Source organism: Aedes albopictus, chromosome 2, assembly GCF_035046485.1.
Source record: "Aedes albopictus strain Foshan chromosome 2, AalbF5, whole genome shotgun sequence".
In the NCBI taxonomy this organism is placed as follows: domain Eukaryota; kingdom Metazoa; phylum Arthropoda; class Insecta; order Diptera; family Culicidae; genus Aedes; species Aedes albopictus.
The window spans coordinates 386,387,458-386,675,815 of NC_085137.1; the positions used below are offsets into that span (position 1 = coordinate 386,387,458).

Consider the following 288,358-nt stretch of genomic DNA (forward strand, 5'->3'; position numbering starts at 1 on the left):
TGCGCAGTTTTCGTGTCATCAGCGGTACAAAATTTGCTATTAATGTTTTTGACGTAAAATTTGTATAATTTTGTAACTTAATTGGAGCAATATCGTGGCACACATATGTATATACTAGACCTGTTCACTTTGAAACTTTTTTTTTCCGATTCTCCGTGACACATCAAATTATCAACCCACATGCAAAAACAAGTCTTCAGTCCAAAATTGAGCCAAATTGATAAAAATTTAAAGGTGTATCAAATCGATTTTGTGTTTTTTTAACCGTTTTCACAGAAATTTACTCATAAATCCAGAAAATTGCTCCGAAAGGGTGCCGAAAATACCGATAGGATATAGTTAGTACAATACTCTACAACTTTGCCGAAGATACTACGGTGTTTAAATTGCTTATTTCGAAGCTATTCAATAATTTTAGTTGAAAAAACACGAAAAAACGCGATATTTTTACGATTTTACATATAAAAGTCATGTAATTTTACATTATTTTAAGTGACTAAATTTTTTAGCTATTTCTCCTTTGTGTAAGGAACATTTCGTCCATACATTGTTTTTGTGTTAGAATTCGTTTTCAATGACTAATTATCAAAAGTATGTCACGTTGATACTAAAAATCGCGTAGAGTTGCCAGCACGAATTAAAACAAAGTTATCCATGATTAAGACGTCATGCCATCGTATTCTAATATCTTTCGATTCAAGTATCAGAAATGGCGCAGATGATAAGGCTCGAGCCTGCGGATCAGAAGGTCCCAGGTTCAAGCTCAAATACATAATTAACTTTTTTTTCTTTCTTTATAACAGTTAAGATGATGAATCTGCCATGAGCTATGGCCCATGACTTACTCTCCCAAATAATGATGATCGGGACCTGCCAATTAATCCCATTCCAGGACTAGCTAGATATTTAGTTTACTTGTTGACAAGAAATCGTATCGACGAGATCAGCTGGACGAAATATTGGACATCTGTTTGATACCTATTAATTTAGCTAAAACAATTCAATACGATGATGGAACTGCTTCTGGATGCAAAATTTATCATACAACTGTGGAGATTACTTGCATCTATCTAGCCACAAGCTACACAACTACACGATAAAGGGAAACTTCATTCTTACTATGCACTCTACGGTTTCGAAACAAGGCTATGATGCCAAATTGCAATGATATGCAGAGTGTAGTATCATTAACTTAAAGCTGGATCGAGACGCAAAAAATCCTATTCCAAGGCTCGAACCTTGAATCTTCGAATCGGCAGTCTCATGCTCAACCATCTACACCAAACTGAAACTGATGCAGATGCGACATAGAAATGTAATGACGTTTCAATCATGGGTAACTTTGTTTAATTTTGTGCTGGCAACTCTATGCGATTTTTAGTATCAACGTGACATACTTTTGATAATTACACACTCAATTTTTATTACCGAGTTCGGTAATTTTTTGACGAGATTAAAACTGCTGAGCACCGAGCTCGTTCAGCAAAAATGCATTGTTTACCTTTTCCATACGATTTTGACAGTTGTTTTACTGAACCTCAGTAAAATCGATTACCGAAACTACCGAGATCGTACTGCTGTTATAATCTCGTCAAAAAAGTACCGAACAGGCAATTCAGAAATAAGTGTGTAGTCAATGAAAACGAATTCCTACACTAAAATGATGTATGGACGAAATGTTCGTAACACATAGGAGCAATAGCTAATTAAATTAGTCACTTGAAACAATGTAAAATTACATGACTTTGACATGAAAAACCGTAAAAATATTGTATTTTTCGCGATTTTTTAACGAAAATTGTTGAATAACTTTGAAATAAACAATTTAAACACCGTAGTGTCTTCGGCAAAGTTGTAGAGTATTGTTCCAACTATATTTTAACGGTATTTTCTGTACCTTTACGGTGCAATTTTCTGGATATTGGAGTACATTTTCGTGAAAATGCTCGAAAAAACACAAAATCAATTTGATACACCTCTAAACCATTATCAATTTGGCTCAATTTTGGACTGAAGACTTGTTTTTGCATGTGGATTGATAATTTGATGTGACACGGGTAGGTCAAAAAAAGTGAACAGGTCTAGTATATACGCATCTACACTGAAAAAAAGGACATGGTAATTTTGACCACATCGAGGGTTAAATTAAAACAACTTTACTACTTGATTTTGGTAGACCATAATTTTTGCTTGAAACTACCATGTGCAGGGTTCAATTTACTATGTCGCTTCATATTTACATTTCATGGTGCTTTTGAACCTCATTACATTGTTCATTTTACTATGTGCATGATAAACAGCATGGTAGGTTTGACCATTGTAATATACACTAAAAATAATTCGCATCTAGTTTGTATGTGCCGCGCACATAGATTTTTGCAATCAAGCTTTGCACATAAATTTCACTGGCCTTGCACATTGAACCAGATTTCTAGCCCATATTAGTTTCTACATGCAATGCACATAAAGAATAAAGGTCTGTACTTTTTCATTTCAAAGGCCAACCTATTGCATTTTAAATGTCATCACAAATAAATATTATATGTGAATTTTAAGAAATAAAATAATTCAGACTTATTATTTGATGATGAAAAAATGTATTTGAAACTAGATTTCGAAACTATTGGTGATTGCTTGGATCTTTCGGTGATATCTATAGAGCTTTTCAACAGGATTTGTCCAGGCCAAGGTCCAGGCCAAACGAAAAGCTACTCGATGTAGGTGAATGGACGAGGAGATTCTTTCTGATACGCCAGAGCTTTCTCCCCGGAAGATCACGGTGGCGCGGCGCGTTACTGGTGCTGCTGCCAAAGTTCCTCGATCTCGATCTGTTGGCATTATTACTTATTATTACTTAAAAATAGATGATTAAAATACATTACCTTAAAAAAAAATCGGCAGGAACTCCACGGGAGACTTCAAACATCGACGGTAAACTCGGTCAGCAACAAAAGTCTATTTTTCGTGCTCCACCATTTTTCCGTTGATGAAATGTTTTTAACGTTTTTAAATATCAATCAATACACTCAACATTTATATTGAGCCAACATAGGTTGTAAATGTATCGTTTTTAGAATTCATAGCTGTGCATATGAAAAATATGTGCAACTCAATTATATTTAATGCAAGCACTTTAAAATCTAAATGCCGCACATAAAATGAGGATTTGAGGCACCGATTCACTTTTATCTGATTTGCGCACATAAAAACTAATGGAGTTTTCATTTCAGTGTAGTATCAATTACTATGCGCATGGTTCAACGGTGATGTCATCTATTTTGTTTACGTTGAAAAAAAAAAACAAGAAAATAAATTTATTTGAATGTTGTGCTTTTATTAAGAACTAACAAATCTAAACACTAGGTTAATCAATATTCTCCGCAGGCGGTCGAAGCAGAATATTGATCGCAATTATGAAAATGGCCAATTTGCAAATTTTTTGATAAGATTGTGCGGAAGAACTCGGCAGTAGAGTAGTGGTCGGATGGATATGGCAGTTCTGCAGGAAATATACATGGGATTGGACCATGAGGTTCGGGATTTTAAGCTCTTGTGACAGATGTAGTGCCGGCCTAGGTGCCGGCGGAAGAAGCTTGTGAGCTCTCTAATGTGAAAAGAGACGATTGGCAAAGTGCCGGCATCAGGCATTCCCCGCCAGCGTGAGCTCATGCTCGGTTCTAAAGTCCTCTCTGAAACTGCCGCAGGTGACTTGCCTCTGGATCAGCTTCGTGCATCTGGTTTGGTGGTTTCGGAGATGTGACCTAAAGTTGTCCAGCGAACGATATCTTGTAGTTCTATTTTTGGCTCTATCTTCGGATCGGGTGCCATTCTAAATGCCAAATCCGTTAACAACTGGGGGTGGACGTTTTGGTGCTCCGGTTCATTCGGTTATGGTGGTTGAAATCTGAAAACGGTTTAAAGAATTTCGTATTATATGGGTAACCCGGATCCAAAAGTTGTTTATTGTTGTTGAAGTCGGTTACATGAGGGTATTGGATACTTGCAGTCGTACCTGCATCTGCCTCCGGAGATTGTTCCATCGACGCTGAAGAGTGTCGCCCGTTTAGAGCCAAAGTGCGCCCGCGCTACCGCCGGAACCCGTTCCGCCGATGGACCGTATAGGGAGGCAAAGACCGACTGGCTACCGTCGCACCGAGCAGCCCGGAGGTCCGGGCCAGAAGGGAGAGGTTGTCGCCGGAGATGTGGAATTCGACCGAGGACAGAGGCCACAGTAAGGCACGGATCAATTCCATCTGTGTAATAAGAAGTATGATCTAAGAGAAGGCGGAACACCCGGATGATTCTCATGTGGGTTTGCTCTCGGGTTTGCTGCATTGTATATGGTACAATATTGTATTTTTTACGAATAATCAGACTTTGGCGACGAAATTGAACTCGCCCTAATATGGTACTAACCTAACATTTGTGACACATTTTCGCCTTCTTTCCCCGATTCAGGCGAAACCAGCTGATTTTGTTATGAAAACATAAACAGCTGGTAGCCGAGAACAATGAGGATGAACGTAAACATCGGTGAACCAGCTGGTTTTGTTGTGTAAACATGACCAGCTGGTGGACCGAGAACAAAAGACCTTAATGGTAAACATTGAGACGGCCGGCGAAAACTGTCACATTATCGGGCGAGTTGCAAAAACCCTGCGACTGAGATTGACAGCGAAATCGAAAGCGAAATATGAGTACGACGAAATTTATCGCATCAAAGTCTAAGTCGAAAAAAAAATCACAATAGTCTCGTTTGAAATATTAAGTGTTGTTGAATTGATCCCACCGTATCATTATACAATTATAAATATTAGTCATTATATTGTGATTTTTTTTTCGACTTAGACTTTGATGCGATAAATTTCGTCGTACTCATATTTCGCTTTCGATTTCGCTGTCAATCTCAGTCGCAGGGTTTTTGCAACTCGCCCGATAATGTGACAGTTTTCGCCGGCCGTCTCAATGTTTACCATTAAGGTCTTTTGTTCTCGGTCCACCAGCTGGTCATGTTTACACAACAAAACCAGCTGGTTCACCGATGTTTACGTTCATCCTCATTGTTCTCGGCTACCAGCTGTTTATGTTTTCATAACAAAATCAGCTGGTTTCGCCTGAATCGGGGAAAGAAGGCGAAAATGTGTCACAAATGTTAGGTTAGTACCATATTAGGGCGAGTTCAATTTCGTCGCCAAAGTCTGATTATTCGTAAAAAATACAATAATGACTCGGTATTTCTTGTTAAAAGAGCCATGTCATTCCGTAGGCACGTGAGTTGGTCTTCAAATAGGTTATTTATTTTCTGCGACAATGTGCAATTTGACAAATTTATGTCGGTTACTACGGTAGCCACACGTGAGTCACACGATTCCATGTGCTGGCTGATGGCGCTGCGAATGCTTTCGTTATTTTTGTTGACCATTGCCAACGTTTCATTTACTTCATTGAGCAAGCGCTCAATGCTTTCGAACAGCGCTGACACTAAACTAAACTTGCGTAGGTCAGCTGCAATTCGCAGATTTGTATCGTTTTGTGAATGCATTGCCTTTAGAAGCTTATCTTGTTGGTAAAGTAGCTTTCGCACATCAGCTTCCTTCTTCAGAATGTCTTGACATTCTGCGCACATAGGAACCATGAAAGCGGTGATGATATGCTCGCGATGCCGTTGTACTCCAATGCAAGCGGCATGGTATTTCTTGTCGCAATATGTGCACCTCCATAGAAGGTGGTCGTCGTTGACGGTGCATGTTTTCACACCACACGGCATGGTTAAAGTTGAAAATTAAACACACACGGCGGCGACGTCGACGGGTAAAACGATTCACGTTGGGGCGAAAAGTAGAGAAAAAAAATACTAACGCAGGTTCGCGCGCGAACGGACCCGGGGTCAAAAATAAAATAAAAAGTTATGTTTTAAAAATATTTACAAGCGCGTTGTTACGCGCGTCCGAACTCAAAGGTGGTTCGACTAAGACTCCTGTAACTTACTCGTCCATACACTAAAAAACATACCCTATTTAAAAAAATGCGAATTTTTCACTTTGTGTGTTTTTTATTTGCGTAAACATGATTTGGAGGAGCATAGACAAAAAGGGTTCCTCAAAAATGGCCTTTTTTCATTTTTAAGAATTGCGCTTAAATGCAGTGGAGATTTTTCTAGAAAAAAATTATTTGCCTATATCATGAGGATTCTGAAGCTTATTATATTTGCACAAAAAAGTTAACAGTTTTCGAACATTATCGAACTTTTTTCGCAATTTCAATTTTTTAGAAGGTGTGCAAAAATTTAAAAACATGCGTTCAGTAATCTAGGTTAAAAACCCAGTTAAAAGAACATTTTTAGAAAATCATGAAAGCCATTTCTTTTTTCAAGGATTTATACAGTATCTCCAAAAATAAAATTACTTAAAAGTTGTATTAAACTATTTTTGAGGCTATTGTAAACATTTTCAACTACTTTACGATGCACTCCTTATATTGCCAATATGAGCAAGGTGATACAGTTTTACCTTCAGATTTTTAAGAGCAGATTTGGTCGTGAACGTTAACTCGCTATCAGTATAGCATATTATAGCAGTATCCGTGTTCGATTCTCGCTCGCCTTTTTTTATTTCGCTTTCACTTTCAAACAAAAACATTTTGTTTTTGAATCTAAGTCCATGATTATTTGTTTCAAAAAAAATAGCCCCATTTGATTTGACGTTTCGTTTCAGCTTCGTACTAGGATCCGGAATAAAGCGACGCTCTTTAATTTCTTGAGCGATTCCTTGCCTGAATTTTCCACGCATCAAAATAGGCCAAGAAATTTCTTGCGAAAAAAGTGCAACCATACTTGCATCTTGCCACTTTAATTTAAAGAAAAAAGAATCGATGAAGAGAACTCGCTCATGTTACTTTCGCCCTTATTTAAACTCAATCTAGAATTTTACGTCTAATTTAGTGTTCAGCGCAGTTTCGAGTTCAAAAGGAATCGCTCAAGAAACTTCTTTAGCGATTCCTGGCAGAAACTTTCTACGGCGACTGCCATTTGAATTGTCATTTCTTCGCAACTGCGTACTGCGATGGAAGAAAAACGGTTTCTTGGCCGATCAAGGCAAGGAATTTCCCATGCATCAAGATAGGCCGAGAAATTCCTTCAGAACTGCAAACAGCCCTTTCGAAAGAAATCGGTCAAGAAACTTCTTGAGCGTGAGCGTTTCCTGACAGAAACTTTCTAAGGTGACTGCCATTTGAACTGTCATTTCTTCGCAACTGCATACTGCGATCAATGAAAAAATAAAACGGTTTCTTGGGCGATTCAGGCAAGGAATTCTTTCCGATCTGCAAACAGCCCTTATTGACCAATCCAAATTCCTGTGTGGTAGTGGTTTGTGTTCAGATTTCCCGTGTTAATCTATCTGTAAGAACTTTGTAAACATCTTTTGTTGTCACGTATATGGATAGGCTTGCAGTAGGTTTCGTGAGACATTTTTTGGACAACTCAATAAAATTACGATGTTTGTTTAAATTTAAATCCCCATTTCCGGCACAGACAGACTTTGTCGCTATGTAGCAATCTCTTTAGGTGCAGAGTAGACCGGCTTACATTTGTATGGCGAGAAACAAAAGTTGGAAAAATTTACGGGGCACCCTCTAGAAAAACAACAAAGCCGCTGGAGCAGATCAACTACCAAGCGAGCTTCTAAAATACGGTGGAGAAGCACTGGTGAGAGCACTACACTGGGTCATTACCAAGATATGGGAGTAGGAAGTATTACCGGAGGAATGGATGGAAGGTATCGTGTGTCCCATCTACAAAAAGGGCGACAAGTTGGATTGCGGGAACTACCGCGCGATCACACTACTGAGCGCTGCCTACAAGATACTCTCTCAAATTTTATGCCGCCGTCTATCACCGATTGCAAGAGAGGCTGGATTTATGGGTGAACGCGCTACAACGGATCAGATGTACGCCATCCGCCAGGTGTTGCAGAAATGCCGCGAATACAACGTGCCCACACATCACTTGTTCATCGATTTCAAATCGGCGTATGATACAATCGATCGAGAACAGCTATGACAGATTATGCACGAATACGGATTCCCGGATAAACTGATACGGTTGATCAAGGCGACGATGGATCGAGTGATGTGCGTAGTTCGAGTATCAGGGACACTCTCGAGTCCCTTCGAATCTCGTAGAGGGTTACGGCACGGTGATGGTCTTTCGTGCTTGCTGTTCAACATTGCTTTGGAGGGTGTAATAAGAAGAGCGGGGATAAACACGAGTGGGACGATTTTCACGAAATCTGTTCAGCTGCTTGGTTTCGCCGTTGATATTGATATTATTGCTCGTAAATTTGAGACGATGGCGGAAACGTACATCCGACTAAAGAGTGAAGCCAGGCGAATCGGATTAGTCATTAATGTGTCGAAGACAAAGTACATGATGGCAAAGGGCTCCAGGGAGGAATCACCGCGCCCGCCACCCCGAATTCATATCGACGGTGATGAAATCGAGGCGGTTGAAGAATTCGTGTACTTGGGGAAGATTCAAATATTACGTCCTTCGTTTTTTGGGATTTCTAGACCCCCCCTCCCCCCTCTGTCACGCATTTTTCCTATACCCAATACACGTACTGTCACACTTTTCTAGACCCCCCCCCCTCCCCCAAATGTTGGACGTAATTTTTGAACGTTCCCTTGGGCTCAAGCCTGGAACACATAGCGTCCGTTCCGTCGAGGTTTGCGTTTTTTGACAGTTTTCCCATGGGAAATGTGTCAAACTACTGTCACGCACACGCAAACGTATGCATTGTGTGGGGCACTTCACTGGTGACCGACGACAACGACACCAGCAGAGAAATTCAGAGGCGCATTGTGGCAGGAAATCGTGCCTACTTTGGACTCCGCAGAAATCTACGATCGAATAAAGTTCGCCGTAACACGAAGTTAACCATATCTACAAAACGTTGATTAGACCGGTCGTCCTCTATGGGCACGAAACATGGACCCTACGTGCAGAGAACCAACGCGCCCTTGGAGTTTTCGAACGGAAGGTGTTGCGTACCATTTACGGCGGAGTGCAGATGGAAGACGGGACTTGGAGAAGGCGAATGAACCACGAGCTGCATCAGCTGCTGGGAGAACCAACCATCGTCCATACCGCGAAAATCGGGAGGCTACGGTGGGCGGGTCACGTCATCAGGATGTCGGATAGCAACCCGACTAAAATGGTTCTCGAGAGTCATCCGACCGGTACAAGAAGACGTGGAGCGCAGCGAGCTAGGTGGGTCGACCAAGTGGAGGACGATCTGCGGACCCTACGCAGAGTGCGGAACTGGAGACAAACAGCCATGGACCGAGTGGAATGGAGGCGGCTACTGTGTACAGCAGAGGCCACCCCGGCCTTTTAGCCTGACCGGTAAGTAACCCTCTAGAATCATGCCTTTGGATGCTTTGGATGAGAAGAACAATCTGTGAAAGATTCAACACGTGCTGAATGTAACAACCGAGAGTAAACAGGGGAAAATGTCCTCATCCTGCTTTCGTTAGCTGAAATCGCAACTAAATTAAGTTTTATCATTGTATGGTCTTCTACAAAGTTGTTCCTTAGGGTATCAACTGTTTTTTTTCAATTATGAGCCAAATCAAACTCCTTAAACCAGCGTGCTGAATGAGAGACAGGAGGTCATCCAATTTCCCATGATATATTTGGACTGAAGATCCCATACAAACCCTCAACTCATTTGCGCCAGCTCAGTTTTAAACCGATTGAGCTGAAATTTTCACAGATTGCTCTTCTCATCCAAAAGCACGATTCTATAAAGGGTGCCCCGTGGAATTTTTCGACACTTGATTTGGGCCAGTCTAATGCAGAGCTTTCGCTCAACACTCAAAAAAATTGACACGTCTGACTAATGTGTTTTACATATAGATTTGCGCAAATTGTAAAACCTGTGATTGTCACGTGTAAAACATATAGATTCACCAACATTGTTTTTGTCCCAATCTATAAACAATCCGCACGATTCTAATGTGTATCTCACACGAAATTTGAATTGAATGCATATGAATTGTGATGGATGTGCCTTTAAATGTTCAACTTTAAAATTCATGAATATCATGGATGTTGAACATAAATTTCGTGTTATAACGCACGTGGATTTCACGTTTTGGTGCCCATGTAGTCCTCCATAGAAAAGATACAATGTGAAGTGCCCTTATTTCACGCGAGCTCATAATGTTACTATCACGATTTCAGTTTTCGTGAGAGTAAAATCTTGAGCTCGTTTGAAATAAGAGCATTTCACTATATAAGTGAATTCGATGATCTGTTATAATTAAAACTCGAAGTTTGTAGATGTAATAATAATTTGTTGTAAGTGCACTATTATCACAAATTTATTTGATGAGTTTGTGCTTTTATTGCTCCTGTTCTTTTAATGTGGAGGACAAAAATATTTTATTGACAAAATTTTGAAAATTGAAGGACAATTAAGAAATTAATATATTTTGAATATATTCGAAGTTGACGAGTCAACGGACCAAAGCCAAAGTCTAGCTACTCTCCCGGAACAGGACATACGCCAAAACTAAACATGAACAAATGTACCGCTTTCCCGTTTGTAATGACTCCCGAACGATCTTCCGCCACCAGCTGTGGGATGCAGCCACATCCTTCTTTAATTTGCACCTGCTGCTTCCAAAAATATGAGTCATCTCACCTTGAATCCTGCCAACCATCCCGTGCCACCTCTTCTGCCAATGGCTCCCAGAACCTTTCCGAAGTGGTAAAGCCATTGCAAATGCGCAACCGGAGAAGGATCAATTGACTTCCCCGCAGACGACGAAATGAGGCAATTGCTGACCCGGAAGAAGTATCCCGGAAAAAATCTTCTCGAGAATGGAGTATTCCCGATGTGAGCGTAATTCCGGAAGATATAAAATTTGATGTCGATGTTCTCTCCTGTAAATGGACTAAAAGGAATATAATTTAATATCGAATTTCATTAACACTAAATGAGACAACATACCTAGCAGCAGACAGCAAACTCACGTTCTGATGTCGGCCATGATGAAAAAAACTTTGAAGCGTTTAACGATTTTATGGGTCATGTGCCACCAATTATATAATTCATTTGTTAAAAACAGTAGCGCAAATTCATTTGCAAAACTACTTCAATTTCAATCCTATCACATATGACATTGTGATGCTTTGACTATCGGATTCAGCTGAAGGTAGAGCTATTTGAAAGCCAAGTGTAACAAATATCATGTTGAGTTGAATTACATTTTATTTGGTGATGTAAGCTCTGTTGTGGAATCCATGTTATGAACCTGATTAATCTAATGTGTAGAAAACATTGAATACATTGGAAAAACACATCAGACCAACGTTGACGCTAAGAAATCGGTCCATAAATTAAAACACATCAATCGATCGTGTCAATTTTTTTTCAGTGAACGAAAAGCTCAATCACACTAGAAACATTTTATTTACGTCTGTTTGAATTATGAAAGTTTGCTTTTTACAGCTGTGTGCCGTATTTTTAGCGTACAAACTTGAGGAGAGAAAAAGAGTGCGCTGACAAAACGAGAGAGAGAGCGCCCTTTAAATGCATCTGTGTTGCATTCGTGCATCAATCTTTCAACAAGGAGCAGCTGTTTTATTTGTTGTGAAGGCGCTTTACCGGTTTGTTATTCTGTGAATAAATTAGTGCAAGTTTTTGAATGGTTTTTACCAGAGTTTCGTGCATTAGTTTAAGTGGCTTTCGGAAATTGCAAACAACAGGAGTAATTTATCAGGTATGTACAATTTACGCGTGTTTATCGTAATATTTAACATCGAAGCACCTTACAAGTTACGTAAAATGTAAAGTATAATTAAAACAAAAACTCCGTTAAATGCAAAACAATGGAGGAATCGTCCGCTTCTATTGTTAAGCCACGAAGGAGATCGGTTTGACGCCCAACCGTTCCGATAGCTGGTTGCAAGTCTTGATTTGGTTCTCGTGATATGCCAGGCCTCCTTCCGTGTCAACTTTTGCCATGTGGTTTCGTTCCGGATCGCCGGGTACCAGAACCGGCTTCGTTTCGTCGGTCTGAAATCGATAATTTAACCTTAACGGTTCTCCAATAGAAATGAATCCAACCTACCCTTGGCATGTTCCTCAGAATACTGTTCAAATCGGACACCCTTCCCTCGAAGCCGGGGGCAAAACATTCCGGATTGATGGCCACAAAGCACTGGCCCAGATCGGCTTCCGAGTCGGCGCCGGCGTGTGTCCATTTGCGAACCTTGGTGGAGTAGTTGGATCCGGCCATGATGCCGCAGAATACTTCTACCATCGCGGCCAGACCGTATCCCTTGTATCCGGAGGTCAGTTCGGTGCCGCCCAGCGGCATTAGGCATCCGGTTTCAAAGGCCAGATTGGCGTCCGTTGTGGGATGTCCCGTGGGGTCTTGTGCCCACCCGAGGGGAATCGGTTCACCCTTGCGCCGCTGGATTTCGATCTGTTGGTGGAAATTTCAACGTCAAAACTGATAACTAGTCATTCATTGGTGTAATCTGCCCTAAATCGACCGGACTTACCTTGCCAACAGCCACGGCAGTGGTGGCCATATCCAACACAAATCCGTCTCCGTTTTCGGCCGGCGCACCCACCGACAAGGGATTAGTTCCGAGGGCGGCTTCCTTGCTTCTGGTTGGACTGGCCAACGGCGATGTGTTGGTCATGGACATTCCGACACATCCCGCGTTCATTGCCCTGAGGGTGTACCACCCGGCAATACCGTAATGATTGGAACCTGGAATCAAAACATTTGAAATTTTAGCGATTGATAGAGATAGTCGTTGTGGCTTCCCAATACTCACGTTTCGCACAAACCCACCCGACGCCGACTTCCTTGGCCTTCTTGACGGCCAGATCCATACAGAAGTTACCTACAACTGCCCCGAGACCATTGTTCCCGTCGACCCACGCGGTCGCAGGGGTTTCCTTCAGAATCGTTGGTTCGGCTGCTCCGCTGCAGGCGTTCTTGTGCAGATCGTTGATGTACATCTCTAGCCGGTTCATGCCGTGGCTAAAGTGGCCCCGGTAGTCGGCTTCCACCAGCAGGTCGGCCATCTGCTTGGCGTGCGATTCCGGGGTTTTGGACTTGAGAAAGCACTCCACCATGAAGCGGCGGGATTCCTCGAGGGCCACGAGGCGCGGTTTCACTGCTGCGGCCATGATGGTTCTCTGTGATTGGTTCCGTAGCACTGACGACGGTGCCAGTAAAGATCTATCGAGTGAGACTGTTGGAGAAGGAATATTCCATTAGATAGGCGGGTTCGAACTGGATTTCGTAGTCAGGCAAGCAAATACGAAATTTGGGTCGTTTGGTGATATGACAGAAAGTACTACTGATAAGGGCTATCGAAAATGGTGTTTGTATTGCATTATCATTCATTTACAGTAACAACAACGTTTCGAAGTAATGCATTTTTGAAAGATCAAAAATGTCCATGTTCACCGTCATATGTTCGGATTACGAATCTCGATCTAGAATTATGCCCAGACCTAGAATTATGATAGTACTAATCGTGCCTACATGTGTACAAAATTTCATGAGAATCGGTTGAAAATTGACTGAGCTACATAAAAAACCAGACCCGTGCAAAAAGAGAATCGGGTGTACAGACATTTCTAATCTTCCTAATCCTAAGGACCCATGTAGCGGTAAACGCGTGGTTATTCAGCAATTTAGTGCTGAGAGGGTAACGGGTCCAATTCCCGGTTCCATGCTTGTCACCCGTTTTACGAATGTAAAATGGTCAATTGGTAAAGAAAGCTTTCAGTTCAAAAACTGTGGAAAGCTCGGAAGACGGCGATGTCTTAGTTGGAACGAAACGCCAGACCAATGAAGATAGAGACATTCTCAAAGATTTAACAGTGACATAAACAGATCAGAATCAGAATGGAACCGATATGTGTCTACAGACAGTACAATACAAGTCACACCTCTTAAAACGCAACACACAATTTCAATCACGCCCGTTCAATGCCATGTAGATAATCATAAATTCTGTTGAAACGATTAAAACGGAGCATCAGACATAGTCGTCACATGCAGATATTTTTGGGACCTGAAGGTGACTTTATTGTTTTATATAAGATGGTTCATTTGTATTCGGGTCGGGAGTATTTATAAATGCAAAAATCACACCTCGAAACAGCTGAGCTGAGGATGAGAAACTGTTTTGTTTTTCGTTATTTATTTTTGCTGTTATCACTCGATGCGAAAGTTAGCGATTTGGAATCATAAAGTTTAGACTAGGGTGGCTCAAAATGTCACTTGTCAAACATTGACAAGTCGGGCCCACTTCCTATTTCAGTGTACATTTTGCCAAAAACATGTTCTAATTCAATATTCATCTAAATAAATGAACATGTGGACGGTACAATAAATGTTTTATATTCATCGGATTTTGTATGTTGTTTTAGTATTTCGTTTTTGTGGGGGATTCTTTCTTGTCGGACAAAATTTTGAAATTTGATTTGTATTGAGTTAATTTCGTTCTATATTCACTACATCAAAAGTTGCAGTCACGATACGACAAAATTATAAGACCACTTCTAGATTGCCATTAGAAAAGGATATAGGGTGGGGCGGGGCAAGATGGGTCGCATAAGGATGGATCACCATAACTTCGTAAATACAAATCGGATTGGTTTGCATTCGTCCGCTACTCTTTAATACACTAGTTAGCTATGCTAAAAGTCGATAAAAAGTTCATTAAATACAAAATATGATGTTAAACAAGCAGTTTTAAAAAGTGATCGATTTTGTGCCGTGAAAAAAGTGCGGGGCAAGATGGGTCACCTTTTAAGTAATTAACATTTTCTCAACGAAAAACGTCAAAATATAAGATTTGTTCCGCATTCAAATATGCTCCATATCCATACTGAGTAAACAAGAGCTACTAGTAAACATTTTATAAATTTATTTGGAATATAAAAAACTTTACGATTTGAGTGGTCCTGAGGCGACTTGAAAATCGATGTTTTTACTAAAAAATTGGCTTCTTTAACGGTGTTGAGATAATTCCATATTCTGAATCTGCATGTCAAACTAAGCCGAAATCCAAATTTTCATGAATTTTGGTGCCCGGGAACCTATTTTAAAATCAGTATGAAGTTTGTATGGGAGCGATTTGACGAATCACCCCTCGTTGCATTTTGTACTGGGCGGTGCTGTCAAACAGTTGCCCAGCTGTCAAAAGGTGATTTCAAAAAATCTCTTAGAAATTGCTTTCAGGTACCAAAATAAAGTTCTAAAAATCTGAAAAAAATCATAGTGGCTCAGAAAAAGGTGCTCTTTCGTATAAAATCAAAATATCAATACATTTTTCAAAATTTAAAAACCCAATTATCATAATTTTATGTTATAATTTTGAGCGTTCATTCCGCTTGATTGAAGTCATTTATGAGATAGTCTTGTAATAAAAAATAAATAACTTTTGAATGCTCCAAAAATACGTTCAAAATTGAAGGTGACAAATCTTGCCCCACGGCCGTTTATATGGAGAATATATGGAATGTATCGCATAAGAAAAATGGCAAAAAACCATTTTATTTTTTATTTCCAATGAGAGTGTATAATTTTTCAATCAATGCCCCAAACTTTTGTATATTCATGCTGGTCATCTAACAAAATTATTAACATAATCAAAACATGAGTAATGCGCCCGAAAATGGCCCTGACCCATCTTGCCCCGCCCCACCCTATATGGGCATCTGATGCTTGATGGTTGATGAACTTGTGCTAAAATTAAGGATGCCTTTTTAAACATGAACTGAATTAACCACAAATAACCAACACTAAAAGCCGGCCCTTTTCTTTTCTTTTCATTCTTCTTCTTCTTCTTCTTCTTCTTCTTGGTGTAACGTCCTCACTGGGACAAAGTCTGCTTCTCAGCTTAGTGTTCTATGAGCACTTCCACAGTTATTAACTGAGAGCTTCCTCTGCCAATGACCGTTTTGCATGTGTATATCGTGTGGCAGGCACGAAGATACTCTATGCCCAAGGAAGTCAAGGAAATTTCCTTTACGAAAAGATCCTGGACCGACCGGGAATCGAACCCGTCACCCTCAGCATGGTCATGCTGAATACCCGTGCGTTTACCGCCTCGGCTATATGGGCCTTTCTTTTCATTATGCAACTCATTTCATTCTATATAAGCCCCAATGATTTTACTTAAATCTAAAGTCTAACATAACAATGTTACATATCGCAGTCAAATATAAAACTTAAACATAAGCATAAGAAAAACAGTCAACACAATCCAATTAATAATCAAAATTAACAAACAAAAAAAAAAAACATACAAAACTGAAAACTAATTACGTTTTGATAAAAAAAACAAACTGACGAAGTATTTGACAAGACGAGACACATTAAAATCGAATAATGGACAAACTCTATGAGCCATTTTACGAGACGTTTCGGATCAGCTGATCGCTCATTTCATGAATGAAAATTTGACAGGAGGTTGCGCCCAAGCCCGTGAGTGTTAATATCAATATCAACACTGTTTTCGTTTCGTAAAATAGACTATTGTAGTTACGCTGCAGGCCGTTAATACCCCTAAACATACTGTAGTTCGCCCGGTTCAAGGGTGGCCGCAGAATGTAATTGTCGCGAAGAGCACGAGGTTGAACATTAATATTTAATTGCCCCAGAATGACGGGACAATCAAGGCGTCCTTGCAGAATGTCCGAGACCAGTAAAGCCCTGGCTGTGTCCCTACGGGTCGATAAAGGTTCCAGATGGATCAGCTGGCAACGGCTTTTGTAACTTGGCTAATTATACGGCTTGGACTAAGGCAAACGTCGAAGAGCATATCTTAAAAACCATCGTTGAACAAACTCAATCCTTTCAACTCCATTGTTGTAGAATGGGTTACAAACAACCGAACAGTACTCTAGTATGGATCGAGATAGGACACAGTGCAAGGACTTAAGGCAGAAGATATCCGTGAACTCTCTTGCTATTCTGAATATGAAGTCGAGTATGCTAGAGGCTTTTCCGACGGCGTAGTTGATATGTTGTTTAAAAGAGAGCTTTTCATCCAAAACTACACCAAGGTCTTTGATTTGACTGACGCGTTCAATTTGGGTGCCTGACAAACTGTAATCAAATAGTTGTTGAGAACCACTGGAATGGATAGTCTCTCATGCTCTCGCCGTTCTGCGTGCTATCGTGTAATATGCTTTCGGCCGATGCACAATCGCAGAGATTAATTAGAAGAATTCTAATCACCGTGTAGTGTAGTAACGTGTCGTCTTGTAAATGTATTTTTTTTTGTAAATAAAGTTATGTTGTTAAGACAAACAGACGTAACTCTTAGAGGAAATTCATCAAAAAAAAATTGCCCGGTGTCATTTTCATGAGCACACTGCCACCTGTTGGCAGAACCGCGCGCGACACTGTCGGCCATGATGGATTTCGATTTGACGTTTTGCTAACACGCACACTACCGCACAAATTGCCTGTAATTTTCGTTAGCATCATTCAGCATCGTGTACACTGGCAAACGTCAAAGCGATCGAACACTAGCGCCTCTGGTGGAACGATCGCGCAAATCAAACAAAATTTGAATTGATCGTTAAATGCATGTGCTAAGCTGTTTTGAAGAGTGTTACGTCTGTTTGTCTGTGTTTTAATGTTTGTTATTCGCTACGTCTGGGAGTTAGGACCCATATAGCCGAGGCGGTAAACGCACGGGTATTCAGCATGACCATGCTGAGGGTGACGGGTTCAATTCCCGGTCGGTCCAGGATCTTTTCGTAAAGGAATTTTCTTTGATTTCCTTGGGCATAGAGTATCTTCGTGCCTGCCACACGATATACACATGCAAAATGGTCATTGGCAGAGGAAGCTCTCAGTTACTAACTGTGGAAGTGCTCATAGAACACTAAGCTGAGTAGCAGGCTTTGTTCCAGTGAGGACGTTACGCCAAGAAGAAGAAGAAGAGGACTATAAATGGTGAAAAAAATTGTTCTACGCATATGGTCAAATCTCAACCGTTACGTAGTTACGGTTGAACTTCCCATGTTTTTGACTCTTATTGCCTTAACTGGTTATAACTTGAAAATGGTCAAACTTATCGCAGTTTTTTTACCCTTATTCGAAAAATTATTGAATTTTCTATCAAATGGCATCTCTGAATCGATTGGTTTAGTTAAATAACTAAGTTTTCTAGAGCAAGATAGCTAAAAATAGTGTGTTTTTATTTGTTTTTGTCAATTTTCTTTGAAACATGCGTAATAAATTAAAATTCTTTCTTTGGCAAAGTTGTGGCCCCTGTTCCACTCTACAATTCGTTCTTTGACATCAAACTTCTATCTCTTATCGTTTTTTTTTTCAATTTTGATTTAAACATCGCATTTCAGATCATAAATTTGCAACTGTCATGGTAAGCACTTTTTTGCGCACTGTGCCGCACATTTAAATCAAAATTGCAAGAAAACGATAAGAGATAGAAGTTTGGTGTCAAAGAACGAATTGTAGAATTAAACAGGGGCCACAACTTTGCCAAAGAAAAAAAAATAATTTATTACGCATGTTTCAAAGATAATTGACAAAAACAAATCAAAACACACTATTTTTTTTAGCTATTTTGCTCTAGAAAACTTAGTTATTTAACTAAACCAATCGATTCAGAGATGCCATTTGATAGAAAATTCAATAATCTTTTGAATAAGGGTAAAAAAACTGCGATAAGTTTGACCATTTTCAAGTTATAGTCAGTTAAGGCAATAAGAGTAAAAAACATGGAAAGTTCAATAACTATGTAAGGGAGCATCCATTAAGTACGTCACGCTAAAATTGGGAATTTTCAACCCCCCCTCCCCCCTTCGTACAGGTTTTTCCTATACTTAATACATTGCTTGTCACACTTTCACAAACCCCCCCTCCCCCCTAAGACCGTGACGTACTTAATGGATGGCCCCTAACGGTTGAGATTTGACCATATGCGTAGAACAATTTTTTTCACCATTTATGGTCCTCTATCACCCTTTTAAAAGTTTGCACTCATGAACCTAACACCTTGTATAATGAACTTCGAAAAACTTTTGACACAACTCAAAATTCTTAAGGCAAAACTGGAAGCATTTCATCATTTTTTTTGGTTTTCGATTTTTTTATAAAATAACGAAGCAATATTTTCAAAATCGGTTTTCGTACACATGTAGAGTATGGATCAAGGTATCTTCTGATTTTTTTTTTGTGGTGGAAAATGTTTTCCATTTTTGCAGAAATAATTTTTTTGTGAATTTTTGTTCAAAAATTATTTCTGCAAAAACGAAAAATAATTTCCACCACAAAAAAAAAATCAGAAGATGCCTTGATCCATATTCTACATGTGTACGAAAACCGATTTTGAAAATATTGCTTCGCTATTTTATATATAAAAAACGAAAACCAAAAAGTGAGGAAATGCTTCCAGTCTCGCCTTAACACGGAAGAAAATTATTACGATTAGATTATTTTTCCAATAAATACATTTTTTTTCTAAAACTTCAACATCGTTTCAAAATTCAAGATGATACTAATAATTCAATTAAATTCTCTCTAACTGTCTTGAATATAAATATGTTTTGAAGGAAAGTAACAACATAGCCTTTAATTAATTGAAAAAGTAATGGAATGCATATTAAAAATAGACCAATTTACTAAAAAAGCATAAAATAAATAAAACCGCTAAAACTTTTTCTCTTGTTAATAATTTAAAGTTTTGTCAATCGTTTTTCGAAGTTCATTATATACAAGGTTTTTTTTACACGGGTAGTTTTTCTGCTTTAACTCGGTCAATTTTGAACCTACCTATCTGATTTTCCGTACACAGGTAGTACTAACTGTGTCTACCTGTGTACAAATTTTCATGTGAATTGGCTCAAAATTGACTGAGTTAAAGCAGAAAAACTACCCGTGTAAAAAAAGACCTTATTGTAAGTCATAAATGGTCAAAATTTCATTGCATTCGATCAATTGAATCCGGAGATATAACAGCTCAAAGTTGGCTATCGCATAATTATACCTTTTTCTACAATCTTTATAACTTTGTGTAGAAAAGTTCGATTTTTTCCAAATGTTGGCCACTGATACACAATTAGTTGATTAACTTACGGTAAAATTCGAAATTTGAAATTTGATAATTTGATGCACTTTTCGAAAAGTTACAGCTAGTTGAACATTTTCTGAAAAGTGGAAATTTTGCCTGTTCCGATCATTTTGTCTATCCCCTAAAGATGTAGTCTCCAAGATTTATTGATTTAACGCCATCAGGACGTTCTTCTACATTTGCCTGCTGCGTTTTGCGAAACTAGATACGATAGCCACGGGAGGCAAATTAATGAGCCCGATGCCCGATGGAACATGGACATTAGCCATTTCCAATTAGCCAAGCTAATTAGCGCACGAATATTGCGCTTCGACTGGAATTAAGTAGATGACCAATAAGGAAATTGATACTACCTATAGGGTTTGATCTAGAAAACGTACAAAATGTGTCTTAATAATAGTAGGTATGTAAAAACTTAATTTGATAACAAATTTCCAGTATCAGAAAACGCACATCGTTCTCCAATCGAGTGGAATCGCCCAAATACCGTTTCGAAGGCCCCGCGCTCGAATCTAACCTTGACGAAGAGCGGGTAAACATGCGGTGTCCATTCATTCGTTGTAAATGGTGATACCATAATATTTCTTTCGGGTCCGACTTTTTCGCTTCGCATACATAATGTCCATCCACATTCGAATAAATACGTTCTCGGCGCACAATGTGGTTGTGTTTACACTGTTTCAGGGCGATAATTTATTACAGCCTCAAGGGATGTCTGTGTATTTTGTTTCCACTTCCACTTGAGCACAATTTTGTTCCAGTTCCAAATTTGCGATTAAAAATGTCTGCTGATGTTTGCTGATTCAATACAATGCACTTGAGATAAACACATGTCAGCTAGAGTAGTCCGTTGGCATTAGCTCTTATCAGCGTTACACTACCTTATTATTGCATGACCTCCCATCTTCACTTAGGTATCTTTTATTTGCTAAAACTGTTTCGCTATCAGTAGTATTTTCCTCTTGAACTTTCTCTAGCTGAAATACTCTCAAAGATGTGTTAGGCTCGGTCAACGCTATACAAAATGGTTTGTCGTAGGTGGTAACAAGTTCATGATTTTCTAGAACAACGATCTGTACATACTTGTTCAAATTAGATATAGGCATATACAGGGTGTTAGGTTCCTGAGTGCAAACTTTTTAAAGGGTGATAGAGGACCATTAATGGTGAAAAAAATTGTCAAATCTCAACCGTTACGTAGTTATTGAACTCCCCAAGTTTTTGACTCTAATTGCCTTAACTGGCTATAGCTTTAAAATGGTCAAACTTATCGCAGTTTTTTTACCCTTATTCGAAAGATTATTGAATTTTCTATCAAATGGCATCTTTGAATCGATTGGTTTAGTTAAATAACTAAGTTTTCTAGAGCAAAACAGCTAAAAATAGTGTGTTTTAATTTGTTTATGTCAATTATCTTTGAAAAATGTGTAATAATTTAAAATTCTTTCTTTGGCAAAGTTGTGGCCCCTGTTCCACTCTACAATTCGTTGTTTGACATCAAACTTCTAACTCTTATCGTTTTCTTGCAATTTTGATTTAAATGTGCGGCACAGTGCGCAAAAAAGTGCTTACCATGACTATTGCAAATTTTTGATCTGAAATGCGACGTTTAAATCAAAATTGCAAGAAAACGATAAGAGTTAGAAGTTTGATGTCAAACAACGAATTGTAGAGTGGAACAGGGGCCACAACTTTGCCAAAGAAAGAATTTTAAATTATTACCGTCAAGGCGCCATTCACCGTGGGGGCTCCATTCACCGTGTGCCTTCGAATATTTTTTCATTATTTCCATATTATGATTGAATGATATGACAATTTCCCTTCAATTGCACCAATACAACACTAATGTATTGTTACCATGTCAAAACGCTCATTAAAAACATTTAAAAAAGTATCATTTTGACACTAAACTGTGTTTACATGAAGCGGGTTTCTGCTCGTTCACTGCATTCATAGTGAAAAATCGAAAACTGCGCTAAGCTGATTTAAGCGATAAACTAAATGTAGTAACGTTTTTATTCCACCAAGAAGCAATTAAATTCACATATCAGGTATGTATTTTGCATTAACGAAGTAAGTTTAACAAGAAAGTACGATTACTCGTACTTTTTAATTGAAACAAAAAGGCACGGTAAATGGGTACCCTAAAAATCAATGGTCTCCATTCACCGTGCCCCATATTGTCCTATATATCTAGAAAAAATCGAAAATTTAAACATTCGTTTTTCTAATAAAATCTTGCAAGTTATTACTTGAAATGAATTTAAACGAAGAAAATTCCCTTGGCTGGGTTGTTTTGATCATTTTTAAACAAAGTAGAATAAAATTTATCATACACGGTGAATGGGTCCCTACTACCACGGTGAATGGTGACCTACCACGGAATTAGGCGACCCTACTACCCTTTACTAATTGTACTATATCACCAAATTATGTGAAAAATTTTCTACTTCTGTGGATATTGCTTTAATTTTAACCTATAATGAAGGCAATTAAAAGCGGCACCAACAATGTTTATGAGACTGGTGTCAAATGACAGCCCTTATTTGCCCCGAATCCTCTTAAATCCACGGTGAATGGTGCCTTGACGGTACACATTTTTCAAAGATAATTAACAAAAACCAATTAAAACACACTACTTTTGAGCTATTTGCTCTAGAAAACTTAGTTATTTAACTAAACCAGTCGGTTCAAAGATGTCATTTGATAGAAAATTCAATAATCTTTCGAATAAGAGTAAAAAAACTGCGATAAGTTTGACCATTTTAAAGTTATAGCCAGTTAAGGCAATAAGAGTAAAAAACATGGGGAGTTCATTAACTACGTAACGGTTGAGATTTGACCATATGCGTAGAACAATTTTTTCACCATTAATGGTCCTCTATCACCCTTTAAAAAGTTTGCACTCAGGAACCTAACACTCTGTATACTACAAATTACTTAAAAATGGGTTAAATAGTACCAGTTGCTAGATTAGATCCCTATTTTGAACCCAAGTTCTACGTCTTCATTTGTCTCTCATAAAAAACTCATGAATAACTAACCTTTCCAAATATGTAGGAATTTTATACCTTTCTATGAAATTTATGACTTACGATCTTAAGCACATTTTGTATAAAAATTCTTAATTCGCTTTGTTCCTGATAAACCATATCGATTTCAAAGTCTTCCCGATTCACTGACTCACCTCTACGATTAATTACACCAGATCCCGATTCGAATCCGTTTGCAGCTTCCTGCTTCCACCGACGATCGTTTCTAACTAACGACGTCGCTGGCATCCAACAACCGTTGGCGCTACTGTTGCTGCTGGTGCTTTGTAGTCGTTGTGCGGCTGAGGCCACTACCATCAGCCGACGCATTAGGATTGCCGCTGGTGACGATGATGATGGGGCTAATGGTTTTGCGCAAGACGCAATCATCGTCGTAGTTGTCGACGCCGCCTTTGCTGCTAGAACCACGTGTTGGATCGTCGTTGCATGCATTGCTGGAGATGGCGTTGTTTTTTGTTTTGTTCCTTTGCACTACGTACCTACCGATTAGGTGTGTTTACCCTGCACAGTGGGAAAGAAGGGAAGGAATGAATGTTTACGGATACATTTAGGAAGAATAAGAAAATAACACCAAGAATTGGGTTCCTCAAGGGTATCAAGTTGGCCCTATGTACCCTCAGGGGTGCTCAGGATGTATGAGTAAGTGAGTGAGAATCTGGTCAAAGTCTAAGCTCCATACAAATTTTGAAAATTTTGTATGAACAAAAGTCTACACGGACAGAAAAGCGTTCACATTGAAACTAAAATAACGTTTGTTGAATTTACACATTGAAATTCTTTTGAAAATATGTAAATTCTTGTAGTTTCAAACAGATTTGCTAGTTTAAAATCCATGTGAAATTATGTTTGATTTAACAATCCAGTGTCTTGTGGAAATTAACATATTTCTACGTTGTTTCTAAGTCGATTTAACTGACGAATCCCTCGGCGTCGAATGGGATTGTAAAAACCAATATATTGAACATGAAATCAAGCAGAGTATTTTGAAGCAAATGTTTTACTGATGAATCCCTCGGTCACTTCTGTCAAACCAAGGAGAATGTTTTGTTTTGCAAAGCATTTACTTTTGCTAATGCTGGAAAAAGAATAGTTTTCAAGTTATGTAAAGCTGTTGTACCGTCAAGGCGCCATTCACCGTGGGGGCTCCATTCACCGTGTGCCTTCGAATATTTTTTCATTATTTCCATATTATAATTGAATGATATGACAATTTCCCTTCAATTTCACCAATACAATGTTGTATTGGTGAAATTGAAGGGAAATTGTCATATCATTCAATCATAATACAGTAGACGTTCGGTCGGTGCAAACGGTTTAACTGCAATGCTTTTTAACTGCAAGTCCGGTAAGTGCAACAATTTTGCAGTTATCGCACCGCCATCCGTCAAAATGGTGCGCCATGTTAGCCCAAATGAACAGTCGGATGAAGTTCACGTTCATTTTACGCCAGTTGATGGTTCGTTGGCACTGTCAGGCGTTGCAGTTATCGAGTTTTCGTTCGCTAAGTGAAACGTAAACATGTTGCAGTTATCGAACGTCTACTGTATGGGAATAATGAAAAAATATTCGAAGGCACACGGTGAATGGAGCCCCCACGGTGAATGGCGCCTTGACGGTACATGAAAAGCATAATTGAAAATTACTTTTAATTGGTACGGCATGCGGAATACAAGGTAACACATTTTTGAAAAGTTGTAAATTTGATTAATCAGGAGATTCTCTCAAATTTGTCAGAATCTTTTTTTTTTTTCTTTTTTAATATAAATAATAACAACCCAGAGAAAAAAAAACAAGCATGTTATTTAACACTAAAAATATTATTTCTTATTTCCAAATAAAAATGTGTCTTTATATTTATTTGAATCTGAAAAGTCGATATAAACGTTTTCATGGATGATGATTTATATTTCTAGCCAAAATTTTAGTTATTTTAAGGTTGCAGACAAAATTCGATAACAATCGAATCGCTAGAAAAAGAGATTTTGATCGCTAAACATGATTATTTTGTATGGAAAACGGCTCTGTCTTTATACTTATTTCTCGCACTGTATTTTTGAAACTACCATAATATTGTAGATGTCAAGCTTGACAGCCCACGTCAAAAACCTGAAACTATTTTTATTTCAATCAGATTTCCGATTGAGGAACAATAATACAGGATTGTAAAAACAATCATACATGATTGTAAAAACAATCATACATTCTCATTGCGGCCAAAACAATGTCAAATTTCTTTTGACTTTACGTCGAATATCTTTATTTTTACCGTAGATTTTTCTGCGTGTAGTGTTTAATGTTCAAAGACAAACAAATTCATCAACAATTTCACACACATCCCCGCCCCATCAATCACTTTCTCAGCATGAATGTCATTGTCTTTGCCCGCAATCATGTACTTCGTCTTAGTCGAGTTTATTATCGCTGTATTGCTCTTCAGAGGAGCGTATGCTTCCTCCATTGCCCTACGATCGATTCCGAGGAGATCAATGTCGAATATATGCTCCAAACACTTCTCCAAGATTTCTTTCAGAGACTCATTTGGAAATGTTGTCTATTTAACCGTCTAAGATAAGTACAGTAGTTCTTCCAGAGAATCTTTCAGGATAAAATTCAGAAATTCAGCAGCGGATTTCAACGGAGATTCTCAGAAGTTTCTCAGAAGCTTCCTTAATGAATTCTTCCAATCGTATCTCCAGTAATTGCTCAAAAGTTTCCGCTTCGAATTATTGAAGCGGTAGTTTCAGAAATTTACTTGAAGCTTTTTTTTCAAGAATTCTTCCAGAGATTTTTTTCAGAAATTCCTACATGAATTCATCAGAACCTGTATAGATTTCTCCAGGAATTTTTCTCCAGAGATTCAACCAGTAATTCCCCCGAAGTCCTTTCAATAATTTATTCAGAAATGGTTCCCCAACTAACAATCACTCATTTTACAAGCACCTTTACGACGAATTGATTCAGCATGATGCTGAATAACATTTGGATAATTTTTAGGCACAACCTTTGTTCGGGTTTTGTTCACACAAATTTGGAGAAACTATAAAGCATAGGGTTGTGTACCAACTGAACTGTTTGTTGTTAAATGATTTTACAATTATATAGTAAAGCTGTTATTCAGCATAGCAAAAATGATTAAAAATAAATAAAATGCAAAATTTTTCAATTTCCACAAGATTTTATGATTGGAACTTAATGCTGTGAACAAATATTGTGAAGTAATAACTACACATAAATTTACCTAAATCCAGATTCGAACTCGAGACCCGTCGATTGCTAGCCGCATGCCTTCCTGTCTGCGCCATCCTAGATATGCGCCATGATATGTATTTTTCATCATGTACTCTGAGTCAAAGTATGATGAAACGAAAGCGCTTATGTGACTTGTGCAAAACCCATTATACAGATACATGTCCTAATTTGTACATGTACTTAACAAGAAGCAGGAAAAAGTCTTGTTAAACTATGTTATAAAGGAATTACTGCGAGTCGAATAAAAATCTTATTAAACGCTTGAAAAGTGTTTTAAATTATCATTGTTAATACCAATACGAAAAGTTGAACATTGGCTACTTTTTCATTTGAAATAGCATTTGTACAGTAATGTGTACAGCATAATTTTAGTTCAGCTATAATTACTATTTTAAAGCAACAATTCAGCATGCATGCTTGTTTGCGGCTGGCAATTGTTAGTTGGGTCTAGTTGTTCCTCCTGTAATTACTCCAGAGATTCCTCCTTCAACTGATCCAAGATCTCGTCCAGTAGTCTTCTAGGAATTCATTTAGCGATATCAGGAATTCTATTATACATTCCATTGGAAAATGTTCCAATGAATCTACTAGAAATCTTTCAAGAATTAATGAATAAAACTATAGAGGGACTTCATAGATGAACTCTTGGTGGAATCATTAGAGGATCTCCTGAAGTAGTTCCTGGTATGTACATTCGTTGCACGAGCCCTATAGAACAGATTTTGGAAGAGTTCCTAGATAAATTTCTTGAAGAACCTTGGGAAAAAAAATCTAAAGAAGCTTCTGTAGAAGTTCCTGAAAATCTCTTAAAGAAATTCTTAAGGGATATCTGAAAAAAAAAAATGAAATAATATCCCGTGGATCAATGAATTCTTAGAGTAATTGTGGTGATTTTTTTCAAGAATCTCGGAATGAGTTTCTCACAAAATTTCTTAAATAGTTCCTGGACGCATCTCTGGAAGAACTCCTTGAAAAAATCATGGTAAAATCTTTGCAGGAACTCCCGTATTGTTTCGTGGTGAAATCTCAAGAGAAGTTGCTGAACGAATTCCTGAAGGAATCTCGGGAAAAATTTCTAGAGCAATCGCTGAAATTATTCTTTAAGTGATTTCTGAAACTTTTAGATTCAACGAATTCCTGGAAGTATATCGGGAGAAACACGTGAAATAATTGTTGATGCAATTCTTAGAGAAAACTGTGTGGATTCATTGAGTATTTACTAGAGTATTATTTGTGAAATTTTTAGAATAATCTGTGGTTGACTTTCTAGAAGAATTTCTGCCGAAACTCCTGATAGTACGTTTGCAGGAACTCTTGGAAAACGTCTAGGCGAGTTCTCTGAAATATTTCCTGAAAGAATACGTCACCTAGAGCCCTAAAGAATTTATGAAAGGGTTTCCGGAGAAATCTCTGTGAGTATTCTTGAACCAATCTAAGGAGGAAATGCTGGACGAATCTCTAAAAATATCATAGATGAGCTACTTAATGCATTCCAGGTGGAATACTTGAAGCATTCCTGGAAGAATATGTAGGGAAATTCATGAAAGTAGGGTAGTGGTTCCCTTATTAAGCATGTGGCTCCCATTTTCATCCTACGAAAAACAAAGGATTCAAACGCTGTTAGTTTTGTTTTTTATTTTTGTATTTTTTGTTAGAACTTAGCTCCCATGAAAACGAAAAGAACGGAATCAATCGGTGCCGTAATCGTTTGTTTTCGAATAGGATGAATATGGGAGCGTGAGATTACTGATGAAACACATAAGGACTGTATCGGAAATTAACTATAAACGTTCACAATTGCCTGAAAAATAATCTGTTCGAAATAAACATATTTTTGGAGATACTATATAAATCTCTTAAATAAAGAATGGCAGTTCTGATTTTCAAAAAATAATCATTTAACTTGGTCTTTTATCTCAAAGAATGCACAAATGTTTTTAAAATTTTGGACACCTCCTAAAAATTAAAAATTGCGAAAACTGTGGGAAAATATTAATTTTTTTTCTCTTATTTTTGCCCAAATATATTCTTTTCCAGAATGCTCATGATATAGGAAAATTATTTTTATCAAGAAAAATTCCCTCCGCAGTTTAGGGCAATTCTTAAAAATTAAAAAGGTCATTTTTCGAGGAACTCTTTTTTTATGCGTCTTCAAAGAACGATTACGCAAATTAAAAATACATAAAGTTAAAAATTTGCATTTTTTTCGATTGGGTATGTATTTAAATCTATTGAAGAGGTAGTTTTACCAGCGAACGGAATTTTATAACCTCTAAAGATATCCAAAATAAGAATTTTTAAAGTCAGTTTTGAGTGATATGTTATGTGTACATAACTGCCAGTAATAATCATTAATTTCCAGATTTTTCCCCGTACAATTTTTTTTCGTTACAAATGTTTGAAACGTTAAAAAAAATTTAAAATAAAAACTGTTTGTACAGATTGTTATATTGTGTGGTATACTCATAGACCCATATTTTTAATAATTCTAAACATTTTCCAAATTTCTTCAAGCTGTTCTAAACTGAACTATATTGTAAAGATTTCATAGAAGAACCGGAATGAAAAGACCAACCGTGCGTCGAGATAGAGCATTTTGAATGTTTATAGTTAATTTCCGATACAGTCCTTACCCTATCTCTGAAGGAATTCCTTTCATGCCTCCAGACATCAGCAGGAATCGCCAGTTTCTTCACATAGCAGACAGCTTGCCTTAGGAATTGTAGCTCCTTGCCCTTTCCAATCATATCATTAAAAAAATTGCCGAAATCATAAGCTTACTGCAAAGATCAAGAGCTACTAATACTCAGAGCCGTAGCGTGGTCCCATGGCGCCCTTGGCAAGCATCCAGATTGGCGCCCCACGACAAATCGAACAATTCAAAGAAATAAATTCACTCCAATTTTTTTTTTCGGAATTCAAATGAGAGCCGCCCAATAAAATTCCTAAATTAATTTCTCTTATACGAGTGTAAGTACGAACACATTTTACAATTCAAAAATCTCACTAATACCAATACAGTAATTAGAAATGACATTTCAGATTCCTCACATAAATGATGTAGATATTTCTTCAAGACATTGTTCAGTATTTTGTCAAAAACAAATCTTTTTTGAGTTCCAGGGGTTCTCAGGAAAGCTCAAACGATCTATTTTACAAATTTTCGGCGATTAGTTCAATTAGTTTTATACTTGGTAAAATAGTTTTTACCACAACTTTTCAATAACTTTACCAAACGTTTCTTCTGAAGTTTGATCATAATAGTTCCCAGAAGATTTTTTCAGTACACATAACACAAACCATGGACATGGATGAATACCAGGAAGAATTCCTGGAGAAATTTCTATATGAGTTTTTGTAGCAATCTCTGGGAGAATTTCTGCTAAAATTACTTTATTAAAATTATGCAAGAATCACTGAAGGAATTCTGCTGGCATATCCGGTCCTTATGAAAATCCTGGTGACATTTCAGCAATAATTTCCAATGTACCATCAGGGTACCAGATTCCGCTCATCTAAGGCCAGTTTCACAGAAAAACATCATCTGTTGAATGACTGTTAAGCCAATTTGTAATGTTTTTCCATTTTATGTTAGTTCAATCTAAGTACAAACAGATGCAAATCAAGACTTATGTAAAACTTTTCATAAAAGTATGATTTTATTACATTTGGTGTGAGACCAAAGTGGTCCTAATTCCGCTCACGAACAAATTTATGCCATCTTTTAAATAGACTTTTGCAGAAAAGTGCATTATTTTTGCAACTTTATGTTTCTACAACTATTTTTTCCTGTTCCGTAGGAGTGTATAATAGGGGTTAAACACACTGTGTTAAAATCGGCAGATTTTACGATTTTGATGTATTTTTTTGCATGAGCGGTTATTGGAACACATGAAATTAGCTACAGATTTTTTGGGCCCAATAGCCGCTCAAAAAATTCATTGTTTTGTTTTTAAAATTTATGTTATCCGGTAAATATTTCATAAAATGGCTTTGCTCTCGTCTAATTGATATTGTACAAGAATATCAGCACCGAAAAGAGTGTATTTAGGCGTGTAAACTTGATTTTTGCAACAGTGAGCGGCTATTGGGTCATGAGCGGCTACTGGTACACTGACGGTATGTAGCAATTATAGCAGAAATTCCTGAAATACCTCGTAGCCTGTAAAAAATTTGTGGAGAACCAACTGGAAGAGTTCCTGAAAGAAAACTTGAAATTTGAAGGAGTTTCTGCAAAAGTTTCTTAATGAATCGAGTGTAGAATTAGCATCTAAGTTAAAATACACAAAAATAAAAACTAAAAAAAAAATCTTAATGAATCGGTTGAGGATTTTCTAAGAAAACCCTAGCAGGTTTTATGAGGAAATCCCTGAGAAATTTCTTAAGGAGTCCATGGTAGGTTTCCAAAAGTATACAATCAAAAGAAAATTTTCCAACAGAATACCTAAAGAAATTTCCGAAGGAATTCCATATTTATGATTTTGTGGAGGAAAGGTTTTCTAGGGGAAATCTAGCAGAAATTTATGGAGCAATCTCTCGTGAACATGAAAAAATTTCGGAAGGAATCAATGGAATGTTTTCTAAGCGATATTTGGGCTTTCTTCTGTGCAAAGGAATCTATAGAAGACTTTCTGAAAGATACTTTGGTCAAAATACCGAAGAAATCAATAGACGATTTTCTAAAAAAAATATCGAGGAATTTTTGGAGGAATTCTCAGAGGCATTCATGATGGAATCCTTGGAGGAAACAGATCTAAAGGTATCTCTGCAGAATTTTCCATAAGAACCCGTGGAGGACTTATGTGATGGGACAAAAAGTGAAATAAATATTTATAACGGCCTAATGAAAATAGAGAAATCTTGATAACAATCAAGAAAACATTAGCTACATCATATTTTCTTCTACCCTTGCCCAACAAGCATTATTGCTGTACAACGGCTGAATAAACCGCTCATTAGCTTGATATTAAAAATTCTGCCTGAATAAGCTGTTATCCAGCTATCATTGTTACTTGGTAGGCCTTTTCGGCGCCCCTTCGATGCTGGCGCCCTTGGCGGGGGCCAACCTGGCCAACCTCACGCTACGGCTCTGCTAATACTTAATCGTTTTAAATTATTAGGAATAATATTTTATTAACTCTTCATAAAGAATTTAAAACTCTTTTAGGTCCAAATAGATTAACAAAATAGTTACTCAGTTTTTTACCGTTTTTATAGTTACAGTTTTAGTTTAATATTAACAAAATAGTTACTCAGTTTTTCAAATGCAAAAATCATGAACATACTCTTTGCATTCAAATATCTAGAATTTGAACTCAACAAGATTTTTGACTGGATTAAAACTTGAACGTTCAGTATTGTCTTGCTAAATAGCTGTGCTTTTCTTGAGTTATCTACGCTCGTCCTTCGGTCAAGTATTATAGTTATCCACGTATAAATAATATGCTGCACGCATATTTTGCCCACAGTGCGCTTCTTCCGTTTTCAACGAAAAAATATATTCATGTCGCGCTTCCTTTGTGTTGGGGACGAACAACAGCATCCAGCCACGCATTAGCTCAAATACCTTTATTTCAGGAGGGCTTTTTGCGACTTCATACGGTCTAAGGGTATAATAATATGATGTACGTTGCTATGCTGGAGAGCAAATCAGCAGATGAGGCATTGCGACTTTGGTCGTCCAGTCAAAAGGCATATATGTACATATGTAACGTAAGGAGAAGGGGACGACCGGAACGAGAAATGCAAACTCGATACACTGCTTGTGAGTTTTTCCCTCTTTCATCAAACAAACCTGGTTTTCCAATACTAACGGGTTAGCAAATTTCGCGTATACGGTTCAAGGTCAGTTCAACAAACCCAGGAGGATGAACATGGAGCGTGTTGCAATATTATATCAGTTTCCTTTCTGTTGGTATAGCTATCACTTGGCTATTTGTTTAATTATTTTTAGTTGATTATTTTGGTAAGTACACATTACATGATGTGTAACTAGTTTACAAAAAAAAGTAAGTCATGAACTTCCATCAACGACCAAAATTTTTGATGCATTATTATGTTCTGATATCAAGATCATGCTTCAAAAAATTTTAAGTAGAACAGTGTTCTTGTTTTTCCTGAAAATCGAGCTCTACAGTTTTTAAAAATATGGAATTTACTAAAATTCAAATATTTTGCGTTGCAGTCAATGAATTTTCAATCATTTTGCCTAAATAGAAAGCTGAATATAATATGTTTCGATCATTTGAACATATTTTTTGCAATAAATTAGTGGAATGCGAGATATTGGTGATAATAAAGGACAATCTCCTTAAATTTGAGCAAGATTTCCAAAAATTTATGAAGATTTATATATTTTCCAGTAAAAAAATCAATTAAAAAGATCTTTCTTAACATACATTTGAAATATTAGATGTAAGCCATTTACACTAAAAATTTCAGCTCAATCGAGGCATTGGTTACGGAAATAGAGATGTATGAAGGGAGCAACTTTGCTTAAAAATAGAACAAAAATCGATTTTAAATCGACAGCCTTGTACGGAAAGTCGAAAAAATTTCCGCTCTACTGTATTTTTTTTCCATCACGTTTTTGAACTCAAAGCATGGTTCTGCACTAAAAAAAGATCATCAGCTTACCGAGTTCAAAAGTGCTGTAAACTAGTGTAATTAGTTCGCACTGTTTAGACTTCCAGGAGGAACCTTGAAGGGGCTGCAGAACGAATTCCTGAAGAAACTCCTGGAGGAATCTCTGACAGAACTCGTGGTGCTATGCAACGTCAACCGGCACGGCCTAAAACTTTTCCTGACAGCTGCGGCGGGAATCAAACCCACAACTTTCAGCGCGATGCGACTAAATGCTTGGTGACACTATCCGCACGGCCATGAACACGCGCCCATGAGGAATAATATTATTCATATAAGGCTCGATTTCCGGAAAACGCTAGATTAGTTTTCACAACTTTCTAAGATTCTCCAAGTTACATCATACTTTGAAAACTCATCTTCAAAATTATCAAAATTCTTTCTCAGCGATCCAATAAAAATGCATTGAGGGAAAAAAATTCTGAAAATGTTTCACCATAGAGCAAAACTATCTAAAAATGCTGATAAGATACCGTCTGCATCAGATTATTTTATTGAAAAATAAGTTCGAAACTAATTTTTTATTTTTTGTTATTAGACGCCAAAATGCAATCTCTTACCGTTCAAGAGATAAGGCCGAAAACCCATAACTAAGCAATATTTGATCATACAGGTACTCTTCGATATAACGTACAAAAATGTTTTCTCTTTGTACGTTATGTCGAAGTGTACGTTATATCGAAGCAGAGAAAAAAATAATATTTTTAATGCTAGTGTTGATGTATTCGACGAGATATAAACCCAAAATAATGATTTCGGTCAAATTCACAAAACGAATAATGAAAAACATGAGTTTTCACGAAAAACAATTTTCGTTTTTTGTGCTTTGATATAACGTACATTTTGCTTCGATATAACGTACACTAAATTTTTCCCCAAATTGTGCTAATTTTGGGTAACAAGGCTAATGCTGCAACACAGCATTGAATTGAGGGATTTCGTAGTTTATCTGAGGGTTATTCCTGGGAAAAACAAAATTTTTCAATGTTGTACCTTATATTGAAGCAAAATGTACGTTATATCGAATTCGCTATATCGAGGGTACGCTATATCGAGGGTACGTTATATCGAAGAATACCTGTATATCCATGACCTCTACCTCTGGTCAAATTTTCATGAAATTCGTAGACTCATCGGCCCCAACTGTTCGGTAATTCAAAAAAAATCTACTTAGTTCACTTTCCACACTGTTGAAAAAAAAAAGGCACTTTCAACTGGAATGGATTAATTGAGTACTGAGTGAAAACTGAACTTTTGATTTGTAAACTAACGCGGTTCATCTTGATTATTGTAAATAAGTTATCTGCAAGTAAAGACGTATTTCTTCTAGACTTATCAGCAAAATCACTGTAGAGTGCCAGAGAACTTTGTGGGATAAATATTCGCCAGAGCCCGCCAGACAAAATCCCAGAAACAATATGCCAAAGGCTACGAGGTTCAATTCTTAAGAAATAAAATCTGAAGAAATTTGCAATTTTTCTTGAAGAAGATTTCATAAAATAACGAGTATGAATTTGAATAGGATACTGTGGAGGAATTCTTAAAAGATTACTTGAAGAAATTTTCGAGTAATGCCTGAGAAATTCTTAAAAAAAATCTTAGGTATCTTCCAAGAAGAAAACTTGGAGAAAATACTGAAGAAATGCCAAGAGGAAATGCCTGAACAGATTGAGGTACAGACTACTAGAAAAAAACCCTCCCTCCGTAGTAAGACTACTAAAAAAAATCCCAAGAAAGGGAAATGTAAAAACTTCCTGCTGAAATCCCTTCAAATCAGTTCGAAATTCCTTCAGGGTTTTTTATAGGGTATTCGGCAGGAATTGCTTCAGTAATTTATTCGCATAAAATTGAAATGATTTGAGGATTTCTCTCGGTAATGATCTAGGAATTTCTACTAGAAGTGACTGTATAAATATAAGGTGGATCATGACTAGATTATTTTATTCAAAACTTAAACATTTTTTTACATATGATGGGATTGTTTGTCTAGTGGCTACTGCTTTTGATTCATATGCAGAAGGTCCTGGGTTCAATCCCTGGCCCGTCCCTTTCCTTCTACTTAGTATCTTTCTATTCACTTTCTCTATACCACTAAGCACTGTTCTAAGCATTATAATGATCATTGAACAGCTTTTCAAAGCTCAAAAGCTCTATATAAGCATCCCTAATGCTTATAGACACTATAAACAATAAGAAATAAAATAAGCCCTGCATGCTTATCTGAAGCAGGGCCCATATAGCCGAGGCGGTAAACGCACGGGTATTCAGCACGACCATGCTGAGGGTGACGGGTTCGATTCCCGGTCGGTCCAGGATCTTTTCGTAAAGGAAATTTCCTTGACTTCCTTGGGCATAGAGTATCTTCGTGCCTGCCACACGATATACACATGCAAAATGGTCATTGGCAGAGGAAGCTCTCAGTTATAATAACTGTGGAAGTGCTCATAGAACACTAATCTGAGAAGCAGGCTTTGTCCCAGTGAGGACGTTACGCCAAGAAGAGGAGGAGCTTATCTGAAGCCTACAAGCTATAAAGAAGTTTGTCAGTGCTGTCACAGGGCTTGGAGTACATGACGTTTATATCAGTCAAAACAGACATCCACCAAAACAAACTCAAGTCGGTCATGGCTAATTCATTTTAACATAACGGATCGGAATCGGGGGAACAGGATCATTTTTGTTGTCATTCGACAAATGCTGCTCGGAATGCTAAAAGATAATGGAATCTTTCAAGCAAATGTGGTGATTCCAGACACGATTCATTTAGTTTATTATTTCTACAAACTCTAGCGCCGGTCGGAAAACGTTGCGGAAGGGGAGCTGCAACGTTTTCCGACCATTAGAATACATGTGTCTTATCCTGCATCTTTTCTTTTCCAAGGTTGTTTCACCACCTTATTGACCACTAAATCATCACCCTTCCATATCATTTTGAACCGTCGAGATACCCAAACTTACTATGTTTTGCATGGTTTAAATACTAGTTTGATCACACTGATTCCATGGTGCATTGGTGGAGCTGATGGGAAACGCAAATGGACTTGGACTTTCGATCAGGAACCCGGAGGACAAGAGCTGGAATCTGGGTCAAGCAGCAAAAAAAAAAAAACAAATTCAGTGGAAGCAAAACAAATGAGAAAAAAAAACAGAAGATAAAATTTTTTTTTTCTTTGCCTCACATTTGACAACTCTCGCTCCAGAGACTTGGTACGGAATTTTGAAGTTGGCCGTATATCAGCCGAATAATGTGTCGGAGGTCAGTGGAATTTCCGTAGCGAATAAAAGAATAACCGGGGAAAAACGTTACGATTAATGAACTCAACTTTATTGTGCAAAACTCAACGCGGTTACAATGTTTTGTTGTTGTTACATCTTTCTCTCTGACTCTGAGCCAGGGCCAGCCGAGGGGCCAGCGCTGTAGCATCGTACTATATGCCCAGTGGTAATTCAACCGGGCGGCCCAATACTCCTCCTCGATGATCAGCGTTGGCAGGCCTCCAGTCCCAACATCTCCGAGAACTTCCGTACCTTCACAGCTCCTAATGGCTTTGTCATTATGTCCGCAAGCATGTTGTCGGTGGAGCAATACCGCAGCAGAATTTCTTCAGAGTTGGATAGCTCCCTGATGAAGTGATACTTCGTATCTATATGTTTGGAGCGACGGTTTTGCTTCTCCTGGGTAGCGAACTCCAAACAGCTTTTGTTGTCCTCCCAAATAACGGTTGGTGATTTCTGCTCTGCCTTCAGTTCCGCAAGAAGTCGGCGCAGCCAGACAGCTTCCTGTCCAGCCTCAGCTAGAGCTACATATTCAGCCTCCATCGTAGAAGCCGAAACGCATGACTGTTTCCGGCTACTCCAGCTCACCGTTGCGCCGCCAAGACGAAACACGAATCCACTGTTCGACTTGCGGTCCGCGGTATCACTTGCCCAATCGGCGTCACAAAAACCTTCCAACTGTAGATTCTCGGCATTGAGGCGCAATCTTGAATCTGCTGTTCCGCAAAGGTATCTCACAACACGCTTAACTTCAGTCCAATCCGATTGAAGCGGGTTGTTGATTTTCCGGCTCAATATCGAAACGGACGCAGCAATATCCGGCCTGCTGTTCGTGGCAATGTATAGCAGTGACCCGATCAAACGATGGTACTCGATGTTGTTCGGCAGGCTCTTTGATTCCATCCTGTTCTTGTAGTAGCCCGTGTCCATCGGAACATTCGATCGCTTGGCCTCCTCCAGATTGTAATTCTTCGCAATTTTTCGAATAGCAGCAGCCTGGTTGATCGAATATACTCCATCAGCTTCCCTATTCACGCTCATCCCCAGAAAGTGACGAATTGTTCCCAACGAAGTGATACGGAACCTCTTCCGAAGCTGCTCTTCAACCTTGTCGATTTCGTTCTGTATACGGCACACGAGCACCATGTCATCCACGTAGATTAACAAATACAGCCACTCTCCGTTGCCGAGGTTCTTCATGAACAAGCACGCATCCGAAGTCGACTGTTCGAAGCCAATACTTGTCAGGAACTCCTTGATGGTGTGGTTCCAAACTCGTGCGGCCTGTTTCAGGCCGTAGATGCTCCTGTTCAGCTTACACACCCAGTCCTCCTTCCCAGCAATTTCGAAACCCGGTGGTTGAGCCATGAAAATATCTTCCTTCAACAGTCCGTAGAGGTAAGCACATTTGACATCGATATGCCTCACATCCATCTTCCTGCTGCTAGCGACGGCCAGCAGTACGCGGAACGTTTGTTGCATCGCAACGGGCGCAAAAACTTCCTCAAAATCTTGCCCGAAGCGCTGAGAGTAGCCTTTGGCCACTACTCTCGCTTTGAACCGTACTACTTGGCCGTCCGAATCCTCCTTCTTTTTGAACACCCAGCGACTTCCCACGGGTTCCCGCCCGGGTGGCAACCGAACGAGTGTCCAGGTGTCGTTGTCCTCCAAAGAAGACATCTCCTCCTTCATCGCAGCAAGCCACTTTTTCTTTTCAGCAGAAGATATCGCCTGCTCGTACGTCATCGGTTCATCACCGCAAAACGCAGCCATACCGGCCTCACCGATTACGTAGTCTTCGAGCCTCCTCGGTAGCACTCCCTGAGTAATGCGGCCAGATCGCCGCCGGTCCTGAACTACACCACCAGCAGCTCCAGCTTCATCAACCGCAGAATCACTTTCTTCCGAGCTTCTTTCCTCTGGTCCACTGTAGAACGAGTCTGCATCTTCGTCCGGATCATCTTCCATCTCCAAACGGTTGTCTTCCGCACTACCGATCTCAACTTCTACTTCTCTTTTGTTACCAACGTCGGTGGAAAGTTCACTATTCACTTCTGCACTAGGCCGTCCCTTATTTTGCAAAAATTGGAAATGTTATAAGTTCGTTAGTGGAAAATGATCGTTTTAGCTAAAAAATGATCGTGTCAAAATTTGAAGTCCGTATCTCAAGGCTAAGTGGTCCCTCAAGGGGTCTGAAGTTGTCAAAAATTGTATGGGATCAAAAAAAAACATGGATTTTTTTCCACAAAAAAAAATACGCTATTCTACTAAAACCGGTGATTTTAGGACCCTAAAGGGCCAAAAATGTGCTTAGATTTGCGATATCTCTACTCGTTTCCAAGATATTGACAAAAAACAACTGAAAAATCAACAGTTTTGACCATTTTTTTAGATTCCGAAGGAAACTTACCCTATTTTGTTCAATAACTCAAAAACGAGTAGAGATATCGCAAATCTAAGCACATTTTTGGCCCTTTAGGGTCCTAAAATTACCGGTTTTAGTAGAATAGCATATTTTTTTTGTCGAAAAAAATTCCATGTTTTTTTGGTCCCATACAATTTTTGACAACTTTAGGCCCCTTGAGGGACCACTTAGCCTTGAGATACGAACTTCAAATTTTGACACGATCATTTTTTAGCTAAAATGATCATTTTCCACTAACGAACTTATAACATTTCCAATTTTTGCAAAATAAGGGACGGCCTATTCTGCACCCAATTCCAAGAAACGGGCATCCCTACTCACAGTAACCTTCCGAGTGTCCAGGTCAAGGAACCGATACGCCTTAGCTTGACTGCAGTATCCGATGAAGACCATCTTCTTCGCCTTGCTCTCAAGTTTGCCCCTCTTCTCACTCGGGATGTGGACGTACGCTTCGCAGCCAAACACCTTCAATCCCTGCATCACCGGTTTGCGACCGAACCAGCGCTCAAACGGAGTACATCCAACGGAACGAGAAGGCAATCGATTTTGGAGAAACGTCGCCGTGGATACCGCCTCGCCCCAGAACTCCTTTGGAAGATTGGCATCGATGAGCATACATAAAGCCATTTCTTGGAGGTAGAGATTACGCCGCTCAGCCACTCCGTTTTGCTGCGGCGAGTACGGTGTGGTGTATTCCGCCCTGATGCCTTCCGCAGCAAAGAACTCACGTAGCTCGGTATTCACGTACTCTCCTCCGTTGTCGGACCTTATCGCTTTTGGCTTACGGTTGAATTGGTTCTTAACCAAATTCACGAACTCCTTAATCTTCCCAGGCACTTCGGATTTGTTCGCCAGCAAGTATACGGTGGTATAACGACTATAATCGTCAATGATCGTCATAAAATACTTCTTGCCTCCGGGTGTCACATGTTTGAAAGGTCCACACACATCAGTGTGCAGAAGCTCGAGCACCTCCTTAGCACGCCTCTGTGCTACCTTTGGGAATGGTTTCCGATGCAGTTTGCCTTCGAGACAACACTCACACACCAGCTTTATTCCACAGTCTACAACCTTCATGTTCGTGCCTAGCTCCTTTTTGTTGATCAAATCCACCACGTCGTAGTCCCGGTGTCCAAAGCGACGGTGCCACGTATGTTGGCAGAATTCATTGTGGCGAGACGCAGCAGCTGCTAAAGATCTCTCACCACACCTCAACAGGTACATCCCACCACGCAAGTCAGCGACCGCCACCGTGCAGCCACTCGCATCACGGACCCGGCATCCATGTGAATCGAACACAACAGAGAAATTTTTCGCAACAAGCATACTCACGGATAAAAGACTGCCTTCTAATTCTGGGACGAAGAGAACGTCCTGCACTTTCACATCACGCTTCTTGCCGCCGCCGTCCTCGCACAGCAGCATTCCGTTGCCAACTCCAGCAGCAACCGTTTTCTTACCGTTGGCAAGAGTTACTTCTACCCGCACGTCTTCGACCAGCTCGGAGAAAAAGGCTTTGTTGCTTGTCATATGCTGCGACGCGCCGCTATCGACGAACCAGAACCGCGTAGATCCTTTCACCGTACAGCACTTTCCATCTTCCTCTGCCGCAGGAGCACTTCTACCAGCATCCGCCCAGAAAAGTAACGGCACACCGGAGTCCTGTGCCTGCTTCGCTTGTTGTCCACTTGCATTCGACGAGGTTTCACGTTTGCTTGCATCCGTCTCCCCCTTGAGAGTAGCCAGGTACTTTCGGCAGTTCTTCCGGTAATGGCCGGGCTTTTTACAAAAGAAACATACCTTTTCGGATGCCTTTCCGCTTGGTCCCGTTTTCAGAGCCTTGCTATCGTTCATTCCTCGTTCCGTGCGCTTGAGATGTTCGTCCCGCAGTTTTGACTTCACCAGCTCCATTGTAATGTCGTCGTCCGGGCGACTCTCGAGTGCGGTCACCAAACCGCTGAACGAGTCAGGGAGGCTCCGCAAAACCATGGCCACTTTCATCTCCGGCTCGAGCTCCAATCCAGCTGCTTGTAGACGATCGAAGAGTTCTTCGAGCTCTAGAAGATGGTTTTCCATGTCGCCACCTTCGCGGAGGTTTTTACTGCACAGCCGTTTGAGCAGCGAAACACGAGAGGTTACTGTAGCTTTCTCGTGATGCTGTCGTAGTGCCTCCCATACATCATGAGCACTCGTGGCGTTCTTCAGCAATCCCAGCTGGCTGTCCTCGATGGTGAGTCCGATGGTAGCTTTGGCTCGTCTGTCCTCCTTCGTCCACTGCTCCGTGACAGGCACCGGCTTGGCCTCGTCAATCACATGCCATAACTCCTCGCGAGTTAAAAGCATCTCCATCCGAAATTTCCACACGTTCCAATTTGTGTTGGAAAGTCTCGGGAACGAAAACTTAGCAGCGTCCGCCATCTTCCTCCTCCTCGAGGGAATTCTCCTCCTGCGTGTACAACCGACCGAACCGACGATTTAACTGCAAAACTTCCCGATATTCCGACGTGCTGGGCCCATAACCTGTCGGAGGTTTGGGCAGTGGAATTTCCGTAGCGAATAAAAGAATAACCGGGAAAAACGTTACGATTAATGAACTCAACTTTATTGTGCAAAACTCAACGCGGTTACAATGTTTTGTTGTTGTTACATCTTTCTCTCTGACTCTGAGCCAGGGCCAGCCGAGGGGCCAGCGCTGTAGCATCGTACTATATGCCCAGTGGTAATTCAACCGGGCGGCCCAATATAATGCGCCAAAAGTGGCTTTTGAGCAGCTCTATTAGAGGATATAGAACCAATTATCTCTGTTAGCCAGGTTCTATATTCCACTATAGAACCGATTTAATGCCATTTATGGTTACTTGGGATGTATATTCAAATATTCATAGCTATCGCTAGAACCAGAAACGGTTGAGAAGCCGTTTCCCTTCTTCCCAACTTTCACAGCACAGTGTCAATCTATCAGACAACGTCTACAAGTTATGCAATTAAGCGAACTCTGCCGCTTTAGCTTCAATAGTAATAATCGCACTAATCTATCACCTTACGTCTGGCATCCACGCACCAATGTGTGAGCCCTTTGCCAACCATATCCCACCAACACTCTGACACCCGCATGAGTTTGTGCAGACGCAGAGGTATATTCGGTCTGATGTGGATACAAACGATTGCAATCATCACTTTCTTCCCTTCCCCATATTGACCTGCAGCCTGACGTGGTAGGCACCGTTGTCGCCTAAAAGTAGAAGATCACCAACGTTCACACACTGAAGATGCCTGATAGTCCCCGACAGATAACCTCATTGGTGTTGGCAGTGTTGATGGGGGTGACATTTTTCATTACGCCGCCCCTGCGCTGCAGAGCTACCAACTACAATGATCGAGAGAGAAGAAGTGACAACACATTTTCATTCCAATGTATACTTTCGCGCAATAAACATCTTTCAACCACGTACGTCCTGTAGTTCGGTTTTTACTTTCACTCCGCGCTAGTCCCAAGGTGATTCCGTTCCGTCGTCTCGCTGATTGGGCTGTCCACTGCGTGTCCTGTTGGGTGTCGTGTGCCGGTATTTCCCACAGGTTATGGACCCGGTTTGAGTGGAAAAGAAAACCGCGATCTGGACAAGGAAAGCTAATTGCTGCGGTGGAACCTAGTTTGAGGTTAAGTTTTTTTTTCTCGTGCGGGTGCTGTCCGGTAGTGTTGGGGCAAGAAAACTTTTCGCGTGAGCCGTGAGTTTCGAGTTGCCCGGCAGTGTTGGTGCAAGAAAACTTTTCGCGTGAGCCGTGAGTTTCGTTTGCACAAGTGTGTTAGTGCGGGACAGAGATTTTTGTTTTGGTTGTGTTTCTTGGTTTTGCTTCGTGATACAAAACAAGATGAGTGACAAGTTTCTTTTCGCCCGACTAAACAATCAAAACTATCAAGTTTGGAAGACCCGGATGGAGATGTTTTTAAAACGAGAAGATACGTGGTGTGCAGTTGGTGATCCTCAGCCGCAGCCGGTCACACCAGAGTGGACCAGGGCGGATGTTAAGGCGCACGCCGCAATCGCGCTTTACGTTGAGGACAGTCAGCTAAACCTGATTCGTGGGGCTGTTTCGGCAGAGGACGCGTGGACTCGAATCAAGGATTTCCACGAGAAGACCACGATGACGTCACGCGTGTCAATCCTGCGTCGTATTTGCAGCCTGAATATGGCGGAAGGTGGCGATGTCGAGCAACATTTAGTCGATTTGGAGGAACTATTTGACCGCCTTTCCTGTGCCGGTCTGGAACTCGAGGTTCCGCTGAAGATCGCCATGATTTATCGGAGTCTCCCCGACTCGTTTATGGGCTTGGTGACTGCTATGGAGAGTCGCCCCGACGGTGATCAAACGATAGAACTGGTCAAGCAGAAACTCCTCGATGAACACCAGCGGCGATTGGAACGTTCGACAAACACCGGTGAAAATGCGTTGAAGTTGCAGAGCGGTGGACGGAAAGAAAAAGTCTGCTATCACTGTCGAAAACCCGGCCACTTTCGACGCGACTGCCGTCAGTTGAAACAACAAGAGCAGCAGGAGAAGAAAAGCGATCGGACCCCACGGGTCGGAAAGAAAGGCGGACCAAAAGCGAAGCAGGCGGCTGAAGCTGACGTTACAATCTGTTTTATGGCTGGGGACAAGCGAAGCAAGGACGGTTGGTTTGTCGATAGTGGATGTTCGACCCACATGACAAACAAAAAGGCTTTTTTCACCGAGCTGAACGAGGACGTCAAAATCAGAGTGGTCCTAGCGGATGGCTCAACTACCACTTCGGCTGGCGTAGGGGAAGGTGTGGTGAAATGCGTCGACGACAAAGGTGTTGTTTCGGAAATAGTGTTCAAAGATGTGCTGTATGTCCCCGACCTCGACAGTGCTTTGCTATCGGTGCGGAAGCTGACCCAAAAAGGGTTGAAGGTGAAGTTTGGAGAATCGCGGTGCACTATTTCGACTGCAGCAGGAAAAGCGGTGGCAGTTGCGGAACTTCGTGGCAACCTGTATATGCTGAAGGAAGCGGAGGAGGCAAAGCTTGGCAAGGAGGCTCGGCACCTGCCGAACTGTCAACACACTTGGCATCGGCGGTTCGGGCACCGTGACCCGGCTGTGTTGGACCGGATCAACGCAGATGGCCTTTGCGATGGAGTGAAGGTGCAGGATTGTGGATTACGGCAAGTTTGCGAGCACTGCCTAGAGGGTAAGTCATCTAGAGTTCCTTTCCCTAAAATGTCGTATAGTCGTGCTGAACGTGTCCTGGACCTAATCCACACGGATGTATGCGGTCCGATGAAGAACATTACTCCGGGGGGGTGCCGCTACCTAATGACCCTCATCGACGACCATAGTCGGTACACGGTGGTGTGCCTACTCAGGCAAAAGTCGGACGCAGCCGCATGCATCAAACGTTTCGTGGCGCATGTGAAGACACGTTTCGGCCGGGCGCCGTGCGTAATTCGGTCAGATGGCGGTGGTGAATACGCAAATCAGGAACTGAAGACATTCTACGAGCAGGAGGGTATCGAAGCGCAGTTCACGGCCGCTTATTCGCCTCAACAGAACGGCATCGCAGAGCGCAAAAACCGTTCACTCCAAGAGATGGCAACATGTATGCTTCTGGATGCCGATCTTTCAAAGCGATTCTGGGGTGAAGCAGTCGCAACCGCGGCGTACCTGCAGAATCGGCTGCCATCGCGTGCGGTCGAGAGGACACCATATGAAGCATGGTTTGGGAAGAAACCCTCGTTGAGCGGTTTGAGGATTTTCGGAAGCCCCGCTTATGTGCACATTCCAGACAACAAACGCTCCAAGCTCGATAGTAAGGCTCAACGGCTACTGTTCGTCGGCTACTGCGACGATCGTAAGGCGTATAGGTTTCTGGATCCGAAGACTAGCGGAATAACAATCAGTCGCGATGCGCGATTCATCGAGCTCGGTGATGGATCGTTGATGCCATGCGCTCCGACACCCGGCGGAAGTGATCTGCCGAAGCCGACGCTGATTCAGGAGGAGGTGGCAATTAATGATCCGGAGGAGCTGGCGATTATCGAGCCGCAGATTGAGGAGGAGACGGAAGCAAGAAACGAATCTGACGAGGAGTTCTACGGATGGGATGAAGAACCACAACAATCGAGTGAGCAAGCCAGTGACCTGGAGCAGCGGACCACGAAGCGAAGTACAAGGGGTGTACTTCCCAAGCGATTCGATGATTATGAAGTTGATGTTGCGATGGCCGTACGTGAAGAACCGGCGAGTTACGAGGAAGCAGTTAGCGGTTCAGAACAGGATCTATGGAAGGCTGCAATGACTGCGGAGTACAAGTCACTGATGAAGAATGATACGTGGACGCTAGAGCAGCTGCCGACTGGACGAGTCCCCATCAGCTGCAAGTGGGTTTTTCGAAAGAAGGAGGACAGCGCTGGGAATGTTACACGTTTCAAGGCCCGGTTAGTGGCGAGAGGCTTCTCGCAGCAACATGGCGTCGACTACGACGCAGTGTTCGCACCTGTTGCGACTCTGACGACTTTTCGGATTCTGTTGACGGCTGCCGGGCATAACAACATGGTAGTACGCCACATAGATGTTGAGTCAGCGTACTTGCATGGTCGGTTGCAGGAAGTTATCTACATGCAACAACCCAAAGGTTTCATCGAGGATGGGAAGGAGAATCTTGTGTGCCGCCTGCGGCGTAGCCTATACGGCCTCAAGCAAGCGGCCAGAGTATGGAACGCGACCATAAGTGGAATCCTTACGGCTTTGGGTTTCGTGCAGTCCCGTTCGGATCCGTGCCTGTATTCGAAGGAGTTACCTAACGGACGGAGAATGTACCTGTTGATATATGTCGATGACATGCTGGTGGCCAGTGCTGACGAGAAGGACATCTCTGATTTGGAGAAGGAGCTGAGCAAGAAAATCACACTAACGTCGCTTGGTGAAGTTAGTCACTTCCTTGGCGTCCGTGTGACCAAGGACAACGGATTCTACAGCCTTGATCAAGCGGCGTACATCCAAAAGGTGGCAAACCGTTTCGGACTCGAAAAGGCCAAGGGATCGAATATTCCCATAGACGCTGGCTACTACCGTAGTCGCGAAGGAAGCAAGAAGCTGGTCGACAATCGGAGCTACCACAGTCTTGTGGGAGCACTCCTGTACGTGACGGTGAATACTCGCCCAGACGCTGCTGTAAGCGTTTCAATCTTAAGCCGCCAAGTTAGCTGTCCCACCGAGGTTGACTGGACTGAACTCAAGCGAGTTGTTCGGTACCTCCTGAAAACAAGCAACTACAAGCTGCGACTGGCAACAAGAAGAGATGGACCAATGACGTTGATAGGGTACAGCGACGCTGACTGGAGCGGCGATACTGCCGATCGAAAATCGAACACCGGATACCTGTTCCAGCTGGGAGAGGCGACTGTATGCTGGGCAAGCCGAAAGCAGACAAGTGTTTCGTTGTCAAGCATGGAGGCTGAGTATTTCGCGTTATCAGAAGCGTGCAAGGAGGTGGTCTGGTTAAGGCGTCTTCTGGAGGAAATTGGAGAGGAGCAAGGCGATCCAACAGTGATACTGGAGGACAACAGGAGTTGTATCGATTTTGTGAAGGAGGAGCGACTATCAAGAAGGTCGAAACATATCGACACACGTCTATGCTACACGAGGGATTTGGTGGAGAAAGCCGTCGTGGTCTTGCAGCATTGCTCGTCGGAAAATATGACTGCGGACATTCTGACGAAACCCTTATGTGCAGTGAAGCAGAAGAGATTCGCCGAAAAGATGGGTTTGTTCAGCACAGCTGAGCGAACTTATCAAGGATAGAGCAAAAATGTCAAGGAGGAGTGTTGGCAGTGTTGATGGGGGTGACATTTTTCATTACGCCGCCCCTGCGCTGCAGAGCTACCAACTACAATGATCGAGAGAGAAGAAGTGACAACACATTTTCATTCCAATGTATACTTTCGCGCAATAAACATCTTTCAACCACGTACGTCCTGTAGTTCGGTTTTTACTTTCACTCCGCGCTAGTCCCAAGGTGATTCCGTTCCGTCGTCTCGCTGATTGGGCTGTCCACTGCGTGTCCTGTTGGGTGTCGTGTGCCGGTATTTCCCACAATTGGTTCCTTGTGTGAGTGTAGCTGGTCTGGCAATACTGTAGTAGCATCTACGGGCGGTCAATCAAGCTCAAGCTCAAACTTAAACTTTTTTACATATTGTTTTCAAATGCTTTTAGTAAAAAATTGACAACTCCTACAAAAAAGTGTTGTATGGGTAATTGGGTAATTATCACAAAATAAGTCAAGTTTCATGAAAAAAAAAAGATGAAAAAAAAACCAAGAGCACCAAAAAATATAAAAAAAAAATAAATGCAAAGTAAAAAACACCACTTTTGATTTCGACGAAATTTTGTGATTTTTCAAAATTTCAAATAAATGCCCACCCCCTCCCAGAACGGGGAGGGTCAAAGCTTCAGAATTGAGTTTAGAGTCATGTACAATCAGAAAAGGTGAATTTGAGAGCTGGTCAAACATTTTGTGGTACCGTGTTGTTAAATCTTGTTTTTAGAGTATAGTCCATTTTACAACTTTAGCTGATGATTTGTTAAAAAAAAAATTGACAGGAGAAGGCGTAGTCCGCGTAGCGATTGATATAAACATCAACACTGTTGCTATATCATGAAACTGCTTTTACAATCAGGGGTTCTCAAACTATATTAGGTTGCGACCAAAATTGCAATCCACTTTAAATACAGACACACATAAGCAAGCCACAATACAGTCTTTCCATAGTTTCTTCCCCTTTATTTACGATCAAAAGTGGGTCCTTTCTTCCCATTCCCATCAGTCTTTCTACTACAGCTGTTTTTGATATAATATTCAGCAAGTACCTATAATGATGATCACTACCCATTAGTAATCATAAAACACTATTTCAACTGTACGATGCATTCCTCTCCAGTTATGTAATGTATCACTTCAATCAAAGGCAATCAAAAAGATTCTTCTACTACACGCATGAACTATAATTTGTGTGATAACAATTTCCCTTTTACAACACTCACCGTACGATCACAGATGCCGACAACGACGACGCGACGGTCACTGTTTGCCACTGGCCTGGTTCGCTTGCTTGGATTTGTTCGCCGAATCCGTAGGCTGACCTGCTGGCAAATTCGTTTACACAACAGAACAGACGACCGTAGAGGTGACCCGGCCACCTCGAAGATGTACCTACTAGACGACTGTTGTCCGTCCGCAGGGCAACCCGCTAGCAATCATCAACCAAGCGTCCGTTTCTATGGTTATGAAAAATGCAAAGCACACTGCTGTGTGCGCGATGTTTCTGTTGTGAGGCCGAACGCGTAGGTACGAATATCGTGTAATCCTAAAAATAGCACTTTATTCGCGTGTAAATCTGCGGTAGGCACGCACCACGCCTACTGAGACGCGTTTTCGCGGTTTTCCGAACGCAAGTCGAAGAGGTAGATGTTCTAAGCGGACACGGGAAATGTTCCAAGACCGGAGAAGACAACCAACCAACTGCAGGAAGTTAATTGAGAAATCGATACCGAGCTGGGTCTGAATATAGGTCAAACCCTGTGGGACCTGTACTGGTGGTGCTGCAAGGTTTTGGCATGAGTCGCATGTTTCATGTAGGTATGTACGTGCGAGCAGCTGGAAGTTATTAATTTTCTTCAAAACGGGTTCTTTACTCATTCGAAGTTCGTTTTTGAATTGTCCGAAGAATTATTCATACTCTTCATCGTCTGCCTCTACAAGGCCAATTGAGGTGTACGCGACGACAAACATTTTACAAGTTCAACGCAGGAGGATTGGGGTGATATGCACCACTAGACCGGGTCAACATGGTCATTTTTTCGGAACAAGGTTTTTTCGATGCCTTTTATGGTCCTAAACAACTGTGCAAAATTTGGGCGCGATTGGTTGCGTCCCCGTATTCCGCATTGCGTTTTAAATTCGTATGGAGTTTTATATGGGAAAACACACTTTTTTGCATTTTTCTCGTGAGAGGCCTCCAATTGTCTGGAACTTTGTAACTCACAATGTTAAAGTATAGCCCAGGGGGTTCTGATAAACTTTGCCAAAAAGAGTAAAGTGCTAGAATGACTCTGAAAAAAGTTATTAATGTTCAAAGTTTGATATCTCCGCGCGACTGTTGAAAACCATTTTTTCTGCCAACACTGCTGGTGCTTCAAAGGATCAATTCATCCTTGCTTTACTTTATGACGTTTATGGCATTTCAGCAACCCTAACTCTCATTTCATCAACAAATAACAATCAAACTGAATGGTTTCAGTTCATTTTCCATTCAATCTTCAATTATTTTTTAATCAAAAAAATTTTATTATTTTAGGGTCTGCTTTTGGGAAATGCTTCCGGAACTATTAGAGGAGCACCGTAGCAACAATCTTTGCCCGACCGATGGCCGCTTTGTGAACAACTCATTTGAACTTGGCTTGCGACGTATTTGAACAAAATATTATGAAAGACGTTTTGAGGCTTTGACCAAATGAACTACCGCGGGTTGTCCGGATTTGAGGATAAATGTTCTTGAAGCCCGGTTTGCGACGTACCTGATTTCATAGCTTTGCAAACCAAGAGAAATAAAAAGCGTTTTGAAACGGTTGACCCCAGGGGCAATTCCGAAATCTGCTTTCTTTTATCCTGCAAGGTGGTAGCGGTAGTTCGCGAGAGTTTCGATGTGAAAAAACATGTGAGAGGCTTATGCGCTGTCCATAAACCACGTAAACTTAGTTTAATATCTTAAACCCCCTCCTTCATCGTAGGTTTTTATCCATACATTTTTTTTAAATTCATATATACCGTAGACTTACACCTCCCAGACCAACCGTCCCGCCATAACCGACCACGGGCCATAAAAGCTAATTCGGAGAGACTATGAAATGATCTATTCTAGTCGTTAAAATGTAATACCATATATTTCACCTGCCCAGCCCTACAATCTTTTTGAAATTTATGAATGGGTAAACCCCATGATACTTCGACTTCCTTCGAAAGCCGGTATGAAAAATATCCGCCAACTTCCTCTTCCAAGTATTTGCTAATGACAAATGATCGTGCATTATTTATAAATCGCTGCCAAAGTTTCCTGTTGGTTGAATTACCTGCTGCATAATTTTCCTGTTGTTTCCTCCTGTGCAAACCTCATTTCCTTTTAAAACCATGGATAAACTTGTTCAAGCATTTAGAACTGTTGAAACCATTACATCATTGGAAATTACGGGAGTTACAAACTAGTTATTCCACAGAAAGAAGCCGTATATTTAATATACAAAAATAATCGTTGAATAATGCATTATTGCTTTAAAAAAATTTCTTCCATGAGTAAATCCGGAGTATCCATGTCGCCAAAAACTACCGAAATATCTTTCATTATACTGGCTCACGACCCAGGTCAGGTTCAAATAATTTGTTCATAAAGTGGCCATCGTTTTCAGCAAAATTGTCACTACGGTGCTCGTCTAACATAGTTGTGAAAAAAATCCCCAAAGGCAGATCCTAAAAAGAAAAGAATTTAATATTTAAATAATTGAAGTAGAAAATGAACTGAATCTCAACGGTTTGATTGTTGTTTGTTGATTAAATGAGGTTTGAGATTGCTTGAAATGTCATAAAGTAAAGCAAGGATGAATTGATCCTTTGAAGCATCAGCAGTGTTGGCAGAAAAAGTGGTTTTCAGCAGTTGCGCGGAGATATCAAACTTTGAACATTAATAACTTTTTTCAGAGTCATTCTAGCACCTTACTCTTTTTGGCAAAGTTTATCAGAATCCCCTGGGCTATACTTTAACATTGTGAGTTACAAAGTTCCAGACAATTGGAGGCCTCTCACGAGAAAAATGCAAAAAAGTGTGTTTTCCCATATAAAACTCCATACAAATTTCAAACGCAATGCGGAATGCGGGGACGCAATTAATCACTCCCAAATTTTGCACAGATGTTTAGGACCATAAAAGGCATCGGAAAAACTTTGTTCCGAGCTGATAGGATCAAATATGGATTTTCCCATACAACGTTGACCCAGTCTAATGCACCACCTAGGAAAAGGCTCGAGAAATCCATCAACATAGTGATACCTGTTACATCATATGAAAGCTCAGAAAGTTATCCTCGAATATGATGTTCCATGCATATCTCATGAGCGAAACTACGAATTTGGCCCAGGGGGTGCACTACATACATTTCTAGATGGTGTCTGGCACCCTCGGCACCCCGGTAGTTTCGCCCTTGGCATATCTGTGAAATTAAATATACTGCTTCTTAAAAAGTCGATCGGATAAATAAAATAGGAAAAACAAAATATGTAAGCTTCAAAAATCCAGTTATTATTATTATTATTAGTTATCTTTATGATCGAGATTTCCAGCCCTCGACAAAACTTTTCTTCAAATGGTTCACCAGATTTTATTGACGTTTCGGCTTTTAGAACGATATTATTGATTCATGTTTGGAAGATTTTTTTTTACATTTATAAGGTTCAGATTGTCTACTGCAGGTATCATACTAATAGTTGTTAAAATTTTTAAAAAACGAATAGTTAGAGGCTGTTCAGTGTTTACATATTGTGTAACCTTAAACTTGACCCTCTCCAGCAAAACCTGTACATATAACAATTAAAATATAACAATACTAACTACAGAGATGCCATCACATATCTGTAAACATATAAAAACTAAAGTAGGCCGTTTTACCCGGTTATATCGCTTCTCCCCACATATCTATAACAACAGGTTGCTCGTTGGCCGATGCGATATCGTTCTAATAGCGCATCAGTGTGCGGAGGCCATCCACAACCACGTGTACCCGTTTGTTTACGTTTTATTTGCTGGGCCAGCACGATGGTGCACATCGACATCGGTGAGCAGGAGCGAGCACTACAAATTTGATAGCAGCTCAGTCAGCAGTTTATTGCTCGCTGCTGTCTGTTTGGATAGACGTGGATAGCAGATGGGCCACCTATCCATCAATGGAGCTCGAGGGGATGGAAGTGCGCACGAGCATGACTGCGGCGACGACGGTACCGTACGGGATCGAAATTCGAATTGTACCTACATGATATTCGGCAGTTAGTCAAACCCAGTGCTACGATCCAAAACACTTTGGATTAAAAACAATATTACGCTTATGTTGAGGTGGAGTTGACCTGAAATTATCAATGCCCGTGTTACAGAATTTGTTTATCATACCTTACTCAGCAAGTGTCGTTGTCCGGAATTCTTACAACATGCCCCTTAGTAGCAGAAGACTTTGAATAAACTTATTTCTTTTATGGCGAATTTACACATACCTATCGGTGACATGATAAAGGCTGGATGTTTTGCGTAGTTCAGATCCCATTGCGATCCATAAGCCTCTGCCCAGAAACTCCTATCCCTATCCCTGCGTGGCACTAGCCGAGATGCGGGCAAAGCAACCTTACGGAAGATCGGAATCCACGGTGGGAACTTTGGTCGTAGACTGACAAGGAAGGAGGGGGGTTTGTGTCTGCAAACCTGAGCGTCTATTATCCAGGAGGAGCGGCTCCTAACAACGACTGATCCCCATGTTAGGGGCTGCTGATCAACGTCCGAGTGCCCGGGAAGGACTTTAGCTCAACTGTTCACTATGGCCCTGCGGAAAGTAGGGGTTGGTGTTCGGCCCTGCGCGACAGCTGTAAAAACATTGCAGTGGAAAATCTGCTACAGAATAATACGAACAGAGACCCCAGCGAACAAAAAGGACTTGCGATTGGAAACTCGGAACGTTGAACTGCTCCCAATGATCTCTCAACCAGTGCTGAAAATTTCTTTTCGTCATATCTAAATTCAACCACCTACAGCTCATTTTAGAAGCTGAACCTGAGAATATGGTATATGGAGAACTTGTGCGGCTAGACCAGTTCTGCAAGAAAGTCACGGAAAAACCGCTATTTTTCGAGGTAAGTGTCACAGAATGCCTTCGAATAATGCCCATGATATTCACGGTCAATATCATTTGGCATTTTTCAAGAGCAGTATTGTGACATTTACCTTGAATATTCGAAAAATAGTGGTTTTTTCGTGACTTTCTTGCAGAACTGCCGCACAAGTTTTTCATATACACCCGATTCTTTTTTTTTGCGCGGGTCTGATTTTTGCGATAACTCAGTCAATTATCAACCGATTCTCACGAAATTTTGTACACTGATAGTACTAATCGTGCCTACATGTGCACAAAACTTCATGAGAATCGGTTGAAAATTGACTGAGTTATAGCAAAAACCAGACCCGTGCAAAAAAGAATCGGGTGCACCATATTCTCAGGTTCAGCTTCTAAAATGAGGTGTATGTGGTTGATTTTAGATATGACGAAATGAAATTTTCAGCACTAATCTCAACATAATTGGGAGCACCCGCATACTCGCCGATCTACTGAAGAACCGCAGGTTGAGGATCAAGGGCCGATTCTTCAAAGGAACAGATACCTGATTTGACAAGATAAAATCAAATAATTTCATAGGAAGTTTCTCAAAGGACTCCTCCTAAGACTGTTTTGCCACTTTCTTCAAGAATTCTTTAAGAATGTCTAGAAGCATCTTTTAAGTGATTAATTAAAGTTTAAAATTCAATCTTCCAATCCAATTCTTCAGGAATCGCTTCAAGATTTCCTACGGGATTTTTTCCAAAGATTTCTCAAATATTTCTTGAAAAAAATCATTTGGAATTTCTTTAAAGGTTTTGTTAGGAACCTCTGCGAAGGTTGCATGAATCAGATTTTTTTTAAAGATATGCACGGATGTCCAAAGTAATTACCGAAAAAGATCCAAAAGAAATTCCCGAATGAAAATTCTAATAAAAAAAAATGCTAGAATTTTTTTACCGGAATTCTTTCGATAAATTCTTTAGATATTCTTCCATGGTTTCCTTCTTTACTAGCGATAACACCAGTTTCGTCCGGATTATCAACACGAAGCTTCTAAGACTTTTTTTCTAACGATTTCATCAAGCATTTGTTCCAAATGAGAAACTCCAAGAACTTTTCCTTCGATATTTTTTACGATAAATCTAGGAATGATGAATGAGTGTAATCAGTTTCGTACCTTTTAATTCCGCCCTATGTTGCTTATCCTTTGACAGATACGCGTATTTCGACTACCACTTGTAATCTTCCTCAGTGTCAGTTATCCACTGAAGAAGTCATCGCATTCACCCCGCTTTTATATTGAAATCCTTCCGCTAATATTGTTACCTAAAAACTACCTACACCTTTTTTACCTATATAAAAGTACCTAGTATGTAGCTTATTTTGGTACCTATGTATTCCTATCACGTGCACTGCGCTTAGGTATGAATTTAAATAAACGTGACTGACCGTTTCCCTGATCCTTGTTAAGAAGTAATGCCGCCCTTTCTTTGTGGATTTCTAAACTTTCCGCTACGTCAAGTTTCCAAGATGAAGATACATTTCGCAGGATACTAATGTTATCCTTTGTCAACAGGTGTTCATCTTGGAAAACATGTTCTGCCACTTTCGATTTAAATTCATACGCTAAACCCTTTTCTAACTCTTTACCCGCTTTCTTAACCTCTGCAATATGTTCTTTGAATCGAATTTCAAGCGTTCTTTTCGTTTGTCCTATGTAGATTTTATTGCAATGTGGACACGTTATCTTGTAAACTCCCGCTTTGTTTAAATCACTTACTTTATCTTTTGTTGATCCTAATAATGACTTAAGTTGACAGTTCCTGCTACTGAAAACTAAATCTATACCCAAGTTTCTGAATTTTGATTTTAATGGTTTCGTAATATTATCATCAAAGTTTACCGCAACCCTTTTTAACTCATCTTGTTCAGTAGCAAGAGTTGTCATGCTTTTTCTAAATAAATCCCTCTTTTTCTTATCGATAATAGCCTTAACTGTACTATCGTTATATCCATTGAGCCTAGCCGTTTCAAAAATATAGTCCATTTCCTTTTGTTTGCCTATATCACTTAAAGGAAGAGTATGCATCCTGTGAATCATATGATGGAAAGCTGCCATTTTGTGCTGATAAGAATGATTAGAAGTTCTGGGAATAACCCTCATTGTATTCGTTGGTTTCCTATAAATTTCGAATACAAAGTTGGACGATTCCCTGACAATTAGAAGATCCAAGAACGACAATTTACTATCCTTCTCTTCTTCATGGGTAAATTTAATATCTTTATGAATGCCATTGATTGCTCCAAGTATCTCTGGCAAACTCTCTTTCTTGATGATGCTAAAAACATCATCAACGTACCTCCACCAACGCTTAGGTAACAAATCTTTCTTTTTTAAAATACTCTCAAGATTTGCCATGAATAATTCGCTCAGAAAAGGAGACAATGGATTATTACAAGGTATTATAAAGAAGATGGAATCTGAGTTTATTAAATCTAGTATCAAGAAGCTTTACTCAAAATTGGATTTGCTGACGTTACAATGTTATAATTTACATTTAAAGTTGGCAAAAGAATATACTTGGGAATTTCCTCTTTTTCTTACCAAGGTTAAAGAAGCAGAGGAATGTGAGGCACGTAGAAAGAAGGATATCCATATGAAAAAGATCCAAAATTTGAAAAATAAGAGTAACACACAAAATATAGTAGTTAAAGCATCTCCGAAGGTACACTCCATTGAGGGTTTTGTGGTTAATCGTTCGACGCAGCAGTTCTCAGAAGAACAATTGACGCTTCTCAACAAGGGATTAGCATATGCGGTTACTACTAAACCAGATGTGGAGCAGGCCATCATTGATGTTGAGACTGCCATCACACATACAATACCCGCACAGTTACAAGAAACGGCAAGAAATATTACAGAAGAGGTACTAGAGGTTAACCGAGGTCAAGTAAAGAGAGGAAACAGCAAGGAGGTAAAGATTTTGAGAGAGCTTAAAGAAAAAGAGGTATATTATGTAAAAGCGGATAAGGGGAATGCAGTAGTTATTTTGGACAAAGAGGATTATGATAACAAAATGAACGAAAAAATAACTACTGGCCCCTATAGACAGTTGAGGGTCGATCCACTCCCTGGAATGGTGAGACATGTAGATAAAACGATTAAGGAATGTAAGGCAATCATTGGGGATAACACTAGTCGTATCAAAGTATCAAATCCAGTTCTGCCAAGAATCAAAGGTCTACCAAAAATACATAAACCGGGCAACGAAATGAGAGAGATTATTTCAGCGGAAGGGTCCCCTACCCATAAACTTGCAAAATGGCTGGTGAAAGAATTCCAATCCATGCCAAAAGCTTTTGAGAGTCGTTCGGTGAATAATACTCAGGAGTTTGCAAGTCAACTGCAAGCCTCTGGTGATATTCAAGACGATGAAATCATGGTTTCGTTTGACGTCACTGCTTTATTCCCAAGTGTGCCGGTAAAAGAAGCTATAAATCTTTTGGAGGATTGGCTTCTTAGCCAGTATGAGGAGTCGAATTGGAAAAACAAAGTTCGTAGCTATATTAAATTGACACGACTTTGCATGGAAGAAAACTATTTCAGTTTCCGAGGGAATTTTTACAAACAAACAAAAGGAGCACCAATGGGTAATCCATTGTCTCCTTTTCTGAGCGAATTATTCATGGCAAATCTTGAGAGTATTTTAAAAAAGAAAGATTTGTTACCTAAGCGTTGGTGGAGGTACGTTGATGATGTTTTTAGCATCATCAAGAAAGAGAGTTTGCCAGAGATACTTGGAGCAATCAATGGCATTCATAAAGATATTAAATTTACCCATGAAGAAGAGAAGGATAGTAAATTGTCGTTCTTGGATCTTCTAATTGTCAGGGAATCGTCCAACTTTGTATTCGAAATTTATAGGAAACCAACGAATACAATGAGGGTTATTCCCAGAACTTCTAATCATTCTTATCAGCACAAAATGGCAGCTTTCCATCATATGATTCACAGGATGCATACTCTTCCTTTAAGTGATATAGGCAAACAAAAGGAAATGGACTATATTTTTGAAACGGCTAGGCTCAATGGATATAACGATAGTACAGTTAAGGCTATTATCGATAAGAAAAAGAGGGATTTATTTAGAAAAAGCATGACAACTCTTGCTACTGAACAAGATGAGTTAAAAAGGGTTGCGGTAAACTTTGATGATAATATTACGAAACCATTAAAATCAAAATTCAGAAACTTGGGTATAGATTTAGTTTTCAGTAGCAGGAACTGTCAACTTAAGTCATTATTAGGATCAACAAAAGATAAAGTAAGTGATTTAAACAAAGCGGGAGTTTACAAGATAACGTGTCCACATTGCAATAAAATCTACATAGGACAAACGAAAAGAACGCTTGAAATTCGATTCAAAGAACATATTGCAGAGGTTAAGAAAGCGGGTAAAGAGTTAGAAAAGGGTTTAGCGTATGAATTTAAATCGAAAGTGGCAGAACATGTTTTCCAAGATGAACACCTGTTGACAAAGGATAACATTAGTATCCTGCGAAATGTATCTTCATCTTGGAAACTTGACGTAGCGGAAAGTTTAGAAATCCACAAAGAAAGGGCGGCATTACTTCTTAACAAGGATCAGGGAAACGGTCAGTCACGTTTATTTAAATTCATACCTAAGCGCAGTGCACGTGATAGGAATACATAGGTACCAAAATAAGCTACATACTAGGTACTTTTATATAGGTAAAAAAGGTGTAGGTAGTTTTTAGGTAACAATATTAGCGGAAGGATTTCAATATAAAAGCGGGGTGAATGCGATGACTTCTTCAGTGGATAACTGACACTGAGGAAGATTACAAGTGGTAGTCGAAATACGCGTATCTGTCAAAGGATAAGCAACATAGGGCGGAATTAAAAGGTACGAAACTGATTACACTCATTCATAGAGGGTATTCTGCTTAGAGGGTTCGAAAAGTCGGTACAAGATCTAGGAATGATTTCAAGGACTTCTTTAGAAATTCCTCCAAGATTTGCTTCGAAAGTTGCTACACCAATTGCTCGGGAATTCTTCCGAACTCCTCCAAGTGTTTCTGAAGCAATTTCCTCAGTAACATGTATTTCAAATAATTTGATAAAGAGTTTTTTATAAAGATTTCAACAAGCGATTCCTTTTGGGCTACCTCACATAATCCCTTGAGCAAATTTCCCAGAATCATGAATTCATGAATCCTTTAAGAAATTCCAGTGAAGACTTAATCTTTTTCTCCAAGGATTTTTTCAAGTTATGTTACAAAGATTGTTTGAGTGATTTCTCAAAGTTTTCCTTCAGATAATCCTATAACAAGGGTGAACGCATTCATCCCCAAAGGATTCCTGCACAAATATCCTCAGGGGGTGTTAAAGAAATTCCCCCAAGGCTTCCAGCATTAATTTCTCCACGGAAATCTATAAGAATTCTTTTGAAAATTGTTTTTTGATTTGCATCAACGAATTTGAGAGGGATTCTTTGGGGTTTATGCAATTGATTTCTTTGAAAAATAATCTAGGCATCTCGTAATTAATTCTTCCAAAAATCCCTTTACTTTCATAATTTCTTCAAGAAGCCTTTATTTTACGTAATTCCTCATAGTATTTCAAGTACTTCTACTATTACTTCATAGTACTGTAGTGATCCGTCAAGAATGTGATCAAAGATATTTCCAAAATCAACTCAATGATTCTTTCCGAATGCATCTTAGAGAAGATTCTACGAGGATTCCTTTAAAAATTCCTCCAAAAATTCCTGCAAGCATTTCTACAAGAATTATTCCGAAATTCCGCGGCCGCGTAAATGAAAACCGCGTAAAAAAAGACCTGACTGTACATCAAATATATTTTCCATGCGGAACTTCTGCAAGATTCCTTCTTGGAGAAGTCTCTAAAAGAATCCTTGAAGAAATTCCTTAAGGTTCCTCTGAAGGATTCGTTAAAGGGGATGGTAACATATGGCTGAATTTCGAAAGGCTGATTGCACAAAAGGTTGAATACAAAAGGCTTACATTAAGAAACTGTAGCATAAGGCTGAAATTACAAAAAGCTGAAAATTGAAAAGGCTGAAAATACGAAAATTTATATGTAAATTACAGCATTTCTTTCTTTTTTTACTGAGATAAAGCCTGCTTCTCAGATTGGTCTATCGTGTAACAGGCACGAAGATACTCAATGCTAAAGGGAGTCAAGAAAATTTTTGCCTGAAACAATGAAAAGTTCTTGACCCAAACGCGAATCGAACGCGTAACCCTTTTACAGCAAAGATATCCGATTAACAGTTACTTACAGTTTGCTTTGAAACTGAGCTTAGTAAGCCTCCATGCCTACCAACGAACACAAAAAGGTACTAATAATATTTATATAGTTAAATTTCCCTTCTTTCTATTATTTCGAGTCATGTTGTTTTGGAGACTGTTGTCATTACGGCTACTAACAATATCATCAGATTTCCCTTCTTTAAAATATATGCTATTCTTTTGAGAAGTTCTGTCTTAGTAATGTAGGCATTTAATAATGCTTAGGATTATGACCAGTCGTAAAACTTTCCGATACAGGACAAAGTAACTGAGGCATGTTCCCCCAAAATGGTTTAATTTGGCCAAACGTGAACTAGGGGACGATAGGACGGTCAAACATCAAGCTCAAGCAAAACCAATGCGAGTGCCACGGCTGGGTAATGGACCAACAAGCAAATATTTAAGGAGACCGTAAAATTAGTGTATGTATGTAAAATTAGTGTAAAATTAGTGTATGTATGTAATTATTTCCATTTAGAGTTATACGTCTGTTTGTTTGAGTTGTTTGAGGTTAGTCTTTGGGCTGGTGCATTTGAAAACTATGCGAATCACTATTTCAGCCTCATGTTATTTCAGCCTTTTGATGCATTCAGCCTTTTGTAATTTCAGCCTTTTGTGTTTCAGCCTTTTGTTATTTCAGCCTTCAGTAATTCAGCTTATGGCTTGAAGGACTTTATGAAGGGATCCGATTCCTGAAGGAATGCTTGAAGGAATTCGCAAAAAGGAATATTTGAAGGATTCCTTGACATATTTTTGAAGAAATTCCTGAAGAAATTCTTGGAGGTGTTCCTGAAGGAATCAATTCAAGTATTCCAAAATCAATGCTTAGACGAATTCCTGAAGCAATCCATGAAAAAAGTTCTGTAGTAAATCTTAGAGGAATTTTTGTAGAAGTCTTTGAAGTAACTGCTAGATAAATCGTAATACATATTCCCGATTGATTGCACTTATTTTCATGCGAAAGCATAAAAAAATCGACAAACTATTGTTATTACGGTTTTGACTTGACATGTGTTCAGATCATAATTTTCATAAATGCGGCCCCTGATTTGCTGCTACCTTAAGCTAAGTCAACAACTATTTTTGGTCCTGTTATTAGGATATCAGGGATGTTACCACAATGCTCATACATTTTACTTCCATATCGGTACTGAATTTCGTAAAATTCAATTTTAATTCAACACATTTTTCTTGAAATTCTGGGGCCATCTGTGTGTCACATACCAAAATAAAAACTTTTGATGATCATGAAGGGGCCTTCGCATACCTATCAGCAGTTCTGCGAAGTGTTGAACTTATACTTATAGGCAACTTTCGTTATTTAAAGAACTTTATTCAAACTAGTGTTAGAAACTTTCCTTGATTTGGAGGCCCCTGAATTCGGGGGCCCGGTGCACCCCCCTTGCTACGCCACTGTCCGTCAGCATTGGATGGTGACTGAGGCAACGAGCCATTTTACGAGACGTTTCGGATCAGCTGATCGCTCATTTCATGAATGAAAATTTGACAGGAGGTTGCGCCCAAGCCCGTGAGTGTTAATATCAATATCAACACTGTTGTCGTTTCGTAAAATAGACTACTGACCATCTTTGACGGCAACAAGCCTGATACACGATTCACGGCAAAACGAACCCGCGGCGCACACAATGGACATGGATGGAAACGTACCTATTGGAACCACACGCTGCTGTAGCACAACAGTAGCGACAAGTATGGCATGAGATCTCTCTTCTACCTACTGCGAGGACGGTAGATATAGAGACACAAGCAAATGTCAATAGGACTAAAAATAGACTCTGTATCAAAATGTAGGAGCTTACAAAAGATATAGATAAACTATGGTAATCGGCACAGTAGAGGCCTAAGTGCACAGAGTGCCTACAAAATAAATAAATGAAAAAATAAAAAATAAATGGAACTGCAGAGCTGTCCCTATGAAACACGGAAGTTCTACCAGAAGCTCAACGCATCCCGTAACGGCTTCGTGCCGCGAGCCGAAATAGGCAGGGATAATGACGGAGGCCTCTTGAAGGACGGACATGACTAAAACGATTGAGTTTGTGGGAAGTTATCAAGCCGGCTTCATCGACGGTCGGTCTACAACGGGCCAGATCTTCACCGTACGGCAAATCCTTCAGAAATTTCGTGAATACCGGGTCCCAACGCATCACCTGTTCATCGACTCCAAGGCGGCATACGACAGTATCAACCGCGCAGAGCTATGGAGAATCATGGACGAAAACGGCTTTCCTGGGAAGCTGACTAGACTGATTAAAGCAATGATGGACGACATGGACATTATCGCCAGAACATTTGGAGCGGTGGCAGAGCTGTACACCAGCCTGAATCGCGAAGCAGCAAAGGTCGGACTGATCGTGAATGCTGCAAAAACAAAGTACATACATGCTGGTAGGCGGAACCGAACACGACCGGCTCCGTCTGGGTGGTAATGTTACGATAGACGGAGATACCTTCGAGATGGTAAAGGAATTCGTCTACTTCGGGTCCTTACTGACGGTTGACAATAACGTGAGCATCCAGAAAGTGGCCAAAGCTGAAAGGATACGATGGGCAGGACAAGTTGCAAGAATGCCGGACAACAATCCTGCAATGTTCATGTTCGCAACAGATCCGGTTGGCACAAAAAGCGCAGAGAGCACGATGGGCGGATCAGGTGGAGCGTGACTTGGCGAGCATCGGGCGTGACCGAGGATGGAGAACGGCAGCCACAAACCAATTATTGTGGTGTACTATTGTTGATTATGTCTTGCCTTAATGTGATGTTGAGCAAATAAATGTAGGTGTATGCCTGCTTGGGCACATGCAACAGAAGTTGTTGATGCTGTTGGCTTCCTTCATACTGACTTAACCGCTCTATTTCTATTTATCTTTGTTCTCAGGCTTCCAAGATGGCGGAATGTGTTCGAGAAACCGAAGGCGATCTGTTTGCCGCCCCGAAGGATCACTCGCTAGCGCACTGTGTCGCCGCCGACCTCAAAATGGGCGGTGGCATTGCCGTCAAGTTCAAGCAGGTGTTCAAACAGGTCGATGAACTCAAGGCCCAAAAGGTGGCCGTGGGGGGCGTAGCGGTTCTCAAGGATGGCGAACGTTTCGTGTATTACCTGGTTACCAAGCGGGGTTCGATGGATAAACCTACGTACGATGATCTGACCAAATCACTGGAGGCGATGCGGAAACATATGGTAGGACTCTATCTAGAAGGTTTTTTTTTAAAAGATAATCATTGCTTTTGATATTTTTAGGATGAGAACGGTGCAAAAAAGTTGGCAATTCCTCGCATAGGATGCGGAATCGATGGACTTGAATGGTCGAAAGTAAAAGGTATTCTCAATTCTACTTTTGGGCAAGAAAAAGATGTAGATATTGTGGTGTATAATTTTGTTCCAAAATAAGCTTATATGTCATACTTGCATGATTTATTAGTGGTGTTCCTTGCTAGTGATTAAATGCGACAGCCATTGAATTTTACAACTGTTCTTGATAAAGTTCTTCGAATAATACCCGAAATTTGCCCCGGAGGTCTTTTGGAATAAAGTCAGGAAAAGAAGCTAAAAAGAGACAAATCTTGAAATGTCGGTAGACACAAATGTTTTGTTTTTGTATATTTAGTGTTTGAATTTGTTACTTACTTGTAAAAGTTATATGCATATCACCTCTCTTCACTGGCCCGTCTGCATCGGGTATCGGCAATCCTTCCCCTTTCAAAACCTTCTCATACCCTGGATGCACAACGTCCACAATTTGTACCAGAAGCCATGTCCCATCGACGCCGATCAACTCCAATGGAAATCCAACCAGCGCATCCTTGAGGGTAATCGGAACTTCCACGTGCAGATCCGCCCCCTCCCTGCGATACCTCTCGTGGGGCCGTTCTCGCACCACGAACACAATGTCCGACGGGAAGCTTTGCGGACTACAGTTACCTGCGCCTTCGAAGCGAATTCTGGCACCGGATGGAACGCCCGCCGGAATCGGAACGGTCAGTGTTTCCTCCACGATTTTCGTTCGCACTTGAGCCTCGTCGATGAATTCTTCACGGGTTATTTTCATCTTTTTGATCGCACCGTGGTAGATTTCCGACAGTTCCAAATCAACGAACTGTTCGATGTCTGGAGCTTTGGTCCGGACAAGGCTGGCATCGTTTTGGCAGAGCGGTGGGGGATTTGTGACGGCGTCGATAAGATCTCCGTACGGTGAATAGGTGGCGAAGAAATCTCTGCAAAAATATGCTATTTTTACCAAGAACTATTTATTTTAAAAAGAACTTCCTAACTTGTAGATCTTCATGCAATCGTTTGAGAATACATAGGGCTGAACAAATCCGGTCGGAGTTACGACGCCCTTTTTCAATCCTTCCTCTCTATATACGTCATATATTCGTTTTCGCAATGGATTTGCTGTAAGGAGGCTTATTCAAAACCGATTGGTTACCCAACTTTCCCAAGAATACTCACAAAGAACATCAAAGGCTTCATTCAGCAGTTCCCAGTAATGGGGTAGGGACATCGAAGGAAGTGGAATTTCCGGTACATCGTGGAAATCATTCTTCGGATGACAACGGACGGCCCACTTCCGGTATCTAGAAAGAGTTTACGATACTTTTAGGGAAACGTCCCAATTGGGGGAGAAATGGACCTACGCCAGTCGGATTTCCGTATCGGAAGCACTACGAGGGATATCCAAAATGGCGTAATAATCGAAGCCCATTGCTTTGCTATGACAAATTGTAAAGTTGTGTTGAGAATAATTTAGTGTAGGCTAACTAGATTATTCTACCTATCATGTAAGAAGGCTTAGAATGTCCAAAGCTTGAAGTCAGCGACCGAATTCCCAAAGTAGTCCCCACAGAAACTTTCGCTAAAATAAGTTGGAAAATTGTCCAATTAAATTCTTGTTTGAATTCCTTGAGGAATTTCTGGAAAAAATCTCCAAAAACTCCTTTGGTCAATTCCTTAGGATATATGGCGAAATTCCTCACAGAATCTCTAAAGAAATTCACGATTAAATACTTCGGCGAATTTCCGATAGAATTTCTAAATAAGGTCATCAAGGAATGTCTGGAGCAATTCTGCATAGAATTTCTTGAATCTCTGGGGAAGTTATCAAAAGACCATGGGGAAATTATCTCAAAAATCACAAGAAGAAATATCTAAAAATACTTCAACAAATCCCAGCAGAAATTCTTGTTGGAAAACTTGAAAAACTGCCGATGCACTCCCTTAAGAGTTCTTCTGGGATTCCCTGGAGAAATAATTCGAAAAATATCAAAATAATTTGCAGAATAAGTTGAGGTAATCCTGATCGAACCATTGGATGAATTTCGTAATAAACTGACTGGATTAATTCCTTGAAGATTTTTTTGTAGAAATTTCTATTATTTTTTAAATGAGTAATGTCATGAGGTTTTCCCCGACGAATCACTAATAGACGAAAGAACTCTTGGATGAATTTCTAAACAAATCTAATGAAGAATGCTGCAGGAATTAAACGGCTAAGCAGTCTTCAATACGGAAAACGAAGTTTATTGTTTGCCCGATGTTTCGACACTGGGGTTTTGTGTCATCTTCAGGGGTATTAGTTACCCCTGAAGATGACACAAAACCCCAGTGTCGAAACGTCGGGCAAACAATAAACTTCGTTTTCCGTATTGAAGACTGCGTAGCCGTTTAATTCCTGCAGTAAACTTCTCAGTCGATCCGCCAAGAGACTAATGAAGAATTATTCTGCAAATTACTTAAGAAATTTTCCAAATAATTCCTTAAACTTCTAATTAAATTTCTGGAGAAATTCTCGGTGGAATTCCTTGTATTAATTTTCCAATGAAGGACTGAAAGAATTAATCGCAGAATTCCTGGAAGAATCATTAAAGGAATTTCCCAAAAATGGTTTCTCAACGAATTCCAGGAGATAAATACATTCTCGTATAAATATCTGAAGGTATTTAATAATAAATTCTCAAACGATTCCATTAAGAAGTTCTTTAGGAAATCCCTGCAGAAGTTCCGCCAAAGAATCGCTTCTCACGGAGAAAAATATAAAGTCATGTCAAACATATTACGGTTCTAAACAAGCATACTTGTGCACTGACTTTTATATAATCCTTTTTTGAGATTGTATCACGCATAATACAATAGATTGAAGAATAATTGAAGCTTGAATTAACCAGAATTGAAGATTTGATTAGAGCTAGAAATATGGTTCATTCAACTATATTATGCTTACATCAACAATATTTATGGTTGATGATTTGGCAGTTCATTTATTCTCATGATGGATACAAGCATGTTTATGCTTAAATTAAACCTCAAACGGAGGGTTGAACTAACTGTATTGGATTGTTGGTTTAAGCACTGAGAATCGACAAATTTGTTTTTTTATTGCTAAAATCATTATTTATTATTTTTATTTATTTAGAAAAAAATTATTTTTTGAAAGTTTTATATATGAGAAAAACGCGAGGATAAAATTATAGTTTAAATAATATTACGGTTATCAGTACTTTACAGGCCTATGATGATTATCCAAGTCCGAGGCGATTCATTGACTACTGAAATGGCTTTGTTTGCTAGACGTCGTGGAGGCAGGAGAGCTTCAATTTCTTCACCCTCAATTTGCGGCTATGCAATATCATTCCCGTTGACTGAAATCGAAATTCCTTTAAACACATTTATAAAGTAAAGCTTTTGATTTATACATACCCAAAAATTTCAAAATAATTTCACAGAATTGAAGTTGTCGCTTACAACAACCGCCGCCATGATGAACAAATTACTGAATTAACAGACAACAGCCAAGAAGATTCAAGTAATGACAAATATTCTTGGTATAGGCATAATATGGTTGATCTTCAATGACGTTGATACAAACAAAATATATGCCTGGTGCAAACATCATATCATTGTGAAACAACCATTTGAAGCTATTATACTAAGAATATCTTTGAAGCTTAATAGAACTATGAGAAAAGTTATATCGAGCAGACAACATTTCTGTCCGTGCTTCTTCTTCTTCTTCTTCTTCTTCATGACTCTACGTTCCCACTGGAACTTTGCCGGCCTCGCTTCAACTTTGTGTTCTTTGAGCACTTCCACAGTTATTAACTGAAGGGCTTTCTTTGCCTGTCATTGCATGAATTTGTGTATTGTGTGTATACAACGATACACTATGCCCTGGGAGCCGAGAATATTTTCCCGACCGAAACGGGAATCGAACACGCCGTCTCCGGATTAGCGATCCATAGCGTTAACCACTAGGCTAACTAGAGACCCCAAAGAATTCCTACGTAATGGAGAAATTCTGCAAAGTAACCTTTGAGAAACTTTCAATTAAATGAATCTCTGGAGAATTTTCCTATGATTTTCTGAAAGGATTTACAACAGTAGGTCTGGAAGAAATTCCCAAACGAATTCTTAGAAGAATTTCGCTGAGAATATCTGGAGCTTTCTTAACGATTCCCTGCACCGCCACTAGCAACGCCTAGTGGCAGAATCTCGAATTAATCCACTGATCAACTGAGAACCCTTAATCTACCGACCAACTTTGCTGAAGACACCATCTTTCTCAGGATACTAAGATATATGGAATACAAAGTGTGTTATCTCTCTAGCGCCGCCTAGAGGTAGAACTTTGAATCAAACGGCACATCACCAGTAGCCAATTAACATTTATTGTGAATGTAAACGTCAACGAAGCGTCCTCAATACGGCTTGATGCTGAGTTACTGTGTTGTACATTTGGACGGAAGCTTCTATGCGAGCCCTATACCCCTATACCATTGAATCTGGCGAACTTAATCTACATGTGTATGCTGTGCGAGCAGCTCCTATGTCACCAAGTCATAGCTCTTTTCTCGGCTCTATGTAACCACTAACTGAATAACATCTTGAGAAGGCGCTTTTCAGCCTTTTCACAGTTGTTAAATAATAGTTATACGACATCTCCAAATTGATCGATAAATATGATTAGGTTATGGATACCGTGACGCAATATATGTGGAACTGCAACTATCGCTTTTAAACTGAATAATTAAAGTACTAGCCGCTACTTGGAATCGAACTCCCGATCTCCGTCACACTGCTATATATAAATATCATAGAAAATAGCCCGTTTTGTTTTACTCTAGACAAGGCTTCATAATTGTGCCACAAGAAACCTTACCCAACTTCATCTTGCTGCAAAAACTTGTGAAACGTCAAACGCAATAATGTTTACAGTGAACAAGCTGTGTGGTTGCACCAACAGGTTCTTCGTCACAGCTTCTAGCTGAAACAGTGTTCTTTAAACAACTACGAAGCGCTGCTGTTATGTGTATTTGGCAACATTACAAAACGTACTGTATAAAAGAAGCTGTTGTATTGGCTGGAACTCTTACTCGATTTGCACATTTGCGGGCAAATCTTCCGGCATTGAATTGAAGTGCAATAAAAGCAATCCAAATAATTTCACAGCACAGAGATGGATAGCTGTAAAATATTTGTATAGTAGCTATATATCCCGCTTAAAGTTTGTTTTGACATCTGACAAGCCGTGTTGGTATACCACAAGGGGCTAGACACGTATTAGCATAATGAGTGTATTAGAAACAGGGTGCAAAATTTTCATAGTCATTGACTGAAAACATCACGAGTTTGAATGATTCTGCACTGAATATTCAAAACAAACAAATTCATTTTCGCTCTCCCTCTTCACACAGTCAGTCAATTCGTAGTCATTGAATATGAAGCCGATCGAGAAACATCTACATAATTACCTACGTTTATGGCTACGATTCCTTCCAAAAACACTCCACAACAATCAAGTGGAAAAAGATCTGTTAAATTAAATGTAATCGAAACATTAATATTTTATCAGTAATTTAACACTTTGTAAGATGTTTACAAATATTCATTAACTTTCATTCAGTTGACAAACGAGTATCGAGCAGCTGAATATGAATATGCAGGCAAGTGAATGAAAATTGCCGCACGGTGAACTTCAATTCGTCTGCTCGAAAATTTTGAGCCCTGATTAGAAGTATATTAGTATATTTGCGGTATATTAATGTATTAATGTATGTTAATGTATTATCATAAAAGTAATCGTACTCGCTGAAATCAAGGCTGTGACAGATGAATCAAAAAAACAAACATTGTTTATCGAAAAAAATTGGCCGCAGAGTTTGCTACGATGCATTAAGCCAATAATTGTACGTGTCTGGCCCCTTGATATACCAACAGTTTCTTCATTACAGCTTCTAGCTGTAATGAGATCGCATTACGGCCTTCAAAACGTTACTGCTTTGTGGGTTTGTCAGTATTACGAATTTTACTGTATAGTAACAGCTGTTTTGCTAGTGGAGACTCCTATTCGATTTGATCAAGTTTTCACATCTTCCGGAAAATCTCCCGAAGTTGGAATAGAGTGCAGTTAAGGCAGCCCCAGTGACAAGTGATTGATTTCTGAAAATCGAGTTTGGTAGCTGTACGGTGCTTATTTTGCAGCCGTGTATTAGCTTATGATTTATATTTGATAAGCTTCCCTTTTATTCAGCTTTGAATGCTTCAATTCGATAGTTACACAACATAAAGCAAATTACTGAAGCTTATAGCGCTTAAAATGTTAGTTGGACAGGGTGCTGAGATATAAGGTATGGAAATTTCGCTAGTTTTATGTTTTTGTCTGTGATTTTTGTCATAGACAAACAGACATAATACTGATTGAGTTTTCATACCATATGTCTCAGGATCTTAGAGAGATGGTGTCTTTGGCAAAATTGTTTGGCTGGTTAAGAATTAACGGATGATGGGCCGTATATTTCAAAATTCCACCACTAGGCGGCGCTAGAGACCAAATATATTTTATATTTCATACTAGCTGTACCCGGCAAACTTTGTCTTGCCTACTGCGTTTTTTGACGTTTCAAGTTTCTAACCAAGACCAAATCCTCAGTCAAAATGTATGGATGATCGATATTCAAAAATCTCAATATTTCTATATGTTTTTCGGTTCATAAACCTTCCTTGGGTGAAAACTAACAGAACAAAACAAAGATGAACCAAATCGGACGTTCCGTTCGCGAGTTATGCGCGGTCCCACGTATGCCACTGCATTTTTATATATATACTAGCAGTACCCGGCAAACTTTGTCTTGCCTACTGCGTTTTTTGACGTTTCAAGTCCCTAGCCAAGTCCAAGTCCCCGTTCAAAGTGTCTGAAACCCCAATTTTCAAAAACTCTTAATTTTTCAATGTTTTTTGGCTCATAAACCTTCCTTGGGTGAAAACTAACAGAACAAAACAAAGATGACCCAAATCGGACATTTCGTTTGCGAGTTATGCGCGGTCCCACGTATGCCACTGCATTTTTATATATATAGATAGATAGATAGATATATCTAAGAATCCCGATTACATAGAAAAATGGTACCTTCGGCAATATTGTTTGGTTGATCAAGCAAGACCTCTCAGTTGAATAGCCAATTGTTTTAAAATTCTGTCGCTGGGCGGCGCTAGTTCAAAGTTTGCATGACCATGCAACTTTTAATTAATATTGAAAAAAAATTGAACAAGCTGTAACTTTTTATAAAATACACTAAAACTTCTCAAATTTTAACTGCTAGTTGCTCAGCTAGTTGGCTATTGATGGTACATATCTGGGCTCGATTTGATAACTTTACTTGAAGTTAGAGCGCTTCTAGTAAAATGGTTCATATTAGAATGTTGTTCGTTAAAGTGCTATTACTCAGGATTGAGTGCAGCGAATGAAAGGAATGGGGGCATTTATGATTATTACATTGGTCTTTGAAAAGCATTTGACTCGACTTAAATATGTTCAAAGGAAAAACAATGATGCCAGGGCCCGTGGCGTAGTGGCTACACGTTTGCATCGTAAGCAGATGGTCATAGGTTCGATCCCAGCCCCGGCACTTTCGTCAATTGCTCTTTCCCCCTGAGAGCAGCTGACACTGACCCTCTTCTGAGCCAATGGCTCAAATGGACCCGGATACTTGGACATCGGTGAACGGTAACTCATAATGGACCCCCAATCGGACTGGAAACAGGAACAACCAACAGCCACACATCAGCTTCCTCGTGCTCATCATTCTACCATGATAGGGTAGAAAGTGAAAACAGTGCAACGGCAACCAGTTGGATATAGTAGAATTAGAGTAGAATACATTTAGGCGCTGTACAAATTGTAAGTACAGCTTCCAATTGGAATCGCTCACGCAGTGCCCTAGTGGACAAAAGAGCTGTAAATTAGGTTAAGTGATTGAAGAATAAAGAAAAAAATGTAAAATTCTGTAAAATTTTTATCATTAGAATGATTTTGCAAATGTTTAACTAGCGCCTCCTCGTAGCAGAATTTCGAAATAAATGGTCCACCAACTGTAAGTCCTTGGCCTGCCAAACAACTTTGCTGAAAAAACAACTTCCTAAGTGATAGGAGTCCTGATATATATGAAAGGCAAACATTGTTTGCTATCTAGCGCCGCCCAGTGTTGGAATTTTGAATCAAACGTCCCATTATCTATAGGTTCTTGACCAGCCAAACAAGTTTGCAGAACACACCAACTCTCCAAGTAATCAGGGTTCTGAGATATATGGTATGGGGGGTATGTCAGTGTTACGTCTGTCTTTGATATCACAGAAATCCTAGACAAATAGACATTATGCTGAACTAAGGCATCGACTTTAAGTCTTTAGGCTAGGTACCGTAAAACGGGGTATCATTGATCAGCGGGTTAACATTGATCGGCTTGACCGATCTCATGAAATGTCCAAACAAACATTGTTAATTGAATCAGTTTCTGCTTACGAATGGTATTTCGTAATCTGCTGTTATTTAGCTATTAAATGACATGGAATTCATCAAAATTGAATTTCATAAACATTGAAATAAGGATACGGCATCGGAACTGGACACATGAAGATGGGCGCGGAAAAGTTAGCCACCTACCTGGACTGGCTTATAGTTCAGGTCTGGGAGACCAAACTGCTACCGGAGGAGTTGGGGGAAAAGGTCATATATCCTATCTACAAGAAAGGTGACAAGTTCGAGTGTGAGTACTTCTGAGCGATCACAATTCCGAATGCCACTTACAAAGTGCTATCCCAGATCATCCTCCGTCGTCTTTCACCCAGTTAATGAGTTTGTGGGAAGTTATCAATCCAGCTTCGTCAATGGCCGCTCGACAATGGGCCAGATTTTTACCGTGCGTAAAATCTTACAAAAATGCCGCGAATATTAGGTTTTAACGCACCATCAACTTCAAGATGGCGTACGACAGTATCGACCGCTCAGAGCTATGGAAAATCATGGACGAGAACGGCTTCGCCGGCAAGCTCTAAAGACGATGGTGTACTAAAACTGCGGGTTCGGGTGATCTGTTGGGTTCGTTCGAATCTCGCTTGGAACTAGGACAAGGTGATGGGCTCTCATGCCTGCTGGTTGACCTCGCCCTGGAAGGTTTTATGGGACGAACTGGCCTCAACATTAAGGGCACTATTTTCACGAAGTCCAGCTAATTTGTCTGTTTTACGGATGACATGGATATTATTGCTAGAACATTTGGAACGGTGGCAGAACTGTACATCCACCTGAAACGTGAAGTAGCAAAGGTCGGACCAAAGACAAAATGTCGGGCTGATGAAGAACGCGTACGAAGCACGTGAAATGCGAATATAGATTCGGATCACTACTTAGTAGCTGTATGCATGCGCTCAAAACTTTCGACAGTTATCACCACGCGTCGAAGTCGAACGCCGCGGCTCAACATCGAGCAGCTGCGTAACGTAGAAGTGGCTCAAGACTACGCGCAGAAGTTAGCAGTGGCCCTACCAACGGAAGAGCAGCTTGGCGCAGCCACACTTGAAGATGGCTGGAGGGACATCCGATCCGCCATAGGTAGTACCTCGGCTACAGCACTAGGCTTCGCGACTCCGAATCACAGAAACGACTGGTACGACGGCGAATGTTGAAAATGTTGAAAAGTTGAAAAACGAGAAGAATGCAGCATGGGCGAGAATGCTGCAACACCGTACGAGAGCGAATGAGGCACGTTACAAACAGGCGCGGAACAGGCAGAACTCAGCCTTCCGAATGAAGAAGCGCCAGCAGGAAGAACGAGATCGCGAAGCGATGGAAGAGCTGTACCGCGCTAAGGACACACGAAAGTTCTACGAGAACCCAACTAACAATCACTCATTTAACAGGCACCATTATGACGAATCAATTCAGCATAATGTTGAATAACATTTGAACTATTTTCACGTACAACCTATGTTCGGGTTTTGTTCACACAAATTTGGAGAAGTTATAAAGCATCATGTTGTGCACCAACTTAATTTTTTGTTGTTCAAAGCGTTTTACAAATGTACAAGAAAGTTGTTATTAAGCTGTGGCAAAAATGACTGAAAATAAATAAAATGCAAAAATATTGAACTCTCACGAGAGTAATTATTTGCTCTCATGTTGAGAACACCTTTTATGAAATAAGAAATACATTTACAATTACCTAAATCCGGATTAGAGCTCGAGACCTGTCGATTGCCAGCTGCATGCCTTCCTATCTGCGCCATCCTAGAGATGGTGAGATGCAGCACCCAAAGCAAAACATAATCTTCCCATGACTTAATAATGATCACTCCTGAACTTGTGTTCAGCAGTGGTGAATTAGCACAGCACGTGGTAATCAACTGAACAACACCTTATACTTCAACAGCTGTTCAGCCCAAAGCACGTGTTTTCCATTCTGATTTCGCTGTCAGTATTTTTATCGCACGGTGAGAAAACTTGTATCGAATGCAGCCAAAAAGTCCTTATTGAAGATATTGTTTCCAGATGAACTAATTGCTATATGAATACACAGATCGAAAAAAGAGTGTAAAATTCTGTGACATATGATGCACATAATTGGAGCGTGAGATATCACAGAAGTTTACATGGCATATCATGTAAAGTTTGTGAAATATCATGTAAACTTCCATTATATGTCATGTAATTCAGCATGACTCTGAGAGTTTACATGACATATAACACAAATTTACATGATATATCATGTAAACCATCATAACACCAAGTTTACATGACTAAAATGAAGTTTACATGACGTGTAAATCTCATTATTTTTTTCTGTGTATGTTTTTATTTTTATTATTAAATATCGATCTTTAAAAATGTATGACAATATGTGGTGCGGTATGGTCTTGGACATGGTGCATACACAGCATCTGTTCAGATAATCTACTCATGCTCAGTCGAAGATCCGTTAAGCAATTTTTTATTTACGCTTTTGTCATGGGATCTTGATATTTTTCAATAAATAGAGCATAAGGATGTTTAGGGATACTTGAAATGTGTCGATTTCTGAATGCTGTTTGGTTATCTAGGTGACTGTGGGAACAATATTCAGTTAACACGACAGCACTGAAAAGTCAAATGCATCGATCCAAGCGTCTCGTACAATCGAACTGCTGCGGAAGATAAAAAATATAATTATCAAGTTACAAGATATCTTGTTGCAGACCAATAATAATAAATAAGTACCTCATTTTTACGTTGATTACGTCTTTTGGCACTCAATGTAAAACTACATAATTCTATTCTGTTTTATTTTATGTGATTCGTTTAAAATTTTGGTTCTTTAATAACTTGGTTGTCTAAACAGTTTTAGCCATGATTTATCCCACAATCCGAACAAAGTTCCGAGTCAAACTATGACGGGCTGAAGGCGTTTATTTGACAAGTGAAAAGCACATTGTTCAGGAGCATATGCTTATCGATACATCAGCTTAATAAGATGCAGACAAATGTTTTGTTAAACTCTTTCGTTAAGGAATCAATGCTTGTCGAATAAACTTTTGAAAAGTGTTTTAATTTATCATTGTTGACACCGATGAGGAAAGTCGAACATTGACTATTTTCTCAATTGAAAAATCATTTAAACAGTAATGTGTAGAGCATAATTTTAGTTCGGCTATCATTACCATTATTAAGCAACAATTCAGCAAGCTTGCTTGTTTGTGACTTGCAATTGTTAGTTGGGAAGCTGAACCGCTCGCGCAGAGGATTTGTGCCACAAGCCGACATGTGCCGAGATAATCACGGGAATATTCTCACGAGCGAGCGTGAGGTGGTCGAGAGGTGGCGGCAGCATTACGATGAGCACCTCAATGGCGACGTTGCAAGTACCGAAGGTGGCGTGGTAACAGATCTAGGAGTATGTGCACAGGACGAAAGACTTCCGGCCCCTGACCTCCAAGAGATTGAGGAGGAGGTTGGCCGGTTGAAAAACAACAAAGCCGCTGGAGCAGATCAACTACCAAGCGAGCTTCTTAAATACGGTGGAGAAGCACTGGTGAGAGCACTACACTGAGTCATTACCAAGATTTGGGAGGAGGAAATATTACCGGAGGAATGGATGGAAGGTATCGTATGCCCCATCTACAAAAAGGGCGAAAAGTTGGATTGCGGGAACTACCGCGCAATCACACTACTGAGCGTTGCCTACAAGATACTCTCTCAAATTTTATGCCGCCGTCTATCACCGATTGCAAGAGAGTTCGTGGGGCAATATCAGGCTGGATTTATGGGTGAACGCGCTACAACGGACCAGATGTTCGCCATCTGCCAGGTGTTGCAGAAGTGCCGCGAATACAACGTGCCCACACATCACTTGTTCATCGATTTCAAATCGGCGTATGATACAATCGATCGAGAACAGCTATGGCAGATTATGCACGAATACGGATTCCCGGATAAACTGATACGATTGATCAAGGCGACGATGGATCGAGTGATGTGCGTAGTTCGAGTATCAGGGACACTCTCGAGTCCCTTCGAATCTCGCAGAGGGTTACGGCAAGGTGATGGTCTTTCGTGCTTGCTGGTCAACATTGCTTTAGAGGGTGTAATAAGGAGAGCGGGGATAAACACGAGTGGGACGATTTTCACGAAGTCCGTTCAGCTGCTTGGTTTCGCCGATGATATTGATATTATTGCTCGTAAATTTGAGACGATGACGGAAACGTACACCGACTAAAGAGTGAAGCCAGGCGAATCGGATTAGTCATTAATGTGTCGAAGACAAAGTACATGATGGCAAAGGGCTCTAGGGAGGAATCACCGCGCCCGCCACCCCGAATTTATATCGACGGTGATGAAATCGAGGTGGTTGAAGAATTTGTGTACTTGGGCTCTCTGGTGACCGCCGACAACGACACCAGCAGAGAAATTCAGAGGCGCATTGTGACAGGAAATCGTTCTTACTTTGGACTCCGCAGAACTCTACGATCGAATAAAGTTCGCCGTAACACGAAGTTAACCATCTACAAAACGCTGATTAGACCGGTCGTCCTCTATGGGCACGAAACATGGACCCTACGTGCAGATTACCAACGCGCCCTTGGAGTTTTCGAACGGAAGGTGTTGCGCACCATCTACGCCGGAGTGCAGATGGAAGACGGGACTTGGAGAAGGCGAATCCCGAGCAGAAGGGCATACCTTACAAATACCATGCGAAGAGCAATATGTGCTCTAATACCTAAAATTGTTATTGCTGTGTTACTCTACGAAATGTTATGAGAACATCACAATAACAGTTGTAGGTATTTGAGCAGGGTTTGGTTTTGATGTAGTATTTATTGGTTTAGAAGTGAAAATAACCAAAGAACAAGATTTGGTATTATATCATGAAGTCATCGAAAAATTAAACATTTAATAACATGAAATGTTATTAGTTTGTTATTCAATAACTTTGGAATAACAAATACAGCACTTGGAATTTTAGGTATGCATTCATTATTGAAATAACAAGACTTGTTATTTTCTAGGTGTTATTTGTACAAAATTTTGGTATTCGTTTTTGTTATTTTGCCTCTTATTACCACCTACTGAAGGGCATATCAAGGTATGGTAGTATTTAAGATAAATACCTTGATGTGTTATTCACTTGCTAGTTTCTTCTGCTCGGGATGAGCCACGAGCTGCATCAGCTGCTGAGAGAACCAACCATCGTCCACACCGCGAAAATCGGGAGGCTACGGTGGGCGGGTCACGTCATCAGGATGTCGGATAGCAACCCGACTAAAATGGTTCTCGAGAGTCATCCAACCGGTACAAGAAGACGTGGAGCGCAGCGAGCTAGGTGGGTCGACCAAGTGGAGGACGATCTGCGGACCCTACGCAGAGTGCGGAACTGGAGACAAACAGCCATGGACCGAGTGGAATGGAGGCGGCTACTATGTACAGCAGAGGCCACCCCGGCCTTAGCCTGATCGGTAAGGTAAGTACGAAGCACGTACTGGCATGAGGAACTGTGAACGATAGAGCAATTCTAGGCAGAAGTGCTACGATGGACGGGGACACTTTCGAGGTGGTGGATGACTTCGTGTACCTCGGTTCCTTATTAACGGCAGGTAAAACTACAGATGTACTATGAGGTCTACAACAAGAACCTGCGATTGAAAAAGATTCACCATCGCACCAGATGTATCATGTACAACACGCTGATAAGACCGGTGGTTCTCTACGGACAGGAGACCTGGACTATGCTCGAGGAGGGCATGCAAGCACTCGACGTGTTCGAGTGTTGGATGCCTAGGACCATCTTTGTCGGTCTACAGGAGAATGGTGTATATGGCGGTGAAGAATGAACAACGAGCTCACTGCTGGAAAGATACGATGGATAGGGCATATTGGGAAAATGCCGGACAAGATGGGCGGACCAGGTACAGATCGATCTGGCAAACCTGGGGTTATACAAAATCTAGACAGTCACCATACCATGAGGAACTTTCGCGCTATTCAGGTCGAGGGTAAAGAAAACACCACCAATCATTCATTCAGCAATATCTTTATTTAACTCTGTATTTGACTAGTTTTGATTGAATATTATGTTTACGCTACTTGACTAGACTTGTTAGTTTTATTTGAACTTTTGTTTTGTTTTCCTCTGCCATCTTTATCATGTGACTTTTTTTTTCTGTTTTGCTTTTTTGCTTTCACTTTATCCTAACTGGTTTCCCACCTTCGTCATCAGTCACACATCAATATATTAAAAGTTTGGTTTTCAATGGTGCCGGTCAATTGAGTGGTGGTTGGTTGCGCACAGGTGATCGACTTTGTCGACCATTTCTTCGGTTGACTTTGAGGGAACTTATGGAAAGGACGCTTCATGAGCAGATTGAGCGAAAGTGGGTATCAGAGAGATGGGATTAGAGGATTTCGTTCACTATCTTTTTGTAACCGCTTTTACGGTTGTTTTATGTCTAACTCATTTGTTTTGAACGCGTTTTTGAACGTTCGTTACAGCTACAAAAATAAATATTCCGTGTTTGTCTTCACGAAACTCACAAACATGTTCCTTGTCTAACTTTTTTTTCTTGTTCCTATGAGTATAAATGTTTGGAATATTCTTTATTGAAATAGTTTATTTAAGTTAATAAATTCTTGTCGTTCATTTCTTTTTTATAATACAGATCTTCTGGGAGATTTTACAAACATGAATTGTTAAAAGTTTTTGATTAGTTTATGTTTTTTTTTCCTTCAATCAATGCGTAAAAATCAAGATGTTCCTAAAAATACAATTTTGTCTTTTAATTTCGAATACCGGAAACCGTTGATTATTTTATCTTTCAATCTTTTTGCCACCAATTCATGCCTTAAAACGTTTCAAAATCACTAATGTATACTAACTTTGGTATATGTAGACTGGTATCGACTTATTGTGTGTGTGCTTTTATGTTGAATATCATCTTCTGTTTTTCATTTTCAAGAAATCTTCAGGATGACTGGCGTCAATAAACTAAGGAAGAATTTGAGATCTTCTACCGAACGGAAGCGAGTTTCACTGGGAACTGAACTATGGTCGGTCGTGTTTCGTTTCGTCTCTATACCTTCATGCCCTAGTGGAGTACCTAGTGGAATGGAATCAACTGAACTTGATATCGGTGTCGGTTTTTGCTTTCAACTTCGTTCAACTTTTGCTAATAATATCCACCTTTTTCACATTGTGTGATTCTCGTTAAGGCACATTTATTTTTTTTAATAAAAATTCATGTAACGCGTCTCGGTCGATTGTGTACTAACATGCTGAATGAGATTCATCTGGTTGTGGTATAAGTCCTTCGACCGAATTTTGCTGCTCAATTCTTATCAGTGTGTCAAATTTCACGCCCATTTAACAACAATAACACTTAAAATGTATGTTTTTTTCTGTCTTTTAGAACTAGTATGTGCTTGCACTAGATTTGCCTGAAGAACCCTGCTGGATCAACGGCATCGTTAGGCTTTATATTTACAATTATGTTCATATTTATTACTTCACGAGGAAAATAGTTCGTATTACATGGTATTACAGACTAGCATGTTGGAGAAGATGATGTGCGTCCGTTCAGATCTGTTTATTGAAACTGATGAAAAAGTGGATGACAACATGATTTGAGTCAACATGTTTCTCACCATATATTGTTTGATTTGGAATGTTTAGGTTCCTATGGAAATTCTTTTATTTACAGACAGATACTTAAGGAGACACTTCATTGTTGAAGTATTAGTTAAATACAAAGTTTTTCTATAGTCTACAAATTTTTGGCGTACTTTTTTCACTCAGACATTTGGTAAAATGGGATGCTTGAAGCACATATTTTTATTATGTTCTGGTATGAATGATTTGAGATTTATAACTGACAGTTTTTAAGATGTTTGAAGGTTTAATTATAGTTTTCTTTTTATACACGAGTACGTTTTGGCGATTTTATTATGAGATTGACCACAAACAACAACACTTGTTGAATGAAAAACATGAAAGAGTAAATTAAGTCAAACTAGATTGGGTCTTAGATAGCGGTCGCGTTTTATTCCAAATTTTCATTCATTTTGGAGTCATTCCTAGAATCCCGTAAACAAGTCTGTGGGAATTTCCCAGGAGTTACTCCAGATATGTCTCTTAGATAATATTTTCCGAAATTCCACTGAAGTCATGCCTACAGTATTTTCCCCAAACTGTCTTCACTATTCTTTTCCATACTTTATTTCGGATGGTTTTTCGTGAACACCTCTGGAAATTCCTTCAGAAGCTGAAAAGCAGGATTTGCCTAAGTTGGGATATTACGCTCCGAAGAAGAAGAAGAAGAAGAAAATTAGTTCAGGAACTCCACTAGACAGTCCTTCAGAAGTTCTTCTGGGGATTTCTTTAGAAGTTCATTCGGAAATTCCTCTTTTAGACATTCATCCGAGAATTCGTATGTTAATGGCTTCAGGGATTTTTCTTAATAATTCTTCAGAAGCTTTCGCAGGAATTTCGTCAGGAATTCCTTTGGAGAAACCTTCAAGAGTTCTTCCGGGATTTTTTTCAGGAATTCCTCCGAGAACTCCTTCTTGAGCTCCTCCAGAAATTCCCTCAACTGTTCACCCAGCAATTCCTTAAGAAATTTCTCCTGGTATTGCTTAAGGAGTTCCTTGGACCTTTCCTTCAATTATTTTCTGAATTTTTCCAAATTGTTCTAAGACTGCTTCCTGGAATTTCTTCGGAAGTCTTCCCGAAAACTCCTGGCGCAGTTCCCCCTGGAAAACCATCATGATTGTTTTCCCTTCACTTATTCATTATGAAGTCTTTCTTTTTTCAACTCTTACGGGAGTTCTTTCATTTCTTTCGTTTGCAGAAACTTTGAAAATTCTCTGGAGTTGTTCCTAGAATCTCTCAAAAACTCCTGTGCGAATTTTCTTAAGAGTTACTGCAGAAACGAGATAATTTTTCGGCAACTTTATCTCGCTCATCGAAAGTTCCAGTCGTAAACGATAGTCATTACTGCAGAAATTTCTCAATCGGTTTCTTCGTTAATATTTTCCGGAATTCCACCGAAGTAATGCTTACATAATTTCCCTCAGAATGTCTTCAGTAGTTTTTTTTCCTTAAATTCCCCTAAGACAGGGGTTTTCAGACATTTCGGCTCGCGGTGCACTTTTTGTAAATAAATCGCTCCGCGGTGCACATGTTCAATATTGTTAAAAAAAACAATTCCAAATTCGTTAAAAAAGCTGTCGTATTTTTCATAGCAATTCCAAGGTGCATACTGCCCCCACTCGCAAAACAGTCCCATATGAATAGGAAACCCAGCAAAGATGGGACTGTTATGCGAGTGGCGGCACCATGCACTCGTTATTAGTGTTTCCCCCACTAATGACACTGTTTTACGTTTATTCATCACTTATCGGAGCATAATGAAGTAACACAGTTATTCGACTTAGAATATTTCTTGCTCAGAATGTGGAAACTTTCAGACAAGATCTTTATAAATGCTGAATGAAATCTTGAGCCGAATTAGTGGTGTTTTGTTTTTAAGAAGCTCGGTGAAGTCCTTCTAAGACTACTGAATTATTTCTAGCAGTAGCGTCTCGTAACCTCACTTTTTACCTGTTCAACGATTATAAAACTGGAATTTGAAGAATTCAGTGTCAGAATCAAATTGAAAGTGGACGGAAACAACAATTCTCGTGATTTTCTACAAATTACGAGCTAATTTGATGACAAAATTCAAGAATTAACGTTTGTTGGACATGTAGGTTTGAGGTTAGGGACTCGCTAATAGAATTTTTTTGATGGACGTTTTTCCAAGACTTCTACTGAATTTCTGAAAAATTTCTAGCAAGACACTTGGCAGTTTTATTTTCAGAACTTTGGAATATATCTACAATATTTTTGATAAATTTCTTCCACGCACTCTTGTTAATTCGGAAGGATTTGTGTTCACCTGACTTCGAGATCAGTAATAGATTCATTCCCTGGTATTGAGCAAAGCTACAGAAATATTAGTAAGATTTCTTCAGAGATTTTTTTAACGCATTCATTAAAGATACATTGCGAATGCCTTGTAGGGTAGGTACTTGTGAACATCCATTACGAGCTCTTTGAAAAATATGATATCAATTAGAAGAGTTTCGGCAGACTTGTTCCACGATTCTTCGCGAGACGGTTTATGCTGGATTCAAGATTAACTCGCCGGCTGGAATAATGGAAATTCTACTCTCAATCCCTTGGAGCACCTTAGTTCAGTTGTTCAATTCGAATTATTTGTCATGAAATAGGTAATGAACTTCAATTTAAACTTAAATATGGAAGACTTTTCTGAAGTGCTGCGGTGCACTTGTCATGGCTTTGCGGTGCACCAAGTGCACCGCGGTGCACGATCTGAAAACCGCTGCCCTAAGAAATATTTCGGAAGTTTTTTTTTGAGAACTTCTGTGATAATTACTTGGGAGAATTCTTAAAAAAATCTTCGGAAATTCCTACCGAAGCTGAGAAGCAGGGTTTGTTCCAGTTGGGACGTTACGCCAATAAGAAGGAAATTACTACAGGAGGTTCACCTTAAAGTCCATCAGAAGTTTTTTGGGAATTCCTTTAGAAATTCCACCGGAACTTCCTTCAGGATATTTCTCCAAAAATTTGTACGGGAGATGCTTCAGGGTTTTCTAATAAATCCTTCAGGAGTTCTCCCATGAATTTCTTCAGGAGTTCCTTCGCACAATTTCTTCAACAGTTCTTCCGGGAATTTCTTCAGGAGTTTCTCCGAAAACTCCTTCATGAGCTCCTCCAGAAATTCCATCAACAGTTAACCTAGCAATCCCTCCAGAAAATTTCTTTGTATTCATCAATAAGTTTTTCTGAGATTTCCTCCAATTCTCTAGAAATTATTTCAGGAATTCCTTAAAGAAGTTCTTCAAGAACTTTTTTAAACGTTTCTGCAAGTTTCAAGAGCTCACCGGAAATTATTTCAAGACTGTCTCCGGGAATTTCTTCGATAACTTTCCCGAAAACTCTTTGCGTAGTTCCCCCAGGATATCCAACAGGATTTTTCCCACCACTTATTGATGTTGGAGTTTTTTCAACTCCTACGAGACTTCTTTTTGTTTTTGAAGGAGCATCAAAAAGTTCTTTGGGAAATTCTCTAAAAAATTCTCCAAAAAATCTTTCTGGAGTATGTACCTCTATAAGTTTCAGCAAAAGTTCCTTCGGAAATGTTACCAGAAGCTTATCTAGAATTGCTTCAAAAGTTCCTTCATCGTGTTCTTAGAACGGCTTTTTATAAGAAAGCCATCACAGGAGTTATCCTGTGATTTCCGGCAATAGTTGAGCGATGTTTTTCTGTAGTTCCTGTGGCAATTTCATCTATGGTGACTTCGGGCGTTTTTCCAGAAAATTATCTATGAATTTCTGCAGTTGTTCTTAGAGTTCTTTAAAAACTCCTGTGGAAATTCCCTTAGGAGTTACTCCAGAAATTTCTGAAGCAGTTTCTTCGGCAATATTTTCGAAAATTTCACCGATGTCTACAGAATTCTTTCCACAATAACAGTAGTTTTTTCTTGTACCGATTTTTCGAACCCTCAAAGCAGAATACCCTCTTCGAATGAGTGTAATCAGTTTTGTACCTTTTAATTCCGCCAAATTTGAAATATTGCGGAATTCAAAGGTACAAAACTGATTGCGCTCATTCGAACAGTATTTTTTCTAAATTCCTCTAAAAACTGTTTCGGAAGTTTTTTTTTGAGAACTCCTCTGGAATTCTATCGGAGAATCCTTGAAAAATTTCATCGGAAATTCTTATGGAAGCTCTTAGCAGACATTCTAAGGAAGCTTTGAAGCAAAAAAGAAGAAAGCTACTGTAGGAGGTTCACTAAACAGTTCTTCAGAAGTTCTTTTGGGAATCCCTTTGTAAGTTTCTCCGGAAATTCTTAGTGGTACTTGTACGGGAGACACTCTATAAATTCCTTTAGGAGTTTTTCTTAGAAATCTTTTAGGAGTTCCTCCAGGAATTTCTTCTGGACTTTCTGCGGAATACTTCATCGAGAGTTCTTCCGGGAATTCCTTCAGGAATTTCTTCAACAGCACACCCAGCAACACCTTCAGAAATTTCTCCGGGTATTCCTTAAGGAGTTTCCCTGACAATTGCTTCATTTCTCAAGCAATTCCTTCTAGAATTTCTTCAGCAGTTCCTTAAGGAACTTTTTCAAGAATTTCTGCAGGACTCTGCTGTAACTGATCGAGGAATTTCCGGTGAAACTCCATAAGAGATACATGCTGGAGCATTTGGAGCAGTTTCCGGAAGAGCTCACGAAAGATTTCTCGGACTTCGAGATGAATTCTGGAAGTAGTTTTGCAAGAACTCCTGAAAAAAAATGAAGGAACTCCATGAAGAATGTACTAAAAGAACACGTAGAAGTAAAACTCCTGTAAAAGTTTTTAGAGGAAGTCCTAGTAAAAATTCAGGAATAATATACGGTGATATTCCCGGAAACAACTTCCTGTGAACATTCTTAGAACACCTCGAGGAACTCTCAGTGGAGCTACTGGAGAGATTGCCGGCGATCTCCTATGGGCACTCTAGGTGGAATCCCTAGTGGTTCTTGGTAGTCTTCCAGAGGAATTCTTCTACGATTACTCTAAGAATTTCCGTAGCTTCGTCAAAGAATTCCACCGGAAATTCAAGAAAATAAAAGTCGCCTTCAAGAATAACTGCAGAAATTTCTTCGAGAATTATTTCAAAAGATGCATGGGAGTTCCTCCAAAAGTTTCGAATTTCCTAGGCAAACTTTTCCAGCAGTTGCATTGACAATTAGCTCAGAAAATCTGCACCAAAGGTTTCGCAGGAGTACGTTTAGAGTTTCATTCGGTAGTTTCTTCGGAAAATGTTTTAAAAATTTATTTTCCAATTCATTTGTGATGTTTTTCACATACCATTTTTGATTTCATGGGTTAATCCTTTGAATTTTTTTTCGATATTTTTTTATGAATTGCTGCGGTCATTCTATTGAAAATTTCTTTGGTAAAATTTCGGGAAATTATTTTGAGAATTCCTGCATTGGGAATTATTTTGAAAATTTATTCATTACTCCGGCGTTTCCTTCGACAATTTTTTTGAAAATTGCTTTGGAAAATCCATCTGTTACTTTCGATGGAAATATCGCCTACAATTTATTCGGTGATTCCTTTGTAAATTCCTTTGGAATTCGAAAATTTCAGAGGGAAAATCTTCTTCCGAAAGTTTTTCTAAGAGTTTACCATGAATTACTTGAGAAGTTTCTCTGGAAATAACCGAAAAAGTTTCTCCCATAAATTCTTTCTGAAGTTTCTCTGGGTATTTTTTAAAAGTTTTGGCTGAAAATTCCTTCAGGAGTTCTTCTTGGATTTTTTTAAGAGTACCTTCACGAATGCCTTAGGGAGTTTGTTTAAGATTTTGTCCGCAAATACCTTCAAAAGATTCTCCAGGAATGCTTTCAGGAGTTTTTTTTTCAGGGAGTGCAGTGATGATTCGTTCGTTGAGAGCTCGTTAGATGGGCTGTCTCGATGGTTGAATGTTCACTAGTTGGGGCAAAACCCAACTAAAAAGCACTGTCAATGTCAAAATAGATGTCAAAATGAGTTTGACATCTGACCGCCGTCGCATCACAGCTCCTGTATACAGAACGTTTGCGCAATTATGTGAGTGTTTCGTGACGTATTTCTCGTCACTTGCGTGTGTCTAGGGCATTTTGATCAGTTGTCAGTTGCCCCAACGAACGAACACGATTTGCTAATCGGGGCGCAGTCGTGACCCAACCAGCGAATCCGGACTGTATGACACTTCCTTTGCTAACCGGAAAAATCCGCATTTATCCGTTGCTAACCGTCGTTAACCGCGTCAAACTGCTGCTCAGATAGCAGCGGTTAGCGATGGTTAGGAACGGATAAATACGGATTTTCCCGTTAGAAAAGGAAGTGTCATTCCCCTTAGTTTTTTCGAATATTCTTCCTACAGCTTCTTTAGAAATCACTTTTAAAGTTTCTTTGGAAGTTTTTCAGAAAAGTATCATTATATTTCTGTAATTCCCAGGGAATATCATCGCCAATTCCAATGGAAATTTCTAGAGTAATTTCTTTGAAAATTGCTTCGATAATAATATATATCGGAAATTCTTTTGGAACTTTTTTCGGCAATTATGTTGAGAATTGCATCGACAATTTCTGTGTGAATTTATTTGGTAACCACTTTTTAAAACATTTCTAAAATTCTGTCTGCGTTTCCTTTGGAAATTTATCCAGTATTTCATTCAGCAATTCCTTTAGAATACCCTTCTGTTATTTTCTATGGAAATTCTTTGAGAATTGATCCGGTGATTCCTTTGTTAATTCCCTTAAATTTCGGCACTTCAGCAGCTGCTTTGGGCATTATTTCGAAAATTCCGTCAGCGTTTCCTTGTAAAATTACTCCAGCATTTCTTTCGGCAATTTATTTGCAAATTGCTTTGTATAGTACTTCGACAATTTCATAAGGAAAGTGGCGTTTTTCCTTCAAGAGTCTCTCCAAGGGGTTGCCATGAATTACTTAATAAATTTCTCCGGAAATTACCGAGAAGTTGCTCTCATAAATTCTTTCTGAAGTTTCTTCGGGCCTTTTTCTAAAGCTTCTGAAGTTTCTGCGGGAATTTGTTTAAGCATTTGTTTGCAAATTCTTTAAGAAAATTTTCCGAGAATGCTTTCAGGAGTATTTCGGAATATTTCTACTAGAGATCCTCTTGAAATCTTTTTTAGAGTTTCTTTGAAAATTTTTCAGGAATATATCAGGATATTTCTGTAATTTCCTAGAGAATTCCAATGCAAATTACTTCGGCATTTTTTTTTGAGAATTGCATTTCTATTGGAATTTTTTTTTCGGTAATTATTTTGAGAGTTCCATCTATATTTTTTTTGGAAGTTATTCGCCAACTGCTTTGGGAATTATTTAGAAATTGCTTTAGAAAGTCCTTCTTTTATTTTCTTTGGAAATTTTATCCACAATTTCTTTGAGAATTGATTCTGTGATTCCTTTGTTAAATCCATTAATTCTATCAAGGCTTCCTCCGAGAGAGTTTCCCCAAGGGTTTACCATAAATAACTTCTGGGGAAATTTCCGCAGAGCTATTCCCCATTATAGTAGAAATATCAGAAGGAGGAATACCAGGTAGATCTTCCGGAAGAAGTCCTGAATGAATTTCTGGAAATATCCCGACAGCAATTTAAAAAAAGGTTGGAGGAACTTTTGAATAAAAAAAAAATCGAAGAAAAATACGGTACTGGCGAAACTTCCAGCAGAATTTTCGAACAAATTTTCGCGGGAACTACTCTGAAAACTTTCAGAATAGTTTCTTGAAAATCTTGTCCCAAAAGTTCCTAGAGAAACTTTCGAAAGAATTAGCGGAAGAATTTCCAGGCAATCTTCTGAAAAAGTTACTGAAGGAATTCTTGAAGGATTTCCATATGACATTTTCAAAGAGTTTCTAAAGCGTCTTTTGAAAACTTTCTGGAACAATTCCTGGAACAACTTCCGTGAGGATTCCCAGAAATTCTTCCGTGAGAATTTCGAGAGACACTTCGGGAAGATTTCCCGTAGGCACTAGCAGGAAATTTCCGGAGAACATTTTGAAACAGTTCCCAGAAAATCTTCCGGAAGAATCTCCGTAGGAACTCTTGGAGGAAGAATGACTGTGGTATTTCTAGAAGACGAATTTCCGGAACAAATTCTCAAAAATGCCTCCAGAAGAACTCCTAAAATTTCAAATTCGAATTTCAAAAGAAGCTTCTGGAAGAGATCGCAAAGCAACTTCTATAAAAGTTTCCAAATGGGCTCCTAGAAGAAACGCCGCAGGGAGGGACTTTTGGAAGAGTACCCGAAGCAAATTGCAGAAGCATTTCTTGAAGAATTGCCAGAAGAACTATCACAGGAATTCCCGGAGAAAATCCTAGAAGCATGGAAGAACTGCTTGGCAAGTGGAACTCGTTAAGGAAATCCAGACTGGAGGAAGAAGCAGTGGAACTCCAAGAGAAATTCCTAAAGGAATTACGAGATGAATTCTCAGTGGAACTCCTGAGCGAGTTCCCAGTGAAACTTCCCAGATGGAACTCCAGTAATTCCCAGAGGAACTTCTAGAGGAATTTTCTGTACAAAGCCTAGAAGAGCTCCCAGTGAAACTCAGACGAAACATCAGAAATACTTATTTCCTGGCGAAATGTCTGGAGTATTTGACGATGGAATTCCTAATGGAACTTTAATTGAAACTCCTGAATAATTTCCCAGTGCGCAACTCCTAGTGGGTTTCCCAGTGGAACTCCTTCAGCATTTTTTGGTGGAGCTCCTTGAGACACGCTTTCCTGGAGGAGATTTCATAAGAATTCCCAGATATTCTACCGTGAGAGTTTCCAGTGAAACTTCGGAAAGATTTCACGGAATAGTTCCCGAAAGATCTTCCGCAAAAATCTGCGGGAGAATTTCTGGAAGAATATGCGGAGGAACTTCTGGAAGAATTACTGTAGTATTTCTAGATGAATTTCTGGAATAAGTAACAAAGATCCTTTCGAAAGAACTCTAGGAAGAATTTACTAAGAAGCTTCTGGAAGAGATCACGAAGGAGTTTTCACAAAAGTTACAAAAAAAAACTCCTAGAAGTTCTCGAAGAATTAACAGAGGAATTCTTACAGGATTTTTCCGGAGGACATCTTAGACTGCTTGAGCAATTCTCAGCGGAACTCCTTAAGGTAATTCAGATTGAATACCTAGAGGAGCAACGGACCTCCAAGAGGAATTCCCAAAGGAACTTCCAGAGGAATTTCCAGTGAAACTTTTCAGATAGAAATGCAGGAATTCCCGGTGGAACTCCTAGAGGAATTTTCTGTAGAAATCCTAGAGGAAACATTCACGAGACGCGACGCTAGACAAGGCACGACACTTATGGTTATTACAATCGATTGTAATCGATTGTAATGATGTTCCAACTGGAGGACTTTACAATGGAACTAATGGAACTCCTAGAGGCATTCTCAGTGGAAATCCTGGAGAAACTCCCAGGTGCTAGAGAAATTCCAAGTGAAACTTCTAAAGATATTCCAGTGGATCTGCCAGAGAAATTCCCGGAGGATTTTTTACAGGACCTTCCAGAGGAATTCACGGTGGACCTGCTGGAGGAGTCCCCTCAAATTCTTCCATTTGCAATTGATCTTTGACAAGACATACGTATTTTAGAAATCAAAACAAACAACGGTGGAACCGAGCGGAATTTTGTGTTTTTTTTTTTTGCGATATCTTCAAGATATTTTGTGCACCAACGTACAGATTCATGATTATGACAGGGATTGCATTTGGAAGGGACAATTTACTGCTGGCAAAAGTCTTCACCGACTCATATTCCTTCTAGAATTTTCGTAAGGACTCCGCCTTGAGTTCTACTACCGGTAACAATTAGTCTATGAATTTCGTCGGCTGGTTGGGTTAGTATGGCCAGAAAGAACAGGCAATTGAGCTAAAACATATTTCCCGTAAAAGTTATGTTAAAACTCAAATCAAAATAAGTTGAAGAAAGTGTTGTAAGAAAATGCATAGAGCGCATTATTGGTTATTTCATCCGTGATGTTCATCTGGCTAACAAGCCTTTTCATGTGAACCAACATGCTTACCAATCTGGAGAGTCCACTACTGTGACGCTCATCTAACGGTTACTCAATTTAGATGTACCTTTCCTGGTTAGAGAAAAAGCATTGGAATTTGTGGTCAACGTCATGGCAAAGTTAGTCACATCTCATCCTTCTTAGGATTCTTATTTTATCTGCCCCAGTAACTTCTAATTCACATACTCGCCGCAAGTCATTTCGCTGAAGTAGTTTCCCAAGGGTGAATCCACGGCATGGTCCGACGAGGACGCGTAGGACGGCGATTCGTAGTACGAAGGATGGAAGCTTGTGCCAATCTGCAGGTTGAAGGCCGTCGTCGTCGTCGTCGTCGTCGCCGAGGCCGTTTCGTAGGGATCTCCTGGTCCCGTTGGTTCCCATGGTTGCGGACTCAGGGTACTGTCCACATCGGGCGAATCCATCATCATCATCGACGACGGATGGGGAAGTTGATGATGCGGGTGTGGGTGTGGATGTGGGTGCGGATGGTGATGATGACTGGGTGGTTGTAGCTGTCCATCGGGATGCAGCTCGTTAGGGCCGGGGCTGGCGCTGTTGAAGAACACTTCGGAAAATCTGCCAATTTCCGTTGAACCGAATGCCTGCTGGAAGCCGGGGAGTGGTGTAACGTTCTAAAAATATAAATTACAGGGGAATAACATTAGCAGGGAAACTAGGCAAACATTTTCGCAAAGTGGCAAATATTAACGGAGCAGTATTTTCGAAATCGTGAACTATCTACTAGCTTATTTTTCATTATTTATCCAATAAACTGGCCCGGATTTGTGCCCGAGGCCGGAGTGGATGAGTTGGCCCTTCAAAGCGATGAGCATTTTTTTTGTTGTTTCTGAACAATACTTAAGTAATGTGAAACATGAAGTTGAAGTGTAGTAGTAACCAATATTTTTTTGTGGAGGGCCCCAAAATGTGGTAGAGGCATTTCAGGGGGTCCCAAGAGGTTTCAAGGGGTATCAGGAGATCTTAGGGGCGTTTTAAGGTGATTTCATGTGGGTTCAAGGGGTTGTCAGGGGTGATTAAGGTTAAAGAGGGTTCCAGGATGTAGCAGGTGGTCTCATTGGCGTTTAAGGGGATCTTAAGAGTCTTAGGGGAGTTTCAGGGGCTTTCATGAGCGTTCCGAGGAGGTGCAGGGAGTACCAGGAGAACAAGGAATTCCTATGGGGTTTCAGGGAGTATCAGATGGTCTGAGGGGAATTTCAGAGGGGGTCTCTGGGGCGTCTCAGAGGGTGTCAGGATTGCTTTACGTAGTCTCAAGGGGACATCTGGTGATCTCAGAGGCGTTTCGGGAGGTTTCAGGGGGTACCAAAAGATCTCAGATGCGTTTAAAGGAAGTCCCTGGGAGTTTCTGGGGGTACAAGATGATCTCAGGGTCGTCTCAGAGGGTCTTAGGGGCGTTTCATAGGGTCTCAGAGGTCCCATGTGGTCTCATGGGCTTTTCAGGGTGTTTCAAGAGCGCTTCAAAGTGTTTCACAGTATTTCAGGGGGTTTGCAGGGGATCTGAGGCGTTTAAGTCCCAGAGGTTCTATGTGGTCTCAAAGGCGCTTTAAGCTGTTTCAGAGGGTTATACAATACAATATTCATGACGAATATCAATTGGCATTTTTGAAGGTAAATGACGTTCACCTTAAATATTAGAGGTTTTTTCGCGACTTTTTTGTAGGACTGATCTAACCGTACAAGTTTATCATACATCATATTTTAAGGTTCAGCTTCTGAAATGAGCTGTAGGTGTTTGAATCTTGATAAGTCAAAATAACATTTTTAGCACTGCTCTGGGGCACTTCAGGGAGTCTTAGAGACAATTCTTGTGGTCTCACGAGCGGCTACGAAGGTCTGAAGGGCGTTTCAGGGGATCCTAAATACACACTGAGTTTGCACAGCCGGGCTCGGGAAATTAAACTGAGTGCGTAGAAGGTTTCCAGGGCGTTCTAGGGAATCTGGGTGCTTCTAGGGTTTCTAGGATGTCCTTGGGTGCTTCAAGAGCGTTTCATGGGTCCCAGGAGCGTTTCAGGGAGTCCCGTGGGTTTTCGAGGGGTTCTTGGGGTTTTTTGGGAGTCTCTTGAGCGCTTCAGGAGGTCTCAGAGGGTTTCATAGGGTCTTAGGGGTGTTTCAGGGTAGCTAAGATGGTTTCCTGAAGGTTTCCAGGGAGTTCCAGGCACTTCAGAGGGTGTCAGTGGCATTTCAGAGGTTTTATAGAGGTATGGGCGACCTGGAGGTCTTAGTAGCGCTTAATGGGTCTCAAAGGGCACCTGGAGATCTCAGAGGCGTTTCAGGGAATCTTAGAGAGCTTCGGAGGGGCTCCAGGGAGTCTCTGGGACGTTTCAGGGAGTTCCAGGGGCGTTCCAGGGGCTTCCAGGGAGACTCCAGGGGTTGTTTTAGGGGGTCTCAGAGGCGTTTCATGGAGTTCCTGAGGGGTCCTTTCAGAGTCTGAGGGGTTTCAAGGGGGTCTAGCGGGTTTCAGGTTCAGGAGTTCCCGGTGGTCTCTGAGGCACTTCAGGGCAGCTCAGAGACGTTTTATGGAGGCTCATGGCCTTTTCTGGGCTTTCAGGGGGTAACTGGAAGTCTCGGGGGCGTTTTAGGTGATTTCATGGAGTACTTGCAGGTGTCAAGGGCCTTCCGGGAATTTTAAAAAGTTATAGGGAATTCTCGATGGTCTTTGGGTCGTTCCAGGGGGTTTCGAAGGCGTTCTAGGGTTCTCGAGGCGTTCCAGGTGGAACTACCTGGAACCCCTGAAACTAACTGTTACGCTTCTGAAATGTCTTGAAACGTTCCTGAAACCTTTGCTATACTATTAAAACGCCTCTGGAATCCCCTGAACAATCTAAAAGGCCCCTGAGACCCTATGAAGCGCCTTGAAACGCCCTTGAAACCACATGAAACATCCTCAAAAGGCTAATGAGGGCCCTACAGAAAAATCCCTAAAAATCCTTGAAACATCCCTAAAATGCTTTGAAACGGCCCTGAAACCTCCATAAACCCATTGAAAAGTTCTTGAAATATCCGTAATCTATATGTAATGCACCGCCTTTAAAAGGCTACAGAAACTCCCTTAAACGCCCTTGTGAACCCATTAAAAAGCCACTGAAATACTATCAAACGTCCCTGAAATCTCTCGGAACGCTTTTAAAACGTACCTGAAATTCCCTGAAACTCTCTGAAATGCCTTGAATCGCTTCTGAAACTCCTTGTAACACTCTTTAACCTTTTGGAGCTACATTACCTCTTTTTAGGCACCACCAGCCCATGACATTAACAGAGGTTCCAGTGTTTCCTCCAATTTTATAATCAAGACAGTGCTTCAAATTTCCATATCTGCCACCGTCGGATAACCGGCAAAAACATACAATCGGTGCGATAGGAATCGATACGGTTATAAATAGGCTCCGCCGCATGTTACGTCTCCCCTATCCAGCTATTTCCCACTACATAGGTATTTACTGCCTGCCGATATTCTATAATGACGACGTGCTTACCCTGTCTGCCCCCGCGGCAGGTGTCGATGACGATGAGTTGTTACCAGGGTCACCGGATTTGGCCGGCGTCGTCGTCGATTGCTGTTTATCGTGTTCCGCTGCGGTCCGGTGTTTTGCCGATTGTTTTTTCGATCGCTTCGGTGGACTGGCACCGGTTCCTGCTGCACCACCGGCCGGCGAATTACTGGCTCGGAGGGGGCCCGCACTTCGGCCAGGGGATGCATGTCGGCTGGCAGGGGAGTTGGTGGCACCGTCCCGGTCGTAGTTATCACACTGCAGTTTTGGGTGGGGGATCCGGAAAAGAGAAGGAAAGAGATGGAATCGAAGAATGTGTTAGATAGGTGTTTTCGAGAAAATCAAGTAACATTTTAGGTTCTGTTCTGCTTATTTGGAGATTTTCGTAACAAATTTGATAAAACATCCAATGAAACTGATTCAAACATCAAAACGTTTTCATAACCTCGTTAAGAACATTTTCCGGCTAAATGGACCTATCTTGAAGAGGTTTTGCAAACCGTATTGAGATTAGCAATCAAACCTGCTGAACTGATGTAACAATCTCCCTAGCCTACCCAAGTAACAATTCCATTGCACTAAGGGCCAGGATCGCAATTTAGCGGGACAAAATTAATTACTCCGAAAAAAGCATTTCCGATTCCGACACGTGATGTCTTCGACAAAGTTTTTTTTATGTAATGCATCAATTGTCAAGAAATTAGTAGATCGCAACTGATTCGCATAGGTGGCGCCACCATCTAACTTTTAAGTTTTACGTCCTAGAGATTTTGCGTCTTCGGCAAAGTTGTTCATTTTGACAAAATAAACAGCTCTTCCTTAGACGTCAAAATTCCACAGCCCACAGTTTCAAAGTTATTTAGCTGGTATTTTGGCGTTTTTACGTAAAATCATGTGAATTTATAGGTTGTATACCATTTCACCGAAAACCATTTCGCGAAATTTTTTTTCGCGGTGTAACATTTCGCGGAATGCACCATTTCGCCGAATACAATTTCGCGGAACAACTTTTCGCGGAATGTACTGTTTCGCGGAATACCATTTCGCGGAATTTCATACTTTGCAATAACACATTATTTTCTCTGCTAAACTTTACTAGCTCCATCACCGATTCATGCGCAATCATAATCACCTCAGCTCTACGGTTGTACTAATTGATGTTAAATCTGTTACTTTTCTGAACAAAAATTTACCTGCTTTGATTCGTAGGCTGTCCTTGAGAGTTCTGAACGTCAGGCCAAAAGCCATTCGGCCGAATATCTTTAGGTTGAATGGAAATGAGGCCAAATATACATTAGGCGCAATGAACAACAAGCCATCGTTGTCATATAAGTTATACTTTCAAGCGCTTATATTGCTAACTCTTTCAGAGTTTTTCTCTTCCTTAAAATAAGTCTGTTCTTTCCAGTAACGTTGTTGATTGGTGACTGAATTGTCAAATTTTTCATCATTTACCTTCTTCTCTTCAAAGGCTGTTTATGTGATATGTAGTTTTTAATGATCAAATTGATATCTCTATAGGAGATTTGACCTTCTTTTGATAATAGGCTGTTCTTTCAAGTTTACTGTTAAAAATGTTGGCTAGTGACTAAACTACTAACTTATCTGAGATTTTTCATTCTGTCAAAAATGGGCTGATCTTTAGAGTAACACCACAGACAAACAGACGTATCACTTAGAACAAAATGCGATAAAAATCATCGTCACGAAAACATAATCGCCCAATGCTAATTACGCTGTGGTTCGCAAACCCACTGAGTAGATGGCGGTAGTCAGCAAACGTCAAACAGGAGTAAAACAGATGCAAGCGCCATGAGCAAGCGATTGCGAACTACAGAATATTTGAATAATCCGTTCAAAAGGGAAACGATGGGAAGTGAGTAGAGTGAGACGCCTGTTTGTCTGTGGTAACACTGCTGGTGAGTTTCTTGGTGGCCAGGCTGCTGACGTTAGAGATTTATCCTTCTTTAAAACAAGGGCTGTTCGTTCAAGTTGCACTGGAGTTATCTATTGCGCGCAAACCCCAAAATTTTATTTCCACCTTTGGGTTTCCGCGTCGAAGACCCAGCGCCAGATTCGGCAACAAAGAGAGCTGACAGCAGTCGCCGGGCAGTTGGCAATCCTGATATTTGACGGTAATCGCTCGTTAGTAATGGGAGAGTCACGTAAATAGAGCTTTTCGCTGAAAATGCATGTGTATTGAGTTATTGTTGACCGATTTTCTGCTGTGTTCGTGTGAAATTCAGCGTTTTCATGTATCGCGTAAGCCTTCGCTGGAAGAAAACGTCATGTTGCTTAGCGAAGCAAGGAAAATTTTCAGTGAAAAAAGCAATATTGGCGGTCTTATTGCTAACTCTGTGGGGGATAATATGTTCTTTAGATCTTTCGAGGCCCATTATCTTATTGATTTTACATCTATTCAGCCCAATGATTGTTCGGCCCAACATCCATTCAGTGTAATCTCCTTCGACCTAATGACCCAGAATCATAATTCAGGAACTGAATCTGCTTATCAGCTTCCACACTTTCACCTTTATCGATTGAATGCATTGTAATTAGCATAGCATAGCATAGCCGACCGTACACATCCTGAGGTGGCTGTCGATAGAGACGTTTAATGCGCCAGAAAAGTTGCCTGGGATTTGACAAACCTTTCATTTAACGAACTCTCGACACCTGGCCAGGTCCTTACGATCAGCGGGGACGGGGAGGAAATGTTGATTAGATATCTACTCAGAATATGCCCACTTCATAGATATCTGGAGTTGGAAATTGGATAGGGTTTAATGGGGTGCTTTCCTTGGCGAGAAAGCGTACGAGAAATTGTCATGTTGACACATGTTAACCAAAAAATTTTACTTACAAGTGTGTGATATAAATCAAAGCAAATCAGAAAGATCTCACCGGTTTGTCTGATGATCGTCAAACATCATGACGAGCCAGAGTTTCCGGAATCCACTTGATCTTCCACAATAAATCTTCAATCAATCCTACAGTCAACTCTCGCACTGTTACTGTAAGCTTCTTGCTGTGTATCCCCAGCTCAACAAAATAGGAATTCCAAACTCGATTCTAATTATCCGATATATTCTCCTTTACAGTATTCAGCCGAATTGAAGTTTCGTCGTACAAAAATAAAAATTCACGAGAACGAAAAACACGGTGACCCTTTATCGATTGAATGCATTGTAATTATGCCAAAATGATGCTATTTGTAAACAGTGTGATCGCGTAACCCTTAGGCCAAGTAGCACTCCTTAGTGATAACTTTACCAAATTTCTCTTTTATTTATTGTTTGTATGTTCTAACTAACTCAAACTGTTGTAATAGATATTAGAAAAAATCTTATTTTTGTATCACAGGTTTTTCCATCTTTCAAACAAATGCTGTTCTTAACAGATATGCTGTTATGTTCAATACGAAACTTTTCCTTCTTCTGGTCAAAACTGTTCTTTCATAAATTGTATGCATTATACTTATTTTGGCATAACTGCCAAATTAATATTATGCTACAAAAATGAATTTTTGATATGAGATATTCCATCTTTCATGTGCTGATTTGAATTTTGAATCTCATCATGATGTTGTCTCTCGATAAGTTAAATTGTTTGCTCTTATAAACTATTTTCCGTGAAACGGTACATTCCGCCAAATGGTTTTCGGCGAAACGGTGCATTCCGCGAAATGGTTCATTCCGCCAAATGTCATTCCGCGAAATGTTATACCGCGAAAAGGAATTCCGCGAAATGGTTTTCGGCGAAATGTTATACAATCTTTATAGGTTGTATACCATTTCACCGAAAACCATTTCGCGAAATTTTTTTTCGCGGTGTAACATTTCGCGGAATGCACCATTTCGCCGAATACAATTTCGCGGAACAACTTTTCGCGGAATGTACTGTTTCGCGGAATACCATTTCGCGGAATTTCATACTTTGCAATAACACATTATTTTCTCTGCTAAACTTTACTAGCTCCATCACCGATTCATGCGCAATCATAATCACCTCAGCTCTACGGTTGTACTAATTGATGTTAAATCTGTTACTTTTCTGAACAAAAATTTACCTGCTTTGATTCGTAGGCTGTCCTTGAGAGTTCTGAACGTCAGGCCAAAAGCCATTCGGCCGAATATCTTTAGGTTGAATGGAAATGAGGCCAAATATACATTAGGCGCAATGAACAACAAGCCATCGTTGTCATATAAGTTATACTTTCAAGCGCTTATATTGCTAACTCTTTCAGAGTTTTTCTCTTCCTTAAAATAAGTCTGTTCTTTCCAGTAACGTTGTTGATTGGTGACTGAATTGTCAAATTTTTCATCATTTACCTTCTTCTCTTCAAAGGCTGTTTATGTGATATGTAGTTTTTAATGATCAAATTGATATCTCTATAGGAGATTTGACCTTCTTTTGATAATAGGCTGTTCTTTCAAGTTTACTGTTAAAAATGTTGGCTAGTGACTAAACTACTAACTTATCTGAGATTTTTCATTCTGTCAAAAATGGGCTGATCTTTAGAGTAACACCACAGACAAACAGACGTATCACTTAGAACAAAATGCGATAAAAATCATCGTCACGAAAACATAATCGCCCAATGCTAATTACGCTGTGGTTCGCAAACCCACTGAGTAGATGGCGGTAGTCAGCAAACGTCAAACAGGAGTAAAACAGATGCAAGCGCCATGAGCAAGCGATTGCGAACTACAGAATATTTGAATAATCCGTTCAAAAGGGAAACGATGGGAAGTGAGTAGAGTGAGACGCCTGTTTGTCTGTGGTAACACTGCTGGTGAGTTTCTTGGTGGCCAGGCTGCTGACGTTAGAGATTTATCCTTCTTTAAAACAAGGGCTGTTCGTTCAAGTTGCACTGGAGTTATCTATTGCGCGCAAACCCCAAAATTTTATTTCCACCTTTGGGTTTCCGCGTCGAAGACCCAGCGCCAGATTCGGCAACAAAGAGAGCTGACAGCAGTCGCCGGGCAGTTGGCAATCCTGATATTTGACGGTAATCACTCGTTAGTAATGGGAGAGTCACGTAAATAGAGCTTTTCGCTGAAAATGCATGTGTATTGAGTTATTGTTGACCGATTTTCTGCTGTGTTCGTGTGAAATTCAGCGTTTTCATGTATCGCGTAAGCCTTCGCTGGAAGAAAACGTCATGTTGCTTAGCGAAGCAAGGAAAATTTTCAGTGAAAAAAGCAATATTGGCGGTCTTATTGCTAACTCTGTGGGGGATAATATGTTCTTTAGATCTTTCGAGGCCCATTATCTTATTGATTTTACATCTATTCAGCCCAATGATTGTTCGGCCCAACATCCATTCAGTGTAATCTCCTTCGACCTAATGACCCAGAATCATAATTCAGGAACTGAATCTGCTTATCAGCTTCCACACTTTCACCTTTATCGATTGAATGCATTGTAATTAGCATAGCATAGCATAGCCGACCGTACACATCCTGAGGTGGCTGTCGATAGAGACGTTTAATGCGCCAGAAAAGTTGCCTGGGATTTGACAAACCTTTCATTTAACGAACTCTCGACACCTGGCCAGGTCCTTACGATCAGCGGGGACGGGGAGGAAATGTTGATTAGATATCTACTCAGAATATGCCCACTTCATAGATATCTGGAGTTGGAAATTGGATAGGGTTTAATGGGGTGCTTTCCTTGGCGAGAAAGCGTACGAGAAATTGTCATGTTGACACATGTTAACCAAAAAATTTTACTTACAAGTGTGTGATATAAATCAAAGCAAATCAGAAAGATCTCACCGGTTTGTCTGATGATCGTCAAACATCATGACGAGCCAGAGTTTCCGGAATCCACTTGATCTTCCACAATAAATCTTCAATCAATCCTACAGTCAACTCTCGCACTGTTACTGTAAGCTTCTTGCTGTGTATCCCCAGCTCAACAAAATAGGAATTCCAAACTCGATTCTAATTATCCGATATATTCTCCTTTACAGTATTCAGCCGAATTGAAGTTTCGTCGTACAAAAATAAAAATTCACGAGAACGAAAAACACGGTGACCCTTTATCGATTGAATGCATTGTAATTATGCCAAAATGATGCTATTTGTAAACAGTGTGATCGCGTAACCCTTAGGCCAAGTAGCACTCCTTAGTGATAACTTTACCAAATTTCTCTTTTATTTATTGTTTGTATGTTCTAACTAACTCAAACTGTTGTAATAGATATTAGAAAAAATCTTATTTTTGTATCACAGGTTTTTCCATCTTTCAAACAAATGCTGTTCTTAACAGATATGCTGTTATGTTCAATACGAAACTTTTCCTTCTTCTGGTCAAAACTGTTCTTTCATAAATTGTATGCATTATACTTATTTTGGCATAACTGCCAAATTAATATTATGCTACAAAAATGAATTTTTGATATGAGATATTCCATCTTTCATGTGCTGATTTGAATTTTGAATCTCATCATGATGTTGTCTCTCGATAAGTTAAATTGTTTGCTCTTATAAACTATTTTCCGTGAAACGGTACATTCCGCCAAATGGTTTTCGGCGAAACGGTGCATTCCGCGAAATGGTTCATTCCGCCAAATGTCATTCCGCGAAATGTTATACCGCGAAAAGGAATTCCGCGAAATGGTTTTCGGCGAAATGTTATACAATCGAATTTATATATTTAAAAATGCAGTGGGACCGCGCATAACTCGCGAACGAAACGTTAGTGAGGCAAAAACATGGGGTGATAATTAGATTTCTTGAATACAGATTTTTCATGCCAAGACAAAGTTTGCCGGGGGACAGCTACTTCAAAATATTTTCTGATGCAGATGAGTCAAACGAGTCAAATAATACTTTTCGTACAGAAGTTGGAGGCAAGGATGGGAACACTCACTTGGAAAGAGTTACACTCACTTGCAGTTTTCTCAACTTAGAAGCGTGCAATCAAGAAACGATGTATGGACGACTTTTACCTTGTGATTACGTCTAAAACTTTGCCAAATAGAGTAGGGGTCGCACACGCATACCGAAGTCGTGAGGGAGCTGCGAAGGCAACTCTCCACGAGGTGAATGCAACTTACACTCACCTCGTGGAGAGTCGCTTTCACAGCTCTGTCACGACCTTGGGATTCGTGTGTGACCCCTACTCTATTCGACAAAGTTTTAGACGAAATCACAAGGCAAAAGTCGCCCATATATCGCTTCTTGGTTGCACGCTTCTGAGCTGAGAAAATAGCAAGTGAATGTAACTCGTCGCAAGTGAGTGTTCCCATCCCTGGTTGGAGGAATATCAACATTAAAAATTGAAGAAAAAATTTAAAAAATCGTAAAAATGGTGTAATTTTCTAATTTTAATATCGCACAAATCGCAATAAATCGCAATCTGAAATTTTCAGCAAATACACATCAATACTAGGCAAACATACTGTCAAAAATTTGGAGACGTATATTTTGGTGTTTTTGAGATATTTGATTTTTTGTAATAGTATTAGTAGTGCCGGGTCCCGTAGCGTAGTGGCTACACGTTCACTTCATAAGTGGATGGTCATGGGTTCGATCCCAGCCCCGCACTTGCAATTTCCCTGACAGTAGCTGTCACCTGACCCTCTTCTGAGCATATGCTCTAACGGACCCGGAAACTTGGATATCGGCTAACGGCAACTCATAATGGACCTCAATCGGACTAGAAAAGGAACAAGAGCCACATATCAACATCCTCGTGCTCATCATTCTACCCATGGACAGGGTAGAAAAGTGACAGCAGCGCAACAGCAACCAGTTCGATATAGTAGAAACACAATAGAATACATTTAGGCGCTGTACAAAGTGTAAGTGCAGCCGCCAATTGGGATCGCTCACGCAGTGCCCTAGTGGACAAAAGAACTGTAAATTAAGTTAAATGGTTGAAGAATAAAAAAAACAGTATTAGTAAAGATGGTGCCAGCATCTAACTTTCGACGATGATACTATACAGAACTGTTTTCTTCGAGAACGTTGTTTGTTTTGATAGACAACTCTTTCATAGACGTCAAAATTCCACGGCAGAATTAGGGCAGTGCATAAGGAGTTCTTGAAGGAATTTAATTTATGGATGGATTCCGGAATAAATCCGTGCATGACCTCCTAAAGGACCTCTTGGAGATAATTGGGAAAATATTTCTGGATCACTGCAATTTCAATACAAACTTCTGAAGTAATTCCACACAGAAATCTTTCAAGTAATTACAAACAAACCAAAAAAAACAGCAGGAATTCTTGGAGGAATCCCCGAAGAAATTCTTGGGTGCATCCTTGCAAAAGTTGAAATTTCTGAAGGAACCGCAGAAGATTTCCCGAGAGGAATTTTCGGAGGAATCACAAGAGGAATTCCTGGAGTGATCCCTGGAGGATTTTTTTGGAGGAATCCCTGGTGAATTTTCTGGAAGAATCCCAGAAGTAATTCCTGGAGGATTTTTTTAAAGTAATTCTTGGTGGAATTCCAGGAGTAATCCCTGGAGAAATCCATGGAAGAATCCTTTGAGGAATCCATGGAGGAATCTCTGAAGAATTCCGCAGAGAAATCTCCGGAGAATTTCCTGGTGAAATCCTTTAAAGAATTTCTGGAGAAATCCCTGGAAGAATTCCTGGAAGAATCTCTGAATGAATTGCGGGAGAAATCTGTAGAGGAATTCTGGGAGGAATTCATGAAGATTTTTTTTGAAGATAATCCTTGAGGAATTCCTGGAGGAATACCTGCAGGAGTTTCTGGAGGAATACCAGCAGAAATGTCTGGAGGAATTTCTGAAGGAATACTTGGTGGATTTTCTGGTGGGAAAGCCCCTGAAGGATTTCCTAAGGCATAAATTGCGAAATATCTGAAGGTATTCCTGGAGGAATGCTAGAAGGAGGTCCCGGAGGATTTCCTGGAGAAATTCCCGAAGGATTTCCTGAGAAATTCCGTGGTGGAATTCCAGAAGAAATCCCTGGATGAATTTGTGAACAATCCGTAGGGAATTTAGGGAGGAATTCCTGGAGAAGTTTGTGAAGAAAATTCCTAGAAAAAAATCTGAAGGAATCCTTGGAGGAATTCATTGAGAAATTCCTGGAAGAAAGAAGAAAACTCATAGGAACTACTAGAAGAACTTATGAAGAAATTTCTGGTGAAATTGCTGAAGGAATTCATGGATGAATTCGTGTAGATATTTCTAGGGTATTTCCTGGATAAATTCTTGTAGGAGTTGCTGACGGACTCCCCGTATGACTGAAGGAATTCCTAGGTCGATTCCTGTAGGATTTCTTGGAGAAATTCCTGAAGTGGTTTTCCAGGTGTAATTCTTGAAGCAATGCCTGGAGGAATGCCTGCAGAAATCCTTAGAGAAATCCCTGGAGCGATTCCTGAATTCCTGATCTCGCATGGAGAGATTTCTCGAGAGAAATTCTTAGAGGAATTCCTGGAGGGATCTCTGAAGGAATCCCTGAAGAACTCCCTGTAAGAATATTACTGTTAGTATTCCAGGAGGAATTCCTTGAAGAATCATTGGAGCCATTCCAGGAGGAATCCCTGGAGAATATCCTCAAGAAATTTCAGGAGAAATTCTTGGAGGAGTTCCTGAAGGTATATCTAGAGGGATCTCTGCAGGACTTCCCTGAGTAGTTCTTGGAGGAATCCCTAGAGCAACTACTGGAAGAATCCTTGGAGGAAGTTCTGCAAATATCTCTAGAGGAATTCCGAAGGAATCCCAGCAGGAATTTCCGAAGAATTTCCAAGAGAAGTTCCTGAAGAAATTACAGCAGGAAGTACTGAAGAAATTGTAGAAGGAATTCTTAAAATTTTTTGAAGAAATCCCAAGAGTTCATGAAGAAGGAATAAATGTAGCAATTCCTGAAGAAATCCCAGGAGAATCCCGGAAGTAATCCCGATAGGAATAACTAAGGGAAACTAACCAATTCCTGAAGAAATTCCTGGATGAATATCTGGAGGAACTCCTGTAAGAATTCCAGGAAGATTTCCTGAGGGAATCCCGAGAGGGGTCCCTAAAAGAATCCATGAAAGAATTTGAAAAAAAAAACCGTGGAGCTGTTCCTGAGAGAATCCTATATGGAAACTCCGAGTAAAACGCTGGAGGAACTCCTGAACGAATTAACAACTGGAGGAATTCCTGAAACAAAAAATAATCAGGAGGAATTCTGGAAGTTATCTCATAAGGAATTCCTTAGGAAATCCCAGAAGGGATTTCTGAACGAATTCCTCGAAGACATTCTGTAGGAATGCCTGAAAAAATCATCTGAACAAATCCATGTCAGTAGTAATTTCTGGAAGAGTTATTGAAAGTATCCTTGGATGATCTTCTAAAGAGCTTTTTGCATAAAATTTAAATTGAACTCCTTGATTATTTTTTGAAAAACCACCAGTAAAGTTTTCTGAAAGAATTCTTGGATGAAACTCCTGCAGAAATACTTCGAATGATTTAGGATGAAAATATTGGAACAATAACTAACGAAATTCTTGAAGGATTATATGGAGAAATCTCTGAAAAATTCTATAGGAATACCCACAGAAACACCTAACAGGATCTCTGGTGAAATTCTTTAGGGAATCCCTGGAAAAATTCCTATAAGAATCCTTAAACAATCACTAGAGGAACTTTTAAAGATATTCCATGAGAAACTCCCGGAGGAATGTCTGGTGAAATCCATAGCGGAATTCTTTAAGGAAACTATAGAAATCCATGATGGAATAACTGAAATAAGCGACGGGAAAATTCCTGGAGGAATTCTTCGTTGCATTCGTGTATGACGTTTGATTGAATTGAATACTAGTGAAAATTCGTAAATAATGAGCTTCTCCACGCCAGCAGCATACCCAGGTAGTAGTTCGCTGCTGTACAAACGTTTCTCCAACTATTTTAAATCAGCCTTCATTTGAACAGAAGTTGAACACAAGAGGTACAGTCCTTTATTAAGCTCCTAAACATCTAATTTTGGTGATTTTATTCAACCTTTAGCTGATTTGAGGTTCATTGGAAAGCTGATTTAAGGCTTAATATGCGCTCAATCACGAGACATGGACCATGCTCGAGGAGGACCTGCAAGTACTCGGAGTTTTTGAGCGACGCGTGCTAAGGATGATCTTCGGCGGTGTGCAGGAGAACGGTGTGTGGCGGAGAAGGATGAACCACGAGCTCGCTGCACTTTACGGTGAACCCAGCATCCAGAAGGTGGCCAAAGCCGGAAGGATACGGTGGGCAGGGCAAGTTGCAAGAATGCCGGACAACAACCCTGCAAAGCTGATTTTTGCAACTGATCCGGTTGGCACAAGAAGGCGTGGAGCGCAGAGAGCATGATGGGTTTACGAGGTGGGGCGTGACTTGGCGAGCATCGGGCGCGACCGAGGATGGAGAGCGGCAGCCACGAACCGTGTATTATGGAGAAATATTGTTGATCCAGTTTTATCTTGAATTTGATGTAATACTAAATAAATGAATGAATGCGCTCAATTAGTAATCAATGAAATTTAATAATTGTGAAAAAATAAAATAAAAATACTTTCATGAGCATATTTTTACCAATAGCTGCGTCTATTTCCAGAACAGATATTAAGGAATGTATAAATTAATCTGTCGGAATACTGGGAATTTAACTCAAACCTCTTGATTTATGGTCCCTCACCTTAGCACCTACACCACACACAATTGTATACATATGCTCGAAAACAAGAGCATTACTTGTTGTGTCTGAATAGTCAACAACATAAGTTGGAATAAGTCTGTATTTAGGCTGAAGAAGCGATGTGGACTTCACGAAAACCATGCTTGGGTCAGCTGTCAAAAATTATTTGATTAAAGGTTGAACAATAGATGATAAATTCTGCATATTGGTGTTTGTTTTGTATTGATGATTAAAGAGGTTGAACGAGCCATACTTCAGATCAATATTCAGCTGTCATTGTGTTCAGCCAATGACAGCATTAACCAGCTATTGTTCAGCTAATACTCTCACTGTTCAGTATTCATTGTTACTTGGGTATGGTTCTGAAAAGTCCTCTTCTACCCATACCGGAACCGGTTTTGGCACATCCGAAAAATTTGGCAAGTTGTTTTTGTATTCCATGAATAAAAATCACAAAATTTAGCCATTCAACGACACTTGTTATTTAGTAAAATTCTGTTATTCGATTGAAATGATGCTCGTGGAGAAATTCTTGGTGAAATTTTTTGAGGACCCCTCAAATTTATGCGCCCGCGGCCGTAAACCCACTGCTCCATTCCTCCTAAATCTGGCCCTGTTTCGAGCTGACATCATCTCCCATTCTTCTCTAATTTCGTTACTGCCATCATGTTTACAGAGCTTTACTAATGAAACGACAACAACAGCAAACCGGATACTAAACAGATAGGTACCTACTAAACATTCTTATCTTGTCAAAATTCGGCTCAAGCTTGCTGACCGAGATCAATTGTTTGGACCAGCAGTGATCAATGTTTTGGTCGGTCTTATCATCACAATTCTGGACTTTTTTTGATGTCTATGATTCCGTTGTTTTTATTTAGCCTATACAGATCAGAACTTACATAGATAATTGGACTATTACGTTGTTTACACGTTTAATTAAACTTTGAACAGAGAAATACAGGGTAGAGATGTATAGTATTAAATTGTAGTATACATCAATCATGTTTTTTTCGCTTCACTTCTTTTAAATGTGAATTCACTTTGGTTGACATTGACAGTTATCAAACATTGTTTGAATATTCAAATTTATGGACGATTTTTTGCAAAATCGGGTCAAGTGTATGTGAAAAGATTATGTGATAAATTATTCAAAGATTCAAGTAAAGTTACAGAAGAAGTTAGTTAAACTTTTAAATGTTAATTAGCTTATTTTCTTTTCTCTGCTGTAATGCCACAAAATGATTCCATATTAACTGTTTATAACTATAATGTGAATGAGTCCATTCGCTCAATGATGAATGTTTTTAATGAAGCATATCCTAATTTTGACTTCGGAATGCATGTGAATAGTCTTAGAATTAGTAAATAATTGAAGATTAATAGCGCCATCTGTTTGTGAAACATTTTGTTTCATACTTTTGTACATTCTTTTATTAGTAATACAATTTTCAGGTTTGACTTACAGCTTCTTGGAAGCAAAAACTATCCGAGGTAGGTATATAAAACATTGAATCGATTTAAATTTTATCTAATTTACAGTGCTTTTAGTGAACTGCGAAGTTAAAGTTGCCATTGTGATGTAGATGGTGTTGATTGGATCCCCGGTAATACAATACTTTCCAATCATGAATCACTTTTCCAATATTTTTTTTTCTTATTTTTGGTCTGTAGTAAACTTCCACTATAAGTGGTTCAACTCGGTAAACAACTTTGTATCAGTTGTTTTGACTGGGAATCTGTTTACGGAAGGTAATGATTCATCTGTAAGTATTACACAATGTCACCGGTAAGGTGCGTGCCCGATTGGTAAATTATCTATAAAAGGGCTACCCGGCACGATAGTAAGATTCAGTATAGTAATCGATAGTAAAACACTGTTGTTATCACTGCGAACGTTGAATCGAATTCTGGAATCGAACCTGACCTAAGGGCAATATGCGCTTCATCCTAATTGCCATACTATCGGTGGCTCTGTTTGCCATCGTTTTCGGTAGACCACGTATGTCGAGAACGTTTTAATATAAGTTTTTGAAGAAAGTTTTTATAAATTGACGTGTATTTTTCGGTTATGTAGATTGTTGCGACGAGAATAAGGTTTTCAATCAGTGCGGAACGGCTTGTCCGGAGATGTGCGAAACGCTGGAACACGAGGAACCCGAACCGTGTCCGGAGATTTGTGTGTCCGGATGTTTCTGTCGCGAAGGTTACGTTCTGGATTCGGACGAAAAATGCGTACTGCCGGAGGACTGCCCGAACAATGCCACTACCTATGCTTATTAGGAGGACTCTTCTGAAGTGTAGAAGTTGAAGTTTAAATCTAGTACATTTATTTGATATTGTGTGTCTCTTCTTCTTTTCGTTTTAAATACTAGTTTATTTGTGTATATGTCTTATAAACTATTAAATTTATTCATTATTCTTTTTATTTGTAAACTTCTGCGTGTGCTCAAGTATTTTTAGTTTTACTGTTTTAATAAAATTAAAAGTATTGTAGTTCTACCTGAATATGTTTTGATATTCTTCATTGTTTGTCTTATATGCCACTTTTTTTACAAGTCAATCTCAATTTTTAAGCAACTGAATCTTCAAGATTGATAATACCGAAAAATTACCAGACCGTTATGGTGTTTTCTCGGAAATCTATTCCTTGAAGTATGACGAGCGTAACAGTAGAAAAAAATCTATACACACCTTTCTCATAACTAGGTACCTAATCATAATGAAGCTCCTATCAGTCTACTATCTTCTCTGGGGTCCTCTAATCGGCTGCTATATAATTGCCTCATGAGATCTCATCTCATTCAGTACTCTTCCAACCGGCAATCAATATTATTCTTCGCAAGATAGCCAAACAAAACAAATCAATGCGATTCGCGTCCTTATCACCTGTGCACCTCGGTCTCACACTTATCGTGTTGACCATCGTCGTCGTTGGCGTTCAACCGGGTATATTACTACCGCAAATCTTTATCAGCCCAAAATCTTCATTGTCAATTTCCTTTTTTTAGCAGCAGCAAGGCAATGCCGTCAGAGGCACGAGATTTATAGGCAGTGTGGTACAGCATGCCCGGAAACGTGCGATTCGATCAAACTTGACGGTCCGATAATTTGCACCGCAAACTGCGTAAGCGGGTGTTTCTGCAAAAGCGGATACGTCAGGAATATGGATAATGGGCGATGCATTTTGCCGGAGAACTGTCCTTTAGTTGAAAAAGTGAGGGACATAAATGGTGATTTACCTATGAACTAATTAATAAAATGCTGTGTCGAATAACTCCTGAATTGAAGCAACAGTAATTATTAGCATTTATGATTTGGACAAAGATGCTCTAAATTTACTTCTTCTTTATTAATGAAAAGTATGAAGTATATGATTAACCCTAGGAGGATGCTGGGGTCAATATGACACTGACAGGCACGCTGAACGTGCACTATAGTGCATGCACCATCGTGGTGCGAAAAAACTACATCTTAGGAGGGTCAAAGGACCTAATTGATGTTCATTGATACGAAAATTAAAAAAAAAAACATTATTTACAATCAATAATAAGAATATAAAATAATCAGCACATGTAAAATATACAACTCTACGGATAAATATATGTACCATATGAAAAAAAAATGAGCGGGAAACTCTTTTTAGCACCCTTGGCCGTCCAAACTACCATTGGGGTCAGTCCTTGAAATCTACAGACGCGACAGTTAAGTGTTTTGCAATGAGCTGGAGAGGGCGAAAGTTTTTCACAAGTTGAAATTCACAAGTTCATCAGTTGAATGATTCTTCACCAATGAACCAATGTTGTGCATAGAAATAATAATGACGGGAACTATTGCAACGACGGCCAAGGGATGTTTATAGGGGAGAGCAAAGGTAGGTTACAGGTACGTTTTTGAGTGTTTCCGAAAGTCTCATGTGCGTTACTTGGGGTCCGAGTGGATCTTAAGGGGGTTTCGGAGTAATTTCAGGTAGCCTCAGAGCATTTGAGGCGTTACGGAGGAGTTTTCAGAGTTTTCGCAGCGTCTCAGATGCGTTACATGGGGCCCGGGGATTTTGGAAGCATTTCAGAATGTATCAGACCATTTTCGGCGTTACTTAAGCGTTACGAGAAGTTTTTTTTTGGGGGGAGGGGTGGGAGGTGTGTTTGGAGCTTCTCAGGTGCGTTACATGGGGTCCGAGAGGGTTTAAGGGGGATTTTGGAGGCATATCAGAGTATTTTCGGCGGGATTCAGAGGCGTTACTTAAGTGTTACGAGGAGCTCTCGGGGGGATCGGAGCCTCTCAGGTGCGTTTTTTGGGGTCAGTTTCAGACCATTTTCGGCGGAATTCAGAGACGTTACGGAAGCGTTACAGAAGCGTTACGGAAGAGTTTTCGGAGGGTTTGGAACTTCTCAGGTGCATTACAAGGGGTCCAAGGGGGTTCTGGGGGATTTTGGAGGTATTTCAGGACGTTTCAGAGCCTTCTCAGCGGTATTCAGAGGCGTTACTTAAGTGTTACGAGGAGTTTTCGGTGGTTTCAGAGTGTTACATGGGGTACGAGAGGGTTTCCTGAGCAGGATAAAATAGCTGAAGAATACCAAACTCAGGCATGGAAAATCGAATACCTACATCCTGAATGAGGTATTAAGAGGTATTAAGGTATGGTAAAGTAATAAACAACCCTGCACAAGAGGTAAAATACCTAAAATAATAACTGGTGTGTATTATGTGCATAACACGTGAATAATGTCATCAGGTATGGTAATACCTAAATAATAATCGGCGATTTTCCATACAAATAGTCATTTTTCCATAATTGAATAATACCTCAAGTAGTCCTCAACACCAAACCAATTATTCGTTGAGGAATTTTAAGAATACATACAAAATACGAAAATAAGTTATTTTCAATACCTGGATAACCAACCAATACTTTGTCTTGGTATGATACCTCACTTTGGTATCCTGCGGTTATTTGTCAGTTATTCGTTCCTGCTCGGGTTAAGGGGGATTTTGGAGGCATTTCAGGACGTTGCAGAGCATTTTTGGCGAAATTCAGAGGCGTTACTTAAGCGCTACGAGGATTTTTCGGGGGTGTCGAAGCCTCTCAGGGGCATTACATGGGATCCCCGGGGGGTTTCAGGGGGATTTTGGAGGCAATTCAGGAAGTTTCAGATTATTTTCAGCGGGATTAAAAGGCGTTACTTAAGCGTTACTATAGCAGAGCTAAATGATTGTAGTCTGTTCTTAACAGTGGTTGGAAACTAACTATCTTTATTAAACAAATTATTACATAAGTCATCTTCTCAAGGCTTACTGTGACTTCTCCAATAGTTACGAGGAGGGTTCGGGGGCTCGAAGCCTCTCAGGTGCGTTTCATGGGATCCGAGAACGTTTAAGGGGGAATTTGGAGGCATTTCAGGAAGTTTCAAAGTATTTTCGGCGGGATTCAGAGGCGTCACGGACGAGTTTTCGGGGGTTTCAGACCGACTCAGGTGCGTTACATGGGGTCGTGGGTGTTTCAGGGGGATCTTGTAGGCATTCTAGGAAGTTTCAAAGAATTTTATAGACCCCATTACAATATCTTTCAAAACGCCCCTGAAATATCCTTTGATTTTAAGATTGTCTTGAAACCCCTTGATACGACCCTGACCTAAAATGCCTTGAAACGCGCTTGAAATCATCATAATCAATTTGAAATGAATCTGAAACCCCTTTGGACGCCTTTAATAGGGTCCATAAACCCTCTGAAACGGAACAGAAAACCCCTTGAAACGCCCCTGAAATGCTATCAAACGTCCTCAAAACCTCTAGGAACGCCCTTAAAATATTCCTGAAACTCTCTTAAATGACTCTGAAATAACTTAAAACGCTTTACAAACCTTTTGCAACGCCCTTCAAGGGTTCCTGAGATCCCTTGAATTTCCCTTAAAGCCCCTTGAAACACCCCTGAAACCCACTAAATACTATTGAAATACCCCTTAGTTCTCCGTAATCAACAATACATAAATGCTTCAAAAGTATTTTAAAAATTGGCACTTTTTGAATATTGTACCGACTTTTCGAAACCTCTAAGCAGAATACCCTCATCGAATGAGTGTAATCAGTTTCGTACCTTCTAATTCCGCCCTAATTGCTTATCCTTTGACAGATACGCGTATTTCGACTACCACTTGTAATCTTCCTCATTGGATAACTGACACTGAAGAAGATTACAAGTGGTAGTTGAAATACGCGTATCTGTCAAAGGATAAGCAATTAGGGCAGAATTAAAAGGTACGAAACTGATGACACTCATTCGAAGACTTTGGAAAAAGTTATGGTGGATTGACATTTTGGAGCTTCAATTTGTACCAATGATGCACATAAATACTTATGTAGGTTGATAAACAGTCAAAATTTGAGAATATTTGATGAAAAGTTGATGATGGCAGAGTTGGCAATTGAACATCATACCTTTTGCTAACAAAGCGAACAAGTTGTCTAAAAACACGAGAAACTTTTGATTTTGAGAATTTTGTAGTAGATTTTTTTCAGAAAACTATTTCACGATATTTGAGGCACATTGTTATGAGCGGTCATTAACCCTTCAGCGCGCGCGCTGTTGTAAAAAGTACAACACTGCCAAAAAACCTCGCTTTTCGTATACAGCGCGAGCGTGGTGCAGTTTCGGATGCTTGATAGCGCGCGTCCTGAAAGGTTAAGACTAAGAGGGAATGGCGGTATTGAGACAAGACTGAAAAAAGCATTGATGTGATGATACTACTGCAGGAATCGAAAGCGGGTTGAATTCTGAAAAACTGTCGATTCTATGAAAACTTTGTTTCTCTCTCTGGCACTGAGTTATTTGCCATCGCAACAAGCAGCTTATCAACATCCAAGGTCATCACAACTTCTGCTGGAACAGTGTTTTCGGCAGATTTGTATTTCTCGTTATAACAAACTTTGAGTTCAACAGGTTTTAGGAAACACCTTATGACGATGGGAACAAAACTGCCAAAAATGTCGAAAGTTTCGCTTTGTAACCAAACGTAATACAATTTGTAAGATTCTGTGGAATACTTTTAACGTGGTAGAATGGATAGAACACAAGACTATCACGCCAAGGATCTGTGATCGAATTCCACTTCCGACTATCCTAGCGTTACATATCTTGTAGAAACAAAACAATAAACCCAGAAATCATACATTTTTGTAACTTTGCATTCCTTGCAAATATTTTGAAATACAACCTGGACTTTTCTTTAAATTAGTTCTTAAAGTTTCTTTGTTATTTTTTTAATTTTCGTTTAACTTTTTACTTATTTATTGATTAAATTTTATGATTTATAATAGTATTTAATTATTTATCCCTTTATACTATAACATTCTTACTACTTTGATATTAATATCTTTTTGTCTCAACTTTGCTTTTTAATGTTTGTGATCAAGTTGAAAGTAATTCATTGTTGAACTATGGCACACATTTCAATCCAAATTGCCTTGTGGAGAGCGGCAGCCGCAGTCCGATAATTATGTCATAATTTGTTTATAATGTGTTATCATGGATGTGATACGGAGCAAATAAATAAATGTAACGTATGTTTAAGTATGTTTGTTTTGGTTTTTAAGAATACTTTAAATACTGATAATGCTGAAAAATGAATAAGTCGTTGTGAAGTTCGCCGATGATTTTTTTCCTTGAGTGATGGGAAATATAAACCAGAAAAAAATTACTGCAATGTTAACGACACATAGGAAAGGTAACTTTTTTATTCTTAACCACTTAATCAAATTTGAAACAACGAATGTACTTGCATCTGTACACAAATTTAGCAAGTAAGAATATACCGTCCCTACACAGTTATGGATCACACACAGTTACGGATCACTTTGATGTTCAAAGTCGAATATCTTGCTCAAAACATATATTTCGGCACGAAATTCATTTTTGTAGCATGATCCTATTTGTTTTCTGAGATAAAAAGTCATTTACAAGAGTCCAAATTAGAAATAAAATGTATTTTAATGCAACGATAGTGTTGTCCTCTCACATCTGCCAGTAAACAGCCGATTTCCATAAGAAGCTACTCCTGCAGCGGTAAGCTCCAAAAGTGTCGACATCCATCAATTTTGATATAAAAATCGCTCGTACACGTTGGATAAGATATGTATGTATCTATTAAAAGAAGTTTTGTTTCATTCTGGGATTCAAATACTAAAATAATGTGACTTTCAGCAGTGATCCATAATGTGACCCAAAAACTGATCGTTTGACGCTATTATGGATCACTTTAAACAAATATAGATTTTTGTTCCACTCAATGCTCTTGATACAATATGCTAACCTTAAAGTCTCAAAAGTATCATTAAAAACATGTTAGCTTGAAACCCAGGTGTCTTGAAACACAGAGTGGTAATTATAACACTTAAAATGGAGAGCATCACAGAACCCTAGTGGCGCACCTCTATCGAAGTAAATGGATTCGGAACTTTTTATTGTTTTCTCTTTATTCCTGTTGTAAAATCGGGTACTCCATCAGTAAAATAATGAATACACTGCTTAGTTTAGCCTTGCAAACGCAAATTTATTATTAGAGTTGGAATTTTGAGTAATTTTGCACTGATCCATAATATGGCAAAAATTGATCCATAATATGTGGGACTCTGTGAAGCTGATCCATAATAGGGCATTTTGTAAACAGTGAAATATTCCTTTTTTTACGCGGAAATGACTTGCGATTATACTTCAAATGGATCGGTAATGAAAAGTTCGAATCAAAACGTAGCCAACGGTGCTTTCAAAGTCGTAGTTTTTGTTTTCTTTTATTATTAATTGAATTTTGAAGGTCAAAAATACCACTAAGTGATCCATGACTGTGTACCCACGGTATTTGTTTTTTGTTAGTTGTTAGATGATTATAAACTTGCTATTTTTTTTTAAATTCTTCACCACTTAACCTAATTTACAGCTATTTTGTTCACTAGGGCTTCCAATTGGCAGCTGCACTTACACTTCGTACAGCGCCTAATTGTACTCTATTCTAATTCTACTATATCGAACTGGTTGCCTTTGCGCTTTGGCTTGACGTTCGCATTGGAACTTGGCCTGACTCTCCTCAATTTAGTGTTCTTAGAGCACTTCCACAGTTATTAATTGAAGGTCTTTCTTTGCCTGCCATTGCATGAATTTGTACATTGTGTGGCAAGTTCAATGATACACTATGTCTAGGGAGTCGAGAAAATTTTCCCGACCGGAACGGGAATTGAACCGGCTGTCTCCGCATTGATACCCTGTCCAGGGTAGAACGATGAGCACGAGGAGCTCTAGTTCCTTTTCCAGTTCGATTGAGGGTCCATTATAAGCTGCCGTTAGCCGTTCTCCATAAACACTTAAAACTGCCAAACAAGAAAATTTAATATGGATGGAAGCAATATCAACTAACATAACAAACATTAGAAAAAAGTAAACAACACTGGAAAAAGTAAACATTTTCAATAAATTTCAATGGCTCACAGAATTGAAACGGTTTCGGTCCCGTGTATTGGACCTTTTTCAAGAGATGAGCAGTCGACCGTCTCTCGTTATGCGGTTCGTGGATGCAGTTTGAGAGATGAAGCTTCTTGTAATGCCATTTATCATTGAACAGAGAAATTTTTCTTAAAATTTGTTGGGACAACTTGCACTGCTCACTACAGATCACAGCGAGTGACATACATCTAACAAAACAAAAAAAAATGGCTAATTTTGTTACCACCACTCTCTTTTGTCCAGGTAATATTAAAATTAATTATGGGAGACTCCAGACTTACTATGCGAAGTTCAATCGAATGCCAAAAAAAACCTTGAAAAACGACTAACAGCATATGTGTATTAGTGGGTACCGTAGTCCGGGGTAACACTGTTAATTTTTCATCTTTAGCGATCCTTAGCGATTCCTGAGAACAAGCAAAAGCTGTACATTTACGTTTCATATTTTCAAAATAAGTACTGTTTTGTTAATAAGTCTTGGGTTTTTACCTTTTTTTTACTAGGCAGCTTCAAATATTTAATCATTTATATAAGCTTCCTAGTGATATTTTTAGTTTTACTGGTTTGAAGCAACATTGGACATCCTAGAAACCATGTTTATTTGGGATAAACATACCATTGATAGCTAAATTTGAGATAGCTTATTTCTGAGTTGATGACTAAATTTTTAAAAACTTTTTGGATCTATTCGACAATTAAAGTTCTCAAAATCGTGGATAACGCCTCATAAGGAACATTTTGAAGACCAATTAATATCTTGAGGAGGTTTTAAGAATCGCCATAAAACCTACCCAAGTAACAACGGTGCTGAAGCCTTATTGCATGCAGACGTACGGTGTATTTAGAGCAATCATTACTTTACATGCAAACTTAAGGTTGATTTAAAGTGCAAATGGGCAACTATAAAATCAAATTAAGATATTTTTTTAATTATTCGTTTATTTGGAAGGCTAAAACTTAAGATTATACTGGTATAATCTTGGTTCTGTCGCATAATTTTCCATTTTCACTTTGAATCAACCTGAAGTGTTCATGTAAAGTAATGATTGCTCTAAATACACCATCTATCTGCATGCAATAAGGCTTCAGCACCGTGGTTACTTAGGTAATACCTTTTAGTTTGGTTTTATGATGATTCTATGATTCTCTTCCTTCTAGTCTATTTGACTAAAATATGTTACTTGGTCCAAATCGCAAATCATTCATTTTATAAAAAGGCAACCGTTGGTATTTTAGATAAAATAGTGACTTTGAACCTCATTTCACATGCATGCATGCCAAATATGAATGTTTGCAAAGGTATATCAATAATATATTTTCAAACTCTATTCTTATGAACTTTACAAGTTTTTTTTTTGTAGCTGGATGATAGCAAATATCGAAACCTAATTCGTAGGCAGAACGGATTCAATAAAACACGTGTGATTCTACATTTTGTTTGGAGGATCAAGGCGAACAATGTTACCCTCTTCTACGGTAGTCAATATTTGAATATGAAACACACCAAGTTAAACAACTGAAACTACTACCAGTTTTGCATCTTCTGTGAGCTCCTTCTAGCATCTGCTATATAATTCCCGCACAAGATCTCTGCTTATACAGTATTTTTCGAGGTGGCAATCTATAATCTTCTCCGCAAGAAAACAAAAAATAACTTCAACCAATAATGCGATTCGTGGCCTCATCACCTGCGCTCCTCGGTGTTGCGCTTATCATCGTGCTGACCGTCGTCGTCGTTGGCGCTCAGCCGGGTATATATTTCAGCAAATCCACATCACCCCGAAAGCTACAATTGTCAATTATCTGTTTCAGCAAAGCAATGTCCGAGTCACGAGATTTACAACGAATGTGGCAGAGCGTGCTCGGCAACGTGCGATTCGATCAAACGTAATGATGGTCCGAAAATTTGCACCGCAAACTGCGTCAAGGGATGCTTCTGCGATAAGGGCTACGTTAGGAATACGAACAGTGGACGTTGCGTTTTGGTGAAACATTGTCCATAGTAGCTGAAGTTTGTGGATTATGGAACATGTGTTGAGTTTTGTATGTTTAAACGATTTCCAGTAAGAGGTCATCGGGAATAATAAAAAAAATATATGAAAAGTGTAAAAAAAAACTGTACGGAGTACGCTGCTGTGAATCGCATATCAATCCCATGTTTGCTGGATTGCCTATGCAAATGAGACAGATATACGATTCACGGCAGTATGTCGAATTTTTTTATAGAAGAAAAATAACATTATTGATTATTATGATTACCTTTCTTGTACCAAATGAAGGGTATATGTCTAGTGTGGGACATAGTGGTCTTTTTTATGATTTGTTCTTTTTCTGAAAGTAAAACCAATGATGTTGAACGCGATCACAATGCGATCTGAGTCCTGTGACAAAAGTTATAATCTACTAATCATCTGAAGGTGCTAAACATTTAACATGTAAAGGAATAACATCAATAATAAAATCTAAAGTTTTGGCAAGAATTGATAAGGGTATAACTTTTTCGACATGCATCGGATCGGCGCTGTCCATAAACTACGTAGACTTTTTTTCGGCCATCTCAAACCCCCCCCCCTCCCCCCTCGTACACTTTCGTTCATACAAAATTTTCGAAATTTGTATGGAGCGTAGACTTTGGCCAGACCCCCCCGTCCCCCCCTAAGAGTCTACGTAGTTTATGGACAGGCCCATCGCTTTGCGATTTCAGACAAAGTTTTTCAACATAGCCTGGGCTATTCTTTAACATAATCGGATTTCGGATATATGGTATATGACAATTTTGTGCAAAATTCAAGAAAATATAAAAAAGTGTGTTTTCTCATGTTAAATCCCATACAAACATCAATCGCGATGCGCGAAATGTAGGCTAAACTATTCAGGCCCAAATTTCGCATAGTTGTTTGGAACCTTAAATGGCACCTAACTACCCAAGCAACACACATGTTATAATAAAGTTACGACAGCGCAAGTTTTGGTTGTATAGAAGTTTATTTTACGTAATTCTAACATTGTGTTGAAATAACGTAAAATAAACTTCTATACAACCAAAACTTGCGCTGTCGTAACTTTTATATAACATGTGTGTTACTTGGGTAACTTTGTTCTAATTGCATCTGATACATTTAAAATTATCTCATACAACGTTGACCCACCCTAACATTCTGCTTGGAATGTCGATGTTTGATGTATGGCCCTGATGATAAAATATTATATTCTAATCAACTCAACTCGATAAATTGAGCAAATTTTTGTATGTGTAATTATTGTGTGCACCCGTGTGCACTGAAGTTTTTAACGTGGTTTTTACGTGATTTAAAAGTGCGTTTCTGACGGTTTTAGAGGGTTCCAAGCAAGGAAGTGGCATCCCTATTCCACCAATGCAATGTTTTCGTAGCCAACATAGCTGAGGCTCAAGCGTAGGGCTCAAGCTGACAACCTATCTTTCAACACTGCAGCACAGTTTTAATGTGGGGTAAGAAAACAAGAAGACCATAACAGTCCCCTGGTTCCAAGATGTTTCAGGAGGGCTTTTAGGGGGGTTTTAATGCGTATCAGGGCGGTTCAAGGAAGTATAGGACGTTTCAGCATCTGTAACCAAGGATGTTTTCGATCACCTGGCAATCATTCGACTCATTTATCCACAGCTTCAGTTCAGAAGCATAATATTGAAATGAGGTGTTCGGCAAACTTGTAGAAAAGTGTATTTCCTACAATTACAGATCATCAAAAGCGCCATATCCTAACTCTCATATATACGGCGTGAGAGCGCTAGTACCACCTACTCATACTAAACGATCGAAAAATCCGATCGTTTAGTATGAGTAGGTGGTACTAACTCTTTTACGCAGTAAATATAAGAGTTAGAATATGACATCCTTGGTGATAATTGTAGGAAAAACAATAATCTACAAGTTTGTCGAACATCACATTTTAATATTTGGCTTCTGAACTGAGTTATAGACAAATGAGTCAAATGATTGCCAGATGATCGAAAACATCCTTGGTGTAACCTCCTTGAAACGTCCTGGAATTCTTGACGAAACATCTAGATTCAATTTTTTTTTTCATGGAATCCATAAAAAAATGGAATTCATAAAAAAATCCTTGAAGGCACATCTGAATGAATTTTTGAGGCAATTGCTGATGAATTTCAAGGAGGATTCCTGAAAGAATCTCTGAAAAAGATTCTATAGGAATCGCAGGAGGCGTTTATGGAGGAATCCCTATAGGAGTCGTTGAAAGAGTTCCTGTAATAATCTCTCCAAATATTCCAGGAGTATTCATGGAGGAATCTCTGAAAAACTTCCTGGATAAACAAAGTGGGAACTCCTGGAGAAATCCATTATGATATTACAGGAGAAGTTGTTCAAAGAACTTCAAGAGAAACCCTTCAAAGAGTCTCATAAGAAATTCCTGAAGGTTTTCCTGGAGGAATCCTTCAACGAATTTCTGTAGAAGAATCCCTGAAGAAGTACCTGGAGCAATCTTTGAAGAGTTTCTATAGGAGTCCTGAAAGAATTCCTGAAGAAATTTTCCATCGTAATTCCTGGAAAAGTTCCTGGGGGATTTACTTGAAAATTGCTTGGGTAAGTTTCTGGAGAAATCTCAAAAGCAATTTCAGGAAAAATCTTGAAAAAAATCCAAGGAAAAATTACAGAAAAACTTCCTGGGGAATTTTTGAAGGAATTCCTGAAGAAATCTCTCGGGAGAAATCCTTGAAAAATTTCACGAGGAATCCCCGAAGATTGTCTGAAAGAATCCCTGAAGAAGTTTCTGGAAAAATCTCTCCTGCTATTACAGGAGAAAATTCTCCACCAACTTCAGGAGAATTTTTTTAAATTATACCAAGAAAAATCTCTGAAGGATTCCAAGAATAAATTCCTGACTAAATCCATGAAAAAAATCTTGAGAAATCACTAAAGTACTTTTTGGTGAATCATTGAAGAAACTCCTGGAGAAATACCTGAAGGAGTTCCTGTAATAGTACTTCAAGAAATTCCAGAAAAGGAACTCCAGGTGAGGCGGATTTCTAGGAATTCCAGAACTCCAGGAGGGATTCCTGAAACAATTTCTGTCGAGAAATTCCTGCAGGAATCCCAGAAGCAGTCTCCGAAGGACCTTCTGCAGCAATCCATGAAGGAACCTGGAGTAATCCCTGAAGGAGTTCTTGGAAACATCCTTGAAGGAATTCGAGAAGAAATCCCAGGAGGAGATCCTAAAGAAATCGCTCCAAAAATTCCAGGAGAAATTCTTTAGAGAATTTCAGGAAAAAATCCTGCACAAATTCCTTCAGGAATCCCCGCAAAATTCTCGAAAGAATTCTTGCAGAAATTATCGAAGGAGTTCCTGGAGGAATCCCTGAAGGAGTTATTAAAGAAATCTTTTAAGGTATTCCAAGAAAAATCCCACAATAAATTCTGGGAGGAATCCCTGAAGGAGTTCGTGAGAAAATCCCCGGAAGAGTCCTAGGAGAGAACTCGGCTGGAATTCTTGAAGAAAATTGTTGAGAAATTTCCCGAAAAATCCCAGAAGAAATCCCTCAAAAACTCCAAAACAAATTTCTCAGAAAATTCCTGGAGAAATTTTTGGAAGAAATCCTGGAGGAATCCCTGATGAAATCCTTAGAGGAATCGCTGAAGGAACTCCTGGAGGAATCCCTGCAGCATTTCCTAGACGAATCTCTGAAAAAAAAAAAACTCGGAGAAATCCCTGCAGAATTTCTTGACGTTTTCCCCAAATAAATCCTGGAGAAACCCCAAGATGAACTCCCTGCATGAATACCTTAAAGAATCCCTGGAGGAGTTTAAGAAAAAAAATCTGCAGGAACCTATAAGGGATCTTATTCAGAAATCGTTGAATGAACTCCTGGAGAAATCCCAAAGGAACTTCTAGAGCAATATCTGAAGGAATTTCTGCGTCCTTTTTATGGCTCTTTAAAATTTCAAAAGTAACTACTGTAAAGAAATTCATGAAACAAAAAGCATGAAGGAACTCCAGCCTAAATACCTCTTGGAGAAATTCCTGGAGGAATTCCTAAAAAAACCTTCAAGAAGTTCGTGGAGAAGTTCTTGAAGGACTTCTAGGAGAAATTCCTGTAAAAATCCATGAACCCCTGTAGAAATTCCTGAGAATATTTGAGAACAAATCCCTGAAGGAGTTGCTGGAGGAATCCTTGAAGGAGAATTCCTAAAAAAAATCCCAGAAGAATTCAAGAAAAAAAAAACTCCTAGAGGAATTCCTAAAATAATTCCTGGAAAAATCACTGAAGGGTTTCCTGCGGGAAAATCAAGCAGAAATCCTAGTCCTGGAGGAATCCCTGAAGAGTCCCTTGAAATCCATGAAGGAGTTCCTGAAGAATTTCCAGGAGAAGTTTCTGGAAAATCCTTGAAGGAACTTGAGAAGAAATTCCCGAAGGATCTTATGGAGAAATTTCCGATGGAGTGCATGGAGAAATATCTCCCGCTGTTTCAGGAGAAGTCCCTCAAATAATTTCTGGAGAAATTTAAGAAGGATTTCCAAGAGGAAGAATTCCTGGAGAAATCACTGAAGGAGTTCTTGAGGATTCCCTGTAGGTGTTAATGGAGGAATCCTTCAAGAATTTCCAGGAAAAATCCCTCAAATATTTTTTGGGGAAATCCCTACAGGAATCTCTGATGGGTATCGTGGAGAAATCCTGAAGGGTTTGAAGAAGAAACTCCTGAAGGAATACATGAAGAAAAAGTAATGTCCAGCTCGTAACAGCATCATCAACACACCGTAGTTACCACACGGCTGATCAGTTTAGATCGTTGACGCGCCATAGTTCCTATGCCATCATGCCATGCAACATTTCATCTGAGCCTACCAGATCATCGAGCCACCACCAGTTCCCACGCCACGAGAAGCAACTTTGTCACGATGAAACTGGAGTCCTGAAACGTGACAATTCGATGGGAAACAGTGCAGCGACATGATTGTTTCCCATGCTGACTCGGTGAGTTAGAAGTGAAGTCAGGTTACCAGGACAGGAAAATAAATTAAGTGATTCAGTTCTAGTTTGGACTTCAACGTGTGTTTTTTTTAATCCCAAAATAACTACTTGGACATTAGTAAATCTGTCCAGTAATTCGAAGAAAAAATCCTTGGAGATTTCCAGGAAAATAGCTGACGTAATTTCTGGAGAAATTCAAGAAAAAAATCTTAAAAAAAATTGCTGAAGGTATTCCCAAAGAATTCTTAAAGATATGATTGATGGAGATGCTGGAGTAATCCATGGATGCAGTTATGAAGAAGCTCCTCAAGGAGTTCCAGAAAAAAATCCCACATAGAATCTAAGAGATTTTTTTTTCAAGAATTTCAGAGGAATTCCTGGAAGAGTCCCTAGAGAATTGTCTGGAGTAGTTCCTGGAAGAAAGGGGAAATTCTAAAGGAATCCCTCAGGGAACATCAAAAGAAATTTCTCAAATAGGATTTTTTAAGGAATTCCTAGAAAAAATCCTGGACGAATCTCTGAAGGAACGTCTGGAGGAGTCCCTGAAAAATTCCTAGAGGAATCGCTAAAAAAATCCTGGAGGAATCTCTGAAGAACTTCTTCAATCAATTTCTGATGGAATTCTCGGAAAAATCATTGAAGAACTTCATGGATGAATTTCTGAAGGAACTCCAGGAGAAAACCTTGACGGAGCTTTTAAAGGAACCCGTGATTTTCCGGAGGATTTTCCAAAGAAATTCCTGGTAGAATCCATGAAGAAATATATGGAGGAATCTCTGAGGGAGCTTCTAGAGAAATCCTAGAACTAACTTGAGTTAAATCCTGACTTCTAGAGAAATACCTGAAACAATTTTTGGAAGATAGGCAGCTTTACTTCTGGATAAGTACCACTCTGCGGACTAGCGTTGCAGCTAGCCAATTTGTTGTCGCTTTTATTAATTGAATGCCGCCTACTTCAGTTTGTTTAGACCAGGAGTTTTCATACCTACCAATTCGCGGTACAATTTTTGGAAATAAATTGCTGCACGGTGCACATATTCAATATTCTTGAAAAAAAAAAACAATTTCAAATTTGTCAAAAAGATAAATACGTGGAAAACTCCTCTTGGAAGCTTCAAATTGAACTTTGGCATATTTGGCCTTTCAGAATCATAAATATGTTGTAAGTAAAATTCTTGGCTAACTGATTTCGAGATAGGGTGATAGGTTCCTGCTCTGATATTAAGCAAAATCTCTGAAATATTAGATTCTATACAGGATGTTAGGTTCATGAGTGCAAACTTTTCAAAGGGTGATAGAGGACCATAAATTGTGAAAAAAATTGTTCTACGCATATGGTCGAATCTCAACCGTTATGTAGTTATTGAACTCCCCATGTTTTTGACTCTTATTGCATTAACTGGCTATAACTTTAAAATGGTCAAACTTATCGCAGTTTTTTTACTCCTATGCGAAAGATCATTAAATTTTCTATCAAATAGCATCTTTGAATCGATTGGTTTAGGTTAATAACTAAGTTTTCTAGAGCAAAATAGCTAAAAATAGTGTGTTTTTATTTGTTTATGTCAATTATCTTTGAAACATGCGTAATAAATTAAAAAAAAAACTCTCCGGCAAAGTTGTGGCCCCTGTTCGACTCTACAATTCATTCTTTGACGCCAAACTTCTAACTCATATCGCAATTTTGATTTAAATGCACAGTGCGCAAAAAAGTGCTAAACATGACGATTGCAAATTTTTGATCTAATCAGGGTAAAAAATTGCGATAAGCTTGACCATTTCAAAGTTATAGCCAGTTAAAGCAATAAGAGTCAAAAACATGGGGAGTTCAATAACTACGTAACGGTTGAGATTTGACCATATGCGTAGAACTTTTTTTTCACCTCTTTCACCCTTTAAAAAGTTTGCACTCAGGAATCTAACACCCTGTATTTTTATAACGAATTCATTGAAGATACGATTCAGATTCCTCTTAGGGTGCTTGTGAATATCGCCGGCGCGACCATGGAAATTTTACTCTCAATTGCAATAGTCCCCTTGTTCTATTTAATTCTAATATTATTTTTAATAAACAGGTACGGCCAACTCTCCATATGTCTCGATGTTCTACATCTCGATATCTCTCCCTATCTCGATGATTTGATCGGTCCCTTCAATCTGCATATATTTTTCCTCTCCACATGTCGATATCTCCTTATCTCGATATCTCCCTATCTCGAAGCATTCTCGTTCATTTTTGTTCTAGATTTTCTCATTTTCGCAGATATGCTCATTTCCTCAGGTTATTAGACCTCGTTTCATATATTGCACCTATACCTAGGTGCAAAACATTCTGGGAAAGCGAAGTGACATCTATTTATTGACGGTGTTTCCTAGTTACAGAGGTTTTTTTTTAATCTAGAGTGCATTAGGTACAAATTGGTTCTTCAATTCGATCTCTCCCTATCTCGATAGGCCCTTGAATATCAAGACATGGAGAATCGATTGTAATTAATTGGAATATGCAAGAAATTTCTGAAGTGCCGCGGTGTAGTTGTCATGGCTTGGCGGTGCACCGTGCTCGATCTGAAAACCCCTGGTTTAGGCAATCTTTTGTTTTACTTGTTGAATGTCGTCTTGAATGTCGTTTGGGTATCCTGATCCAAAATAAAGAAGGTAGAAACGGTTGGGTTAACAAATATATGAAAATCCACTGTTCACTGAGAAAGCAGGTTGTTACATACTAGGGTTCATATCCATGATACATTTTTTGCTGTCTCAACTCAGGTAACCACTAAGCATTTAAATAAGCCGTACAGCAGTCCGTATTATGCATTTGAGATGCTTGCTGCTCTACATAAGCAGTTCGAATGCATAACTGCCTTGAAATAGCATAAGCATAAGCTGTGCTGTTCAAAAGCTTTAGGCTGTTAATTAGCATTTTGACTGCTTGAGAAGTTTCCGTTCGGAAGCAAGCAGAATGCTTCCCAACTGCTCTTTAAATGCTAAGAGCAAAGAGGATGGGAGATATGTTATGCATTTCACACCGCATGTTGTCTCTCTTTCACATGACCTATGCTTCTGTTTACAAATTTGTGCATCTGATTTGCTTCTTCGTTTTTTCCTCACCAACTCAAGAGCTCAGAAGCAAACATTGCGGCAGCTGGGAAGGACGAGGAAGCGGAGAAGCGGGCTGAGAGACCGCGAAGCAGATGTAAATCTATTTTTGTTTTGTCGAATAAAACGAGGCGTTACTGCCGTTACGCTTCTTTGACATTTTGTCACGACGTTCCTGAAGGGGTAGCACTTAGACAGCCCGTTATTTTGCCAAAACCTGCTGTGGAGTAGCACTAAAGGCGTATATACGAATAATTAGCATTAAACGCCTTGTCGTAAAGGCAACTATAATGCTGAAGGAGTGCTATTTTAAATGCTTACTGGTTAGTTGGGAAGTATTGAATTCAGCATTATGGTGGAAAGTATGCTAGAGTTAACGAATCGAAATCAATAAAGATTCACCAGCGACAAACATTAACTTGCGATTGGAAGCTCGATACCTGGCACTGTAGAGCTCTATACTTCATCGGGAGCACCCGCATACTCGCCGATCTACTCAACACGCGTGATCCGCGAGATGTAGAGGTTTTTGATCGACATAGGGCTGGATGATGATCAAGGGTCGATGCTTTATTTTAGCATAATAGAAGTGTTAGCCCACTAGTTCTTTGCGCATTTCGAAGCGTAACCCAAGCCACGACGTCAAGATTATCATCATTGGAGACCTAAATGCGAGGACAGGAGGAGAAAACAGCTGACGAACGTCTCCAAGAACATGGCCATTCGTAGCACTTTTTTCCAGGGCAACTTCCAGTATCGTTACACTAGAGGATCAGCATATAAGACGGAATCGCAAATCGTAGATGTTCTGATTGATGGATGGCACTTTTATGTTATTATCGACATCAGGACTTATAGTGGCGCTAATATCGACATTGACCACCAGCAGGTGGTGATCAAGCTGCGCTCTAAAGACCGGTCCCGAAAGTATGGACGCATGAAGAAAATACTGGCATTTCAAAACTATTGATGACTAGTTCTTTTTGAAAGCTACATCCTGTTCGTCAACCTATTTTCTCAGAACTTGTATAGCAGTTTTTGCGATTACAACAGTTTGTTTCAAAATACATGAACTTTCAGCGGAACATCATCGAAAAAATGTGCACAAACGATGAACAGAGTTTGAAAGATCACTAAGAAAATGAGCAAAATATGGTGGGAGTAAGTGAGAAAACCGTGCAAGCAGCAATCAGCAAAAACGGTGAGGAGAACACGTTTAAGCATAGGCAAAAATTGGGTAAAAAATAAAGATCCTGCAAACCCTAGTTTGAAAAAACAAACAATGAAGGTATTTGAGCACATGAAAAAAAAAGCTCCCAACTTACACAGAGCAGGGTATGACCAAAAAAGTAACCATTTCGAATTCCAATGTTCATCGTGGCAAAGAACGTTTGAATTTCCGATCCTATAGTAAGTAGAAACAGCTAAAACGAAGCCCGAATCAAGAGCCATTGATCAGGCCCAGTCAACTGAAGACTAGGTGCGTCCATACTTTCTGGGGCAGTCTTTAAACTCTCCGTGACCAACAATGTACGGCCTACGTAGAGCGTACGAGAGCGATTGAAGCTACCGGATGTCACCATTGCTAACGAGGAGAATCTCTAGGAAACGTTACCTTGCCGGACAAGGATGATCTCGATGTGGGCCATCTATAGCACTGATGGAGCACAGTAAAAGCAGTCATCAACGAAGTGGACGGAACGATTCAATGAGGAGTGCAGAGAGATATTGGTGCGCACGGTAGTGCTGCAGCATTGAACCTGTCAAAATGTGGAACGAAGCAAGTACGAGGAATTGGAGCTGCTATGCTCTTCTAAAGGAAGTTCCATCATAATCTCAATGCATCCCATCACAGTTTCGTGATGCGAGCTAACATGTGCTGGGGTAAAGATAAGAGCTTCTTAACGGACATATGAGAGCTTTTCGAATGGTGGAAGCATCTACAATCTTCAAAGTGATAAATCAAACATTATCCCATTATCACCCCCAACGACGATATTCGGTGCTTCCTTATCGCAAATCAGTGCAATCAGTTTCCGTTGAGATAAGTTCGTTCATTCAATGCTGCGTCTCAGGCCCTATATATACCGGAAATCACAATTTCAAAATCAATCGAGTTGAATCAATTTCAGAATGAAGATCACAGCTGCTTTGGTTCTGCTTTGGGCGTTGGTTTCGATGGCCACCGGTGGACCGGTTGCTGATGTTGGTGAGTGATTTCAGAGAATACGTCGTATTCCAAATTAATTAGGTAATCTACACGATTCTAATTAAATTATTCTCACAAACAGAAACTTGCGGAAAGAACGAACTTTACAACGCATGTGGAAGTGCATGTCCTGCGACATGTGAACCCAACCAGGCCATTGTGACCTGCCCACCGGTATGCGTCAGAGGATGTTTCTGTCTGCCTGGATTTGTACGTGATGCCAACTACAACTGTATTGAACTTGCCGACTGTCCAAATGTGGTGAATGTGTGATGAGGTTAACGTTATCATCCAGGGGGGTTTGGCAATTCAATGATTACTTTTTTCATGTAAGATCGATGTTTAGTAGTTTTCCATACAGCTTTTTTGTTATGAACTTTATTCACTAAAAATTTATCCAAAAACCGAAAAGCGTTTGTTTGCTCTCTTATAGACATATAACACCTTGGTCATGGGTTCTGTGGTTCAGTCTCTAACATTTCCTTTCTTATTCTAATCTAATGGTGCAGATGTTCTAAGGTGAAACATCACACGGTGCCCCCACAGACCGTTATTATAAAATAAAAATGTCCATCAAAACTAAGTTCAGGGATTGATTCCTGGTACCATTCTGTACCTCTGGGCAAATTTTTAAAATAATCCCTAGGAGGAATCTTGAGAAATCTCGATTTGAAGTTTTACACTGAGAAATTTTAAAGAAATCCATGTTCAGATTGGACAATATTGCTTAAATACTTACAAAAATTTCCCAAAGTGTTCAAAGTTGTTTCAAACCAGTATATATTTATTAACGTTACTTCAATTATACATATTTACTACTTACCCAACTCAGTTAACTGATTAAACTGTCGAGTCAAGTACAAGACACTGAAGACGACCTTACAGTTGAGGTCGAAATACGTATCTGTCAAAGGATGCAAATTCTTAGTGGAATTCAAAGGAACCGTACTTAACCCGATTTTCTTTTTATTTACAGATATTCCCCTAACAAGCCCAGGTTAATCATCATGATTAAACTGACTTAAGTATGTTATGCTAAGCCATGCATCGGTTTTCACGTAAGCATTAATAATTCGATTTTTTCCCCATTGTTTTATGAACATATTTTACATCCCAGTATTATACATTGAAATGTTCCCCAATTCTACAACAAGTTTACAATTTGCACTCCAATACTCATAGCGATATCAGCGTTCACTGTGGAGTTATGGCAATAACGCTGCCGCCCACTTTACGCCCATTGCGTTTCCCAGGCTGTCCTCTAATCAATTTAGTTCATTTTTTTGTATATGATGGATTGGATGTAAGACAGTTGAGAAACTGCGGTGGGCATAAAGTGGGTGGCAGTATTTAACAGGAGTCTCGTCTCGACTGTATATAATCAACCAAATGTATGGAAAACTTAAGTGATTTAAAAAAAAATATTTGGGTACGAATAGTTGGGAACGAATTGAAAATCAGTTGCATCGTATTTCTCCTCGCGTAAATCATGTTCTTTCAAAAATGTAGCCAACATTCATAGAAATAGCGCCAAATTTTCACGAGTGGTATCCTAGTTTGTAAGGAAATATCATTTGGAAGATGTTATTCTACTTCGTCATAAATCCACAACAACGTATTAAATATGTAATTACTAATTGATCGGCGTTGAGTCAGACCGGGCCATCTGTTTTTCAATGATTTAGGGAAAATGTCCTGCAAGCACTTGGGATATAAAATTTATCGCATTTTTTTTCTGAAATACTGTAGTTCTTTTATGTAATGAGACATCTGCATAAAAAAACGTCGAAAGTTCAGAGTTGCCGAGTTTCTACGCTTATCTTCCCCTGCTCCAAAAAATCAAGTAGTCCACTCTGACTTAACGCCGACCAATTATACGTCGTAGTTTCCTGTTCTTCCAAAATTGGTGTACTATTAGATCTTTATTTAACACATATTTCTCAGTGATTTTCTAGTGTTCATATGCTAGAATATGTAGCACTTTTCATTCAAAAAAATGTTCAAAATTCTAGGCAATATCAAAGAAATTAAATTCGAAGATAACCGTCCACATCGTATTTGCTACTCCGTGATTGACCAGAGCAATCGAAGTTGCACAGAGTACCAATGAATGTTAGGCTTGGGACTAGCTAATCATTCTTAATGTGCACAACTCGAGAGTTCAACATTTGAAAGTCAATAACGGCACTGGCCACGTCCTTACGGTCATCGGATCGATTATGTGTCAATACTCGCCTCATATAGGAGCGATGCATTTACAGCAAGGAACAATACAATACTAAACACTGAGCGCCCCTGTTCAAAAAGCTTAGCAATATCGAAAAAAAGAACAATTTTGTTTATGACTATTATGGCTGAAAGCGTTATTCATTTTAAGAAAACTGAGAAATGATTCTGATTTTGAAGATCGTATATCGTATATACCACAACGCACTTAATCAACTCAGTAGAAAATTGTAGGAAAAAATATGTTTCAACACTGTTTCACATTTATTGCCATAACTCCACAGAGAAAGCTAATATCGCTATGAAAATTGGAGTGCAAATTGCAAACATGTTGTAGAATCGGGAAAAGTTTTAATGTATAACATTTGGAAGTAAAATTTGTTTATGAAACAATGATGAAAAAATCTAGTTTTAAATGCGTTCGTTAAAACTAGTGTATGGCTTAGCATACAGCATTGTCCAGTTAGAATCCGGACGCAAAGGATAATTTATCGTGACGCTCTCAATGATCATAATCATATTTTTTTACAGCAGTCTGATCATAAACAAGTCCTTTATTGATGGTGAAAATTTCATCGATTTTCTTGCTACGAGTGAAAAGTTATTTCAGATTGAAGACAAGTGAAGGAAAAAAATCTTGCACAAACACGCTGAAAATTAAGCGTGGTCAGGTACGACAGTCGCGAAAAATGTTAATGTCTCCATAACCATTATGTGTGATGAGCACAGATGTTGTTAACCATGCCTCGAGGAAGTGCCCAAGGAAGATTGAAGTTTATGTTCATGGATAAATCTGCTTGGAATTCCAAGATTTGCCAGGAAGTTCGAGCTCTGGACATCGTTTGCTCACATCACGATTTTGACACCAAATGTGTACAAAGATGATAACCTCAAGAACCGCGTGCTGCTTTTCAAAAATGCACACAAGGGATCTGTAGAGGTTTGAGCTAATTTGGTGAGCTATCACGACAGCCTGAGATGTGTAGTGGTGTCATCACTGTTGGATAGTGTTTATTAACGAAAAAACACTCAAATTTCGCTTCTTTGGAATTCACTGAATAGCTCTTAATTTCGCAAGAATAGAAATATTTGGCAAAGTTTCTTTGGAATCCTAATCAGATTGGTAGAGGGTCTCAGGACACTACAGAGATGACCTGATTGTTAAACAAATCCGCCGAAGGGGTTGCTGTTAAAATTTACTATCATTGTGCAGATTTTAAAGAAAGCAATCACGGAAAAAATGAGAAAATGTATAAAAAATTAAATTAAATAATTTTAATGATATTTTTCCATGAAACTACAGTAAATTATCTTTGTTTTGAGGGCTTCACCTTTTCTGTTTGTTATTCCACCTCTGAGATATAAGTGATTATCTGCGTCCGGATTCTAACTGGACAATGCTTTAACATACTTAAGTCAGTTTAATCAGTTAACTGAGTTGGGTAAGTAGTAAATATGTATAATTGAAGTAACGTTAATAAATATATACTGGTTTGAAACACTTTGGGAAATTTTTGTAGGTATTTAAGCAATATTGTCCAATCTGAACATGGATTTCTTTAAAATTTCTCAGTATAAAACATCAAATCGAGATTTCTCGAGATTCCTCCTAGGGATTATTTTAGAAATTTGCCCAGAGGTTCAGAATGGTACCAGGAATCGATCCCTGAACTTCGTTTTGATGGATATTCTTATTTTATAATAACGGTCTGTGGGGGCACCGTGATCAAGAAATCCCATTGCAATTTTTCATACCAACTTTGCTCACTTGCAGAAAGAGGCAGCTTTTACAAATCGAGCGCATTTGTTTACGAATTTTCAAGATTGGTGCTCTTGAAAACGTGAGTAGGGGACCAAGTCAGCCATAGGGTACTGCATGAAATTCTCTCCTTCTCTTTTACTCTTACAAAAAATTTGTAAACAACAAGGCCAAGAAACGTCAAAATCCCATACAAAATCAAAACAGTGCAGTGCCCTATTGTGGCAGCCATGTTTATATTCTCTGAAGTTTCTCCTTAACTGCTACAAAGCCTACTTCTCTGAACCCAGACACCGCCAACATGATCCTACGCATTGACCGCTATGAGGGCTCCATAAAATAATTGAGCTCGTGTCTATCAATTGTTGTGCAAACAATTGTCATAAAACTATAACACGACTTGCTGTAAAATCCTGTATACATTTTTTCCCTGATTTTGGGTTTACCCAAAATGTGCGATCATTAACAGTACAATATCTGTGCGAGCAATCATAATTAAATCACCATTTTAGTAAATAATTGAGGCAAACACCAAACGAGCAGGTTTCCGCGGTGATTCCCCATGAAAGCAGCACATCCCATATATTCAGCGCTCGTAGCACATCGCATTTCACATTCTAAGTTAACGTTGTTCACTATACTCACCGCCACATTTTTTTCGTGTTAAAAATGCGATCATTCATCAGTGTGGCTTTCTGTTTGGTCTTGCTGTTGGCCATTGTTGGTGCTCAGCCAGGTAACGAACGATCACTCAACAACGTGTAATATGATAATAGAATCACCAGCAATTACGATTACGTTTCCGATATAATTTCAGCGAATAATCAGCGCCCCAACGAGGAGTATAGGGCGTGCGGTTCAGCGTGCCCGGACACGTGCGCCTCGATCAAGCAGAAACCCGGCATGTGCGTTGCCCAGTGCATTAGTGGATGGTTTTGCAAGAGTGGATACGTTCGGAATGCAGCCGGAAAGTGTGTTTTGCGATCGCAGTGTCCTTGAGAAGGAGCAACTTAAAAATAAGAATTTGATCTAGGCTACGATCAAATTTGCCTCATTGGCCATATTTTTTTTTAGTAAGAATTTGACCAGCACCATTAACTAAATAAATCATACTAGGAACATGATATTCTAAATGCATTGTTTTAACCCATCAGCAGTCACGCTGTTTTATTTTGTACAATACGTTGGAAAAACTTCACCTGTTCTATACAGATTAGCGTTGGCTGGTAGCGGTGGTAAATTTCTGGAAGATTTGTGGAGGTATTCTTGAAAGAATTTCTTGACAAATTTCTGGAGGATTCCTTGAAAGAATTTCTGGAGGAATTCCTGAAGGAATTCTTGGAGAAATATCTGGAGGAATTCCTAGAGGAATTCGGGGTGGAATCCCTGGAGAAATGTCTTGGAGAAATGCCTGAAGGAACTTCCTGGATAAGTTCCTGGTGAAATCCCTGATGGAATTCCTGGGGATTTCCTGGAGAAATCTTTAAAGGAATACTGGGCTGAATCCCTAGAGGAGTTTCTGCATGAATACCTGAAGGAATCCTTCGAGGAATTCCGGAAGGAATATCTGTGGGAATCTCTGGAAAAATTCGTGGAGGAATGCCTAAAGCAATTCATGAAGAAACTCCTGGAGGAAATCCCTGGGGAATCCAAAGAAAACAATCCCTGGGAACAAAACCCCTGGAGGAATCCCTGGAAAATTACTGGAGGAATTCCTGGAAGGATTTCTAAAAAAAAATCTGTGGAAGAATTCCTGAATCAATTACTGGAGCAATTCTTGGAGGTGCTCCATAAAAGGTTCCTGGAGTAATTCCTGTAGAAATTTTCGAAAGAATTCTTGAAGGAGTCACTGGAGGAATCCCCGGAGGTACTCATGAAAGAACTCCTGGCAGAACTCCTGGAGGAACTTCTGGATGAATGCCTGGAGAAATACCTAAAAAAATCCCTCCAGGAGGAATTTCTTGAAAAATCAGAGAAACCCCTGGAAGAATTCCATGGAATAGATGTACCCTTTAAAGATTTTTGGATAAAATTTATTCTGAAAAAAATTACTGGAAGAAGTTACTGTAGAAATACTTGGGATAATTCCAGATGTAATTAATGGAGAAATCTCTAGCGGAATTCGTGAAGGAATACATAGAGTAATTTCTGAATAAATCTCTGAAGGAATTACCTGCAGAAATAGCTAAAAGGAGAAATTCCCGAAGAAATATTCACAAATTGTACTGAAACAATCATGCTATGTATTAATAAGCACCTTTTTGATTGCTTCTATACGTTTGAGCATACACTACATAGATTTTTTTTGCTTGCGCTATCTTTATAATCGTGTAAGATTAAGAAACAGCTTTGTCATTTGGGAAGGGCTCATGTGTTTTTTTTACGAAATTATTTGCACTCTCATACATATAAAAAAACCGTTGCCATTTTCCAAAATGTGCTTCAAATTGTAGGAAAAATAACATTTTTCATATCGGGAAATCTTTATTCCGTCCTCCTGAACATAGTGAAATTTCCTACAAGATTTTGCATTCGTTTCAGCGCTCTCACAAACGTCAAGTAATAATTCATGTGATAATACTATTTTGTGCCGCTATCCTCAAATATTTCAGGAATTCTTTCAGATATTCTTCCCGAGATTTCTTCAGGAATCTATTCAAGAATTACCTTACAAATTCCTCTACGAACCCTTTTCTAAAAAAATCAATGCTGTTTTTTTCGGAAATTATCTCCAGGGGTATCCTCTATTTCTTACAGGGTTTCATTAAGATATTTCACTAGATATTCCTCCACAATTTCTCAAAAGATTATTTTAGGAAATCTTACATGGATTGCATCAGAAATTCCTCCATGAATTTCTTCAGAAATGCTTTACTGATTCCTTCAGAAATTTTCTGAGAGATTCCTCCATAGATATGTTCTGAAATTTCTCCATTGATCAGTGAAAAAAAAATCAGGTATTTCTCCAGAAATGCTTCCAGCGATTGCTTTAAAAATCTACCAAGGAGTTTGTAAACAAATCTGTCAGAAATTTATTCGGAGATTTATCTGAGTATTTTTTCAGGAATTTAGAATTTATATAATTTATAGTTACCTTTACAATGATCTTCAAAGTTGTTTAGAGATGACCCCAGACATTATTTTAAGAACTCCTTTGTAGAACCTTCCATGGATTCCTTCTAAAATTGCTCCATGGCCTACAGAAAATCATCCGGAAATTCCGTTCAGAAAGTCTTCCACAGCAGAATATGTGATATTTTAGAACGTATTTCATGTATTGCTTGTGAAATTTTTTGAAAATTTTGATCTGAAAGATTTCTAGAGGGTCCTCGAGAAATTTCTACAAGAATTCCTGTAGAAAATCCTCCATGGAATTCTTGGGAAATTCCTCCTTAGATTCTTTCCGAAATCCGTACGAGGAAATCATTCATGGATTACTTCACAAATGCTTTCAGCAATTTTTTCAGAAAATCAAAGGTTTCGCGTTGTGCCAGAGTTTTCTCCAAGGATTTCTTTGGAAAATCTTCCACAGCCCGCTTTCAGAAGTACTTCCAAAGTTTCCTTAGAAAATTCTTCCAGAGAAACCTTTAAAAATTTCTTTGAAGATTCATTCAAAAATCACTTCCACAAATTACTTTCAGAAAATACTGGAAAAAATATTAAAGGATTTCCCCAGGATTTTCCTAAAAATTTCTCAATTTTTTTTAAAGGATTTTTTTCCAAGGGATTCTCAACGAGTTTCTCCAGTTATTTGTTCAGGAAGTTCTCCGGAAATTCCTGCTGGGATTCTTAAAAAAAAAAACATCCTGAGATTTCTTTAGATATTTGAAATTTGTTAAAGGGAACTTCCTGAAATTTCTACAGTAATGCTACCAAAGATTTCATTAGAAATTCTTCCATGGATTCTTTCAGAAACTTCTGCTCGGATTCCTTCTGAAATTTCTTCAGGAACGCATCCCTTAATAAATATCTTCAGAGATTCCTTCAAAGTTGTAGGGGTTTCTACAAGAGTTTCAGCAAAGGATTTTTTTCAAACGTTGTTTTCAGATTTTTTAACCTTCCGTAACTCGCGCGGTTGGCTACCTGCGTCAGCACCACACTAAAGCGGAGTACAAAAAGCGAGTTTTTTTCAACGTGTTGTACAAAATACAACAGCGCGATTACTCGAGGGTTAAGGATTTCTCCTAGAATTTCTTTAGAAACTCTTCCAAGGATTTCTGCAAAAATTCTGAAGTAAAGGTCAAAAACGTAGGCAGAGTAAATGCCTGTGTTTCATCCCAGGAATCGAAAGTCCAAGGAGTGACATTTACCTTCTTAGCAACGTCACTTCCATCAATTTTCACTTGATTTTATACATCAATTAGCTGTTGGTGTAGATGTTCCCACTCAATGGCATTATTTTAAAATCAATAACGTTGCACAATAGGCCTAGCTACAGTAATGCTCAATAATGACAAGAAAAATGATAAAAATAGTCAAATTTATCATTTTTCCAGGATTTTTTTTTTCAATGAGTGGAAATTTAGAAATTGCCTCAACCCGCAATGGTTCCATCAGGAATATCTACTGGGATTCCTTCAGAGACTCCTGCAGAAATTGTTTCAGAAACTCTTCTATGGATGTTCAGCAGTTCCCGCAGAAATTGCGCACAAGATTAACAGAAGAATTCCCGAATGAATCCTTGAAAAAAAAAATTCCAAAGAATTGAAGTAATCCTTGAAAGAATTTCTAAAGAAAGTCTGAATGTACGCTTTCTTTCTTTTTGGAGCAATTTCTTTTAAAAAAATGTCTGCAGAAATAGCAGGCAAAGGTACTGGCGGAATTCTTTCAGATATCCCTCAATCCCTTTGAGTGATCCTTGGAGGATCAAAAAAATAGAAGAGCTCTTCGTCATACCTCACGAGGAATTTTTAGAGGAATTTCTTATACAATTTACAAATATCCCAGAGGAATTATTTAGAGAACCACTGAAGAAAAAAATATACTTTTCAATGGAATCTTCAAAGCATACCTTGAAGAATTGGAGAACCCTCTAAAGATATTCGTGGAAGTTTTCTTTGAAACATTCCAAGGATAGATTCTGGAGTTTTTTTCTGCAGGAGTGGTGAGTGAATCTTTGGAGAAATTCCTGAAGCATCACAAAAAAAAAAGAAAAAAAAAAACTGAAAGAATCCCAGATGAAATGTCTGAATAAACCCTAAGCAATCAATGCAGGAACCCCTGGAGGAACTATCAGAGAAATAGGAGAAAGTTCTAGAGGAATGTCAAAGAAGTGCCTGAAAGAATCCTTGAATACAGTAGACGTTCGATAACTGCAACAACTGGCAAACGTCAACAGATTGTCAGTTACTGCAGTATGCAGCCACGTGAATCGCTCTTCACGTTTTAGTCTGATGGATAGGGATGCGATAACTGCAAAATTGTTGCACATAGCGGACTTTCAGTTAAAAAGCATTACAGTCAAAGCGTTTGCACCGAACGAACGTCTACTGTATAGACAGCTAGTCACGATCTGTATTTTTTTTTACCTAAATCTTAACTGCTAAGCGTTTGGTAACGGGTTTTCCGAAATTTTATCGTTTAACTGTCAATTTCTAACGAAGTTTGGTAAAAGATGCTAACTTTGCCGATTTTTCCTGCAAAACAAACTGACCGGTTGAGATTTCAGTAAAAGATGTTTTTTCTTAGTGTGTATAGAGTAATTCTTGAAGGATACTCTATAAAACTTCCATCAATATTTTTTTTGGAAAAGTTTCTGTAGAAATTTCTGATTTTCTAGAGGAATTTCTGAAAGGATCTCCGAATCTCTGTGAAAAAAATCCTTTGGACTTCCATTTTTTTGAAAACAATCATTGCAGGAATTCTCGGAGAAATTCACAGAATATTTTTATGAGAAAATTTTCGAAGATTCTAAAACATTTCTCGAGCAGAAATCATTCAAAATGTATCAACGTAGCATATACAATCGAATATTTGTATCGTTATACGTTATAAATGACCGTTTGACCCAAATAAAGGATTGATGGTCCCTTTTTTCAGGCTATCTATATAGCAATATCACGCTGCTCATAATACCAAAGGTAGCACAGAACCATCTTAAAACGCATATTTTTATTGAAATTATGTATGATACAGTATTGGTACAACGTAGTTTTCTAAATAACCCTGGAATTTGAAATGCAGTTTTGTTATAGATAAAAATGTCCAAAGTAGCCCCCATCCGGTTCTATATGAGATGTGTCCGATTGGTGTATGAACAACTTTTTTGTTTATTGATGGATTAAGCTCAAATTTTGCATACATCCTACATATACTGTGGTGCATAATTGATCGGACAAACGCCGATTTTCATACAAAATGGCCAAGTTTGAGATGCTGTAACTATGGTTTGCTTTGGTGGATTGAGCCCAATTTTTGACACGGAACTACGAATATGCTGAATTTTGTGTATACAAAGTATAGAATGTTTTCGTTCACAGGTCTGGGCGTGGCAAGGCGTTGAAAATATTGCAAAAGTGATCGGACAGCGGTACCCCTTTGATTTACACGCGTGCCGCTGTCCGATCACTTTTGCAATTTTTTCAATGCCTTGCCACGCCCAGACCTGTGAACGAAAACATTTTATAATTTGTATACACAAAATTCAGCATATTCGTAGTTCCGTGTCAAAAATTGAGCTCAATCCACCTAAGCAAACTATAGTTACAGCATCTCAAACTTGGCCATTTTGTATGAAAATCGGCGTTTGTCCGATCAATTATGCACCACAGTGTACATACTCACGATTATTGTGTATAAAAATAGCGGAAATTCATTTAATAGTCTGGGAGTTATAATGTCATAAAGTTGAAGAACCATGAAAAAGTGTATAAAGAAGCCCCGCACGACGGTACAACCTATGTTCGGGTTTTGTTCACACACATTTGGAGAAGTTATAAAGCATCATGTTGTGCACCAACTTAATTTTTTGTTGTTCAAAGCGTTTTACAAATGTACAGGAAAGTTGTTATTAATCTTTGGAAAAAAATGACTGAAAATAAATAAAATGCAAAAATGTTGAACTCTCACGAGAGTAATTATTTGCTCTTATGTTGAGAACACCTATTATGAAAAAAGAATTACATATAAAATTACCTAAATCCGGATTAGAACTCGAAAACTGTCGATTGCCAGCCGCATGCCTTCCTATCTGCGCCATCCCATAGATGGTGAGATGCAGCACCCAAAGCAAAACATAATCTTCCCATGACTCAATAATGATCACTCCTGAACTTGTGTTCAGCAGTGGTGAATTAGCTCAGCACGTGGTAATCAACTGAACAACGCCTTATACTTCAACAGCTGTTCAGCCCAAAACACGTATTTTCCATTCTGATTTCGCTATCAGTATTTTTATCGCACGGTGAGAAAACTTGTATCGAATGCGGCCAAAACGTGTTGGTACTTATTAAAGATATTGTTTTCAGACGTAGTAATTGCGATATAAATATGTTTTTATTTTTATTATTAAATTTCGATCTTTAAAAATGTATGACAATATGTGGTGCGGTATAGTTTTGGACTGGTGCATTCACAGCATCTGTTCAGGTAATCTACTCATGCTCAGTAGAAGATCCGTGAAGCATTTTTTTTTTATTTATGCTTTTGTCATGGAATCTTGATATTATGTTCAATAAATAATGCATAAGGGTGTTTAGTGATACTTGAAATGTTTCCAGACATTTGACATTTTGATTAGGTAAAACGAAATATTTTGCATGAGTCGTTAATTTAGATGTTAATTGACCAATTAACCTTTTGATTGCTTAAAAAATATATTTCCAAGCCTAATGGCTTGCAGTCAAAAAAGCCCAAAATCGCATATATTGCGCTATAAATTAAGGTATAGCTCAAAATTGTGACGTGTTAGAGCAAATCTGAGCCCGGAATCGGATTCAGCGGCCCAAAATTCTTCGGAGACACATAAGTTTGCTCTTGAGACAAACAAATGTTGCGCTGTGTAATCTATCTATCTATCTATATATATAAAAATGAGTTTGAAGTTCCTTTGAGGCAACAAAACTCAAGAACGGATGAACCGATCAGCATGACTCTTGCACGGTTCGGTTCATATTCGTGGTGGCTGTGTTTATATGTACAAAAAACTATTAAAATCAACCAGAAAAGTAAGAAAATTGATATAGTACTGATTTTTTATGAGCTGGGAAGGAAATCAACACGATCGAAATGAAACCAATCTAGAGTGCGGTGATATTTTGAGCTCAACAGTTGTCAAACCACCACAACCGGGCAAGACAAAGTTTGCCGGGCCAGCTAGTAATAAATAAATGCCTCATTTTTACGTTGGTTACGTTTTTCGGCACTCAATGTTAAACAACATAATTCTATTCTGTTTTATTTTATGTGATTTGTTTAAAATATTGGTTCTTTAATAACTTGGTTGTCTAAACAGTTTTATCCATGATTTATCCCATAATCCGAACAAAGTTCCGAGTCAAACTATGACGGGACACTTGTTTGACAAGTGAAAAGCACATTATTCAGGAGCATATGCTTATCGATACATCAGCTTTTTTTTCCTCATCTGTAGAGCCTTTTTAATCACTGCGTCCATTATTTAGGAATATTGTGGTATGACCCATATTTAATTTGGTGCTAGTCAAATATCCTGTCACAATTGAGCTGTGATGGACAATGGTTGATGCTTAATAAGATAATAAGATAATAAGCTTAATAAGATATAGACAAATGTTTTGTTAAACTCTTTTGTTAAGGAATCCATGCTTGTCGAATAAATTTCTTGTTAACTTTTGAAAAGTGTTTTAATTTATCAATGTTGATACTGACGAGGAAAGTCGAACATTGACTACTTTCTCAATTGAAAAATCATTTAAACGGTAATGTGTAGAGCATAATTTCAGTTCAGCTATCATTACCATTATTAAGCAACAATTCATTAAGCTTGCTTTTTTGTGACTTGCAATTGTTAGTTGGGTACATTCTAAAGGAATTCTCCGTGTAATCTTGATTAACTCATAAACGGAAATCCTGCAAGAATGTTCCTTTTTCGTTAATTACAGAAAAGTTTCGTGGAAATATAATTCATTGAGCGTGTTCTCCGGAGTAATTTTTTATAAGACGTAAAGAGAGCGTAGCTCTGATTTTACCATGTCAGTTAGGTAGGAAGGCAGAATTTTTATTCAGCATTTAATTTGTATCCCTTTCATCGACACATATGACAATCAACCTTCACCCAATTGAATTATCATCATCGCAAGGCAATACCGAAATCAATTAGGAAGCATCGAATAACGAGATCCCCATCCCATGCGAACAATCCCCAAGGACCCACAGTATAATGCCATCATCATCGCCCCTTTTGACCACCAAACCGTAGGCAGTAACAGAGGCCAGCCATTCTGCAGACCTCCCGAGTGCTTCGCACGCATTTCGTTTGATGATTTCATTATCGCGCCATCAGCAGCAGCGCACGTAGGTATCGTATGTAACAACGAACGCCGGCCGTGCCGGCTGACAAGGAGCGACCGAAGAGCATGGCGTGAACCATAAAAAGGGCCATAAATTGCAATTTACCTAATTGAAACAGAAGCCTCAGCCGATACGACGACGACGGTTTGGTTGGTCCTGGTCGTCGTCATCGGCGCTGCTGTCTTTGCCATGCATGGTGGTGGTCCCATGGTCCCTCGGTGCGGTGGAAGAATTGTGGCTTCCGTTTCTAATCGGGTCTCAAGCGAACCGGGCTAGGCTCAAATTACTTACGGTTGAGCACATTCCGCAGTTGACTGGTATCGATTGCTTAGCCGGGGCTGGCTGTCTTCGGTGGCGTTTGTGCATGTGCACTGTGGATCAGATGTTGAAATATTGCAACGGATGTGTTACATACACAGCAGAGCTATTGGACATCATCCGGGACAATGCCAATGCAATGTGGAGGCTTAATTAAGATAGCTACCGAAGGTAAGCTTATCGTCAATCATCACACCCAAGTGTTTAACGGAGCGCTTCGAAGCGATAAGTGCAATCGCCCCAATGATCACCACTTGCTGCTCCGACTTTCAGTTGTTTACAGCCCCCACCTCAGTTTAGTTGCGAGCCAACCCCAGTTTCCTGGGCCTCATGTACCACAACCTTGATTCAGTGGGTGGTTGTCAACTCCACTTCTTCGATCGAATCACCGTAGACAATCTCCACTGCCGCTAGGAACTCTAACCTCAACACCTCGTCGTACATGACATTCCATAACATTGGACCCACGATGGAACCTTGTGGAACTCCTGAGGTTCTCCCACCTCTTACATCCAGAGTCACTACTGCACAGCAGAGATGCCAGATACAGGTATGTTCCGTTTTTATCAACACTGTCCGCGATTTTCAGTTGACAAAAACGGAATAGTGATAAAAACGGAATAATTTTCTTTGACAAAATATTTTGCAACATTTTAATATGAATTGGAAATTTTACTCTAGAACACATTTCATAAGTAAAAATATGCAGTTTACTATGAAATATTGATGTTTTTTAGTTTTTTAGCACATCTTGGTTGCACAGTTCAAATAACATTTTTTGACTGTGACGCCGACAAGAGGTTTTCACCACATTTGTGACCACATGTTTGGAAATATATTTTCGTTGAACGCAAGAATGACACATATTACAGTTCCAGTACCCGGATCGACATTTTAAAAAATGACATGCTTCTAGGAATGATTAATCTACAGGAACGTAATTTCGATATTCTATCAAAAAGGATATGTTCACTTCCTTCCGGAAGGCATTTCTCCACGAGTATCATCTTCACAGATTCCTATAAATATTTCGTCTAGGATACTTTTAGGAAGTCTCCAGGAATTTTTCTAATCGATCACTTGTAACTTCTCCAGAATATTGGATTCCCCAAGAAGTTCCTCCATAATTCTTCTAGGTTATCTTGCACCATGCCGAATGTTTATCTTTTGGAATTCGTTAAGAATTTTTAGAGAAAAGAGGTTCTGCCCCTTATGATTTCTTCAGAAATTTCTCATCGGATCAACCTAGATGTCTCATTTAAAATTTCTCCTGGAGTTTTTTTGGGGATCCCTTCAAATATTTTACCAGGAATTGGAATTTATTACCCTCCTTATGCATTACGTTGGAAACAGCTCGCTGACGTATTGTACAGTTTTGGTCTAGTATGGCCATAATGCACAAGGTGGGCTAAGAAAATCATTCTGGGATTTAAACTAGACATCCTGATGAAATCCATCCAAGAGTTGCTCTGGAGAAACACCAGGATTTTGCTTTTGAAATACAGGTCGGACTCGATTATCCGGAGTCGGGTTTTGGCGCTTCCCAAAAATATACCTTGCAAACGGTATGCTGAAAGAAGCTGAAATATTGACTGATTATTTATCAATGTTGCCTTGACAAAATGTCCATATATCAGCTTTTCAGAGGATTCCGTTCCTCAGATATGTGGTTGAAAAGCATTAGATCCCGGCTCCGGATAATCGAGTCAGACTTGTATAGGATTTTCTCCATTTCTTTAGAATTTCTTTCAAGATTACTTTCTGAAATCTCTCCAGAAAATTGTTCTGGTATTTCTCCAAAGGTTCTTTCTGGAGTTCCTCCAGAATTTATTTCTGGGATTCCTTCAACAGTTTTACTAGAATTTCATCAGAAGTTTTTTCTTTGATTCTTTAAAGAGTCTAGTAATCTTCCAGGAATTCTTAAAAACCTCCAGAAGTTTCTTCAGGGAGTCCTCCTGATGTTCTGTATAGAAATCTCGGGGGAGATATTCCTGAATTCCTTGTGGAAATCCTTGAGAAGTTCCTTTTAGGAATCCTGTATTAGTTCTTTCAGTAAAAATCCTATTGTTCCTCGAAGGATACTTTCAGAACTATGGGATTTCCTTAGGATTTATTGGGAATCCTTAGTTTCTTCTGTAAGCCCTTCAGAAGTTGCTGGAGAAATCCCCAGATTGTTTTCCAAGATCCTAGACTCCTCTTTCCTAGAGAAACTTATTTCTGAAAGACTAATTCACCTAAAGGAACTTCTGAATTATTTCCTGGCGATTTCTCAGAAGAAACCCATTAATAAATCTCGAGGAATACAAAGTAGAATCCCTAGAAAACTAAAGAATTACTAAAGAAAACCAAGGATAACAAGAGGGATCTCCGGTAGAAATTTAAGCTCCGTCGGAAAGAAACAGCGACCAGGAGAGAAGAATTCAGCACATCGCGTAATTTAAAGAAAATCGTGTAAAAAATCACGTGAAATTTATTTCACTTAACCCGGGAGCGGTCGCGTCGTGTACTGAGTACACGCACCATGAAAAGTGCACGAATGTGGTACACAGCGTGAACGCGGCGTCGCTGCAGGTAGTCAAAAACGCGACTGCTCGAGGGTTAAAAAAAGTCTCGTAAAAAGATTGTAGTGTAAAAATTCAGGTAATGACAGGCAAAAAAAAACCCTAAACTGTTAAATTTCTCGAATAACATTTGAAGAGGCAGGCTAAGTTCCGGTTGGTACGTAGAGCCCTAAAGATGATGAAGAAGAAAGGAGCAGAAGGATTTTCAGAAGGAAGTTCTTGGAGGAACACCCAGACAGACATCCTGGAGCAATCCCCAGAAGGGACACCACTTAAGGTGCTTTAACACAAGGAGCTAATGAAAAAAAAGTTCGATTATCCAGGGTGATTTTTTCCTATTGCCGGATAGTCGAGTCCGTCCTTTGATGGTTTTATATACACATCCCATCTATTATTGACCTATAATGATTAGCTACTTATGTTACACTTGGAAAATAATTGAGCCATTTTACAAAACGATAAAATTGTTGATGATGATATTGATATTCACGTGTTACCTTCTGCCACCTCTTGTTAGATTTTCATTAATTAAATTGGCTCGGTTAATTTTTTTGCTTATGGGTTTAATGTTTCTGATGCTCAAATAAGAAGTAAAATTATGCATGAGAGAAAGCATGAATTAACATTATTTACAGTCGAATTTGAAATGTGTTTAAAGCTACTGTGGCGTATACGTCTTCTATGTCATCATTGGTGGTTGCTTCAAATTCATTCATGGATGCATTGCCTCAAGATTAATGTTAAACTATAAATAACTCGTATTCGAGGAAACAAATTTGACAAAATCTAAGTGTTGACAAAAATGGAATGAAATGTTGACGAAATTGGATAGTGACAAAAACGGATAGTGACAAAAATGGAACATACCTGTATACAGATTTTTCTGTATTATACAGATTTATGACCTGCTATACAGACAAGATACAGAGTACAGAAAAATACAGATTTTAAAAATGTGATACAGATTTCTCCAGAAATCATAACATTTTAGGTTATTTTCAATACATTTAATGAAAACTTTGTAAATTGCTGCTTGAACTTTAAAGAATTTATGAAATTTTGTACATTTTCACAAAAATCAATACCAGTAAAAATTAAACACCGTCAAAAAGTAGTACCTTTTTGTTAATTTATTTTGAAATCTATGACTCTCGGTGTCTAATATACCTTCAAATATGGCGATACAGAAAAATCTGTATTGATACAGATTTTTAGATAAAATAATCTGGCATCTCTGCTGCACAGTAGCGAATCCCCTTCCTCTTACGCTGGAGCGCTACCTCGGCGTTTTTTGTAACTGACAGTATAGCGTCTACGGTCGACCTCCCCTTCCGGAAGTCGAACTGGCTGCTCGAGAGACCATTTACACCCTCAGTGTACGTCATCATTCTATTAAGGATGATCTCCCCGCCGTGTTGATCAAGCATATTGGTCTATATGCCGACGGGTATGCGGGTGGTTTTCCAGCCTTTGGCAATAGAAGCAGGCTCTGCCACTTTCAAACTTCTGGAAAAACTTCCTCGTCCAGGCATTTCTGCATAGCAGACCTGAACATCTCGGGAGCCTCTGCAATAGCTACTTTTAAGGCCGGATTCGGAACTTCGTCCTGGGGTCTTATCTTCGCTAAGGAACTTTGTTATCCCCGCAAGTTCCACATCGGTGACCCTCACCTCATCGCCAGCATCAGTCCCTGGCTTTCCTACGAAAGGAGGCCAAGCACTAGGATCATGACGCGGAAAAGCTCCTCGATAATTGCCCTCCAACATTTCTAGAGATTGCTCTGTAGGAGCCATTACACCTCTCGTCCAGGCCATCACGATCCTGAAGGTATCACTCCACGGGTTCGCATTGGCACTCTGACGGAGACCCTAGAAGCAGCGTTTTTTTTTTGCTTGCCCTTATCTCGGTGTTCAGCGCGGCTTTTGCAGCGGCGAACACCACTCGCCGTTCGTTTCGCTCTTCCTCAGATCGCTGCATTCACCGCCTAGCCCGCAGGTAGGCGCAGCGCAGGTCCGCAATTGCTTGAGTCCACCAGTAAGCCGGTGGTCTCCCATTTCTAGGGTGGACTTGCCTAGGCATGGTCGCATCGCACAGTAGAATAACTAGCCACAGAAGTTCAATGCCGCGGCTGTTCGTGTGACTAACATCTAGTTTGCCACGCCCTTACAGCGTCAGCAGCGGTACTAGAAGTGTCAAGTTACTTTTGTTTACCAAAACAAAAGGTACTCTACATGAAGGACACTTAAAAATAGTAAATTATTGCAATTAAAGTTATTAAAATAATTGATTGAGAAAAGTGACTACAGCGCCATTGGAGTTCTAGTGTATTTCTATTCATCGCACGCACGCGAGAGCACCGCTACCAGCTTGTCGTCGTCTAAACTGTGAGATATAAGATGTACTGAATAAAGCTGTGATAAAGAGAATGATCACAGCAGGCGATATAGCGCATTTGAATGTGATGCGAACTCGATACTGATTCTTTATTAGGGCCCAACTGACATTTTCTATTTCTCTTCATCGATCCTCTCTTTGTGTTATTACAGAATGTGTATTGAGTTTTCCCAATTTTTTTGAGTGAAATTCGAAGGAGATGACTTGAGATGACATCTTGCTATAGGAACAAAAAGAATAATGATTTTGTTCGTTTTGATCAAGTTATTAACGAAAGAGAGAACCGACGAAGAGAAATCGATCAAGTCAGTTAGGCCCTTATGAAAAATCATTGTCGAACTGTCAAGCAGACAATGTTAGCATCCCTGCTTGCGTAGCAACAACTCCCCAAGGAACATTCACTCATTTAACCAACATTGCAATGACATTTTTATTCCACATTTGATTGAATTACAGTTTAACATTATTTCATCACAGCTTGTAATCAGGCGTTGTTCAAACAAAAGTGGAGAAGTTATTCAGCAATCTTTTCTGCAAAGCGCGATACAGGCTATACAGTCGGAAGTAAACTGTGTTATATCAGCCTCATATTAAACTTGTATTCAGCTATAATAACCTGTTGCGAAAACAAAAACAAATTGAAGTGCGAGGTGCAATTATACTCCAATCATGTTTATTTGTCGCATCGCAACGTATTTATAACACACAAGCTCTTCTAAAAATTTCTCAACTTGGGATTTGAACTCGTGATCTCCCAATCACCCGTCGCATGCCTTGCCGACTACGCCATCCTGGAATTGGTAAGTTACTCGCTGAGAGTGTAACATCTTCGCAATGCTATGAAAGATCAATATTCGGATTTATGGGAGGTTGTAAATATTTATTTAAAAAAGTTGTGAAGATGACTACAACTTTGAAATTGCAACGAAAATTAGCAAATGTTTCGAATATTTTGCATTGGTGTGCAACAGTCATCAATACATATTTAATAATGAGGAACGTTCCAGTACTGCTCTATTATAATCACTTTGACATGTTGTTCAATCGAAAAGTGATAATCGAACAAATAAATCATAAACCCGTTTGTATAGCTTACAGTTAAACCATTATTGAACGTTTCCACAATAGCTGAAGTATTAAACTTCGAAAGCATTTGTTCAATTTATGTAGACCACATTAATCAGCTACCGGAAACTGTGGAACCTAAGCTTTTTAACATGTAGAAAAAAGTTCTTCTTCAGCTTATATTAAAGCTAGTAAGGGCAAATCGAACAAACAAAAATTACTGACGTTTGTTAAGCTTATAATTAAATTGCTGTTCACATACGTGCCAAATGTTGCATTTTGGCTTATTAACAATGTAAATAGCATCATTTCAGCTTATTATTTGGTTTTGTTCAGCTGTGGATGTTATAAACCAGCATTAGTTCGACATGCATGTTTATTATGTAATGACTTCGAATTGTTCCTTGGGTCCAGGCGTCACCCAACCACGTTCACTCTTGCCACTTGCGAACCAACGTCAGCCTGGGTAAGTTGTGTGTGCTGCACGTGAGGGGTGATTCCTTCCCAGAGAAATCCTAAACTCCACATTGGCGATCCTGCCAGTTTTTCGTTGAATTGCAAAAAAAAAATCGAACCAATTTATTATTTTGCTGGGAGGAATCACTCCTCAATTTGCATGCGAAAGTGAAAAAATTACGACAACACAAAAAAAAGTGAAAAATGTGGTGTGATATTCATCGTGAGCTCCGGATGGTGCATGCTTCCGGATGATTTTTTGTGATTGGACAATTATCGAGGAAGAAATAAAACACGAGAAAAATAAACCAGCAGCAGTAACTGGTAAGGAAAAGCTATAGTGGTTCTGTTATTTTGTGCTTACAGTGTGTTGTTTGCCGTGGGGTGAAACCTCCGGCAATGTCCGCTGCCGAAAAGCAAGGTTAGAAAGATCCTGTTGTTTTGCATCGTGCAAATGTCGGATCGGAAGCTTACAGCATGTTGTTTGCCGTGGAGGGAGAATCCCGACAATGTCCGCTGACGAAAAGCTAGGGTAGAAAGATCCCGTTGTTTTGCTTCGCGCAAATGTCGGATCGAATGCTTACAGCGTGTTGTTTGCCGTGGGGGGAAACCTCCGGCAATGTCCGCTGCCGAAAAGCAAGGTTAGAAAGATCCTGTTGTTTTGCATCGTGCAAATGTCGGATCGGAAGCTTACAGCGTGTTGCTTGCCGTGGAGGGACAGTCCCGGCAATGTCCGCTGACGAAAAGCTTGGTTAGCAAGATCGCGTTGTTTTCTTTCGTGCAAATGTCGGAGCTTGGTTAGCAAGATCGTGTTGTTTGTCGTGGCCGATAAATCTTAGCAATGCACGCGAAAAAATATTAGAAAAATCCCGTAGTTTTGATTCGTGCCAATGTGGGATCGAATGGTTATAATATATCGTTTATCAAAAGGTGTCGGCTAGCCAAAAGAAGGATTATGTTGATGCAGTTTGTTTTCTGTGGCTAGTGTTTCAATGAATGACAATGATTTATTCTCTTTATGTATAGATAGATCTTTAGATTATATATAATGTATTTTATCAGATATCTCGAATTTAAACGACGGAGCAATGGGATAAATTCGGGTATAAGATTGAATAAAGACTCAAAGAGCAAGATTTTTTTTTCAGAACCACCCAGTACCAAAGCGGTAATTTTCTTAAATATTACAAGTATAGAGCCTTGCATTACAAACAAAACTTCAACAAAATCACATATGATTTAAAAGCATTGCCCTCAAAACTATTTGAGAGCAAGGACGGCTGTATCGAGCGGCCCCGAACGAGAAGAAAAGAGAGAGATATAATGATGACGTCACTGTGCAAGCTACCATTGCTCGTCGGAAAACATAATTCCTACAATTAAGTACTAAAATGTTCGATCTTTTTGGAAAACAAAGTAGCAGCAGCATAGTCAGAATGGTACCTCACAATGTTTTCGGCAGCCGTGGCAGCAGCTGCAACGTATGTGACGATGTAATATAACAGTTAATTATGTTGAATGGTTGTAAGTAAATACTCCAAATTGAGATACGTAAATTCAATTTTATGTTAAAAATGTGTAAAACTTCTTTAGAGTAGAAGAAGGATGTGAGATATAAGATGTACTGAATAAAGCTGTGATAAAGAGAATGATCACAGCAGGCGATATAGCGCATTTGAATGTGATGCGAACTGTCAAGCAGACAATGTTAGCATCCCTGCTTGCGTAGCAACAACTCCAGGCGTCACCCAACCGCGTTCACTCTTGCCATTTGCGAACCAACGTCAGCCTGGGTAAGTTGTGTGTGCTGCACGTGAGGGGTGATTCCTTCCCAGAGAAATCCTAAACTCCACATAAACCGAGCAGGTTTCGCTCACGTCGGAGAGCCTCCTTATATACCCGTTCGTCGAAGTATGATGTCTTCCACCTGCGCTTGGCCTTGGCCTAGCCGCCTCTTCGTCTACCAGCTACCTGTTGTTGTTGTAGTCGATACTGTAGCGAACCGGCAGATGATCGCAGTGACTATACTATAGCCATCGTCTACTCTCCAGTTCGAACTACTAGTTAGGCCAGGACTACAAAAAGAAACGTCAATAATCGACACCGTTCCGACTAAAGGTACTTTTGGTACCGACATTAGCTAGGTCGACATCTAGTATGGCCTGTGTTTCGAGCAGGATCTGGCCCGCTGGTTCGTAAAATGGCTTCCCCATTTCAAGGCCCGGGCATGGAAGTCACCTGCTATTACTACCGGCCTTCGCTCTGTCAGCAGGGTCGTCATACAGTCCAGCATCTGCGTGAACTGCTCGATCGACCTCCCCGGAGACGCATAACAGCTACAGAAGAAGACCCCGTTTACTTTGGAGACCACAAAGCCCTCATAAAAGAAACACCAACTCATGGACGGGGTATTTACCCGTCCTCCATATCGCCGCCATTTTTCTGGACGCATCCGAGACCCAATTGCCGTTGCCGGCGGGTACTCGGTATGGGTCCAATATGATGGCGATATCCGTCCCCCACTTAGAAATCGCCTGACAAAGCAGTTGCTGAACTTCGTCACAGTGGTTCAGGTTAAGCTGCGTTACCTTCACTGTGATTTGTTCACTGCGGCTTCAACGTGCACTTTGGACCACCCGTTGGCGTTGGATGCCTGTTGTTCATGGATTTCCAGATACAAATCAGACAAATGGATGAACTCGTGCAGCCTTGTGTCTTATGGCCTTCGGCGTCGCATCACTTGCACACTTTGGCTCTTGCAGTCCCAAGTCTTGTGTCCCGGTTTCAGACACCTGAAGCAAGCCTCTTGTGGCTCATGAAAGGTCAGATGGCATTCTGATCAGCCCACCTTAATCTTCCTTACTTTAACGGACACGCAGCTGCCTCACCACTTTTGCGAGTGCTTATCAAGCAGTAACATCAGCCCCACTTTTTGGACTTCCTGCGAAAGCGAAGGCTTCCGCCTGGGTAGACATCGTAACCTTTACTTTCGCCGGTTCCGCGAGTCGCACGTGATCCTGCATGGCATCGTCCATCGACTTATGAAATCAAAACAGGCCGTTTTCAGGCCCTTACTTATGTTGGACTTCGTGTACGCAAAGTCGATGATCTTGCCAAGCTGCTGCACATTCATCTCGATCGCGGACAGCCCTCATCCACCACGCTCCATCCAATATTTCCACCGGCAGGCTAGCCGGGGAATGGGTCGGAACTCCCACGCTGGAGCTGCATGCGCAGCTTCCCGCTCCTGCCTCCTCGCTTTTCAACGGAACGATCGAGTATCTTCATCATCCTTTCGATCACTCATTCCTCAACACGGGTCATTTGACACCTTCAGTTGGGGTTAGTAGTCAATGAGAGTATATTACAACAGAATAATACAAACCGAGACCAAAGGCAACGACCCCAGCGAACAAAAAGGACTTGCGATTGGAAACTCGGTACGTGGAACTGCCGATCTCTCAACTTCGTTGGGAGCACCCGTATACTCGTCGATCTACTGAAGGATCGCGGGTTCGGCATCGTAGGAGGTGCAGGAGGTGCAGGAGGTGTGTTGGACAGCATCAATGGTGCGAACGTCTAGAGGTAATCATACCATCTACCAAAGCTGCGGCAACACACGCGAGCTGGGAACAGCTTTCATCGTGATGGGTGATATGCTGAGGCGCGTGATCGGTTGGTGGCCGATCAACGAAAGAATGTACAGGTTGAGGGTCAAGGGCCGATTCTTCAACTTCAGCATAATAAACGTGCACAGCCCATACTTCGGAAGCACTGATGATTACTAGGACGCATTTTACGCGCAGCTCGAACGCAAGTACGATCGCTGCCCAAGCCATGGCGTCAAGATCATCATAGGAGATTTGAACGCTCAGGTAGGCCAGAAGGAGGATTTCAGACCGACGATTGGTAAGTTCAGCGCCCACCAGCAGACGAACGAAAACGGCCTACGACTCTTTGTTTTTCCGCCTCGAAAAATATGGCCATACGTAGCACCTTTTTCCAACACAGCCTCCCTTATCGCTACACCTGGAGATCACCACAGCAGACGGAATCTCAAATTGACCACGTTCTGATTGACGGACGGCACTTCTCCTATCATGGCGCCAACATCGACTCCGACCACTATCTGGTGATGGTCAAACTGCGCCTAAAACTCTCCGTCATCAACAATGTACGGTACCGGCGACCGCCACGGTACAACCTAGAGCGACTGAATCAACCGGATGTCACCTCAGCATACGCGCAGAATCTCGAGGCCGCGTTGCCGGACGAGGGCGAGCTCGATGAGGCCCCTCTAGAGGACTGCTGGAGTACCGTGAAAGTAGCCATCAACGACGCAGCCGAGAACACCATCGGGTACGGAATCGACGGAACGAATGATTCGACGAAGAGTGCAGAACGGTTTTGGAGGAGAAGAACGCAGCGAGGGCGGTAATGCTGCAGCAGGGACCCGACAGAACGTGGAACGATACAAACAGAAGCGGAAACAGCAGGCTCTCCTCTTTTGGGAGGGAAAGGGGAGGTCCATCAGAAGCTCAACGCATCCCGCAACGGCTTCGTGCCGCGAGCCGAAATATGCAAGGATAAAGACGGAAGCCTCTTGACGGACGGACGTGAGGTGATCGAAAGGTGGAAGCAGCACTTCGATCAGCCCTGAATGGCATGGAGAACGTAGGCACGGGAGATCACGGCAACGGAGGAAACGACGACACCAGTGCAGCGAAGGACGGAAATGAACCAACTCTCACGATGAGGGAAGTTAACCCTTAAAGAGATACCTTCATGGCCTCAGTTTCGTCACCTCGCTGAGTGTGTTCCATCAAAGACGAGCTCTGAAAGGCGCCTGGGGTCCAATGGACCCCAGGTATCCCTTTTAGGGTTAAGGATGCCATTCATCAGCTCAAAACCAACAAAGCAGCTGGTAAGGATGGTATCGCAGCTGAACTCATAAAGATGGGCCCGGAAAAGTTGGCCACCTGTCTGCACCGGCCCAGGATCTGAAAAACCGAACAGCTACCGGAGGAATGGAAGGAAGGGGTAATCTGCCCCATTCACAAGAAAGGCGACCATTTGGAATGTGAGAACTTCAGGGCGTTCACTATTATGAATTCTGCCTACAAAGTGCTATCCCAGATCATCTTCCGTCGTCTGCCACCTAAAACGAATGAGTTTGTGGGAAGTTATCAAGCCGGTTTCATCGACGGCCGGTCGACAACGGACCAGATCTTTACCGTACGGCAAGTCCTCCAGGAATGCCGTGAATACCAGGTCCCAACGCATCACCTGTTCATAGACTTCAAAGCGGCATACGACAGTATCGACCGCGCAGAGCTATGGAGAATCATGGACGAATACGGCTTTCCTGGGAAGCTGACTAGACTGATTAAAGCAACGATGCAAAACTGCGTCAGGGTTTCGGGTGAACTACCCAGTTCATTCGAAACTCGCCGGGGACTGCGGCAAGGTGACGGACTCTCATGCCTACTTTTCAACATCGCTCTGGAAGGTGTGATGCGACGAGCCGGGCTCAACAGCCGGGGAAAGATTTTCACAAAATCCGGTCAATTTGTGCGCTTCGCGAACGACATGGACATTATCGCCAGAACATTTCGAACGGTGGCAGAGCTGAACACCCGCCTGAAACGCGAAGCAGCAAAGGTCGGACTGGTGGTGAATGCCTCAAAAACAACGTACATGCTGGTAGGCGGAATCGAACACGACCGGATCCGTCTGGGTAGTAATGTTACGATAGACGGGGATACTTTCGAGGTGGTGGAGGATTTCGTCTACCTCGGTTCCTTACTGACGGCTGACAACAACGTGAGTCGTGAAATTCGGAGGCGCATCATTAGCGGAAGTCGGCACTACTACGGGCTCTAGAAGAAACTGCGGTCGAAAAAGATTCACCCACGCACGATGGGCGGACCAGGTGGAGCGTGACCTGGCGAGCATTGGGCGCGACCGAGGATGGAGAGCGGCAGTCACAAACCGAGTATTGTGGCGTACTATTGTTGATTATGTCTTGTCTTAAATGTGATGTTGAACGAATAAATGTATGTATGTAGTCCTATTCTTTGCCGGTGACTACGCCGCTGAGCGCCGCTGAGCTGAGGGTTGGATCCGAGCCCACGGTTGAATAGGGGTCCTCGGCAAGGTTGGGTCACGTGGATTCTCCATTTCAGCACGTTGGTGGCTGATAGGGCCTTACTTGCGGGAAGGTCAAAATGCTATGCACGCGGTATCAGTTCTTGATACTTGCTGTGCAGTTGGAAGCAGGCTTGGTGTCGACCCTCCCTGCCTTCCGAAGGGAGTGGTAAGGACCTTTCGGGAAACTGACCAAGCACCAGAATGCTACCTTAGCGGACTCTCCAAATCGTGTCACCGATGTTCGTTGCGGCAAAAAGACTGCTATGAGGGTCTCTGTCAGAGTGCCAATACGAAGCCGTGGGATCATCAGCACGGATCATCATACGAAGGACTAACAGTTCACCCATAATAATCAAATAGCAGTGTGCGTGGGACAGCTCCACGATAGGTTGATTCAGGATATGTATAGAGAAATGCATTATTCAGAGTTTTGCAGCAAGATTTTACTTTTTTCCCCATCGAGGAATTGTTATCCCTGGCGTAGGTTGCAAAGTCAACTCCTTCCTTATTTTCAGAGTATGGTACACTTATCAACTCGCTTGTTTGATTTTCAGCAGCCACGTTGGATGTCAGCAGTTGGTATACGCGCGGCACCGAACGTTCCAGTTGCAGTTCTAGGAATACACCTACTGTTGTACTGTCAAAAGTGCGCGCCATTCAACCCCATCCCATTCATGGTGTTTCGAAGCACATGTAGTAACTGATGTTAGGTACATAGAGAGCGAGACTTTGTTGAACACAATCAGCGATGGCTGATACCGGCAGCGGCAAACAAAGTTGGGGGAGCAATAGGTGAGCTACTCACCACGGAGGGCGCTTCAGCCGTGGAATGCGGCACTCAGCGTGCCCCGCAAAGGTTGGCCATCTGTTGGCAACCGGTCGGTGGCGGTGGTGTGTAGTCCAGGAATGTGAGGGCGAGTGAAAGGTTTACTTGTCTTTTTTTTGCCTTCCGTCTGCAATGTGTCTACAGCATGCACAGAATTCTCGACTACAGCAGAGGACAACTACGATGGTGGCGGCGACGACAACGATATCCATCGACAATTCATTATCGATCCTGCGCAGTAAAAATGGGCCAAAGTCTCCGGTTTTACGCCCGGGGCTGAGTTGTCCTCTCCGTAATTCTAACAACATAGATGGTGTGAACTGGATGCGATATTTTACATTAGACGACGCTGGATGATCCGTGAGATGATGCGAGCGTGTAAACTGCAACTAATGAACAATTGTTGTCTTGCATAAGATTATCGACAGATGGGATACGGTTAGTTTGAAAATGATAAGAACAACCAAAATTTATCTATCCAAGGTCCAAGGTTGTCTTTACAGCGTACTTTCCTGCTAAAGTCTCGATCGAACCAGAACCAGAAATCAACAAAAGTGCACCTAATTCTACTTACAGCGAGTGGTGGTGCATCCAGTGATTTCAGTCGTGCATCGGTGCTGCTACCGTTGCTCCCGCAACTCCCGGGATTAGGGCTGCTGCTGGTGCTGTTGGTGCTTTGGCCACGATTGGGACTCCCGTTGCCGTAGGAGGATTTTGCCAGCTTGCGCTCCTTCAGCTTGCGCATTCTGGCATCCTTCATGCTGAGAGGGTATCCTGGTGGACGGTGAATGGTGAAGTTGCAGTCACATTGAACGTGGTGGTGTACGTTGGTGGTCATTATTGCGGAATGATGGGTGTTGCAGGTTTTTGGGTTCACAGGATGGTGCCACGTGGAATGGTAAAGAAGGAAAAAATATTAGTCATGTATGGAATTATGTACAATGAGTGTTAATATTGATCAAGGAGAACGTGGACGAGGATAAACTGGATCACTTAGTGGCAAACCTATTCTAGTCTTATCTAACAAATCACAGTTAGAATTGTTGTATTTTTGTACTAGGGTAAACAGGTATAATATACCCCCCTTAAGCAGAAATGGCAATATATCTAAAAATGGCGCCTTATTCCATCTATTGTCCACTGCAAATCCTTATTCCTAAGGTCAGTGAAGTGTTGCATGCGAACTTTGCCTTTGGAGCGGCGGCTATAGAAGCTTTGAAACGTTTTTCGAAAACGTTCCAAAATTTGCCTTTTCTAAACAAACGGGGCAATATGCCCCATCAAAAGAAAAATTTCCAGCTCCGTGATAAAACTGTCCCAGGGAATAATTCCACCACATGCTTATCCTAGCTGGGTCTTTTAACAAGTGTTTCACTGCATAAAAGTTGCAAAATAACACAAGCGAACAGAACTAGCTTCATTTGCAATGAAGTCAGCTTACAAGATGTAAAATATTTCGCCAAAAGCCTCGATTTCAGACTTTTTATATTTTTATTGCTTTTCTGTACCAATCAACTAACGGACCAGCTTGATGGCAATTATTTTTCAATATTTAAGATTTCTAATCGATCATGCATACGAAAATCACTTGAATCGCTAGAAAATAAAGGGTGGCGTTTTGCCCCATAGGCGTTGCCAGGATGAGATGAGTGATACACATAATGATACATTTTTATTCTAATAACAGCAACTGGTTTTTACGCCTATGGAAAATTAAATTTGCTGCAAAATCATGTATTCATCCATATTCTACCTGTTTCGACTATAATATACATATGAAGAAATTTGCATATTGATGACGATTGAGCTTTTTCGAAAATGTTATATAAAATGTTTGATCAAATGTGCCTCTTTGAGGGCCCATTCTGACTACACCACTGGCCCATCGCCCGAAATGCTTTGGATTTAATCATATTTCCACAAGTAGAATGCAATAAAAATAGTCCGGTTGAAATCCCTGGGGGACACCATCGTAACCTTCCCTTGTGAGATACAGGCTTCGTCCCAGTTGGAAAGTTACGGCAAGAAGACGAAGACGAATGGAGAGACAAAGAAAAGGAAGAATAAGAAGGAAAAAAAGAAGAAGAAGAAGAAGACGACGACGACGAAGAAGAAGAAGAAGAAGAAGAAGAAGAAGAAGAAGAAGAAGAAGAAGAAGAAGAAGAAGAAGAAGAAGAAGAAGAAGAAGAAGAAGAAGAGTAAACCGAAGTATTATGAGGATGAACCCGGGCGTGCTAGTGGAATACCTTCTTGATATGGTTTGGATCACCGCTTACTTAATCTTGTTCGTTTTGGATTGGTGTTTCTCGGTGATATCTTAAATAGACTCGTAATTTTAGTTTACGTTTCAATTTACTATTACTTTTCGGTCATCTTCAGAACTATATAAAAGAACATAAATAAACAAATTTTCACAATATTAACACATAATTACAAACATTTTCAAATTTCAAATTAATTGAACAATTGTGGAGCATGTGAACAGAAGGATGGACAGACTTCCCAAACACTTGACAAGCCGTAGATGGGTTCTCAAACACATACAACAACTTGATACACAAACTGAAAGACGAACAGCAACGAACAAGACGACACATAGACGTAATAAGACATAGATAATTAGAATTAAGTGAGCCGCCCCAAAGAACGAAGGCGCGGCGGAAAGTGTAAGTGTTTGTCCAAATAATTATGAAATTTGAAAATGTTTGTAATTATGTGTTAATATTGTGAAAATTTGTATATTTATGTCTTTTATATAGTTCTGAAGGTGACCGAAAAATAAAAGAAGATTGAAACGTAAACTAAAATTACGTGTCTAATTAAGATATCACCGAGAAACACCAATCCAAAATGAACAAGATAGTGGAATACCTGTAATTACGAGACACAGTTGAGGGCGAAATACGTATCTGTCAAAAGAAGCAAATTCATAGTGGAATTAGAAGGAATAGTACTTAACCCAATTTTCTTTTTACTTAAGCCGAATTAGTTGAATGATAAGGTTCACGAGTTTTAAAGAAGTTTTTATGGGGTTTTATTAAAATAACAGCGTCTCAGGAGGACTCTGAGGGTTCCAGGAAGTTTTGAAATACGATTCTGAAGATCTCAGAGGGTTCCCAGGGGTGTTCCTCGAGGCCTCGAGGCCTCGAGGGTTTCTATAAGTTTAAGTGGTTTCGAAAACGATTTAGAAGGTCTAATGTGATTTCAAGAGGCTACAGGAGGGCTTCAGGAGGACTTCAGGGGTTTTCAGAAGTGTTCTGGGTCAGGAAGCTTCAGAGGCGTTCCAAGTGATTCGGGAGAGTTTCGGTGGTGTTCCTGGAGCGTTTTTGGAGGTCTCAGAGGGTTTGAAGGAGATTCTAGTAACGTTTCAGGGGTGCCGTAAGGGGTCAAATGAGGTCATAGGGGCGTTTCTGTATAAATTTTTGAAGAAAAGAATGACAGTTCTGATGAAATAATCATTTAACATGGCCTTTTGTCTCAAATATTACATACAGGGTGTTTGGTTCCTGAGTGCAAACTTTTTAAAGGGTGATAGAGGACCATAAATTGAGAAAAAATTGTTCTACGCATATGGTCAAATCTCAATCGTTACGTAGTTATTGAACTTCCCATGTTCTTGACGCTTATTGCCTTCACTGACAATAACTTGAAAATGGTCAAACTTTTCGAATTTTTTTTACCCTTATTCGAAAGATTATTGAATTTTCTATCAAATGGCATCTTTGAACCGATTGGTTTAGTTAAATAACTAAGTTTACTAGAGCAAAATAGCTAAAAATAGTGTATTTTTTTTGGTTTCGTCAATTATCTTTGAAACATGCGTATATAAATTAAAATTCTTTCTTAGGCAAAGTTGTGGCCCCTGTTACACTCTACAATTCGTTCTTTGTCACTAAACTTCTAGCTCTTATCGTTTTCTTGCAATTTTGATTTAAATGTGCGGCACAATGCGCAAAAAAGTGCTTTCCATGACAGTTGCAAATTTATGATCTGAAAAGCGATGTTAAAATCGAAATTGCAACAAAACGATAAGAGATAGAAGTTTGATGTCAAAGAACGAATTGTAGAGTGAAACAGGGGCCACAACTTTGCCTAAGAAAGAATTTTGAATTATTACGCATTTTTCAAAGATAATTGACAAAAATAAATTAAAACACACTACTTTTGAGCTATTTGCTCTAGACAACAAAGTTATTAAACTAAAGCAATCGATTCAAAGATTCCATTTGATAGAAAATTCAATAATCTTTCGAATAAGGGTCAAAAAACTTCGATAAGTTTGACCATTTTCAAGTTATAGCCAGTTAAGGCAATATGAGTCAAAAACATGGAGAGTTCAATAACTACGTAACGATTGAGATTTGACCACATGCGTAGAACATTTTTTTCTCCATTTATGGTCCTCTATCACCCATTAAAAAGTTTGCACTCAGGAACCTAACACCCTGTATATGTTCTTAGAATTTTGGACACCTTCTAAAATTTGAACTTGTGAAACTGTAAATCCTCCGCATTTTAGCGCAATGGGGCACGTTCGGTGTAGTACTAGATTTGTAGTAATGAGCTGAATTTTTGTATGGTGAGAAGGTCAATTCTCCGATTCTGCAATGACATGGTACAAAAAGCGTGGGTATTATGATTCCTTGCCTAAATTGATGCTGTTTGAGCAAAACTTCGGATAACTATGTTGTTTATGTTGCAAGAAATGGAGAAAACAACAACACTGTTACCCAAAGTTTTGCTCAAACAGCATCAATTTAGGCAAGGAATCATAATACCCACGCTTTTTGTACCATTTCATTGCAGAAACGGAGAATTGACCTTCTCACCATACTAAAATTCAGCTCATTACTACAAATCTAGTACGTCACCGATCTGTCCTATTCTTAAAAATTTAAAAAAGGCTATTTTTTGAGAAACGCATTTTTAGCGTCTTCAAAGAACGATTACGTATGTAAAAACCCAGATTAATCCACCCAGTGGTGATAGTGCCTTTCTCGTCGAATATGTACTCATGAACTATTCGTCGACGTTGGGCAAAATGTTCCTGAATCCTGAAAACACGTCATATAGAAAAGCAATAATTTTAACAAAGCCATTATCGATTTTCGAAGCTTATTGATGATACATGTTCCGATATTATGTTCAACAATATAACAGAGCTGAAAAATATCAGACCTCTCAGTTGACTGCTGGACCACCTTAACCTTAGTCGTGTATTGGGGTCATTATGACCCCATTCCATCCACTACGGTAACGGGGTGAGCGTCAGCTAATGCATAAAGAAGGTTAACTTTATTCACAATCACAGATCACCTTGTGATCTTCGCCAATGTTTATTTCAGCACACTTTAGGCTATATTTTATTATCATTGGTAACATGATTCTTGTAAAATTTGACCTTCCTACGAGAAAAATGCAGAAAATGTAAATTTTCCATTCAAATTTCAACTCAATGTGAAGAGTGAGGCCTCAACCAGCCGCACCCAAATTGTAAGCAGTAATTTTAGTAGCATAAGTATATTATTACTGTATAAGGTGTTGATGCAGTTAAATTATATTTTTTCCATAAAACGTTGATCCATCCTACTATATATACATTTACAACGCAGGAATCTGAAATGATGTGAATTGAAGAGATCGCTTTGGTCACGATTTTGTTCTCTTGCATATATGAAGACTTTGACCATTTCTTCACTTATAATCTTACCCAACGTTTACATGCAATCAAAAAAGCCACAGTTTGATTTATCGCTTTGACATTTATTTTGTTCACCTTTATAATTCCGCTATTTGATGTGCAGCTTGCATGAGTTTTGTTAAATTTTACGTTTGACCACTTCCGGCGGGACACCTGGAACCGATTCCGGTTGTCTCAAATATGGTCTGAGACTATGTTTTTGTCAACTGTTCATCGGGTTACCTGAAAAGCCGAAAATTAATGTGATCTGAGGCCATTTTCTTGCTAACCGTTCGGCAAATTTTGGTTCACTTCTATTAAATCACTTCCGATGGAACACCCGCAACCGATTCCGAAATATTATTACAAGTTCTAGACGTGCCCTGAGACTATTTTCTTGTTGACCGTTCATCAGGTTATCAAAAACGTCGCTATGGTTTAGTTCCCTTCTATATTTTACCACTTCCGACGCGTTACTCGTCTTGTCACCAGTCTGGAACACTACCGGTTCTCCCAAATATGGTCTGAGATTATTTGTTGATTACCCGTTTATCTTGTTACTGAATAAGTCATTGATATGTCGCATGTATTGGTTCTCTTTTACATTTGACCATTTCTGACGGGACACCCGTAATCGGTTCCGTAACACACTGATATGGCTTGCGTCTGTTTTCTTGCAACTGTTCATCTTGTTACGTAAAAAGCCGTGATTTGAGCTATCGCATTCATGGGTTTGGTGTCACTTCCGGCCCGGAACCGGTTGCGGAGCACTATCGATAGTCTCTTAAATAGTCTGAGCCAATTTGCTTGCTAAAGTTTATTAGGTTATTAGAAAGGACATGGATTTCGTTCAATTTTATATTTAGCCGCTTTCGGAGGGAAACCCGGAACTAGTTTCGGCACTACTGACAGTCCATAATGTGGTCTTAGCCTACTTCCTCAATAACCGGTCATCAAGTTGTCGAAAAAGTCGTGATTTGATGTGCCGCATGCAAAAGTTTTGTCAGCTTTTATATACGGCCACTTCCGGCGGAACACCCGGAACCAGTTCCGAAACACTACCGGTTCAGGTATGGTCTAAGACTGTTTTCTTGCTAACTGCTCATCAGGCAATCGAAAATGCCGCAGATTGATGTGTCGCATGCATGGATTTGGTTCACTTTTATATTTGGCCACTTCCGGCGGGACATCCGGAACCGGTTCCGGAACACTACCGGTTCAGATATGGTCTGAGACTGTTTTCTTGCTAACTGTTCATCAGGTTATCCAAAATGCCGCAGTTTGATGTGTCGCATGTACGTGTTTGTTACATTTTTATGTATGGCCCCTTCCAAGGGTACTGGTCCGGAACACGTAAATGGTCATAACTCCGGAAGGGCTCAACCGATCCGAACCATTTTCAATAGGAAACAATGGGACCAGATTCCGCGTCGAATGAACCGTTGGTTATTAAAATCGGTTGAGGTTTACTGCCAAAAAGTGATGTGAGCTTTTTTGTACACATACACACATACACCCACACATACACTCTGAAGCAATACCTTCTTGGTGGTTCCGGAGAGACGTAGGGTTTGGCGACCATAGGAATGTGTTTTAGTGGGTCGAGGAGAGAGTAGTCCTGGCTTCTACTGGCATTGTAGAAGACGGTCTCAACCCCACACTACCCTAACCTTCCTGTTAGGGTGTCTGTTGAGCAGAAATCCCCCTATGGTTTAGAAGGAAAAAAAAATACACACAGTGTATACACAGTGTAAGTTGATTGGTATATGTGACTTGACCCCCCGGGCCTTCTACCAAAAAATCGTTTTTGGAGTGAACATATAGCCTTTCCAGTACACTTAGTGTACGAGAAAAGCAAAAAATACATAAAGTTGAAAACTCGATTTTTTTTCAATTGGGCATGGGCATGTATTTAAAAAATTATTGAAGAGGTAATTTTACCAGAGAACGGAATTTTATAATCTCTGAAGATATTTAAAACAGAGCTTTCAAGTTTGACCAAAAAGTAGGTGTTTTTTTTTGGATAGAAAATTTTGTTGGGGGGTTTCTATCCAAAATAAGAATTTTAAAAGTCGGTATTGAGTGATTTGTTATGTCTACCGTAATCCGGGGTAACATTGATCAGAATTTGCGGTGTTTCTTGAATAATTCTCTTGTTAAAGCAAACGTAACATGTTTTTTATTTTTGAAACAAGTACTTGCCCTCTGAGTATGTGTTAAGCTACTCGAAAAAGTATTGTAAAACTTTAAAATATGTTTAAACAGGCTTTTTAATCTAATTTCTGGTTTTGTTGAATTGGGGTAACATTGATCACCTAAGTTAACAATGTTTGTTTGTGTTGAAAATATCCTTTCTTGCTAAATTCGGGATCGCTGATTTCGAATAGGTTGTCCAAATTCTTACAAGTTATGTACTTTTTGAGTTATTTTAGGATTAAAATTCTCCAAACCGCGAATAACGCCTAAAGGAAGGCAATGGCCTAAGGAATGGATGGCTTACTTTTAATAAATCGAATATTTCATTGAAAAAGAGCATTTTCATAAAAGTTTCGCTTATTAAACCCTACTCTAGGATATCATATTGAAGTAATACGAACCTCAGATTGTATCTAATATTCACGCCAAGCGTGAATGTTTGACAATATATCTCATTGCGTTACGAAACACAGTTATGGAAAAATTGATTTATTTTAATGTTTATTTTAATGAATTGTATGTCATTTAATAGCTAAATGATAGCAGATTACAATATACCATTCGATTGCAGAAACTGATTCATTGTAAAATGCTTGTTTGAACATTTCATGAGGTAGGTCAAGCCAATCAATGTTACCCTGCTGATTAATGATACCCCGTTTTACGGTACATTACTGCTAGTAATAATAATTATTTTCCAGAGTTTTCCCCGTAAATTTTTGCTACAAATTATTGAAACATTAAAAAAAATAAAAAAAACGCATTTTGTGCAGATTGTTATTTTGTGTGGTGTACTCATTGAATAAAATTTTCAACAACACTAAACATTTTCCAAATTTCTTCAGGCTGTTCAAAACTTAACTATATTGTGAAGATTTGATAGAAGAACCGGTATAAAAAGACCAAACATGCTTCGAGATAGAGCATTTAAATAATTTATAATTAATTTCTGATAAACTCTTTAATAATTATTTGTAGAATTAGAATAAGAACGGAAAGAATATGTATAGTTAATAAAAGCTTGTGGAAAATAGACGACTTTCGAAGTCTGAGGCTTAATAAAATAAAAAAAAAAGAAATGGTAGAACTAGCTGTCCCGACAAACGTCCTACTGCCTGCCTACTGTGTTATTTGACTCCATGGAGAAGTCCCCCGCAAATTCATGTGTATGGGAGCCCCCCTTTTCAGAAATGGGAGAGACCTCACACCATGCTAAGAGCCTTCCCCGACCCCAAAAACACCCACATACAAATTTTCACGCCGATCGGTTCAGTAGTTTCCGAATGCATAAGGTTCAGACAGACAGACATAGTGACATAGTGAGGTGTTTTTGTGTATTAAGAAAGCTATAAAGGGTGAGTCGATAATTATTGTGCCATTTTCAAACTAACGTAACTTTTTTCCTACTTCACCAAAATCAACCAAATTTTGCACAGTTTCTCCTTGTAGTCTATTGTTTACATATAATGAATTGAGCAGTTATCAGTGAGATTCTTGTCGATATAGAATAAATTTAGTTACCAGTTCTAAAAAAGATGTTGTACAATCACATGCTAAAATCTAAAATCATGGTATTGCGCCTTGGAACAATTAATGATTATTCATTATCGGATCATCTTAATGTTTGTCAATAGGTTTCAGGAATGGTTGTCAGTGAAACATAAGCTTTGAGCTGGGTGAAAACCAAGCACGATGCGCATACACAAACCAGAGAGCTTTAATTATTTGTTTCAAGTGGAGCATGAACATGTCCACATGGAGGTCGTTAATTGAGAATGTCGTGAATTTCATTAAAACGCATTTTAAATTTGAACCTATACCAAAAAGTTGAAATACATACATATACTAAACTACTGTAAAAATTTGGTTTAATTTCGTTAACTGTAGACAATTTGTGAAGCGGTTGAAGGTAGGGTGGCACAATAATTAACGACTCACCCTTTAGCTATAGCCTGAAGTGATTATGGCACTTAACTAATACAAGTGCCATAATCACTTCAGGCTATAGCTAACACTAAAAAATCCAGCAAAGTCGATGCCACCTGACGTTCACTGAATCGGAGGTAGGATCACCTAAAAATGAAAAATCATAACTCAATAACGAAGCACCGTAGAAACAGAGTTTTTTTTAAGAAAATGAAAGCAAATTTTCTCAGGAATCCAAAAAGAATGAACTGGAAAAAGTTTTTCATAAAATTTTCCACAGTTGAAAAAATTCGCAAAGAATTTGTGTAAAATTTTCTAAACAATGTTTTTGAGAATGCAATTTTATAAGCTTTAATCGCTGAAATTTTTGAATGCACTTTTTTTTCGTTCCTGAGTTATTTATGGCCGATTTTGTGAAAAAAATACCATATAGGCCTATTATATGGTTATTTTTACAAAACAAAAATATTCATACATCCATGAACCCCGGCCTGTGAAAAAAGTTTCATGAACATCTGAGAGTAGTAAAAAAACCCCATAGGTTGAATTATGACAATAAAAATGCACCAAGACAAAACATTTCACATTAAAAAATGTTTACGTCATATCATTTAGGTGTCTTTAGCAAATATGTTTCTCGTGTGACGAGGAATAATTTTGCTGAAGCGATCAACATGATTTGACTTCAGCATTTTTTGCTATGCATTTTTTTGTCTTAATGCATTTTATCGTCAAAATTCAACCTATCTGTAGCTTTTGAATCAATAGTTATCACTAAACTTTTTCAACAGTTTTTACAAATTGAATTGTTTTGTAGTTTGTCACTGAGAAATTAAAACAATCTGTTGAGAAATAACTGAGATATGACAATCTAAAGATTACTAGTTTGCATAAAAAAACAGCTTCGGTGCATTTTTATTGGTCGATACTGTATATAGATAATCTATACAGAAATACAGAAAGAAGTAGAATAAATAACCACTGAATAACATATCAAGGTATTAATTTTAAATGCTATTATACCTCATACTTTGAAAATTGTTATTACAGATGTGGAATGAATTTAATTTAATTTTGTATGAGAACTTATTGGAAACGATGTAGGGTAGTGGACGTATTTTGGCCCGGGTAAATATTTTGGCCCATCTTGGGAGTTTTACTACATTTATCATATAATCTCTACAAAATCTTGGCAATTTTTATTGGAACTTCCAATAATGTAATAAAATTCCCAAGGTGGGCCAAAATGTCTGCCCGGGCCAAAATACGTCTACAACCCTACACATGCAAAATGGTCGAGTAAGCTCTCTGTTAATAAGCTGGGCTTTGTCTCAGTGGAGACGTTAAGATTAAAAGAATAAGAAGATGCAATGGAAAATAAATGTTTCGAAGATCTGGAGAATCGTCTTAAAGTTACATTTTGAATTAAGGTTGACCGGTACGGTGCTAATTTAGTTAAAACGAGATTAGGGATTTTTTTTTACTAAGTCCCTATTTGGTAGCATTGCGGTTTCTCTAGCAACACTGCGCACCTTTCGGCGCGTTTCCTTTTTGTATATAAAACAATGCAAACTTTGGGAAGCCCCATTTACTGACTACCGTTAGCGAAATGTCAGATGTTGCATGACTGCCCAAGTAGATACATACATGCAAACGCAATGTTAAATTCCCAGAACCCAGCCATTTGTGATTGTATTAGTGTGGAATACCCCTCGCCGCAACACTATGTTTTCCATTTACATCGCAATTTACGATGTGGTGGGGTGGGAGGGCGAAAGCTCCAAACCCCCAAATACATACAATAAGGACACCAACGCTGCCGGTTGGTGGGTTTGACGACGACCGGCGGACGTCGCGACGACGATACGGTTGGCATCGATCGATGATGATGGAAGGAATTCAGCGAGTGTGTCTGGGGAAAAGCCATCGTCGTCAGTCGGTGTCGCTGCTGTAAATGCGAAGAAGAACTTTTCATTGTAGGACCTCTGCTGTGGGTGTGTAAAGGTTTCCGAAATTCCTCACACAATGTGAGGTAATTATAAAACGGGAAATATTCACAGGGGCGCGGAGGATTCGTGCCGTTTATTGTGAGATTGTTAGGTATGGGTCGTGCCACGCTATTCTACGTCGCTGGGGACATATGTATTCAGTTGTACGTGAGAAATGAGATGTGTTATGATGATGACGACGATGATGATTATGATGATGGCAAGTGGTGGTAAACTTTCCCCATCCCCATGTTGGGGAAGGTCAATTCATTGAAGCAATAAAACAGAGCAGTTGGAATGAGGAATTTTGCGTAATGAAGCTTTTTAGGGAAGGAATGCTAGGTGTAACAGGTTGTAACATGATTCAATGATGCTGTCGAAATGCATGACAAAAAGAGCTTTTAAGAACATCGGTGAATCGCTCTTTTTCGATCCACCAGTGCAAAAAAATCTTGACTTGTCTTTCGAGGAAGATTGAGGAGCACCGTGAATTTCAGCTTACATATGCGTAGATTGAATGGCGATTAATGTAGATTATGTAGACCTTGAAATCCTGAACTGTACGATATATTGATAACCTTACAATGTCGTACAACCTCAAACAGATTTTTTCGTTGTATTGTGAAGTACAATAGATTACAAAGACCATAAACCGTCAGCGTAGATTGATTGTGCAGGTTTTTGTTGTGCAGATGTCACTGTGACTTACATCTAACAAATAAATACTTGCTTGCTAGTAGTAAGCCACAGTGAGAATTGCACAACATAAACCTGTGCCACCGTGACTCTTCTGTGAAAAGTTTGTTACTTGGCAATACATTCTGAAGATCTTGAGAAGCGAACTCTTCAGGACATTTTGTAATTCTTAAAATGTCGTACAACCTCAAAAAAGGACTTCTCGTTGGAATATGGAGTACCTTGGATATCAGTGGACAATAACCACAATCGAAGATTGAATGGCAAATTATGTTGATTCAGAAGACCTTGTAAATCTTGAACTGCATGATATTTTACAATGAACACAATGGTAGATCGAGTAGTGGTTGCTGTAGATTCTGTAGACCTTGTCAATGGTGAACTCCAGGACATTTTGACACCCTTACAATGTCTTACGACCTCAAAAAGGACTTCTCGCTGGATTACGGATCACTATGGATATCAGCAGACAGTAACCGCAACTGTAGGTAGATTCTGTAGAACTTCAATTCCAGGACATTTTGGAAACCTTATAATGTCGTACGACCTCAGAAAGGACTTCTTGTTGCATTTCGGAGCACCATGGATACCAGCGGATAATAACCGCAAACGTATAGATTGACTGGTGACTGTGGTTTATTCTTCAACCACTTAAACCTAATTTAAAGCTTTTTTGTCCACTATGGCACTGCGTGAGCAATTTCTATTGGCAGCTGCACTTACACTTTGTACAGCACCTAAATGTATTTTATTCCAATTCTACTATATCGAACTGGTTGCCATTGCGCTGCTGCTGTCACTTTTCTACGCTGTCCATGAGTAGTATGATGAGCACGAGGATATTAACGTGTGGCCCTTGTTCCTTCTCCAGTTCGATTGGGGGTTCATTGCGAGTTGCCGTTAGCCGATAATCCAAGTTTCCAGGTCCTGCTCAGAAGAGGGTTAGGTGACAGCTGCTCTCGGGAGGAAGAGCAACTGACGAAAAATTGCAAGTGCCGGGGCTGGGATCGAACCCATGACCATCCACTTATGAAGTGGATATGTAGCCACTACGCTACGGGACCCGCTATGTGTTAGATCTTGTTGTACAAGAAGTCGTAACTCCAGGATAGTTTGGATATCTTAGCACATCCAAACAGTAAGAAAACAGTTGCCAGCTTATGTCTGGCGACTTTAGGAATATTCTCACACTTTTGCTCCATGAAATAGTTGCAGAGATAACATTGAGGGGCTTACATAGTATTATGACTGTAATTCCTTAGTATATTGGAGGCCTTAAGATGATCTAGATTAATAAGACACGTCCAACAAAGTAAACTGTATATCTAGGATCTGTGAAACATTTTTTCTTATCACTCAAGTCATGACTGTAAACAGTTTCATGAAGCATTCCAATAACATACAAATAAAAGCCATCTATTTTGGTTCGCCAAAAAGGGGGTGGGTGCGGGGGGTGTCCATTTGTGCATCTTAAAGTACAACTATTCCCCTTAATTAAAAAAAATAACTTAAAAGCTCAAATAACACTGAGCTATCGATTTTTTTTTAAATTTTCGGGCCTTCCAGTCACTTTACGGGTTAAACCGCCTGAATCGTCCCTGAAAATTCCAGCGGCTCTCTAGAACAACCCTTAAACGATTTAAAGAACCCTGGTTTAAAACGCCATAAAATGAAATCCCATGGAGTGTCTCTGAAACGCCTCTGTAACACTACTAAACACCCTTTCGAAACCCTCTAATACACCAGGAAACAGCCTGAAATCCCTTGAAACGCCCATGGAACACCCCTGAAACGACTAAAAAGACCCAAAAAATGACTAGAAACGCCCCTTCTAAACTCCGAAAACTCCTCGTAGCGCCCCTGAAACCCCGGAATCGTCCTAGCAATGTCCTTGGAACCCTCTGAAATCCCCTGTAACGCTCCTGAGATTGGCTGATTTTCGCTAGAACGCTTAGTGCACCGCAAATCCTTCACAAACTCACCGTGGCAATTGAAAAAAATATTTCAGTTTTAAATTTACGAGATATTCAATTGGTTAGACACCAAATTTTGTATGTTCGATTCCAGGTTGAGGGCTCTCCATTAATTACATAAGGGTTTGACCGGAATACCAGTCAGCTGGTATGCCTGAAATAGACGAAAAAACACAAACATTTTCAAAGACACGACAATTTGAAACATAAATTTGTGACAAAAAATACCTCTTGTTTTGGTGGGATTTGAGCCCACGACTCCGTATCGCTAGTCCGGCGCTTTAACCAACTAAGCCACAGAACAAGTTACGATTCAGTGAAATAGAAAGCTAAACTGGACTCCAAGCACCACCCTTGACGAATTGAGATTGAGAGGTAAATTGTGAGAGATTAACATCTAAGCCGAAAGAGAGATAAAGTAGTGAAATACGGACCCGGTTCGGTTAGGGTGGTACTTGAAATCCAGTTTGACCAAGAGTTTGAATTTCTATTTCTCAGAATTGTGACTTGTTCTGTGGCTTAGTTGGAGTGAGGCGGTGTCATAAAATAAACAAAAAATCCCTACGTAATTGATGGAGAGCCCCTTGCGACATTGTTTTATATTATGCAAAAATATTTCATGGAAAATCTAACAAAACGATTTCTAATTACTTAAGAGGTGAATTAATTTTAATTTGAAGCCTAATTTTTCCAGAAAATGCACCTGGAAAATCTTCAAGAAATTTGTTGTAGGGATTTTTGCAGGAGCTCCATCTGTGGATTATTTCAGGAATGCCATTTTGGGATTCTTCCGGGAATTCTTACTGAGGATACCTCCAGAAACTCCTTCTAGGGATTCCTTAAGAAGTTTAATTCTTCCGAGAAGTTACCCATAGGGAACTTCTGGGGTAAGCGAAGAAAACAAAATTCTGGAAGATTGCCATTCAAAAAGGAACTCCTGAAGGACTCCGAAAAAGAACTCCTGAAGAATTCTCATTATGAACTCGGAAGAAACTTCTGGAACCTATAAAAAAAACTCTAGGAAACTTTTGAGAAAAAACTCCTGAAGGGAAGAACTGGAGAAGTTTTAAAAGAAAATCATTGAGGAAGAAATACTTGAAGGAATCCAAGAAGGAAATCGTGGAGGATGCAAAATAAAAAAGTCCTGGAGGATTCCCCATGAGAACTCTTGGAGAATAGCCAATAGGTAATTCTGGAAATTATGAATGGTTTCCAGGAATGCATTTGCAGGAATCCTAAAAACAGCTCTTGCAGGAATAAAAAAACTCCTGGAGGAATTTCTGGACGAGTCCCAGAAGTTCTTGTTTTTTTTTCGCCCTTGAATACTTCGGTGCGCAATCCCAAGAGGATTTCCTGAAGGAATGCATGAAGAAAGTTGTTCAGGAGGGGCTATAATAAAAAAGTGATCATGTTTCATAAGAGAATCAGGAATTTCCAATAAAGAAATAGGGATGGGAGCAATAATAAACTACAAGGTGGTTACATAGGTTTTGATATTTTTAATTTCTTTAAAAAAAAAATAGGACTTATTTATGGAAAATTTGAACTGTTTTTGGGGAATTTTGCAATTTTATTGATTTATTTGTAGAAATTCTGACATTTTTATTGCTCAAAATTCAATTGTTTATGGGAAGTTTTGATTTATTTATGCTCTTTCGGATTTAAACGGCTTCGCCGCTTGACAAATGGATGGTGTTTTCTTAAGGGGAAACTAAAATGTTTATATTTTTTTTCTTATCGAATGTGGTTGATATTGTTTGTTCCCTACTTCATGCACTTTTTGATTTGTTCTATGCTCTCCCCTCAATTTATTTATTAACCTTCCAGGACGCGCGCCATCAAGCAACCGAAACTGCACCGCGCTCGCGTTGTATGCGAGGTTTTTTGATAGTGTTGTACTTTTTACAACAGCGCGCGCGCTGAAGGGTTAACAAATTTTGAATAATGCGTGGAAGTTTTTTAATTTATTATGGGGTGTTTAATTGCTGTTTCAGGAGGAATTCTAAGAGATTGCATTGACATAAAACTCAAGATCGAATTCCTGGAGGAAGCAGCGCGCAGCTATATGTGTCGAACAAAACCTAGCCACCTGAAATAAGAGGAGCGATTATACAGTACAGTGCTGCCTTAGCCTAACACGGTTATTAACACCTAATATTTCGTTGAGGGTCCTACTCAAAAATCATTCATCAACGCATATCAATCTGAAGCACCGTATCATTCGCAAACGTAAAATCAATACACCAAGCAAGGAAGCTTCCCACACGGCTTTCACATTTGTCACTATAGTCTCCCCAAACCACGTAGGTGACATCCCCATTCCCACCCAATAGGATTGTTTGCAGCCAACATCATATGAGTTCCCCCATTGACAATGCTTTGGGTTCCCTAAACATTGGTACAAGATGCGGGAATCGAAATCGTGACGTCATCGCACTTTGGTGCCCCAAACGGTGATGATGTGTGCATGTATATTTCGCCGCCACTTCAGAGCTTTGTATACACGACACACCAGTTGGTGGCTCCCATCTCATGTGTGGGGAGAATACACTCACCTACTGCTGACACATATAAACACAAGGATTCGTGTGCCACCACCGGCCTCTCGCCACCATGGATATTGCGCGGAAATGAAGTGACAAAAAGCGTCTCGTCGCGTGCACTCATACCCCCAGCAGCTTTTAGGTGAGGCATGGGCACATTCCTATTCCACGTTTGGGAATGTGATTCAAACTGACTTATTTCAGCTTTCTTTGTTATAGGTGACAAACGGTTATAGTTTGAAGTTATTCTAAGTTCCCACAATATCTGAATAATAATTGCAAGATGTAACAGTGAAAATGATTTCAAAAATATTTAATAATTAAGCATCTCTAGCCCTACACGCAGAAAAATGGCGCTTGTTTAAAACAATAAAACGCATGGTTGATTTTCAAACTGAGAATTTACTTATTCCAAAGTTATATTTAATTGTTTTTATTTAGAGTTTATCGATAAAAACAACCGATTACCATCATTTCATATAATGTCAAAAATTTCATTTGTTTCAACAAAATAAAAACCATAAACATGGTCCGAAACTTGGTCCGAAAGCACTCACACACCTATTAAATGCTTACCCCAACATCGCCACAACGAAGAAGGTGCAGCAAATCCATCACGCCAACTTCCAAGTGCAGCTTTGGTCGTGATGGATAACGCGCAGGTACTCACGACAGCATCCACAAAAAGTTAATCGGCTTCGCCTTTTTGTCTTTTTTTAGTCGTTCTGCTCGCCATCCGCTCACCGACGGTCTAAAAATAGATTTCCGAGCTGCCGCAGGAGCTGCCGTCACCAACACAATCACATTCCGGCTTTGTTAGTCACAAAAGTGCAGTCGTTTAAAACAATCTGTTATTTTATGTTGAAACTACCAAATCTCTGTTTGTTCTAACAAACTGTCAAAAATTTCGTCAAATGAAAACATTTGTAATATCAAACAGTTGCAACACTTCAGTTTAAACTAGAAATCAGTTTGTCGCTATAGTAAACTGAAAAATCGGTTGATTTGAACTAGAATTTAATTATGTTTACAATTTATTTTTCTGCGTGTAGGGCTAAAATCTCGTTAATACAGATAAAAAAAAGCATCTCCATTTGTTTGACAGCCATGGAATCACATGGTTGAAATCAAAATCATGTTTACGAGTAATGAATCGAAAAACTATATCAGTTTGCATTTATACTCAACCATACACATTTTTTGAGTTATTTTTCACGGAATCCCAAAAGGATTTCTTATCTGAACATTTAATGAAACTATACGACGTTGGTGATAATGATGCAGGGTAAGCACTTACATATATTTTCATACGTAGGATAATTGTTCCCTTCGTTGTGGTAGTACCTAATGTTGCGGTAGTGGCAATTGAGCACTTTTTCGACTGAAATGTTACCAAAAGGCATTTTTAATAGATGTATTATGCTTAAATTATGAGATTGCACCATTTGTGTGCTTAAGTTTTGCCCAAAAACCTATTTAAAAAAAAAATATTTTCCTTAATTTTTTTGCTGCTGTGTTCCTAATGTTGCGGTATCCCATATGATTTCAATGGGATACCGCAACAATAGGAACCAAAATAAAATTTTACCTCCATAATAAGAACAGTGTGCCTAATGTTGTGGTAAGCGATTTATGGTCAAAAACAGAGAGAAACAATAGTTTTTATATTTTTTTAAGCAAATTTGGATAGAAAACTACCAAGTAACGTTTTGCAACCTTTCATTAGATGGTACGATCATTGTTTTTGAAATGAATTTACCTTAATACCACAACGATGGGCACACTTACCCTAGGGTTACTTTACCGCATGGGTGCACTTTGAACCATTTTCCCATTCATACAGCGACCACTGACTGCCAATGGGACGAAGCGATGTGCAACGAGCTTTCCCTAGCTCCTCTTTCAACCGATCGATGGAAGGATGGGCGGTGGGGTAGACGAAAATTGCCCACATCCAAAAATTGAACAGAGTAAACAGGAGCCAGGCAACACATGATGTATAGTACAAACGGGTGTGGGAGAGAGGAGGGCGTATACACCAATTTGCAGCAGTCGGCTAACACGGCTGGTGTGCGGTGGATATGGTAGCCGAGGGCGAATGAAGGGAGTTGACAGGCGCCCTGAAATCGATCCGATTGAGAGTATCGATCAGCTTGTCTTCAGTTATAGGCTAGCTGACGGGTGCCTGATGTGCGTTGTTTGGAAATGATGTGATACTACTCCTCTATGCTGTACAATCCGAAGTTATAAAATGTAAGAAGCTAGATAAGGAGTAATTCTCGCTGAGACCGGCACACCTTGACTTTAAAACTTTCAGATAATTGAATTTTATTGGCTTTTCTCGGTGAACTTGAAACTACCCAGGTAACCACTAAGCATTTGAATAAGCCGTGTATTAGCCCGTGCTACGCATTTAAACTGCTTGCTGCCCTACATAAGCAGTTCGAATGCATAGCTGCCATGAGTTAGCATAAGCTGTGCTGCTCAAATGCTTTCGGCTGTTAATTAGCATTTCAACTGCTTGAAGTGGTTTCACTTGGGAGCATACAGAATGCTTTTCAACTGCTCTTTAAATGCTAGGAACAAAAAGGTTGGGAGATATGTTACGCATTTGGCAACACATTTTGTCTCTCTCTTACAGAGCCTATGCTTCTGTTTACAAATTTGTGCATCGTATTTGTTTCTTCGTTTTCCCCTACTCATCCAAACGCACCAAAGAAAACATTACTGCAGCTGGATTGGATTGGGAACTTGTCCATAAAAAATCACCAATTATTTATCATTTCGTCGGAAAATATGTGCCGAATAGGTGGATGCTTTGGTGGATCATAGGATTGTTTGAAAGAGGGAAGAAACAATCTTATTCCACAGATATTTAAAAGAAGGGATCGTAATGCTCTACCACAATGAAATATCTCAATGAAAACAAGTTTTGGATGTTGAATCTAAAGCTGTTATCGAATCATTCTTTATATTGGCGATTGAATCTACGCAAGCCACCGGGACAGCTTTAGCATCGTGGATCAGGAGCAACAGAATCCGAAGCAGATATGATTAATCATTCTCCGGATTGTAAGTTCAAACCTACATCACTACAAAAATCAGCAAAAAAGTACCACCTAGCACCGGCTGGAATATGGAAGGACGATGAAGCGGGGAAGCAGGCTGAGAGAACGAGAAGCAGACGTCAATCTATTTTTTTTGCTCGACGAGGCGTTACGCTTCTTTGACATTTCGTAACGACGTTCCTGAAGGGATAGCACTAAGAAAGCCCGTTATTTTGCCAAAACCTGCTGTGAGGTAGCACTATAGGCACATATACGGCTAATGAGCATTTAAGGACAAGGTATTTGGAGTACATTGCTCAAAATTTCTAGAGCACCGTTTTTTAGAACCGTTGAACGGATTTGGATTAAACTGCATCACGCTGTTGACAACCACTGAGCAATTGGCGTGATGCATTTTCATCCAAATCCATTCAACGGTTCTAAAAAACCGTGCTCTAGAAATTTTGAGCTATGTACTCCAAATACCTTGTCCTTAACGCCTTGTCGTAAAGGCTACTATAATGATGAAGGAATGCTATTTTAAATGCTTACTGGTTACTTGGGTACTCAAAGAAAGAGAGAGTAACAAAAGTAATGAAAGAAACAGTGGATAGAATCGTAAGTGTGCGACGAGAGAAATTGAATAGAAGTTGAAAATCACAGAGGGCCATAATTGAACAACACAATCACTACGACGACCCCTTTGCCTAAGGTCCTGGTTTTGAACGGCTAGGTACTAGTAGAGGAAAGTGGGGTAATATGCCATTTTTCAAACTTTCATCGTTTTCAATGATATATGGCCTCATTTGTTAGGATTTCAAAGTGGTAACAACAACTAGACAATATTTGCTCGATGCTTCAGCAAAAATATTCACTAAATTATTGCATTTTCATTGATTTTTAGCTATTTCAAAAACTGGTTCGTAAAACGGAAGCGGTGCAAAAAGGCCATCTGCCATGGGGTAAGATGCCACTTCATGAAAACATTCAAAAATTACGTCCATCAGTTCTCTGGCATTTTCGACTCAATTTCATTCCTCTGTCACGTTTTTTTTTCGTATACTCAATACATGGAGTATCACCCCCTTCCCCACTAAACGATGGTCGTCATATTTGAATGACCCCTAACATGGATAGCGTAGGCATCAACAACCATGCACCTCCATGGGTGCCTCAATCTCCTATGCAAGGATGTTAACACTCACTTGCAGTTTTCTCAGCTCAAAAGCGTGCAATCATAAAACGATGTATGGACGACTTTTGCCTGATGATTTTGTCTAAAAATTTGCCGAATAGAGTAGGGATCGACCACGCATACCGAAGTCGTGAGGGAACTGCGAAGGCAACTCTCCACAAGGTGAATGTAAATTACACTCACCTCGTGGAGAGTCGCTTTCACAGCTCTGTCACGACTTCGGTATGCGTGTGCGACCCCTACTCTATTCGGCAATGTTTTAGACAAAACCACGCTTCTGAGCTGAGAAAATAGCAAGTGAGTGTAACTCTTTGCAAGTGAGTGTTCCCATCCTTGCTCCTATGAAACACTTGGCTGGCAATAAATTACCCGAAAACCTTAATTGCAAGCACGAAAAACCGGCCCAAGCAACACACATGTTATAATAAAGTTACGACAGCGCAAGTTTTGGTTGTATAGAAGTTTATTTGACGTTATTCTAACATTGTGTTGAAATTACGTAAAACAAACTTCAATACAACCAAAACTTGCGCTGTCGTAGCTTTTGTATAACATGTGTGTTGCTTGGGGGAAGTTGCCAATTTTCATTGTGAAATCAAAATATTTTTCGTGGGTTTGGCAGCCTAGCTTCTAGAAGAATGTTTAATGCAAGCATATCTTGACACCATTCACCTATAGCAATGATCAAGTCCCATTCAGGAGTGTTTTTATGAGTTGGGCCATTTTACCCCATCTTGGCATTTTGGGCTCTATTCCCCTAGTTTAATGATGACTACTAGTCCTAGACAGGCAAAAAGATCGTGGTTGTGATCTAATGTTGTTCGGCTTTGCTTTCGGTTCTATCGATCATTTGGACACAATAGAAGCATACGAGATGAAAGCGCGAAAAAATCAAATAAGTAACGTTCGCTCGATATGAATCTCTGAACAAGTGTCACCGATCGATAAGGACCGAAAGCAAAGCCGAACAACATTTAACGGATCACAACCACGATCCTTTTGCCTGTCTGGGGCTAGTAGTCATCATCATACTACTAGTAGGGTCTGGGACCATTTGGGCAGGAGCACCTATTTTGGGCACTTGCTGCTATAACTCAGTCAATTATGAACCGATCGACTTGATTTTTGAGACACGATTAGATACGCACAGTATCTAGCCATGTTCGAAAATTCAAGTCAATCGGTTTGAAATTGACTGAGTTACAGCAGCAAGTGCCCAAAATAGGTGCTCCTGCCCAAATGGTCCCAGACCCTACCTAGCCGTTCAAAACCAGGACGTTAGGCAAAGGGGTCGTCGTTGTGATTGTGTTGTTCAATTATGGCCCTCTGTTAATTTTCAACTTCTATTCAATTTCTCTCGTCGCACACTTGCGATTCTATCCACCGTTTCTTTCATTACTTTCGTTACTCCATCCTTCTTTGAGTAGTATGTATTAAGTTCACCGAGAAAAGCAAAAAAAAAAACATTTTTTTTAAACCTTCAGTTCAGTTGATGACTTTCTGGATGCCTCGTCAAAAAAGTAAACCAAATACAATTGATGGACCCCCGTTAGTTAGAGCCACAACCATTTTTGCAACCATAAAAGACACCAAACACTGTTGAAAAACATTTTTTCTTCAAATATCCAGTATAATCATTGGATTCCACATGGCCGACTCAACTATTCATAACTAAAAGACTATCTCTGTTTTTCCACTTTGTAACAACTTTTCATTATGTTCCGAAGAAGTTTTTGGCATAAGGCTGGCAACACGATTTAGACTTCTAGTAAAGTCCTTCAATCATCGATCGCTAACTTCCAGTTGGAACCAGCTGGGATATGAGAAACTTTAGGGTAGGATAACCAACCCGGTGGGAACGTTGACCGTATCCTGACAGGGACGGGAATTTGTTTCGGTAAACTTACTGGCCACCTCCGGACAGTTAAGCGGGGAGTTGTTGTTAGGCTCTGAGATCCGGCACCAGTCGCTGCCCAAGCAATAATGACGGCAAGATTATCATAGGAGACCTAAACGCTCAGGTAGGCCAGGAGAAATATTGTTCGACGAAAAGCGGGCTGAAGACAGACTGTAGAGTTACGAGAGTCAAGTTTGGGAAAAGATGCCGTAAAAGTTTCTGTTGACCGACTCTCATGCCTACTCTTCAATATCGCTCTGGAAGGTTATTAGGAAAAAAAGGACTACAAATGCATATTGACATGTCGAACACCACAAATGCGTAGTGAAATAGGACATCACATATGGACAATGCCCGGGCAGAGTTCAAGTACTGACGATCTAAATGTGATATTGGATTGTTTGAGATAAGAGGTAAAAGTACTGAAAATAATAGCAAAAATTTGTACTTGAACCATCTAACCATTAGCAAAATATGATATTTGAAGATCAATCAAATAGCTCACTGCTATTGGTTAGATCTTACCAAGAGCTAAATGTGCTATGATGATGATGTTCCAGGAGTAAAATTGAGATATTATTTTCAGTACTTTTACCTCTTATCTCAAACAAACAAATATCATTTTTTGTTCTTTATATCAAAATATGCTATTATTAAGCTTTTACCCTCTGCTCGGGCTGACATACACCAGACAGTACATATATTTTGTCCAGTTATCGTAGTGGATAACAATTTCCGAAACACAGGATAACGATGATTTATAATCGTTTGTACCTTTGAAACCCCCTGGAACGCTTTGTGAAAGGGTAGTTAGTTATTTATTTATTTATTCATTTATTTTATTTTATGCTTCATCTGACTGTGAGTCTTAATGAAGCCTGATAGGGAAAAGCCTATTGTAAGAGCAAAGAACACGTTCCACACAATTTGTTTTTCTTAAATTGTTTTAATGTTTCTTATAATTTACAACCCATATTTTCAACTATTGCGCCCAGCGGGTTTCGAACCCTAATCGAGTGATTTCCGGTCGCAGCCGATGGCCCTTGTACTAACGGAACCTAGTAAGAGGGAGAGCGGTTGAAGGCTACGCCTTCGTACTGCAATCGCATTGAAGGCGGAAAGCGGAATCTGTTTTTAGATTTGAGGTTCATCAAACTCTCAATTGGGTTTTTAAATTAAGAAAAATGTATTGATTTATTGATTTTATACGAAAAAGCACCTTTTTCTGAACCACGTTGATTTTTTTCAGATTTTTAGAACTTCATTTTGGTACCTAAAATCGATTTCGAAGAGATTTTTCAAAATCACCTTTTGACAGCTGGCCAACTGCTTGACAGCTCCGCCCAGTACAAAATGCGACGAGGGGTGATTCGACAAATCGCTCCCATACAAACTTCAAACTGATTTTTAAATAGGTTCCCGGGCACCAAAATTCATGAAAATTTGGATTTCGGCTCAGTTTTGCATGCAGATTCTGAATATGGAATTATCTCAACACCGCTAAAGAAGCCAATTTCGGGATGATAACATATTTTGTTATCATATAGTATTTTTAAGATATCGCGATAGACTTCATCATAGATCATAAATTGAAAAAGATGATAACAAAAATAACAAAATGTTAACACCGATAACCCAGTTTATTATCAACGGTATATCACTTAGTTATCCGCCTTCCGGGTATATGGTAGGGAGGAGATTTAGGGTATACAGTAGGATGTAGAAGAGTGTAGAGGGTAGAGTGACGGGTTAGGGTAAAGGGCGCGGTAGAAGCGTAGAAGGTTTTTTTTTTATCTGTATTAACGAAGCGTAGAAGGTACCCGAGCAGAAGAAAATATCAACAGCATAACAAAATGCGTTATTTGGGCAAAATAACTTGTCTGTCATAAGCGGCAAAATAACAAGTTACATAACAAAAATTTGTTCCTGCAAAATCAATTTAATAGTATGTTTTGTTAGTGTCAATAACAACTTAATAACAGTGAATTTGGGAAATATTTCAATAACAAATTTTGATATTAAAGAGTTATTGATAACATTCCGAGAGCAAAATTAGTTATGATATCAAACAATCGCACATGCTGTTGAATAGGATGCTAAAGTGGAGGCGATATGCGTACGATTTACCCGTGGTTAAATGAAAGCATGTACGCATATGGCCTCCAAATCAGCATCCTTTTCTACATCATATATGACTTCGTGTTGGCTGAGAATGCTATTACATATTACATATTTAGACCAGCAAGTGAAAATGGCGGAGCAATCATTGCGAACTTCAGTTTCTCTCTTCCCTCATAGGCATATTTTCAACTATGCATGTAATCTTTTACCACAAATAGGTAGAATATTTCTGAAAAATCCCATTCAAAACCATGAACAATTTTGGATTCAGCTGTCTGTATTAGCTTCGTTCAAACAAGTTTACTCAATAAGTTTGACATTTTTATCATTGAAATTACAAACCCCACCTTCTATATCGTCTGCTATGTTCTCGTTTTGGTGTATGTATGGTGCTGCGCCGCTTGGGCAGTGGCTGATATTTTGGGAACTTTTCAGCTACAACTCAGTCAATTTCAAACTTTGCGGCGCCCAGCAGGGACTTGGTTTTGTACACATTACAGCACCTCCATGTCACATAATATACCACACCTCTTATCAAATGTGATACCGTAGGCATAACTCGCCAAATACTGTAAATAACGTTGTTGAATGACGTAGATTTCAAAACTTGTTTTAGTTTTGATAGTATTTGTACATTTTCAATAATACAATAATAACCAAACTTGTTCCACAACAAAATGTAATATTGAAATGTTATTTAATGGCTGTATACCAATAGCTTGGTCATAACAAAATAAGATTGTCCAACAAAACATGTTATGGAAACGTAATTGATAATACAATAATAACAAAACGAGATATAAAAAGAGGTTTTGTAATTTCGTAGTTATTAATTTGATATTCCCCTCTGCTCGGGTAGAATAGAGGATAGAGCAGAGGTTTGGGTAAAGGCTTTAGGACATTTTCCCTAATTTTATTACCCCGAATGATTTATCCACAAGTCTAGACACTCTTTGGGTAACTAACGGTGCTCCAAGTGGTTTGCCATATTTTCAACAAAGATTTTCCTTCTTTGAGCCAGGAATGGGAACACTCACTTGCAAGGAGTTACATTCACTTGCTATAGCTAACTGATATTTCTTCTGGGATTTCTGCAGGGATTCCTTGAGAATTTTACCGGGGATTAGCAAATTTGCTGATTACCGCCAAAAAAGGTGTACAATTTTCATGCAACTGATCAAAAGGAAGACTGAATTGCTGCTGCTTTCTATGATTTGATTTTTTGATCAATTGAAAGTTTCAAAAAGTTCTACACTGGCTACACCGTTTCGATCCATGTATCATAGCTTTCCCTACCGTGGTATGACTCTTGTTTGTATACAACGGGGTTTTACTTTGCAATGCCTTTTCCGAGAAATGCAGTATAAGTACCAGCCACACCAACAGCGTGCATTTCACTTGTAAATGTGCTGGTAAATGAACAAATAGTCAAACACTCCCCCCCCCCTGTTCAACGCGTCGAATGGAGCAGAGAAGCACAAGTCCCAAATAAAGTGGAAGCCCCTTTGTTTTTGTTTTCCCATGAACTTGTATGGGTGCAAAAGCATTTTCCTTCCAACCAATACACAGCCCCTCGTCGGCTGGGTTCCGCTTATGTATCAAAGTTTTTCACTCGCCCACGTGTTCTCTCTTCCACTACTGTCAGGCTGTTTGGGGTGGTTACTGGTTATATACAGTTGGAAGGTCTACGTACCTGTTGCATTTGGCATTGCGGATGGGGGATAGCCGTTTCCGCCTCCCTCGCCGCCGGGACTGTGGTGTGGGAGCGGGTGATAGCGATGGTGATGGGGATGGCTTGGGCTGCTGCCGGAATTATAGGATTGTGCCGAATAATCAGGGCTATGCGTATAGCCGAACAAGGGGCTTTCGCCGGCACCGGTGCTACTCCCGGGGCTACTGCAGCTGCCATTGCTTGTCGCATTAGTGGCCGTACTGGAGTTGGTTGCGCTGCTGCCCTGGTTAGAATCTGCTCTTTTGAAGGGACTACCGGAGAAACTGCTAAAGTTTCCGGCCGCATACTGATGGTGCTCCCTTTGATGGTAATAGGATTCTCGCTGGAATGGATGCGGAAGCGATTGATGCCGATTGAACATGTGCGGTCCATGGAAGCTTCCGGGCGGTGGAGGACCCGGAAATGGATGCGAAGACGGAGACGATGGGTGATAGTAATCGTTGTAGGCAAACTCTCGGTAGGACGAATACGAGTTTCCGTAATAGTTGCCACCATATGCAGGGCCAGACCCAGATGCCGGATGGTAACTGCTGTAGAATTTGTCGAAGCTGCTGCTGCCATCGTAATACCCAGTACGATAGTCGGGTCCGTAGCGGCCGCCACTCCCTGGAGGAAGTGGATACGGTGACGCACCTCGCATCATTCCGGGCGAAAACGGATAGCAAAAGTTATTATTTATGGAATGTCTGTAATCCATGTAATTACTGCTGCAGCAATCCATGGTTCGATTTGCTCTATTCTTAGTTTACACAAGGCAGTTAAGCATATTAGTAACTATTTTTGTCGCCACACTAGACCCCCACGCAAGCCACATCTCGCCGTATTGTCGTCGTCGCACTAGGCTGGCGTCAGATTCGTTGACTGTGTTTCCCAACAAGTCCACATTTCGGTCCTATTTCCGCCCGCTACCATGTCTCACCACCACCGACAGAGAGCTATTTATATATCCTTTATCGATTTTAAGGTTCTTTCTTCGGGTGCACTTCACACTCTTTTGCTGAGCTCCTGCAAAGCCGACTTCCCGCCAAACGGAAAACGCCTCACAGAGCGCCACCAACACTCATCATATCCACCAAGATCACCGTTGTTCTGCGGTCGGCGGTCATTTTTTTCCTTAGCGACATCGATGTGGTACCGAACAACACTTGAGATATGCTAATCACACTTTTCATTCATATCGGAGCCGCCACAGCTGAGAGTTCGTAAGGATTCTTCATTGATTTGTTTGTCGTTCTGTTGGCTTGCTGCTTCTGAAAGGAAAACCAGAGAAAGCAAACAGGTTGCGTTGTGAATGAATGCGAAATGAGTTGGTTGTTAGATATGTACAAGTTGATACATGGGACGTGTAGGTGGGGGAATTATTTCAGGAATTTGAGGGTGAATTCCGAAGGTTTCTAATTTGCGGACAGGTTGAGCCGGGTGGTGTCGATGTTGGAATTCTGTGGAAAATGGCTGTTTTGTTAGATGGATGTAATTAGTTCCAGGTGAAAATTATTTATTTTAATGGTTGTCTATACAAAAGTATTTGCTGAAAATTGTATTTAATATATACCTACCAAATGAATTCAGTAGGGTTCCCTGAGGTAATACGCATCCACGGGGCAAAATGCCTTCACGTCATTTCATAATATGAAATTTTCTTCAGATGCAAGTAAGCTTGCTGTAAATTTGAACCGGTAAAGCTAAAAAAATGGCTGGGATAGTGAAGTGCACGAAATTTAAGCGATTGAGAGCATATTATACGGAATCAATCTATTAACTACCATGCGCCTCCTGCATCTTCATTTGCTGCCGTGAATAGTTCGATGGAGCCCCCTGGTATTTCATCATAAATCAAAGCGGGAAATACTTGCGAGCGTTTTCTCCCCAAACAGTTTTTCAGTATCTACAAGTAACACTTTTCATGCATTGTTAATTCAATGATGCCTCTTAGTCGAGGTATTAATCTACATAAGGTACCCGGGGCAAGTGAGAATCCGGGGCAAGTGAGACCTACAGCTATAATTTTTTTAATTTTTCGTTTTTAAGGCAAACATTCTTCATTGAAAACATAGGTATCACACCAACGGATACTTTGAATTCAAAAATTGTAATTGTTCTTACCATAAAGAGACCATATAGGTTATTGTTGTTCATATGTAATTTTCAATTCACTTAGTGAAAGTAACGTACTCTACTACATTCGTCGTTTTAAAATAGAATAACAAATAAAGTAAAACTTTTTCGGTTTCAGGATGATATTTGGAGTGCTTGCAAATTATTTTAAGCGAAAAAGCTGTAATTTATTTTCATTTATTACCTTTAGTTAACTGCTCTCACTTGCCCCAGTGCATTTCAGCATCTGGGGCAAGTGAGACCTATGTGAGTCAACAAACACAATTTCATGGTTTAATCTCGCTTTCTTCAGCCTAAGCCGGAATTTAGACAAAAGTGAAGTAAAAATCGACGCCTTTAGTAATCAATCGTTGAATTATACTTATTTACTTCTATTCTTATGATAAAGCTATTGTTTAAAATAGTAAAGTCTTGGGAAGAACATTTTTTTTTTGAAACCATCTTTTTTCATATTTTCGTCTAAGCGAATTCTATTATTTTTTCGTTTTTCACTGCATAATAAGTTTTTCAGAGTGTTAGGGAACCGACCATAAAGTATGAAAAAATTGAAAAACGACTTATTCAAAGTTCACGATTTAAAAATATTTATTTCATGATCGTAAAATTATGTAAGGAAAAACATAACATCTGTAAATCCCGAAAAATCTTTTGGCGATATTCATCAACTACGTAATATGAAAAGCAAGTTTGGAAATCTTTCGGCATTCAACTTTATCACGCTTTTTTGTATTAAAAAAACAATTTGTTTTGCACGAGCTGCTAGAGTTAAATCAATTTTTTTCTCAGTAATTCGTTATTATATGTGTTATGTAATTTATGCACGATACGACAAAAATCTTCAAACATAAATCACTAAACATAGTTATTCGTATAAGATATTTATAATTTATGCTACCTTACGTATATGCAGCAATTACCCAAGTAACACAGAAAACATCTTCAAAAATTAAAATCTAAAAATATGGATTATAAGAGTATTATAAGCGAAATATAAAACATCATGTGTAGGAAAAAAGCTGCAACGATGTTATTCGCTAACATGCATAAGAAAAAATGACGTCAGCTCAAAGAAGAATAAAATACGTTATTTGAACACTTATACAACACTTGCAATCATCGCTGCCAACTGCGTTTTTTGACATACTGTTTAAAAATGTTCCCCTGCAAATTGTGATTTTTGATGTTCTGACTTTACTTGCTTTTTTGGTCACTTTTCCTTAGTATTTTTTTCACATGAACATGTCAGAACCCCGCACGAATACAATTATGTATTCTCGAGCCAAATCATGACATGGAAAACTCTTCCATTTTAAATATGTTTGATTATTGATGAGTCCGTCGCCTCCATCGAAAAAAATTCGACCAGCAACCATTTTCTCAGGATGAAAAGCGAGATATCAAGTGGAATCACGTATTCAACAACCTTGGCACTTCTATATCCAACTTCCTCTTGTTTGTCCGGGCCACGTCCCCATCAATGGCGGGGTACTACTTGCCATCAAATTTTAGGAACACATTCACAAATCCGACCTAGACGAGGTGATCTGATCAGGACTTTACAAAAACGCTGTTTTGGGCCTTAAATTGCCTTGCAGTATAATCCTTCAACTACTCAGCAGGGAACTTTTTTGCTTCCCGAAATTTTATCACTAATGCCGCAAAATCATCAAAACTAATACAACGTTCTAAACAATAAAGAAAACAGCGTGATTGTTTACGGCAATGTTTTGACGTTTTGACAGATTCGGCCTCGTTGAGAAATAAGTTATAATTTTGTAATTTAAGCGTTCAAAAATAGTATCTGGATTTAGAGTTTATGTTAGTAAGATTAAAATCAGCTATCATAAGTTAATTTTAACGTTTGCTCAACTTGTTCCATCATATATTGCAAAGCTGCTCTAGGTTATAGTGCCGCGTAAAAATATTGATACACAATTAAAAATACGATAAAAATGTAGTCTCATTTCATTGAATATGTTTATTAAGGTTAATCAAAAACGGTTTTGTTTGATTATAAAAATATCAAGACTCACTGGAGACAAAACTAGTACCGAATCAAAGAGTCATATACTCAATTAAAACAATTGTTGAAAGTGAAATTTTGTTTAAATTTTTCTGAGCGGCACTGTATGCTCTATTGAGAGGCTGCCATATTGATTCATGATGTGATATTAAAAAAATCGCACAAAACAGCAAAATTTGGGTTCTTTATGATATATTTTTAAATTGAACTCAGTGGCGCTTGAATTATGGAATAGTAAAATCAATGGTTTCACCATGAATCTTAAGCCGCAGGTAAAACAAAGCTTTACCATCACTGAGTATAATGCGATAAAAATCAGTGATTTAATTAATTATATCTCATGTCTATTGGTATTATGACATGGAAACATTTTCTTGAGATAAAGTCGTATTTTAATACATATTTTTTCGGTTGTGTTTTGTTTCTGTCAGTTGTGCCAAGTCAAGAACGACGGGATAGTTATTTGTTAGAAAACTGGTTTCTAAAAGTTATGTTACGAAACGAAAAGCTTAATTTCAACCTTTCCAGTTAATCTGTAATGGAAATGTTATCTGATAGTTATATCAGCTAAAAATAGCTTAACTACAACCACTGATTGTGTTTGTATGATATGAGTAATTTCCAAGTTTTTTTTACGATAAATTACTCTAATGTAACATATGTTCAATCTCGAGTTGGATGAAGCGTGGGTCAGGCGCAATTTTTAGTATTATAAGTGTATCAGAATACAACTATCTATACTTTGAAAGATGTTTTATAAGAAAAATACAACCGATTATGTTTGAATCGTGAATTCCCAACTGTTATAGAACTAGTGGTGTTACTTGGGTATATTAAGCCATTTGTATAAACATTCCGAATAGGTCCCACTTGCCCCGTGATACGGAGTAAATGCATAATTTACAGAATGTAAAAATTTTAAAATATTTATAATGACCATTAATAAGAAGAAATATACCAACAATGTATTTTAAAGCCATTGGAAGTTTAAAATTATTTATGTTAAGAATTTTTTGGCTTGACAAAACCAAACTAGCATTTTTTTAGGTCCCACTTGCCCCGGGGTACCTTACATACATACATTTATTTGTTCAACATCATTAAGACAAGACATAATCAACAATAGTACGCCACAATACTCGGTTTGTGGCTGCCGCTCTCCATCCTCGGTCACGCCCAATGCTTGCCAGGTCACGCTCCACCTGGTCCGCCCATTGTGGTCTCTGCGCTCCACGCCTTCTTGTGCCAACCGGATCAGTTGCAAACACCAGCTTTGCAGGGTTGTTGTCCGGCATTCTTGCAACATGCCCTGCCCACCGTATCCTTCCGGCATTGGCCACCTTCTGGATGCTGGGTTCGCCGTTTGCAGCGAGCTCGTGGTTCATCCTCCTCCGCCACACACCGTGCTCCTGCACGCCGCCGAAGATCGTCCTTAGCACGCGTCGCTCGAAAACTCCGAGTGCTTGCAGGTCCTCCTCGAGCATGGTCCATGTCTCGTGCCCGTAGAAGACCACCGGTCTTATTAGCGTTTTGTACATGGTGCATTTGGTGCGTGGGTGAATCTTTTTCGACCGCAGTTTCTTCTGGAGCCCGTAGTAGGCCCGACTTCCGCTGATGATGCGCCTCCGAATTTCACGGCTCACATTGTTGTCAGCCGTCAGTAAGGATCCGAGGTGGACGAATTCCTCCACCACCTCGAAAGTATCCCCGTCTATCGTAACATTACTACTCAGTCGGATCCGGTCGTGTTCGATTCCGTCTACCAGCATGTACTCAAAATAACTGGGACAGGTAAAATTTTCACTTTTCAAAAAATGTTCAACTCGCTGTAACTTTTCTAAAAGTGCATCAAATATTCTCATTTTTTTACTGTAAGTTCATCAACTAGTTGATCGGACCATTGTCCACGGAGTTATAAAGATTCTAGAAAAAGGTAAAATTGTCCGATAGCCAACTTTGAGCTGTTATATCTCCGGATTCAATGAACCGAATGCAATGAAATTTTGACCATTCATGACTTGTATAATGAGCTATGAAAAACCTTTGCGAATAATTATACCCTTTTCAAGAATCTTTATATCTTCGTGAAGAATAGCCCGATCTTTTCCAAATTTGAACCACTGATACACAACTAGTTGATGAACTTACAATACAAATTTGAGAATATTTGATGCCCTTTTCAATGAGTTACAGCGAGTTGAACATTTTTTGAAAAGTGAAAATTTTACCTGTCCCAGTTATTTTGAGTATCCCCTGTACTTTGTTTTTGAGGCATTCACCACCAGTCCAACCTTTGCTGCTTCGCGTTTCAGGCGAGTGTACAGCTCTGCCACCGTTCCAAATGTTCTGGCCAGTGCTGAAAAATTCATTTCGTCATATCTAAATTCAATCACATACAGCTCATTTTAGAGGCTGAACCTGAGAATATGGTATATGAAAAACTTGTGCGGCTAACCCAGTTTTGCAAGAAAGTCACGGAAAAACCACTATTTTTCGAATATTTAAGGTAAATGTCACGGACTACCTTCGAAAAATGCAAATGATATTCACCGTGAATATCATTTAGCATTTTTCAAAGGTGGTCCGTGACATTTACCTTAAATATTCGAAAAATAGTGGTTTTTCCGTGACTTTCTTGCAAAACTGGTTTAGCCGCACAAGTTTTTCATATACCATATTCTCAGGTTCAGCCTCTAAAATGAGCTGTAGGTGATTGAATTTAGATATGGCGAAATGAATTTTTCAGCACTGGTTCTGGCAATAATGTCCATGTCGTCCGCAAAGCACACAAATTGTCCGGATTTTGTGAAAATCGTTCCCCGGCTGTTGAGCCCGGCTCGTCGCATCACACCTTCCAGAGCGATGTTGAAGAGTAGGCATGAGAGTCCGTCACCTTGTCGCAGTCCCCGGCGAGATTCGAATGAACTGGATAGTTCACCCGAAACCCTTACGCAGTTTTGCACACCGTCCATCGTTGCTTTAATCAGTCTAGTCAGCTTCCCAGAAAAGCCGTTTTCGTCCATGATTAAACTACACTGGTATTAAAATACTCTGAGGCAAAAACACTTGAGAATATGAAAAGTCGCAACTTATGAACAGATGAATTTTCTGTTTCAAAACACGCTTATTGATTTCTTAGATGTTGTGCACGTGTTCCATACCTACCTACAACTTATGATTGTTACAAGCAACAGGGCTGTGAAAAAGTTATAATTTAAATCTATGCAAATCATCACAGTGAGGGTATGGATTCCAGTTGGCTGATGCGAAAAGAATGATGACGAAAAGGCATTACATACTCACTGACTGTTTTTGGAATTACCGGACACAACATCAAATTGATTGAAATTCTCAAGTACCCATAAATTCTACATCCAAATCAACAATGGCATTACGTAAGTAAAACGATTGGTTTCTCTTAATCGATCCTAACATTTCGATAGAAGTGACAAGGAACAAGTTTGTCTGTCCTTTTTCCACCGCAGAACGCTAGCCATCCATGCAAACTTACATCATCGAACGACATGTTAAGTCAACCACGCTCTTTGTTGCCTTATTTCAAATAATCGATGAAGAGAAATCGATCATTTTACTTACACGGTAATTCAAAAAACATGACATGATTTAGTATAGAATTAATCAATGAAATTATTTCATCCGAAAACCATATATTTGAATACGAATATTATTTTTTTTACGACATGACACTCATAATTTTTAGGTTTGATTTCCATACAAATTAATAGATGAATTCAATAAGAGCAAATATACGATAGTTATAATTTTGGTCCTATGATGATTTTAAACGAAACTTATGATATTGGTAAGCGATTGGACATGGATTTGCCCCTCTTTAATCATAAGTGAAATTTACGACCTTCATCAATGAAGAAATAGAAGGCCTTGGACAGATACAGTTTTTAGTAGTAGGCTATGAAACACCTAGCTACTACGCCATGACAGTTGTTAAGGTCATTCCACTACAAGCCTTCAAACAGTTAACACATAATTACAATAAAGCTAGTTTAAATTGTTCAAGCTCCGTTTCATTCTTTCGCCCATCTGAAGAGAACCTCCTTCAATCAATAATCGTAGTGTCGCCAAATCATAAGGGGATCTTACGTTGTATCTCCAAGACGTAAGACCCAATAAAATCATTCTAATTATAGTTTGATGACCACGTTTGCTTAGACCAGAGATTTTTAGATCTTTTTCGCGGTGCCCATTTTAAAAATATATGGCTGCATGGTGAACTTGTATAAGAGTTTTAAAATATGAAATTTGAAGTTTGCTTAAAATGGTAATGTGTTTTCCAACGCGAGTTTTGATATTTTTCTCACGCCGATATGATTTTGACATAGACTTGTAATTCTTTGAAATTTTTGGACAATGTTCTTTGCGATTTGTTAAGGCCTCTAAAACACTTGTTTGACACTAATGAAAATTCAATAGAGTCAAGCCAGAGGTTTGAGCATTGGTTGCTTTTTGGTTAAATATTTGAACCTGTGTACTAGCGGCTTAACAAATTCGGAACCCGATTCCTGGTGAAGTTCATGCCTGGTTAATACCATTTTTTTCGTGGATTTCTGGCGAGAACCTGAAGGATTGAAGGAACGTTTACGCAGACAAATAAATTGTAAACACAATTAAATTCTAGTTTGAGTCAACCGTTTTTTTTTGAGTATACTATAGCGACAAACTGATTTTTAGTTTAAACTGAACTGTTCCATTGTTTGAAAATACAAATATTTTCATTTGTCGACATTTTTGACAGTTTGCTAGAATAAATAGAGATTTGGTAGATTCAATATGAAATAATTGATTGGTTCAAACGACTGCACTTATGCCACTATGCCGATATGTGATTGTGTTGGTGACACTAGCTCCTGCGGCAGCTCGGAAATTTATTTTTAGACGCTCGGCAAGCGGGTGGAAAGGAGATCGAATAAAAAAGACAAAAAGGCGAAACCGACAAACTTTTTACGGATGCTGTCTTGAGAACCTGAACGCGTTATCCACCACGGTCAAAACTGCACTTGAAAATTGAAGTGATGGATTAGGGTAAGAATTTTAAAGATGTGTGAGTGCTTCCGGGCTATGTTGGTGGTCCCCATTTTGTAGAAACAAATGAAGTTTCTAACGTTGTATGGAATGATGGTAATTGGTTGTTTCAATCAATAATCATTCAGTAAGTACAGAAAAAAATAAATTTGGAATTAGTTAATGCTCAGTTTGAAAATCAACCATACGTTTTATTGTTTCAAACAAGCGTAATTTTTCTGCGTGTACAAGGGGTTTCAGGGGCGTTTCAAGCCTTCTCAAAGAGTCAAGGGGGTTTCATGAACGTTTCAAGCGCGTTTGTTTTTAGGGCCGTTTTAGAGGGGGTTTCAGCTGCTATTCATGGGGTTTCTGGAGCCACTGAAAGCCGTTCTAAGGGGTGTCAGGGGCGTTTCAAATTGATCACGGGAATTTTAAGGGCGTTTCAATGGGATTTTGTAGGTTTCAGGGTAGCTTTAAGTGGTTTCAAAGGTTTGCGAGAAGGTGTCTCAGGAGATCAAGGGCATTTACAAAGGGATGGCGGGGATTTAAGGAGCGTTTTATTAGAATGAAGCGCCTCTGAGACCCCATGGAACCCTCCTGAAATAATTGACAAATAAAAAGAAACAAAAAACCCTCCCGAAGCCCAATTAGATCCCTTGAAGCGCCATTGAAGCCTTCGAAGCCCCCCAGAGACTCCCTGAAACATCCCCGAGAGCGTTTTTTTTTTAATTCACAACCTAATTTACAGCTCTATTGTCCACTGGGGCACTACGTGAGCAATTTCAATTGACAGCTGCACTTACATTTTGTACAGCGCCTAGATTCTATTCTACTTTATCGAACTGATTGCCTTTTTGTTGCTTTCACTTTTCTACTTTATATCTGGTAGAATGATGAGCACAAGGATGATGATGGATGGCCGTTGTTCCTTTCCTGTCCGATTGGGGGTCCATTATGAGTAGAAGTTCGCAGATGTCCAGGTATCCGGGCCCGTTTGAGCCATGGGTCTCAGAAGAGGGTCAGTGTCAGTTGCTCTCGGGGGAAAAGTAACTGACGAAAAATTGCAAGTGCCGGGGCTGGGAATCAAACCCATGACCATCCACATATGAAGCGAACGTTTGACCAACTATGCCATGAGCCCCGGCTCCCCGAGAGCCTTGAAGCTCCCTGAGAGCCCGTAAAACGCCCCTGAGACCTCCTCTGTCGTGTGCAGCTTCGTTGTTCCATGTTAATAGGGGTTCCCATAGAACAATCATGCTGCACGTGGTAGTCTTGGTACTCCCTCAAACTCTGTGAGACTCCCTTCGCTCTCCCCTATAAACGCCAACCTGACCGTCGTGGCAATAGTCTCGATGTTCTACACCTCGATAGCTATCAGTGAGCATACTGCCACCTGGTGGTATAACCGCGAGAGACACTGCACTGTCGGCTATAGTGATAATCACGTTCAAATGTATGCGTGCCTTTTTTGTAGATGTAGTTGTGAAACTGCGAGGAAAACATTTGCACTGTTACCCCGGACGTTAGTTTTATAATTATTTACCTATTTTACCCATTTTGATTGGGTAATATTTGCATATGCAACTTGAATAGCCTTTGAATTGGCGTGTACTTTTGTGTGAGGAAAAATTCGCACTAATGTTCGTGTGCTGAAATGTCACTTATCTCTATGATGGATTTCGATTTGACGTTCATCTAACACGCACACTACTATACAAATCGCTTGTAATTTTCGTTTGCATCATTCAGCAAGGTGTACACTTACAAACGTCAAAGTTATCTAACGTTAGCGACTCTGGTGGAAGGACTTGGAAATCAAATGATATTTGAATTGATCGTTAAATGCATGTTCAGTTTTGATGAATGTTGCGTCTGTTTGTCTGTGCTACTAATATGCATTTTAAATAGGTTTTTCTGAAGATAACTGGTTAAATATATGGGAAATTATACAAGAAATCCGAATATGAAAAAAATATTCACAATCGTTTTCAAGGATTATAGTGGAAAATCTGACGAACGAATGCTTCGAAACGTTTTAACGTCATGTTAGAATGTGTCATTGGTAGTTTGAATGTCAAAAACATCCTCTGACCCAGTCGGCCAGATGGCATTCGGCTAAATGGCGTTCGACCAAACGTCATTCAGTCAAACGACATTCGACCGAATGACCGGACACCCTCTTACGTTACGTCATCTCAGGTGCTGGAATCTTTTGGTTTTACCTGTTTCACCGCATATAAACAATGCGAAAATGTGCCTTTCATCAGCGGCTCAGCGATAAAAATTGTTCTGTTTTATGTTTTATCTCATCGTCAGCCCAAGACACGTTGGGCATTATACACGAGTGGTATCGAGACAATTCACAGCCTTAAAAAAAGTAGTCATGGTTAGCAAAGGCGTTACGACACACCTATATTTGTTTTATTTATCAAACATCATGGCTCTGAGTCATGGAACCATAGAGTTGAGTCATAACACCATAAAGTGGCATCATAAAGTCATGTATGAAAACACACTGGTGGGAGCTTTTTACTTGTCACATAAATACCAGCCCGTGAACCCCAGCAAAGTCTGACAGCAAATTGAAAACAAATTTTTATGTTGTGTTATTGCAAATTATGATAACTCAGGTTGTTATCGTTTTGGTCGTTTTAACGGTTAAAACATCAAAAATGAGAGCAGAAAAATGTTCCCGTAACAGCAAGTTGAAAACAATTCCTGTTATCAGTGATAGCAAATTGATAACTGTTTTTGTTATCAGTACGAAAATATGGAAAATCGTTAAATATAGTGGTTTTTCGATTGGTATGAAATCCTTAATGCCATAAGATAATTACACTAATGATATACTTTCATAGTTATTATACAAGGTTGCATAGAAGTTTTAAAATAACCTAAAAAATTATTTTTTTATAATAGTTTGAAGAGACAGCAAAATGTGATATCAATATGCTGCTGAATACAAATCGAGTTTTCGATTTGCTATCATTTTGTTGTTAGACTCTGCTCGGGAAGCCATTCTTTTATCATGCCCTTTCTGATTGTGGTAAGACAATAAAAGGGGGACTCACTAAACAGATTGAATTGCTGCGTAACCCATGACTTGAAATGTTTCACGAAATTACAAATAAAATAATCAAAGATTGCCTTGGTGGTCGTTTAGTCATATTTGATCAGCGGTTTATGCTGTTGTTTACTTTTTTCAATTTCAAAAAGCGTAACTTCAAACTAATTATTTACAACATGTCCTTAGTTTTATGTTTTCTAACCGAAAAAAGAACCCAGTTCAGAACTCAATTAATATTGTCAGCGCTATATACTTCAATTATTATCTTTATGTTGTATACCAGTTGAATTGAAACAGTCAACGCTGAATGAAAAGGAAGCTAGTAAAAATAAAACATAAATCAATACACAGCTCCAACACAAATACCATATAACTATCCAGCTCAGTTTTCTTAAATTGCTCACTTGTCAATGAGACTGCTTTTACTGCTGTTTAATCCACCCCCGGGAGATTTCCCGGAAAATGTAAAAACCAAAACAACAAAAGAACAGCACTTGAAAGCTCCTTTTACGGTACCATTACAGCTAGAAGCTGTTTGGGTTTATCATCGCAGCTTATCGAATGTAAACATTATAGCCAAAACAAACTGTAAGCGGGATAAAGAGCTGCAATACAACTACTTTACAGCTATCCTTCTCAGTTAATTGTGAAATCATTCGGGTTGTTCTTATTGCACTCTAATTCAATTCCGGAAGAGTTGTCGGAAGATGTGCCTGCCAATAAAACAGCTGATTTAATGCAGTACGCTTAGTAATGTTGCCAAATACAGAACAGTCTTACAACTTAGAGGTGCGATGAAGAAACTGTTGGCGCTGCCACACAGCTTGTTGAATGTAAACATCATTGAACAAGCTTTTTCAGCTAGATTAAGTTGGGTGAGATTTCTTGTGGCACAATTTTAAAGCCTTATCTCCTGGTGTAAAACAAAATGGGCTATTTTCTATGCTATTCAATTCTATTAAAAGTAGCGGCAAGTACCTTAATTATTCAATTTTAAAAGTGATACTCCCTATCGTACATGTATTGCATTATGATATCATAACCTGAAATTATATTTAATCAAAAACTTTGGGTTAGCCATATAACAGCTGTAAAAAGGCTGGGAAAGCGCCTCTCAAAGATGTAATAGAGTTAGTGGTTACATAAGAGCCGAGAAAAAAGCTATGATTTGGTGGCATAGAAGCTGCTTGATTAAGTGCACCAGATTCATTGCCTATGGGCCCATAGGCACAGCTGTAAAGGTGTGGCAAGATCATGCTGAGAGTGACGGGTTTGATTTTCGATCGGTCCAGGAACTTTTCATTAATAAATATTTCCTTGACTTTTTTGGGCATAGAGTATCTTTGTCCCTGCTACACAACATACACATGCACAAAGCTGAGAGAGAGGCTTTGTCCCAGATGGGACGTTACGCCTAGAATAATAAGAAGATCATATAGATTGGGATTTCAGACTCTAGTTTAATTTAAAAACACTTCACTAATACTTTACTTTTGCAAAAGAAAATAAAAAATGAATAACTCTTTTAAAGAAAAACTAGAAAGGACGAGCAAATTCCTTTTAATTCTACTACTGTGCTTATCTTCGGACAGATAGGCCTATTTCGTCTGTGACTTACAGACTTCTTCAGTGTCAAGTGCTCGACTGAAGAAAACCTCGCATTCGTTGTGGTATTTATACTAGGAGTGTATGTGTAGGTACGTGTGTGGGTAAAAGTGTAGGTATAAAAATGTAGGTACAAAATTGTAGGTACATATTTGTAAAAAAGGGGGTGTATCTGCCTGTTAGAAAACAGGGTGTCAATAAGATACCTAAAGCTAGGAAAATTCCTACCGATTTGGTAGGTAGTCAATTGGTGTTTGTAGTGTTATTTTTTCCTGCCGATTTGGTAGGTAGTCAATTTGTGTTTTGTGTATTGTGTAATGTTTTGTGTGTGTTAGGTAAAAATTTAAACAGCCACGTGTACCCATTGCCCTGATCCTTGTTAAGTAGTTTTTTATTGTTTTGTTTGTAAATTTCTAAACTTTCTGCAACATCAAGTTTCCATGGGTTTGTAATGTGTCGTAAGAGTTTAATATTTGAAGTATTCATAAAATGTCCTTCATTGAAAATATGTTCAGCAACTTTAGATTTAAAATGATGAATGAGTCCCTTGTCTGTGTCTTTGTGTGCTTTTGATACTTCCGTTATGTGTTCTTTGAATCGTGTGTTGAGTGTGCGTTTTGTTTGTCCTATGTATATTTTGTCACAGTGATTACATGTTACTTTGTAAACACCAGATTTTGTTAAGTTGTCCAACGGGTCTTTCGTAGATCCTAAGAGAGTTTGAAGTTGGTTAGCTTTGCTTGTGAAAACTAATTCAAAACCAAACTTTCTGAGAATTGGTCGGAGTTTTTTGGTGTCATTGTTGTAGTTCACAGTTATCCGTTTAAGTGTAGGTTCTGTCCGTGTCAGTGTAGTCAAAGAACGTCTGTATTGTTGTTGTGTCTTTTTGTTGATGATCTGTTGTATTGTTTGTTTTGTGTAACCGTTCAACTGTGCTGTTTCGAAAATGTAATTAAGTTCTTTCGTTTTTCCTGTTTCACTAAGTGGAAGTGTCTGCATTCGGTGTATCATGTGATTGAAGGATGCAATTTTGTGTTGATGTGAGTGATTTGATGAATTTGGAATAGTGCGTTGAGTGTGTGTCGGTTTTCTGTAAATTTCGAAGGAAAGTGTTGATTCTTGTTTTACGATGAGTATGTCCAAAAATGGTAGTTGGTTGTTCTGTTCAATGTCACAAGTGAATTCGATGTTTTTGTGTGCATTATTGATATTGTTCAAGATTTCAGGTAAAAGATGTTTCTTAACAATGCTAAACACGTCGTCAACGTATCTCCACCAGACTTCAGGAAGCTGTTTGTTGTTTTCTAAGCGTTTTTCCAAATTTGCCATAAAAATTTCACTTAAAAATGGAGAAAGTGGATTGCCCATGGGGGCACCATTAAGTTGTTTGTAGGTTTCATTTCTGAACGAAAAATAATTTTCTTCCATACAAAGTTTGGTTAATTTGATGTATGTACGAACTTTCTTAATCCAATCTGAATTTGAATCTTCATATTGGTTCAGAAGCCAATCTTCTAGTAGGTTAATGGCCTCTTTAACTGGAATGCTTGGAAATAGTGATTTAACATCGAATGAAACTAAAATTTCATCGTCGTTAACGGATAAATTCTGTACTAGTTCTGTGAATTGTTCGGAATTCTTGACAGATCTACTGTGAAATTTATTAGGCATGTTTTGGAATTCTTGTACTAAATATTTGGCAATTTTGTGTGTAGGTGAACCAATGGCTGAAACAATCTCACGCATTTCATTTCCAGGTTTATGAACTTTGGGAAGTCCTTTTATTCTTGGCAATGAAGGGTTAGATTCTTTCAGGCTTTTAATGACGCTTCCTAAAACTGGTGTAGACTCTTTGAGAGTTTTGTCAACACGTCTTACTAATCCTGGAAGAGGATCAGTACGTTGTTTTCGGTAAGGTCCATTTTGAATCTTGTTATTCATTATTTCATCATAGTCCTCTTTGTTCATGATTACTGTTTTGTTTCCTTTGTCAGCTTTCAGATAGAAAACTGGTTTCTGGTTAAGTTCTTTGATTATTCGTTGTTCTTTCAGGTGTTCTTTGTTCAATTTGTTTTGTTGTGTGTTTTGAATAGTGTTAGCTGTTTGTGTTCTGATTTCTTGAATCTGTGGTGTCTGTAAATTGTTCGTGTTGATAGCTGTTTCAATGTCGATTATGGTTTGTGTTGAATCTGGTTTAGAGTGTACTGCGTAGTTAAGACCTTTGTTGAGAAGGGTCAACTGTTCTTCCGTAAACTGTTCGGAAGAGCGATTGACCACTAACCCAGTTAGTTCTTGTGTTGTGTTTTGTGGTTGTGTAGAAGAACATGTAAACTTCGGATTTTGCATCTTTAATGTTTTAAGTTTTTTATCTAGTAATTTCCTTTTTCTTTCTGATTCACAAAATTCTGCAACTTTTACTTTTGTTAGAAAATTAGGGAAAGATTCAGGATAATCTTTCGCTAACTTTAAATGGAGAGAATAACATTCCAAAGTTTTCATGTTGATCTTGCTGTGTAGTTTTTTGATGCTTTCTTTGATGAGTGTTTGTTCAAGTGTCTTTACTATGTTGGGGTTTGTGGCTGTTTTAACTTTTACCTTGTGACTTACGGGAGTAAGCCTGTACTCTATACACTTCTTGAGAAACGCGATAAAAAAATTTTTACCTAACACACACAAAACATTACACAATACACAAAACACAAATTGACTACCTACCAAATCGGCAGGAAAAAATAACACTACAAACACCAATTGACTACCTACCAAATCGGTAGGAATTTTCCTAGCTTTAGGTATCTTATTGACACCCTGTTTTCTAACAGGCAGATACACCCCCTTTTTTACAAATATGTACCTACAATTTTGTACCTACATTTTTATACCTACACTTTTACCCACACACGTACCTACACATACACTCCTAGTATAAATACCACAACGAATGCGAGGTTTTCTTCAGTCGAGCACTTGACACTGAAGAAGTCTGTAAGTCACAGACGAAATAGGCCTATCTGTCCGAAGATAAGCACAGTAGTAGAATTAAAAGGAATTTGCTCGTCCTTTCTAGTTTTTCTTTAAAAGAGTTATTCATTTTTTATTTTCTTTTGCAAAAGTAAAGTACAGGGTTGTTACAACTACGCGAATTTCGCGGATTTCGCGATTTTCGCGGATTTGGCGCGGATTTATCCATAGAATTTGGCCCTCGCGCGGATTTGGCGCGGAAATGGTTTTAGCTGATTTGCACGGTGTAGTTAAACTATTTTATTGTTCGAAAAACTTCCATTGCCTTTAGATCTTTGGCAATGTTTTTCAATACCGGTCGTACTCGGTTGTCTGAAGTTGCATTCTGAGGAACATGTGTCTGACGAGTGGAGGACTGAATAAAAAATCACCTTTGATTAGTAATCAGTCAAAATTTCAGCTTGGGAGCGGACCTGGTGGGATGGTTAGAACACTTTACTATCACGCCGAGGACCTGGGATCGAATCCCACTCCCGACAAACTCACACAAAAAATGCGAGTTCTTCCTTCGGAAGGGAAGTAAAGCGTGGGTCCCGAGATGAACTAGCCTAGGGCTAAAAATCTCGTTAATACAGATAAAAAAAAATCAGCTTAGTACAGGATTCCGTTCGTCAGATATATTTTTGAAAGTTTCAGAGTGTTGGATCAAAGCAAATGGATTTACACGTCAACTGAATAATTCCCTAAACACGAATTAACCTTCATCCAGCCAACGTACATTTTCCACCTTCAGAAAAGCACAAAAATTGTCATAACTTTTTTGTTTTTCGATGGATTTTGATGAAATTTTCACAACTTTCCGAAAAACTCTCCTAATTTATGATGCCGGGGACATGGGTGCCTGGTCCACATGGTTCCGGAGTTATTCCGGATTGTCTTGGGGTACCAAAATTGGCCACATACATTGCGCAACGTATATCTCAAGATCCCGATGAGGTAGAAGTATAGTGTTTTCGGCAAATTGGTTTAGCAGGTTAAGAACGAACTGGCAACGGCGACTTTGGTTCGCGATTCGGCCGCTAGGCGGCGCCAGTGTCAAAAATGTTCAAATCCTTATATCTCAGAAACCTGATAAGATAAAATGATGCTGTCTTCGACAATATTCTTCAGCAAGCTCAAAACTATCTGATAGTAAAGTTTTTGGTTTGGGATTTATCCGCTAGGTGGCGCATTGTGTTTGAAAATTTCAAACACGTATATCTCGATACCCTAAGGAGGTACAAGCATACCGTTTTCAGCAAAGTTGTTTAGCAGGCTAAGAACGATCTGGCAATGGCGTCTTTGGTTCGCGAATCGTTCGCTAGGTGGCGCCAGGGTAAAAAATCTTCAAACTTCTATATCTCAGAATCCTGATAAGATAGAATGATGCCGTTTTCAACAAAGTTCTTCAGCAAACTAAAAACTGTCTGATAGTTGAGTCTTTGTTCGTGATTTATTCGCTAGGTTATTCGGTACACCGTCTTTGACCTCCTGCAGACAAATTTTGTTACCCCACAATATTGCTCCGTTTTTTCTTCCGGGAATTTTTCCAAGAATTTCTTCGGGATTTTCTCTAGGAATTCCTCTGAAAATGTCTTTTGGAATTCTTCCGGAAAATTGTTCAGGAGATCCTCTAGGACCCACATCAGGAACTCCTGCGGAGATTCCTTCAGGAATTCCTACGGTATTTTCCCCAGGAATTCATCTGGGAATTTCTTCAGGAGTTCTCCAGGAATTCCTCCGAAATTCCACAGAGAAATTTCCCAGGAATACCTCCATGAGTTCCTCCGGGAATTACTCCATGAATTGCTCCGGGATTTTCCTTAGGAATGCTTTTAAGAATTTGTCCAGGCTGGATTTCTCCGAGAATTTTTCTAGGAGTTTCTCCAGGAATGTCTCCGGGAATTAGTCTTTGCTCCACTATATAAGTCCAGTTTCGTGTTGAAAAGGAATCGCTCAAGAAATTTCTTGACGGATTCCTTGCAGAAACGTTCTACAGTGACTGCCATTTGAATTGTCATTCCTTCGCAACTGTGTACTGTGATCGAAGGAAAGCAGTTTCTTGAGCGATTTAGGCAAGGAATTTCCCATGCATCAAAATAGGCTGAAAAATTTCTTCTGAACTGCAAACAGCGCTATAAGCAGAGCGATCTGCACTGGTTCACGGCATAAACATCACACCGTGCACTGGTTGATTCATTCTAAGTTTGGCTTCCAATAAAGCAACTAATAGAACTACAAGAAAAGCATTTTCATTCCGGAAGTTACCGGACATATAACAGCTTTCTGAAGAAAGTTCAAACTAATTTGCTAAAGAAAATCTTGAAAGACTCTAGCAAGTAAATCTTGAAGAAAGTCGGACAATATTATTTTTTCTCAGAGGTTTTTCAGGTATTCTGTTCCCACTCGCATAATGTTTGTAATGGCGATTTATGAAGTTTTACATGGCAAATGAGTTTTCTAACTTGAAATGCCATTTTAATTGATTGATTGACTTGTCTTCATTTAAGAGACTTTCAGCCCTTGGCTGGTTCGTCTCTCGAAATGCCATTTTCTCATTTCCAATTTTTTACATTGGGGACAATATTCTCCCTTCTCTTCCTATGTAAAAATTATTTCAAGAATATCTCACTGGAAATTTCCAGGCATAACTCAAAAATTTATTGAAGTTATCTTCTAAGAATTCCTCCAGAGTATCCTCAAAATCATGATTATTTCAAAATTTCTTCTAATATTTAGTATAGAACACTGTCTTTCAAAAAAATTCAGATATCTTTCAAGAACTCGTTCCATTTTGGTTCGTTTTCTGGTTTTCTCAACGTTTTTCTTTAATATATTTCTATGGAGTTTTCCAGTTCCTTTTAAAATTTCTCCAGGATTTTTAGAAAATTGCTCTAAAATCTAGTAGCCTTAGGCATGTTTTTTTTTGGGATTCTGTCTGACGGGTCCGTACAGACATATCCCCCAGAAAGCCTTGTGAATTGCCTGACTGTATCATGAAGATGAGTCGCGTTGATTAACGAATTAAAAGTTCTGTTTTTGCTTAACACTCATTTAGTCCACTCCAGTTGAAAGTGCCTTTTTCAATAGAGTAAAATAGAAAAAAAACGTAAATTTAACATTCTCGCGGATTTGGCGCGAATTCATTTCCACAATCGCGCGGATTTGGCGCGGATTTCAATTTTGCTCGCGCGGATTTGGCGCGGATTTTTCTCCGCCTGTCTTGTAACAACCCTGAAAGTATTAGTGAAGTGTTTTTAAATTAAACTAGAGTCTGAAGTAACAAGTTCTACTAAAAGCTCTAAAGTAATAGTAAAGTGTAGATTGGGATGTTGAATAGCTAAAGGATTTCCTGTTTAATCGAGTGTGCAAAATCTTTACCGTATATAATATTGAGCCACTCCAAAGACAAAGGATACCCATATAAGGTGATTTGTAATGGATTCATTTTGGAGATGGATTAGGGCGTTGATGCTTCACACTTAATCTGACGTTTTCGTTGACAGCAAAACTGAAAAGGATGACTCATTATCCTTTCATCACATCCTATGTTTCAGCCCAAAGCTTCCATAGCGTAGATACACAAACAAAATATTCCTCATGGGAAGCTGATTTTTCGGCAGATGCTCATTAAAAGAGTTAACGAAACATTCATTATTTATCATGTTTCAACCGGCTTCTGTGTCACATTGAAGCGCACATTATCACACGTACGTATATCGTCCCACGCAAAATCTAGCAGAAATGGGTAGATTCAAACAGTTTCCAGAATGGTTGTGCCTCTTTCCTTACACGATGAAGTGGGCTTAAATGAGGGATTACTCGTCCTCCACGTTCGCCCATCGTATTTTATGGCGTTGAAACGGTGACACTATGGGTCTTTCTCAATCAGAGACAGCTTTCGGTACCGCTTTCCTAGGCTAAAATGTATGCTTCATCTGAAGAGACGCCTTTGAGCTTACATGAGGAAACTGTACGTACATGTACATCGATGAAATGTAACACTTACGATTTAGCATAACGGCAGAGCAATTGTGGGTAGACGATTTTTTATGCGCAGCCACGTGTACCCTTTTGAGAGTTTTTGCACATATTGTTGTGTGATGGGGCGGCCAAAGCTGGATTAGGGTGAAGGACTGAATGTATCAAGGACAGACAGAATTTTTTATCCATGATTGAATGGATATAATAAAGGTACATACTATTGAAACATTCGTAAGCTTTAAAAAATGTAAAATTTCTATTTACTACGAAGGACATTAATTGGTTTGTGTCAACAGGAGGCAACACAATTAACGGATCTATCTCAAACATATATGAAAAGCAAGATTCCGATTTTTTTATGGAACCTCTGAAGAAATTTCTTGTAAGATTTCTGGAAAAAAAATCTAAATATTTCTTTCGAGTAGAAATAATGGTCCAGAAGAGCTTTAGTAGAATGAATTGAACAATTTTTGTTTTTAATCTCTGATCATGTTTGAAGCAATCCATAGAAACAACTTCTTCAAGTTATCTTATATTTGTTTTGATGATATCTCGAGGAACTTCGAACAGAATTCCCGATAACAACAAGGAAACCGTTACTCCTATCAAAAAATCCCCAGCAACCCAGCTGTAATCAACATCAACCCAGTGAAAGAATCCCAAACGCCTTTTTCGCACATCATCGATCCATATTCATGACCGAAACTCGTCAGGTGCAGTTGTAGACCAGTCAGCACAAGTCTACGACCCATCATCGCACAGTATGTACCTAGACCTAGGTACACACCTTGCCCTGGAACCACTTGAAATGCTCCGTCAAGAATGACGGAAAGGCCGTTAGATGATGGAGAGAAAAAAAAAACAATCAGCAGCAAGTCCACCCTTTTCTTTGTCGGCGGGCATGTGAATACGGACACCAACACCAACGATGTGCAGTGGTGTAGGTGACCCCAGCAAATGCAGGAGCAGTAGCAGCAGCCGTGCTTTTCCGTTCGTTCGGTGTTGGGTGGTGGACTGTGGGGGGTTGTCGGGGTGGACCAACCCGTGTGGATCGAAATGGGTGGTTAAACGTCTCGCTGCAACTTGGCGCGCAGCGATGGAACGCTTTGTCGATTACATGGAACACAACCACCGGTAGTCGTTCCATGGTAGATTGTGAAAATTATTTGATATGGTTTAAAAAAGACACGGACAACGTCTTCAGCTTTCGGCTGTAAAGACTGTTTTAAACTTAACATTAGACAACGGACAACGGAGCATGCACCAGTGGAAACGGGGAAGAAACTATTCTCACGAAAAGTTTCAACGCCCGAAGCGGGAATCGAACTCTCACCCCATAGCATGGTGCGATTATAAGCTTGGTGACCCTAACCGCACGTCTTTTCTCAACTTGTTACTTTTTACAAGATCATTGTTCAAAATGGTCTATGTAATAAGTTAGTTTTGATTTCCAAACATTATATAACCAGAATTATATAAATAGCAATGCTTTGTTAGTCATCTTTTTTGAATCGCTGAGAAATTAAATCTAAATGATAATTTCCAGGAATTCTTTGATGAGTATCTTTAATAATCTTTGAATTTTCTAGCAGCATTACTGCAAAATATGGTGAAGTGCTTCTTTGTGGAATTCAAGTATCATGTGGGAAAAAATATGGTTGAATTTGCAATGGAATTCCTGCAAAAGTTTTTGAATTCCTAGTGAGAATAGATGTTACATAATAAGACATGATCCATGTAGCTCAAGCGTAAACGCGAGTGTATTCTTTAAAACCATGCTGGAGGTGATTTCTAGTCGGCCACTAATATCTTTTGTTTTGTGGGCCAGGGGTATTTGTGCGTCTATCAAACAATGCACACATTCAAAAGGCCATTGATGAAATTTTAATATATTTAAAAGCTTTTGCTGCAAGGGGTAATCTTGAAGGTATTCATGATTGGACTTCTTAACAATTTTTCGGAGATAACTGTGAAAGAATTCCTGGGTGACTTCTTGGAGAATTTCATGGCTTCTGTGTCCCTCTAAAATTATCTAATAGAATTCAAATAGAAATCGCTGGAGGAATTCCTCTAGAGATCCTTCAAATTATTCAAAAATCTACAAGGTATCCTTAAAAACCCTGGGGTGAATCCCTGAAAAAGATTATGAACGAATTACTGAAATTTTTGAACTAACCGCTGAATAAATTTTTGAAAAAATCCCTAGGGAAATTTCGGAAGAAATCATTACAGGAATTCTCGGTGCAATACCTGCAGGAATCTCTGGAGAAATTTCTGAAAGTATACCTGGAGGAATCCCTGGATGAATTCCTGGAGGTATCCGAAGAGCAATTATGCGAGGAGACTCAGGAAAAAAATCTGAAGAATCCGCATCAGAAATCCCTGTAGAAATAACTAGAAAAAAAAATTAGATGAATCCTTGGGGGAATTTCTGGAGGAATTCTTCGAGAAATCACAGGAGAAATTCCTAGATATATTTCTGGAGGAAATCCTGGAGAACCTTCTGGGCAAATTTCATGCGGAATCCCTGGAGAAGTTCTTGGACTATTGCCTGGAGCATTAGGGGATTTTTTTAATTATCGCACAAATTGGTACGAAGGTTCTGAAGGTTGATGGATGAATATTTTTCTTAGGTAGGGATCATATTTATATATAAACAAAAACTAAATTGAAAAAAATCAGCGTCGCCTAATTTTCCGGAAAACTCCAGTGGAAAACAAACATTTTCCACAGACACCACCTACTTTAAAAAATCAAAACTCAAGAAAGAAGCATCGTAGACACAATTTTTTTCTGATATCATAAGCAAATTTTCTCAGCAATTCCTAGATGTATTTCTGGAGGAAATCCTGGAGAATTTTCTGGACAAATTCCTGGCGGAATCCCTGGAGAAGCTAATGGAGAAATTTCTGAAGGAGGCATCCCTTCCCAAGTAACAAAATTAATTTTATAATGCTTTTGAAGTATTCTTTAACACCTGTTCTTTAAAACCATGCATAAACCAAATTGCTCTGCAACACGGCATCAACTCAACAATAAACCCGCCATAAGACCAAAGAGGCCCATCCTAAGATGCTCTTGGAGAGTTGTTTTTAAATTTATCTTAAAACTTGTTGTACTTCCCAAGATGTCCTCAAGGCGAATTGCTCTCTCCTTGTAGAATTCTTCAAGTGCACGATAAAACGATAATAAATTTGTCAGTGTTGTTGCTGATGCAGCTTTTATGTCGACAGAAAAGTTTGGTGAATTAAATTGAAATTAAAAACACAATGAAAATGACACATTATTGTAATCGGGAATAATTTATTACACAAATTGGAAATATTTCCGTGGTGTAGCAAGGATGCCAAATGCCAAGCGAAATTCATCGTATAAATGTTGCAAGATACTTCCAAAAATTGCAACGCGCTTCCATTATAACGCACTAATGAAATATTTACAAATATTTTTCCTGGTCATGCGAACATTGCTCATGAGTTTTCTCAACATGGCTTCCATTGAAATCTAGGCCAGTGGTCGGTCCATCATCGATGGTTTTAATCAACATCACCATAAGATCGTCATAAATTTCTTTCAACTCATGCCAGAGCTAAAAGCATAACTCAAAAATACTAGGATTTATAACGTTCTCAATGCAGCCTGGTTGGCCTCCATCCAGAACGCCTTAAATTTATTTCATCTTATGCAAAGGTAAGAAGTATTACTCAAGAGTACTCAGGTTTATAACGTTCTTGATATAGGTTTATGCAAACTCCGCCAAGAACGTCATAAAACATGTACGCCAAATTGTAAACAAACAATAAATTATCGCACCGCGGTGGATTTTGTGAATCTCGTCCGATGAATTTATTTATCAGCCCGGTACCGTTGCCAACCAGGCAGACCTTTTTCGATAACCGGCCTTGATGCGGTGCAATGCCTCATTCCTCCGGTCAGCACTTCCAACAGGTAAGTAGTTGTTGATTTTGAAGATCGATGATTGGAACCCCGATTGCACGGGAAACGATGTCCTAGATGACCATACCCACCTCATTTCGAATGCTGCAACCGGAGGAACTTGGCACTGCACCGCGTTGCGGTTGGGTTTCCGAGTAGGTGTTCTTGATTGGCAGCAATAATGGAACGATGAGAATCAAAACCTGATGCTTGAGTTTTTTCTTGTATTTTTTATGTACCAAACTGTTCTTATGCGAGAACAGTTACTCTTGATCAAGAACGGATGATTGAAGATAACTACAAGAACCTTATAAAACTGAAAATAAGTTCAACAGTTCTTGTTGTGTTTATGGTTTTATGAACTGAACCTCAAGTATTCTTGGAGTTGTTTTTAAAACCACATATTGACGAAGAATAGTTGTGCTCAGCTGAGACTCCGATAAGATCAACTAGAATATGCAATGTTCCGATAAAACTATCATAAAAACAAATAAAACCAAATAGAATTAAGATTGTTACTTGGGTTGAGAAGTTCCTGGAGTAATGCCTGGAGCATAAGAGAAATTTCTGATGAAATTCCAAGATAAATTTCTAGAAGAATTCCCAGAGGAATTTCTGGAGGAATTCTTGGAGGAATTCTTGGAGGAGCTACTGAAGGAATTACTGAAGGTATCTCACGGAAGAACCCTTAGAGGAATTGAAGGAATTTCTGGTCTATTCCTGAAGGAATTCCTGGTGGAATTTCTGGAGAAATCCGTGAAATTACTCTTGGACGGATTTCTATAGGAATCCCTGGAGTTCAAATTCATGGATTAATTCCTGTAGGAAAACTGCAAGAATTTGCGGAGGAATCCATTGGAAATTTCCTACACACTTAAATTAAATCGCCGACCTCAGCAAACAGATTGCCGAGAATCCAACAGCCGAGAATCCGGTAATATTTTTTACTGAATCTCAATAAAAGTTTTACCGAGATGTCGTTAAAACTTTGCCGAGATCTCGGTAATCTAAGTTTTTACCGAGATCTCTGCAAAGTTCACCGAGATTCGGTAATGGTTAGCCGAAATCTCGGTAAAATTTTTACCGAGAATCAGTAAATATTTTATCGAGATATCAGCTGTTGGATTCTCGGTAAACCGTTTGTCGAGATCAATTTCTGAATTTAAGAATTCCTGGAGAAGTCCCTGGAGGAGTGCCTGGATGAAATCCTGGAGGAATACCTGGGATAATTCCTGGATAAATTCCCAGAGAAATTTCTGGGGGAATTTCTGAAGGAATCTTTGGAGGATTTCCTGGAGGGTTCCTGAAGAAATCCTTGAAAGAATTCCTAGAGGAGTTCATGCAGGAACCCCTGGAGGAATACTTGGAATAACTCCTGTAAAAACTCCGGGAGGAATTTCTGGGGGAATTTCTTAAGGAGCCCCTGGAGAAAATCCTGGAGAAATTGCGGTAGTAATTTCTGAAGGAATTCCTATAGAAATTCCTGAATGAATACCTATATGAGTTCCTAGAGGACTTTCTTAAGGAATTCCTGCGGTATTTCTGAAGAAACCTCTTAAGGAATTCCTGGAAAAATTCTTTGAGAAATTCTTGGAAAGAACCCTGGAGGAACTCATGAGGAATTCCTGGATGAACTTCCGGACAAGTTCCAGGCGGAATCCCAGCAGAAAATCCTGAACAAATCTCTATAGGAAATCTTGGGGAAATTCCATGGAACTATTCATGGAAGAATTCCAGGAGGAATTCAATGAATTCCATGGAATGGAATGGAAGTATCTCTAGAGGAATTCTGTAAGGAATCCATGGAGAATTGTCTAAAGAAATTCCTAGAGAAATTCCTAGAGAAATTCCTAGAGAAATTCCTAGAGGAGTTCTAAGAGGAATTTCTGATGGAGTTGCAGTTCATTTCTGGAAGAATTCCAGGAGCAATTTCAGAAGGCATTTCTGGAAGAATTACTGGAGGAATCATCGGTGGAATTTATAGAGGAATCCATGAAATAATTCCTGGAGGAATGTGTACACGAAGCCGTGGAGAAGAAATTCCTGGATTAATTCTTGGAGGAAACCCTGGAAGGATTTCTGGAGGAATTCCTGAAGGAATTGCTGTAGGAATTTCCGAAGAAATTCCTGGAGGAGTTCCTGGATCCATTCCTGAATGAATTCCCGGAGGTATTCCTGAAGAAATACCTGGGGTAATCCCTGGTGAAATTCGTGGTAGAACTCCTGGAGGAGTCCCTGCAGAAATGCCTGGATGAATTCCTGGAAGAATGCTAGGAGGAATACTTGGGATAATTCTTGAATAAATGTCGAAAAGAATTTCTGGGGAAATTTTTAAAAGAATCCCTTGAGGATTTCCTGGAAAAAATATTTGACGGAATTCCTAGAGAAATCTCAGGAGGAATTCATGCAGAAATCCCAGGAGGAATAATGGGACATTAAATGGAACAAAGTTTCAAATCTTGATATGAAAATTTCTTTGCTCACTCGCAAAATTTAAGATTTGCGCGAAAAAAGTAAAAGGGTACTGTAAAAACGCGAATTTAAAGGTCCGAAACCGCGAGTACTCTTGGGGAAAATTGTTCGATGATTCCTCCTTCAATTCATTCGGGGATTTTCCTGGAATTCCTTAAAGGATTCCTCCTCGAGTTCCTTCCGAGATTCCTGCTGGAATTTCACTGGGAGTTTCCGTTGGAATTTATGTGGGAATTCCTGCTGAAATTTTTTCGGGAATTCCTGCTGGAAATCTTCCGGAGATTCCTCCTGAACATCCGTCAAAGATCCTTTATTCTGAAATTGCTTCGAGATTTTCTTGCATTTTTTCGTGGATTCCTTCTGGCATTCCTTCGAAGATCCCCCCTGGAAAACCATTGTAGACTTCTACTGGAATTCATTTGAGGGTTCCTCCAACGAATCCTTTGGGGATTCTACTTCGACTGTCTTTGGGGATTCCTTCTGTAATTGAGTTGCGATGAAAATCTCGGTCGCGTAGCATTGTTCGAAAGTGAGGAGTGACACGTGTTTGGGGCAGGTGAACATTTCCCTTCCTCGTGAAGTGATAACAATGGATGAACACTTGGTAGCAAGCCGTATTGCAGAAAATTGAAGGAGTCAAGAAATGGTTGCGGTCATCCGATGACATGGAACTGGGTGAGATCATTCCGAGTTTTTTTTTCTTTACATACTAGAAGAAGTTGGGATAATTTCGTCAATGCGTTTTCTTAGGACTTCTGGAGTCTGTAATATCTGCAAATTAATCTTGTAGTTCTGGTGCAGGTCTAATATTGAAGCGATAAAAATGTTAGAAGAAAGTGATTGCAGCTCACAATAATCATTGAGCAAATTAAAAATAATTGGCTTAATTACCTCAACGGCTGTCGATCACAAGTAACACATGGAACTACTCTTAGTAAAATACATAATTCGAAAATAGCAATCGAAAGTTTATTCTCCGTATATTCTAAGTTCAATATTGTGTGAAACGCGCGACTATTTCCGTGAGTCGATCGGTTTTCTCGGTAGGATGATGGGGACGAGAATATTGAATGCAAAATCAGAAGCGCGCGATAACTTTCGTGGGAAAGTCGGTTTTCACGGTAGTGTAAACGATCAATGCGGTAACGCATTTATTATAGAAAGATCGTTGACGTATGTGCAATATGCATTACCCTTACTATCGCGACCAAATAAATCATAATCGGGATGAAGACCGTGTCGTGTATTTTCATATAGCTTGTGGATCATATCACCTACCAAAGGTGGCTCCAAGTTCCACACCTTACCCTACTCTACTAACAAATACTCCTTCCTGAGACAACTGTGGGGATGCCGTGGATTCCACGGGTTCTAGTAACAACGGTTGTCGAACCAACATTCCTTCCCCTTTCCCGATGACCGTAAGGACGTGGCCGGCGCCGTTATTGACTTTAAAATATTGAACTCTCGATTTGTGCACATTGAGAGTGTGTAGCTAGTCCCAAGCACCATTCATTGGATCTCTGTGCAACTTCGATTGTTCTGGTCAATCACGGAGTAGCAACTACGATGTGTACGGTTATCTTTGCTTTGCTTTTACTTTGCTTTGGGGATTCCTTCTGTAATTCTTTCAGGGATTCTTACAGGAAATTCTTCTAGGATTTCTCTTACAATTCTTTTGGAGATTCCTTTTGGAATTCTTTCGAGGATTTTTTCGGGGATTCTTCCTGAAAATCCTTCAGGAATTTCTCCTGATTTCTTTTGGGGATTCCTTCTCGAAATCTGTCGGGTATTCCTCTTCGAATTCCTTTGGAGATTCCTGCTGGCATTCTTTCGTGGATTCATTCGGGGATTCATCCTGGAAATCCTTCGGAGATTTCTCTTGAAGATCCTTTGGGGTTCCGGCTGGAATTCCTTTGGGGATTTTTGTTGGAATTCTGTCAAGCATTCCTCCTGGAATTTTTCGGGAATTCCTCCTGAAATTCCTTTAAAATTCTAATCATAGATTTTTCTAGAGTTTCTGTAGGGATCTCGTTAGTGAGGAATTCCTGCAGAAGTTGCTTCAAGGATTCTTCCACGAGTTCTTTCAGGGATTCCTTCTGAAGTTCCATCAAGGTGCCTCACGGAATTCCTTCTGGGATGTCTCCTAGAACTCATTAGGGGATTTATAGGCCAAAATAGAGTGACCTTATTATCCAATTTTTAAAAAGACACTACACCGTCTTCAGCCAGAGGCTGCACAGACTGAACATTACATACACGAGACAACGGACAACACACATAACACCCAGTGGCCCAATGGCAAATTTTCCGTTTGACGAAAAGTTTTCCCCGATTGGAGCGCGAATCGAACCCGCACTCCGAGGCTTACGAAACGCCTAGACGACTGACGCCGCTAACCGCACGGCCACAAAGCCCACAAATTTGGTATCTTCTTGACGCTTATTTGAAAACAAAATAAAACTGCATCGAAATCTATTCATTATTGTCCTCCAATGCTAATGGAGCGCACTGACAACATCTTTGCCTTATCAAAGTTGATCTTCTTCTTCTTTATGGCTCGACGCTCGCATTGGAACTGGACCTGCCTCTTCTTCAACTTAGTATTCTTAGAGCACTACCACAGTTATTAATTGAAGGGCTTTCTTTGCCTGCCATTGCATGAATTTGTATATTGTGAGGCAAATACAATGATACACTATGCCCAGGGAGTCGAGATAATTTTCCCGACCGGAACGGGAATCGAACCCGCCGTCTCCGGATTGGCGATCCATAGCCATAGCCACTAGGCCAACTGGAGACCCTATTAAAGTTGATATTATGGTCAAATTTTGGTCACGCCGACTCACGTCGTTGCTGCCGCCGCTGAACAAAATAAAGTCGGCACACGGGTCTTGTCCCCACATCTCAACTTGAAAATAACAGTGTTTTATAAGGATTATTCATTACACGCATCAAAACCATCAATTTATTGTCCACAATAACATGGAACAGCTCATCCCAGTGCACAGCACACCCTCTCAAGTATACATACCTTCACATAGCTCCCATGTCAGGCCATACGCCAGGCACTCGGTGAAGTTCAGCTAATGGGATTGTGTCACTCTATTCCCGCGAGCTTTGCCCCATTCACTCCATCAAAATTGGACGGCACGTCGGAAATGCTCCATTTTTATCGAGCTATTTTCAAACCCTCACTAGACTCACCTTGCATATGTGTATTATACGACCGATATTGATTAATAAAGGACTTGGAAGCCTTATGGCATACACATGTAGCACTAGTATTTCCAAGGAAATTTTGTGACGGTACCCAGGGTGAAACGCCACCGATTTCCACTTCACGGTCACAATTTAGCTGGAACCCAGATTGGGCCCTTCACCCGAACAACTGTAGGGAACGCAAAACTGCAAGCAGCCCCTAGACGGGAGGAGGCAACACCACACTAATCGAAATCGATTTTCTTCGCTTCTCTACTCCTGCACTGAAGCCCGGCGTGGCGGACGGCCTGTACTTGTTGCAGAGGAGGATTCGCGCGGGTCACCCAACAGTCGCGGCTGAAATTTACCTACAGTTGCGTTTTTCCCATTTCTTCCGTCGTCGCGACGCGTCGGTTGGAGCAGCGCGAGGGGGTCGCTTTCGACACGCAGCTAGCGTCAAGCCAAGCTGAACCGAGAGGATCGATCGATTCTGGGCCCGCGTAGTTGTCGTCGTCGTACACGGCTCCACTCGGTCCTGGTCCTTCACACACCCGCGCGCGTCTCACCCACACTTCCGATCCGACCCACCGACCGACCACCGACCGCGCACTTACTGATAAGAAAATCAATTTTCCATCTTTCGCTTTTTTGCACTCGCACTCGTTTCGCCGCTTGGGGCTTGGTTTCAGTTGCACCACCACCGAATATTCTTCACAATGGGAGCCAGGACCATATCAAGTGTCTGTTTTGTGCCTTACAGGCATCATCACCGTACGGTTGGTCCTCTCGCTGCGTTGTCCTCGACGCTTATATACTTCACCAGCTTGATCCCTTGGAGCACATGTAGAAGGTTGCTATGTATCTACTGTGAGCACATACAACAACTGTGCCACCCACTCGCCCCCCACAGAACCCCCTTCAAACAGAAGCCAACGCCACCGCCACTGCTGGGTTGCGCCCAACACTGATAACAAACCAACCCCAAGTCGAGAAGAGCCAGGACCAGGAGCGATGAGAAGATGCTGCTGTGTTGCTGCTATTGCTGTTGATACACTGCTCCACTAGTGACGAAACGCGCCCACTCGGCGGGACATTTTCCGTATTCGAACCGGACAGGACGAAAGACCAACGCGAACTGAACTGAACGAATGTGGCCGCGGAACGCCAAACTCCAAAACTCGCTCCTCCGCTGTACCGCTGCTAGCTGCACTGAGCTCTGACTTTGGGTAGGTCGAATGGGAAAATTCGGGGGAAAGCTCGCCGTCGAACAACGACAACAGCGACCGACCACGGCCAGTCAGTAGCAAGCGGGGGAGCAGCAGCGTATTGTGGGCGAAAATGACACTCACCGCACCGTAAAGGGCGGAAAATTGCGAAGAGAGGATGTCCTGATGAAAGGTGCTGAATGTGTTGGTGAGAGCTTTATCGATTTGAGAGAGCACTCAGAGAAAGAAGGTGATCGTTGAGGAATTTGATTGGGTTGGAAATGAATGTTTTCAAATAGGTGTTATTCAAACATGTGGTTTAAGCCTTCCGTTACCAAACCATAGTAATGTTCTGGAAATACAATTTAGCGGAAAATAGTTCATTCTCTGGTCTAGTAGGTAAGTTTTAGGTGGTTGATGTCTTTGAAGAAGTTGTGTAGGGTAAATATCTACTTTATAATGTGCGCTAGTTCCCGTCATATCAAATGGAAAATAGTTAATCATTTCAGATATTCCGATTCACCTTTGCCAATGCCTGATGGAAACAAAAAGATGCAGAGGTTATCGATAATCACCTAAGTAACATTTTGATGACCAATTAGTTTTGAGAACCGTCATAAAACCTAATATCGTTTATTTTAGTTTTGTGATGGTTTTACCTCTTCAATTCTATTTGACTAGAAAATGTTACTTAAGCAGCCTCTTTAGCACGGGAAGTTGAATAATTAGATACTCAAAATTCCACATTTCAGTTTAACTCCACCTAAAATTTCACATTTTTTCTCGTTTTGCTTTTGCCGAAGGCAAACATATTGTTGTGTCACACCCATAGAGGAAAATATCTCCGTTGCACTGCGTTATGATTTAGTGGGTAAAAATAGTAATTGAAATTACCTTTATTTCAATTTAAAAGTTTATGCGAAGAATTTAATCGACTTTTTGAATAAACACTTACACAGTTTGACCTGTGAAGAATTAGCAAATTCACGAATAAAAAAGAAATTGAAAAAAAAACCTACGGTCGTAAAATTTTCACAGCGCTAAAACGGCCTACTTTTTTCATTGAAACAAAAGTGCCGAAAAGCACTACTTTTCGACACTTGTGCTGAAAAGTGGCACTTTTCGGCATTTTTGCCAACATACATTTTTCATTCATTATCGTGTGTGTAATCAACAGTAGGATGAACTGCATGTGAAAGAAGGATGATTCACCATGATACTCCGTCGTTCATCATTCTGCAGAAGTATGTAGCCTTAAAAACATCCTATTTTAACCTCAATTTTCCTTATGACAAACATTTTTGTATGCAACTCGTTGCAACACTAGATTTTTTCAGGACTCATCGTATTTATCCACGATAATAGCACGACAACGACTCGTGCTGAAGAAATCATCGTTTTGGAACTTGTTGCATAAATAACTATTTGGCAATCCAATGTACCATTATTGTGTGGCACGGTAAAGGCTGGATAATTCGCGCAATACAGATCCCATTGAGGACACTAGCCTCTATCCAGCAACTCCTATTCCTATCTTCACATTGCACCGGCCGGACTACGAGCAACCTTAGGGAAGATCGGGTAACCAACCCCGGTGGGAACTTTGGTCGTAGGCTGACAGGGAAGGGGGGGGGGTTTGCTTCGGTAAACCTGAGCGTCTGTTCTCCAGGAGGAGCGGCTCACAACAGCGTCTGATCCCCATGTTAGGGGCGGCTGATCTACGTCCAAGTGCCAGGGAAGGACTCTAAGCTCAACTGTGCACTATGGTCCTCCGGAAAGTAGGGGGCTGGTGTCAGGCCCTACGAGCCAGCCGTAAAAAAACATTGTAACGGAGAATCAGCAGCAGAATAATACGAACCGAGACCAACAGCAACGACCCCAGCGAACAAAAAGGATTTGCGATTGGAAACTCGATACGTGGAACTGCCGATCTCTCAATTTCATTGGGAGCACCCGCATACTCGCCGATCTACTGAAGGACCGCGGGTTCGGCATCGTAGCGCTGCAGGAGGTGTGTTGGGCAGGATCCATGGTGCAAACGTTTAGAGGTAATCATACCATCTACCAGAGCTGCGGCAGCACACGCGAGCTGGGAACAGCTTCATCGTGATGGGTGATATGCAGAGGCGCGAGATCGGTTGGTGGTCGATCGACGAAAGAATGTGCAGGTTGAGGATCAAGGGCCGATTCTTCAACTTCAGCATAATAAACGTGCACAGCCCACACTCCGGAAGTACTGATGATGACAAGGACGCATTTTACGCGCAGCTCGAACGCGAGTACGATCGCTGCCCAAGCCACGACGTCAAGATCATCATAGGTGATTTGAACGCTCAGGTAGGCCAGGAGGAGGAATTCAGACCGACGATTGGTAAGTTCAGCGCCCACCAGCAGGCGAACGAAAACGGCCTACGACTCATTGATTTCGCCGCCTCCAAAAACATGGCCATACGTAGCACCTTTTTCCAACACAGCCTCCCTTATCGTTACACCTGGAGATCACCACAGCAGACGGAATCTCAAATCGACCACGTTCTGATTGACGGACGACACTTCTCCGACATTATCGACGTCAGGACCTATCGTGGCGCCAATATCGACTCCGATCACTATCTGGTGATGGTCAAACTGCGCCCAAAACTCTCCGTAATCAACAATGTACGGTACCGGTGACCGCCACGGTACAACCTAGAGCGACTGAAGCAACCGAATGTCGCATCAGCATACGCGCAGAATCTCGAGGACGCGTTGCCAGACGAGGGCGAGCTCGATGGGGCCCCTCTAGAGGACTGCTGGAGTACAGTGAAAGCAGCCATCAACGACGCAGCCGAGAGCACAATCGGGTACGTGGAACGGAACGAATGGTTCGACGAAAAGTGCAGAACGGTTTTGGAGGATAAGAACGCAGCGAGGGCGGTAATGCTGCAGCAAGGGACTCGACAGAACGTGGAACGTTATAAACAGAAGCGGAAACAGCAGACCCGTCTCTTTCGGGAGAAAAAGCGCCGCCTGGAAGAAGCGGAGTGTGAAGAAATGGAACGCTGTACCGTTCCCAAGAAACACGGAAGTTCTATCAGAAACTCAACGCATCCCGCAACGGCTTCGTGCCGCGAGCCGAAATATGCAGGGATAAAGACGGCGGCCTCTTGACGGACGGACGTGAGGTGATCGAAAGGTGGAAGCAGCACTTCGATCAGCACCTGAACGGCGTGGAGAACGTAGGCATGGGAGCCCACGGTAACGGAAGAAACGACGATGCCAGTGCAGCGGAGGACGGAAATGAACCAACTCCCACGCTGAGGGAAGTTAAGGATGCCATTCACCAGCTCAAAACCAACAAAGCAGCTGGTAAAGATGGTATCGCAGCTGAACTCATCAAAATGGATTCAGAAAAGTTGGCCATCTGTCTGCACCGGCTGATAATCATAATCTGGGAAACCGAACAGCTACCGGAGGAGCGGAAGGAAGGGGTAATCTGCCCCATTCACAAGAAAGGCGACCATTTGGAATGTGAGAACTTCAGGGCGATCACTATATTGAATGCTGCCTACAAAGTGCTATCCCATATCATCTTCCGTCGTCTGTCACCTAAAACGAATGAGTTCGTGGGAAGTTATTAAGCCGGCTTTATCGACGGTCGGTCGACAATGGACCAGATCTTTACCGTACGGCAAATCCTCCAGAAATGCCGCGAATACCAGGTCTCAACGCATCACCTGTTCATCGACTTCAAAGCGGCATACGACAGTATCGACCCCGCAGAGCTATGGAGAAGTATGGACGAAAACGGCTTTCCTGGGAAGCTGACTAGACTGATTAAAGCAACGATGGACGGTGTGCAAAACTGCGTAAGGGTTCCAGGTGAACTATCCATTCGAATCTCGCCGAAGACTGCGAGAAGGTGGATGGACTCTCATGTCTACTCTTTAACATCGCTCTGGAAGGTGTGATGCGACGAGCTGTGCTCAACAGCCGGGGAACGATTTTCACAAAATCCGGTCTATTTGTGTGCTTCGCGGACGACATGGACATTATCGCCAGAACATTTCGAACGGTTGCAGAGCTGTACACCCGGCTGAAACGCGAAGCAGCAAAGGTCGGACTGGTGATGAATGCCTCAAAAACAAAGTACATGCTGGTAGGCGGAACCGAACACGACCGGATCCATCTGGGTAGTAATGTTACGATAGACGGGGATAATTTGGTGGAGGAATTCGTCTACCTCGGATCCTTACTGACGGCTGACAACAACGTGAGGCGTGAAATTCGAAGGCGCATCATCAGCGGAAGGCGGGCCAACTACGGGCTCCAGAAGAAACTGCGGTCGAAAAAGATTCACCCTCGCACCAAATGCACCATGTACAAAACGCTAAAAAGACCGGTGGTCCTCTACGGGCACGAGACATGGACCATGCTTGAGGAGGACCTGCAAGCACTCGGAGTTTTCGAGCGACGCGTGCTAAGGACGATCTTTGGCGGTGTGCAGGAGAGCGGTGTATGGCGGTGAAGGATGAACCACGAGCTCGCTGTTCTTTACAACTAACCCAGCATCCAGAAGGTGGCCAAAGCCGGAAGGATACGGTGGGCAGGGCATGTTGCAAGAATGCCGGACAACAACCCTGCAAAGCTTGTGTTTGCAACTGACCCGGTTGGCACAAGAAGGCGTGGAGCGCAGAGAGCACGATGGGCGGACCAGGTGGAGCGTAACCTGGTAAGCATTGGGCGCAACCGAGGATGGAGAGCGGCAGCCACAAACCGAGTATTGTGGCCAGTGAATCAAAATTCACCCATCGCGCAACAATAACGACAATGTGGCAACCTGAATTTGTTGCGACATTCTTGCCAATGCGACATACGTTTGTCCCAACTTGAACAGAATAGGACAAAGATCGTGCACCATAAGTTTAGAGATTTTTAAGCCTTGCATTGTGATTTTCGAGCGGTAACTTTGAGTCGGTAAACACTGCAACGCTGCTGAAGATGTATCATCAAAAAGTTTCGATTTTGGGTTAGTAATACTTGATTATTCACGAGTTGAAAAGTACGCAACAAATTCTGCTTCTGTTTTGTCTGCAACAAAAAATTTCGAGATCATGTCATTATCTGTTACCAGTTGGGATAAAGAGTAATCGCCGCGTCTTCTTTGTTGCTTGTTTTGTGCCTCTTTTGTCTGACAATTGTCTTCACTGATTGTGGCGTAGGGTAAATCGGGGTAGTTTGGCCACCCTAAGCAAAAGTCGTTTTAACATGCAGAAAACAACGATAAATCTCTCGTTCATCGAATGAGCATAATGATTCTGATAATACTACGCAAGATACATGAAAATATCAAAGTCAATTCGTGTTTACATGCCAAAAAAAGGTTTTTGAAAAAAGTATGATTTTTGCGTCAATTTTAATCCGTTTTGGGTAATTTGAGCACCCTATTTTCAATGAAGATTTTTTTCGCCTAATGTAACACAAACTTAATATGCACCGATATACATTAAATTGTAGTGTGTAAAATAAACTAATTTTAAAGCTATCTAATGTATCTGAACAATAGGAGTCTTATGTGGTATTTTTATTCAGCCTTCTTCGGGGTAATTTGACCAACGTTTTTCAATTTTATTTTTCTAATTTACTGTGGGCTTAAACTAATTGGTTCTAACGTTTCAATTGCTTCCATATCAGACCAGTAGTAGAACTGTAAGGTCGGTTTGTTGAAAATATTAGATTTTAGGTGATTTTTGTGAGGTGCTCAAATTGCCCCATTGGCCAAATTACCCCGACTACCCCTATTATTGTTGATTATGTCTTGTCTAAATGATGTTGAACAAATAAATGTATGTATGTGCTCCAGGAGAAACTATAGTCTAAAAAGATTCACCCACGCATCAAGTGCATCATGTACAAAACGCTGGTTCTTGTTAATACCGGCTAGCCCCACGGCTATACCCTCTCAGGGTCGGCGGCTGCTTACTCAGGTGGGCTCACTTACTTTTGCCCAACGGAACCAACGATACAAAAGACTGACCCAGTACAAGAGAAACCAAGGACGTTCTCCATGAAATGACGTGGCATTTGGTCTTGGTAGGGCGTTTAGACTTCATGCGAGAGGGAGAGAGGGTATCGCTTCACATTTAGAGGTTACTTGCCATGTTTCACCGTCTTCGGACTACTTTCCGGTTGCGCTCCCAATCGACGCAAATCAGCTGGTTACCTGACCCGAACACTGATCGATCAGCTGGGCTTGGAACTCCTCACCGTGAGTGAAACCGGGCGTCCTGCGCTCCAAACCACGTGGGACGTTTTGAGGTGTGAGATGCCCACCTGGCCTAACGGTGGATTGATGGGGCTTGATCGGTCGTAGTCCTGAGGTCCTTGCACCCCTGGGGGCGTGAGGTGTTGGCGGCTCTAATCACGATGTCTGGAAGGCTTGATATTGTTGGCCACTGCGGAGTCGGACAATCCTGCGTTTTGGGTCACGTGCGGTGTTGGGGTTCTACTTATCCAGCGGCGTTTGAAGGACTAAATTTCACTGGCCAAGGGGGTCAACGATGACTGGTCAACCGACGTCTGAGCACTCGCAGACGGGACGGGCAACACATCGGTCCTCACTACCGCCCGCCCGCACCTCAATGACTGCGGTTACCGGTACCCGTGGCGTGTGGCGCAACGATGGCTTGGCTTGTTGGTCACCAGTGCATAGATCGCCGATCAGTTTTCACCAGTCTTCCTGGGCCAGATCGATGCACCGCGTGTCCGGAGGTTCGTAGTCACAGTCCCGGAGTAAAACTCGTTGATAGGTTCACAACTTCCTTACACCTACAGCTTCTCAACTTTGGATTACGTTTTTGAAAAAGGAACTTTACTTGTTCCTTGTTTCTACCACGCTTTTTCAACAGAACTTTTTTTAACCGACTCGATCGGTCCCGGTAAGTGCGACCTGCTTGACAGCAAATTACTTTCTGCCCGTTACCTCGTACCAGTCCACTCTCTTCCACCTCTCTCTCTTCCTTTCTTTCCTCCTTTCCTCTCTTACCTCCCTTTCGGAACCATTTACAGCTGCCCAGGTGTACCACGTCTTAGAATATCACAGTGTCAGTCTATGAGAGATGTGAATCGTTCAATTCACCATGGTCGTAGTAAGGAGTGGATGTTAAAGACAGGGGACCTTAATTTACGGTTTAGCTGTTTTCCCTCATCTTACACAAAATGCCAAAAACTCCTACACAAAAATTCTACCTACCATTGCGACTTATTGGCCTCTTTCGAGTGGGTGTGGTATATTGGTTTCGCTTTGGATGGTAACATCCTCTAACGACACAAGGCATGAATCATGCTCGACGAGAACCTGCAAGAACTCGGAGTTTTCGGATACAGGCTTTATTCGTCTTACTTTCGTAAAAACATGATTTTTATTTCAAAAACAGTATGTTACCATCAAGTTTTACTTATAGTTAAATTCAATATGCTTAAGACCTAGCTTAGCACAAAAAATCTAATCCTTGCGCGCCTCAAAATCTTTTACAAGCGCATAGAAATTAGACTCAAACTTGAAAATGTTTTGGAGGCCTAGAAAAAGTTCTACACCACTAATATACTTCTTAGCCCACTGGCGTGACGTAATATATACAAATATATAGAACTAACCACTTTTCATATGGAGTCATTTGAATTCCAACTAATAGGGTCTTGCTGAAAGGAAGGTTATGCAATTTTTACCCCTCCTGGGCCAGACGTCCAACGGAATAAAACTGTCTTCGTGGCTCCAACTTTTGGGGCTCCCAGCGTAATTCAAACTACAACTAATAATGAAGTGAACCTCAAAATTTTATTTTAAAATATTGCTGTTTGCGTCTTTTGCAGCGGTTTAAAATTTTATTATAGCCCCGTAGCCTAGTGTTTAAAAGCCTTAAAATATGATGATACAGTTTGGTAAATTAGACAAACACTAGATTCCAACTTTTTGCGTATATTTTTGGTACACATAGCGGTATATCCGTATAACTTCAAAATGAAAAGACATGTGGCATAACTTTCTTTCAACAAAGTTTTGCTCATGCTTGGTAGAAATAGTGTACGGTATTCTTTTATTTTGATCTCTTCCAGTTTTTGGGAAAAAATAAACATTCAATTAGGGCCGAACTTTTGCCCCATCTTACTCTGTTTCAAATGATTAATAAACAATTTTTATTTGAACCAGAACGCACTTTTTATTTGTATATTTATAGGCTTGCTTTTTTGAATCGATTTTGATCATCAATACAAAAAAGTTACTTTTTCTTGTTTTTATTAACTTCTATGTAAAAAAAAACAATGCAAATTTCGATTTCTTTGACATTTATGCACACAACAGAAAGACATGTTTAATGAACGGAATGAGATTTTAATGGCGAAAAGAAATCTAAATTTGTTCATCAAACACGTGTTTCTGTTATGTGCATGAATGTCAAGGCAATCAAACGTTGTAATTTCCATTTGGCTTGGTTAGCCTAAGCAAAAATCGAGAAATTGACCATGCAATGTCGATTGAAACTCAAACTACAGCTTGAAATTTATAACATTTTTACGTTTGAGCAGTGTCGTATTTACTAAAGATGAACTTGTTTCACCTAGATACCATTACAACGTTCAAGCATCAAATAAATGAGCTTGGGCCTTGTTTCATATGCTAAGTGTTTATAAAGCTTAACCTACAACTTCCTTCATTTGTTCAAACAGGAGCCGGCACTACAGTTGTCGGTACCCCGGACGGGCAATCGCACAGCAGTACGCAGACATAGCTGGCATTACGCACGTATCCATCCATGCAAGCACATCCGGGAGAGCACGCGGTACAGCTGTTCCCGTACGGAGAATCACACGTTGCTGGGCACAGCGAGGCACAGCGAGGCACAGCGAGGCACAGTCCTGGAACACTTTCGGGCCTAAGCATTGTTCTGTTGAAATGAAAACAAAGTTAGATAAGGTGGCGTTTAGGTCACAATCTACAAATCGCTACTTACTATCGCACGGAATATTAGCAGCGCCAGCAAACGCAACCATAATTGCAACAGCAGTAATGATTAGTAACTTCATCTTGAAGAATGATGATCTCGTTGATTCAATCAAATTATTTATATGGTTTCCTGATCGGCGATTTCTTGGGACGTGATCATCAAATCATATCCGATCTTGACGATCATCTGTTTTATTGTTTAAGTATAAAACAATTCCAAGTTTATTAAATAATAAACCAAGCATATTTACACGTTTAACCCTCTACTGTCTACTCCTTATGGTCGCTTTTGAGAACCAATGATTTTCAACGTACGTAAATCACACAAATTTTGCACGAAACGACTGTTGCTCATTCATGAGATTCTTATCAACTTTCTTCTGTATCAGATACACATATGTCCATGATTTCATCTAAAATTCATTCAGAGGTAAAAACTCCAAGGAATTAGGAAGCCTTGATCAAGTGCCGACGAGCATCTAAATCAGCTTTCAAGCTGGAAAATAAAATAATACATATAACAGGTGACCGTAAAAGTCGGACGTGACCACATCCCAGGAAATCCGTATAAATACCTTGATTTATTGAACGAGATCATCACTCCTCAAGATGAAGTTGCTACCCATTGCTGTTTTTGCGATTATTGTCTCATCCGCTATCGCTGCTGATATTCCGTGTGATAGTAAGTGGAATTTTCCCGATTGAGACAGAAAAGTCTTCCACATCTAACCTTTTTGCTTTTATTTTCAACAGAGCAATGTTTGGGCCCGAACGAAGTGTTCCAGGACTGTGCCTCGCTGTGCCCAGCAACGTGTGATTCTCCGTATGGAAACAGCTGTACCGCGTGCTCTCCCGGATGTGCTTGCATGGATGGATACGTGCGTAATGCCAGCTATGTCTGCGTTTTGCTGTGCGATTGTCCGTCTGGGGTACCCACAACTGCTGTACCGGCTCCCGTTTGAACAACTGAAGGAAATCGTAGGTTAAGCTTCATAAACACATAAAATATGATGCAATGTCAAAGCTCACTTGTTTGAACGATGTTATGTTATGAAGGTGACTATTAAGCAAATTCATTTTTAGTAAATAAGACATCGCTCAAACTTCAAAATGTCATAAATTTCAAGCTGTAGTTTTTATTCGAATCAACAAATTTGGTATTTGTAGTTATCAAAAGCAAGAAAAATGTAATCTGTATGTGTTGATGATAAAAATTGATTTAAAAAAACCTTATGGAAACTAACAATTATAAATTGTTTTCTGGTTCATACGAAGCATGTATACTTAATCATTTGAAATGTACCATTATTTTGTATGAGTATTTGACTGAGAAAGGGGGATAGGGATATGCCCAAAGTCTATGTTTTCAAGGTTTCATAATTGATTATGGACAATACATCTATATGGGTGGACAAGGAATCTGATTTTCATAGTTGAGTCTACACGGCTTAGTGTGAAAAATTTAGTTTGAAAACTGTTCATGGACATCGGGGTGCGGCTTATATTTCAAAAGTTTATTAGTTTAGTATGGGGTGTTACGACTGAAAATATGATGGAAAGGGCAATTGGCTTTCTCAGTCTTTGAATCTAGAACGATTTTTATCTACATTTCCATCATTTCGGCCTTGAGATTTTACCTTTTTAAAGAGGCGTAGTGTCTACTATCTATCGTTTTTTAGGTTTATTTCTTTCAAAACAGCCGTTGCTAGTGCACAAAAAATAATATAATGTTAAAAAATCTAAGATAGCAATGCGTATACATGAAAACCCAAGCAACACACTTGGACTTTAATAAGTTCTTGTAATTTGTATGCAACTATATTGAAAGTTATGCCATTTAAACCAATCGTCTTATTCACGACTAAATTGCAACCAAAAAAGCGCAAGAGGTGGAGCCAATATAAAACATCCATTCGTGATATAACCGGTTTTAATACGCAATCGATTTATAATCAAGATACAACTTATAGTCGACTTAAAAAATGATGACCGATGCGACAACTAGTCAGCTAGTCACCACATTCGTCACTGCCAGTAATAATGCATCAACAGTTTCGTTCATGTGATTAATATATTGTGTGCAGAAATATACCGCAAATAAGGCTGACCGAGACCGTCAATTTGTGTGCCGTTCCAGATTTATCGGTAAGTTACGCATTTTAGCTCCGTATTCTCAACGCGCCTCAGTCTACCTATCATTTTACGAGTGAAAATTTAGGCATTTGTGGTAAAAATTTACACGCCATATTGCTTTGACGGAGTGCATTTCAGCAGCTTATTTAATGCACCCGTAAAATGCTGAAAATTCATTTTAGAATTTAGAAAGATACTATTTGCTAAATCATGCTTATGGGAATCCGTATTGACAACGTACAACAATGCTGCACGTGATACACGGAACCGCCAAACTACCCAAAATTGGACGCTTTTGACGCAATCCTATAGTTCGGCTCAATAAGTCAACATTTGAGTGAATCGATTAAACTCACGCAAGGTAAATTGCCTTTATCTCCAGCTAAAAATATACTCAAGAGTAGGTAAATTCAACCCAAGACCCCCTTCTTTCAACCAAAATTTGGGTAAATCAACATTTACTCAAAATTGGCTTATTGGCTTCAAGGGCCCCCGTTGGATAGACGCATCTCTGTTTATTTACGACAACATCTGTGGGGGAGAGAGAGGAAAAACAACCTAATTTTGGGTAACTAATCAATTTGATGTATTCATTTTAGGGTAAAATGGACCCAAAATAAGGTAGTTTGAATTTTCCGTGCAGGACATAAACAACCAAAAAAGCAGACGCACTTCCTATTTACGTCGACAAGAGGCTGTCCATTTATTACGTAACGAAAATTTCACGTTTTATGTAAAAAATGTAATCCCATTGTAACATTTTCCGTGGGAAACTCCTAATATGTTTGTACGTTACGTAAGATTTCTCAAAACCCCATATATTCAAATCTTCCCAGTGGTAAGTACCAGTCCTTCAGTACTGCGAAAATGAGACAGAATTTTTTTATTGGGTCAATATTATACTTCCAATCAGATTTTTTGTCTATTTTACCACTTTAATTCTATAAAATTTGGAATGTGTCGATAAATTTATAAAGAAATGCTTACATTTTATTTGTACATGATTTCATTATTTTTGACACATTTTGGTTTTTTATAGTGCATTTTATATTTTTCATGATCACAAAAACATTTTGCCGCACATTCTGGAACTTCTACCTCTCCTGTCAAAATTGTTCGTTATGTTCTAAATAAGTTTCAGGTGCAAAATGTTTATAACAATCAGAATCAATGTTTTGGTTGATTTGGTTTGTAAACGGTTGTAACTAAGATTCGTTGAAACAATCAGATTATACTTCAGTTACAAATTGGTTTCGCAAGTTTCGACTAATGATGACGTTTGTTTTCATTTTGTTAGTTGTTATAAAACTGTTACACCTCAGTTTGGCATTAACAAAGGGATTTTAATAGGTTTTAATTTTGTTTGTTTCATGAAAACTCAGTTGCAACATGTTTGCAACGATGATCATTTACATTTTAGTTGCAGGTGCTACTTGGGAAGCCACCCAGAAGAGCATTCCTTATGCAAAACACCCAAAACACCCGACAAAATTAATCCGAAGATTGCATTTTTGTTCAGTCCTGAGCACCCATGGTGGTGCAGAGGGCCGAATTGAAAGATCTCCATTCTGGGCGATTGCCCGCCTTCGCCTGTCGACTTCCTCTATTTCCTTGTTGGAGCTGTGCCGTCATGAGCCGCTGGGTCTGCCTCTATTGCGATGTTCTGCTGGGTTCCAATCTAACGCTTGTTGGCAGATTTCGATCTCGCTCCTGTGTAGAGTGTGGCTCTTGGTGTGACTGACCCACCTCCACATACGATCCCGAATTTCTGTCACTATTGGCTTTTGATGACATCGACGATAGAGATCCAATTGTGAGGCCACCATGCACAATTTATATACCGCAGGCATCTATTGATGAAGACCTGCAGTCATTGCGTGTTCACCACTGATACACACAAAATTTCACTGGCGTGCGCACAGGTTTCACGCTTGAATTAAAAGTTTGGATTTTGGTGCACCGACATATCTGATTGTTTTCCATACATTTGTCAAACTCGTCAAGGCAGCCCTCTCCTTCTTGAACCATGCACCTATGTCGATCTTGGTGCCGCCATATTGATATTGGAAGCAACATTCTCCACTGATTGCTCAGCTACCGTAAAGCACTAAGGGTTGACCGTGTTTACATTCAACGATTTGGTCTTGTTGGCGTTGATGGTAAGACCTGCCGCTGAGAAGCGATTGGCAAGATCATCGAGCTTGCTCTGCATATCAGAGCGCCGTTCAGCCAATTCGAATTCATTTAGGTGCTCCATGGTAATGGGTTGCCACAGCAATCCACGATTTGGTTCACGGTCAGTCACACCTACCAGGATCTCGTCGATTACGATGAGGAACAGTAGCGGCGATAGTATATACATTAGTGTGGGTCATCGGAACCGTTCTCTCAGATCAAAGCTTTTTTGGTTCCGTTTCGGGTCCTGAGTATCTGTGCAAAATTTGAGCACGATCGGTTGCGTCTACACTTTGCGCATTGCAAATAAAATTTGTATGGGATTTTGTATTGGAAAACATACTTTTTCGCATTTTAGTCATAAGTTGAAAAAGTTTGACTGAAACTTTTTAACCGATACAGTAAAATGATAGCCTAGGATGTTCTGAAAAACTTTGTTAAAGACTGCAAAGCGATCCGATGCTTGTGAAAATAGTTATAACCAACGAACCGCATGCATGTGCTTATGTTTTAACATGTAAAGGAATAACAATATGTAGCAACAAAATGATGCTGTTTCGCCAAGCAACGTCAACGCTATAACTTTTTCCATACGCATCAGATCACTTCGCGGTCTTCGATAAAGTTTTTCAGGACACCCTAGGCTATGTTTTCACTTTATCGGTTACACGATTTTAGAAAAATTCGAGCTTGTTATGAGAAAAATGCAAAAAAGTGTGTTTTCCCATGTAAAACCCCATACAAACTTCAAACGCAATGCGCAAAACGTAGACATAACCGATCGTGCCCAAATTTTGCACACTCATTTGGGTCCTGAAATGAGATCAAAAAAGCTTTGATCTGATGGGATACCATTGAATTTTTGATTTTTTTTCATATAAACGATGACCCACTCTAATATACATCCTTGCCTCACTCCAGCAACGACCCGGATGGGATCGGACAAAACATCGTTGTGCAGTATTCTGCACGAAAATGCCCTGTACTGTGCTTCAATGAGGCCGATGATTTTCTCAGGGAGACCCTTGCGCCTGAGGGCTTCCCACATGTTTCAGTGATTGAGACGGTCGAAAGCTTTTTCGTAATCAATGAACACCAGGTAGAGAGACGCTTGGAATTGATTGATTTGCTCCAGGATGATACGGAGCGTGACAATATGTTCCCCACAGGATCGTCCGGCACAGAATCCTGCTCGCTGCCGTCGGAGATTTGCGTCAATTTTCTCCTGTATTCGATCAAGCATCACTTTGCAGAGGACTTTGAGAACGATACACAGTAACATGATGCCCCGCCAATTATCGCATATAGTCAGGTCACCCTTTTTTACCCGAGCAGAAGGGCATACCTTACAAATACCATGCGAAGAGCAACATGTGCTCTAATTCCTAAAATTGTTATTGTTGCGTTATTCTACGAAATGTTGTGAGAACATCACAATAACAGTTGGAGGTATTTGAGCAGAGTTTGGTATTGATGTAGTATTTGTTGGTTTAGCAGTGAAAATAACCGAAGAACAAGATTTGTTATTACATCATGAAACCATCGTACAAATGAAACATTTAATAACAAGAAATGTTATTAGTTTTTTTTTTCGATAACTTTGGGATAACAAATACAGCACTTGAAATTTTAGGTATGCATTGATTATTGAAATAACAAGACTTGTTATTTTCTAGGTGTTATTTATACTAAATTTTGGTATTCGTTTTTGTTATTTTGCCTCTTATTACCACCTAATGAAGGGCATATCAAAGTTTGGTAATATTTAAGATAAATACCTTGATATGTTATTCACTTGTTATTTTCTTCTGCTCGGGTACTAAGACGCCTTGCATCGCTTGCATCCAGTCGGCTGGAAATGTCGCGGTTTCCCATATGTTGCAGAATAATTGATGCAGTAGTTGTGTGAATAATACTGGTTAAGCTTTGAACATCAGAGCTGATATGCGATCGACCCTTGGGGCTCTTATTCGATTTCATGCTACGGATGGCTGTTTCTATCTCCTGCACTGATGGAGCTTCGGTGTTGACATGGGTAATGCATCGAACCCTTGGCGGATCATGCTGAGGTGTTGATGGCGTGGCCGACACTTGAAAAAGGTTTCCAGAGTGCTCGAACCAACGTTTCAACTGGTCAGCCGGAACATGGTGGGGAGCCCACCCGGAAGATCTGATAAAGCTTTATCGTACAACGATACTGTCGGTTCTCGAATACGATAGCTTTTGCTTTCAGTCCACCGCGAAAACACACATCCTGAAGCTAGAGCGTATACAGTTCGTTGTCTTCGGATCGCGTTAGGCTGCATGAACTCGACGCACACAATGAGTTTGGAGGTACTAGCAGCAGTATTCCTTTATCAGATCGTTTCGAGGAACTGTCGTTAAGGCTCAAGCATCCGTCATCATTTTTCGGAAAATAAAAAGCAGTTTTCTCGCTGCAAATCAATACAAGGATCATGAAAATATATTCACTGCACTATATTGCTCATGTGGAGTACAGTGAATATATTTTCATAGCAAAAACTTTTGTTTTGAACGAAAAAACTGCTTTCAAATGTTTGATGATGACGATGATTTCAATGACGAAAAGTTCAACGTTCAGGTTCCTCATCCGCTGTGAGGTGCTTAATCCATTAGTAATTGAAAACTTTGAGAAGCTCATCGAACGAATTCATCAAACAAAATTTATGACAGTGTACTACTCGTACATGACTCTGGAGGTTCATCCTTAAATGAATGTTCTCAACCGCGACTGCTTCCCAGACTTCTCCAATTCCACTATAGATTTTGGTTTGACCATGATGCAAGAAATCCGTGGAATCTTAGATCCGCTCCGATCGGAGCACATTCCAAAAATTTTTGCAAGCAAGTTTGGTCATACCAAGTGCGACAGAAGGTTTTTCACTGACGGGTCAAAAACAAATGATTCCACTGGATTTGGTTTATTTTATGTAGGGACAATGGAAATTCGTGATTTCGCAGAAGCCGCGAAATCCGCGAAATTGGGCTTTGGCCGCGAAATTTAAGAAATCCCGCGAAATGTCGCGATATTTGACAAAATTGTAAAAATACCTCACATATTTCCAATAATTTAAATTTTCTAGTCACAAATTAACAGATAATTTCCGACAGTTTGGGATCATTTACGATTCCGTATCTGTATAATAAAAGTTCATTGCATGCTTCTTTACTGATGTTTCTTCAAATTTGTTGCTTTTTCGCTGAATTTATTTTTGCGACTCACAAAACCAAATTAATTATTCATTTGACAAGCAAAATTGAAGTTTTCTTCAACAAATGGTCAAAAACATGGGACCGCGACATTGCCGCGAAATTCACAATAGAATTCCGCAAAATTTAAGAAATTTTGCCGCGAATTTCCATTGTCCCTATAATGAGCTTCATAGCGCATAAACTTGTAACCGTTTGGTTACGAATTGTAGATTTTTGTTTTGTAGTATATGTTGAGTGTGTCGTGGCACAGTTCTCCCACAAATCTCGTAAATCTCGTTTCAACATTTCTCGGACTTTATCATAAAACAATATAACTTTCCGTCATAAATTAAACACTTTCTCAGCGTGACACAAAAAACCCGAAACCTCCATCCAAATTCTTTGCCTACCAAAACATGCAGTCAGTAACGAAACCTTTTCCTTGTTTCCATAACCTTCTTAAAGTGCTTCCATATGCGCGCAATAAATTACACGCATATGCAAGACTCGAGTAGTTTACCAAACAACTCTAGCGCGTCGTTCTGCCATTCTTGTTTAACCTACCTACTTCCTATTTTCTGCTGTACTCAAAACTTAGTTCTTAAGTGTCAAGTAAAATAAAATTCATTCCTATTCGTAACTCCACACCGAGTAGTCGCGTTGTGAAGATATATCTCTGTATCCGAAGTCCGACATGCCTCAAGTGTCGGACCCTTCACGTTTCTTGTGTAAGATCAGTAGAAGTACCACAGAAGCGTTAGGGTCCTGTGCCGCTGTAACTGTGTAGTTTCGCTACCAAAATCAAACATGGATGGAGTAATGAGCAAGTGGAGCGAAATGTTACATACAAGGATGGTAAAAAAAAATGACGGAAGAGGGAATTTGGGATGATAAGAGAGAGCACGGCCATTGCTTAAAACTGGGCTCAGAAAAATCAGGCGTCCGTGCGCTGTAGACGTGATTTCCGTAGTGCAGTGGTTAAAGTTAACGAGAAATTCAAGAAACCCCCCCCCCCCCCCCCCCTCGAGAGGAGTCAAGGGATTGAATGGGAATAAATACCGTTCAGGTAAATTGAATACCCTGCAGTTAATCTAGAGATTATTTTCAATATGTACCGTCCATTAGGACCTCTTTTGAATGGACCTTTAAGGTCTCCGTCCAGCACACGGCTCGGCCCGTGGAACCGGGAACGGTTCCCGCGCCTAATCGCCAGTCCTCATAGAAGGATTAACAGCTCGGGCCGAATGCCCTAAACGTAAAGGAGCTCTCCCCTCTCGGCCGTCCAAGGTGGTTAGTCCACGGCCGGCCGATTGCGTCCACGAGGGAAGATGCCTGCATCCCCCCCCCCAGCAACGCCCGCTGGTCCCGTCGGCCGAGTACCGGCCTAGACACCACTCGCCTTGCCATCCGGCGAGATTTCCGGCCGCACAGCTCGACTGGAGTCGCTGTGTCGGCCAACGAACCCACCATCATCAAACAGCAGCGGTATGTACCGGTACCACCGAGTAGAATAGGTAACACATAACAAATTCACACTCAAATTATACACAGAACAACACGCACACGCCACAATTAGGTTTTTAATAAAATTATATTAAGAAACGTGAATGTTCTTGGTGTAGTGTTTTTGTATCGCGAAAGTGCCCTTGATTACCCGGTAGCTAGCCGACCCTGGGATTGCCGGAGTCTCTTGCGTCTTGAGTCGGCCCGGCACTGATAGTTTACCGATTAGTTTCAAACTTCAATGTCCTTGCTCAGTATATGTCGCAGAATGGGCGGCTATACACTACGCATTGAGGCTATTCGCTCAATGAGGCCGGTAAAGCACTCCACGTATTTCCTAAGCGAAATACGATCATTTTCGAGTGCTCTATCAATCAAGCATATAACATCACCTTGGTTTGGGTCCCTTCGCATTGCTCGATCCCGGGCAGTGAGAAAGCGGACTCACTCGCCAAGGTGGGCGCTATGGAAGGCGATAGTTATGACCGTCATATCGTCTTCAATGATTTTTTTTTGATTGCTCATCAGCATGCCTTGGTCAGTTGGAAACAAAAATGGGATGCAGGAGAGTTGGGCAGGTGGTTACATTCAATTCTCCCACATAAAAAAAAAACACGGTACTCTAGCTCCTCGACGAAGGACTTTTTCACCGCAGCGTCTTCCAGTCGGCGTGTGTTGAACCGGCGCCCGATTTTCTCCTCCTGTAGATGTGCAGCCGGATCCCGCCGATTAAGGCGAAACTGGAAGCATTTCCTCATTTTTTGGTTTTTGATTTTTTTTTTATTAAATAACGAAGCAATATTTTCAAAATCGGTTTCGTACACATGTAGAGTATGAATCAAGGAATCTTCTGAATTTTTTTGAGGTAGAAAATGTTTTCTATTTTTGCAGAAACCATTTTTTTGTGAAATTTTGTTCAAAAATGGTTTCTGCAAAAACGAAAAACATTTTCCACCACAAAAAAAATTCAGAAGATACCTTGATCCATACTCTACATGTGCACGAAAACCGATTTTGAAAATATTGCTTCGTTATTTAATAAATAATCAAAAACCAAAAAGTAAGGAAATGCTTCCAGTTTCGCTTTAAGAGATGGTGGTTGGACGCAATGTCGGCGCTACGTTTGTTCCGCACATCAAGAAGGCTCCGTCTCCATTATGGGCTGATGCAGATGAGGTCGATTTGATTTTCCGTGACGCCATTACGGGAAACCCATGACACTTTGTGCACTGGTCGATGAGGAAAGAGCGATCCCCCAATCACCATGTCATTGATGCCACACAACTCTGCAAACAACTCACCGTTCTCGCTCATTTCTCTGGAACCATGGCGTCCCATGACGTGCTCAAAGTCCGAGTTGTCAGAACCAAGCTCCGCGATGAAGTGCCCATGAGGATCTTGATATCACCTTTCGGAGTCTTGTCCACGACAGCATTCAGTTGACTGTAGAAGTTCTCTTTATCTTGCAATTCGTCAGCATCGGTTGGCGCGTAACATTGGATCATGGTAAGGTTTCGAACCCGTGTTCTGAATCTGGCTACAATTATCCTCTCTTTAATAGGTTCCCACCTCATGGACGCAGCATGGGCGTGAGCGCTGAGCAGGAAACCAACTCCACGGTGGCGAGGAGCGTGTTCACCTCGTATGCCAGAGAATAGCAGAATTTGACCCGACGCCAATCTCCAAAGTTCGGCCAACGGACTTCGCTCAGTCCTAGGATCTCAAGCTTCATACGGCATGCCTCATCGGCTAGTTGTGCCAGTTTATCCTGCTGGGCAAGGGTTAATACATTCCAAGTTCCAATTCTTGTCCGTTGTTTCCGCTAAAATTCGTTGAATGCCGTAGCCGTGAAGAATCCCTTAAGGAATTTCAAATGAAATTAATGGATGATTCTCGGGAAGAATCTAAGGATAAATCCCGGTATAAATCATGGAAAGAATTCCGAGAAGAATTCCTGGAGGAGACTTGGAGGAATCTTAGGAGGATTGCTGGGAGAAAACTCTTAAGAAATCTTTGGAGGGATCCCGGGAGGAATCCTAGGAGGAATGTCTGGGGGACATTTTTGTAAGGAATCTCAAGAGAAATTCTGGGTAGTGTAACCTGTCCTGTATTATATGTTACGCTTTGTGACTAAAATAATCAGGTATGTAGGTATTTACCATTAATCTAAACGCTTAGTCATACGTTGTTTCTGCATCATTTTTATTGCATAGCATCGCTCGTACACGACTCTGTTGTGGATGAACCTTCCGTCGTCGAATTATCCAAATTCAACGGACATTCACATGGCAAAACGCACCAACCACTTGCAACGTCCCGCAAGTAACCCTCTTGGCAGACACATTTCACCGGCTCAAGACACTGCTCGTTGCAGAAACCACGCCCGTCGGGATTTTCACAAGTTTTTGGACAAATTGGCTGACATGGGACACACTTCTCGTACTGTTTCGTACATTCTGTATAAAGAATAAGTAAAAGAGTGAATGCTGTTATTGATTAAGCTGCCCAACTTACGATCGCAGAAAAGGCTCTCGTTGAGAGCCGTCGAAACACTTATGAATACTATGAGGAGCAGTATAAGTTTCATGGTGACAGTTTGTTAGTTGGTCATATCAACGGTTTACTAATCTACGAACGCGTACGTAACAAACTTAAACTATACGTTCTGTAACAACCATAACACGGTCAGTGGGTCAATTCCATTCGCTTGCTCATAGCTTCGTACGCATTTCTGCGTACGTGAGCATAGCTGTTGTTTTGTAGAACAATTTTCTTGTGTTGGATTTATTTGTTTTATTTTGTCAACGTAACAAAGATAATGATTATGCACGTACATTGACTTGTATAATTCATTACAAGATGATAATGCACTTCTCATGGTGTTGAATTGTCGCATGCTGACTCATCACTTAGTATCATTTCAGCTAGAATGATGGACGATGGTAGTGGATTGTACCAACTAGTCACAAATATGTTAAATTTAAACTTTTTTGAAGACCTTCCAGAGGTTGATTACTTTTTTTGCAATAATGGTTACTCAAAGTGAAGTGACTGATGAATCCAGCCAACCACGATCAAACAGGATACAGGCGTCAGTACCGTACGGCATTAGCATTACCCATAAATTATAAATATGTCGACGTGCGGCGAAGCACTGTAAACCAATCTGTGATGATCCGCAGATCATCTGAGAGAATGAACTGTATTCTTATCATTTGTATACTGCATCTTCAAAGACTGCCTTTCAGAATTGCAAGTGGTTTTTGCATAAATGCACGTTTCATATCTGCTCTGCAACCGGAACTCACTAGGTTCATGGAACTATAAAAGTTCAATCACTTCTAATGCAGGACCATTCATCATCATGAAACTGATAATAATTATTGTAGCCTTCATCGCAAGCGTTTACTATGCTAGTGAAGTTCCATGCTGTAAGTTTATCTTGTAAACACAAATTTTCGCCCACTCATACGCCAAAATTCTACATCTTCCAGCTGACTCCACCAGAGTGTACGAATGTGCCGACCCGAACGAGCTGTACAACTGCTGTGGTACGGCTTGTGAACGAAACTGCAGCACTCTGAACGTCGAAATCATCTGCATCGAGCTGTGCGTAGAAGGTTGCTTCTGTCGCGACGGTTACGTACGCCAATACGACAATGGCCCGTGTGTCCTGAAGGAAGCGTGTCCGGCCACTACTACATCGCCGCCGCCATCGACGACGACCACGCCGGGGTGTCCTTAGTAGCTGGGGGATTAACTGGTTAGAGTGTTTAACATGTTTTTTGTATGTTTTTGAAAAATTGTAAATTAAAAATTGAACTGAGTTAGCAATAATTTTACACATGTTTTTGAATTTGATAATTAAAGAAACGGGGACAACCGTACCAATCGTTTCATTTTCAGGGGAATGAGTTTTGTACGTTGAATCGGTGGGAGTGGCGTGGCTACGAAAGCTAATGCACACTCCATATCAGCGAAAATTCCTGGGATGGGACAGTGATATTTACATCGAGTGCCCTGGCCCTAATGCCTAAGGCTTAAGTGACTATACTAGCTATCTGAAACGAAAAGAAAAGTAAACCTTACCCCCTTCATTTACAAGTTGAAGTTTAAAAAGCATAGAAACATTGAATAAGTACAGGATTCACATTTTTTTTTACAAAAAATACATGCGCAATAATATAAACAGGTACGAACTCACCGTGAATAATATAAAATGCCTTCAGTATTGCATCTTGCATTGCTCTTTAGATTACCGTGCAAATGTTCAATCGTCTAAAATATTTGTTCACACACGCTAAGAAAATGTTACTCTAAATTGAGTTCTTTTCACACATCTCCGAGCTAAACTGGGACAACACAAAAAATGAGCAAATGTCGGTTTACTCATTTTAGAGTAACTGCTGTTCTTGAAAATGTCATGAGTGAAATTTACACAGCGAAGCGTTTTCACGAAGCGTTTTGATGATGAGTGATTTTTACACACCACAAACGCTTCGCTTGTTTAGAATTGGATGAGCAAAATTTACTCATCGGTTAGTAAAATGGAATGCTTTAGAAATTTCTTGCGCAAACGAAATGTTCTGAGCGCGCGTTGAAAATCTGATTTTCAACACGCGATTGTCGATTTTTCTTCGCACGTCGAACCGCTATTCCAGCTTATTGACGTACGACGTAAAATACGACTCTTACGTGTCAAAAATTCAGATTTTCAACCGCGCCGGAAGTAAAATCTGGAATTACTTTAAAAGTTTTTATATTACTCTTTTTAAATATGAATTCCCAGAATTTGTGTCCACTTTTCTGGAACGAAATTGAACAGCTAATTCCTCAAGCCACTTCTGACGAGCGTTAGGTTAGCAGCGGGATGATTCATTCCACGGCCGGCTGGAGATCTTTCCTCTTGGAGATGAAACCGTTGACTTTTACCGGATGAGGATTTTCCTGTTGATTGATTTCGATCACCAAGAAATTCAAACGAAACTTAGGCCAGTATCTCCTTACCTTCAAGGCTGCTTTGTCCATCGAGTTGCTCGTCCATGCTGGGACAGTTTTGATGTGGAATCTCGACCGGAATAAGAAGCTGCGGAACACATTATAAAAGTTTTTACGAGCAAACACAAGCTTCCGATGTGGAATTTGTTTCGAAACTTGACGTTTAAAAACAATCTCTCCATTTCGAAACGTTTTCGGAACAAACGCTAAAAGCTCATTTACACAAAATGTGAGTATGGAAGCCGTTACTCACATTATGAGCAAAATTTTTACTCACCGAAGCGTTCTTGTACACGAAACGGTTCGATGTGTGAATTTAACACAAGCGGTATGTAACATTTTCTTAGCGTGTGACGTGTGAACAAATATTTTAGACGATTGAACATTTGCACGGTAATCTAAAGAGCAATGCAAGATGCAATACTAATACTTTTTAATTTGACCACTTCCTGAGACAATTTTCTTGCTGGCCGTTCATCAGATTATTAAAAAAGCCGCTATTTGATGGTATGGTATGGTTCCCTGCTACATTTTACCACTTCCGACGGGACACCATAACTGGTTCCGGAACACTATCAGTTCTCCTAAATATGGTTTGGGGCTATTTTCTGACCAACTGTTCATCAGGTTACTTAAGAAGCCGTGATTTGATGAGTTACATGCATGGGTTTGATTCACTTTTAAATTTGACCACTTCCATCGAGATAATCGGAACTGGTTCCAGGACGCTACCGATAGTGTCTAATTTGGCCAGAGCCTATTTTCTTGATAACTGGTCCTCAGGTTGTCAGAAAGCCTTGATTTAATGTATCGCATGCATGGATTTGGAACACTTTCGGAAAACTACCGGTAGCTTCAAATGTAGTCTGAGCCAATTTTCTTGCTAACCGTTCATCAGGTTATCGTAAAAGACGCGATTTGATGTGTTGCATGCATGGGTTTGGTTCACTTTTACAGTTGGCCACTTCCAGCTGGACATCCGGAACCAGTTCCGGAACACCACCGGTTCAGATATGGTCTGAGACTATTTTCCTGCCTATCGTTCATCAAATTATCGAAAAGGCCGTTATTTGATGTGCCACATGCATGGGCTTGTTTCACTTTTATAATTGGCCACTTCCGGAGGGACACCCGGAACCGGTTCTGGATCACTACCGGTCCAGATATGGTCTGAGATTATTTTCCTGCTTACCGTTCATCTGGTTTTTGAAAATGCCGTGGATTGATGTGTCCCATGTATGAGTTTGAAGCATTTTCATATCTGGCTCCTTCTTGGGGTACCGGTCCGGAACACCTAAATGGCAATAACTCCGGAACAGCTGGAACGATCCGAACCATTTTCTATAGGAAACTATGTTAACAGATTCCGCGTCGAATGAACCATTGGTCATTAAAATCGGTTGAGGTTTACTACCAAAAAGTGACGTGAGATTTTTTTTTTTGTGCACACACATACACACACATACACATTACACACATACACACACACACAGACATCACCTCAATTCGTCGAGCTGAGTTGATTGGTATATGTGACTCGACTCTCCGAGCCTTCTATCAAAAAGTCATTTTTGGAGTGAACATATAGCCTTTCCAGTACACTTAGTGAACGAGAAAGGCAAAACATCACTTGTTGTATTCAGCGCGAGTGCGGTGCAGTTTCAGCTGCTTGATGGCGCGCGTCCTGAAAGGTAAAACTTACCCGCCTCTTCTAGAACCAGATCGACGTCGGTCTACTGGATGGCTCAATCCAGTTTCTCTGTTGGCCAATCGACGGCTCCTATGTATTTTTGCACTATCACTGCGGGCGAATCCATCAGCTGAATCACAACTAGCTCCTTTTGCATCCGTTGAGTGTCAACTCCAATCCGCGTCCCTTCTTCATGTGGCCTTTTTTCGCGATCTGCTGATGGGTATTTCTTTTCCTATAACGAACCCAAACGAAGTCCGGCTACAACAGCTTCCGAATGCGACCGCAATTCCTTTAGGTTTTCAGATGATCGCTGTTCACTTTTGAGAGCTTTGCTTGTTTGAATTCTTCCGAAAGCGAAAATTGACGGCAGAGCGAGAAAACACGGGAAAAGTATGTATGTATGTCTGTATCAGGGATGCGCTGAAATGCCTCTGAGACACTCTGGGACACTTCTGGTTGGAACCACCTGAGGCACCCTGGAATCCTGTTGGAACCCCCTGTAAATGCCCCTGAGTATTCCTGGTAAAAATACTCCGCTGAAACCCCTCGGGACCACCTGGTTCAACCCAACTTTTTTTACAAGCATCGAACCGCTTTGCTATCTTCGACAAAGTAATACATTTTCAGTGGGCCCGTACTTATGAGGGAAAGTGTATGTCAAAAAAAAATCATTTTATGGTGCCAAATGCTTCTGTCCTTTTGAATCTAGGCCCTTGAGCATTGTGTTGTGATGCATCATCTGACAGCCCCAGTATCAAGGGATCAACTATTCATTAATATACTCTATAAGTAATTCAAGGATACAAGGATAAAGATACGATAGTCCTTATAAATTATTGTACTGATTCATATTGAACCTACAGCATTATAATCTTAAGTATACAGATCAGAGCACGTTATAAAGAAAACATGCATTAGAGCACGTTCAAAACTGCAGCATCATTCCGCTGGTTGAAGATCAACGACCATATAAATATGATCTTGCTGAGATCTCATAATCAGAACACATCTAGGATGAAACTTGCAGCAATTATCATTCTTGCGATTGTTGGAGCAGCCTGCGCTGCTTTAGTTCCACCCTGTGGTAAGTTATTTAAAATGTGATTTCAAATAAACCCTCTATCATCAAACAACACTTCTCAAAAGGCCCAAACGAAGTGTACTCGGACTGTGGAACGGCATGCCCGGAAACGTGCGACAATCTGGGTGAACCTAGACCTTGCATTCTCCTGTGCGTCTGCGGATGTTTCTGCCAGCAGGGCTACGTGCGCAACAACGCAACTGGGGCATGCGTACTGCCGTGTGATTGCCCACCGAAGACTACCACCGTGACACCAGTGCCACCAACTGATACCACATGTAGTTAGATCGGGATTAAGTGGACTTTTGACTAAGAGGTACTAGAAATAGGAAAGTTATTGTGCCAGATCAAGAACGGGTATACTTATAAAATTTACCAGAAATACAATATGTACATAACAATACTCCATTCCCAAATCGATCCTAATTACAAAACATTAGAACCTAATGCGCATTATTAATTATCAGAAGGAAGTGTGAAAAGTGTTTTTAAGTAATAAATGTTCTACCTTCTGATCTTTCAATATAAATATGGTTGATATTTATACAATGCTTAGATGTTTAATTTGTTTGCTTTCCGTGTGAAGTGAACAATAGCGCGGCGATTATGGCATTAGAATCAAAAAAATCATATCACTCTTTAGTAAGGTGGCCCACAATTATATGAAAAACAAAAATTTCGAAAAATGCCAAGTATTACCTCCTAAATCAGTTGTTTTAGACTCCCAGAAGCTACTTTAAAAATTTAAGCAAAATCAGTTGAGCCTAAGGGGGCGCTCCATACGCTTGAAGTTTGTATGGGAAAACTTGGCCATATGTATGCAGAAATTTTCAGTTTTTGAATTTTGCCGCTAGGTGGCACTGTAAGCCTTCAATAATCAAACCCTTCAATAATCAAGCCTTCAATACGTCAAACAACTTTGTCGAAGACCGCAAAGTGATCCAACGTCTGTGAAAAAAATTATACCCCAGGTAAATTGAGGATAAACTTTATTGTTGTTTTTCCAATACATATAAAGGAATAATATCAATAATGAAATCTCAATGCTTTGCCTCATTTTGCCTAGGGTATAACTTTTTTCACAGCCGTCGGATCACTTCGGGGTCTTCGACAAAGTTCTTTGGCATATAGTCACCTACAATAATACCAAAGGGTTTATTTATCCAGCGGCAAAATTCGAAAACTTAAAATTTCTGCATACATTTGGCCAAGTTTTCCCATACAAACTTCAAGCGTTTTGAGCGCCCCCTAAGGCTCAACTAATTTTGCTCAAATTTTGATCGTAGTTTCTGAGAGTCCAAAACAACTGATTTAGGAGGTAAGACTTGGCATTTTTCGAAATTTTTGTTTTTCATATAAGTGTGGGCCACCCTACTCTTTAGAGTGAATCCCGACCTAACGATACCTTTCCTACTAACAAACAATCCTTCCTTCAACATTTGGCGGAGATGTGCGGTTAACGCCAACTTCCACATAACAATGGTTGGTACTTATATTCCTTCCCTCTCCTAACCTAACTGCAAGGACGTGGCCGGCGCCGTTAAAGAAAACACAGAGAGAATGTTAATCACTCTCAGTCAATTATTCAGTTGATTCATTGTGCAACTGTCATTGGTTTCGGTCAATCATGGAATAGCAATCATAGATATGTGTAGTCGGCCTAAGCTAAGCTTTGTTGTTCTATAGGTGCGTTTCATCGCTTACCCAGAAGATTGTTACCATTGCTGAAGCAGGATATGCACTTTTCCTTACATCCCTTAAAACCCCAATACAATGTTTATTAAAATCTCAAACTAGGCTAAATCCTAAACACGTAAATCTGTACAACTGAATTTCACCAGAACCAGAATATTTCGAAAATTTCTCCGGAGATTCTTTCAAAAAATCCTTTTGATATTCATGCAAAAAAAATCTCCAGGGATCCTTTTGGAAAATTCTACAGATATTCCTTCAGATTTTTCAAAAAAACCTTCAAAAAATGTTTCAATTTTTTTTAATGAATCCTTAATAAATTCCCTCGGGAATTCGTTTACAGATTCTCCAAAAAATCATCAAAGGTTTTTTTTATCTCGGAACTTCTTTAGAAAAATAATCCTTCTGAAAATCCACTAGGGATTCTTCCAGAAATTTCACATTCCTGGGATTTTTTTCAGAAATTCGTCCAACGGAAAATCTTATATTTATACAAAAATTCGAATGTTGAATTCCTCGGCCGTGCAGTCAACAAACTTCTTGCAACGTCTACGGATGAAAATAAGAAAAGACAATTACACTGTCTACGGCCAGAGACAACGGACAATACATATATAACATCCAGTGGCCCAGTGAAGAATATTCCGTTTGACGAATAGTTTTCCCCGACTGGAGCGAGAATCGAACCCACACTCCGAGGCTTACGAAACACCTTTACGACTGACGCCGCTAATCGTTCGGCCACGAAGCCCACTGAATTCGTCCCATTGTCGTTCCAAGAAGTTTGATAAAATCTGTCAAAGATTTTTTCGGAAATTCTTCCGAAGTTTTTCAAAAAATGTTCCATAAGTTTCTTCAGCTATTTTTGTTGAGATTTCTTCGGAATTTTCTCCGAAGATTGATCCAGAAATTTCCGAAGAAACTTTTTTTTTATTTATTTCGTCAACCGACGTAGACTAGTACATTTACATATACATATTTTTTTGTTTCTTAATGCTATAGTTTAGTCTAAGAAATACATAAAAAATATTAAAAAATTAAATTAGGATAGGTAGTGTATTTATAATGTTTTTAGGTGTTGGGACTTCGAAGACTGTAAAAGTATTTTCTAAGGTTATGCCGAGACATTGTAAAGTTAATGGTTTCGCAGTGTTGATTACACTAGTTTACAAAATACAACGAAAGTCGTGAACTTCTGTCAACGATCAAAATTTTTGAAGCATAATTTAGCGCTGATTTTGGAACCGTGCTTCAAAAAATTCAAAGTAGAACAGTTTTTGAATTTTAGCTCAATATCGAGTTTAACAACTTTTTAAAATATTGAATTTAATAAAATTCAAATATCTTGCGTTTTGTTCAACCAATTTTAAATCTTTTTGCATAAATTAAAAGCTGAATATAATACCATTCGATCATCTGAATGCAGGTTTGGCGTCAGATTGATGAATTTCAAGATATTGGCGAGTGTTGGGGACAATCTGCTTAAATTTTAGCAAAATTTCCAAAAATATATGAAGAAATGTATTTTTTTCAATAAGAAAAAAATAATTTAAAAATTCTTTCCCAACGTTTATTTGACATATCATATGTAGGCGAGTTACAGTAAAAAATTCAGCTCAATCGGAGCATTGATTACGGAGAATGAGATGTGTGAAGTTAGCGACTTTGCTTAAAAATAGAACAAAAATTGATTTCAAAACATCAACCTCGTATGGGAAGTCGAAAAAATTTCCGCTCTACTGTATTTTTTTTCCTTCGCGTTTTCGAACTTAGGGCATGATTCTACACCAAAAACAATCATCAGCTTACAGAGTTCAAAAACGCTGTAAACTAGTGTTATAAATGTCCATCATTCGATTAAGAGGCCCAAATTTGGCGTAGTTTGTTCTACGGTGGTTTGTTATGGATATGTTTCGATTTCGTAGTTGCCGAGAAGGTATGTAAAAATTTAATGAGGATAAGATTTTTGTTGAATCAATATGTTGTGAAACGATATCGTTAACAAAAGAAACCATTGCAATTTCACGCCGCTCTTTCAATGTTTGTATGTCGATCTCCGCGGATTCTGAAAAATAAACCTTCAATGATTAATTTGGGAATTTTCCTAAGTTCTTATTTTAGAAAATCTCATGAAGTATTTAAAAAATCTTCCTAGGATTTTAAAAAAATCTTCCAGGGAATCTTTTGAAAATTCCTATTGATATTTTTCAGAAATTTCTCTAGGAATTCCTTTAAACAATGCTTAAAGAATCCTTAAAAAATCATCCGGGGGTTTTCAAAAATTCCTTCAAATATTCCCTCAAATATTCCTCCAAAGGAAATTTTTACTAGAGTTCCTACAGAAATTTCCTCAGGAACATCTCAACGGATTCTTATAAAAAATCTTTTGTGTATTAACTTGGGAATTTTCTTCAAGCATTACAGGTATGGTTCAAAAAATTTCCTCAAACATTTTTTTCAGAAATATCTCAAAAAAAAATCTTCAGAAACTACTTAAGGAATTCTCTTATTTTTCGACCAGGGATTACTTCTGAAACTCCAAAAGGTACTATAGACATTTATGCATAAGTTTCTTCAAGCTTCCACTAGAAAATCTAACAGATATTTCATTACAAATTGATCAAAAGGTTTTTGAAAAACCTTTGGAAAACATCCTTAAGAGAATCCTCCAAAGATTCTTTTGGAATTTCCGTTACGGATTTCTCCAGAAATCAAGTCGAGATTTCTATTAAAAAGTTTTCCAAGTTCCAAGTTCTCCAGGGATTGCTTTAGAAAAAAAATCTTCTGGGATTCTTTCAAAATTCACTAAGGGATTCGTTCAGGGATTCTCCTGAGGGTTTACGAAACTTTTCCAAAAAATAATTCGGTAGTCTCCTGAAATTTCCTAGAAAAAAAAATCAAGCATTTTTCAGAAATTGCTTCAAGGGCTGCTTTGGAAATTCTTCCTGGGAGAAATTCAGAATTTTCACTTGGGATTTTAGGATACATAACAAGGTTTGCTTCAGAAATTCCCATGAATCACTTCAGGAATTCCTCTAAGAATACCTTTAAATTTTGTTTTCTAGAGATTCTTTTTGGAAAATTCTTGAAAGATTTCAATCCTTTTATGAATTTCTTTAGAAGTTCTTCCAAAGATTCCTCTAGGAAATTCTGCAGAACTGCAAAAAGCCTTTCACGAAGTTTCGTAGGATTTTTTTTTTAAATTAGTTCAAAGATTTCTCCAGAAACACGCCGACACCGTCATCAACTAGGGTGCCTGTACCAGTTATCGCACTACCTAAGGAAAACTACTTCTACAAAAATAAGAAGAAGACCGACGAATGTCGTCGATATTTCAAATGATAGATTTGTTTTCATACTTTACAGGAAAAATATAAAATCTGAGCCAAACCCACTTTTACTATTTATTACGATGTGTGCCAATGATAGGAACCCTGTACCAGTTATGTACATACTTTTTAATTTTGGTTCCACTTCGCACTATTTACATGCATTCCTTATAAGATTTGCCATAACTGGTACACTATGGCGAAACAGAGTGCAAGGAAACCGAAATTTTAAGGAAAATGATTTATTTATATCATAATTTGTGCAAAATGTGAAATTTGAATGAGTGCAATCATCATTTATGAACGTGATCTATTGTTCACATATGTTTTCTTGATGATTTGCATCGTAAAAGGTTGAAAATCAACTATGGCGAATTTGAGGTACTATAGCCATAACTGGTACACTGAGCCTAATTGCTGAACAGACTGAACGAAACTTAACACTAGACAACAGACATACGAAGAAGGCTCCAATGCATACGGGAGAAAAACGATTTTCGCAAGAACTTTCATCACCCGGAGCTCAAACCGAACTCTCTCCAAGTAACTCTCCAAGGACTCTGACCCAAACAATGTTTTCGTAGAGTCCTCATCGCTTCTTCAGCCTTAATCCAGGCTTAGTTCAGACACAACAAGTAATGCTCTCATGTTCGAGAATATGTATACAATTGTGTAGATGCTAACGTGAGTGACTATAAATCAGGAGGTCCGAGTTCAAATCCCAGTTTTCCCATAGATTAATATATAAATTCCTTAACATCTGTTCTGGAAATAGAAAGCCACAAATGAAAAAAAAGCTTACGATTTTTTTTTTTCTAAATTTTTAATCAAAAAAAAATAAATTGTATTGATGACTGATTAAGCGCATATAAAACCCTAAACCAGCCTTTCAATAAACTTCAAATCAGTTAAAGGTTGAATAAAATCACCAAATATGATGTTTATGGGCTGAATAAAGGATTGTACCTCTTGTGCTCAGCTTTTGTTCATATAAAAGTTATTTTAAAATAGTTGAAAAAACGTTTGTTCAGCATCCAATTGTTACCTGGGTCACCCCATAGTATGATGCGATTTGAAGCTTGGTAATACTAATTGCTTAGCTTCATAAGTTGTTAAGGAAATATTTCAAAGAGTGCATTTCGAAATTCCTTTAGTTTAGAGACTCTTCGTACTTTTTTAAACAAATCCTTCAAACAATCTTCTATGGATTGCTCTCGAAACTGCTGCATGCATTTCCTTAAAAAATCGTCCATCGGTTTTATTTTTTATTTTTCATAAAATCAACCATGAATTATTTCACTTAAACCGCTTTTGCTATTCATCAAATGGTGCAAGAAGCGTGAGTATTAAGATTCCATGCCTAATTTAATGCTCTTTGAGCAATGCTTTGAGTAACTGTGTTGTGTACTCCATGTCTTGTTTCTTTAAATTTAAAAAAAAATACCTGCAGGATCTTCTACATGGATTCTTTTAGGAATTCCTTTAAGAATGTCTTAAGAGTTATTAACAGTTGTTTATTCGTACCTACAGGGATTTCAATAGAATAACTCCCATGAAATATATTAGGCATTAATCTAGGAGTTCTTCAGAGGCGTAGCTAGGGGGGGTTCCAGGGGGTGCCTTTTCCACCCCTAGAACATATTCGACACCCCCTAGATCTTTTCCTAAAATTTTAAAATTTTAGTAAAAAGCAGAATGTTTTTTAAAAACCTAAAATTTAAAACTTCACACAATAATTCTAATATTTAGTAATGACACATGTGAACACAACTTAAGCACACCCGGAATTACTTATATAACTGTTGTACGTTTTGGATATTGGTAGGAACAATCAATAGATTCTACATAGATTCCTCCAGAAATACCTCTATCTTTTCATACAGTGATTTCTCTAGGCTTCCTTTTTTGATTCAATTCGATATTGCTTCAATAAACTTCCCTTAGGATACTCGAGGCAGGCATGATGGGGTTGTACTTACTAGAAATTTCTGCAGAGATTGATCCAGCAAATTCTGCTAGGATTTCTTTGGAAATTCTTACAATGATTCTTATCGGAATTCTTCTAGGGATTCCTCTAAAAATTTCTATTGGAATTTTCTACAGGAATTTCTGGTGGAATTATTCAAGCAATCTTCCTGGGATCCTTCTAGAAGTTCCTCCGGTGATTCTTCCACGAATTCTTTCAGAGATTTTTCCAGTAATTTCTCATGGAATTCCCTCAGGCGCTTATATTGGCCTTCCTCCGGGAGTTGTGGCTAGGATTCCTCAAGCAACTCCTGCTGCGATTCTTCCAGCAATGTCACTCCTCCTCTACAAATTATCACTGTGGTACCTTCTGGAATTCTACTAGGAAAGTTCTTCCAGAAATTTTTCAGGAAGATCTCCCTGAGATTTTTCTATGAAATCCCTTCATTGATTATTTCATACATTTCTTCAAGGATATATCCAGGACTTTCTACAGAGGTTTTTCCAGAAATTCCACAGGGGATTTCCCCAAGAATTTCTATTGACCTTCCTCCATGAATTTCAGCTGGAATTCTTCAAGCAATTCCCATTAGGACCCCTTCAGAAATACTTCTAGGGATTTCTCCTGGCATACTTACTTGCTGCAATACTTTCCAGAAATCTTCCTGAGATTCCTCCAGAAATTCCTCCAGTATACTTCTACCGATTCCTTCAAGGAGAACTGTAGGTATTCCTCCAAGCATTTGTTAGTGGAATTCTCTTAAGATACCCCTGGCATTGCTGATTCTAGGATTTCTCAAGAAATTACTTCTATGATAGCTCCAGGAATTTATTCCAGCTGTGACTGCTCTAGCAAATCATGCGATTCTTCCTGCTGTTCATCCTCCAGAAATTCTAACTGTGGTACTTCCGAAATTATGCTACGGATTCTTCTAGAGCTATCTCCAGGCTTTTTTTTTCTAAAATTCCATTGATTTCTCCACCAGGGATTTCTCCAAGGACTCATCCAGGAATTCCTCCAGAGATTTTATCTAAAGATTTCTCCAGAAAATCCTCAGAGAATTCCTGCAGAAACTCTTTTTGGCCTTCCTCCAAGAATACCTAAAACAACTCCTCATGTGATTCTTCCATCAATTCCTCCAGAAATTCTTCCTAGTGATTCCTATAAGAATTTATCCCAGCATTATGGCTGGAATTCTTCCTGAGATTGTTTCAGAAAATCCTCCTGCGTTTCCTTCATGGACTTCTCTATAGATTCTTCCAGAATACCTCTACCGGTTCTTGCAGGGACTTCTTTGGGTACTCCAAGGATTTTTTCTTGGGATTCATCCCGGCATTCCTGATGGGGTTTCTCTAGAAATTTCTTCTAGGATTTCAGCTGAGGTTTCTACAGTGATACATCCCAGAATAGTTCTAAGAATACCTCCTGAAATTTTTCCTGTGATTTCTTCAGAAACTCTCCGGTGATTCCTCCAAGATTGTTTATCCAAGATATTTTGTCCATGGATTCTCTCATAAATTTCCCATGGGATTCCTACAGGAGAACTCCTCTTGGCCTTCATCCAGAAATTTCAGCTGGATTTCTCAAGCTACTCCTGCTGTGATTCTTCCAGCAATTCCTCCTAGAACTCCTCCAGTCATTCTTACTGTAATACCTCCCAGAATTCTTCTACGGATTCTACTAAGATTTTTCCAGGGATTCCTTCAAAAACTTGCTGGGATTATTCAAGATAGTCTTCCTGGGAGTCTTGCAGAAGTACCTTCGGTGTGTCCTCCTAGAAATCTTTTAAAAAAAATCTGGGATTTCTCCAAAACTCCTCTTAGAAGTCCATAAGCGATCATGGTATTACACCTGGAACTCATCTTGGCCTTCTTCAAGGAAATCTAGCTGAAGGAATCCCAATAGAAATCTCTAGAGGAATCCCTAAACGAATTTTGGGAATAGTTGGAATTTCCAGAGAAATTCTAGGAGGTAGAATAGAAAAATCTTTAGTGAAATTTTATAGGAATGTACGGGAAAAACTTTTAGTTAATTATAAGGCACAGAATGTTGCTAATTGACAAAATGAGAGATGAATTTGTAAAAAAAGAATCATGTTCTGGTGGGATTCGAGAACACACGTCTCCGTATTTGCTAAACGGCAGTATGGCTATTTCTTTGAGGGTTCTTTCGGCATGGTGCTTTTTTATTTTTGAAAATTTCTACGGTAATTTCATTGGAACCCAACAAACATTTAAGCTTCATAGGAGAGGAAGAAACCACTCATAAGCAAACTTTAGTTTAAGAAACTGATATTCAGCTTGTTACGTTTCTTGGGAATGCAATCAACAATTCCTTTGGAATTTTTTCTATATTTCAATGGCTATTCCTCCGTAATTATTTAAGCAATTTCTTTTTCAGTTATTTTGCAAATTTCTCAGGCAATTTTATCGTGATTACTTTTGGAATTCTTTATAATTCAATTGTATTTAAATTTATTGCTTCCAAAAATTGCTGAACTGGAAATTCAGAAATTCTCAACTGGACTTACTTAAAGAAAATCCTATGAAATTCACGAAAAAAATCCTAACAAATTCCCAAAGAAGTTGCCGGAAAAAATTCCATCAAAATTATCTTAGAGCTTTTAAAGTAGGGTGACACTGGGTATTATCGGCAGGTTTGTTCTCTTCGTCATGGGTTTTTTTTTGTCAGCCAAATTGCCTGAAACTGGGCCATATAATTCACATTGGTTGGGAAGGATTTGAGGCCAACTCTGAGTTCAATAGGTTTCAAAAACCCCCACAAGACGAAGAGAACAAATCGGCCGAGAATAGGTAATTTCCCCTAGTTGCCAAAAGAATTAATAAAAAAGACTACCAGAGGAATTCCTGATGAAAATAGTAAGACTTTTTAAAGAAATTGGCCGAATCCAATCTCAAAATAAATTTCCAAAATATATTGTATAAAAATTTCCACAAACAAATTTTGAAGAAATTCCCAAAGACTTTTCCGAAGAAAATTTGGAAAGAATTCCAAAAGTGATTGCAGTGACAGAATTTTTAAAGAACCGCCAGAGATTTTTTTCAAAGAAATTCCCGATGGAAATCTCTAAGAAAATTGCCGAATCAATTTCCAAAGGAATTACCGAAGAAGTTCCTAAAGTAATAATAAAAGTTTTGAAGATTTCCAAAGGATTTGATGATAAAATTCACTTATAAATGTTCAATGCAAGTAACATCGTAAATGCCCAAGGTGTTCCGAAATTATCTGATGCAGGAATTCCTTACATAATTACTGAAGAAATCTAGAAGAAATTGTCTAAAGAATTTATATTTTAATTATAGAAGCGATTTATTAAAGAACTTCCGAAAGAGTTTTCAAAAGAATTGATAAAGAAATACCTCATAGCATAGATAATGGAAGTCCAAAAAATCGACGAAAATCGAAAAAAAGTAGAATGGCTTGCCGAATACATTTCAAAAAAAAAATGTGAGGATGTTCCCAGAGTCAATGTCGAATGAATCACCAAAGGTATCACTAAAAGAATTCCCAAAAGAATTGCCTGAAGAGAATTTTAAAAAGAAATTATCAAAGAATTGTTCACATTAACAAAACATTGCATGAAAGACTACTAAAACATTGGCGAAGAAACTCCCGAGAAAACATTTCAAAGGATTTGCTAATGAAGTAAAAAAAAACAAATACACTGCTAGTGGAATTGCCAAAGAAATTTCCAAAGTAATTTCCGATGAAATTTTCAAAGGATGCGTAAAAGGTGTTCAGTATCAAATTCCAGACATATTAACAAATAAATTCTTAAAGAAATTGCCGCAGAAATTTGCCAAATTCAAAGGAATTACTGAGAGATTTCTAAAAGAGGTCTTAATTCAAATAACTTGCAAAACAATTTCCAAAGAAAGTGCCGGGAGTATTCCCTGAGGCATTACCGAAACAATGTTTTGCCGAAAACACAAAATTTCTTTATTATATTATAGCATAGAATCAGAATCCTGAAGAGAAAAATCGAAATTCGCTATTAATGTTGCGGTCAAACCAAAAATGCAAATATGTATTCTGATTTTACAAGTTCAATGCCACAACAGTTCAGCAGAGATTTCATAAAGAATTCAACTAGAGATTTTTTGGTCAGAAATTCCGTCCGGAATTCGTTTATAAATTCCTTCAGAAATCTATTTAGACATTCCTGCAGGGATTCCTTCTGAAATTCCTCATAAACATTGTCAGAGACTCCTGCGGTATTCCGAGGATTTTTGCAGCAATATCTGCAGGGGTTTTTTCTAAAAACTTCTCGAAAATACCGTGGCATCACCTAATTCCAAAAACTTTTTTTCGGTTCCCATTTCCGTTCATCCATTTGTTTTGCATGGTGTGAACGGCGGAATTGGGAACCGAAAAAAGCGTTCCTTTTAGACATTTTTCCAAGAATTCTTCAAAATATTCCTTCAAGATTTTTTTTTTGAGCGGAGAAAATTGTCAAGAAAAGTTTGAATGATTTTTGGTGCAACATTCTAATGACGTATCGTGATTAGTTTATTTTGATAAGTTATGATGAGCATATTTTTTTTTGTATTAACTTGTATTTTAACTTAAATGCTAATTCTACACTTAATGAGCATATTTTTTCTCATATGTGGTTATTCTTTTTTTTAGGAGTTGCGCATTATTTTGTTTGAAATTATTACATAGTTGTAATGCCCGGAATGACCTCTGCATCTCCACAGCTGTCTTACGAATGAGTGAGTACCCATTCCCGTCTAATACCATGACATTCTTTATTTACATGGTACCGCTCGCTGCCTCACGGTTGCACGTTAATCCACAAATAATTTTCCAACACATTATGTTTGATGCAATTTCAGGTGTCTGTTAACTATATTTTCATTATACACTAGCTGTCCTGACACACCACTATTGACCAGAAATCAAATTTTCACGACAAAAATAAAAAAAAAGTTGTTTTTATAATATCAATCAATTAATGTTTATGTATAATTGTTTGGGCTATGTTTGATGTATTGATTTAAAAGCACAATCACAGTCATATCTAAAACAAATCCTTCCAGAATAATAGGTGTTTGTTGCTATGTGTATTATTTCACACGCCATAAAGTGATTGCGTCGTAATGGCAAAAGTGGATGATTACTGAAGCACAGCGTTACAAAATATGTAAAATTAACGCATGCACTAAAATCACTCTAACTTGGAATCCCGCAAAAAAAGTAGATTTAAAAAAAAAGAGTTTAAACTACCATCCTAGACCGGTTGCATGTCGAATACGGTCGAATACATTTACTTTTTGAACAAATTAGAAAATAAACCGTAAAATTTTAGTAAATATTGTAAAATGTAAATTTATATTTATTTGCATCAAATATGCAAATTGTACCAAATTTACTTTCAGGAAATGTATGCTTTATACTTGTTGGGCATATTTTCCACCTCAATTCACATTTTTCAAAATATTGGTCAAAATCGAGAATTTTCGCTTATAAGAAATTTCTTCATACAAAACTCGATACAATTTTGTAACAAATCGAAAAAATCAATCAGTTTACAATCAAACTTTGCCCAAACAATCATACATAAATATAAATTGATTGATCTAAGAAACCCAACTTTTTTTGCCTTTCTCGTACACCAAGGTGTACCGAAAGGCTATATGTTCACTCCAAAAATGAAATCTTGATAGAACCCCCGGAGGACCAAGTCTTATATACCAATCGACTCAGCTCGACGAGTTGAGATGATGTCTGTGTGTGTGTGTATGTGTGTGTGTATGTGTGTGTGTATGTATGTATGTGTGTGTGTGTGTGTGTGTGTGTGTGTGTGTGTGTGTGTGTGTGTGTGTGTGTGTGTGTGTGTGTGTGTGTGTGTGTGTGTGTGCGTGTGTATGTGTGTATGTGTACAAAAATGTCACCTCACTTTTGGATAGTAAATATCATCCGATTTCAACGCTTTATGTTTCAATCGACGCGGACCGGTACCCCAGGAAAGGGACAGATATGAAATTGCAACAAACCCATGCATGCGACCCATCAAACCACGGCATTTTCGATTATCTGATGAACGGTAAGCAGCAAAATAGTCGCAGACCATATCTGAACCGGTAGTGTTCCGGAACCGGTTCCGGGTGTCCCGCCGGAAGTGGCCAAATATAAAAGTGAAACAAACCCATGTATGCGACACATATAATCACCACTTTTTCTGTAACCTGATGAGTGATAAACAGTAAAATAGTCTCTGACCATATCTGATGTGGTAGTGTTCCGGAACCGGTTCCGGGTATCCCGCCGGAAGTGACCAAATATAAAAGTGAACCAAACACATGCATGCGACACATCAAATCGCAGCTTTTTCTATAACCTGATGAACGGTAAATAGGAAAATAGTCGTGCACTATATCTGAACCGGTAGTGTTACGGAACCGGTTTCGGATCATATCTGAACTGGTAGCATCCCGACCAGTTCCTGATGTCCCGCCGGAAGTGGCCTAATTCATACATGCGACACATCAAATTGTAGCCGTTTCGATAACTTGTACGATCAGCAAAAAATATAAGCAAAGCCCACATTAGAAACTACTGATAGTGTTCCGGTATCGGTTCGAGGTGTCTCGCTGAAAGTGGCCGAATGCAAAAAAAAACAAAAATGCGCGACACATCAAATGGCATTTAAAGTATCCTGATGGACGGTTACAAAGAAAAAATATCTCAGATCATGCTTGGGAGAACTAGTAGTGTCCCGGAATCAATTCCCGGTGTCCCTCCGGATGTGGTCAAATGTAAAAGGGAACCAAACTCCATGCATGCGCTTCATCAAATCGCGGTTTTTTCGATAAGCTGATGAACGGTTATTAAGAAAATTAGCTGAGATTACGTAAGAGACCACCGCTAGTGTTCCACAACCAGGTTTCAGGTGTCCCGCCGGAATTGGTTAAGAGTGTCCCACTGGAAATGGACATATATAAAAGTGAATCAAACCCATGCTTGCGGTACATCAAATCACTTTTTTGTCAGTAACCTGATGCATGGATAATAAGAAAATAGGCACAGTCCATAGAAGTTACCACCGGTAGTGTTTTTAATTCCGGGTAACCTGATTATCAGTTTTCATAAACTCAGACCACATTTAAATATACCGGTAATGTTCCGGAATCATTTCCGGGGGTCTCGTAAGCAATACAAAATAGACTGAGACTACATAAGAGGCTACCGGTGGTGTTGCAGAAGCAGCGTTGGGTGCTTCAGCGGAATTACGAAAGTGAACTAAATCAATGCAAGCGATGGATATGTGTAAGAGAACTAAAAACCTAAAAAAAAACTAAAGCGATCTCGTTAAATCACACAGTTTTTGATTCCTGAGACGTGAATTTACAGTAGGATGGGTCAACGTTGTATGTAAAAATTAAAATTTAAGCGCATCAGCCCCGAACATTCTTTTAAATCTTCATTTGCGTCTAAAATTACTGCGCAAAATTTTGATGCGACTGGAGGGCGAGCACTGTAATGTTGTTTATATTTGAATGTGATATAGCATTGGCAATTCAAATTACTATATTACAAATTTTACATAGATCTTGTAACCAATGATAATAAAATATAGCATAAAGTGTGCAGATTAAACTTTATCAAAGTGATCTGTGAAAAAGTTAAATCTTGGCTAGTAATTGTCATCTTGGTATGAGTCAGCCTCCAGTAAAAGTGGTCAAGCAGTCAACTAAAAGGTCTGATACTTTCGGCTCTGCCCATACGTTGAACATAACGTCGGAATAAGTGCCCCAATTTGATGATGACCTTGAATTTCTAAATAAAGTATTCTCATGATTCAGAAATTCGTAGGTGGTACAGTCCCAGATCGCCGTTATGAGCATTTCCTCCTTCTCGTCCGTTACCAAAGCACAGAGATTTGGGGCTGATCACTGACTCTAAGGCAAGATTGGTTGCGTCGACGGAAAGATTATGAGTACATATTCGACGAGAAAGGCACTATCACCACTAGGTGGATTAATCTGGGTTTTTTACTTTTGTCTCGGAATTTTGATTTCTGGTACTAGTGCACACGTCCCATTTTTATTTATATAGTTATTCATATATGTTTCATCACGATTTTATTGTATTCTATTTTAGTTGCAACAAACTGTTAGCTTATTTTACCTTAATAGCCACGCTGCTCAAGCCGTTCACATTCACTTTCTTAATTATAGTAGGATACCGAGGCACTTGGGCAGTGGCTTCTATTTTGGGCACTTTTCCGCTTAAACTAAGTCAATTTTAAACCATTTGACTTGAAATTTCGTACACGGCTAGATACTATACCTATTAGACCGGGTCAACAAGGTCGTTTTTTTGGAACAACGCCTTTTCGATACCTTATATGGTCCTTAACAACTGTGCAAAATTTGGACGCGATTGGTTGTGTCCCCGCATTCCGCATTGCGTTTGAAATTTGTATGGGATTTACTATGGGAAAACATACTTTTTTGCATTTTCCTCGTGAGAGGCCCAAATTTGCCCGGAAATATATAATTAACGATGTTAAAGTATAGCCCAAGGGATGCTGATAAACTTTGCCGAAAAGAGTAAGGTAATAGAGTGACTCTGAAAAAAGTTATTAATGTTCAAAGTTGAATATCTCCACGGAACTACTGAAAATCATTTTTTCTGCCAACACTGCTGGTGCTTCGAAGGATCAATTCATCCTTGCTTTATTTACTGTCATTTCATGGAAATCCAACCCCCATTTTATCAACAAACAGCAGTCAAGCTTATGGTTTTCAGGTTTTCAGTCGATTATCAATCTTCAATTAGATATTTTATTTCACCACATAATTCTTATTTTTTTAGGGTCTGCTCTTGAGGAATGGCTCCGAAACTATTTTGGATGAGTACCGTAGTAACCATGCTTCTGCCACCGTTTACCATTTTACAAATCACTTGCCGGAACCTAACCTGCGGTGTACAAGATCAATTATCATGCAAGACATTTTGGAACTTTTTGGCCACAAGAATTAATCCCGGGGTTTTCTGGATTCCCCCCATCTCCTCTCGTGTACTTTTTTTTCGAACAACATTTTTCAAATTTGTTTGTAAAGTAGCTTTTACCCTATAAAAGTATGTTGTTTATGGACGGGCCCACCGAAAAGACTCTATGAAATGATTTATTCTAGTAATTCTAAAAAAAAAAAGGATTTACTGAATTCCTAGTACCAAAAGGTCTAAGTATGATCATTAGCTACAGTAGTAGAAGTACTGGTGGTCGCTGGACCATATGGAAGATACTGTACAAGCTTTGAACTTGTTGAATCTTTATTATTCTTTATTTGAAATGCATAACAGATAACATGAAAAATAACTCCCAATCACAAGTTCCATAACGACAAAGACGAGTGGTTTAAGCACATCCCCACTTTTTGAAGTAGTTTGCATGGTTGGTTTGTTACACTTTTCGAACTGTAACATCATATATGGCACACACCCACCACTTCCAGGTGTATGTAATTTATGAATTGGTCCTTACGGGATGATACTTCGGCATACTTTACAAGTCGGTTTTCAATAATATTCGCAAACTGTTCTCTTCCCAGTATCGACTGATGCAAAATGGTTGTTCATTAATTTCAAGTTAGGGGCTGTCCATACCACGTGATCATTTTTTTGGGACTTTTCAAACCCCCCCCCCCCCCGCGTGGTCATTAGTCCATACAAATTTTTTTATTTGTCCATACAAAATGGTCATTGGCCGAACCCCCCCTCATGACCACGTGGTTTATGGACAGCCCCTTATTGTTGTAATTCACAAATAAACTATTCCGAAGAAAGCAGCCACAAAAATAATAAAATATAAAATATACGGTTTTATTATAGCAACGACTTGACTTTCTTATATTTCACCCACCGTAAATCATTAAAAAAAATCAAATTATGAAACAAAATGGAATTGTATTGCATCTTTACTATTTTTACGTCATAATAGCTAAAATGACTTGCGCGTGGATTTATCCAAAAAGGTTAGCAAGCTTGCCGCAACGTAAATTAGTCCTGCTTCCCTTCAGCGTCCGCTTTCTGAACTCGGTTTTCACATTGCGTCAACCAACGTGTCACAGGCTTGGTAGTCAAATGTAGCCAAACAGTCACAGTATGGTTTAGTCTTGGTTTTAGTTTAGAACTTCGATGTGTCTCAAGCCGGGCTTTAGAAATATACGCAACATATTTTCTTCCTTGAGTAAACTCGAAACACCCACGATTGTTTTTCATGTCCCAAAATGCCTTGCATTATAATTGGTCTGATACATCGCAGTTGAGTTATTCGTAACGTGGCCATCAGTTGCATAAATATGGTTAACACGGTGCTCCTCCAAAATAGTTCCAAACTATCCCCCAAGAGCAGATCCTAAAATAATAAGAATTATGTGATCAAATAAAATATTTAATTAAAGAACGAATTTCGACTGAAAACCTGAAAACCATTAGCTTGACTGCTGTTTGTTGATGAAATGGAGGTTGGATTTCCATGATATGACAGAAAATAAAGCAAGGATGAATTGATCCTTCGAAGCACCAGCAGTGTTGGCAGAAAAAATGATTTTCAGTAGTTCCGTGGAGATATCCAACTTTGAACAATAATAACTTTTTTCAGAGTCACTCTATTTCCTTACTCTTTTCGGCAAAGTTTATCAGCATCCCTTGGGCTATACTTTAACATCGTTGGTTATATATTTCCGGGCAAATTTGAGCATCTCACGAGGAAAATGCAAAAAAGTATATTTTCCCATACTAAATCCCATGCAAATTTCAAACGCAATGCGGAATGCGGGGACACGACCAATCGCGTCCAAATTTTGCACAGCTAACAAGGACCATATAAGGTATCAAAAAAGCTTTGTTCCGAGCTGCTCTGACCAAATCTGGATTTTCCCATACAACGTTGACCCACTCTAATACCTATCTTACCGCGGTTCTATAACATTTACCCGAAAACCATTTACCCGAAAGACAATTACCCGAATGACATTTACCCGAACGTCATTTACCCGAATGCGACAAATACCCGAATGCGACAAATACCCGAATGCGACATTTACCCGAATGCGACACTTACCCGAAAAATTAAAAAAAGATATACTTGATCATTCATATGGGGTCAATAATAAATATCAGGCCAAACATGTCTAAAGGTCCAATCTGCAGAAGAGAGGCTCTCTTTGGTTTCCCTCTCTTTCGTTAATATCTCTGCTGTTTATTTGTATTATGATTGTCTCCTTGCATTGAACGATGGTCAAAACAATCGTCTTTTGATTTGTACTGCAAAAATAGTTGAAAAATGTACCATAACATTGCAATAATTGATGGAGATAGTGAACAAAGAGAGCCTCTCAAATGCAGATAGGACCTATTGAAATGTTTGGCCTGATATGTTATGGCCCGGTATCATTTAGCAGGCTTTGGTTACTCCTAATAATCATCAGACTGAGTGATCATCAAGCACTCTGGTACAGGACTAACTGGTGGTCACAATGCCATTTTAATCAGAGGATTTTTTTTATATATATTGTTCTTTTACGATTCCATTCAATTAGCCCGAACGCCAATCCGAATCAATCAGGAGATCGCCCAAAAAATGCTCACTGTGGATAACTTATTGAAAGTTGATTAAACTTATTCAGTAAGAAAAGGTAAATCCTCGGTGTAATCTATAACAAAGTTGTCTTTCATGAACAAAAAACGTTTGCGGAAACGTAAGAAGCGATTGCAATTCGTTTAAGAAAACTATGCCAAAGGGAGAGGTTTTAGATTCAAATAATTTGCCTGATATTCAGTGTGCATATCCGATTACCGAAAACGATGTACATGTCTATTCAAATTGATTGGATTGGATCCTGGAGAGCTCAGTATGCTTATCGAACTTTTTTGAAGCTAATGTGTTCTTTTAAAATTTGCTTGAAAATTTGCTGTTGGCGCAGATCTCAAATCATATTTAAATAATAAATTTTCCCTTCTTTTTATCATTGGCTGTTCTTTGAAGCTGTAAAATGATGTTGCAGTATAGCTGTTGATTTTTTGTTTAGAATTCCCATTCAAGTATTTTAATCTAAAATGTTCCCTTCTTTTAAATGTTGGCTGTTCTTTTCATCATAAATCATTTGTTACGGAATACTAGCCCCTGGCTTTTTGATGAATGAGAATGAACAAAAAGTCGTCCAGCCATTCGGCCAAAAATCATTCAGGTTGAAAGTCATGAGAATGAATGCTAAATTGTCACCAGGAATTATGGAATGCTCTAAGCATAACTGAAGAACATCTGAATGTGATGACTTTTTCATTACCAAGCTATTACTTTTTTAACACAGGCTGCTTTGAGCTACTTATACAGGGTGTTAGGTTCCTGAGTGCAAACTTTTTAAAGGGTGATAGAGGACCATAAATGGTGAAAAAAATTGTTCTACGCATATGGTCAAATCTCAACCGTTACGTAGTTATTGAACTCCCCATGTTTTTGACTGTTTGTACAAACAGTCGTTAATATGTAATTTTACCCTATTCTAACCATGCAGTATAACACTAAGACAATCAATAAAAGACAGTATTTATTATGCCTCCACCATGGTCGGACGGCTCCGTAATCGATCTTGTTTTATTCAATATTAAAATCACACAACGTAATCCAATGGGTCCTCCCGCGCGCGATCATATTTGGTGCCGTGACGGGCGTAAAAAAAGTTTGATCGATTGATAGCCACCCAGCAGAATATACTAGCAGACGCAGTGACGCAGTGGTCAACCTCATCTTTATCGATATCGGCGGCACAATAGAGCTCCGATTCACTACCAGCTGCGATAGTGTGGCCTCGCAGGTAGCTATCCGGCAGAGCATCTTTTATACATGTATTGTGTCTGACTCGTTCGATACTGCAGCAGTGGGCTCAGTATTTAGTTAGACGGGATGCTCAACAACAACGGTCAGTGTGGATCCTCTTCAAGCTGATCGATAAATGATGCAGAGTGCGATGCAGTGTCAATGTCGTTCCTATCAGTATTCCTGTGTACGTCGTTTGTATCTACGTTTCACATATCATTAGGTTCCAACCTGCCAATGCCCATTTTTTGTTTGTAGAAAACCGTTGGTTTTGGCGGGCCGGTATGTTTGTACAAACAGTCGTTAATATGTAATTTTACCCTATTCTAACCATGCAGTATAACACTAAGACAATCAATAAAAGACAGTATTTATTATGCCTCCACCATGGTCGGACGGCTCCGTAATCGATCTTGTTTTATTCAATATTAAAATCACACAACGTAATCCAATGGGTCCTCCCGCGCGCGATCATTGACTCTTATTGCCTTAACTGGCTATTATTTTAAAATGGTCAAACTTATCGCACTTTTTTAACCCTTATTCGAAAGATTATTGAATTTTCTATCAAATGGCATCTTTAAACCGATCGGTTTAGTTAAATAACTAAGTTTTCTAGAGCAAATTGCCTAAAAGTTGTGTGTTTTAATTCGTTTTTGTTAATTATCTTTGAAAAATGCGTAATAATTTAAAATTCTTTATTTGGAATAGTTGTGGCCCCTGTTTCACTCGACATTTCGTTCTTTGACATCAAACTTCTATCTCTTATCGTTTTCTTGCAATTTCGATTTAAACGTCGCATTTCAGATCAGAAATTTGCAATCGTCATGGAAAGCACTTTTTTGCGCACCGTGCCACACATTCAAATCAAAATTGCAAGAAAACGATAAGAGTTAGAAGTTTTGCGTCAAAGAACAAATTGTAGAGTGGAACAGGGGCAACAACTTTGCCAAAGAAAGAATTTTAATTTATTACGCATGTTTTAAAGATAATGGACATAAACAAATAAAAACACACTATTTTTAGCTAGTTTGCTCTAGAAAACTTAGTTATTCAGCTAAACCAATCGGTTCAAAAATGCCATTTGATAGAAATTTCAATAATCTTTCGAATAAGCGTTAAAAAACTGCGATAAGTTTGACCATTTTAAAGTTATAGCCAGTTAAGGCAATAAGAGTCAAAAACATGGGGAGTTCAATAACTACGTAACGGTTGAGATTTGACCATATGCGTAGAACAATTTTTTTCACCATTTATGGTCCTCTATCACCCTTTAAAAAGTTTGCACTCATGAACCTAACACCCTGTATACACTTATATACACGGTCACAAACTGGCAGCTATACTGCAAGTACTCTCCACTTCTTCTAAGACTTGCCTTCTTTTTAAAATAGGCTGTTCTTTCGAATTTACATTGCCCATCCGTGAACTGTTGATGAGCTGGTCGGCTGGTACTGACTAAACTGGTAATTTCTGCATAGAATTTATTCCTTCTTTTCATAAAAGGCTAATTTTTCAATTTGGAGTTGGACTGTTCTATAGTTTGTTTGCAGACGAACTACTAACTCCATAGGAGACCCGTGAATCCATCTTTCTACCTATATCTTTTAGGGAAATAATATACTTATCTATCGGGGTAATGGCTTTTGGGATAATGTGCTATTCGAGGTTATCATGGCATTCGGGGTAATGGGGTAGAGTTTCTTTTACAGAAATAGTGTCACTGAGTTGTTTGGTGGCCAAACTGTTACATATCCTTCGGAGATTTTCCCTTCTTCTCTTCAAAGGCTGTTCTTTCGAGTTGCATTGCTGCATATTTTGTTGGCGTTCGAACTACTAATATGAGTTTTGTCCTTCTTTCGATTATATGATGTTCTTTTAAATTACACTCTTACATGATTGAGTGATGGATTCCAAGTCTACATATAAGATTTTTTCCTTCTTTTAATAATAGGATGTTATGTTTGGTGAACAATCTGTAAACTTCTCTGTCAAATATAATGATATGTTGATTTTCCGACGGCTGTTTTCTAATCGTTTCGAGCTAATGACCATTTGGCCTACAAACAGAGATTTCCCGTTCAATAAATCATAAACTGTTCTTTGCTTATCAAAAGAACAACTTATGAGTCAAAGAAGGGTAAATATCTAGAGTTTATGCTAACAGCGTTAACACAAAAAAAATGTTAGCTGCAGTGATTAGTTTTATTCAAGCATATATCTTGTCCATTTTTATCGCGGATCATTTCAGAAAAAAATTAATAAAATGGGTTCTTGAGGAACTTGATATTCAAAATGCTTTTCTGATCCACAATACAAAATAATACAAGTACTTTTTTAATTGAACAAAATAAATGAACTTTATTCACAAAATCATAATATGTGCATAGTAATAAACTATTCGGGTAAATGTCGCATTCGGGTAAGTGTCGCATTCGGGTAAATGTCGCATTCGGGTAAATGTCGCGTTCGGGTAAATGTCGCATTCGGGTATTTGGCATTCGGGTATATGTTACATTCGGGTAAATGGTTTTCGGGTAAATGTCTTTCGGGTAAATGTTATAGAACCCTTACCGCGTTCCAAAAATGGTGTCAATGGTTCAAAATTGACTGATTTTATGCGGAAAAGTGTCCAAAATAGAAGCCACTGCCCAAGTGGCTCGGTTCGTTATTTCTCAAAAGTCTACTTAATTCCATATGATCTAATTGCAAGTGGTATCAGTTGGTGGCGCCGGTGTCACGGTGGTAGTCTTCGGTGGGCAATCACACGGCAATACACATGCCCCCGTCGCATTGTTGCGCACGTAGCCCTGCTGACAGAAACATCCGCGGACGCACAGCAAGATGCAAGGCCTGGTTTCACCCAGATTGTCGCACGTTTCCGGGCATGCCGTTCCACATTCCGTGTACTCCTCGTGGGGGCCTTTTGAAATGTGGGAGGGGTTGTTTAGTATAAATATGAACGAATCAAATAGGCAATGACTTACCACATGGCAGAACAACATCAGCCCAGGCTACTCCAACAACCACAAGAATGATAATCGCTGCAAGTTTCATCTTCGATGTGAACTGATTGATGTGATCCCGTCGAGATCATATTTATATGGTCGTTGATCTTTAATCGCCTGATAGTTGCTGCATTTTCGAACGTGTGTTAATGCACGTTAGCTAATGTCTACGATTTGACCTGCATACTTGAGATCATACTGTAAGTTCAATGATAGTTAGTAAGATGAATTTAATAAAGGAAAATATTTTATTGAGCTTTGTAAGATGTAAGATCTTTAGAATGGATCACGTTCCCTTATAAACGCACATTCATCCACGTTCTCACAAACAGCATCCAGATGGAGATTAATGATGATTGTAGATCGTATAAATATGATCTAGTTCTCATCTATTTCCACATTACCTACCAAAGATGAAGCTTGTAGCAGTCGTCGTTTTTGCAGTTATTGGAGCAATATATGCAGCTTCATGTCCACCATGTGGTAAGTTGAACCTATAATTCCATTTTTCAGTTTGGTACCTTCTAATTTGCACTATTCGCTTCCAAAAACGCACAGGCACAAATGAGGTTTACCTGGAATGTGGAACGGCATGCCCGGAAACATGCGACAATCTGGGAATAGATATAGCCTGTGTTTACATGTGCGTCCAAGGGTGTTTCTGCCAGCGAGGCTATGTGCGCAACAATTCAACCGGACAATGCGTACTGCCGTGCGATTGTCCACCGAAGACTACCACCGTGACACCAGCGCCAACTGATACGACTACGTGCAGCTAAGATCGCAGTGAAATCGTGAAGGTTATTAGATTATATTGAAGGTACAAAATTATACCAAACGGATAGAAATTGAACAAAAATGATCATGACTATGAATAGAGTTTTGTATGTAGATGACCAAGTGCATAATTTGAATTCACTTATTTAGTTTGCCATCATATCCTGATAACACTGGTCAACAAATTGCCACAGTTTATCTTGTGCCTCCGTCAACAACAGACGTAGCAGCAGACCACTCTGCGGTTGGCATTGATTGTAACAACGCAACGGTGGCTTTGTGATAGCAAGTGTCGGTGCTCGAACTCTTTTGTTCGCTTGCGGCTGGACTGTAGCAGAATATGTCGAAGGCAATGATTTGCAACACGGTTCAATTTCGATTTCCCGTAGGAGCAGTACCTCCTTCGTGGGAAGAGATTGCGGAATTCATAAAAAAGTTGAATTTGGACCAAACGCAACTGGAAACGGTTTACAAAATGCCACGGGATAAATCTGTTTGCATCAAATTGAAATCATCAGACGCCTTCGAAGATGTATTGCAACGGAATGAGGAACGGCTTAAGTTCGCCTACTTCAGTGGCGCTATCGTGGAAGTGTGCATGTCTATTGCGGGAAGAATAATTTCGTACGTGCGAGTGTTTGATTTGCCCCCGGAATTACCGGACAACACCATATCTCTGGCACTTGGCGAATTTGGAAAAGTGGAAAACGTAGTGAGAGAGAAATTCCCAGTCGGTCTTGGACTCGACCATGTACAAACTGGAGTACGCGGTGTGTACATAGACATCGGAAAGGATATCCCAGCATCCCTGGAATTAAACAACTGGAGAGCGAGGATATTTTACGATGGGCTTAAGAATCGGTGTTTCGCGTGCAACATGGAAGGGCATCGAAAAGACTCTTGCCCGCAACGAAATGTTTGGAAAAAGAAAGAGAAGAGAAACGAGGAACCATCGTATGCGGGAGTGGTTGAATCCGGAGTAGTATCGTTGTTGGATGAAACGGGTTCTGTAGATAACGATATCATTGAGGAGGAATTGATTGAAGAAGAGGACACACAAGAAACAGTAGCGGAACAACAGAGGACAGAAGAAGCGGAGCAAAGATACAGGATGCAGGAGCAAGGTCTTGTGAAAATGATGACCTCGATAAAAGAAGCGGTTACTAAACATCAAGCGAGTGAACGACGGGCCCAGTTTGCAGCGTCTGGATCCACGGAGATGCTGCGTCCAAAGAAGGCCGCCCGCAAAAGCTAAAGTGACGTTTATTTGTAAGAACAATTGTAAAACAAAATGTAATACAATAACTGAAATCGGCTCCGTAATGTGCTCTGCACGAATGAGCCTTTTAAATAAATAATAGAAAAAAAAAAAAAAAACAAATTGCCACCATAACACTAGATTTGCAGCTGCACCTCTCCCAACTGGGTCACGCCCATCGCTCACCAGATCACGTTCCACCTGGTCCGCCTATCGTGTTCTTTACGCTTTGCCTTGTTGAGCCAACTAGAGCAGTAGCCAACACCAAGTTTGCAGGGTTGTCTTGCAACACGTCCTACCCACCGTATCCTTCCGGTTTTAGTTATCTTCTGGATGCAGGGATTGCCGTAGAGTATTGTACAGCCTACTAGTGGTTCATCCTCTACCGCACATACCGCCGAAGATCATCCAAGTGCTTGCAGGTCCATGTCTCGGGCCCGTATATAGAGGACCACCGTAGCGTTTTGAACATGGTACATTTGATGCGGGCGTGAATCTTTTTTACCGCATTTTGCGCCTTCGTTTTTCACGTCTTACGTTGTTGTCCTCCATCAATTAGCGTCCGGCATAGAAGAATAACTCCATTACCTAGATGGTATCTCCGTCTATCGTGACCACTAGATGAATCTTGTCGTGTTAGGCTCCGCTTATTAGCATGTGCTTTGTTTTTGACGTATTTACCACCAGTCCGACCTTTGCTGCATTTTGTTTCAGTTGGATATACAGCTTCGTCACCGTTCCAAACGTCCTGGCGATAATATCCACATCGTTCACAAATCACACAAATTGACCGAATTTTACAAAAATTGTACCCCGGCTCGTCGCATTACACCTTCCACAGCGATGTTGAAGAGTAGGCATGAAAGTCCGTCACCTTGTCGTCGTCCCCAGTGGGATCCGAATGAACTAGATACTACACCCGAAACTCTTACGCAGTTTTGCAAACCATCCATCGTTACTTTGAGTCCCAGGGGCGTTCCAGAATTTTTTGTGGGGTTTCGGCGTTCCAGGTGTGTTTAAGTGTGTCTCATGGGGCTGCATGGTCGCAACAAGGTATAACAGGTGTAGGAAACACAGTTTACTGTTCGGGTTACTAAAACAATAATGCCTTTATTCTCATATTCTCCTGTCAGTGCACTAAGCACAGCCTCCTATATGTAATGATATTCCGCTACACTACATCTCTCCTTTTTTCCAATAGTTTAAAAATGCAAAGATCAACAAACAATAGTAAGGAGAATGATACCCTGACTCCTATCATGTCTCAAGATTTCCTCTTGCTATTATACATATATTTCAATATTCTTGACTCCAATACTGACGAATACAGCACCAAAAGTATTTTTGTCGGCCATCTATCAACAGCGTCATCCATCGTCTATGTCATCACGTATATCTGAATATGGCGGGGAATATATCTCAAATTATTAAATAATTAATATAAATCTATATGCATACTTAGCTCTTTAAAACAGCCATTCTCTTCCCTCTGTCCACAAATAGAAAGTCTTACCTTATGCATGCACCTCTGGTTGCCCTGGCCAACATCAATATCTTGATAATAATGCAATTCCTTGATAAAATAAAAATTAAATAGTTTGAATTTAGTTCTTCTATTAATATTTCGTACATCTCAAGAAGGTGAAGCAAAGTTGTTACGACTTTCTTCATCTAGTGTTTTGGATTGCCAAATGGACTGAGATAAAACTCCTACATCTGGTCTTTTTGTTTAACATTTTAAACTGATATCTTGAGTTTCATTTGCACATCCCTATACCATAGATGGACTGAGGTTTCACCTCCTGCATCTCATAGTAGACCGGATTTCCAAATGGACTGAGATGAATCTCCTACATTTGGTCTTCTTTGTTTCAAACTAAAACTTTGAGTTTTCTTTACATATTCCTTTACTGTCCATATACAATATACAAGTAATTTTTCCGTACGATTTAGGAATGAAATTTAAACTACAAGAATGCAATTTGATTTTTTTTTTTCAAATGCACTTTTCAAGAAACGGACTGGATGATTCGTTTTATTCCTTCGATTTTTTCTTGAATCGGACCGAATTTCAACGATCTCCCTACGTTCTTTTAGCAGAAATGGACCAGGAACATTTTCCTCTTCATTTCATTTGGAGAAGTAGACCGGAATCAGTGTCCCCTTTACTCTCTTCTATTTACCTAGGAGCGGACCGGACGATCTGTTTTATTCCTTCATTCCATGCTTGGAATGGACCGAATTTCAACAATCTCCCTTCGTTCCTTTTACAGAAACGGACTGAGACTTTTAAATCCCCTTCGTTTCATACGGAGATGTAGACCGGAATCAATGTTCCCTTTACTCTCTACTGATTAACCAGGAGCGGACTGGACGATGTGTGCTATTCCTTCATTTCACTTGAGAAATGGACCAAATTTCCACAATCTCCCTACGTTCCTTCGTCAGAAACGGACTAGGATCGCCATGTCCTCTTCGTTGCTTATGGAGAACCCAGTCAACCAGTGATCGTATAAGATGTTGCATAAGATCACAGACAAACAGACGTATCACTTGGAACAAAATGCGATAGAAATCATCGTCACGAAAACATAATCGCCCAATGCTAATTACGCTGTGGTTCGCAAACCTACTGAGTAGATGGCGGTAGAGAGCAAACGTCAAACAGGAGTAAAAACGATGCGAGCATCATGAGCGAGCGATTTGCGAACTACAGAATATTTGAATAATCCGTTAAAAAGGGAAACGATGGGAAGTGAGTAGAGTGAGACGTCTGTTTGTCTGTGATAAGATGTTAAAGTGGAGGCGATATGCGTACATTTTACATGCGCCTAAATAGAGGCATGTACGCATAAGGCCTCCACTTTATCATCTTATGCAACATCTTATACGATTGCTGGTTGTCTGGGAAGTAGACCGGAATCACTCGAAGTGTTCCCTTTACTCTCTTCTGACAAACTAGAGTAACCTATAAAAGTAATGTTCCTTCATTTCATTTTAGAAATGGGCCGAACTTTAGGCATACATCAACTCAAATGAATTACGTTCCATATCCTCATTATTTCTTGAATCTTTTTTAGTATTTACTTTTCTTTGTACTAATCACCTTTCACGTCACCTTTAGTTGTGCAATACCTTCAAATTTTTCAAAAAAATGTAATGTGGTAATCTAATTATGTTACTTTTAACTGATCAGAATAATTTTCAATTTTCTGAAGTATTCAGGACGAAATTAGTAATGATACAAATAAAATTCAGCTTTTCTGTATGTTTCTGTCATTTGTTCTATATCAGTCCCTGAAACTTACTTCCATATTGGTTAGCACAGAATCATATCCACGAACATAAATTACCTATTTCAACCTCTCATTATCACGTTCACTTGTATGGGTGACCCTTCTGTAGATGTCCGCTACACTACAACAGGGATTTTCAGAGGCGTCAGAGGGGGTCTCCGGGAGTTCCAAGGGTGATCCATGGGGTTTCAGGAGCATTCCAGAGGTTTTCGGGGCATTCAAAGGGTATTTCACGGGGTTTTAAGGGGTTTTAGAGGCTTTCCCGGGGTTCTCAGAGGGCTTCATGAGAGTTTCATGGTATTTCAGGGAGTTTCAGGGAGTTCTAAGGGTGTTTCAGAGAATCTCAGGTCTAAAGGGGTTTCATGGGCGTTCCATGGGGTTTCATCAGGTTTCAATGGGTTGCATGGGTGTTCCAAGCGAGTTTCAGAAACGATTGAGGGGTTTTCACGGAACGTCAGAAGCTTTCAGAAAATCCCAGGGGTCCATAGGGTTTCATGGGCTTTCAGTGGTCTCAGGGGCGTTCTACGAATATTCCGGGAGGACTCAGGGGGGTTTCAGGGGCGTTTCACGGGGCCTCTGGGGGTTTCAAGGGTATTTCAGGGTGACCCGGTGGCGTTTCATCAGGGAAGTTCCAGGGGTTTCAGGAGTGTTCCAGGAGGTCTCAGGGGGTTTCAGGAGCGTTCCTTGAGTTTTGATGAGGTATCACGAGTGTTCAGGGAGTGTCAGGGTGTTTCAGAGGCGATCCAGGGGTATTCCGGAGTGTCTCAGGGAGTTTCATGAACGCACCATGGTATTTCAGGGAGTTTCAAGGAAGTTCCAGAGTGTGTTAGGGTGTTTCAAAGGCATTTCAACGACGTTCTAGGGGCGTTCCATGGGGTTTGAGAGGGTTTCAGAAGTGTTCTAGAGGTTTTCAGAGAGCTTCATGGATATTCCATGCTATTTCAGGGAATTTAAGATGCATTCCAGGGGTTTTACAGGAAATCTCAGGTCTCGGGGCTCCATGACACATTATACGCACTTCTACCGTGGTTTTTGAACTTCATTGAACAATATTTCAGTGCTTTGCATCAAAATAAAGATAATTACTTATATTCTTTTAATAATATCTGAAACTTTGAAAACTTGAAAAAGTTCCAATTTTCATTTAGAATGCATTAATTGAATCTTCTATTCAAATCTGATCGTTCGATATGCTGATTGGGGCTTCGGAGCTTCAACGAATTGCAGGGGGTCTCAGGGACGTTCTATGAGTGTTCCAGGGGGTCTCAGGGATTCGACGGGTATTCAACGGGTTTCATGATCATTTCATGGAGTTTCAGGAGCTCAAGAGGCATTCCAAGTTACAGGGGTTCCCAGAGGTTCCAAGGGTTTTCAAGGTGTTTCAAGGGCGTTCCGGGACTGTTCTAGGGGCTCAGAGGATTTCAGCGGGTGTCAGGGGTGTTCCAGGCAGTTAAAAGGAATTTCAGGGGTGGCCGTGGTGTTTCAAAGGCGTTCCAGAAGTGTTCCAAGAGATCCCAAGCAGTTTCAGTGACGATCCAGGGGTGTTTCTGAGATTTTTTATGGGCACAGATAAAAATTTTCTTGTAACTTTACAATAGAAATCATGCACATAACGGGAATGCTCACTTTCGCTTAAGTTTATGCGCACTTTAATTTTTACATGCTCAGTTTGTCGGTTGATGTAAATTTCATTCATCGCACAATTCCTCGATTTCCAATTGGAACCTGCATACAACAATTCTCCAACGCACAAAGAGGAACAAGGTGGAAAACACGAGTGGAGCATTTTTGTCATCACAGAAGACGAGGATTTCCGAAATGAATACTTCAGTAGAGTAAAACATAATTCCGTATTTTGAAAAATTTCAACACAAACTTTATTCACGCATTCATTGCCGGACTGCCGCCGCTCGATAAATTATAATGCTTCACATTCTAGCCAACTTTTCGGGTGTCACAATCACGGAAACCGATGCTGAAGGATTCTTCCTCTTGCTTGCCACATCCTCAGCTTGATGAAGCCACTGAATCACACCTTCCAGAATATCACTTATTTATAAATCTAATCCAGCACTTATTTGGTCAAGGGAACGAAATTAATTCACAATCACCACCGATACGAGTTTACAATATGGATGCTGCGGCAACTGAGCTGCTGTCATCAGCGTCGACGGCGGACCAGAGGTGTAAGCGAGAATCGTGTAAAATTGCGATAAAAACGGATGAATTCTAATAACTCTCACGTAACATTGAACGTTTATAAGCATTCTCCGCATGTGCATGATGTTCGTCAGAAATTTGTGAGGAAGCAGAGATTACACGAAGCTTTTTTCAACGAAATTTTGCTTTATGCTGGAGTTAACTTTCATTTTTTTTTCTGTGGGGCCTCATGGACGTTATATGGTATATCAGGAACACACTAAAAAAATCTCAATTTTAATAGTGACGCAACTGACAAACATGACGGAATAAGTTTTGACATAAACCGAACAAAAAATGTCAAGTCGACAATGTTTGAGTGCTTCTTCCCATAATAACATAGTGCTGTAAATTTGCACGACTTGAGACAGAAACACACAATATTTGCTGATGTTGAACTGTCAAACGGCATCTTCCTAAATCAATCGTGGGTTGCAGTGTAGCAGCGAAAATTCAATGCCCCTAAATTTGGTGGCTTTTGGTGGACATGGTATTGCCGATATGCGTTCATCGGAGATAAAAAAAAACAACCGGCCCGTAGCCTAGCATGGATCAATAAGGGAGCATCCATTAAGTACGTCACGCTAAAATTGGGAATTTTCGAGCACCCCTCCCCCTTCGTACGGGTTTTCGCACCCCTCCCCTTCGTACGGGTACTTAATACATTGCTTGTTACACTTTCACAAACCACCTTCCCCCCCAGGACCGTGACGTACTTAATGGATGGCCTCTGAGGCGCTGTCCATAAACTACGTAGACTTTTTTTCGGCCATCTGAGACCCCCCTCCCCCCTCGTAGACTTTTATTCATGCAAAATTTTCGAAATTTGTACGGAGCGTAGACTTGGGCCTGACCCCCCCCCCTCCATCCCGTCCCCCTCAAAGTGTCTACGTAGTTTATGGACAAGCCCTAAGAAACGTGCCAAAAGCTCAAGTACTTTCATCAAATCGTTTTGTGCATTTTGTCGCATTAGAAGGAATTGAGGTTATGTACATGCTGAACACGCGCTCATCTGTTGCTGTAAGATTACAATAGGCAAACATTTTTCATATTGTGTAAAAATAAATTTGCACACGATTTTATGTCATTTGTGTCGCTTTTGAGGAATTCCACGGAGTCATGTCAGTCGATCCTGAGCGACCATTTCAAAAATATCTGAAACTTTGCACAGTTTTTCAATTTCATCTAAATCGCCATTTTTCGATATCAAACCTTCATATTCACTCACGACTAACTTTTCAAAAGGGTGTATGCGAAAATAGTTCGAAAGTATTCTAAAAGCTGTACAGCAAAAACGGTTTGTTCGATTGTTATGAATTTTTCAGCAAAGTTAGATAACTAAATGATGATTCCTTAGAAAATATACACTGTAAAAAATTTCTGGTGAAAAAATCCCTTGATAGTGTTGAAAAGCTGTTGATTATAAGAAAAATGGAATTAAACTTATTTTTAAGACAAAAGCTGTATAATAAAAGTTTTATATACGCGTATACGTCTAGTTTATCTGCAAAAAAAAATACCTCTTAGAGAACAGACTTTATGATCGGAAGAATGCGAGTAACTTCAACAACAACAAATGCATGAGAGGTACATACTACAGACAAATAGACGAAACGCCTAGAACAATTTTCGTGAAAATCCATTGCCCAGTTCACACTACCACCACCTGGTGGAAATGTTTCACGAAACACTGCGTTATGCAATATCGTCATCTGAAGTGTGAAACGTCAAACGCAAAGAAAAACGATGGGCACTCTTCTGGTTATGGAAGCCACAACCAAGATTCAAAATGTTCGTTAAAGGCGTGGTCAATGAAAATTTCGTCAGTGTTACGTTTGTTTGTCTGTATACATACCATGACAATGCTCACGGAAAAGCAAAAAAATACTACCGCTATGGATATTGAAAATTGTATAGTAAATTTTTTCTTCAGCCAAGCAAACAACACCAAACTAGTCAGTTAAAACTAATAAGTGATTTTGCTTATTATAATCTAACGAACAACATGAACAGTCGCTTTCTCAAAGGTCTTCAACTCAACGCTCTCTTGTAGACCGTTTGATGAAAAAAAAAGTTCAAAAGAGTTACGAAATCTCACCGAAAGCACCATAGATAAACTGAAAGAGACTGGTTAGGCCCAAATTGAATACAAATTTACGCATTTGCACGTCCTGCCGTCTAGACTTTGACAAACGAGCCATCTGTATATCATCGGTAAAGCAGGTCGCAGGAAGTTCGAAAACGATAACAACTGAGAAATTGCCAGAAGTGCTAAGTGCAGAAAGTCATGCCACCGTACCATCAGCGACATCTGTTTAAACAATTGATTCACGCCCCTTTTCAAAAATGCTTTGAAATATACTTCAACATCTATACCCATTTCAATTAACGTTGCAAAACACGCTTTCAACATTCATCTTGAAGAAGAGGGAAAACACTTGTCCTCAAATGTAACAGCAAACTAATGAATAAACTACTTATGATAAAATCGGAACATTACTGTACATATAATATACATAATACATAATAAAAACAGCTTCTTTTACTCATGCAAGGCCATTAACAATAAAATCAGCATCAAACTGCGATTTCCGGCCGAAATAATTTAAACTAAAAAGAAATATTATTAAATGTGAAAATTGTGAAATGTTTGAATTGTTATAACTTTTTTGTTTATTAGTTTATCATCACCAAATTTTTATGGTAGATTGCCAATACAATGGACCGTTTTCCCTAAAAATAAATACGTTGGTAATTTGGTTGATATTTTTTAATGTTAAAACATTTTTTTTTTCACAGTGTATATTTTCATAGGACTCACCATTTAGTTATCTAACTTTGCTGAACAATAAAATCAGTATCAAACTGCGATTTCTGACCGAAACAATTTACACAGAAAAAAATATTTACCAAATGTTAAAATTGTGAAATGTTTGAAATGTTATAACTTTTTTGTTTATTAGTTTACCATCACCAAATTTTTATGGTAGATTGCTAATACAATGGACCGTCTTCCCTAAAAAAATTACGTTGGTAATAGGATAGGGTTTTGAGATATTTGAGTTTTTGTGACAAAAATTGTTGTCGTAGTAGCAATCGGCTGCGATACATATCTAGCTACAGCACCTAGTGACCCTAGGTAACCAGTTTGTTTGTTACTGTAAAAAAACGTATTCCCTAACCAGAACTCCTACAAGCTAGTCGTATTTTTAATAAAGCTCTTGTTACTTGTTCAAGTCTGCCCAAGTTATTCCTGTCCTCAAACCCGAAACTCAACAGGTCATGGGCTCAACACCGAAGGATTTGGCGTTTGGAATTCCACAATTCCGAGGACACGGGGATCAGTACGAGAACTGGAGCTACAGAGTTCGATTATTTCTGGAAGCGGCTGGTGTTTCGGATGTGCTAACTGGAGTAGCCCCGAGTGTAGCTGCCGAAAAAGCGAAGTTTGAGGAGTTGGACCGTAGAGCGAAATCGATGCTGGTGAGCTGTCTGGCTGATGAATGCCTGGAGGTTGTTCGAGAGCGAAAAACGGCAAGAGAAATGTGGACTAGTCTCGAAACGACATTCGCGAAGAAATCAGTGGTCAACCAGACGCTCGTGAGGAAGCAATTGTCAAGATTAAGAATGGAAGACGGATCAGACATGCGAAATCACCTTTTGGAATTCGACGGGCTGGTGCGCAAGCTAAAGACGGCTGGAGCTACGTTGACAGAGGGAGATTTGGTGTCGCAGTTGTTCCTGACGTTGCCCGAATCATACGACCCGTTAGTCACCGCCTTGGAGAATGTACCGGAAAAGGAACTGACACTGGAAATGGTGAAGCAACGACTATTGTCCGAAGAATCCAAGCGATCCGATCGACAAGGTAGTTTTGGTGAAGACAGTCCCGCGGCCTTCACAGGAAGATTCCAGGAGCTGAAGAAAAAGTTTACTGGAAAATGCCACAAGTGCGGAAGACGTGGACATGTCATGAAGGATTGCTGGAGACGTTCGGAAGAAGATGATGTATATGAAGAAAAGGGAAGTTCAAATGCTGCGGTAAGTTTTGTAGCTGATGCGATCAAAACATGTCTGAAGATGAAGCTTGATTCCGGGTGCAGCGACCACCTAGTGTGTGACAAGTCGGTCTTCACTAGTATCCGCAAGTTGGCAAGACCGGTGGATATCCAGGTAGCGAAAGATGGACAATGTATGAAAGCAAAAATGATTGGAGAAATTACGGGATTGAGAAGCAACAAAGGAATTGAAATAAATTTGAAGAACGTTCTCTACGTGCCAGATCTTCGAGAGAATCTCATCTCAGTGCGCAAATTGACGAAAGCAGGCATCAACGTTGTATTCAAGAAATCCGAGGCCCTGATGGAGAAAGATGGTGTAGTGCTAGCGACGGGGAAGCTCAAAGAAGGTCTTTATGAGCTGCAGCTGTCAAAAAGCCAAAACAGAGCCTACTATTGTAAATCGGAAAGCTATGTTCAAGGTAAGTTGGTTCGAACAAAGCCGAATGAAGCAGGTGTACGCAAGAAAAACGAGCCTAAAGTTTCTGGAAAGGTTGTAACGAAAGAACCGCCATCGAAGCCAAGAGAACGCGCAAACACTCAACGGAACATACGGTGCAGGACAATGCAGGAAGGATGGCGCACAACTACCAAAATGGCGATGCACACCAAAGTTTTGCGGGAAGGGAATCGTGCTGAAGTCCGGTTGCCGGTTCGTAACAAGGTCTCAAGATTTGAAGACAACTTGGAGAAGACCACGGATGCTCGATTGAGAGGGGGTGTTGTCGTAGTAGCAATCGGCTGCGATACATATCTAGCTACAGCACCTAGTGACCCTAGGTAACCAGTTTGTTTGTTACTGTAAAAAAACTTATTCCCTAACCAGAACTCCTACAAGCTAGTCGTATTTTTAATAAAGCTCTTGTTACTTGTTCAAGTCTGCCCAAGTTATTCCTGTCCTCAAACCCGAAACTCAACAAAAATGATATTTTTTAATGTTGAAAAAGATGTTTTTTCACAGTGTATATTTTCTAAGGAATCACCATTTAGTTATCTAACTTTGCTGAAAAATTCATAGCAATCGAACGAACCATTTTGGCTGTGCAGATTTTTGAATATGTTTGAACCATTTTCACATACACCCTTTTGAAAAGTTAGTCGTGATTAAAAAAAAATTGATATCGAAAAATGGCGATTTAGATGGAACTGAAAAACTGTGCAAAGTTTCAGTTCAATAGAAAATCATGAATTAAAAAATATCCTTAATTTTGATGCTGTTGCTTGGAATCGCTCTTTTGTCCGTTAAAAATGACACAAAACTACACGGTGTTTTCGAAGTGTGTGGTTTTAGAGGCATTTCAGGGGTGTTTCAGGGAATCTCAGGTTTCAGGAGGTTTGCTGCATGGGCAATCCAAAGGCGTTTCATCGGGTTTCAAAAGAGTTCCAGGGATATTCCAAGAGGTTTCAGGAGCGTCTCATGGTTTTTTAAGGGTCTTCAGTTCGTTCTTGGAAGCTTCTTACATCTTGGAAATGAAAATCGGATTTGTTTTTAACTTCGACTACCGGAGTGAACCGTTAAACCGTTTAAAGATTGCATAGCCGTTTGAATCTTGAACTCTTCAGTCTAAAAAAAAGAAAACTAAAACTTGCGTACTAAACGTTAGATTGTTATTGTTATTGTTATTTATTTTTAACTAAAAATTTTGAAAGAGGGAAAAGCCCCTTTGAGTGATTTCCTTATCTACGAAATCTTTCTCAAAAAGGCATAAAACCTCTTTTATCTTTTCGAAAATCATTATAAAATAAACTTAAAACTAAAGGCTCCTCCGGAAAAGTATACATAATCGAGCCGTGGTCTTGATGCGGATTTGTCAAGGGATGAACCAAGGTAATCTGACTACGACGAAGGAATTTTGAACATCAAGGACAGAAATCGGACGCAGTTCTTGAAAACTGAAAAAAAATAAAGAGTATCAATAAAATATCTGAAAAGAATTTTCATCATGACTAAAGATTTACAACCTAAAATATCTCTAACAGATACAGGTAAAGAAAAGCCTAAACTTTTAAATCTATCAATTAAGTTTTTTCTGGGTAATGTATAATGAACACAATGAAATATTATATGATCAATATCTTGATATGATTCACCACAAATACATAAATTTGAATCTACAATATTGATACGATATAAATGACTATTAGAAATATAATGATTAGACATAAGTCTTGAAAACAGACAAATAAAATTTCTACTAGTAGATAAATGTTTGAACCAAGGTTTTTTATTCACAACAGGACAAATGGAATGACACCAACGACCTTTATCACTGCAATCCCAATCAATTTGCCAAGAAGATTTCGATTTTTGTTTGATTTCAGCAAAGTATTCCGTATGGAAAATATTACGTTCATAAATAATAACACGAGTAGCACCTAATTTGGCCAAACAATCAGCTTGTTCATTACCAAAAATTTGACAATGTGCAGGAACCCACACAAATTTTATAATAAATCCTCGACGTTGTAAATCGTATACTAATTTTCTCAGCATTATGATTATGTAATGAATTTTAAAATTGAAATTTGTTGATTTAATTGCATTTAAACAACTCAAACTATCAGTACATATGATGTACAAATTTGGAGAATACCCTTCAATAACACTGCATGTGAAATATAAAGCAATCAATTCAGCAACAAAAATGGAACAAGGAGATTTCAATTTAAAAAAATGAGCCACCTCAATATTATAAACTCCAAATCCAGCACTATTTCTAATGAATGAACCATCTGTATAAAAAAAAAAATACTGAGGTTCAATTCCACCAAATTTACGGTCAAATAACAATTTAGCAAACCGATAATGCTCATAGTATGGAATTTGTTTTATTTCCAAAACTAAAGAGATGTCAATTAAAGGTTGAAAAGAGTGAACATTTATGTCATGATTATAAAAATGAATTGAATCAAGAGGGACAATGTTTCTAGTGTAACAATAAATAAATGAATTTAGGATCCTACAAGAGGGATTAATTTCATACAAATCTTTCAGTATGTTAATTATTGGATGGTTATTGGAAAAGCACTGGACTAGAAATTTAGTATTCAATTCATTGAAACGAATTTTGAGAGGAACAATGCCAGCTAAAACTTCAATAGATTTTGTGTGCGTGGAATTCATCAATTTTATACTAAACGCTAGAGATAAGCGACATTTCAACATACGAGCACTAGCGTGAATTTTTCCTCACATAAAATTGCACGCCAATTCAAAGGCTAGTTATGCAATGCATATGCAAATATTATCCAATCGAATTGGGTAAAGCGGATTAGTAATGATAAAATTATCGCCTGGGGTGAAAGTTCAAATATTTTCCTCTAAGTTTCACAACAACATTAACAAAAAATATTATAGTGTCACGGTAAAAAGTTGAACGCTGGTATCACCTTTACTTATCTGATCAAATATCCCTAAAACACCAAAGTATACCTCTTTAAATTTTTGACAGAATGTTTGCCTAGTATTGGTGTGTATTTCAGGTTGAGATTCATTGCGCCTCATGTGAAAATTAGACTATTTTCGATTTTTTATTATTAACATTCCAAAAACTTCTGTCCGAAAGTTATTGTTTAACACATCTGCATCAGGATTTTTTTTTTATTTACATGATATTTAGTAGATATGCCAAAAAAGCTCAAATACCGTCGTTGGGGGTGAAAATGGTTCAAAAAAGGATACTCAAAGATTGTTTGTTAAATAACAAATGCAATTGAAGTCGGAATAACTTTTTATTAAGTATGTATACTAAGGTGGCCCACACTTATATGGAAAACAAAAATTTCAAAAAATGCCAAGTCTTACCTCCTTAATCAGTTGTTTTGGACTCCCAGAAGCTACGTTTAAAATTTGAGCAAAATCAGTTGAGCCTAAGGGGGCGCTCAAAACGCTTGAAGTTTGTATGGGAAAACTTGGCCAAATGTATGCAGAAATTTTAAGTTTTCGAATTTTGCCGCTAGGTGGCGCTGTGTGCGTTCAATAATCAAACCCAGTGGTATTATTGTAGGTGACTATATGCCAAACAACTTTGTCGAAGACCGCAAAGTGATCCAACGTCTGTGAAAAAAGTTATACCCTAGGAAAAGTGAGGATAAACTTTATTGTTATTTTTCCAATACATGTAAAGGAATAATATCAATAATGAAATCTCTATACTTTGCCTCACTTTGCCTAGGTTATAACTTTTTTCACAGCCGTCGGATCACTTCGCGATCTTCGACAAAGTTCTCTGGCATATAGTCACCTACAATAATACCAAAGGGTTTGATTATTGAACGCTTACAGCGCCACTTAGCGGCAAAATTCGAAAACTTAAATTTTCTGCATACATTTGGCCAAGTTTTCCCATACAAACTTCAAGCGTTTTGAGCGCCCCCTTAGGCTCAACCGATTTTGCTCAAATTTTGAACGTAGCTTCTGGGAGTCCAAAACAACTGATTTAGGAGGTAAGACTTGGTATTTTTCGATTTTTTTGCTTTTTATATAAGTGTGGGCCACCCTAATGTATACTCTCCTATGTGGTAATGATAGTTTAGCAAGAAAGTATCACGTTATATGAATTGCTTACTAAACTACAAATGATTGAAAATTGACCCAATCTCACCCCTTAGAGGGGGTGACAATGGGTCAAAGTATTCGAAATCACCTATCTAAGAATATAAGTTAATTTTATTGATCATATCTAGTAAACCTACTCAAAACATAATGTTATCATGACGAATTAAAACTTAGGTAATTTTAAAAGATGATTAATCCACCTAAAAAGGCTAATACAACCGAAAAAATGCCTGAAATTTGAAAAAAATAACGTTTGTATACTGCATTACCATTTTTAGCCATCATAATCATCCTCATTAAGAGTTTCAACCTCCATGAGAGGAGGGGAGATTACAATGAGAGAGGGGCGCATTGAAAGATTGATTGTAAGAAAAAACATGATAGTTTTAGTATACTGCATAAGGAATGTTTAACCAAACCCTCCGTTATAAACTCTTATGTACATGATCATTGGCCTCTATATTGCTAAAGCAAATCACTCCATCTCTAGATAGAGGGCCGTTCAAATATTATGTTAAGTCTATTTTGTGAGCTTACGATATTGCAGTACACTAAAGATTAGCTGATGATTAGAGGAGCTGTCCAAACGCATGGGTGTATTGTTATAAATGATTTTAGGCACTAAACTTATTAATACACTCATCGTTTGACACTTCTCGACATATTTTTGAAAGAAAGCGTGATTTTATGAAGATACGGTGAACATGGCACCACTCTAACGTAAAATGGGGACTGGATAACAAGTTGAATTTTTAGTTAAGGTTATATACACTCGATAACTTGCTTGACCCAATCTCACCCCCATTCTTAATATTTAGACATAGGGTCGAAAATATTGAGTTTTTAAATAAAAAGAGCAATGACAGCCCGCTTTTTTCATTACATCAACCAGGTAATACCTACAGCTAATCACTTATAAGACAATTTATGGTTAGGTACTTGTGTTAAACATTACGAAGGAGAATTTTTTTCAGAGTGATTTACTAGTAGTTTTATCATGTAAGTTTAGCCACAAATTTAACAAAAAACGATTATTGCAAAACATCTTATTCTGCATCATGACGTGTAAAAACATCTCCTCTTTGAAATAATATAAAGTTTTCAATATAAATTAGCGATAGTTGATGAGCTATTTCAAATTTTATGTTTCTCCGTTTTGACCCAATCTCACCCCCCCCCCCCCCCCCCCCCAGACCCATTGTCACCCCCATCGACGGTACTGATTTTTGACTAGGAGAACTTATGTATTTTCGATCTTTTTGTTCTCTTCATCATGGGTTTTTTTTTGGAACCTATTAAACTCAAAATCTTTCCCAATCAAGCATTGCCGTAGCGTGCTCCCATGGCGCCCTTGGCAAATATACAGATTGGTGCCCCACGACAATTGAACATTGTTAATTTGGAAAAAAATGTGGTCATTCATTTTCTTTTTACAAAGTTTCTTAAATTGGATTCTGGTGATTCGAAGAAACAAACTCTCCTCGATTATTTTTTACCTTTCTAAGAGTGTTTTTAACTTAATAGAGTTTCAAAGGTTTGCAGGGATTCTCAAACGATTACAAATATTAGACTAATTACCACAATTTTCCATAAATTGATTCTTCTGAAGTTTAATCGAAATATTTCCCAGGAAAGAAAGATTTTTTCAGTAAACATTAGACGAATCATGGACAAGGAAAAATACCACACGCTCAGAAAACCGTTCTGATAAACGTGAACAAACAAACGCAAATATGAGAACAAGCAAATATACACCGTAAACTGGAACTAGTTCCAGCTGTCAATATGGGCGTTCTAGAAACCGTGATTTCTAGTTCACGGTGTACATTTCTTATTGTTGTTATCGTTGCTATGCATAGTTCCCGTTTGTTCCCGTTGCCGTGACTGAGAGTTCACGTATATCGGAACGGATTTTTTTGCGTGCAGGAGGAAATCCTGAAGAAATATCTATATGAGTGTTTGTGGAAGTCTCTGAAAAAAAAAATCCTGTTGGAATCACTAAAAAAAATTGTGCTAGAATATCTGGAGGAATTCCTGCTGGAATATCCGTAGAAATACCTGATGAAAACCCGGAAGACAATGCAGCAAGAATTTCCAATGGAATTCATGGAATAATTCTTGCAGGAATTTCTGGAGCTGTTCCTGAAGGATTATTTGTAAAACATGTGGAGAACCATTGCATGAATTTTGGAAGAAGATTTTTTGCAGGAATTCCTGAAAAGTTTCTTCAGGAATCTCCAGAGGATTTTCTAAAGTAAATCCCCAAAAGGTTTTATGAAGAAATCCTTTTAGGAATCTATGGAAGGATTTCAAAAGAAACCTTTGGAGAAATTTTGGATGAAATCAATGGCAATCAATGGAATACCTGCATTAAATTCTGAAATAATTCGGAATTAATGATGTTTAGGGGAATTTATAAAGATAAAAAGGTTTCGTGAGGAATCCTAACAGACATTTATATAGCAATCTCTAATGAACGTGGAACAATTTCGGAAGAAATCAATGGAAGATTTTCTAAGCGATATGAGAGATTTCTTATTCATGAAGACTTTCTGAAGGACTCTGGTCGATTTTCTAAAAAAAATCCTGGAAGACTTTCTGAAGGAAGGCATCTATGAAAGAATCGCTGGAGAGATTTCTTAAGGAATCTCTGCAGAGTTTCTATACATGGCAGATCCTTAATCCTTAAAGATATTTTTGCAGGAATCGATATAAGAATTTCTTAAAGAAACTTTGGAAAATGTCTTCGAAAATTCTTTTAGGATTTTCGAGGAGAAATCCAGGAACACAAAAAAATCTGAATGTATTGTTGAAAGATTTTGCGAAGGAAAGCTAGCAAGAAACTTGGAAGAACGACCAGGTAAAATTTATGAAAGGTTCCTAGAATATTTAATTTGTTTTAAGAAAATAAAAATAAAAAGTCACTGATAGTTTTTTGGGTAAATATGGCTTAAATGGTTTATGCTAGATTTACAAGGGTTTAAGCCCAAATATACATAAAGTTCTTTACAACAATAGTTTGAACTGAAAGATAATTGTAATACTTTTTGTCAATCCAAACCTGAAATAGTTTCTCAAAATTAAATACCTAGTAGATAAATTTCCAGGTAACATCGTGATAAATATTTAAAATTATCTAGAAAAATCCGAATTTTTGAGAAATCGGAAGAACGTAAAAAAAACACATGATCAATATTGGATACCTTAAACAGTGAAATCTTGATAACATTCATCCTGTTTACCTTTAGCCTTCGGCCGTTTCGACGCCCTTCTGAGACTGGCGCCCTTGGCGGGGGCCAACCTGGCCAACCGCACGCTACGGCTCTGGCTGAATTACATGACCAAGTTTCAGGCAATTTGGCCGATAAAAACCCCTCATGACGAAGAGAACAAACCTGCCGATAATACCCTTCACATATCATCATACTATATTTTATTTTAAATAACTCCAAAACTATGATTATGAATTTTGACGTCTAAGAAAGAGTTGTTTATTTTGTCAACATGAACAAGTTTGCCGAAGACACAAAGTCTCTAGGACATAAAACTAAAATGTTAGATGGTGGCGCTATCTATGCTGATAAGTTCCGAACTATTAAAATATTGGCAATTAATGCTCTTAATCATTACAAAAAAAAAACTTTGTCGAAGACACCATGTACCGGAAATGCTTCGTTTCGGAGTAATCAATTTTGTCCCGCTAGATTGCGATCCTGGCCCTTAGTGTGGTGGAGCAGCATTTCGTACTGAGCCGCTGACGTTGAGCCACACCTCCTTGGTGAACACTGAACATATGCTCAGGACGTACTTCCTCAATCTAGTTGAAGTCAGAAGGACAGCCGTATCCAGGCTGCACTACCAGCTATGCACACAACTCTTAGCTGGTGGTCTTTGTTATCGATTGATCCGCAGATATAGGAACTTGTGAGGAACAGACCTATGTTGGACGTTTCACTAGGAGCACTTCTAAATTAATTAATGAGAAAAATGTATTTTGAACATTAGATTAACTAAAAATGCACATATGTATAACGTGAGTAATGCTTGAGTTATTTGTTCAGCTGTAGAAAGTAACCATACTAGTTTGTAGGTCATCTGAATAGTGAGATTATCTCACGTACCCACCATAGATCCACGTTTGCACAGCATCCCTTTGAAGACTCATGGTCATATAAATATGACCTTCCACTCATCTCATCAATCAGTTAACAATCAAGATGAAACTTAAAGCAATTATCATTCTCACGGTTGTAGGAACAATCTACGCTGTTTCAATGCCATGCGGTAAGTCATATCAACTTGATTCTGATTCACTAATTAACCGTCTCTCCCGTTACGTCCCGTAAAGGCCCACACGAGGACAACTTGGAGTGCGGCTCTGCTTGCCCGGAAACATGCGACACCCTCGGAGAGGTTAGACCCTGCACGCGCCAGTGCATCCGAGGATGTTTCTGCCAGCAAGGTTACGTACGCAACACGCTGACCGGGGAGTGCGTACTTCCGTGTGATTGCCCACCGAAGGCCAGCACCACAACCACGACACCAGTGCCAACCGATACTACTTGTGGGTAGATTAGTAGGAGACAAAAAAGTATTTTTTTTTTAATGTACTGCTTTTCAACGTTAGAATACGGATAATTAGCCTGTGCATGCCGGCGGGATCGACATACGAATGACACTAATGAGTGGGGCTGGAAAGTCCCAAAAACATGACCACGTGGTTTATGGACAGCCCCTAAGACGTTTAAATTTTCAGCGTCATAATCTATAAATTTTCCCACACGCTAAAACTGCTCAGCACTAAAATGTGTAATACCTACTCATAAATGTATAATTTCCATACCGCTCATAATAATATGTGTAAGAGCGATAAGTGCAACATGTTTACGTTTCACTTACCGAATGAAATTCGATAACTGCAACAACTGACAGACGCCACATAACTGTCAGTTGTTGCAGAATGCAACCAATGTGCATTCAAAAAACATCGCATTGCAATAAAAGTGCATGCAAAAAACGTCGCATCGTTGTTGACATTTCATTTTGATGGATAGCGGTGCGATAACTGCAAAATTGTTGCACTTAGCGGACTTCCAGTTAAAAAGCATTGCAGTTAAAGCATTTGCACCGAACGAACGTCTACTGTATTCACAAAATCTGCTCGTACACTATTCTAGAAATGGCTATACTTCGCTATGGTTCGCCAAGGTCACTAATAAACCTAGCTAGATTGCCATACAAAAAAATTGAAACTTTAACGATTTTGTGGACGCAGGAGCAGATTTCGTGAATGTGTAAATCTTACACATATTATGAGTGGTATGGAAATTATGCATTTATGCGCAGGTCTTACACATTTTAGTGCTGAGCGGTTTTACTGTGCAATAAGTAATATATTCCAAATACATTAATTTCGGGGGTTTGAAAAATCTTACCCGCCATTAAAAACACTTTTACAAAGAATCTTGCAATCACTTGCAATTGAGACGGAGGAATCAAAAATGCTTCTGTTTACCGCAACCATAAAAGCTGATATGAATTTAAAAAATAACGGTCGAATTGAATTTTAGCCAGATCGAATGTCGAACACTGCTGAAAGCTTTAAATGGTCGACAAAAAAGCTCCACTCATTAGTGTCATTCGTATGTCGATCCCGCCGGCATGCACAGGCTAATACTTACGAATAAATATCTAATAAAGTAAGTGTCAGTATCCAAAGAATTCAATCATGTGTTCCATTTTATTTTTGACATATCATCAAAATGTGTATTTATAAACATGGATTCTATATTCATGAAAACTTCGTCAGAGGTATGATTATGCATGAGTTTATGGAGCGTGGCCGTACCATTATGAAAAATAGTACCTTACTTGTACGTTTTTATTAGTTTCAATGCATTCTTTCGAAGATAAATTGCGCGTGCATCTCAAGGAAATACTTCTATGGGAAGCAGCAGTTGCTTTTATCTATTCATTAGAATGCAGGGATTCCATCACGCGTATGCAGCTTCCAATCTGTTCTATAAAAAGGATCTAATCCACGCCACACTCGTCATTACCACATCAAGATGAATCCTGCAACCATTATCATCGTTCTCGCCATCAGCGCCACTGCGCTCTCCATACACGTGCCTTGTAAAGGTAAATACGATTACGGCACAACTCATGTGCAAAATAACACTTCCAACAATTAGTTTAATACTTCTTTCACTTCCAGTGTGTCTCGATCCGAACACCGAGTATCGGCTGTGCGGTGATGAGTGTCCAAGAACCTGCGAAAATTTGAACCCACAGCCTCCGTGCACCCAGGTTTGCATGCCCGGATGTTACTGCAAAAAGGGCTACGTGCGGGAGAACGTCAGCGGCCTTTGCATTCTACCGTGTGATTGCCCGCCACCTGCACCGCCGAAGCCACCATGTGGATGTCCCAAGGGCCCGAAACCGTGCCCGTGTAGGTTGTGAACATTTGGATTCGTCGGATTTGGGAGAATCATGGATGACTGGTATCATAAGGCTATTTTACTGAATAAAATGAAACTAAAACGTGGATGCGCTGGATTTCTACTAAGTAACTAGCACTGAAGCTAGGAGACTCACCTTCCGGTCAAGGTTGTTAGAAACGCGAGTGACACCTTAATAAATATTACTTGTAGATACCCTGGAATCTCTTTTCATGCACATGGTTGGGACTGCATAAATTAAAAATGTGATAAATTAAAAAAATGTATGCCTTTCTTACCTTATGCATAAACTAGGTTTGGTTTTAATGAGGGAATCTAGTTCTTGAGAACAGGCGTTTGAGGGGGGACTAAGGGGTTTTTCAGAAAATTCCAAGAGAGCCCAAAATAGGGGATTCCAAGGGGCTTCAGGGGATTTGACGAGCTTTTGAAGATTGTTCTGATTTACTTACCTTACCGGTCAGGCTAAGGCCGGGGTGGCCTCTGCTGTACATAGTAGCCGCCTCCATTCCACTCGGTCCATGGCTGTTTGTCTCCAGTTCCGCACTCTGCGTAGGGTCCGCAGATCGTCCTCCACTTGGTCGACCCACCTAGCTCGCTGCGCTCCACGTCTACTTGTACCGGTCGGATGACTCTCGAGAACCATTTTAGTCGGGTTGCTATCCGACATCCTGATGACGTGACCCGCCCACCGTAGCCTCCCGATTTTCGCGGTATGGACGATGGTTGGTTCTCTCAGCAGCTGATGCAGCTCGTGGTTCATTCGCCTTTTCCAAGTCCCGTCTTCCATCTGCACTCCGCCGTAGATGGTACGCAACACCTTCCGTTCGAAAACTCCAAGGGCGCGTTGGTCCTCTGCACGTAGGGTCCATGTTTCGTGCCCATAGAGGACGACCGGTCTAATCAACGTTTTGTAGATGGTTAACTTCGTGTTACGGCGAACTTTATTCGATTGTAGAGCTCTGCGGAGTCCAACGTAAGCACGATTTCCTGCCACAATGCGTCTCTGCTGGTGTCGTTGTCGTCGGTCACCAGTGAGCCCAAGTACACGAATTCTTCAACCGCCTCGATTTCATCACTGTCGATATGAATTCGGGGTGGCGGGCGAGGTGATTCCTTCCTGGAGCCCTTCGCCATCATGTACTTTGTCTTCGACACATTAATGACTAATCCGATTCGCCTGGCTTCACTCTTTAGTCGGATGTACGTTTCCGCCATCGTCTCAAATTTACGAGCAATAATATCAATATCATCGGCGAAACCAAGCAGCTGAACGGACTTCGTGAAAATCGTTCCACTCGTGTTTATCCCCGCTCTTCTTATTACACCCTCCAAAGCAATGTTGAACAGCAAGCACGAAAGACCATCACCTTGCCGTAACCCTCTGCGAGATTCGAAGGGACTCGAGAGTGTCCCTGATACTCGAACTACGCACATCACTCGATCCATCGTCGCCTTGATCAACCGTATCAGTTTATCCGGGAATCCGTATTCGTGCATAATCTGCCATAGCTGTTCTCGATCGATTGTATCATACGCCGATTTGAAATCGATGAACAAGTGATGTGTGGGCACGTTGTATTCGCGGCATTTCTGCAACACCAAGCGGATGGCGAACATCTGATCCGTTGTAGCGCGTTCACCCATAAATCCAGCCTGATATTGCCCCACGAACTCTCTTGCAATCGGTGATAGACGGCGGTATAAAATTTGAGAGAGTATCTTGTAGGCAGCGCTCAGTAGTGTGATCGCGCGGTAGTTCCCGCAATCCAACTTGTCGCCCTTTTTGTAGATGGGACACACGATACCTTCCATCCATTCCTCCGGTAATACTTCCTCCTCCCAAATTGTTCTGATTTGCTTGCGTTTTAATGGGATTTAGGGGTATTTAGGGGCATTTCAATAGTATTAAGCGGGTTTCAGGGACGTTTCAAGGGACTTTAAGGGCAATTCAAAGGGATCTCAGGAGCCTTTAAAGGGCGTTGCATGGGGTTTGAAGGGGACTTACTTACTTTCAGTTCTGGGAACCCACGGTGGTGTAGAGAGCCGAATTGAAAGATATCCATCCTGGGCGATTGCCAGCCATCGCCTTAACCTGTGACCAGGTCAAATTTCTATCGACTTGCTTGATTTCGTTTACGAGGCTGCGTCGCCATGAGCCTCTGGGTCTGCCTCTGTTGCGATGTCCTGCTGGGTTCCAGTCTAACGCTTGTTTGCAGATTTCGTTTCCTCTCCGGCATGGAGTGTGGCCGACCCACCTCCACCTCCACTTTCGCTCCCGAATTTCTGTCGCCATCGGCTTTTGATGACATCAACGGAGGTCCAATTATGAGGACACCATTCACGCAGGAATTTATTGATGAAGACATGCAGCTGTTGCGTGTTCCCCACTGATACAGACCAGGTTTCACTGGCGTATAGCAGCACAGATTTCACGTTCGAGCTAAAAACTCGGAGCGTCGACTGATCTGGTTGTTTTTCCATAAATTTCTTAAACTCGCAAAAACAGCCCTCGCCTTCTTGATCCGTGCACCAATGTCGATCTTGCTGCCGCCATCGCACTACGCATACAACTATGATTTCCATACAACCAGGCGGACGAAAATATTTTTATAATTTCTTTTCGTTTTATGTGGTCTATACAAGTCTATACTATCAAAATATTTCGTTAATTTTCTTTTTCAGTATTTCTAGCTTAACTTTTCAAAATGGCGTATATACTGCCCATATTCGCATAGTTGACGTAAGCGCCACTGTAGCATTTAACACTATTATTATATTTTAACAATAAATAATGGAAAATTTAAGATTTTTTAGATCTTGTGTTCTATTGAATAAAACTGGTCACAATTATGCACATGTGATGGATATAAGCTTGTAATTGCGGACATTGACAATGGTGGTTACGTCGACTATGCGATCATGGCAGTATTCTTATCAATTTAAAGTTAATTTGAAACTAAATCGATCCGTTCTTTGATTGCGAATCAATAGATTATGTTTTGTTTGGTTTTCATATGGAACTGTCCATACACTACTTGGAAAAATATGAAAGCGATACAATTGCTATTGATATACAGTCGACTCTCTACATCTCGATATTGAAGGGACCATCGAGATAAGGAGAGATCGAAGTGAAGAACCAATCTGTAATGCACACTAGATTGAAAAACCCTGCGTAACTAGGAAAAACCGTCAACAAACAGATGTCACTTTGCGTTCCCAGAATGTTTTGCACCTACGAAACGAGATCTAGTAACCTGCTAATATGGGCATATCGACATATGGAGAGCAAATCTAGAACAAAAACGAATCAGATCGCATCGAGATGAGGAGATATCGAGATAAGGAGATATCGACATATAGAGAGGTAAAATGTATGCAGATTGAAGGGACCGATCAATCCATCGAGATAGGGAGAGATATCGAGATGTAGAATATCGACATGTGGAGAGTCGACTGTACATAAAAAAATGAAATTGTACTAAAATGCCCTATTTTTTAAAGAGCCTGATTCCAAAGTTGCGCATCTTATGCGCAAACTTTTCCACTGTAACTTTCTAGAATTGCCCCAGATTATGCTTTAAAACTGCTTAAAAGATTATGCTTTAAAACTGCTGGGATATGCGCAATTCAGCGCAAAAAAAAAAAGATGCTAATCAAATATTTGCGATATTTCAATAATTCAACGCCTTTCAGTGATATTTTTTAATATAGTTCTATATAGAAACCTTGTGTTTTATTTTTTTTTCTTGCAACTTTTTCGGTAACCTTTTCAATGATGTATTGTAAACTAAGGGGTTTCTCATGAAAATATGGTCTAAAATTGAATAAAAATAAACCGAGCTTATCCGGCAAAAAGTTCTATTTTTCGTAAATTTCCAACTTTGACATTTCATATCTCAGAAACACGAAGTGCTAGAGATTTGAAACTTTGGGCTTTTCTTAATTGGAATGATTACTTTCGACAAAAATATAACATAAAGATTAGGTAAGGGTCACTTTTTCGATTTTTGTCCGCCTGATGTGCATCGGCCGCTATTTGGCTACCAAGATATTGGAAGCTTTCGTCATTCTCCACTGATTGCCCAGCTACCGTAAAGATGGAAGGGTTGATCGTGTTTACATTCAACGATTTGGTCTTGTTGATGTTGATGGCAAGACCTGCCGCAGAAGAGCTATTGGCAAGATCATCGAGCATGCTCTGCATATCAGAGTGCCGTTGAGGTAGGAGAGCAACGTCATCAGCCAATTCGAAGTCATTTAGGTGCTCCATGGTAATGTGCTGCCACAGCAATCCACGCTTTGGTTCACGGACAATCGCACCTACCAGGATCTCGTCGGTTACGATGAGGAACAGTAGCGGTGATAGTATACATACTTACCTCACTCCAGCAACGACCTGGATGGGATCGGACTAAACATCGTTGTGCAGTCTGTACGAAAATGCCCTGTACTGTGCTTCAATGAGGCCGATAATTTTTCTCAGGCAGACCCTTGCGCCTGAAGGCTTCCCAGCTAGCATTGGGCAAGTTTGGCTGAGACATCGATTTTTGTAAATCGATTCGAATCGGACCAGCAGAATCGATTCACCGATTTAATCGAATGCTTTGAATCGATGTTTTCACATCGATTCGGTATTATTAAATGTTGCAAATGTTTGCAGCACGGAGTACAAGTTAATGGGATGATTTATTTGTCTAAATAAATTTAATATTAAAAACTGTACATCGAACTGTCTCTGGAGGGATTCCTGAACGAATCCTTGGAGCTTTCCTGCAGGAATACCCGAAGGAAACCCTGAAGGAATCCCTGGAGGAATTCCAGGAAAATTTCCTCTAGGACTCCCAGGAGAAAATGTTGGATGAATGCCTGGAGCATATTCTGGAAGAAATCTTGAAGGAATTCCTGGTCGAACTCCTACAGGTTTCCCTAGAGAAAAAACTCTGGGAGGAATCCCTGGAGAAGAAACATCTTGAGGAATTCCTGGAGGAATCCTTAGAGAAATTTCTGGAGGAATTCTTGGAAGAACTCTTGGAGGTCTTTTTGAAAAAATCGCTGAAGTAATCCCTGGAACAAGTTCTGGAGGAACCTCAGGAGGAATGTCTGGAGGATCTTCTGGACAAATTCCTGGCAGAATCCCAGGTGGAACACTTGGAGAAATTCCTAGAGGTATTCTTAAAGAAATCCCTGATTCCCTGGAGTAATCTTTAGAGAAATTCTAGGAGGAATCCCTGAAGAAATTTCATAAGAATTTCCTAGAGGAATTCCCCGAGAACTATTTATGGAGGAATTTCTGGAGGAATCGCTGGCTTAATTTCTGGAGGAATCTCTGGAAAAATTCTAAGAGAAATCGCTGGAAAAATTCCTAGAAGAGTTCCCAGAGGAATTCGAATTGTTCGATTGTTACTTGGGTCCTGCATGAAATAAATTCCAGGAAGAATTTCTGAAGGAATCCATGGAGAATTTTCTGGAGGAATTGCTGTAGGAATTTCCGGAAGAAGGAATTCCTGGATCAATTCCTAGAAGAATTTCTGGAGGAACTCCTGGATCAATTCCTGGAAGAATTCCTGGAGGAATTTCTGATGAAATGCCTGGGGTAACCCTGGAGAAATTCTTGGTGGAATTCCCAGAGGAGTTTCTGGAAAAATACCTGCATGAAATCCTGGAAGAATGCCTGGAGGAATGCCTAGAATAATTTCTGGATAAATTCCGGGAGCAATTCCTGGGGGCATTTCTGAAGGAATCCCTGGAGAAATCCAGGAGGATTCCTGAACAAATCTTTGAAGGAGTTCTTAGAAGAATCGCAAAAGGAATTTACGGCAGGAATTCCTG

The 288,358-nt window shown here is 39.6% G+C and overlaps 8 protein-coding genes and 1 long non-coding RNA gene across 10 annotated transcripts; 5 read left to right on the top strand and 4 right to left on the bottom strand.

Moving 5' to 3' along the window:
* Positions 1 to 11,546: 11,546 nt before the first annotated feature.
* On the top strand, positions 11,547 to 62,537 carry LOC109400734 (ADP-ribose glycohydrolase OARD1). Of its 2 annotated transcripts, none has more exons than XM_019673228.3 (3): positions 11,547 to 11,787; positions 61,954 to 62,256; positions 62,317 to 62,537. In XM_019673228.3, the coding sequence occupies exons 1-3, from the start codon at positions 11,713 to 11,715 to the stop codon at positions 62,464 to 62,466; spliced, it is 528 nt and encodes a 175-aa protein (XP_019528773.3). In that variant the 5' UTR covers positions 11,547 to 11,712; the 3' UTR covers positions 62,467 to 62,537. The 2 variants fall into 2 exon arrangements, with proteins under 2 accessions (XP_019528773.3, XP_029734833.2); XM_029878973.2 differs by lacking the exon at positions 11,547 to 11,787 and adding an exon at positions 48,198 to 48,452.
* LOC109400732 (uncharacterized oxidoreductase YjmC) lies at positions 11,793 to 23,652 on the bottom strand. The gene is made up of 5 exons (XM_029878972.2): positions 23,340 to 23,652; positions 12,857 to 13,279; positions 12,575 to 12,789; positions 12,139 to 12,495; positions 11,793 to 12,083 (listed from the first exon to the last, which is right to left on the bottom strand). Exons 1-5 carry the CDS (start codon positions 23,635 to 23,637, stop codon positions 11,922 to 11,924), a joined length of 1,455 nt encoding a protein of 484 aa, XP_029734832.2. The 5' UTR covers positions 23,638 to 23,652; the 3' UTR covers positions 11,793 to 11,921.
* Positions 62,490 to 63,861, bottom strand: LOC109400706 (dnaJ homolog subfamily B member 13). The gene is made up of 5 exons (XM_019673199.3): positions 63,714 to 63,861; positions 63,529 to 63,653; positions 63,348 to 63,471; positions 62,704 to 63,290; positions 62,490 to 62,622 (listed from the first exon to the last, which is right to left on the bottom strand). Exons 1-5 carry the CDS (start codon positions 63,779 to 63,781, stop codon positions 62,540 to 62,542), a joined length of 987 nt encoding a protein of 328 aa, XP_019528744.3. The 5' UTR covers positions 63,782 to 63,861; the 3' UTR covers positions 62,490 to 62,539.
* A 22,667-nt stretch (positions 63,862 to 86,528) lies between these two features.
* LOC109400761 (protein hairless) lies at positions 86,529 to 211,591 on the bottom strand. The gene is made up of 5 exons (XM_029878974.2): positions 209,921 to 211,591; positions 179,606 to 180,894; positions 153,225 to 153,424; positions 91,997 to 92,269; positions 86,529 to 89,137 (listed from the first exon to the last, which is right to left on the bottom strand). The coding sequence occupies exons 2-5, from the start codon at positions 180,363 to 180,365 to the stop codon at positions 88,679 to 88,681; spliced, it is 1,692 nt and encodes a 563-aa protein (XP_029734834.2). The 5' UTR covers positions 180,366 to 180,894; positions 209,921 to 211,591; the 3' UTR covers positions 86,529 to 88,678.
* LOC109400762 (cysteine-rich venom protein 6-like) lies at positions 105,488 to 106,152 on the top strand. The gene is made up of 2 exons (XM_019673262.3): positions 105,488 to 105,646; positions 105,722 to 106,152. Exons 1-2 carry the CDS (start codon positions 105,583 to 105,585, stop codon positions 105,925 to 105,927), a joined length of 270 nt encoding a protein of 89 aa, XP_019528807.3. The 5' UTR covers positions 105,488 to 105,582; the 3' UTR covers positions 105,928 to 106,152.
* LOC109399431 (chymotrypsin inhibitor) lies at positions 125,289 to 125,788 on the top strand. Its single transcript, XM_019671874.3, has 2 exons — positions 125,289 to 125,406; positions 125,489 to 125,788. The coding sequence occupies exons 1-2, from the start codon at positions 125,331 to 125,333 to the stop codon at positions 125,677 to 125,679; spliced, it is 267 nt and encodes an 88-aa protein (XP_019527419.3). The 5' UTR covers positions 125,289 to 125,330; the 3' UTR covers positions 125,680 to 125,788.
* Positions 129,969 to 130,545, top strand: LOC115270033 (chymotrypsin inhibitor-like). Its single transcript, XM_029878975.2, has 2 exons — positions 129,969 to 130,127; positions 130,209 to 130,545. The coding sequence occupies exons 1-2, from the start codon at positions 130,061 to 130,063 to the stop codon at positions 130,388 to 130,390; spliced, it is 249 nt and encodes an 82-aa protein (XP_029734835.2). The 5' UTR covers positions 129,969 to 130,060; the 3' UTR covers positions 130,391 to 130,545.
* A 9,293-nt stretch (positions 211,592 to 220,884) lies between the features above and the next one.
* Positions 220,885 to 237,357, top strand: LOC109400704 (inducible metalloproteinase inhibitor protein-like). Its single transcript, XM_062848493.1, has 5 exons — positions 220,885 to 220,957; positions 221,029 to 221,157; positions 232,794 to 233,036; positions 237,018 to 237,074; positions 237,137 to 237,357. Exons 1-5 carry the CDS (start codon positions 220,885 to 220,887, stop codon positions 237,355 to 237,357), a joined length of 723 nt encoding a protein of 240 aa, XP_062704477.1.
* Positions 234,042 to 234,642, bottom strand: LOC115269668 (uncharacterized). The gene is made up of 2 exons (XR_003898843.2): positions 234,307 to 234,642; positions 234,042 to 234,246 (listed from the first exon to the last, which is right to left on the bottom strand). It is a non-coding gene; the product is annotated as an uncharacterized LOC115269668 (long non-coding RNA).
* Positions 237,358 to 288,358: the final 51,001 nt, after the last annotated feature.

Coding starts and splice junctions, on each gene's coding strand:
- LOC109400762 (XM_019673262.3), top strand. CDS start 105,583: ATGCGCTTCATCCTAATTGCCATACTATCGGTGGCTCTGTTTGCCATC. Junction 105,647..105,721: donor CATCGTTTTCGGTAGACCAC/GTATGTCGAGAA, acceptor TCGGTTATGTAG/ATTGTTGCGACGAGAATAAG.
- LOC109400761 (XM_029878974.2), bottom strand. CDS start 180,365: ATGGATTGCTGCAGCAGTAATTACATGGATTACAGACATTCCATAAAT. Junction 92,270..153,224: donor TGGATGCACCACCACTCGCT/GTAAGTAGAATT, acceptor CCAAAACTGCAG/TGTGATAACTACGACCGGGA. Junction 89,138..91,996: donor CTGCCGCGGGGGCAGACAGG/GTAAGCACGTCG, acceptor TTATATTTTTAG/AACGTTACACCACTCCCCGG.
- LOC115270033 (XM_029878975.2), top strand. CDS start 130,061: ATGCGATCATTCATCAGTGTGGCTTTCTGTTTGGTCTTGCTGTTGGCC. Junction 130,128..130,208: donor CATTGTTGGTGCTCAGCCAG/GTAACGAACGAT, acceptor ATATAATTTCAG/CGAATAATCAGCGCCCCAAC.
- LOC109400704 (XM_062848493.1), top strand. CDS start 220,885: ATGAAGTTGCTACCCATTGCTGTTTTTGCGATTATTGTCTCATCCGCT. Junction 220,958..221,028: donor TGCTGATATTCCGTGTGATA/GTAAGTGGAATT, acceptor TATTTTCAACAG/AGCAATGTTTGGGCCCGAAC. Junction 237,075..237,136: donor TGCTTTAGTTCCACCCTGTG/GTAAGTTATTTA, acceptor ACTTCTCAAAAG/GCCCAAACGAAGTGTACTCG.
- LOC109399431 (XM_019671874.3), top strand. CDS start 125,331: ATGAAGATCACAGCTGCTTTGGTTCTGCTTTGGGCGTTGGTTTCGATG. Junction 125,407..125,488: donor TGGACCGGTTGCTGATGTTG/GTGAGTGATTTC, acceptor TCTCACAAACAG/AAACTTGCGGAAAGAACGAA.
- LOC109400706 (XM_019673199.3), bottom strand. CDS start 63,781: ATGGGCTTCGATTATTACGCCATTTTGGATATCCCTCGTAGTGCTTCC. Junction 63,472..63,528: donor TGAAGCCTTTGATGTTCTTT/GTGAGTATTCTT, acceptor GCCTCCTTACAG/CAAATCCATTGCGAAAACGA. Junction 63,291..63,347: donor GATTGCATGAAGATCTACAA/GTTAGGAAGTTC, acceptor ATATTTTTGCAG/AGATTTCTTCGCCACCTATT.
- LOC109400734 (XM_019673228.3), top strand. CDS start 11,713: ATGGTTTTTACCAGAGTTTCGTGCATTAGTTTAAGTGGCTTTCGGAAA. Junction 11,788..61,953: donor CAACAGGAGTAATTTATCAG/GTATGTACAATT, acceptor CTTTGTTCTCAG/GCTTCCAAGATGGCGGAATG. Junction 62,257..62,316: donor AGGCGATGCGGAAACATATG/GTAGGACTCTAT, acceptor TGATATTTTTAG/GATGAGAACGGTGCAAAAAA.
- LOC109400732 (XM_029878972.2), bottom strand. CDS start 23,637: ATGCATGCAACGACGATCCAACACGTGGTTCTAGCAGCAAAGGCGGCG. Junction 13,280..23,339: donor TGGTGTAATTAATCGTAGAG/GTGAGTCAGTGA, acceptor CTTCTCCAACAG/TCTCACTCGATAGATCTTTA. Junction 12,496..12,574: donor CTGCCGTGGCTGTTGGCAAG/GTAAGTCCGGTC, acceptor TTCCACCAACAG/ATCGAAATCCAGCGGCGCAA.